The sequence below is a fragment of the Chiloscyllium punctatum genome, chromosome 32 (assembly GCF_047496795.1).
Source record: "Chiloscyllium punctatum isolate Juve2018m chromosome 32, sChiPun1.3, whole genome shotgun sequence".
NCBI lineage: Eukaryota > Metazoa > Chordata > Chondrichthyes > Orectolobiformes > Hemiscylliidae > Chiloscyllium > Chiloscyllium punctatum.
The window spans coordinates 51,834,575-52,113,213 of NC_092770.1; the positions used below are offsets into that span (position 1 = coordinate 51,834,575).

At 41.4% G+C, this 278,639-nt stretch overlaps 1 protein-coding gene and 1 pseudogene across 5 annotated transcripts; both read left to right on the top strand.

The window, feature by feature from the left end:
- The first annotated feature begins 52,530 nt into the window (after positions 1 to 52,530).
- LOC140458294 (ubiquitin-like FUBI-ribosomal protein eS30 fusion protein) lies at positions 52,531 to 54,570 on the top strand (annotated as a pseudogene).
- A 26,918-nt stretch (positions 54,571 to 81,488) lies between these two features.
- Positions 81,489 to 242,078, top strand: LOC140458170 (protein shisa-like-1). 5 transcript variants are annotated; one of them, XM_072552369.1, is made up of 5 exons: positions 81,489 to 82,096; positions 93,687 to 93,766; positions 220,985 to 221,167; positions 222,482 to 222,695; positions 229,987 to 230,332. In XM_072552369.1, the coding sequence occupies exons 3-5, from the start codon at positions 221,101 to 221,103 to the stop codon at positions 230,330 to 230,332; spliced, it is 627 nt and encodes a 208-aa protein (XP_072408470.1). In that variant the 5' UTR covers positions 81,489 to 82,096; positions 93,687 to 93,766; positions 220,985 to 221,100. The 5 variants fall into 5 exon arrangements, with proteins under 5 accessions (XP_072408470.1, XP_072408468.1, XP_072408469.1 ...); XM_072552367.1 differs by lacking the exon at positions 93,687 to 93,766 and adding an exon at positions 111,158 to 111,253; XM_072552368.1 differs by lacking the exon at positions 93,687 to 93,766 and adding an exon at positions 209,351 to 209,461.
- The last annotated feature ends 36,561 nt before the right edge of the window (positions 242,079 to 278,639 follow it).

The following is a 278,639-nucleotide window of genomic DNA, read 5'->3' on the forward strand; positions in this document are numbered from 1 at the left end:
CAGTACATTCCAATTAGTTGCACTTTCAGTCCTGCTCAATGATGAGAGTTTCTGGTTGATAGGGAGATTGTCCTGAAGCACAGCATTCACTTTGCTCACACAGTCACTGGCTCTGGCTGTAGCTGTGGCTCAGGGCTCATGCAGCATCATTAAATTTAAACACAGCTAGTGTTGGGATTTTAGCTCCAGGTTTCACTAAATGTAAAAATGTAGTGATCCTGATTTAAATCTTCCACTATCTCCTATAAAGATTTAATGGCAGTTTTTTAGAATAACTTTCACACTGAAACTATCTCTGAGCCCTTCACAGAGACTTAATAGAACAAACGAATGCACACATGTTTGGACAAAGAGGTGGTTTTAAAGAAAAGTTTAAAGCTGGAAAGTCAGTAGGTGTTAGATTAGAAATTACAGGGACTGTGGTTTTAGTGGCTGGTGTCACAGCCAATGGAGGTGTATCTGAAGGCAACAAGTTTATATAAGGTTGAAGCCAAAGGAACTTAGAATTGGAGGGGTGACAGGAATAGAGAGAGGGAGCATCAGGATGGTTAAAAAAACTTAAATCTGAGGCTTTGGTGAACTGAGATCAAATCAAGGTCAGCTAGTAAGTCTTACAAGATAAACTAAAGGAAAGAGCACATTTTATGGTTTGAAGTTTATGAAGAGGTTAGATGACAGGCCAACTAGAAGGTCACTTGAATAATAACAAATTTATTACATAGGAGATAGGAATAGGAATTGGCTCTTTGTCTCTCTGAACATACTCCACAATTCAATTGATTGTGACTGTTCATCCCACTTTCTCCACGTACCTTTGATCCCTATGAACCTGATGTGACCCAACCAGAAAGCTAAGTCAGTTGGACGCCAGTTGAAATTGCAGCAATCAAGACTGGGGTCATATCATGTGGAGAAAGTGAGGACTGCAGATGCTGGTGATCAGAATCAGAAAGTGTGATGCTGGAAAAGCACAGCAGGTCAGGCAGCATCCGAGGGGTAGGAGAGTTGGCATTTTGAGCATAAGCCCTTCAGCTGTGGAAACAGCCAGCAAGAGAGAGATCAATTGACTTTCTGGGGACTAGGGGAGGTGGAAATGACACTGGACTAGTCATTCAAAGGCTGAGAACACATGTTCAAATTGCACTACAGAAGACAGTGAAATCTGAACTCAACGAATAAATTTGGAATGAAAATCTAGTTGTATGCTGATTATGAAACCATTATTGATTGTTATAAAAACCTGTAAGACTAACTAGCTTCCTTTCAGGCTGCTGTCCTTACCTGGTTTGGCCCACATGTAACCCCAGGCTCTCAGCAGTGCGTTTGACTCTTAACTGCCCCCTGAAACGGCTTTGCAAATCACTCAATTTTATCAGTTCGAAACAAGGTGTGACGAGGAATGAAACTAGATGGACCATTCAGCATTAACCAAGGATGTAGATATTGAAATTATTGAGTCTAGATTAGAGTGGTGCTGGAAAAGCACAGCAGGTCAGGCAGCGTCTGATGAGCAGGAAAATTTATGTTACGGGCAAAAGCCCTTCATCAGGAATTATTGAGTATACTTTACCAAAAAAATTGGGATTGTAGCTTGGGATTAAAAAATAGTTAATGGAAATTATAAAGGAGACAATAATGCAGAACTGAAGAAGTGCATGAAAGTGGAGAAGGCAGCAAAGGAGTAAGAAAAAAAAACAAAGTGGAATTTTGTGATAAAGATCATTCTGCCACTACAATAGATTGCAGGACAATGGTGGAAAATATAGTCAGTCCAGGAACTTTCAAAAAGGTGGGTGGTGTCACCAGGTATGACCCAAGGTTTCTTCATAGTTAATGATAGAATGTCAATGTTCACAATAACAAGTTTGTAAACAGCAAGCCTTGTTGGAGGAACATGCCAAAAAACCATAGTGATTGTTTATTCACTGGCAGAGCCCTAGGGAGCAGTGCTGAATGCAGTGTGCAGAATGGGGAGGAGGTCAGTGATTACCACTCAGAATTTTAGGTTAAATGTTTTTTCTCTAATTTAAAAGGATTCTAACTAAAGTAACTTAGAATGCAGTAAAATGAAAATGAGTATAGTTCAAAGGGCAGTTTTACTCAGGCCAAATGGATAGTTTTAATTGCAATGAATCATTGAATCATAGAACCCTACAGGGGTTAGCACAGTGGCTCTACTGGTTAGCACTGATGCCTCACAGCATCAGGAGCGTGAATTCAATTCCACCCTCAGGCGAATGTCTGTGTGGAGTTTGTATGTTCTCCCAATGTCTGCATGAGTTTCCTCCCACAGTCCAAAGATGTGCAGGTTAGGTGGATTTGCCACACTAAATTGCTCGGTGAGTTAGACATGTGTAGGCTCGGTGAGTTAGACATGGGAAACACAGAGGTGGGTCTGATTGGGATGCTGTTCCGAGGAGCAGTGTGGACTCGATGGACTGAATGGTCTGTTTCCACACTTACGGATTCTATGTTTCTGAAGAACCACACATTAACAGAGAATGGCTGCTCTTAGTGAATTTGATAAGTATTAAATGTACATACTTTGAAATTATATTTTTCACTGTACATTTCCATTTTCATCACTGTGCATCCTCCTTAACTGCCTTTCCAGAGCACACACTCATTTGAAGAGATGAGTAGTTTTGATTTGTTGCTGTGACGTTTTATTGTTCTTCAGAACCATTGGAAAGGGATCACCCGCATCACAATGACATTGTTTAACCCTGAGGTGAGGAACAGCTGTCATCTCTGAAATTTTGTAATGCCTGCACAAATAATAATTTTGGAGCAAGAACCTAATGATTTTGAAACTGAAAAGTTTGGATCCTGAACGTCACACAGCGAAGTGAATTAGGTATTTTGGGGACCACTTACTACTGTATTGTCCTTTGGATAAGCTGCATTAATTTTTGTTAGTAGGAGCATTCAAAGTTCCATTCCATGGAGTGTATTTGGCTTCTTGGCTGTATTGAATTGCAGTTAAATCAGATTCTATTCCTGTCAGATTTTAGCATTTAGTCTTTTACTGGGACTGTGAGGTACAATCTGCAAGATATGGAAGTGCAGTCTCTTTCATATCTCTCTGGCGTACAAAGTGGTAAACCTATTTATGAAGAGTGCATTTACAATTTCGATGCTTATAGAATGAAAGAAATCTCTCCAAGTCTTGCAAAATTCCAGCATCTGCTTTATATTTATTTTTAGTAAATGAAGAGATGCTAGACTACAAACACTGCTAGATTTTGGAGAAAAAAGGGCATTTTCAAAATAACCTCGGAAAACACACTGAGACAAGTATCTAACTATGTAACTACTGCTGAACTTCAGTTGTAAATGGACACCCTGTGGTGTCAAATCCTACTGAGACATTCATTTCATTCTTCTATACACTATTGTGTTCACCAGCTGAGCTACTTCAGCTACACAAAGACTGGATAAACTGCTGTTTTGTGATTCCCTTCCCTCTGCCCCCATAACTGCAAGCCAGCCACTTGAACTAAAGATTACTATAGCAACCAAGTCAAGGCATGGTATAGGCCACTTGTTATGAACTCTATTTTGAGCGAGGCAATTAGTGGCCACCGTGACATACTTGTGAAAGAAAACCCTTTTATTTACTTGCGAAGCTTATCAAAGGTGAGACTGTGCAGTCCATTGAACTCCTTCTCATCTGAATACTCATGAATAAGCAGCAAGACAATAAAAACAAAATTGACATTAAATTAATTACTGCACCTTTTACACGTAGAGCTGTGAAGACTTCATATTTTCATAATTTTCAGTCTGCTGCATGATACCGAGTTATTGGAGCCAAATATTGCCTGGAAATATGGTGAGATGTGGTAGGAGGGTGATCATGTAAAAAGCATCAGGAAAATGTCATCAGCTAGCTTACTCTTTGAGGTCACCCATTCTAATTGTCAGGAGGACCACAATTTAGGCAGTCAACATTCCAGCCAGTCAACATTCCAGCAGGCAGCGACCATATGTTCAAATGAGGATAAACTTGCATTATCAGCATCTACACGTATACAGGTCGTTCTTCTATAACACGCGTTTCATCAATGTGAATTTGCTGTAACACGATTGACGAATAGGAGGCGCTGTTTCTAAAGCACGAGCTTTTAAAATGTGTGTCGTCTGTAATCCAATTATAACGCCAACACTTTAAATGCTACTTGATAGTGTGGGGTCGCACAGGAACAGAACTATTGCGCTGTAGAAGAAATGACTGCGTACTAATCAACTGCAGTGTGTTTCTGCTCTCCCCTCAACCTGCCCCTAAATAATAGGCAACGCCAGTCAGGAAACAGACACTATGACACAACTTATAAAGGCACTGATAGGAGTAGCAGCTGACAATTCATATGAATTCGATCATCAATAACAACATAGCTGGGCTTGTAACCTAACTCCATTCATTCACCTTGACCCCATATCCTAAATATCCTTGATTACCAAAAATCTAGTGATCCAAGATTTAGGCTGACTAATTGAGCTAGCACCTACTATTTTTCCCAAGAGCGAGTTTCACACTTCTATAACTGTGTTTGCATGAAGAGGTGTTTACTGAAATACTGCCACGGATGCTCGTGTTGCATCACTAAGTCACTATTTATTTACACATGGTTAGTCTTTGATACTGGTCTTTCTTCTTCAGAACATCTGACACTCCTGTTTATCTTTTTTCTTTTTTTTCCCCTTTTTTTAATGTTTGTGCAGGTGTGAGACACAGTGAGAGACACAAGGTGTATGAATCGTTATTCAATTTCCACCACCAGGAAGAAAGAAAAACACCCAAGTGGCGACACTCCTGTTTATATCTGTCAGCCAGGGTTCTCTGATTGGACTAAATTAACAGCTCCAATCAGGGAACTCATATTCTATGAAGTCCACCTGGCTGACCTTGTTATAATCACTACATTTGCTAACTTCTGTCCTGAAATTCTTGGTTCTGATATTACCAAAATCTCAAAATACTTAATCAAATCACCCATAACCTTCTGCATCCAAGGAATCCATTCCTAATTTAGGAAATTTCACCACCTAAGTTGGAGCCCTGGTAATATTCCAATGAATCAGTGTTGTATTCCTTCCAATGTCCTTACTGAGGTGTGTTACCTAGATCCTTATATAGTACGGTGGATGTGGTCTAACCAGCGTTTTGAATAGTCGTAGCAAAGTCTACCATTTGTATTCCAGCCCGTTATTTATACAGGCTAAAATTCTATTTTCCTTTTCAATTTTCTTTTGTGTCCACCTACATTTCAGTGATTGGTGTACCTATACCTCAAGCTTTGGATCTGTATCCAACTTACTAGATTTTCCCCACTTCAAAATTATTCCAAAATAGATACCCTTCTACTCTCCAGCTTTCAGTAGTTGTTGACCAGTTCAGAGAGCTGACTGGCAAATAATGTGTCATAAATGGAATTAGACAAATCGGGAGGACTGATATAGAGCTATTACAAGCATTGAACATGTTAAAATTAAATATGGCTTGCATCATGCAAATGAGTTATCGCAGAATCCCTACAGTGTGGAAACAGGCCCTTTAGCCTGACAAGTCCACACTGACCTTTCAAAGAGTAATCCACCTCCCCACCCAACATTCGTCCCTGACTAGTGCACCTATCTTACACTGAACACTATGGGCAATTTAGCATGGACAATTCACCTAATCCACACCTCTTTAGATTGGGGGAGGAAACCCATGCAAACACGGGGAGAATGTGCAAACTCCACACGGCAGTCACCCAAGGTTGTGAATTGAACCCAGGTCCGTGGTGATGTGAGGCAGCAGTGCTTACCACTGAGCCACCATGCCACCTCTGGAAACTGGAAACAACTTGTTTGTATTTAGTTGACCAGAGGAAGATGGCACGTGAGAAGAGCCAGTCATAAGTCATTTTATTTGAATTAACTCTTGTGTTATAAAATCATGTTCTGATAGCTTTTTCTATTTTTATCCCTCTTTTGTTTCCAGGCCAGAGTTCCATTTTTTAAATCCAGTATCGTGAGATCAAGTCCACTACCTGCTATTTCTTCTCTAAAGATATACAAGTCTTAGTCCATGTGATGGGACACCCGCACCAATCAATCCCACCGTCCTGTGGTCCGACATTTCGACTCCCCCTCCCACTCAACCGAGGACATGGAGGTCCTGGGCCTCCTTCACCGCCACTCCCTCACCACCAGACTCCTGGAGGAAGAACGCTTCATCTTCCGCCTCGGAACACTTCAACCCCAGGGCATCAATGTGGACTTCACCAGTTTCCTCATTTCCCCTTCCCCCACCTCACCCCAGCTCCAAACTTCCAGCTCAGCACTGTCCCCATGACTTGTCTTACCTGTCTATCTTCCTTTCCTCCTATCCACTCCACCCTCCTCCCTGACCTATCACCTTCATCCCCTCCCCCACTCATCTATTGTACTCTATGCTACTTTCTCCCCACCCCCACCCTCCTCTCATTTATCTTTTCACCCTTCAGGCACTCTGCCTGTATTCCTGATGAAGGGCTTTTGCCTGAAACGTCGATTTTACTGCTCCTCGGATGCTGCCTGAACTGCTGTGCTTTTCCAGCACCACTCTAATCTAAACCCTTAGTCCATGTGATGTTCCTGCCCCGACCTCACAGTTCTTCAGTCAGAAATGCTTTGCATTTCTATCGCACGAAGGTTTATCATAGAAAATGCTGGCTGCAGTAACGTTGAAGATATTGTTGTAATAATCCCAATCTGTATATTCTGGATGAGGGTTGTGAATTTCTGTTAGAATTACTAAATGAAACATAAAGTATGATCAACATTTGATCTGGAAAGGCAAAAATGACTGTTTCCTGCATTCAGCACAAATAAAATTGCCCTCAAATCTGCTAAACTAAGGTCATTGTTACTTAAAGTTAACAAGACAGAGAGAAAGCCGGAAAAAGAAGAAGCAATCTTTGTTGGTGACACTAAATTTGACAGTATGTTAAATCAGAGCTTTCACATGGTCAGGACTTTCATTTTAAAAGGGATTTTTTGTGCAGTTTGAACTGTGAGCGTAACCAGGCAGCATTTATACATCAAAGACAGAAAGTGCTGGAGAAACTCAGCAAAGCTTCACCTTCACTAGACTTGAAACATTAATTCTGTTTCTCTCACCACAGATGTTGCCAGACCAGCTGAGTTTCTCCAGCAATTTCTTTGTTTAGATTCCCAGCGCCAACAGTTCATTGTTTTATTTTATTATTTACACATCATTTGCACCATAATTGTGATGTTTCATTTTTAAGCTGTGACTTAAAACTACATAGATATAGTTAATAAGTTTGCAGATGACATCAAAATTGGAGGTGTAGGGGACAGCGAAGAAGGTTACCTCAGATTACAACAGGATCTTGATCAGATGGGCCAATGGGCTGAGGAGTGGCAGATAGAGTTTATTTAGCTAATTGTGAGGTGCTGCATTGTGGAAAAATATTTCAGGGCAGGACTTATACACTGAATAGTATGGGCTTGGAGAGTGTTGCTGAACAAAGAGACTTTGGAGTGCAGGTTCATAGTTCCTTGAAAATGAAGTTGTAGGTGGATAGGACAGTGAAGAAGGCATTTGGTATGCTTTCCTTTATTAGTAATGGTATTGAGTATAGGAGTTGGGAGGTCATGTTGTGACTGTACAGCACATTGGTTAGGCCACTTTTGGAATATTGCGTGCAATTCTGATCTCCCTGCTATAGGAAGGATGTTGTGAAACTCGAAAGGGTTCAGAAATGATTTACAAGGAGGTTGCTAGGGTTGGAGGACTTGAGCTATAGGGAGAAGCTGAACAGGCTGGGGCTGTTTTCCTTGGAGCGTAGGAGGCTGAGGGGTGACCTTAAGTAGTGGTTTATAAAATCATGAGGGTCATGGATACTGTATAGACAAGGTATTTTTCCGGGGGTGAGGGAGTCCAGCACTAGAGGGTGTAGGTTTAGGGTGAGTAGGGAAAAATTTGAAAGGGACCTAAGGAGCAATTTTTCATGCAGAGGGTGGTGTGTGTATGGAATAAACTGCCAGAGGAAGTGTTGGAGACTGGTACAATTACAGCATTTAAAAAAACATCTGGATGGGTATGTGAATAGGGAGAGTTTGGAGCGATATGGGCCAAATGTTGGCAAATGGGACTAGATTAATTTAGGATATCTAGTCGGCATGGACGAATTGGTCTGAAGGGTCTGTTTCTGTGCTGTATGTCTCTATGACTCTATGACTCGACACAGTTATGTTGAGACAAAAGTGCTTCCAGTTTTTAAAGAAAAATATTTTTTTAAAAACATATATAAGATGTCCTGCCACTCAGCAAACAAGGCAACTGGAGCATAATATTAAGTTGCGCACTCATCCTCAATGCCCCTTCCCTTGGCAGATTCTAAACACTGGAAATTCCTGCCAAGAATTAAAATCAACAATTTTTTTCTAACCTGGTACAATGTGATACAAGCGCTGTAAAGCTGGCATGGATTATTTGATATATTGCTGAACGGCAATTATTGATAGCCACCTACGTGACTTGGAATTGAATAGTGCAGCCATCTGTGTGAAGTTCCCTTATTGTGGGAGAGCAACAGTTAGAAGCACGACATGACACCCTTTCCAAATGACACCTCAGCTCTGTTAGTTTTACCTGAGCAGAAAGGTGGTTGCTAAAACACTTCTTTTGTACCCATGTTGCTGGCTGAACAAAATTTGCATCTGTAAAATTGTAGGGGAGCTCACTTTTTAAAAAAAAGACACATTGAGGAGCTGCCTGTTAACTCGGCTTCAGTCCCTTTGCATACACATCATCCCTTCCTTTCCTCATTGGTTGAATGAGCTGATTATTACAGGGGCAACACATCATGTGAGTGCTGTTTACTCACACAAATTACTATTGGATGGAATGAGCTGCCAGAGGAGGTGGTGGAGGCTGGTACAATTACAACATCTAAAAGACATCTGGAGGGGTACGTGAATAGGAAATATGGAGAGGGATATGGGCCAAATGCTGGCAAATGAAACTAGGTCAGTTTAGGGTACCTGGTTGGTGCCAATGAGTTAGACTGAAGTGTTTTTCCATGCTGTACAAGTCCATGACTCTATTATCACAAACATTGGCTCTCAGACTAACATCACTCATCTTTCCCATCAGTTGACCCTCATTCTTTATGATCATCAGTTTGTTTTTATTACCCATTCTCTAAGCATATGGCAGTATGAAATGGGGGTTCGCAGTAAAGAACTATTCTTGGAGGCACGTCCCACAAGGGATGAGAACCCAGACCAAAGTAGGATTTTAATGGACGGAATAGCAAGACGCAAAATGTAACTCTCTTCTCAGGATCAGGGAGAGCAGGTAGTGAGTCAGTGGGAGGAACGGGGGTTGGGGGTGTAGAACTGGGAGTGAAGATGAGGAGTGGAGTGCCCAATGCCTTCCTGGCTCAATTCAGCTGTGGTCAAATGTGAAGGACACCACCACTGCCGCCCCCCCCCCCCCCCCCCACACCCCTCCCTCCCCCCCACACCCACCCACCCATCCACGAGAGACTTACTGAGGCTGTTCAGGAGTGAAATAAAGCCTATTAATTGGCCTCCTTCACCTTTTGCTAGTGGTGTAGTGGGAAGATGTCCAGCATATGGGAGACCACCCTGTAAAAGCTCTTCAGCTCCTTGTAGGTTATGTGATAGGGCCTCCAAATGGCGACCCCATTGCCCACAGATGAAGTCCCCCACTTAGCTCCCTTCCCTGGCAACAATGACTGTTCCCTGTGGAAACATCCACCCACTTTCTCCTCTCCTCACCTTCCCTAGTATCCTCGTCATAGAGTCATAGAGCCAGTCAGCCCAGAAACAGGCCCTTCAGTCCAACTCGTCCATGCCAACCAAGTTTCCCAAACTAAACTAATCCCGATGTGGAGGTGCTGGTGTTGGACTGGGGTAGACAAAGATAAAAATCACACAACACAAGTTATAGTCCAACAGGTTTATTTGGAAACACTAGCTTTCGGAGCGCTACTCCTTCATTAGAAGTGGGAACAATACCAACAACCTTATGTAACACCTCAACAGAGTAAAGCACCTTTTTGTGGTTTGTAATTTTAGCATTCCTTAATCTAGGAGGAATGAAACCTCTGTAGCAACCCAGCTTGTTTAATTAACACAGATTCACTTTACATCATGTTTTTGTGTCTCTTTTAATTACATATATTTTTACCATCAAGATCTTTCTCATAGATTTGCATCACTTCCTATGCCTTGAATAAAATTTATATTTCCCTCATTGAGGCTGCTTTGAAAGGATGCCCAGGATACAATAAAATGCAAAAACTGTTAGCGATTGACTGTCGCCCACACAATTTTCGTTTTATCTTCAAGAAGAGCAAAGCGCCTAAAGCACAGTTTAATATTCCAACTGCCAAATTGCACTGTACACGAACAAGCAAAGAGACAACATTTTATGTATTATGCATGTTTGTGTCAGTCCCAGGGCATCCAACCAGCAGAGTAGACAGAATCTCAGGTTGACACCCTGCATATGAGAGGTAAGCTGGTTTTCTCTCGTTTATGCTGGGACTCATCATCATCATAGACAGTCCCTCATAGACGGGAATGACTCCCTTCCACTCTTAGGGTGAGTCTGTAGGTTACTTTATGGATCTTTGTAGGTACTGCAGACTCTGTTACACATGGAGAAGCAGATGGTGGTGGGAAAGGTTGGGTGGGTCATTGGCGTGGCAGTGTGCTCCTTAAGTTGCTTTTGCCTGGCTTCTGCTTTTTTCCTGGCAACAAGTCTCGAGGTGCTTAATGCTTTTCCAGATACTGCTTCTCCGCTTTGGGCCAGTGATTCCCAGGTTTCTGTGGGAATGCTGCACTTCGCCAGTGAAGCCTTGAAGGTATCACTGAAGCACCTTCTCTGTCCACCTGGGACTCATCTGCTGTTTCAAAGCTGGGAATAGAGCACCTGCATGAGGAATCTCGTGTCAGTCATGCCGACAATGTGCCCAGCCCATTGTATCTAATCAAGGATGGTCAGTGCCTCAGTGCTAGGGATGTTGGCCTGGTTGAGAACGCTGATGTTGGTGCATCTTTCTTCCCAGTGGATTTGCAGGATCTTGCACAGGCAGCCTTAGTGCTACTGTTCCAGCAGCTTAAAATATCTGCTGTAGGCCGTCCATGTCTCAGAGCCATATAGGAGGATGGGAACTACCACAGCTCTGTCAGCCATGAGCTTGGTGTTGGATCTGATGCTGTTGTCCTTGAACACCCTTTTCCTTAGGCTGTGCTAGCAAATTGGAGGCGGTGCTGGATCTCTTCATCGACAGTTGCTTTGGCCGACAGGACATTCCCAAAGTGATGGAAGTGGTCAACATTCTCTAAGGCATCCCGGTGACCAGGGGTTCACTCTGCAATGCCAGGCCAGTTTGGAGGAGGACCTTCATCTTGCAGATGTTCAGAGTGAGACCCATGCTCTTACATGTCTCTGTAAAGGTGCTAACAATGGTCTCGAGTACATCCTCTGAGATTGCCCACACACAAACACAATCTGTGGTATTGCAGCTCAATGACACTGGTTGGGGTAACTTTGGTTTTGGTTTGAAGGTGGCAGAGGGTGAATAATTTCCTGCCGGTTCTGTAGGTTAGCCCCACTCTAGCGGGGAGCTTGTCGGTGGTGAGGTGAAGCATCGCAGCGAGGTAGATCGGGAACAGTGTTGAGGTGATAACACAGCCCTGCTTGACACCAGACTGAATGGGGAATGGATCGGTGGTGGAGCTATTTGTCATTACCATGTCTTCCATGTCATCATGGAGCAGGCGAATGATAGCGGCAAACTTTGTCGTGTAGCCAAAGCTTCCTAATGCTTCCTGGTTGACAGTATTAAAGACCTTTTGAACAAAACCACTTAAAGGGGAGGCTCTTGTGTCTGCATTTCTCCTGCAGCTATCCCCCGGTGAAGTTCATGTCTATTGTCCCCCTCCGTGACTGAAAGTCACGCTGCGATTCCAGGAGGAGTTCCTCAGCCACAGGGAGGAGAGCATTGATGACTTTTCCAATGGTCTACAGCAGGGAGATTCCACTGGAGTTACCACTGCCAAGCTTGTTCCTTTTTTTAAAAATGCTCACAACTGTGGCATCTTGGAACTCTCCCAGGATGCTCTCCTCTTTCCAGAGGAGGGCATGTAGCTGCAACAGGAAGCTCCATGCTTCCGCATTTCAGTGGGGATACCATCTGCTTCAGCAGCCTTGTTACTCTTGAGCTGGCAGATAGTCTTCTCTACTTTGTGCCCGACTAGGGTGTTGCTATGCTCATGGCGTTTAGTATGCTGCAGGTTATGGTCAGGGACCCACCGATAGGACCATAGCATCCTACAGTGTGGAAGCAGGGTAGTTAGCTCATCAGGTTCAAACTGACCCTCCGAAGAGCACCTCATGCAGAACCCCATCCCTGTAACCATGCATTTCCCATGGCTAACCTACATAGCCTGCACATCCACGGATACGTTCGGCAATTTAACATGGCCAATCCACCTAATCTGCACATTTTTGGACTGTGGGAGGAAACCAGAGCAACTGGAGGAAACCCACACAGACAAGGGGAGAATGTGCAAACTCCACACAGGCAGTCACCCGAGGCTGGAATTGAACCAGGGTCCCTGGTGCTGTGAGACAGCAGTGCTAACCACTGAGTCACTGTGTCGTCCCATCAACGACAGAGCCCTGGTTGAGGAGATCTCTGTTGTGCTCCCTGTACGTAGGTTTGTTGTTGAACCTTGGCCTTAATCACCTGCAGGTCTGCCTTTTCTCTTCCAAGCGGAGTGGTTGCTGTTATACACTCAGAAATGCCATGTGCTTCCGGCTTATCAGGCCTTGGATCTCCTGATCATTCTCGTCAAACCAGTCTTGGCTTTTCCTGTTTAAGTGACTGACCGATTGCTGGGACTGACTGTTGTTTCAGTTGATCATTGTGGGGCCATCTAGAACAGCAAATAGACTAGCTTTCTGATAATGTGGGTACTGTTCTGTTCCCTGGTATTGTATTTACCCAGGATTCAAGCGGGAACTTAGCAATGTCACACATTGAGATTTGGATGTGAGGGAATGGTTAGAGAAAGCACCTATTCTCCCTCCTTCAGAATTCCCATGTTCCCTCTTCTGTGAGCCTGACAGTTATAGGCTTCTCCCAAATTTCCAGTCCCTCACGACCATCACAAAGCCTCTTTTAAGAGAGGGTGAAACTTTGGGCTATCTTTGTTACATTCCATCATTCATACTGGATTCATAATTACAATGTGTGTTACTAACTAATGGTTCATATTAGAACTTTGACAATGTGCCACCTTAAAATTTATTGTACAAAGTCAGAGTTCATGCTACAGAGGGTAACATTAGTATGGATAGGGGATTGGCTTCCTGGCAGTAAACAGAGAGTGTGCACATGTGGGCTATTTTCTGTTTGACAGGATGTTGACTCCCACAGGGGTCTATACTACGGTCTCAACTTTTTACAATTTACTTGTCAATGAACTAGATCAGAGGAGTAAAGATATGGTAGATAAATTTGTAGATGACACAAGGTAAGTAGGAATTTAAGCTGTAAAGAGGGCATAAGGGGACTGAAGACACATTTGGATAGTTAGAGTGAGGGGGCAAAAGTCTGGCAGATGAGTATAATGTGGGAAAATGTGAAATTGTTCCTTTGGCAGGATGAATAATGAAGCAATGTGTTACTTAAATGCAGAATGTTTGCAGAGGGATCTAGGTGTTCTTGTTCATGAGTCACAAAACATCACTGTGCAGGTACAGCAAGTAATCAAGAAGGCTAGTGGAATGCTCTCCTTTATTATGAGAGGAATTGGGCAAAATAGTAAGGATGCAATACTTCAGTTATGCAGGGTGTTTGTAAGACTACATCTTGAATATTGTGGGCAATTCCTGAAGGAAGGATGTCAATAAATTGAGAGGGTTAGAAAATATTTACTAGATTAATATCTGGAATGAATACGGAAAAGTTTGAGAGGCTGGGCTTGTTTCAAATGGAGTTTAGAAAAGAAGAGAGTAACTTGATTGAAATATGTATGTTTTTGAATGTGAATAAAAAACAGAAAGTGATGGAGAAACTCAACAGATCTAGCAGCAGGTCTGTGGAGAGAGGAGCACAAAAAATGTTTTGTTATGACTCTTCTACAAAACTGAGGTACTGATTTTAATGCTGTTTACCAAGGGGGAGGAGGAGTGAGTGGAATAGATCTGAGGAAGATCACAACAAAAGACAGAGGGGGTAAAGGACAGAGAGATATATAAAATGGGCGTGAATGAAGGTGTGAAAAGGAGAAAATGGGGCAAACAAAAACCAAAATTGCTGGAAAAGCTCAGCATGTCTGGTGGCATCTGTGAAGAGAAATCAGTGTTAACATTTCGGGTCCAGTGACTCTCCTTCAGAACTCAAACTCTGATTTCTTTCCACAGATGCTGCCAGACCTGCTGAGTTTTTCCAGCAATTTTGGTTTTTGTTTCTGATTTACAGCATCCATGGATCTTTCGGTTTTCAGAAAGTGAGTGGACTTTGCTGAGAAAAGTCAACAAGATTCAAATAAGATATGGCCAGCGGGATGTTAGAAAATTGGTGGTCAGAGATCATGGGGGAGTGAAGAGTTGTTCGCACTGATAGAGGAGGGGACTGGGACTCATAGACAGGATGGTACCTGCAGAATGTTGACAGTGAAGGGGATGTGTTTGGTGTTGGCACTCTGCTGACTGTAGTAGAAATGATAGAGGATGATCATTTTAATGTGGAAATTGGTGGGGTATAAAATGATAATAGAGGGATCTCTATGTTGTTCTAGAAAGGAGGGAAGGGGTGTAAGGATAGAAGTGCGGAAATGGGTCAGATATGAAGGCCCTGTCAACAGGGTGGGGTAGGGGAGAGGAAGAATCCTTAGTTGAGGAAAAATGGAGGGAGGATGTGTCAGAGGGACCCCAGTGGAACCTGACATCATGGGAACAGATGCAACAGTATTGGAGAAACCCAGCGAATAGAATGGTATTCTGACAGAAAGTAGGGTGTGAAAAACGTAATCAAGGTAAAAGTAGGAGTTGGTGCATTTTTAGTGGATTATACTGGACAGCCTATCATCAGAAATGGAAATGGTAAAGTCAAGGAAGGTGAGGTAAAAGTAAGAAGTGGACCAAGTGACAGTGAATAAGTCGAAGAGTGTGGTGCTGGAAAAGCACAGCCGGACAGGCTTCATCTGAGGAACAGGAGAGTTGACGTTTCAGGCATAGGCCTTTCATCAGGAATGAAGAGCTTACGCTTGAAACATCAACTCTCCTGCTCCTCGGATGCTGCCTGACTGGCTGTGCTTTTCCAGCACCACACTCTTTGACTCCGATCTCCAGCATCTGCAGTGCTCACTTTCTCCGAGGTGACAGCGAAAGTAGGATGAAAATTGGAAGCAAAATCAATTAATTTTTCTAATTCCAGACAAGGGCTGCACTGATGACATTTTTGGTGCACTGGAGAAAAAGTTATGAGTGAGGGCCCAAGCAGGACTGGAGCAATGAATGTTCCACATATCCCACAGACTGGGGTGTGGGGTTTGGAGGGGGAAGGGCTGTTGGAAGAGAGAGGCATAGCTAGGGCCAATGCAGGTATCCATAGCCACACCTTTGCCTTGGAGAAAGTGAGATAATTTAAAGGAAATTGGTTCAAAGCGAGAATGCACTCAGCCAGATACAAGAGGGTGGTGGCAGATGGGAATGTGGAATTCAAAACACAGCCATATTGACCATGATCTCATTGAATGGTGGGGTGGGGGGGAGTTTGTGGGGGGGGGGGGAGGTGAGTGGTTCATTTCTGCTCCTAATTCAGATATATCCGAAGATCTAAAAATGGTACACGTTTTTCAACGCAATGAGCCATTAAAAATTAAGCAGCGATAAATGGGAGAATTGGCTTTGTGAGTTTTGTTTTAGACTAAGCACTGTGACATTTTCTATTGATCAGAAATGGACGGAAACTATGGCAACTATACTAGACATAACCAGAGCCTTGTGACCTTAATATCATCAGAGGAAACGTTTCAGGGTATAAGGCATTCAGAATTTTATCAAACAGCATGATAATCAGACGACAACAACTTCGAAGAAACAACGATGGATACAAAAATCATTTGACTACAACAAGCTTTTAAACATAATGCAGTTGTTGAATTAGCAGCTAAAACATGTCAGATCACTTCAAAGGAATGGAAAAGCACAAACTTATCTAAAACTTATCTAAAACTCCACAGGAAATTCCCTGAATACTAAACCAAAATACAATCCAAAGATGTGCATGTCAGGTGAATTGGCCGTGCTAAATTGCCCATAGTGTTTGGTGCATTATATAGGGGTAAATATAGGGGAATAGGTCTGGGTGGGATACTCTTCGGAGGGTCAGTGTGAACTTGGTGGGCCAAATGGCATGTTTCCATATTGTAGGGAATCTAATCTAATCTATTCTAATCTAATCCCAACTCTTACTTAGTACTGAACCTTATAGACCAAGGAAGTGTCAGGTTGGATCCACAGTGAGTGCAAAGTCATCTGAGTCCTTTTGAAAGTCATAGAGCCACTATGACAAAATAATTGTGACCTGAGTGCTCTGCATCCTTTTAGTGAGTGTGCATACTACCTCTATAGTCAATTTGGTGTGCAGTGTGCTTTCCATTCAAAGTGACCTGTGCATCCAATTTCACCCTGATTTAGTTGTTTCTCTTGAGATGGTTTAATATTTACTTTGCAAAAATAATTCAAGGAAAATAAATTTGATCCAGGCACATTGTTGTCTTTAGTGAAAGGTTCAAATACCGAGATCCACAAATTAGAAATTAGAGGAAGGAGTTAGCATTTATTCATACAGTAATAGACCTGTCAAATGTGTCTGCATGGAAAACAACTGAAATGAAAAGTACTAATTTATTCAAAGTACAGTCGCGCATTCTTCTGGAGAAAAGTTTCAAACATATAGGGACAGAAGTTTCTGATGGATATAATTAGAAGTTAGGTAAAAGAAAAGGATCAAGATTGTGGGATTAATGAATTTCACACCTTCCTCTTGGTATTTTAAAATACATGAGGGGAAAGTAAAGATAATTCATTTGTGAATTAGACACTTAAATTAGTATTACATCAAGAACTGGCCTACTTTTAAGTAGAATGGAGTCTGACACCAATTTTGGTAGTTTCTTGAGTGCAACAATTAATCATGTCCAGCACTTTACTAAATGAAAATTGGCCAGTTCCACATGGTAATAAATTTTTACATCTCTGTCACTCAGCAAGAGCTCTATTGGAGGTCATTTTAACCTAACTTGCTTGGCAATAAACTGACAAGATTCAGGAAGGATATAGAAAAGATAGCAGATTAATCCCCACCACACCACCGCCGCTTCCCCCCCACCCCATTCAACTTTTCCCACAGGCTGGGTTAGATTTAAAAAGTCCCCAGTTGTTTACAGATGGGGAGCAAAATTCCAGTATTCATTCGAGGCTACATAAGGAATGTTCACAGTTAGGATGACAAAGGAAAATTTATGAAAGTCGTTCATCCTAAAGTTCTGGGAACAACTGAAATGAACTGTAGAAAGAAATAATTTGTTTTACTCCTTAGGGTACATAAATTCCAGCATCTTCAGGATATTGTTGTTTGTTATCATTCTTTGTCTTGGTGACATGTCACAACAAGATTAGTCAATCTCTGCCAGGTCCATTCTCTGCCTCATGGGAACGTTGGCACAGATATCCTTAATTCATTTCATCCTCAGGAGTCTTGTTTTCCTCCAACCCACTCCTAATTTATAACTTAGGAACAGAAAGAAGAGAATGACAGCATGCCATTCCATTGTCTCATCCTCTAGTGCAGAGCACTATAAAAGCAGTGGCAAATTTCATCCAAATAAGTAAGAATCCAGATTGTTTATAGCTTTATAGTACTTCCACTTTTTAAAACGTAAGTGATTTCTGTTTCTTTTTGCAAAATTTAAAATGCTGCTAATTCAACGAGTTTACCCACTATATATTATCTCTGAGTCTTTCATCATCTTTTCCTTAAACATTGCATTCAACCCCATTACAAAGGCAGACACTGAACACTCAAGGCAGACTAAGGTTTTGTGAAGACTAAGTACAGTAATTAAGGCAGTGGGTGGCATGTTAAATTTAAGGCACATTCTTGTGACACATCCAGTATTTAAACTCACTGAAAATCTTGGGTGAGGTTTTATGACGAACTATCCTGGCAACAGGTTATGAGTTGAGCACAGCCACAGTGAAGCCAAAAAGATCTTTTATTGCAAAAGTACTCAATCAAAAATGTTTTAGAACCTATTTTGGGAAAGTCTGGATTAATGAATTAGAAGTGAGGCTTCAATTGTACAAAGCTTTGGTTATCTAAAGCGCCATGTTTATATCTAGACAATGGACTGAGGAAGATTGCACAAACTTGGTTTAATCTTCCAAATGAAAGACAGTTCAAGGGTTAATCTAAGTGAGATGTTTAAATTCAATAGATTATATACAAATAAAATATTTTCTCTGGTGCGAGATTCAGGAACCGAGAGCACAATTTTAAACAGAGCACAAGGCCATTCAAGAGTGAAATAAAGAAATACCTTTTCACACCATTAGCAATGGAAATTTTAAAATCACACAACACCAGGTTATAGTCCAACATGTATATTTAGAAGCACTAGCTTTCAGAGCACTGCTCCTTCATCAGGTGGCTGCAATGGAAACTTGAGACATCCACCTCAGGTGGATATATGGGACAACTGAAACTGTCAAGAATTGGATTCACAATTGGCAGTATAAATCAAAGGTGATTAAATGGAGTTAAGACACATATCTGTCATGATCAGTTAAGTTTTTGGTTAACCTGAACAACTTATTATTCAGAATAACTTAATACTTCACACTGAAGTATTTTTGTTTTCATGGATGATTTTTAGCATTTCTGGAATCCTATTTTACAGCTCAATATTTCCTTGGGAAAAGTAAATTATTCTGGATACCTTGGAGTTGAAATTGGTTCATGTAGTATCATTAGGATTACTTTGAATTGCCCAAGTATATCCTGAACACACAAAGCTGGATAAATCCAACCCGACCAATTACCATCTCAATAGTCTACTGTCAATCATCAGTGAAGTGATGGAAGGGGTCATCAACAACACTGTCAAGCAGCACCTCCTTACCTGCTCACTTGTTGGTCAGTTTGAGTTCTGCTGGGGCCACTCAGCTCCTAAGCTCATTATAGTTTTAGTTCAAACATGAATGAAGCACCTAAATTCCAGAGACGAGGTGAGGCGAGGGTAAATTTCCTTGACGTAAAGGCTGCTTTTGTTCATGTATGGCATCAAGCTGTAAAAAACTGGAGTCAAGGAGATTTAGTGGAAAACTCTGGTTGGAGTCAGACCTGGCACATGGGAAGACATTTATGGTTATTGGAGGTTAGTCACATCAGTTGCAGAACATCTCTACAGGGATTCCTCAGGATAGAGCCCTAGGCCCAACCATCTTCAGTTACTTCATCAGTGACCTTCCCTTCATTGTATGGTCAGAAGTGGGGACACTCGTTGATGATTGCACAATGTTTAGCACCATTTGTGACCCCTCAGATATGGCGCAGTCCATGCCCAAATGCAACAAGATCTGGGCAATAATCAGACTTGGGCTGACAATCAGCAAGTAACATCTGCATCACACAAATGCCCAGTAATGACCAACTCCAGAAAGAAACAAACTAACAATTGGCCCTTGAAATTCAATGGAGTTACCACCACTGAATCCCCAACATCCTCAGGGCAACTATTAACCAGAAACTGGACTAGAGTGGTCATACAAATAGTGGGGCTACAGGAGCAGGTCAAAGGCTAGGGTGTCATGCAGCAAGTAACCCAAGACCCAAAACCCTGTCCAGCATCTAAAAGGCACAGGTCAGGAATGTGATGTAGTACTCCCCACCTGACTGGATGAATGTTCAGGAAGTTTGACATCATCCAGGTCAAAACAACCTGCTTGATTGGCACCACATCCACAAACATTCAGTCCTATCACTGCCAACGTCCAGTAGTACCAATGTGTACTGTCTACAAGACGCACGTGTAGAAATTCACCAAGGAGCCTTAGGCAGCTCCTACCAAACCCATGACCTCTACCATCTAGAAGGACAAAGGCAGCAGGTATATGGGAACCCCATCAACTGTCAGTTCCCCTACAAGCCACACACCATCCTGAGCTGGAGCTATATTGCTGTTCCTTCACTGTCACTGGGTCAAAATCCTGGCATTCCCTCTCTAAAAGCACAGTGAGTGCTCCTACGTCAAAGAAAAGTGGCAGTTCAGAAATGCAGTACCTTGTTCAAGGCAAGGATGAGCAATAAATGGTGGCCTAGCCAGTGTTGGCCAAGTCCACAATATCAATGTTTAAAAAAAAAGGACATGTGTTAGAACTGGTAAAAAGACACTCCAAAGACCAGCTTTGCAGTACCAGATCGATAATTCCTGCCAGTTCAACAAGCATCTGTGCTCAGATGTTCACTTAGTGGTAAGTCAAACTTGGTTTCTCTGGATGCTACATCAGAAAATTCCATCACCTTAAATGCTGTTTCCATTATGATCCACAAATCCCTTTAGAAAGTTCTGAAATCATTTAATAAAACCCATATTCTTATTAACTATCGTGTTAGAGAGAGGAGAAAAATATGTTTTTCTTTACAATACATAAAACCACTGAGTGAGTCAGAAATCTGAAATAATGGTAACAACCCTCAAGATTTATCTATAATGACAATGGGGTCTGAAACAAAATCAATCTCTTAATGCTTTTTGTCCATATGCTGTATGAAGACAGTAGTGGGAGCAATCATTCACAAGTAGCAAATAGATTGAAATCCTTTCCCCTTCTTCCCCATTTCAGTATTCCTGAAGCTTGTGGCTAGACTCTTGCACAGGGTGTTCCTAGCAGCAACGTTTGTGCAAATAATTGTGTCTGTGCACATAAGGTGAAATACATGCATCCTGAGGCAGTGGTCATGATGGTTGGTCTTGATTATGACAATGACTCAGGATCCTTTCCAGTTGCATGGAATTGTTTTGAGGTGTTACCTTACCAAAAGGATTTGCAAGTAATTTTAACTTTGGTAAATTGATTCGTAAAACAAAATAGTTTGCCTCCAATTATATTTAGACACTGTTTCTGTAGACAGTATTTTACTTTTCAGTAACAATATATAGATTTGCCTTGAGAGAAAAAGTATATCTCTGAAATGTACAGAGCAAAATGCAAATTAAATAGTCACTGCACAGAAATATTTTAAGTTATATTGGGAACTTCAATTGCAAACAGCTGTTCTGGGAAAGGGCATCTATTTTTATTAAAACGAATGTAGCAGAAGTGAAAAGAGTCAACATACAGTATGCTACCATTAAACTTGCAGTCTTATTTCCATTAAGCATGCAATCTTATGTCCATTCTACATGCAATATTTTATGCATTCATATTATTTTCTATCAACATGCAGTATTATATCTATTCAATGTGAAGTATTACACTATTTCAACATGCAATGTTTATCATTCAACATGCTATGCTTAAATTTACCTGGACTATCTCTGACACCTCGCTCCCCTTCCTGGACCTCTCCATCTCCATTAGTGACGACCGACTTGACACTGACATTTTTTACAAACCCACCGACTCCCATAGCTACCTGGATTACACCTCTTCCCACCCTATCTCTTGCAAAAATGCCATCCCATATTCCCAATTTCTCCGCCTCCGCCGTATCTGCTCCCAGGAGGACCAGTTCCACCATAGGACACACCAGATGGCCTCCTTCTTTAGAGACCGCAATTTCCCTTCCCACGTGGTTAAAGATGCCCTCCAACGCATCTCGTCCACATCCCGCACCTCCGCCCTCAGACCCCACCCCTCCAACCGTAACAAGGACAGAACGCCCCTGATGCTCACCTTCCACCCTACAAACCTTCGCATCAACCAAATCATCCACCGACATTTCCGCCACCTCCAAAAAGACCCCACCACCAGGGATATATTTCCCTCCCCACCCCTTTCCGCCTTCCGCAAAGACCGTTCCCTCCGTGACGACCTGGTCAGGTCCACACCCCCCTACAACCCACCCTCCCATTCTGGCACTTTCCCCTGCCACCGCAGGAACTGTAAAACCTGTGCCCACACCTCCTCCCTCACCTCTATCCAAGGCCCTAAAGGAGTCTTCCACATCCAAAGTTTCACCTGCACATCCACCAATATCATTTATTGTATCCGTTGCTCCCGATGTGGTCTCCTCTACATTGGGGAGACTGGGCGCCTCCTAGCAGAGCACTTTAGGAAACATCTCCGAGACACCTGCACCAATCAACCAAACCGCCCCGTGGCCCAACATTTCAATTCCCCCTCCCACTCTGCCGAGGACATGGAGGTCCTGGGCCTCCTTCACCGCCACTCCCTCACCACCAGACGCCTGGAGGAAGAACGCCTCAACTTCCGCCTCGGAACACTTCAACCCCAGGGCATCAATGTGGACTTCAACAGCTTCCTCATTTCCCCTTCCCCCACCTCATCCTAGTTTCAAACTTCCAGCTCAGTTACTGTCTCCTTGACTTGTCCGACCTGCCTATCTTCTTTTCCACCTATCCACTCCACCCTCTCCTCCTTGACCTATCACCTTCATCTCCTCCCCCACTCACCCATTGTACTCTATGCTACTCTCTCCCCACCCCCACCCTCCTCTAGCTTATCTCTCCATGCTTCAGGCTCACTGCCTTTATTCCTGATGAAGGGCTTTTGCCCGAAACGTCGATTTCGCTGCTTGTTGGATGCTGCCTGAACTGCTGTGCTCTTCCAGCACCACTAATACAGTATTTGGTTTTCAGCATCTGCAGTCATTGTTTTTACCATGCTATATTATATCTATTAGCATGTAGCTCCACGTCAGTTCAATATATAGTATTATAATTTTTCAACATAGGTATCATACCCACTCAACACACATCATATCCATTCAATGTTCAGTAGTTTATCTGTTCAATACACAGTATTATGTCCATTCAACACAGTATTATATCCACTCAATATGCAGTATTAAACCTAGACAGCATTATATCCATTCCCTGTGCAGAATTAAATCCATTGTACATAGAGTATTATATCTATTCAATTTCAACCATAAGACCATAAGACATTGGAGCAGAAATTAGGCCATTCAGTCCATCGAGTCTGCTCTGCCATTCAATCATAGCTGATAAGTTTCTCAACCACATTCTCCTGCTTTCTCCCCATAACCCTTGATCCCCTTTACAATCAAGAACCTGTCTATATCCATCTTAAATATACTCAATGATCTGGCCTCCTCAGCCTTCTGTAGCAATGGATTCCATAGATTCACCACTCTCTGGCTGAAGAAGGTTCTCCTTATCTCCATTCGAAAAGGTCTTCCCTTACTCTAAGTCTGTGCCCTCGGGTCCTAGTGTGTCCTATTGATGGAAACATCTTCCCAACATCCACTCTGTCCAGGACATTCAATATTCTGTAAGTTTCAATTGAATCCTCCCTCATCCTTCTAAACTCCATTGAATATAAAACCTGGAGTCCTCAAATGTTCCTCGTTTGGTAAGCTGTTCATTCCTGGGACCATTCTCGTGAATCTCCTTGCAATATTTTATGCAATTAACTTGCAGTACTATATTTATTCAAAATACCGTATTAAACCGTTCAACATGCAATGTTATGTCCATTCAATATCCAAGTTGTTCTGACACACGTTTTGTCAATGCAAGTTGGCTCTAACATGATTGATGAATTACAGGCACTGTTCAGATAACACAAACTTTCTATTGAACAGGTATAGCGATTTTCTATGCCCATCTTCTACATCATGACTTTTTATGGCGTGCGGTTGCAGAGAAACATGGCTATTGCACTCTACTAGAATGCCCTGTATAGTATCATACCCGGTCAGCATGGAGTATTATATCCATTCAAAGTGCTGTGTAATATTCATTCAACGTGGAATATTATATCCATTTAACATGCTGTGTAATACTCATTCAACATGGAGTATTATAGTCATTGAACATACAATATTATAACCAGTCAGCATGGAATATTATAATGATTCAGCATGCAGTAATACTTGTAGAGGCATTTTGAAAATTCTTATATATTGATATTTCTACAATTTGTTTTTGAAATCTTTTGCTCCTCTATTGTCAACATGGTTTATAGAGGTTTTTCTGTTATATATTTGAATAAAGATTATTATTTTTCTGGCTGCTGACATTAGGTTGTCTAAGTCTACAGTTCTCTGATCTTGTTTCTATGTTCCTTTTAAATATAGTGATCTCAGAATCATATTGTCTGTCTGACTGTGCCACTATTTTGTTTGCTCGACAACTTTTGTACATCTGTGATAGTGCCCTCTTCTAAAACCTTTTTTAACATGTACATATGTAACCCAACCAGATCAGTGTTTTTGTCTCTCTCAGATTAATTTATTTTTTTGCCTTACCTTGACACATTAAATGTTATTACCTTTTTAATCTTTTCTAATGTCATGTTGAGGAATAAAAACAGCACATGGCAACAAATTCAGGGATTGAGAGATAATCTATGAAGTGAAAGTCACTAGAATTTGCAGTCGATTTGTTTCTTTCTGCTGTTTTATTTGTTCAAGCAACATTTTGCCCTTAGCATCCCCATTATTTTATAAATGTTTCTGGATTTTTACATGGATCTCCCAATAAATTCACCATAGAAAGGTACGTTTAGTAATTAATAGCTCAAAATTGTTAATGAATAGCAATTACATATTCTGACTCAACAAGTGAAGTTTTAAAATGCAAAAATCCATTATGTCAGGAAGTGAAGTTTTAAAAAAATTATTCTTACTGTTCCTTTCTGTCCCTTTTTTTCATTTCTTAAAATTTGTTTGTGGGATGTGGGGGTTACTGGCTATACTGGTATTTATTGTGCATTGCCCTGGAGAAGACTGTCTTCTTGATCCACTGGGTGTCAGGACTCCCACCGTGCTGTTAGAGATAGAGATCTAGGATTTTGGATTTCGATCCAGTGACAATGAAGAAATGTTGAGATAGTTCTAATGAGGATCAAGTGTTGCTTGGAGGTGAACTTGCAGATGGTGATGTTCCCATGCAGTTGTTTCCCCTGTTCTTCCAGTTGGATGGAGGTCAAGGGTTTGAAAGATGCCATCAGACTTTGTGAGTTACTGCAATGCATCTCTCTGTCACTGTGCCTCAGTGGCAGAGAGAGTAGATTTTGAAATGTGAATGTAATGCCAATCAAGCAGTTGCTTTGTCTTTGTATGTGTTGAGATTCTTGAGCATTGTTGGAGTTGCACTCATCCAGGCAAATGAAGAACACTTCATAATTGTATTGTATGTTGTAGATGCTGAACAGGTGAGTTACTCACCACAGCATTGCTAATCTATGATTTGCTCTTTTAGCCACAACATTTACATTGAATCGTAGAATCCCTACAGTGCAGAAAGAGGCCATTCAGTCCATTGACTCGGCACTGACCCTCTGAAGAGCATCTGTCAGAGAAATTTGCCCAATATGTTAGAAATCACAAAACACAGTTTGCAGTGAAATTGACAAACAATTTATTACAAGCGATATTGCTGGAAGAGAAAACAGACCAGCTGACAGAGAACTGACAGTCTGTACAGGTAGATCAGATTTCTCTTCCTAGAGCTGAGGATGAGACCAGTTTTATAGTAACACTGCACAATTACACTGATTAAGAAATGGGAAACTACAATGTATCTGGAAATGGAGTAATCTAGTTACAAGGATGCTACTTGGAAAAAAGTTATCAGATGAATGTCCTGTTCCTTCACACAATGCAACATCCTGACAGTATCGATGGTTCCATTCCTCTTCACAGGTAGATGTCAATGTCACCTCTGAAGTGATAAGGTGCTTCCATTGTCTTGTTCCTGGGGCATGTCCTTGCTGGTGCCTCTCTGTCTGATCTGCTCTTTGTGTAGCTTTGGTATTGCAGGGTTGTGAAACTGCCCTTGGGGCTTTGAGATATCTGTCATGTTCATGGGAGCTTAAAGTGTATTCCCTTATCTGCGTGCTGTTAATTCAGCTTGTGAGCTGCTCGGGAATTCTGGGTGTTTAGGTACAGTTCGGCCATTTTTGCTTTTGTGGGCCTATTTTTTTTCCCACAGCATCCCACCTAGACTCCGACCCCAACCTTATCCCTGTAACCTCACATTTCCAGTAGATAATTTACCTAGACTACACATCCCTGGACACCATGGGCAATTTAGCACAGCCAATCGACCTAACCTGCATATCTTTGGAGGAAAGCGGAGTACCTCCAAGGAAACCCACACAGATGGGAGGACAATGTGTAAAGTCCATACAGGTAGTCAACCAAGGCTGAAATTGAACCTGAGTCCCTGGCACTGCTAACCACGGCAGTGCTAACCACTAAGCCAACCTTTGGTTAGTCTAGTTCAGTTTCTGGCTAATGGTTTTCCCCAAGATGTTGATAATGAGGAATTCAATGATGGTGATGCCACTGAATGTTGAAGTTCTCTCTTGTTGGAGTTGATCACTAGCTGGCATTTATGTAGTGTGAATATTATTGCCACTTATCAGCCCAAGCCTGATATTATCCAGGACTTGCTTTAGAAAAACATGGACTGTCAGTATCTAACGAGTCAAAAATGGTGGTGACAATTGTGCAATTATCAGTTAACATCCTCACTTCTAACCTTATGATGGACAGGAGAGCATTGACAAGGCAGTAGAAGATGGTTAAGCCAAGGATACTTTGGAACTCCTGCAGCATCCTGAAGGTGTATTGATTGACCTCCAACATCTGTAATCATCTCCCTTTGTGTCAGGTATGACTCCAATCAATGTAGAGCTTTCACACTGATTCCCTTTGACTCCATTTTTGCTAGAGCTCCTTAAGGCTGATCTTGGTCAAATGCGATATTGATGTCTAGGTTGTTACTCTCACCTCTAGTCTTCAGTTCTTTTGTCCAAGGCTGTAATGCGATTAGGAGCTGATTGGGTCTGACAGAACCTAAACAGAACGTCAGTGAACAGGTTATTCTTTTGCAAGTGCCCCTTGATAGCACTGTCAGTGATCTCTTCCGTCACTTTGCTGATGATCAAGCATAGATTGATAGGGCAAGGTCATTGAGTACTGTTAAAGTTGCAAGTGAAAGGAATCCCATCAAACTCCTGATTTATGCATTGTAGATGACAATTTGTCTTTTTTTTGGGCAATTTTCCACATTATTGGAGAGATGCCTGTTTTGGAACAGCTTGGCCAGGCTAGTTTTGGGTTGAGATTGTGGTGCTGGAAAAGCACAGCCGGTTAGGCAGCATCCAAGAGCAGGAGAATCTATGTTTCGGGCATAATAGCTCCCATCCCTGCTGTGTCTTCACCATTCCCCCAGAAATAACTCTGCAGTCCTCACTTTCTCCCAGGCTAGTTTTGGAACAGACATTTCAGTACTATTGTCAGAATGTCCAATGCTATTTCTTGATATCACGTGGAGTGAATCAAGTTGGCTGAAGACTGACTTCTGTGGTGATAGTGAACTCAGGAGGAGACACTCAATACTTCTGGTTGAGAATGATTGCAAAATCTTCAGCTTTGTCATTTCGCATTGATGTGTTGGGGTACCCCATTGTGGAGAATGTGGATTTTTAGCGAGCCTCCACCTCCTGTTAGTTAATTGTCCACCATGATTCATTACCAGATTTTGCAGAACTTAGATCTGATCCATTGGTTATAGGATTTGCTTTGCCCTGTCTATTTATTGCTGCTTCTGTTGTTTTACAAATAACCCTTGTTGTAGCTTCCCAGGCTGATATCTTAATTTTGGATTTGCCTGGTGTTGTCTCTGGCTTGTAGTGCTGCACTCTTCTTTAAATCAGGTTTGATACTTTGACTTAGTGGTAGAACGGAGGATATGCCAGGCCATGAGGTTACAGATGGGGTTCAATACAATTCTACTGTTGCTGATGGCCCATAGCACCTCATTGATGCTCAGTAGGCCTGTTCAAAGTCTGTCTCATTTGGTACAGTGGTAGCTCCTCACAGCATGAGGAAGGGTGTCCTCAACGCGAAATCAGATTTTTGTCCACATGATTAGATTTCTTACAGAGTGGAAACAGGCCCTTCAGCCCAACAAGTCCACACCAACCGTCCGAAAAGTAACCCACCCCCCTCTGACTATTGCACCTAACACTATGGACAATTTACCTGGCCTGCGGGAGGAAACTGGAACATCCGGATGAAACCCAGGCTGACACAGGGAGAATGCGCAAACTCCACACAGACAGTCGCCCTTGGCTGGGATCGAACCTGGGACCCTGGCACTGTAAGACAGCAGTGCTAACCACTGAGCCACCATGCCACACCATGATAACTGATGCTATTATGGACAGAGGCATCTGTGATGTATAGATTATTAAGTATGCTTTCCCTTGCCTGATCCCTCACCATCTTCTCCAGACCCAGTCCAAGCAGCTACACCTTTTAGGACTCAGCCAGTTCAGACAGTATTTGTTCTAGTATTCTTGGTAATGGATATTGAAGTTCCCCACCCAGAGGACATTCTGTACTGTCCAAATCACACATGTGCTGTGCAGAGACTGTTTCCAACAAATGAAATCCTAACTGCCATCCCCTGAAATCAAATAGAATTACCACTGCTGTATGCCTCAATATTAATGACATGCAAGTCATCACCGATCAGAAACTTAACAGGACTAGCCACATAAATACTGTGGCAGCAGGAGCAGGTCAGAAGCTGGGGATTCAAAAACAGGTAACTCATCGCCTGATTCCCAAAGTCATTCCACCAGCTACAATCATAAGCAAGGCGTTTGATGGAATATTTCCCATCTGCCTGGATGAGTGCAGCTCCAACCACACTCATGAAACTTGATACCACCCAGGACAAAGAGGTTGAGTCTGCGCCTTAAACATTCACTCCCTCCCATGACAATAGTGTGTATTACCAAAAGCTGCACTGCAGTACTTCCTTGCATAGTATCTTCCGAACCCTCTGTGCTAGAAAAGCATAGCAACCATTGAGAACACTCCGTTTCAAGTTACACACTGTCCTTCACTGTCACTGATCAAAAACCCTGGAATTCCCACCTAGCAATACAGGTAAATCTAAACCACAGAGACTACAACAGGTCAAAAAAGATGCCTCATCGTCACCTTCTGACCACTAATTAGGAATGGGAAATAAATTCTGACCAGGTTGGTGATGCCCACATCCTGTGAAATATATTACAAAATAAACTTTTTTTTTGAAATGTAAAGTGCCAATAATTCTCCCTAAACTGCATTCACCATGAAATGCTCCATTTTAGAAATTTCCAACCCTACATATGTTGGTCAGCCTGTAATAACTGACCTGGCTTATAAGTCATCCCTCCAAACGTCAGCCTGATATGTTCTCTCAAGGACACACTTCCATCCAATGTCACTGGATAGTAATTCCAAAGGGAAAATCTCATTGATGTCCCTTCTATGATGCAAGCCATTTGTAATGGCTTGACTATCAGTTCAGGAAGGAGCCACTAAGCATTAACAACTTGACATTTTCTGGTGTGCCATTTCCATAAAGGATGCTTCAATTTTGAATTAACAGAAGTTTGTAAAGTGAAACAATCATCCAAAGTGGGGAATGCTGACTTTTAATTTATATGTAACACCCAAAAAGATGCTAAAGATACTGATAACATGGCAAAGTTCTCCAGTTTTTGTTTCACAGACTGACAAGGTTTCTGCAAACACTGGGAGTAATTAAAATAAACACGCTTCAAATCACTAAGAGAATCTCATGAATGTTATGAAGAGGGTGTGGCTTTGTTTGCTTAATATCAAAGGAAGTCATTTAATGTAATGTACAAAATACAGAAATCTTACAACTACAACAATCTACATGTCAACACCATATATTACAATGTCAGTTAGTCTGCCAGGGTTATCCCCTTTATAACTCCAGTTTAGGTTTCCACAGACAAAAGCTAACAGATAGAAAAAAGCCAATGCAAATACATCAAGAATAGGCTACTGGCATTTTGAATCTTGTGTTAGGTGCTGGATTAAATGTGGTAGGATCCAGCAATACAACCAAGTACAATGAAGAAGAGAAGCTTAATACTGCCAGAGGTTAATGGGATAAAGGTATGATGAAAGAAAAATATATCCCATAACATGGAGATAGTGCACAAGAAGAACAAATTGAATCTACACTGAAATTAACTCCAGCCTAAACTTAAGCTTACCTTAATGAACCATATTTACCAGAAAGTCCCTTCAGCCTATCTAAGGCTGTTACTAAAAACAATGTATATCTTGTGTCAAGTAACTTACATATTCAATTTCCAAGTCCATACTAGCCTCCAGCTAGGAAGAGGTTGAGCAGTAGATGTCTAGGAATGTTCCCTGAAAGCTGTAGAGTTCTGTGGTGTTAGAGTGACCAGCTTCCAGCAGGCGGTCTGTTGCTACATCTCAGAGAACAAGCATCATGTGATGCTCTCTCACATGTAAGCATTGAAAAGACCCTTAAGGAATTCGGCTCTCTGTTGCTCTGGAGTGTCAGGGAGACCTGCTGCAAGGCACAAGCTGAGGGGGTTACAGATCACTGCCATCTGCAGACCCAATTTTCCCAAGTCTTGCAAGCTCTGTGGAAGTGTTGTGCTTTGAAGGGGTAATAGCTCCAGATTAATGTCAGCATCACAATGTCACAGGAAAGCCTTAGATAGTTGCCGCAAGAGGTGCTGCGCAGACTGAAACACTTGCTGTAATGTTTCGCAGATTTGTGTAGTGGACTCATTTTTCCATCATCTCAGCCTCATGCATGGAAACCCTGAAGTCTGGGTCGCTATGTTCTTCAGCTGAAGGTTGTAATTTTTCTGTTGTCTCTGTCTTACCCTCCCAGCTCCTCATTTCCACTAGTGCTCAATGTATCTCACAGAGAAATCCCTTATACTCATGAAGCATTTCCTCCTGATTAGACAGCTTCTAAATTAGAGTGGTGCTGGAAAAGCACAGCAGTTCAGGCAGCATCTGAGGAGCAGGAAAATCAACGTTTCGGGCAAAAGCCCTTCATCAGGAATAGAGGCAGAGTGCCTGCAGGGTGGAGAGATAAATGAGAGGAGGGTGGGGGTGGGGGGAAAGTAGCATAGAGTACAATAGGTGAGTGAGGATGGGGATGGAGGTGATAGGTCAGGGAGGAGGGTGGAGCGGATAGGTAGAAAGGAAGGTAGGCAGGTAGGACAAGTCATGGGGACAGTGCTGAGCTGGAAGTTTGGAACTGGAGTGAGGTGGGGGAAGGGGAAATGAGGAAACTGATAAAGTTGCTCCCGATGCGGTCTCCTCTACTTTGGGGAGACTGGACGCCTCCTAGCAGAGTGCTTTAGGGAACATCTCCGGGACACCCACACCAATCAACCACACCGCCCAGTGGCCCAACATTTCAACTCCCCCTCCCACTCAGCCGATTTTCCTGGTCCTCGGATGCTGTGTTTTTCCAGCACCACTCCAATCCAGAATCTGATTTCCAGCATCTGCAGTCATTGTTTTTACCTCCTGATTAGACATGCTCACCATCATTTATGCAAGGAAGGTGCAATGATGGAATTGATGGTGATGGGCAGTTACTAAATGGGTAGCCTTGAAAGTCATGTTAAGTCACTTCTTTGGTAAGTGTGTTCCAGGAAGTGCATTACTATTGGTTTGTGCACTTTTACCAGAGTGGGCAAAAAATTCTAATCAGCCAAAGCACCATTTGAACCTATATGAATCTCTGAACCAATTCAGCTGTCTGCCAGTTTCACTCTGACCTCTTACACCATTGGGCTTCTACAACATTCCATTGAAACTCAATGCAAACTTGGGGATAAACAGCTCAGTTTTCTACTGGACAACATCCAACCCACTGACCTTGACAAGCAAACCTTAAGGAGACCAATTACCATATTCTCTCGAGTAGGAGATGCCGGCAAATTGGGAAGAATGTGTTTCCGAGAATATGAGAGCTCAGTGTGTTTATGGTGGGTGTGGAAATGTCTGGCAACTTGAGGCAAACAGTTGTTGAACACAAGGCTCATGCAGTGTCCACATATTTACTGCTACAGCCTGCTTATATAAACATTGGAGAGCAAGGCTTAATTATTGCCTTCTTCTATCGAGCCTTCATGATATGTCATCTAACATCATCATGATATATCTCCCTTTGGACATACTCAGTAGCTATTATTAAAATTTTAATTTGGTTAACCTTTTACTCTAGATTGTGATCGGCAGGTTAGTGCCATACCCAATTTTGCTGTAATGTTTTGCAGGCAAAGTTGCCTTGCCCTTAATGTCAACAGTTTTCCGAGATTCCAGGAATGCTCCACTTTGTCACTTTTTCTTCCTGCCTATTGCTTTCCTCTCCAGTCCTTCTCAAACTCTCAGGATCACATTTGCATTTTTATTTTTCCTTGATTTTTTTCATTATGCAGATCCTTGATTTCCTCAGCATACCATTTCTGCCCTTTAACAATGTCCATATCATTTTCCATGCAATTCTGTGTATTTTCCTGTTTGTTTAATGCATATATATGTTAATCATGTAGCGTATAACAAGTTAGAAAGAAGATAGATTATACGTATTCCTTCCTTCCCTCCTTCATAAACACTGTTCATCTGAATCTCTTTCATTTCTGAAAAACAGGTTTTAAACTTTAAATGTCAAACGCTTTGTTTTTCTTGACAAATGCTGCTTGACCTGCTGAGCACCCCCATCACTTCCTGCTTCTGGTTTCCTTAGGGGACAGTTCAGTTTCTCAATTCAGTATACGACCAAGCACTGCCAATTCTATTCCTGTAATAGATTCTCATCATGATTTTAGCTCTCTTGTGTTCAAGATAAATTCTTCCATCCATTGCTAACTTTCTGGATGAAGGGAGAATATTCCAATGTGCAAAGATATTCTGACATGTGATGAATATCTCTCTTTCATTAACCTGCAGCGGAAATCCAGCCAAATTATTTGAGAAATAGTTTCTCACTGATCAATTTATGTCCTTGAACAGGGAATTTAGCAGCTTCCAGATTATCCATATAAACAATCACGGGGTGGGGGGCGTAAATAAGATGAATAGCAAAGGTCTTTTCCCTAGGTTGGGGAGTTCAAAATCAGGGAGCATATTTTTAAAGAGAGCGGGGAAAGACTTAAAAGGATGTGAGGGGCATCTTTTTCACACAGAGGATGGTTTGCATATGGAATGAACTACCAGAGCAACTCGTAGATGCAGGTACAGTTACAACATTTTAAAAAAAACATTTGGACAGGTACATGAATAGGAAAGATTTATAAGGATATGGGCCAAATGCAGGCAAGTGGGATTGCTGACCTCATTACAACTACTACAAACATGTCATTTAGATAGTATGAACTTCTATCTTTGTGTGGTAAAGATTAATTAAATGGTAAACCTATTAAACAACTACAATACAAATATCTTGGAGCTCTTGTGGGTAGTGGGTAATGCTACTTCATCTGAACTAGCAAGTCTAACTTGATGGACATAGAAGGTGCTTTCATGATGTGGTCAAACAATGGGGTTATCAACCCGATCACAGGCCTCTAGTAAACCTCACCCAAATAAATGGTGACAATTCACAGCGGATAGAATATCTTGCTGTAAAATCATTCTCCAAGGCCGAAAAATTATTCTAACATAAAAATGACAAATCAGCATTGTGGACACCTCAAGCACACTGGAAAATCAAAAATAACAATTCTGAGATAACAAATGAGCAAATGTATTTTAAAATACATTTTATATATAGGGAGTATATTTTTAAGGTGAGAGGAGAAAGACTTAAAAGGGACCTGAGGGGTAACCTTTTCAGACAGAGGGTGGTTTGTATATGGAATGAACTGCCAGAGGAATTGATAAATGTAGTTCTGGTTACAACATTTAAAAAGACATTTGGACAGGTACATGAATAGGAAAGCTTTATAAGGATACGGGCCAAACGCAGGCAAGTGGGACTGGTTTAGTTGGAAGATTTGGTCAGCATGGACAAGTTGGACGAAGAGTCTGTCTCCATGCTGTGTGAATCTATGACTTTATTCTATGAAATCGCATTTATGTTGGTCCAACACTGAAATAACTCCACTGAGGCCAGTCTCACATCACCAAGTCACTCTTTATATAGGTGGCATGGTGGCTCAGTGGTTAGCACTGCTGCCTTACAGTGCCAGGGACTCAGGTTCAGTTTCAGCCTCTGGCAACTGACCATGTGGAGTTTGCACATTCTTCCCATCTCTGCATGGGTTTCCTCTGGGTGCTCCGGTTTCCTCCCACAGTCCAAAGATGTGTAGGTTAGGTGAACTGGCCATAGAGTTCAGGGATGTATAGGTTAGGAGCATTAGTGAAGGGAAATTTAGAGTAATAGGGTAGGGAAACGGGTCTGGGTGGGATACTCTTCAGAGGGTCAGTTTGGACTTGTTGGGCCAAATGGCCTGTCTCCACACTGTAGGGATTTTATAGACATATCTATATGGGTATACATGTACACACACAAACACAAAAATCATGTACAGGGAGTCAAGCAAGTGCAGGCTTCAGGTGAAACAAAGATGGGGGATATTTGCACCAGAGTGCATAGATATAATTCCGTTTTAAAACCTTACTTTTATAACATTTATGTTGTGAAAACATTAGGAACCAAAGGATTTTTGGAGCAGAGGGGCATCTGCAGCACAGGCTAAGGAAATGAAAGATGCTACTTTGTAAACACTTAACAAATGATGCAACTAGAATAAAGTAAATCCTTTTTATTCAAATGACCATGTAAATGAACTTAAATATTTCCCATTAATTCCTTAACCGCTGATGGGTACTGAGGACTAGGAGGCTCTTGTAGCACAGTCTGTGGGTCAGGAACCTCAGGATCAAGTCCCACTTGATCCAGAAGTGTGTCATAAGCAAATGAACAGGTTGATTAAAAATATCTACTCTGAACCTCAGGCAGAAGTAGGGGAGTATTCTTTGGGTGCAGTGGTAGTATCCCTATCTCTGAGCTAGCAGGTCCTAGTTCAAGTCTGCTCTGGAGTCATGAAATTACATCTCTGAAAAGGATAGTTAGAATCTATCTGGCTGCACTGACAGCTGTCATGGTAATGGTGGGACAAGGACAGCATTTGCTCAGGGACACTCATCCAGTTCATGGACTGGACCAAGTTGTGTAACTGCTCACAGTCGTAGCACTCAGATACTCTGAATCGACCTGGATGCTCACAGCATACCTGCCTTATATTGACCTGCCTTGTCTATTTGCACCTTGCCCTCTTGGCCAGAGTTACTTGGTGAGTTTGGTAAGATAAGGTGAGAGAACATGAGAAAAAAAAGTCAACAAAACTTAGACTTAGACCCAAACAGAGGGATTTCCCTGTAAATAAAAGGCCTAAAGGTTTTGTTAGTTGAGAAATGAAAATGTAGCATAGTGATATGGACTTTTATTCGTTCCTCCTTTTTTAAATGGACAACAACAAAGTTTTTTATGGTTCCCTCTTCTGTACACTTCTTCTGAAGGAACAGGCGCTATTGTGTTGTTACAGGAGACAATCTGCAATGTCTCATTCAACTGAACATTCTGCATCAAAGACTGGACAGAGAATCATTGACTTATTCAAATAGGCCACATACCATATTAGCATTCCCTGCTGAAATTGAGATGATGGTATCTATCCCTTCAACCACATTGGGATGTGACAAACAACATGCAGTTTGGATTTTGTAATTATCCTGTACTCACTGTGTTTTGCTGGAGAAATAACTCAGCTTTTCTTTGGAGATGTTACTGTAGTTTTGGTCACATGTTTGTTTTGCTGTAGTTTGTAGAAATCCTCTGAATGTTAAACTATTTGTTGTGAAATTAAATGCTGCTAATCCTACCATTTATCCTGCATCCAACTCATTAGATGGTGCATTTGTGTCAGTATTCACTTTGATCTGAACGTTATGCACATTCCCGCCATTCTATCCTCAACTGACATTTATATAATTTACATTGGTAACAGAGCTCACTGTATAGTTATAAGGAACAGCCAACTTTAACCTGTGAAGCAAAATTACTTTGAAACCAATTATAAAAGCAACTGTACAGACATTTGATGGTTAGCAGCAGCACCAGTACAACTGATGGACGATAAAGCTCTCCTACTCTGATCCAATGCAGCATACTTCAAAAAGTACCTCAAATCTACTGCATAAATTTTGAATTCTAACACAAGCTATCTTAAATTTCCTTAGAATGGGCTATGAATTGATTTGATTTGATTTATTGTACTTACCGAAGTACAGTGAAAAGTTTTGTTTAGCGAGCAGTACAGGCAGATAAATCAGGTGAACTGCGAACAAGGAAACACTGATCATAGGGTGTTCGGACAGAGCAAGGCAGGTTACAGCTGCACAGGAGGTGCACAAAGCAAGATCAACATTATTTGAAGTTGGGAAGTTGCTTGCAGTTGTACAGGATGTTGGTGAGGCCACACTTGGAGTATTGTGTTCAGTTTGATCACCTTGCTATCGGAAGGATGTTATTAACTAGAAAAGGTGCAGAAGAAATTTACAAGGATGTTGCCAGGATTCAATGGTCTGACTTATAGGGAGAAGCTGGATAAGTTAGGACTTTTTTCCTCAGAGCATGGGAGACTGAGGGGGATCTCACAGAAGTGCGTAATATCATGACAGGCATAGATGGGGGAATGTACTCCGTCTTTTTCCCAGGGTTGGGGAATCGAGGATGAGAAGGCATCAGTTTAAGATTAGAGGGGAAAGAATAAAAGGGAACCTGAGGGGTAACATTTTTACACAGAGCATGGTACGCTTATGGAATGTGCTGACAGTGGAAGTGGTTGAGGTGGGTAATGACATTTAAAAAGCATTTGGACAAACACATGGACAGGAAAGATTTAGAAGAATGTGGATCAAGTGCAGGGAAATAGGGTTAGCGTGGATGGACATTTTGGTCGGCATAGACCAGATTGGGCCAAAGTGCCTGTCTCCATGCTGTATGACTTTCTGACTCTATGTTAGAGAGTCCATTCAGCAGTCTAATAACAGCAGGGAAGAAGCTGTTCTTGAACCTGTTGGTCCGTGTTCAAGCTTCTATATTTTCTGCCTGATGGAAGAGGTTGGAAGAGGATATTATTGTGGTGGGAAGGATCTTTGATGATGTTAGCAGCTTTTCTGCAGCAACAAGAAGTGTAAATGGAGTCTACGGATGGGAGGTTGGCTTCCATGATGGTCTAGCTGTGCACACAACTTTCTGTAGTTTCTTATAGTCCTGAGCAGAGCAGTTGCTGTACCAGGCCATTATGCACCCAGGTACAATGCTTTCTATGGTGCATCTGTAGAGGTTGATGAGGGTCATTATGGACGTACAGAATGTTTTAAGCCTCCTCAGGAAGAAGAGGCTTTGCCGTGTCTTCTTGACCCATTGCATCTCCGTGGGAGTTCCAGGACAGGTTTTTGGTTATCGTCACTCCTAGGAACTCGATGCTCTCAACCCTCTCCACATCAGTTCCATTGATGTAGATAGGGGTGTGTCCACCTCCTTTCTTCCTGAAATCAATAATCAATTCTTTTGTTTTTCCAACATTGAGGGACAGATTGTCATCATTGCAAGATGGATGCAAAAGATCAAGTTATAGACACATTCTTGAAAAATTGGGCATGATCTAGCCTGTATTTTGCCAGAGAAGCAAGTGAATTGTAATCATACCCTACCATTGGGCAAGAGACAGAACTCTAAAATGACATATTTACTGTTAACTAGGCACCTGCTTGCATTGTACAACTATTTTGAATAAAAATCAAAATGAATTAATAAGACCATTCAATTATTAAGAGATGTTCACCTCAAAGGTAATCACAATGCCAGAAGCCAACATCTATTTTTGTTTTCTTCTACTGGTCAATTCTTGAGATCTTTTACAGGAAAACATCTTTTAGTGACCACAATCCATACATAAGAAATAGAAATAATTTTGAATTCAGCTGTGGCTTCATTTCAGCTTCAAAAGACAATTGCAACATCAGTTGGGCCTGTACCATGAAATCTTTCAGGCATGTAGCCTGAACGAAACACAGTCATCAAATACAACAGAATATATAGCATAACTCCTTTGGGTCGTACAGGAGGAAAAGTCTTCATTAATTGCGGCTAGATAATAAGGAATAATGTGACTTTTATAAATATTTTATGTAATGATTGATGTAAAGCTGGCTGACAATTCTCGTAACACTACTGTAAAAATTCAATATTACCACAGATCCATTCAATTGAAGTTGAATGTTGGATGTGTTGTTGTCATGATTGTTTTCATAAAAGTTATCGGATCATAACTACACAATGTTATAAAGACTCCCATTATTTGGAAACCTCATTATACTGACTGTAACAGAACACAAGAAGCTAAAAATATGGCAGCTACGAATTACATGACCATACAACTGCCAATTCCAAGTGGATGTCAGAAAGACATGCCCAGATATGTAAAGACTTATCATGAAGACACTTCATTACAATTTTTTTCTTTGAATTTCTTTTGGAGGATTGTGGAAAATGGTTCATTGGAAAAGACTGAAGAGATACCTGCACTTTTATTTGCTTTTAAACAAGTCACAGAAAGGACATTGGGAATGTGTTTTTAAAGTATAATCTTGGAAATCTCATGGATTAAGCTAATTGTTTAGACTTATTTACTGAATATCATAACCTGCATCGATAGATGTCTGAAGTTAAGTTTTGCTTGGATATTGTTTGGAGCTCTGTTAGGTACATAAGAATTAGGAGCGGAGTAGACCATGCAGTTCCTCAAGCCTGCCACCATTCAATAAAATAATGGCTCATCTCCCTGAGCCAAATTACCTTCATAATCAATTTTCTCATTTTCTCCTCACGGTCATCACTACTAGCTTCTTAAATGTTCCCAATCCTCTGCATAACACCAGATGTTCCATTTTGTATGTTTTCATTTTTGATTAAATACTCTCCTTGACCACATTTGCTCATCCTCCTCAAGTGTTTCTTTTTGACTGGAATACATTTTTAGTGAGCATTTTGAAATATCTAGCCCTGCTCACCCACTGACCATCCCCCCTTCAGTTCATTTTCCTGGCCCACTTCAGACAGCTTTCTTCATAACTCAATAATTGCTGTTAATTAAATCAAAAACACTTGGTTAGATTTGATTTGCTCTCCCTCAAATTGGAATTTGAAATTCCACCATATGATTGTTATCTCCCAGAAGATCCTTAACTCGGAAATCTGTTATTATTTCTACCTCATTTATCATGACAGATCTAAAATAATCAATTCCTGGTTGGTTCTGCAACAAAGTAACAATTCCTAATGCAGTTTACAAATTTGTCATCCATATTACTCCTGACAATTTGTTTGGTCCATTCAATAGACAAATTAAAGTCACTCATGACACCCTTCTTACATGTCTCCATTACTTTCTAATGTATACTTTGCCCTATCGGGAGGCAAAAAGAAAAAAAATTCACAACAATGACACTTTAAAAAGAAGGAAGACAGATGAAGGTAGTTACCACATGGGAAGTGATTCAAACGAAGAAAGAGACCTACACTGCTGTCTGACCCAGCAGTAACCTGCACAGCTGCTGCCTTCGCTGTTTGGCTTCAAGTATCTCTGGACATCGGAGTGCATCTAAGAAAAATTAACAAACAGTGAATTCACAGCTAACCTTGGAGAAACTTTGCTGGGGCAACAGTTCAGAAACTAGTTTTAAAGTGGAACCTTACTGTTTATTTTTATAAATCTACGATAGTGAGTAGAGTAGGTTCTTTTTTGATTATATGTTTTCCATAGAATCCCTATAGTATGGAAACAGCCCTTCAGTCCAACAAGTCCACACCAATCCATTCCCCTATCCTGTTATCCTATATTTTACCCCTGACTAATGCACTTAACCTACACATCCCTGAACACTATGGGCAATTTAGCATGGCCAATTCACTTAACCTGCAAATCTTTGGATTGTGGGAGGAAACCGGAGCACCCGGAGGAAACCCATGCAGACATGGGGAAATGTGCCAACTCCATGCAAACAATCACCTGAGGATGGCACCGAACCTGGTTCCCTGGTGCTGTGAGGCAGCAGTTTCAAACATTGAGCCAATGTGCCGACCTTGATTATAGTTCAAAAATGTAAAACAATAGCCTGTGCAGCGTTTTTAGAACAGTAAGACTGTGCTATTTTCTGGATCTGTAGATTGTTAAGGCGCAAAGATGGCCTTTAGTTGAGCGATGTGCTCTTCCTGTTGGATGTGGGAGATTAGAGAGAATATTCATGTTACTGATGATTATGCCTGCAGGATATGAATTTGTGCAGGTTGTGCAGGAACCTCCTGTGGCTACCCCCATCTCAAACAGGCAACTTTATGTTCCAGGATATAAATGCTATAGGAAGGATAGAAAGGGGGGCAAGGAAATAGGGCGAGTAGCATTTTTGATAAGTGATAGAGTTACTGCTGTACTTAGGGAGGATATTCCTAGGAATACATCCAGGGATGTTATTCAGGTGGAACTGAGAAATAAGAAAGGGATGATCACCTTACTGGGATTGTATTGTAGACCCCCCAGTAGTCAGTGGGAAATTGAGAAACAAATTTGTAGGAAGATCTCAGTTATCTGTAAAAATAATAGGGTGGTTATGGTAGGAGATCTTAACTTTCCAAACATAGACTGAGATTGCCATAGTGTTAAGGGTTTAGACGGAGAGGAATTTGTTAAGTGTGTACAAAAAAATTTTCTGATTCAGTATGTGGATGTACCTACTAGAGAAGGTGCAAAACGTGACCTACACTTGGGAAATAAGGCAGAGCAGGTGACTGAGGGGAGCACTTTATAGCCAGCAACCATATTTCTAATCATTTTAAAATAGTGATAGAAAAGGATAACCCAGATCTTAAAGGTAAAGTTTTAAACTGGAGAAAGGCCAATTTTGATGATATTTGGCAAGAACTTTCAAAGTTGATTGGGTGCAGATGTTCACGGGTAAAGGAACAGCTGGAAAACGGGAAGCCTTCAGAAATGAGATAACGAGAGTCCAGAGATAGTTTATTCCTGTTAGGGTAAAAAGTAGGGCTGCTAAGTTAAGGGAGTACTGGATGACAAGAGAAATTGAGGTTTTGGTTAAGAATAAGAAGGAAGCATATGTCAGGTACAGACTGCAGAGATCATGTAATCCCTAGAAGAGTATAAAGACAGTAGGATTATACTTAAAAAGGAAATCAGGAGTGCAAAAAGGGAACATGAGATAACTTTGGCAAATAGAATTAAGGACAATCTAAAAGGATTTTATAAATTTATTAAGGATAAAAGGGTAACTAGGGAGCGAAAGGGGCTCCTTAAAGATCAACAAGGCAGCCAATGTTGGAACCGCAGGAGATGGGGGAGATACTAAATGAGTATTTCACATCATTGCTTACTGTGGAGAAGGACATGGAAGATATAGAATGTGGGAAAATAACAGTGAAAAATGTCTAAATTTGAGAGGACGAGGTGATGGATGTCTTATAATGTATAAAGGTGGATAAATCCCAGGAGTTGATCAGGTGTATCCTAGAACTCTGTGGGAAGCTAGGGAAGTGATTGCTGGATCCCTGGCCCAGGTATTTGTATCATTGATAGCCATAGGTGAGGTGCCAGAAGACTGGAGGTTGGCAAAAGTGGTGCCACTGTATAAAAAAGATGGTAAGAAAAAGCCAGGAAACTATGGACTGGCAAGCCTGACATTGGTAGTGGGCAAATTATTGAAGGAGAAAGTGAGGACTGCAGATGCTGGAGATCAGAGCTGAAAATGTGTTGCTGGAAAAGCACAGCAGGTCAGGCAGCAGCTAAGGAGCAGGAGAATCGACGTTTCGGGCATGAGCCCTTCTTCAGGAATGAGGAAAGTGTGTCCAGCAGGCTAAGATAAAAGGCATGTCCTTGGTGGAGTGGGAGGGGGGAGTTGAAGTACTTGCGGAACGTTTCAGAGAACACCTCTGGGACACCCGGACCAACCAACCCAACCACCCCGTGGCTCAACACTTCAAGTCCCCCCTCCCACTCCACCAAGGACATGCAGGTCCTTGGACTCCTCCATCGCCAGACCATAGCAACACGACGGTTGGAGGAAGAGCGCCTCATCTTCCGCCTAGGAACCCTCCAACCACAAGGGATGAATACAGATTTCTCCAGTTTCCTCATTTCCCCTCCTCCCACCTTGTCTCAGTCAAACCCCTTGAACTCAGCACCGCCTTCTTAACCTGCAATCTTCTTCCTGACCTCTCCGCCCCCACCCCCACTCTGGCCTATCACCCTCACCTTGACCTCCTTCCACCTATCGCATTTCCAATGCCTCTCCCCCAAGTCCCTCCTCCCTACCTTTTATCTTAGCCTGCTGGACACACTTTCCTCATTCCTGAAGAAGGGGCCATGCCCGAAACGTCGATTCTCCTGCTCCTTAGATGCTGCCTGACCTGCTGCGCTTTTCCAGCAACACCTTTTCAGGCAAATTATTGAGGCAATGTGTGACAGATAGGATTTCCATGTATTTGGTAAGGCAAGGACTGATTAGGGATAGTCAACATGGCTTTTTGCGTGGGAAATCATACCTCAGTAACTTAGTTTTTTGAAGAAGTTACGAAAAGGATTGGTGAGGGCAAAGCGGTGGATATGATCTACATGGACTTTAGTAAGACATTCCTGATGAAGGGCTTTTGCCCGAAATGTTGATTTCGCTGCTCGTTGGATGCTGCCTGAACTGCTGTGCTCTTCCAGCACCACTAATCCAGTATTTGGTTTTCAGCATCTGCAGTCATTGTTTTTACCATTTGACAAGGCTCCTCATTGTAGACTGGTAAGCAATGTTATATCACTTAAAATAGAGGGAGAACTAGTTACTTGGATACAGAACTGGCTCAAAAGCAGAAGGCAGAGGATGGTGGTGGAGAGTTGCTTTTCAGACTGTGAACAGTGGTGTGCCACAAGGATCGGTGCTGGGTCCAATTTTTTTCATCATTTATATAAATTATTTGCATGTGAAATAGGAGGTATCGTTAGTATGTTTGCAGATGACACCAAAATTGGAGGTGTGGTGGACAGCGAAGGTTACTTTAGAGTACTACGGGATCTTGATCAGTTGGGAATTTAGTTTAGATGGAATTTAATTTAGATAAATGTGTCAGATGGAACTTAATTTAGATAAATGTGAGGTACTGCATTTTGGAAAAGCAAATCAAAGCAGGACTTATACACTTAATGGAAAGGTCCTGAGAAGTGTCACTGAACAGAGAGACCTTGGAGTGCAGGTTCATAGTTCCTTGAAAGTTGAGTTGCAGGTAGATAGCATAGAGAAAAAAGTTTGCTTGCCTTTATTGGCCAGTGTGTGGGTATAGGAGTTGGGAGGTTATGTTGTGACTGTACAGGATATTGGTTCAGCCACCTTTGGAATATTGCATGTAATTCTGATCTCCCTGCCATCGGAAGGATTTTGTGAAACTTGAAAGTGTTCAGAAAAGATTTACAAAGATGTTGCCAGGATTGAAGGATTTGAGCTATAGGGAGAGGCTGAATAGGCTAGGGCTGTTTTCTCTGGAGTGTCGGAGTCTGAGGGGCGACCTTATAGAGGTTTATAAAATCATGAGGGGCATAGATAGGGTAAATAGACAAGGTTTTATCCCCAGGGTGGCAGAGTCCAGAATTAGAAGCATAGGTTTAGGGTGACAGGGGAAAACTTAAAAGGGACCTAACGAACAACGTTTTCATTAGAGGGTGGTGCATGTATGGAAGGGTGGAGGCTGGTCCAATTACTACATTTAAAAGCCATCTGCTTAGTAAATGAATAGGAAGCATTTGGGGGAATAGGGTCCAAATGCTGGCAATTGGAACTAGATTTATTTAGAATATCTGGTCGGTATAGATGAGTTGGACCAAAGTGTCTGTTTCTGAACTGTCCATCTCTATGGCTCTATGGCCAAGTGCTCAGGTCCTACTGATGACTTCCACCAATGACCTCTTTCCCCTGCTGTTCCTTATGTTCACCCAAATTGATCAGGATCTATTGCACCTATATCATTACTCACCACTGCACAGATGCTCTCCTTCATTAACAAAGCTACTCCACTTTTTGTTTCCCCATTTGTCATTTTCAATACATTGAATACCCTTGAATATTGAGTTTTCAGTCTTGGTCACTCTTCAACCTTATCATGAAATAACTATTAAAAGTCATTTTCACGTATTTCAATTTGTGCCATCAACTTGTCTATCTTATTACAAATGCGGCATGAACTCAGATAAAGAGCCTTACGTTGTGAAATGTTACCATTATTACTTACTGAGAGACAGTGAGGCATCCAGCTTATCATGTGCCTTTCTATGAAAACACTTTTGGAAGGCCTGTTGTGATAGCGCATACAATGTTTCAGCTGTTCTCCTGAGATACCTCTGAATTCTTGATGGTTACTGAATGAACAGCATCAGCAACTGTCCCAGTGACAACTGTCCCTGGTTAGTTACACTGGGTCACATGAACCAAGATGCTGTCTGAAAGCTATTTTGTGCATTTAATACTATATCCCTGTTACCTTAAAGAACTAATCATTAAACGTCTTTTTTTTCAAAATTAACCTCTGCAGAGAAGATTTGTTTTTCTTTCTTTAATTAAGGTGTGGATGCAAATGTGTGAGGTTTACTTTGAAGGGTAAATATTTCTTCATTCATATGTCAAACTGTATGTTAATCAGCTTTGTAACTGCGCTGAATGAGTCCCTTTATACAATAAACTAAAAAATGGTGTTGTTTATTAAGTATACCTGTTTTTTTCCCTAAATGTAGATTATATACTGGTCATATCTGTTACAGGGCAAAGCATTTTAGTCTCCAATAGCAGTTGTTCATTCCCCCAGACTGACCTTTAACCACTCCTTTATCTGTCCAACTGTTTTTCTCCATATGGGCTATAGATCCACCTATTGTCTATTCCATTTCCCTCTTGCCCTCCCACCCCATCTTCTGTATGAAAACCATCCTTTTCCTAGCTATTATCAGTTCTGAAGAAAGCTCATTGGACTCGAAACATTATCTCTGATTTCTCTCCACAGATAGTGCCAGACCTGCCGAGATTTTCCAGCAATTTCTGTTCTTGTTTCATTTATATTTATGTTGTGACCTGTGGACTGATGGGACTACAACCAAAAGTGCACTCCTTCAACCTTGGCCACAACATAAAATACGAGGGGAACTGGGGTCTGCTTATAACAGGAAATGTGTAATTATTTATTTATGCATTCATGGGGTGAAGTTGTCGCGGGCTAGGCCAGCATTTATTACCCATCCCTAATTGCCCAGAGGGCAGTTAAGAGCCATTTACATTGTATGGGTCTGGAGCCACATGTAGGCCAGACCAGATAAGGATGGCAGTTTCCTTCCCTAAAGGACATTAGTAAACCAGATGGGTTTTTTTCTGACAATCAGCAATGGAGTCATAGTCATCATTAGGCTCTTTAAATTCCAGATATTTTTTGAATTCAAATTCCACCATCTGCCATGGTAAGGATCCAGTCCTGGGTCCACCAAATATGACCTGGGTCTCTGGATTAACAGTCCAGCAATAATATCACCTCCCCATTGCAATTGGAAGTAAATTAATAATAATTGAAAATGCTGTAAGGTTCCAAATTTGGTGTGCACTAAATAAGCTTATAAAACTGGAAGGCTTTTGTTAATTGTGACCTTTCTGAATGTTTTGAAAAAATCAAACCAAGTTTAAGCTAATAAAATTGGCAGAAAAGTTAGAGTTGAAAATAGGGGTTAAGAAAGCAAACATAAAAAACTACTAATGGTCTGCTTTAGAGAATAATTGGACAATCAAGAGCCAGGAGTCTTATCTCTCTTTCTCCCAAAGTCAGCTGAGTTGCTGTATTCATCTGTGAACACAGGTAAACATCAACTATTCAATGACAAAAGCCAACAAACTGCAGGGTCTGACCTCAAGTGTTAATCTCTTCACTTCCACAACAAGAAATTCAGGCAAGAAAAATATACCACAGAGACTTTATTCTCATAACTATACTTATCTTGATAGTTTTATTATTGGTATCTGTAATTTTTAGTTAATGATATCATCTTTGTTTTCTCAAGGAACTTCAGTAATAGCTTATAATAAACAAACCTTTAATCTAAATCTTGACTGCTGCGCTACTTTAACTTGAACAGAGTTTATGAAACCAGGCCAAATAAAACATAATAATTCAGCACATAGCGGACATGATTGCTGACTCTTTTCCAACATAGCTTGGTGGTTCTTTTCCAGAGTATCTAGGTGACAGCATTGGCTCAGTGGTCAGACCCACTTGAGTCCAAAGATTTTTTTGTATTTCAAAATATACTTTATTCATAAAATACTTTAATGATCTGTACAGTTGGACAAGCCATACATATGTAAACATTCCATTTGTTTCCATACCGAAAACAGAGTAATTATTCCTATTTACAGGTCTGTACGATTACATTTTTAGCTGAGGTGTCAGCAGAGCCCAAATGACTGCGTGGACCCCCTGTTCTTCTTTAGGCAGGCAGATGTTACACGGTGGTCTTTCCCCACTGTGCCTTGGCGGCAGCTGCCCCAAGCTTCAGCGCGTCCCTCAACACGTAGTCCTGGACCTTGGAATGTGCCAGTCTGCAACACTCAGTTGGGGTCAACTCCTTCAGCTGGAAGATCAACAGGTTTCGGACCGCCCAGAGAGCATCCTTCACCGAGTTGATGATCCTCCAGGCACAGTTGATGTTCGTCTCGGTGTGCATCCCGGGGAACAGGCCGTAGAGCATGGAGTCCTGCGTCACGGCGCTGCTCGGGACGAACCTCGACAAAAACCACTGCATTCCTCTCCAGACTTCTTCTGCGTAGGCACATTCCAGAAGGAGGTGTGTGACAGTCTAGTTCCCCCCCCGCAGCCGCTTCGAGGGCAGCGTGTGGTGTGGCTGAGAGTCCGGGCGTGCATAAAGGATCTCACAGGCAGAGCCCTTCTCACCACCAGCCAAGCCATGTCTTGGTGCTTGTTGGAAAGTTCTGGCGATGAGGCATTCTGCCAAATGGCTTTGACAGTCTGCTCAGGGAACCGCTCGATAGGATCCGCCCTCTCCTTTTCCCGAAGGGTCTCAAGGACACTACGTGTTGACCACTTCCTGATGGACTTGAGGTCAAAGGTGTTTCTTTTCATAAACTTCTCCACGAAGGACAGGTGATATGGAACGGTCCAACTACTCGGACCGTTCCGCGGCAGCAAGGCCAGGCCCATCCTTCACAACACCGGGGACAGGTAGAACCTCAGTATGTAGTGACACTTGGTGTTTGCATACTGGGGATCCATGCACAGCTTGATGCAGCCACACACAAAAGTGGCCATCAGGGTGAGGGTGGCATTGGGTGTATTTTTCCCCTGTTGCCCAGACCTTTGTACAGCGAGTCCCTTTGGACCCGGTCCATCTTTGACCTCCATATAAACTGGAAGATGGCCCGGATGACTGCAGCGGCATAGGTTCTGGGAATAGGCCAGACCTGTGCCATGTATAATAGCAATGACAGTGCTTCACACCTGATGACCAGGTTTTTTCCCGCGATGGAGAGTCACCGTAGCTTCCATCTGCCCAGTTTCTGCCTCACTTTGCTGATACGCTCCTCCCAAGACTTGGTGCACGCCCCAGCTGCCCCGAACCAAATACTCAGCACCTTCAGGTGGTCGGTCCTGACTGTGAAGGGGATCGAGGATTGGTCGGCCCAGTTCCCGAAGAGCATGGCCTCGCTCTTGCCTCGGTTTACCTTGGCCCCCGAGGCCTGTTCGAACTGGTCACATATGCACATGAGTCTGTGCATGGACAGTGGATCCGAGCAGAAAACGGCGACGTCATCCATGTACAGGGAAGCCTTAACCTGCAGGCCCCCGCTGCCAGGAATAGTCACCCCTCTCAGGCTCGCATCCTTCCTGATGGACTCGGCAAATGGCTCTATGCAGCACACAAACAAGGCAGGAGAGAGAGGGCAGCCCTGCCTGACTTCAGATCTGACTGGGAAGCTATCTGATTCCCATCCATTGATTGAGACTGCACTGACAATGCTGGTGTAGAGCAGTCTGATCCAATTGCAGATTCCCTCCCCAAAGCCCATTTTGGAGAGAACATCTCTCATATACCTGTGTGATATCCTGTCAATGGCTTTCTCCTGGTCCAGGCTGATCAGGAAGGTGTCCAACCCTCTGTCCTGCACGCAGGCGATCATATCCCTGAGGAGTGCGAGACTCTCAGCGATCTTCGTGCCTGGTACAGCACAGGTTTGGTCAGGGTGGATCACCGACCCCAGAGCAGACCGGACCCGGTTGGCGATTACCTTTGACAGAATTTTGTAATCCGCATTCAACAGTGAGATTGGTCTCCAATTTTTGAGTTCCTCCCTCTCCCCCTTCCGCTTGTAGATGAGGGTGATGATGCCTTTCCTCATGGATTCACTCATGGTACCTGCCCGAAGCACACTGACATACACCTCCAGCAGGTCCTGGCCGATCAAGTCCCACAGAGCGGAATAGAGCTCGACCAGTAAGCCATCGCTTCCGGGAGTTTTATTCTTTTCGAAGGACTCGAGGACCTTGGTCAGCTCGTCCAGAGAGAGCGGCTGGTCCAGCCTCTCGCAAAGATTGTAGGTTTAAGCCCTGCACAAAAGACCCAAGCACATAACCTATTTTGGCAGCAGTGAAGTGCTGAGAGAGAAACATCCATTTATGAGAAATTTACCAAAAGAATTTTATTTCCGTAGGAAGAGAACATCACATCATAACCAATCTCATTAAATGCACCCCTGCTGCACCACTAAAAGAATACTTTTCAATGCCAGCCATCCTTGTGTCATCTCTGAATGAGATTTCATAATTAGTGCCAATCACATTTTAAATTACAAACAGGTTTGTGCCAATGAAATCTGCAGTGAGTGACTACTCATCTAATTTAGATTCTTAAACTGCCATGAGAGAGACAAACCTTTCATCCCATCAGTCTGACCTGCATTCAAAAGAAAGAAAACTCTTAGGCATTTAACATGAGTAAATTAATCTTGATTGCTCTGTGCAAGAAATTTGCACAAGTCACTGTCAGCAAATATAGAATGTGAGAAATTCACTAAAATGATGCTTCTGTAAATTCTTGCATCTACTGGGGCAGAACATCAGGGTCACCTTTAAAAGCAACCTATTAGTCATGGGGGACTCTATGCTCAGGGAAGCTGTATTATAATCCATGACATAAAGCCAATGCCTATAAATAGGTGAGAAACCCAGCAGGAACCTCAGCAGATCATGGAGAAAATGAAGAATACGGGAAGAAATCCAGTGGTGACAGACTGTGAAAAATTAAATGTTGAGAAGGAGCTTAAATAAGCATCCTAAAATAACCATGTACAGGATTGTCCCTGAACTCAAAACTAGAGAGTTAAATTGGAATGGATGATAAAGGAGAGATGTTCAAAAACTGAAAACAACCATGAGTGGCTGGCAACATTTTGCAAAAACATGAATGCTACTTTCATAAATAATTGGAAACACATTCAAAGTAAGGAAAGAAAGGTACAGGAATGATGGGCTACAACATTGATGAAGACATTGAACAAATTCAATTTACAGGAAGGGAGAATTAAGGGAGCACACAAGATCCATGATTAATTTTCTGTGGGGACAATATAGTTAATGATTGATTAGAGACAGAAATATAAATGGATATACAAGAGTTGAAGGTTAAGAAAGAAGGAGATGCTGAGAAATTGAGTAGGTTTCTATTCAGATGCATAAACATAATTGGTAGAAATATTAAGATTAAGTTGCTAGATATGAAGACTGTTTTAGCAGTAAGGAATAGACAATCAAAGAATCCCTACAGTATGGAAACAGACCATTTGGCCCAACAGGTCCACATGACCCTCCAAAGAGTAAAACTACCCAGACTCATTCCCCTACCCTATTATGCTACATTTAGCCCAACTAATGCACCTAAACCTACACACCGCTGAACACTATGGGCAATTTAGCATGGGCAATTCACCTAAACCTGCACATCTTTGAATTGAATATAGAGGGAATATCATAAAGAAAGTTAAATAGAAAGGAATACAAAATTTAGGAGTATGGTAAGCAGCCATTGTCCACAAAGTACCACTGACATTTCTCTACATTAGAAGGAAACAATTGGTTATGCATAGCTTGAGGATGACTACTACATAAACATGTAGTAAGAGAAGGAGGTAGAGCTCCTTGTCAGTCCAGGCATTGAGCCTGCATTTTCGGCTTCTTTCTGCACCACACTCTAACCATCCAGCTAGCTAACACCTGCTCAATAGTATATAGAAATCAGAAAAGAGAAATCAGACAAGAAAAAATGGGAAAAGCGTACTTCTATAGGTCAAGGACATTTCAAAGATAAACAAAGTAGGTTCAGCTTTCCTCCACAGAAAATTGTTAGGATGTCAGTAATTTTTTAAAAATTCCTGTTGTATCAAGGATTAATGGCCAATAAATTTGCTTGGACTGGCTAAACAATCCCCCTTGCTAGTAACTTTGGGGTCTTTGCAGGTGTTTGAGCTCATCACATTCATTGAACATGATATAAAAGCAGCGATATGCTACTGAGACTTTATAAAGCTCTGGTTAGGCCCCATTTGGAGTACTGTGTCCAGTTTTGGGCCCCACACCTCAGGAGGGACATACTGGCACTGGAGCATGTCCAGCGGAGATTCACACGGATGATCCCTGGAATGGCAGGTCTAAACATACGAGGAACGGCTGAGGATCCTGGGATTGTATTCATTGGACTTTAGAAGGTTAAGGGGAGATCTAATAGAAACTTACAAGATAATACATGGCTTGGAAAGGGTGGACGCTAAGAAATTGTTTCCGTTAGGCAAGGAGACTAGGACCCATGGGCACAGCCTTAGAATTAGAGGGGGTAAATTCAGAACAGAAATATGGAGACATTTCTTCAGCCAGAGAGTGGTGGGCCTGTGGAATTCATTGCCGCGGAGTGCAGTGGAGGCTGGAACGCTAAATGGCTTCAAGGCCAAGATTGATAAATTCTTGATGTCACAAGGAATTAAGGGCTACGGGGAGAATGCTGGTAAGTGGAGTTGAAATGCCCATCAGCCATGATTAAATGGCGCAGTGGACTCGATGGGCCGAATGGCCTTACTTCCACTCCTATGTCTTATGGTCTTGTGGTCTTATGATTTGTGCTTAACCACATAAAGTTCCAACCTAAAGAAAGTGTTAAGGGACATGACCCTCAGTCTACTGTCGGCTTGCTTTGCTGCCTAATCATTTATTCATACTTTAATGTTCCATTTCTTGAGATGCAGTAATGTTCATTTTGTATGCTTTATGTATTTATAAGTTTTGTGTAATAAGCCTATAAATTATTGCTAAAGTGGACTTTATAGAGTCTGTATAGAGAGAAAGAAACTTAAGCTTATCTTGTTACGATGATGTGTTACCTCTCCAATATTAATTTGTAATATAATTGGTTGGATATATTATATCATAAACTTATTGAGAAGAACACATTGCAAAGCAAAGGGCATTGCTGCTGCTGTAGCCAATACTGCATTTGCAAAGAGCAGATTGTTTGGTTGGAGACACAAAGTCTACAATACGTTCAGAGAGAGGTCACATGACCCAGTTAATGGTCATAAAATACTGGTTTCTTAACAGTCAAAAAGAAATTCCCACAAGGACAACAGCCTTTGGCTTCTCTCTCGTTCTCTGAAAATCTTCTCCATTAAAGTCTGTGAATAAGCCTTTCTTCACCTTGATGTTACTTTTCAAGAAGGGTAGTGGATGTATTTGAAACGTATTACCATTTCATAGTAATCTTTGCATCTTTGTTGGAGTTTTTAAAAAATAAATAAACCAGTTATTTATTTGTTAATTTTAAGAACCAGTTTCTTGGTTCTGATATAAAGCTGCATACAATCTAATATAACATTGGTTATAAAAACTCGCTTTTTAAAATGTGGCCAGTGCAGAAGTGGGACAAAGGAAATAATCAGTTCAGACCTCAAAACTAGATTATAACAATCTGCATACTGGAAGTCAAGTCAAAAATCTCTTCAAGGTGAAGGCCATAGCCGATTGTGCTTTTTGCATCAGACTACTTCAAATTCTATTGTACTGTATTATCTCAACCTCAAATCATGAAAGAGACAGTTAGAATTCAGCTGTTCCTGAGCAACGCAATGGTCCTTCTAAGGTGCGAGTTGCTCTATCTACCTCAACAGACATCAAAGTGTGACTGGTCAAAATGATGGCTCAGGCATTTGGAAATATGATTGCCTCAGCTAAAAGACAATGGAGGAGACTAGCTCCAGAACCTATGCTAACAGCTCTCAAAGTTAGAAAAATGACTCAAGAGTCTGGGACATTGTGTGTTGCAAGCTAAAAACTGACTCTACAGCTGCCCTATATACGGAACCCCAGGAAAACAACTTTGAGAAACATTATCAGAGCAGGATTTTGACTAGAGGGCCAAAAGAGCTTTTTTTTTATGCAGGGGTGGTGTGTGTATGGAATAAGCTGCTAGAGGAAGTGGTAGAGGCTGGTACAGTTACAACATTTAAAAGACATCTGGATGAGTATATGAATAGGAAGGGTTTAGAGGGATATGGGCTGAGTGCTAGCAAATGGGACTAGATTTATTTCAGATATCCTAGATTAGATTAGATTACATTACAGTGTGGAAACAGGCCCTTCGGCCCAACAAGTCCACACCGACCCACCAAAGCGCAACCCACCCATACCCCTACATTTACCCCTCACCTAACACTACGGACAATTCAGCATGGCCAATTCACCTGACCTGCACATCTTTGGACTGTGGGAGGAAACCGGAGCACCCAGAGGAAACCCACGCAGACACGGGGAGAACGTGCAAACTCCACACAGTCAGTCGCCTGAGGCAAGAACTGAACCCAGGAACCCGGGTCTCTGGTGCTGTGAGGCAACAGTGCTAACCACTGTGCCACTGTGGATATCTGGTGGGTATACCCGAGTTAGACCGAAGGGTCTGTTTCCGTGATGCATGTCAATGACTCTAAGAGAAAGATATGCAAAAATAAATTACTGTTCTGTGAATGAAAGCGGAGCAATGTGGAAGTGTCAAATCCACAGAATTGATAAAGAACAAGGACCCATACCTTCCTCACAAACTCTGCTAACCTACTGAATCTACCTGTACAAGAAAACACCAACTACCCAACTACAGGCACCAGTGCAGCTGCAGAATTGGACTCACGTATTAACTTCTTCACTTCAGTGAGAAGGAAACCAAGCGACTGGCTCCAACTGTAAACCCCACAAGTTTATTGGGAATTTCTTCATATAATTATTCTTTTGTTTTATCTGTATTCATTTTAATTTTTGTATCTAGTAATTATTTAGTTGATTACTGTGTATCTTTATTCTTAAGGAAACTTCAGCATTAGTTTACAATAAATTAACTTTTAATCTGTTTAAACCAAAGATTTGGTTCCAAAGCTGCTCCACTTTAACTTCAATCATAATTCTTAAAAAATGAATAAATGAATGACAGATGAACATAGGAACATGTGTAGTCCGTTCAGCCCTCCAGACTATCCTACCACTCAATGAGATCATGAATGATCAGTGGCCTAACTCTACATACTTGTCTCTGGCCCATATCCCAAAACAGCTTTGCTTTACAAAAATGATCTATCGCAGATTTAAAATCAACTGTATTTAATGTTGTTTGTGGAAGGGAATTCCAAACATATGATCACTGACTATACTGGGAACATAGCTGATAGTTGTGGCAATACAAATATAAACAAATATACCTAGTCTTTTAAACATGACCGACTTGACTCGAAGCAATCAGGCAGCTGTTTCTACAAGTTCAAAAGACCCACACTCTTGATGTGACTGGGAAAGAGACTATTGGGAAAATTAAGGCCTATGTCAAATCCCTGGAAGGAGTCTCTGCTGTTGACCAAGTGGTCTTCTTGGCTGGCATTCCCTTAGTTGATGATGCCACCTTAGGCCAATGTGGCATCAGTGAGCACTGCACTCTCGAAGTAGTTGCTTGGTTGTTAGGTGGCAAGGTCCATGGATTCCTTGCTCAAGCTCGAAAAGTTAAAAGATCAAACTCCCAAGGTTGCAAAACTGGAGAAGAGGAAAATAAAGAGGGGCATGCAGTATAATTGCTGTTCTGTAAAAGTTGTGCCATGCTTTGGAAAGAGAAAGGGACCAAATTCAAATGCAAATTCGTGTTTGTCATCAGAAACTCAGTTAATTTCATTCAATGAATTGAAATCCATGCCTCAGTCTCATATGAACTGGCTCACTTGTCTGGAATTATTTCAAATGAAGTAATTGGCTTGTATGGTATTCAAATCCAGTAGTGTGATTTTTAAAAAAAACTTTCCGGCAAAAAAAAGTGCAGATTAAAACTGATATATAAAAAGTAACCTTTACATATCCTGTTGAGGGATTGGGAAAGACAGCCTTTGTGATGAGCAAGATAAATGGATGAGGAAAGGGGATTAATTCACTCAGTTGGCTGTACGATTGGTTTGCAATGCAGAACAAAGCTTAAAGTGTGTGTTCAATTCCTGCACCGGCTGAAGTGACCATGAATGTCTCAACCTCTCCCCTCAGCTTAAACTGCTGCCAGTTTACTTCTCAGTAATGAAAGAGCAGCCCTATGGTCTGATAAAACAATGTCAATTTTACCCTAAATCAGAGGCAAAACAACGTAGGGAAAACAACGTAGGGAAAACATAGCAGCAGAATTTAACTTTTATTAAAAATATTATTTCAGTATTAGGGCAGTAAGAAGATAGCTAATGTGATGGTAAAAACAATAAAATATATATAAGAAATAGTGAAAGAAAGGAATGGGTAATTAATACTATAAAGGGCCACAGTATTCAAAAAACAGAACATCAACATTAACTCATTGCCAAATCAATGTATTCAAAGTAAAATGAATGATTTTAATAAAGATGGAATCCTGGATCGGTTAGGCTTAAACAAACAAATCACCAGGGACTGACAATCCTAAAGTATATCCTAAAGTTCTGAAAAACAGACCATTATGAAAAGGTTTAGGACATTACCAATAGTTTGGAAAAAGCCCAATAAAGGAGATAAAATGGATTTTGCAACTAAATATATATCCTCCAATCTTCATTCTGCTTAAATCTTTGGATTTAGTTAACTAATAGTGATCAACAGTATGTCCCTGCAGTGGCTGGTGATCGGTGAATAGGAAGGCCAATTCACACTGTGGAACTTGGAACAGTGAGCAGGAGACAGCAAGATAAAGCTGTCACCCCCTGGCATGAGCAAAGATGGCAGTGCTTGATATTGGGCAAGAAACTTAATTTTCACCTGCCTCAAAGAGATTTCAGAGATCTTCAGATGACCAGTCATCAAATAAGACATCTTTTTAACCTTGTTTGGTCATGTTTGTATCAGCGATTCTCTTGTTCAGTTTTCTCTGTTCATCTTCTGATCCCATCATTTTATTTCTCTTGCTCTTTACTTCCCATTTCTTTATCTGCACTCAAATTCTATTGATCTTCTTCAAATGTTTCTCATTTTTCAAGTTTTCTTGCTTCTTTCTTTCTATATCTGTCTATCTTTTCCTCTGTGCTGCTATTTCAAGTGTAAGGAAGCATGTAGTCAGGATTGTCAGCTTATAGAAAGTGTTAAGTCATCTGTAAAGAGATAGTCAAGGAAGAGGGAGAGTTGAGTAGGTGGAGCCATCTTTTAGAGGGCTGAATGGTTGACATTGGAATATTGTACACAATTCTGGTCTCTCTGCTATAGGAAGGATGTTGTTAAACTTAAAAGGTTCAGAAAAGATTACAAGGATGTTCCCAGGGCTGGAGGGCTTGAGCTATAGGAAGAGGCTGGGGCTATATTCTCTGGAGCGTCAGAGGCTGAGGGGGGACCTGATAGAGGTTTACAATATCATGAGGGACATGGATAGGGTGAATAGCAAAGGTCTTTTCCCCAGGGTAGGGGTGTCCAAAACTGGAAGGCTTAGGTTTAAGGTGAGAGAGTGGAAAGATTTCAAAGGGATCTAAGGGGCAATTTTACACACAGAGGGTGATGCATGTGTGGAATAAGCTGCCAGAGGAAGTGGTAGAGGCTGGTACAATAACAACATTTAAAAGACATCTGGATGGGTATATGAATAGGAAGGGTTTACAGGGATATGGGCCAAATTCTGACCAATAGATCTAAATCGGTTTAGGATATCTGGTTGACATGGACAAGCTGGACTGAAAGGTCTGATTCCATGCTGTACATTTCTATGACTCAATAAGTATATCACTTTAGCATACTAACCAAAGAACTTAAAACAAAGGTCTTGGGTATAATGGAAACATCCTGGCAAACAACTGTTACATAGGTAGTAAGTGCTATAAATAGGAATATTGAAAATCTTGTGCACATCACGAGCAGATCTTGCATGGTGTTACCAAACTCAAAAGGTTACATTGTTGACAATACATTATGAAGACAAAACAAAATACAATTTAAAAATTGTGACAGGCTGTGTCACAAGAACTAATATATTTAAAAGAAGTGTTGTCATGAACCATACTTTAATTCTAGACAGACTAGTAACAGCATTGCAATGGAATGCAACTTGCAGCTGTTGAAAAAGACAAATGTGTCTGTAAATTCACTCTGGTAGCCACAGAGTGCACAAGCAATTGCAAGGGACTTTCCATGACTTAATGTACATGGGCCAACGATCCTAGTGTTGTTCTGGTATTAGCACAACTATAGGAAGGTACAGAACAAAATTCTGTCGAAACTCTGACAGTTTTCCTCAACATTCTTGTTAAAAAAAGGACAAATTTCTAATATTTGTCAAGATAAATTCATGTGTGAGGAAAACTTGGAGCTGAGCCTAGTTTGTAATTAGACCACTGCTACTGGCCTCCAGATTTCCCATGACCTGGGCCTGGTTCTTGGAATCAGCTTAGATCCAACTGCACTGAAATCCAAACTAAGATGGGATGTTCATTCCCAATTAAACTGTTAACTGAAGACAGTTCTTTATTATGTTTGCTCTGATACATTAAATCCAGAGGAAAAGATACAAATATGTTTGTTCCAGCCTCTCTTTTTCATTTTTTAAAAGAATGCTTCTTGGAAGACAATTGACAATATTAATTATCAGTATTCTCATATAGAAGCTGAAGGAATAAAGCAGACATTTGTCATCTTGCATTCCCTTCCTTTAGGTTTCCCAGGCAACACAGGTCAAAGGATAAGAAGTCTTGTGACTAGGTCCCAGCTGTAGCAATTGCCAGTTGTAAATGCCACTTGGAGTTATACAAGAGCAATCTGCCTTGACAGAATTCTGAGAAATCTCAACTTACAAATGAGATGTGATGCTGAAACTTGACTGGTCAGAATTGAATTGATTAGTGTGTGGACAGGAGTCTGATGAGGCATCTTCGGGTATGTGGCTCACAATCTGTGGTTCCCAACCTTAATGACAATTTATTATCTTATGACACCAGTAGCAGGAAACGTCCTCAGTTTTAAGACTTCTTCCAATATTTTCCTTTGGATTTCACAGACTCACGCACGATTTGATTGCCATCCAATCAAAATTCCCACATCTTCTTTTTAACCCCTTGCCTTCTTCATGGAGGAGTCTGCCTAAGGTTCACCTGCACGTGAACACATTGCTTTCATAGTCTATATTATTTATTCCATACTCTAGACTACAATGACTGAAAACAACACATGCTGGAGATCACCTTGGGTCAGGCAACATCCATGGAGAGACAGCAAGCTAACATTTTGAGTCAGATGACACCATTAGCTTGCTCTCTCTCCATGGGTGCTGCCTGATCCACTGTGGTCTCCAGCATTGGTGTTTTCAGATTCCAGCATCTGCGGTAATTTGTTCCAACTTCTTAACTAAAATAGCTAACTATGATCTAGACCTTGCCGTGCCACTGCAAAACACATCCACGGATGAAAAACTATTGACATAAATGCTTACCATTTTAATTCATCAAAATATGGACAAGTAGAAACGACATCAGTTGTGTGTAAGCATCAACTCCATCCAACTAGCCACACTTATGAAACCAGTTGAAAGTACAACTGTTAATACTCAATGCCAATGTTAATGATTACATCAATAAATTAACATTACTAGCACCAGATAATTTCTTTCAATCATACTGGAACTTTCAAAGACGACATTATTTTCCCCAGTTGTTTAATTTGTTACAAGTAATGATTTTCTTGAATGTACTTTTTTGTCTGAAGTGAGAGAAAGGAATTCTAATGAGTAGTCAGCTAGAGTGAAGCAAAATTGAAACAAATTTTGTGAGTATTTCAAGAAAAATGCAACTATGTATTCTGTCGTACTAGGGCATAGTTCTCAAAGAGCCCCACTCACCTTGGGAAACCAGTCAGCTGGTTTATATTCATAGTTAATTGCCTCCTTGCAATATTTTAGTTACTTACACAACAGATCCCTGGGGTTCCTTCAACAAACCGAACTGGGTTAAACCCAGCATTGAGCAGATTTGTTGTGGGTCCCGACAAAACACAGTTTCTCAGGGGTTTGGGTTTGTGCCCAAACTCATCTCCATCTACTTTGACTTTTACTCCACGTTTTTAATTTCAAGGGAGACTGGTAGAGAGCAGTGGGAAAGAACACAGCAGGACACACAATTCTTTTTTCCCTTTTCTCCCACTTGCAAAACAAATGGTCTTATCTTTGTCATCTTTGATTTGATTTATTATTGTGACAAATACCTAACTACAGTGAAAAATTTTGTTTTGCTGGCAGCTCATAACATACAAAGATATAAGACTATAGGGTGATTGAACAGATCGAGACATACAAAGTTACAGCTGCAAGGAAGGTGTACAAAAAGCAAGGCCAACATTAGATTTGAAATTTGAGAGGTCCATTCAGAAGACTAATAACAGCAGGGAAGAAGCTGCACTTCAACACATGTACTGTGTCCATTTTTTCCTTTTCTTCACAGAAATTCAGTACTTTTTTTTAGGATCGTCTCCAGTTTGAAAGCTGACAGTTCACAGAACCCTGTCACTACGGGCGATATAACCAAAAGTGCTGCAGACTGATCCCCTGCCTTCTAAAACACCAGGACCTTGAAAACATCCAGCAAGGAATCAGACAAATTCATAAACGACTCTAGACTCATATGGATTTCACCACTTAATCTTGCTCCCTTTCTTCTTCGAGTTGTATGCCTGATGGCAGGTCCAACCTATAGTGCCACAACTTCCACCCTGGTGAGGATGGGAGTTGAACACTATCTGATCCATGCCAGCTTCTAGCCAATAGAGTTAACCAGCACCCCCAAACACCAGGTTACTATGGCAACAAGCCATACTGATGAGAGAGGCTCCAAATGTTCTCATTAGATGGCTGACCAGGAATTTCATCTGGCGCATGTTAGAAGGATTTACAAGCTGATGCCATTTGGTTACATTATGAGCACAGCTCCTTGGCCATTATGTCTTAAAGTGGGACTTGAAACTGGAACGATTGGCTCAGAGGCAGTGGTGTCACCCAAAGTGTCACAGGAGTTCCTCAGCCACCATCCAACATGGAGTTGAAATGAATTTTCTTTACCAATCTTCAGTTAGGATACCTACAAATTTCCAATTATATTAATTGATGCTTTTTTGCTAAGTTATCAAAGAAGCCACAGACAATAAATTGGCATTGACAAAGATCACAATTAATAGGTAAATTGATCTATGATCATTTATATCTATCAGTGTGAATGATTAATAGATTTGCTTAATTAAAATAACCAATTGAAAAGGAAACTTGAGTAATGTCACTATAATTTTAATTAAAAGTAATGACAGAGACAGATATAAATGTATTAGGATGAATTAAAATGAACTTTTTAGACAGCAAACAAGTTAACAGTGCTGCATAGTGAGCCCATTGAATATATTAAAAGTATAGGAGCAGATTTTTCCCAGCCTCTGAATAATGCAGGTATTAGCGAGTCAGTTGGGAAAATATGAGAATGGAGAGATAAGATTCTCAAAGTCAAGAAAACCAGTTTGATTTTTCCTTAACAGTTAAAAGAGATTCTTGCTAGTTAGTAGCCTATTTGGGTGCATCGCATTATTACTGAATCTCGCTTCATTTCCACGCTTGTTGCTAGTTGAGAGAAATTAGATAGTGTCAATTCCCGATCAGAATGCTAGTGCAGATTCCTGGTAGTTGCAGCACACCAGTGTCTTGTCCAGCTACCCATCTTGGTCAGGGAACGCTCCATTCAGAGTGACTGGCAGAGTGCACTGCCTCTCTCCTCCCCTATCCATTGGCCAGGTTGGCCAGAACAAAGCACAGCCTCATCCTGTCATCATGGAGCATCTCAAGCTCAATTACAATACAGTTCACCACTTCAAAACTGGGGGCTCAGCAGCATCATACATCACAGTGCAGCCATAGGACTAATTTGTACACACATCTCATCTCACGCGTCAAGAGCAGAACAAATCTTAAGGCTCTTAGCTTGCTTTCTTAATGCTTCCTTGGCCATTCCCAACATCTCTGCTTTGACTTGTTTTTTACTCCCCACCACTTTGTTCAGAACTGACGGGCTTACAGTTCTTTGGTCTAACCTTGCTTTTTAATACAGACAGAAGGTTGGGTAGCTTATCACATTTACCAGCAATGAGCAGTTAAGGGGGTGGACATGTTGCTGTATGGCACTGTGCCCTATCAATGTTTAACCCACAGCATTTGGGAGCAGCCCAAATGGATTGCTGACATTTCAACAAAACGGCCAAGTCTGAAAATCTAAGGGGAATCATCCCTAGACAATCAAGTGGGACTATGGGCTGGCCACGAGGTGTAATCAGGATCTAGAGAACCTTTCTTAGCAAACTGAGCTATGGGCCATGGTTAGTCCTAAAGTCCAGTGTGACCAGCCTGGGGATTAGCAGTAAGTCTGTGGGGCTTATCAGAGGCTGTATATGGGACGTTGGGGGAACCAAGTGTAGGGACTGGAGACAATATGCTATGATGCAGAATGGACAATCAATGTGAAAGGTTGGGGGACGATCGAACATTGGAGGGCATAGGGTGGTGTAGAGGGTGGAATAATTGACAGTCACCACCATTCTGGCCTAGCTGGGAGGGAGAGTGGGATAACTGCATTTGGCTTTACGAAACGGAAGCTCAGGGGGCAATGTCGAAAGATGAAGAGGTAAATAAAATGGATGGGTGGGAATGTGGCAGGCACAAACCTGATGGAGTTGACGAAGTGTAATGCAGAAAGGAACATAAGGCTGAGAGGGAGCCCTCCTCTCTGGAACACTGACTGTACTGTATTCCATCTTCATCTGAATCACAAACGTGCAATGCAAATGAAACATAGCTGCCAGCACATCCAGAGTGAGTGGAATAAGCCTTTATTTTTGCCTGCGTGAGTGGGCTTCAAGGGGCAATGAAACCGGCTATTCACAGTGACCAGTTCAAGACAGCTGCAATCACAAAGGTCTGCACATACAGCTCACCCAGTCACCAGCTACATAGATTACAAATCCTGAGCACAGCAACCTTGACCCTGATACTGACCACTGCAGATTAATATCTTCGAGGAGAAAGTGAGGACTGCAGATACTGGAGATCAGAGCTGAAAAGGTGTTGCTGGAAAAGCGCAGCAGGTCAGGCAGTATCCAAGGAGCAGGAGAATCGATGTTTCGGGCATGAGCCCTTCTTCAGGAATGAGGAAAGTGTGCCAAGCAGGCTAAGATAAAAGGTAGGGAGGAGGGACCAGCTTTCAGCCATGTGGCGCTACCTATAGTCCCTGCAATTAGCTCAACACTTCAACTCCCCCTCCCACTCCACCAAGGACATGCAGGTCCTTGGACTCCTCCATCGCCAGACCATAGCAACACGACGGCTGGAGGAAGAGTGCCTCATCTTCCGCCTAGGAACCCTCCAACCGCAAGGGGTGAACTCAGATTTCTCCAGCTTCCTCATTTCCCCTCCCCCCACCTTGTCTTAGTCCCAACCCTCGAACTCAGCACCACCTTCCTAACCTGCAATCTTCTTCCTGACCTCTCCGTCCCCACCCCCACTCTGGCCTATCGCCCTCACCTTAACCTCCTTCCACCTATCGCATATCCAACACACCTTCCCCAGGTCCCTCCTCCCTACCTTTTATCTTAACCTGCTTGGCACACTTTCCTCATTCCTGAAGAAGGGCTCATGCCCGAAACGTCGATTCTCCTGCTCCTTGGATGCTGCCTGACCTGCTGCGCTTTTCCAGCAACACATTTTCAGCACTGCAGATTAATGCTAGTAATCTCTGTGAGGCAGAAGTAATCACAGGTGACCTATAAAGTGTCACCTGCAGTCCACAATTCTAAAAAACAATCACGGTCCAATAATCTGCACAAGAGCCCAGAGCTGCTTTCCTCACACACTGAGCTGTAAGCAGTTCACAACATGAATGAAATGCAATTCTGTCCAGACTCATACAAACATTGGAATCAGGAGCTAGAGTAGACCATTAAACCCTTTGAGCCTGCTCTGCTATTCAATAAGACCATGGCTGACCTGGAACCTGGAACCTGGAACCTCAAATCCATATTCCCAACTAACCCTGAAACTTTCAACCCCTTGCCTAACAAGAATCCATCTGCCTCTTTCTTAAGGTTTTGCTTCCATCAGGAATTCCAAAAACTTGTAACCCTCTGTGAGAAATGTTTTATTTAATCTTGGTTTTAAATGGGTGACCTCAAATGTCTCTTTGTGTAGATCTCCCACTTCAGAGGAAAATCTTTTCCATATCTACCCTGTCAAAACTTCTCCTCTGCTGCATCTGGGACAGGCCATATCCAGGGATGGTAATGGTGGTGACTGGGGCATTGCCTATAAGGTATTATTCCGGTGAGTGTGACAGTCAGGTTGTTGGTTGTCTCTGAGACCGCTCTCTCAGATATTAGGTAGGATGACCTTTTAGTGTTGACAGTGCTGTTTCTGTCATTGTTGTTTCCAATGTCTAGATCAAAGCCAGATGGCCCGTTCAGTCTCACTTCAGTGTTGAGACTCCTTAACGAATGAAGCATTAGAATGGCTTGCTGGGCCATTTCAGAGGGCAGTTGAAAGTTGACCACATTGCTATGGGTCTGGTGTCAAATGCAGATTTGAAGGACAATGGTAAACCAGATGTGATTTTCCCCTACAATCAGCTGTCTATGTGTTGTCTGCATGCACTGTTACAACTCTGCCTCGCTGTTACTTTGTAATTGTGATCATGGGTATCAATAGATTCTTAATTCTAAATACTTATAGAATTCAAATTCCAACAGCTGCCATGGCATGGTTAGAACTCAGGTCCCTGGAACATTCCTTGAGTTTTCTGGATTAAAGGGTTTGGAATGATACCAGCCCCAGCTTCTCCAATCTATCCACATAGCTGGACTGAAACATGCCTACAGCCAGATGCTACAAGATATTTCCCTTGCTGAGAGAGTCTCAAATAGCCATTGAAGACTGAGATGAGGAGGAGTTCCTTCATTCAAAGTTGGCTAACCTTTGTAATTCTCTACCTCAGATGGATATTCAGTCATTGAGTACACTCAAGTCAGACAGCCAGAGAGTTTTGAATACGATGGTCGCAGTGAGATATTGGAATAGGATGGATAAGCTGCAGCTCAGAAAGGAAATCAAGCATCATCTTATTGAATGGTTCTGCAGGTTCAAACAGCTGAATGGTCTATTCTTTTGACTTTAAAGAAAATTCTGTTCCAATTAAACAAAGGAATAATGAAATCCATAGGTTTAATGATCCTCGTATGTGCCTTAAACTCAACAGAAAAGAAACAATTGTCTGATCTGGTCAATTCACCATAATGTTCTTTATTTGTCCTTCCTTATTGTCTGCCTTTAATAAAGCACTATTTACACATCATGACACATATCATATTTCAGTATTCATTTAATAAGTGATTCCATTTTGATAAACTCATTTTGAGTATATAGTTCAAACAACATACGGAGCATTTTCCTTCAGAGCTTTACCTGTTGACCAAGTTAAAAATCACCCAACACCAGCTTATAGTCCAACAGGTTTATTTGGAAGCACTAGCTTTCGGAGTGCTGCTCCCTCATCAGGCCGCTGTGACTAAAGAGACCTGAAGAGAGCAAGCCAAAATAGGAAAAAACAGAAAGCAAAGTCAATTAATTAAATTTCATTTTTTTCATTTATCTTCTCTCATTACCTTCTTATCTTCCAAGAAGTTGCTATTTTTAAAAAGGAAAAACAGGAATGCCCAACACTTCTCAATAATTGACAGCCCATGTAAATAGGTCAGCTAAATATAATGAACAGAGGCTTTGGCTGCAGTCCAGAAAACAATCTGCATCACTCCCCCGAATATTGTCTTAAGCAGTTTCCTCAAATGAAGCCCTGTGTCATTGAGCTGTAAAATATACAAAGAATTATATTTAGAAATTGATTGCAGACTTCTCCCCCAAGAGCAAAGAGTGCTGTCAATATTGAGATATTTTTCCACTGTTGTTCCGGCTTGTTCTTAATTTCTTTCCTGAAATATTTCCCTTTATATTCCCACAAGTGAAATGATACTTTAGTAACATGATAACAATATTGCAAAGATGATGAAGACCAATGTTAGTTGTACCATACAACATACTGTACACTACATACTGTTTTTCCTGAGTTTGAGTGTATGAAACTTAGACTCGCCCAGCAGGGGAAACATCTTATAGCATCTGGCCATAGGCGTGTTTCAGTCCAGTTATATGGATAGATTGGAGAAGCTGGGGCTTATATTCCTTGGAGAACTGATGGCCTTGTTGTACTATTGCAAGACTATTAATCCAGAAAATTCAATGAATGTCTGGGGACCCGGGTTCTCACCACACTTGGCAGCTGGTGGAATTTGAATTCTGTGAATATCTGGAATTAAAAATCATGAACATTAATTGAAATGTAACAACAAGGCAGAGTCGGAATAGGGCATGCAGATACACACAGACAGCTGACTGTAGATGTCGCCTCCACATAATGTTCTGCTTCCACCCTCAAATCGGACTTTCAGTGGTTTTAAACAGCCAATTCACTCATTTTCTACCTTCCCTATTAAACCACAGTTCCTTGCTAACTTGTAGTAATTCTACGTGTTGTGGTGCCCTGAAGGATTGTTTTAATGTGGTCATGACTGTGTAGAAACAAAACGCTTTGTTAATCAATGCCCACAAAACAATGACATAACATCTCTGGACAGGTTGACGAGAAAATATCACAACACCTCTGGACCAGATGGAACTTGAACTGAGGCCATCGCAAAATAATTATGGGATAAAAGTAGATTAAGAGTGTTGTACTCAGTCCTGCCCTGGAGTTGGATTTTCTCACTCTTGGATTATGTCTGAAAATGGGAGAGTTTCCATGAGGGAAACAATGGCTCAAAAAAAAATCCTCCTAGGAAATCAATCAACTGATCAGCTTCCTTTGGAATAACGAGCTTGGAGCAGGAAGCCATGCCTGCCTTTAGCAGCTGCACTCAGAGGCTGGAAGTCATAGAGTCATAGAGATGTACAGCATGGAAACAGACCCTTTGATCCAACCCGTCTGCGCCGTCCATATATCCCAACCCAATCCAGCACCCGGCCCATATCCCTCCAAACCCTTCCTATTCATATACCCATCCAAATGCCTCTTAAATGTTGCAATTGTACCAGCCTCCACCACTTCCTCTGGCAGTACATTCCATACATGTACCACCCTCTGCGTGAAAAAGTTGCCACTTTGGTCTCTTTTGTATCTTTCCCCTCTTACCCTAAAGAGGCTCATAAACTTTTTGACTCCAATGTGGTGCCACCTAGTGCTGGAAAAGCGCAGCCGGTCAGGCAGCATCCACGGAGCAGGAGAATTGATGTTTTGAGCATAAGCTCTTCATCAGCACCACACTCTTTAACTCTGATCTCCAGTATCTGCAGTGCTCAATTTCTCCCGGCACCACATTGGAAAATATGGATGCTGTTGGAATACTGCATGCCAGACACCCACATGAAGATCACCATTGGGAAAGGGTGGTGTTGTTTGGGTCAGGTTTTGGGGGTTAGTGAGAGAGGGATGCAGGGGAAATTTGAAGCGAGGATATTGGGTGTTTATTTTATCCCACCATTCTGACAGCTTACCTTTTATATGCGCTCTCTGTATACAATGTTGTGATTCTGCTCTGATATTTTGCTTTTGGTTTGCTGAAATGTCAGCTTCCTAACTTGCAAAGTGCTTTACCGTTTTAAATAAACCAACTGACAGGATTAAATCAATCCCTGAAGAAGATTAACATTAGGGGCAAATAGCATTACCACGACAGGGGTTGACTCTCAGTGACTACCCACTGCCTGAGCTCCAATCGCTCAGTCTTCCACAAACTTGTGTGTATCGAGGATCCACAGCCCAAGCGAACAGCCTGTCTGCTTTGATTTACCAGTGGGTCGGCCAACACTTCCTCATCCCAGCTGGAGTTTAACTCATTGATGGTCAGGCAGGATGAAACTCTTCCATTGTCATTAAATGGGCCTCAATTGCAGCTAGGCAGAAAAATCAAGTCTTGGCTTTCCTGCTCAGAGCTGAGGTCCTGTGATAGAGATAGACATCAAAAGTGGAGGTGTAGTGGACAGCAAAGAAGGTTACCTCAGAGTACAATGGGATCTTGACCAGATGGGCCAGTGGGCTGTGGAGTGGTAGATGAAGTTTAATTTAGATAAATGCAAGGTGCTGCATTTTGGAAAAGCAAATCAGAGCAGGACTTATACACTTAATGGTAACGTCCTGGGGAGTGTTGCTGAACAAAGAGACCTTGGAGTGCAGGTTCATAGCTCCTTGAAAGTGGAGTCGTAGGTGGATAGGATAGTGAAGAAGGCATTTGGTATGCTTTCCTTTATTGGTCAGAGTATTGAGTACAGGTCATGTTGCGCCTGTGCAGGACATTGGTTAGGCCACTTTTGGAATATTGCGTGCAATTCTGGTCTCCATCCTAACGGAAGGACGTTGTGAAACTTGAAAGGGTTCAGAAAAGATTTACCAGAATGTTGCCAGGGTTGGAGGATTTGAGCTACAGGCAGAGGTTAAACAGACTGGGGCTGTTTTCCCTGGAGTGTCGGCGGCTAAGGGGTGACCACATAGAAGTTGATAAAATCATGAAGCGCATGGATAGGATAAATAGACAAGGTCTTTTCCCTGGGGTGGGGGAGTCCAGAACTAGAGGGCATAGGATTAGGGTGAGAGGGGAAAAGTATAAAAGGGACCTAAGAGGAAACGTTTTCATGCAGAGGGTGATGCGTGTATGGAATGACCGAGGAGGTGGTGGAGGCCAGTACAAGGCATCTGGATGGGTTTATGAATAGGAAGGGTTTAGATAAATATGGGCCAAGTGCTAGCAAATGGGACTACATTAGTTTGGGATATCTGGTTGGCAAGGACAAGTTGGACCGAAGGGTCTGTTTCCATGCTGTTATATCTCTCTGACTCTAATTCACCCCTGATGTCAATCCATCCAATTAACTCCCCCCCCCCCCCCCCCCACCAACTATTTCCACCATCATTTTTCAAGAAAGGAAGTCTCCACCCCCAGTTTTCTATTGCACCAAGTTTTCTACACCAGCGCAAACTATAGAATAATGACAATGGCAGAACTGGACTGCATTTTCTACCATCGCTCATCTGAAACAGCCAGCAATGTCTGGAGTGTGCATGGCTCCAGCTAAAAGTGGAAATCTAGGAATTATTGTCTTTAGTAAATTCTTTACTCTGTTGAAGCACACTGCCAGACTGAATTCAAGTCGAACTGACTGAAGTGAGAAGTTGCGCTTTTATGCTATTGTTCTGATCCCAGCTGACAAGTCATATCTTAGATTGAAATTTGGTTTGATAGGTTATATTTTGTTCTCTTTTTAAATGAAGATGTCTTTCACCGAAATACAAGCACACAATGCGATCTCGTTTAAACGGTACAACAGAAATTTATTACTTAAGTGAAAAGAAGAAAAGATACAATAAACTGAACTATTTACATACAGTTTGAAAAATTTCAATACACTCAGCAAATATATTTCATCGATCCTAATAGCATCCCTTTACAGTAATCAAACACCTGAGCAAATTCCCATCTCAATCGCATTTATAGGTTTGACTTAACTGTTGCATTCAATTCCCAGTCTTGAGAGTCTGATAGCCCCAACCTTGAGTATTCATACAATCAAGGTTAGACTTTCTCAGTTTTAAATAATCCCTTCAGGATTCTAACCAGATTTTTTTTTACTGAATAACTTATTTCTAATGTTTCCTAACCAAGTTCTTTCTCTAGGTGAACTCTGTTCTTATTTTTAATTTCGGCTAACAATTCTGTCAACTGAAACCAGAAGGTTTCCAACTTTAAGCAAAGCCAAAGCTTCAGCCATCTGACTGAAAGTAAGCCAATCATCTTCAACGTTTCTGCTTTCTGCTTATAAAACTCTCCCAAATACAAACAAATTCCTTCTAGCGCTTCTTTTTTTTCTAATGTGGAAGCAGACCATTCAGCCCATCAGGTCCACACCAACCCTCCAAAGTACATCCCAGTCAGACCACCCTCCCCCGCCCACTATCCTTGTAACCTTGTATTTCCCTTGGCTAACTCACCTAGCCTGCACATCCCTAGACACTATGGTAATTTAGCGTGGCCAATTCACCTAACCCGCACATCTTTGGACTGTGGAAGGAAACCGGACCAAGCAGAGGAAACCCAAGCAAACACAGGGAGAATGTGCAAAACTCCACACAGACAGTCACCTGAGGCTGGGATCAAATCCGGGTCCCTGGCACTGTGCGGCAACAGTGCTAATAACTGAGCCAATGTGCCACGCCTGGAACTCTCTCTATCATTACCTTCCAAGCTCCAGAAAGGCTATTAATTTGTCATCTTTACAGGAGTAAAATATTGATAGTAAATTTGCAGCCATCACATTTTACTTATGTCCATGGACACCACATGACTCAGTGTCATAGAACATAGAACATTACAGCGCAGTACAGGCCCTTTGGCCCTCGATGTTGCGCTGACCTGTCATACCAATCTGAAGCCCATCTAAACTACACTATTCCATGTACGTCCATATGCTTGTCCAATGATGACTTAAATGTACTTAAAGTTGGCGAATCTACTACCGTTGCAGGCAAAGCATTCCATACCCTTACTACTCTCTGAGTAAAGAAAGCACCTCTGACATCTGTCCTATATCTATCACTCCTCAATTTAAAGCTATGCCCCTTCGTGCTTGCCATCACCATACTTGGAAAAAGGCTCTCTCTGTCCACCCTATCTAACTCTCTGATTATCTTATATGTCTCTATTAAGTCACCTCTCAACCTTCTCCTCTCCGACGAAAACAGCCTCAAGTCCTTCAGCCTTTCCTCATAAGACCTTCCCTCCATACCAGGCAACATCCTCGTAAATCTTCTCTGCATCCTTTCCAAAGCTTTAACATCCTTCTTATAAATGTGGTGACCAGAACTGTACATAATACTCTAAGTGCGGCCGCACCAGAATTTTGTACAGCTGCAGCATTACCTCATGGCTCTGGAACTCGATCCCTCTATTAATAAAAGCTAAAACACTGTATGCCTTCTTAACAACCCTGTCAACCTGGGTGGCAACTTTCAAGGATCTGTGTACCTGGACACCGAGATCTCCCTGCTCATCTACACTACCAAGAATCTTACCATTAGCCCAGTACTTTGCATTCCGGTTACTCTGACCAAAGTGAATCACCTCACACTTGTGTGCATTAAACTCCATTTGCCACCTCTCCTTCATAGTGAGAAAATCACCTTCCATAAAAAGGTGCAGCAAAATGCTCCTGATGACAAGGTAGGCCTCTCTGGATGGCTTGGCTAATTCTACCACAAATCTCATCATAGCCCATGTTGCTCAGACCCCAGTAAGCTTCTACTCTATGACTCAGTTCAATAATATAAATGTTCATCATGAACGTAATCTCTACCCTCACTTGTGCTCATCTCTCTGAATCACCTGCATAAAATTCACCCACGTTTTAATAATTTTTACCAATTTTACAGTTACAGCAAAAAGCCCTTCTAACCCTGGAAAACCAATGCTATGTTTATATAATGTCAATTTTCTCCAATATTATCCCAATCATTTATTTCATTTTTTAAAAAAAACTTAAAGCCAAGGGTAATCAGTGCACTTTATTTGCTGGTGTGCTCCCTGTGAGGCTGACTTTTTGCATGTCCTTTTGATGATATCAACTGATGTGCAGCTGGAAATCCTGTAAATTAGTGCCGATTCAAACTAATGTTGGGAAAGGAGATCACTAGCTCTTTGTGGACATCTTTCCTCAAGGTTTGTATTGAGTGCCTTGGCTTTATTATTAACCACAAAACCTTGGCTATCATTTTTGCTACTGCAATTTCTTGGTCAATTTTATGTCAATTAACATCAAATTATGACTAATTTGTGTGGTGCTTCTATGTCCACCATCCTTCCCATTATGATTATGTATTTAGGGAGGATTCTAAGTCAGATAATGGATAGTATTAATTAATGACTACAAATATCTGGAAGAAAGGTATTACAGCTAATAATCAGCAGATCCATTGACTAATTAAACTTGCCATCTTACTTTAAAAGTGAGACTAGTTATACAGCTAAACAGTTGATGATGCAGTCTGCAATACTGAGAGAATTTTAAAAATATTCCAAAATGCATTTGTGACTGTTTAGTCTGATTCCTCCAGGCAATATGAGTATAGTTCTCTTCGTGACATTTACTGCAAATGAGGTGCAATTATTGTTGACAGTAGAAAATAATATTAATCAGGGTAAATGTAATGATCCTAACTTAAATAGGAGAGAGATCTTATATGTTAAATGTAGAAATATACTGATTATTAGGAACAAGATATTAGAAGTAGAAATATAACAGTGCAGAATATTTTAGACAGTCTCATCAAGCTAGATGAAGCAACTTTTATAACTATTATTTCAGAAATCTTTAGCAAGAAAGGGTGGAAAAATCATAATAGAAGCAAGATAGTTAGAAATGAAGATTAGATTAGATTACAGTGTGGAAACGGGTCCTTCGCCCCAACAAGTCCACACCAACCCCACAACCCACCCATACCCCTTACCTAACACTATGGGCAATTTAGCATGGCCAATTCACCTGACCTGCACATCTTTGGACTGTGGGAGGAAACCAGACTTGCACCCAGAGGAAACCCACACAGACACGGGGAGAACGTGCAAACTCCACACAGTCAGTCACCTGTGGCAGGAATTGAACCTGGGTCTCCAGTGCTGTGAGGTAGCAGTGCTAACCACTGTACCACCGTGCCGCCCACTAACTGCCAGCTCCTCTCAAATAGCAACTCAAGTCAAGTGGTACTATTGAGAGGCTTTCAGGATCCGTAGAACTGAGAATTTTGAATGAATTGCTGTACTCGTGATGTATTTATGTCAATTACTGATGGAAAATCTGAGTAGCCATTACAAAGAAGGTTACGATTCAGTAACTGAGTATAAATGGAATGGAAATCTGACTATTGCTTTTCAAGTGTATATTCCTGATTAAATAATAATTCATGCATTGTACTGATTACAACACCCAGCGTAAATTGTTTTTGGAAACCTCGGATCCAAGTAAAAGAACATATTAATTAGCAAGCTGTCCATTAACCAATATGTACAAGAACAGGAAACGTGGATGGATCCACAGGAGCTCTCATATGTTAATCACATAGGAATCAATGTCTTTCTTAATTGAGCCTGACAAATGTCTCCATGAATGGCTGAGTTGCCAAGTATGAAGCTTCTGGATTGCAGCCAGGGACAGCCAACAGGAAAGAATGTAACACTTTCTTTCAAGCACTCAGCACTCACCAGCACATTTATGTGAAAGTTCACTTCAGCAAAATGTATTTGATTGAGAATAATCACAACATTGTGTCCTTTTCTCTCTTTCAAAGCATCTAATAGTCATGAAAAGACACATCAGGGCTTCATGTTTTTTTTTCCACTTGTTTTCATTTTCATCATGAACACACATTGGAAGAAAACCTACATATGGTTCTTGGAAATATATTTCCAAATTATTTGGTGAAAATAATACTCCCTCTGCCAATTAATTAAATTGCTGTTGAATTGTTTAATTTTAGTATCCTGCCTTTAAGCAGCATTGTGCTGAGAAATATTTATGTGCATTGTTCCACTGCCTGGCTTATCATTGTTGAGAACTGTTGACATTTTAATTTTTTTTTTGCATTTCCATTTTATTTCAGGTATGCCACTGACTGTGTTACCTCTCAAACAAAAAAAACAAAAACCTGTAAAGGCTGGAAATCTGAAACAAAAGCATATCTATCTCCACCACAGATACTGCCAGACCTGATGATTTTCTCTAGCATTCTCTGTTTGTTTCAGTTTTCCAGCATCTGCAAGATTTTACTTTTATTAACATGGAGACCATCATTTAATAGAAAGCTACATTGACTTTGAGAATTAATTAAATAGGCTTTAAAACAACAGACAAAGTGCAAGTCAGTGTCGATGCAAAAGATATTTTTCCCATTTTTGATCCAAAGAAATATCAGGACCATCGATCAGAGAATTAAAGCATTCATGGAAACTTAAGAATCTCCAAGATGCGTATTGTACATGGCACCAATATATCCAAGGCAGAACACAGGTAATGGGGAAATGGCCTAAAAAAAGAAAGCTTTACATTTATATTCTAACTTTCATAATCAAACGTCTCAAAGCATGCAGCCAATGAAATACTTTTTGAAGTACAGTCACTGATGCAGTAGAGGAAACATAGCTGCCAATTTGTGCACAGTAAGCTCCCACAAAAAGTAATATGATATTACATAATGCATGATCTGTTTTTGCAGTTTGATTTAAAGCAGAACATTGACCAAGCTGCCAGGGATAATTTCCTTGCTGTTCGATGCATAATGCCATAGGTGCTTTTACGTCTACCCAAGGTCTCGGTTTAACATCCACCTGAAAGATAACACTTGATAATGCAGCACCCTATCTATATGCACTGCAATATAAGCCTTGATTTTTTTTCCTTTGTGTTTAATTTCTAGGGTAGAACTTGAATCCAGAACTTTATTGAAAGAGTGACAGCAACTGAGCCACAACTAATACAATAGTTGCAAAAATTCTAAAGAATATATTTTATGCAGTTTCAACACTTAATTTAAGGTACCAATTAGGAACAGTTCCATCCCCTGAACAATTATAGCTAGGTCATATAATTGTTTTATATAAACAAAGAACGGTGAACGCTGGAAATCAGAAACAAAATAGAAATTGCTGGAGAAATTCAGTATGTTAGACTAGGTTAGATTCCCTACAGTGTGGAAATAGACCCTTCGGCCCAACAAGTCCACACTGACCCTCTGAAGAGTGACCCACCCAGACTCATTTCCCTCTGATTAATGCACCTAACACTATGGACAATTTAGCATGGCCAATTCACCTGACCTGCACATCTTTGGACTGTGGGAGGAAACCGGAGCACCCGGAAGAAACCCATGCGGACACAGGTTGTCTGTCAGGATCTGTGGCAATCCTGCTGTAATTTCTGTTTTTGTTTCACTTTACTTGATACCTGTATTTCCTCATTCTTTACGTTTTGCTACCCTATATTAAGAAAATTCAAAACATTGTTTGATCTTGAATGAAATGACCACATCCCCCTCTCCCATTGTTGACTGAGTCCATGATGGGAGGCCAAGCTGGGGGATGTTGGGCATTGCTTATACTTTTCATGAAGAATGTCAGGTTCCTGAAGTGGAAATGTGGAAGGTCACAAACAAATGTTTATGTTAAGTGGTGATAGGGTCACCTTTTCACTGCCTGTTCCAGATATAACTTTCTCTGGACATGGATTGGTATTTTATGAGGCAGGTGACTTTCTGAAGCTGTTTATTTTGACTGATTGATGAGTTCTTGAAATGAGAGAGTGCTTTGAGTTTCAGTAGTTGTGTGCATGTGTAATTGAGCTTTATGAACTTCTAAGAGAGATTTTCTTTTCTACTGAGTTTTGAATGCCTTATTGTTTTGATTTCATGAGTATTTCAGACTCCCTTTGTGTTGTATGGCAAATGAGTTCTATACTATAGTGATTAATAAATTGGCAGAGGGAGTACCACTTTCACCGAATAATTTGGAAATATATTTCCAAGAACCATCTTTAGGTTTATTCAAACACGTGTTCATGATGAAAATGAAAACAAGCAGGAAAAAAATTTGAAACCCTGATGTGTCTTTTCAAGATTATTACAGGGAGGTTCAGTATGGAGGATACAAGGAGAGCTTGGAGGGTCCACTGGGACTATGGAAGGGGTATAAGGACCAGGCAGATACATGGGGGAGATAGATGGGGAAATGAAGACTAGATAGTCAAATAAACTTGCACAGAATGGGACCAATGTTCCAGTGAGCAAAGGCTGGCCTTCTACTATGCCTGACTCAAACAGCTCTTGCCCGAAATGTTGATTCTCCTGCTCCTCGGACGTGCCTGACCTGTTGTGCATTTCCAGCACCCCACTCTCGACTCTGATCTCCAGCATCTGCAGTCCTCATTTTCTTCTCAAAACCTTCTCAGGCGACTGACTGTGTGGATTAGATTAGATTAGATTAGATTACTTACGGTGTGGAAACAGGCCCTTCGGCCCAACAAGTCCACACCGCCCCGCCGAAGCGCAACCCACCCATACCCCTACATCTACCCCTTACCTAACACTACGGGCAATTTAGCATGGCCAATTCACCTAACCTGCACATCTTTGGACTGTGGGAGGAAACCGGAGCACCCGGAGGAAACCCACGCCGACACGGGGAGAATGTGCAAACTCCACACAGTCAGTTGCCCGAGGCAGGAATTGAACCCGGGTCTCTGGCGCTGTGAGGCAGCAGTGCTAACCACTGTGCCACCGTGCCGCCCCTAATTTTCCCCTTTGAGCCATTTCCTGATATCATATTCCCAATTTCTGAATCATAGAATCCCTATAGTGTGGAAACAGGCCTTTTGGCCATCGAGTTCATACCAACCCTCTGAAGAGCATCCCCATTGACATGCAACACAGAAACAGACCCTTCGGTCTAACTCGGCCATACCCACCAGATATCCACGGTGGCACAGTGGTTAGCACTGTTGCCTCACAGCACCAGAGACCCGGGTTCAGTTCTTGCCTCAGGCGACTGACTGTGTGGAGTTTGCACGTTCTCCCCGTGTCTGCGTGGGTTTCCTCCGGGTGCTCCGGTTTCCTCCCACAGTCCAAAGATGTGCAGGTCAGGTGAATTGGCCATGCTAAATTGCCCGTAGTGTTAGGTGAGGAGTAAATGTAGGGGTATGGGCGGGTTGCACTTTGGTGGGTCGGTGTGGACTTGTTGGGCCGAAGGGCCTGTTTCCACACTGTAATGTAATCTAATCTAATCTAACCTTCCCAGATATGCTCCTGCCTTGCAGCTGTCTTGGTGCCTGAGCCCCAACTCCAGATGAAAATTCTGTGTGAATTAGTGGCTCACTGCTGCCTCACAGCGCCAGGGACAAAGGCTCAATTCTGTTCTTGTGCAACGGTGCAAACTCCACTGACAGACATTCTCCCAGTGTTTGTGAGGGTTTCTTCCGAGTGCTCTGGTTTGCCCCCCTTCAGTCTAAAGATGTGCAGGTTAGGTGGATTGGCCATGCTAAATTGCCCAAAGTGTCTAGTGATGTGGATTACCTTGGGAATTACAGGGATGGGGGTCAGTCTGCATAGGATGCTCTTCAGAGGGTTGGTGTGAACTCAATGGGCCAAAAGGCCTGTTTCCACACTATAGGGATTCTATGATTCAGAAATTGGGAATATGATATCAGGAAATGGCTCAAAGGGGAATATTCTGTCTGTATGTTTAGACAAACATCTTTTCAGCTTCAATTCTGATGGCCTGAGATACTGGATCATAAATTTAGAGTATCAGTGAGATGTTAGATTTCTGTTTCCATTTCTATATAGAAACTACCTTATTTCACAACTAAATATGCTGCTAATGCCACTGAATAAATTCCAAAACTGGAGATATTGCAAAGAGAAATAGGCAATACTCTTGAATGGTATCCTACTGCATCTATGGTCAGTCAAGCAACATACTTTACAATTTTATGTAAAATTATGCTTTTTTTGTGTCTAATCCATGGCGTTTTTGAAGTTCTTAATTGGAAAACCTCTACATCCCTTAGCACTTAGATTCTTCATGTTACCGGCCACAGAGAAATCAGTTTTGACCTTCAGTTTGATGCAGGCTTCAACCTGCCTCCCTGCTTACATTTAGCTTTATTAAATAGTGAAACGTTTCCTTCAAGGAATGCTCAGTGCTGACTTGGATTTAGAATTGTAAATATTAATAGTGCACTCATACACAAAATCCATTATCACATATTCTGAGCCATCTGCTGATGGTGGGTGGGGATATCATGCTTTTAACAAATTCTAATTTTCACGGTTGGTGCTCCTTTTATGAAGCATTATGCGAAGGATGACAACGCTGCCATCACATTACATTCTTTTCTGCGAACCAACTTCGCATCTCATTGAAAATATTCTCTTTTTGCGGAGACAAAATTCAGAAGAAATGATGCAGAGAGCACATTTAGAAAGAAAAGGCTATTTGTCGACATCAGCATTTGAGAAATTGGGAACATGAACCATCTGATGGATTAGTTTGCAAACCAGGAACATCTATTTGAAACATTTTACACTTGTTTGAGTATATGATTGAAAACCTTCTTCTTTATCTTAATGAGATTACTTTTTCTATTTAAGAAGGAACAGCATTGAACATTCCATTCTGAAAGAAGCAACATTCTGAGGTTCAGCCTTTCATATATTGAAAGGATGTAATCTAAACAAATACAACCAGCTCACATTGTTAACATTGTAGGATTGGCTACATGGCACTTTTCCAACCTCAAATTTAAAAAGCTGTGAAGTTTTATTCCTTTGTATTACTGGTGACCCATACTTCTCTGAAGGAAGGTTATTAAAAACTGCAAGGAGCTTTTTGTGTTCAAAATCATTTCTACATTATTTCTGTTTAGTTGGATTTTCAAAATTCAATCTCACATCTAATGTATGTTTGATATTTTGGTGCATTTAAATTCCTTGTCTTCCACAATGTTACTGAAATTGTACAGGAATGCAACATTTAAAGCATGACAAGAAGAGAAGGATCACCACACAAAAAAGAAAGAGCTTGCTTCAATTTTTTGAGTGACTGCAGTTCTAGATCTATGATTTTCAAGGATGATTTTGGCCTAAATATGTCTTTATAAATAAGAGTGTGCTCGAGGTGTGCTCTACACAGTTCAGTAAAGACACAATCCAGGAACAGAGAATGGTCAGTTAAAGGGTGAACCCAAACATTCCAGGTATTTGCCATTCCAGATATCTGACCGAAGACTGTGTGAAAGCCAAAGTGAGGCTAAATGACCCCTACCCTCGTTCCCTGAAAGGCAGCCAATTGCAAAGATTTTATGGCTGCAGTTGGTTGATAAACCTCATAGATGATCCATAATAACGTGCATTGACCCCAATGCAATTGAGGTTATTTCACTGCTCCCACAATCTCCAAAGAGGTCCAATCTGGAATATACAAGTTGATGCATTTCATGGACTACTGTTTGGACCATGGTCTGTATACTGCAGTGTCCATGCGAACAACAGTTCTGTTAAGTTGCTCTGTAGATCATTGTGTTTGCAATCAATACATGTAATATCAGCATCTCCTTGCCACCTTCTGTTAAACAATGAGGAAGTTAGAGACGACAGCGCTAAATATCAGCTAAGCATGGTTGGACAAAATGTGAACATAGCATCAGGAGCTATATGAGGAGAAGGTTTGTTGAAAGTCACTGGTGGAGACAGGGTATCCCTCACATACTCCCACATAATGGACCAGATATTAAACAAAGGCAGTGGCTACTGGCTGAAAAGGCAGGGTAAGGCCACTTCCACAGGAGAATATAGCTAAATTTTCAAGTGAGTTTCCTTGGTCATGGCTACTTCCTGCATGAGGGAGCACCCCAGGCCTCCAAGGACTGGTGGTCAAACTGGTGGTGATGATTGGCATCTAACCAGTCCTTGTATCACCATGGAACGTGGTGGCCATTGTTGGTTTTTGATGAAGAGCTGAGGAGCCATGCAGGAGGTCAGACTGCGAGGTAAGTGGGATGGACTTGCCAGATCCAATCCCTTCCTGCTGGAGCCAGGAGAAGTTCAAGAGGGAGGGAGTGGGGTTGGTTGTTTGGGGGTGGGCGGGGGTGCTGTTGGTGGTGGTGGGGAGAGACACACAACTGAGAAGTGATAGCTCCATGGAGTACATGATGTCCAAATAAGCAGCCAACATCCCTCTCACCCAGAACCTATAGGTAGGCTGGAAGAGGCCCTCAACTTGTCTAAAGTGAGCTGTGCATATCCTGCAATGGGGTGTAGGTTTGCTCACTGAGCTGTAGGCTTGATATCCAGACATTTCATTACCTGGCTAGGTAACATCATTAGTGGCGACCTCCAAGTGAAGCTTCACTTGGAGGTCACCACTGATGATGTTACCTAGCCAGGTAATGAAACATCTGGATATCAAATCTACAGCTCAGTGAACAAACCTACACCCTAAACCTCAACCTGAACTACAAACCTTCACAAACTTTGCATATCCTGCAATGACTAGCAGAGGTGGGTTTGTGGCATGAATGTCACCCACTGCCAACCCTCCCAGTTTTACACAGTCCAACCCCCAGCTCACTTCAGTGAGTCGGGGGTTGAATTTAAAATGTTGCCCTCTCTACCATTGTTCTTTCACATTTTGTTAATATTTCATTGGAATGATGCAACTTTAATTTTCAAAATCAATGGTAGAGTCATACAGCATAGAAGCAGACCCTTAGGTCCAACTGATCCATGCCAACCAGGTTTCCTAAACTGATCTAGTCCCATTTACCTGCATTTGCCCATATTCTTCTAAACCTTTTCCATTTATGTATCTTTCCAAATGCCCTTTAAATGCTGTAATTGTACTGATCTCTATCATTTCCTCTGGCAGTTTGTTCCATATATGCAGCACACTGTGGGCAAAAAAATTGCCCATCAGGACCCTTTTAAATCTTTCCCATCTCACCTTAAACCTAAACCTTCTAGCTTTGGACTCTGAGGAAAAGACCTTGCCTATTCACCTTACTTATACCTGTCATAATTTTATAAACCTTGATAAGGTCACCCCTCAGCCTCCTAAATCTGCCATTTGCCTTACTTTTATTGGTGAGGAAACTTGGGATATTGACGTTTGCGACACTGCATAAAAATGCATTGTTAGCGAATTTAATAAATGATTACATTGACAATAAGAACGAACTTGCATTCATGTAACTGCTTTCACAAGCTCAAGGTGTGACAAAGCACTTTACAATCAAATGAACTACTTCTTGAAGTAGTCACTGTTGCAATGCTGGGAACATGGCTGCCACATTACATACACATGTCCCCCTTGTAGCAGTGAAACAAAGACCAGACCAGGGCTTCCCAAAGTGGGATCATGAACTGAAATATTGGGATCATAAGGTCTGAGGCAGCCATGGCCACAGTGGAACATTAACTAAGTTGAAGTAGCTGTGCTCCTGCTGTAAATAGGCCTGACACACTCACTCCCTCCTCTCTCAATTTCCACTGAAGGGCTGCGCCAATTTTCAATGCTCAGAATATGACTGTGGTGGGAAGCACTAGACTGGACAAACTGTTTTATGTGAAGTTGTTTGAGGGACAATATCGTCCAGGGCACCAGGGAGAACACAGCAGATTCACAGAAGTGGTGTATGTGACATGGGCACCCTTAACCTAATGGCACCCATCTCCACTGCTAGGACATGTTGTTCTGCAAAAGTGCCACCCATTGGATCTCTAACTGTACAACAGCTTGCCAGGAATTTCTAGCCCATAAATCTTTAACATGCCATTGTATTGTGTATCCATTTTTGATAGAATCTTATATGATGACAGATTTGATACATGGGGAATACCAACTGGCAGTTACAAAGCAGCCACGCTCAGCGGTAGAGGTAGGTTTATCAGCTGCACTGTTAGCTTGAATTCAGAGTCATACAGCACAGAAACAGACCATTTGATCCAACTCACTGATACCGATCAGATATCCTAAATAAATCCAGTCCACTTGCAAGTATTTGGCACATATCCCTCTAAACCCATCCTATTCCTGGTGAAGGGCTTTTGCCCAAAACATCGACTTTCCCGCTCCTCGGCTGCTGCCTGACTGGCTGTGCTTTCCCAGCACCACACTCTTGACTCTAATCTCCAGCATCTGCAGTATTCACTTTCACCATCCTAGCCATATACCAGATGCCTTTTAAATGCCTCCACTACTTCCTCTGGCAGCTCCTTCCATACATGCACCACCCCTTAGAACCCCATTTAAATCTTCACCTTAAACCTATGTCTGCTAAAGACTCCCCCTCCCTGGGGAACAGACATCATTTATTTACACTATCTACACCTTTCATAATCTCTGTAAGGTCACCCCTCAGTCTCTGAAACTCCAGGGAAAACAGCCCAGTCTATTCGCTCTGTCTGCAATTCCCTGATAGTTGCCTAGCATTATCCCTTATTTAAATAGATAATAGATTCTCATAAGAAAACAACTAGTGTCAATATAAACAAGTTGATGTGACCTTTGCTGTTCCAGATGTGGTTTTCAATGCTGTAGCTCTTTACTGGATGCAGGTGAAAGAAAACAACAGAATACTGTCCTTTACAAGCAGCAAAGCGTCTGAATCATTTTCCCTGGAGAATAACACACAAAATGTGTCTCTAAGTCATGTTGGCAGCTTAATTAGTGTCTTTCCTTAACTAACAAATACAAGTCAAATCAGTAGGCAATTGAATATCAAATATTAGATCCAAAAAAGCCTTCCTTTCAAAATGAATCCTATCTAATGTAGGGTGAAATGAAAAGGAAAACTGCCTTGAATCTTACAAAGGCAAACACAGGACTTTCAGTGATTCTAGTGTTGGAATGGTTTCTCTCCTGTTTGAAATGTTCAGAGTTGCTTCCGCCTCTGCCTTCTCAATCCCTCCCCATGAGAGAGAGAGAGAGACCGTAAGCATGATTGCTCGATGCACACAGGCAGAATATTTTCAATCTTGTCCTTATCAGCTTTATCAGGAAACAGCATGATTTGATCTCGCGCTCTCAGCCAGCTCTGTAAATCCTTGATTTGTCTGCCGATTTTGCCATTTTTCCTTTATCTACTCTTAGTGATCAATGAAATAAGCAAACAAGGAGAGAGAGAGAAACAGCCAAGAGGGATATACTCAGGTGAGGTTGTGGAATAACAGCTGTGTGGAGACAGACTGCCCAAACAGAACAGACTTACACATCTGCACTTGAAAGGAGGGAGAGAGAGAGAGAGAGTGCACTGGCTCTGAGGGATTGGGAAGAACGAAATGTTGGAACTGGTTGCTCTCGCCTGACCCCCGACCCTAGCATTGGTGCCAGCCTCGTCTGTGTCAGGTTGGAACTGCTAATGACAGCATTAAACGTCTGAGCTCAGATGTAAAGGCTGTCCGTTTGCTTTTGCATCGCCTTTGATCTGAATATGGACTAGAATGGATTAACAAGACCACTGGGGAGAACAGTCAGTTACAAAAAAAGAAACATTAAAACATATTTCAAAGATTTTATTGAGATTATATGCCGGACTGCAATAAAGCACCAACCCTGGTTATAATCAACCAACTGCTAACAGGTACAGAAATGTTCTTTGTCTTTATTGAAGCTTTTTGCTTGTTTCATTGTGCTGTAAAAGCTGCTCCTTTGCTAAATGCTAGAGATTGTTGCCATAGTGATTTGAGTGTAGTTATCGGGTACCAAAGTTTATCCAAGTAAGACACAGCATCTATCAATAACGTTTACACGATACGCGCAATATTTATAGGACTTTGCCAATAGTTCAGGAAGAAAAGACGGAGAACCATTAGCTGTCATAATGTACAGTGCGTGCCTGCTCCAATTTATAATGCAACCCGAACCAAGCCACTAGAACTCTTGTTTGGAGATTTAGCTCAGTCAGTGCTGTTTAACCGGTCTGATTTCTGCAAACGCTGCCCCTGCTATGATGCAAAAATTGGACGAATTGTTGCTCCCTACCTTAAAGTGCGTTTAAAATTTAGTCTGTGGTTTCCAACAAAAGAAAATCTACTTGTGATGCTAACGTGGTTCCAATGGAACGACCTTTACTTGCATTGTTTTTGTGTACTGTACAGACGCTTTTATTAACTGCGTTCTGTTCAAAGGGTTACGATGCCATTTGAAATGCAGTTAGAATAAAAGAACAGCAAAAAATGCATAGTTTTTGGGGATGAGCAGGGGAGTTTGTGGCTTGCTTATATGTTGGTATACAGTACACAAGACTAGAGGCAGCAGATAATTTATGTAAAGTGTGACGACCAAGTAAACAAAAGGTGTCAAACTGCTTTACCAGAAAAGGTTGTGGAGGAGATTGGATTGGGAAGTTGATGTTGACTCACTTCAATTATTTTTGTGCCCATTTTGGGGCACCAATGTGGTGCCACATTTGCAGGTTGCTAGCAGTGGTTTTGCATTTCACATCTTGAGTGTTTGGCAAAGCGAATACATGGAACACAAAAGTGACACATTTGGACAATAGTCTTTCTTTTGGTAAATGGTGTCTATATAATCCCTTTAATAGAAAGCTTCATTCTCTCAAAAAAAAATTAACAGAGAATAATTTGGAATCTCTTGTCAGTCGTATCTGGTGACCTGCAAGCTACATTCTATGTTGTCTCAGGACGGTCCTTATTATGGGCTGCTCCTCATTGCATTTCGTAGGGAGGATGATGTGAGCATTTGCTGTTGTGAATACTGCATAATTATTCTTTTAAATAACAGAAAATTCAGGCTAATTCTAAGTCTGGAGTTCTGGTAATCCAAGTAAACAACAGAAGACTTCAGAGGATAACCATACTTTCACATGTGTCCAAATGTTGTCACTGAAAATATCACTTAAAGGAATAAGTGAGCAAGGAAACAGTTCAAAGGAGACTGGTTGAGTAGTAAGAAGAGATGTTACAATTCTAAGACTGCACCCCATTGTTATCCAAGACACCATTAAAACTTGAAAGTCACTTCATTTTTAAGGAATGCAGTTTATATGTTACCCCTCACTTGGGAAAGTTCCTGATTCAACCACTAATTCTATAAAATATATGCCAACTTGTAGTGGTAAAAAGCAAATTTTATTGAGTAATGACAAACAATCCAAATGTTTTAAAAGCTAAACATTTGTTGCAGCATTATTGCATGAGCAATTATGTTTTTCCAATCCTTACAGTATTTTAATTAGATTCAAAAGTCAAAGGGAATAGAAATATTACATTCACAATGTTGAGTTGTATTTAAGTTTTATCCAATACAGCTAACCTGTAGCCATTATAATACACTGTAATTCTGAACTCAGGATTTCACAAAATGTCTTCCTTAAATCCGTAAGCAGCAACCAAACAATGAGGTAATCAGTTTACACTGAATGAACACAGATTAGACACTGATAGTTACAACAGATTAAATGCTTTCAGTAATGTGCATATTGCAGACTAAAGTTCAGAAACATTTCTGCTTTTAGAAATTCCCAGTACATGTTGGATGAAAAGAAACAACTCATTACTGTCTAGTACCGAAAGGCTAAAATGTGTTTGAATCATAATTACTCTTATAACAAAGTTCACCTTTTGCTTATTGCATTCCATAATTTGTATTTTATTCATGACTGTTATACATATCTGCTGTATATGAGTAGTTTATGCAATTGCGACAGTAGACCAATATCAGAAACTCGAACAAAGCTGATTGGTAAAGGAAAGCAGTGGCTAACTTTTCTGTGACAGAAATGTTGCCTTATAGAAGTGGCACTTAAACATTCACATCCACAGGTCACTTAGATGGAACAAATGACCCTATGGATCACTTCACCCGCTTTCTCTTGTCACCACAAAATAATTCATCAGGATTAATGGAAAAATGCTGAAGCTTTTGTTGAGACATCAGTGAGCTCATGTCTGGTTCTGAGCTGAACAGCTTCGGTTTCATGTTGGAGTCTGCCTTCAGCCAATTCCACTTTATTGTTTTCTGCCTCCAAAATATTGATGATTCAATGGTTGAGTTATATGTTCATGGCATGCCAGGTCCTTCAGAGCTGAGGCTCAAATATTTGGACCACACTTGGTGCAAAGAGCAAACTTTTATCACAAAATGCCAACTTTGGTCACTTCAATTTTGGACCAGACAGTGGGCACCAGTTGACCCTTTGTAGAACACAGGCAGTCTGTAGGCTTCACTTTGAGAGCCGCTGCTTTACAAAAATGTACCACTCCTGTGCAAATGGAGGTGGGAAATCTCTATCATAATTACATTGCCGTGATGTCTGAATCTTTCAATGTTAGCATTTAAGTTATTGGAAGCAATATTTTTCTACAACTGAAAGGTCCAAGTAATGGGCAAAGAGCTAGGCCAGCAATTTCCTTGGGATTGCCTGTGCTCTGTCCTGCTGTAAATTTGAAAGAAACATGGTGGAAGTTCCATTTATGGGCATTAGTAGAGATTTTCCATACTTGCAGTGAAGTCATGCCAGCAGAGTGGAAATATTTCTGTCTGGTACTGCTACACTGGCATTGATCTGCCAATGTGGAAAATTGCCCAGATATGTCCAGTCCACAAAAAGCAGGACAAATTCAACCTAGCCAAATCCTATCCGAGCAGTCTATTCTCAGTTATAAGCAAATAGATGGAAAGTGACATCAATAGTTCTAAGTGGAGGCACTTGTTTATTGACAACCTGCTCACTGAGGCTCACTCTGGGTTCTGTCAAGAGCACTCAACTCCTGACATCATTGCACCCATGAACAAAAATTTGAATTCCAGAGATAAAGTGAAAATGATTTCACGTGACAACGAAGCAGCATTTGACCAATCCTTAGAGTATAAAGGCAGGAGTATAATTAAGAGAGAAATTATGAGGGCAAAAACGGAATATGGGATAGCCTTGGCAAATAAAGTTAAGGAGAATCCAAGGGTTTTTACAAATACATTAAGGGCAAAAGGGTAACTAAGGAGAGAATAGGGCCCTTCAAATATCAGCAAGGCAGCCTTTGTGTGGACCCTCAGGAGATGGGTGAGATACTAAACAAGTATTTTGCATCAGTGTTTACTATGGAGAAGGACATGGAAGATATAGAATGCAGGGAAATAGATAGTGATATCTTGAAAAATGTCCATATTACAGAGGAGGAGGTGCTGGGTGTCTTGGAATGCATCCCCACGACCAGGTCAGGTGTACCCTAGTACTCTGTAAGAAGCTAGGGAAGTGATTGCTGAGCCCCTTGCTGAGATATTTGCATCATCGATAGTCACAGGTGAGGTGCCAGTAGACTGGAGATTGGCTAACATTGTGCCACTATTTAAGAAAAGTGGTAGGGACAAGCCAGGGAACTATAGACTGGCGAGCCTGACATTGGCGGTGGGCAAGTTGTTGGAGGGAGTCCTGAGGGACATGATTTACATGTATTTGGAAAAACAAGGACTGATTGGTGATAGTCAACATGGCTTTGTGCATGGGAAATCATGTCTCACAAACTTGACTGAGTTTTTTGAAGAAGTAACAAAGAGGACTGGTGAGGGCAGAGCAGTAAATGTGATCTATATGGACTTCTATAAGGTGTTTGACAAGGTTCCCCATGGGAGACTGGTGAGCAAGGTTAGATCTCTTGGAATACAGGGAGAAGTAGCCATTTGGATACAGAACTGGCTTGAAGGTAGAAGCCAGTGGTGGAGGTGGTGGAGGGTTGTTTTTCAGACTGGAGGCCTGTGACCAGTGGAGTGCCACAAGGATCAGTGCTGGGTCCACTACTTTTCATCATTAATGTAAATAATTTAGATATGAGTATAAGAGGTATTATTAGTAAATTTGCAGATGACACGAAATTTGGAGGTGTAGCGGACAGTGAAGGAAGTTACCTCAGATTACAACAAGATCATGATCAGATGTGCCAATGGGCTGAGGAATGGCAGATAGAGTTTAATTTAGGTAAATGCGAGGTGTTACATTTTGGGAAAGCAAAACTTAGCCGGACTTATACACTTAATGGTAAGGTCCTAGAAGTGTTGCTGAATAAAGAGACCTTAGAGTGCAGGTTCATAGCTCCTTGAAAGTGGAATCACAGGTAAATAGGATAGTGAAGAAGGTTTTTGTTTATTGGTCAGAGCATTGAGTACAGGAGTTTGGAGGTCATGTCGCAGCTATTTAGGACATTGGTTAGGCCAATTGTGGAATATCGCGTGCAATTCTGGTTTCCTTCCTATCGGAACGATGTTGTGCAACTTGAAAGAGTTCAGAAAAGATATACAATGATGTTGCCAGGATTGGAGGATTTGAGCCACAGGGAGAGGTGGAATAGGCTGGGACTCTTTTCCCTGGAGTGTTGGAGACTGAGGGGTAACCTTGTAGAAGTTTATAAAATCATGAGGGGCATGGATAGGATAAATAGACAAGGTCTTTTCCCTGGGGATGGGGGAGTGCAGAACTAGAGGGCATAGGTTTAGGGTGAGAGGGGAAAGATATAAAATAGACCTAAGGAGCAACGTTTTCACACAGAGGGTGGTATGTGTATGGAATGAGCTGCCAGAGGAAGTGGTGGAGGCTGGAACAACTACAACATTTAAAAGGCATCTGGGTGGGTATATGAATAGGAAGGTTTGGAGGGATATGGACCAGGTGCTGGCAGTGGGACTAGATTAGGTTGGGATATCTGGTTGACATGTACCAGTCTGTTTCCTGCTGTACATCTCAATTACTCCAAGTGTGACATTAAGGATCTCTAACAAAACTGAAGTGAATGAGAATCTGGTGGAAGACTCTCTACTCGATTTAGTCATAACAGCACAAAAGAAGATGGCTGTTGGAGGGCAATCATCTCAGCTCCAGGACATTATTGCAGAAGTTCTTCAATATTGTTCCCTAAGCACAACTATCTTCAGCTGCTTCATCAACAATCTTCCCTCCACCATATGGTCAGATTGAAAATGTTCACTGGTGATTCCACCATGTTCAGCACCAATCCTGTCTCTTCATGTACTGAATCAGGCCATGTTAAAATGCAGCAAGACGAGGACAATATCTTGGCTTGGAGTCATAAGTGGCAAGCAACATTTGTGCTACACAAGTGCCAGGCAATGACGAAGAGAATATCTAACTATCATCCCCTTCTGTTCAAAGCAATACAACTGCTATATTCCCCCTTATCAATATCCTGGATTGACTTGGAACTGAACTGAACCAGCCCACATAAATACTGTCGCTACAAGAACAATGAAAGGCTAAACATTTTTCAGTGAGTAACCTTGACCTTCAGTGCCAGTCTGCCAGTTTTAAGGCATCAGTTGGGGAGTATGATGAAATACTCTCCATTAACAGGACAGCTTAAAAATGTTCAACGCCATCCATGTCAGAACAGTCTATCTATCACCTTCGACATTTATTCCCTCACCACCAATGCAGTGTATACCATTGACAAAATAAACTGCAATTACTCACAAAGGCTTCTTGGGCAAAACCTTCCAAACCCATGACCAGCAACTTAGAAGAACAAAGATCTGCTGGTGCATGGGTACACCACCATTTGCAAGCTCCCCTCCAAACTGCACAACATTTTGATTTGGAAATATACTGTGTTTCCTTCATTGTTGCTAGATCACAACTCTGGAACTCCCTCCCTCAAAGCAATGTGGGTGTACCTATACTCCAAGGACAGCTTCATTTCAAGAAAGTAGCTTAAAACCTCTCAAGGGCAATTAAGGATGGAGGCAATAAATACTGGATTCATCAGTGATACTGACATCCCATGAATGAATTTTAAAATGTTCTGAGGAATTTCTGGACTGCACTTGAGAAAGATGAGCGAAATGTATTTCGATTCTAAAATGAAGTGATAGAGGAAAGGAAATAAGATTGATTGCTCTCAGAGCTTGGCGCAAATTAAACAGCAATAGTGGCACTAATGACTATAACAAGTGCAATAAGTGCATACACCCGCTGACAGTGGAAATACATAGCATGAAATGGTGACTCCTTCATATAACATGCTATCTATTTAGACAGTTAGACATTATTTAAATAATTTCTAAAGGTGGCACGATGGCTAGCACTGCTGCCTCACAGCGCCAGGGACCCAGGTTCAATTCTAGCCTTGGGTGACTGTCTTGGGTGTGGAGTTTGCACATTCTCCCCGTGTCTGCGTGGGTTTCCTCCGGGTGCTCCGGTTTCCTCCCACAGTCCAAAGATGTGCAGGCCAGGTGAATTGGCCATGCTAAATTGCACATAGTGTTAGGTGCATTAGTCAGAGGGAAATGGGTCTGGGTGGGTTACTCTTTGGAGGGTCGGTGTGGACTGGTTGGGCTGAAGGGCTTATTTCCACACTGTAGGAAATCTAATCTAAAGTAAATCAGCTGATATTTTTATATTTTCTGTTCCATAGTTTACAAACTTTGGTTACGATTTGAAACTTTGAATAAAGTAGTCAGATTTTTTTTAAAAAGTAAACTGTGTTAGAAGGTGCTGTCTTTTTGAGAAAAACAGTTTTTCCAGTTTATTCGCAGAGAAGTGACTGATTGATTGTACCTTTGTGCCTCTTGCCTATGGTCACACCAAGTCAGCAATTCTGCCTGGTTCATTTTTCTATTTTACTTCAGCAATCAAGAAAGAATGGAAATAAATGAAACAACTTACCATGAAGATATAATGGAGATAGTAAGGACTGCAGATGCTGGAAGTAAAAACAAAATGGCTCTCAGGTATTGTACCTTTATGGACGATAGATGTGAAGCTGGAGAAGCAGAGCAGGAAATGTTGTTATTTCTGCTCCTACGATGCTGTCTGATCTGCTGTGCTTCTCTAGCTCCACATCTATCGTCCATGAAGATATAATACCTGAAAGCCATTTTTTTTTATCATAAAAGAAGAGGCTTTGAAACAACAATGCACTGCTTGAACAGAGTTCCCTAAGTAATAATGCACTGGAATTGGTACTGTTGTATCTGCTTGTCTCTCTCTTGCCTTCATTGCAGCTGTCCACCTTCCCATGCAATTACATGCCCCTCAGCCACCAAAGCCACCACACGGGAGTCTGCCCTTACAACCATAACTGGATTGCTCTTCCATTTCTTCCTGTAGCTAGTTTCAGTGTGGCAATGACAGAAGTCTGAAGTTATATTAAATTGCATTTCCTCTCCTCAATGTCTTGTCCAAAGGAAGAAGTAGTTCAAATTGGAAAAACCTATTTTTATTTTCCACCATTGCACCAACTAGCATTCATGGCTGAGAAAGTGAAAGCGTGCTGCCAGTTTGAAAGAGCTGTTGTTTCAAAGTGTTTGGTGAGCCTTTCTAATTTGCAGTAAACTAATTTAAATCCTATTAAAGTACACCAAAGTGTCATTAACAAAGAGTAATCAGAGTGTGAACGATGTATAACTTTTCCTGCTTGCTTTCTTTCCCAGACAAAAATAAGAGCTTGCTGAACATTTTCCAAAAGTAAAGAAAAATATAAATGTATAAAAATGACAGGTATAAAAAATAAAGCTTGCATTTAAAGGCTTTCATAACCAATAGACATCTCAAAGTGATGTAAAGCCAATGATGTACTTTTGAAATGTAGTGACTGAAGTAATATAAGAAACATCGTAACCACATTGTGCTCAAAAAGCTGCCAAAAACACAAATACCCAGGGTAACTCTTACTGCCCTTGAAGGCAGTGCCATGGGATCGTTTACATTTCCCTCATCAGGCAGATGAAAGACAGCACCTCAGAGTGTAGCATCTCCTCAGTACCACACTGGATTGACAGTCTTGATTTTTGTGCACTTGAACCCAGATCTTTCTGACTCAGAGGCAAGGGTGCTATCAATTGATGTATAATTGACATTTAGTGGGGAAGAAAATCTCCAGACAATTGTCTCTGACACCCTCCAAATCTCCCTCTCAAAAGCAGTCCAGAATATCATATGCACCAAGTGTTACCTGTGAATCCATTTACCTGCTATGTCATCTGATCTCTGCTCTGGTCAAGAATTCTGTTCAGCTTCCTAGTAAAAGCAGATTGAGGAACAGCCCACACCAACACTACATTTCACACACCAATAGCAAAATATGATAAGTTCCCATGGAATAGAATGGTGCACACAATGTTTTTGAGGCATCACTTATTGTACAACCAAATCACCACATCAAGAGTTCGAAACTCAGCTTTTTAAAAAAAAGGATGTTAATAGACGTCACAGTTATTAAATGCGCAATTGGTTTGAATCAGACAGATACTGGAGTCTCCAGCTCCAATTGGTTTTTATTGCTTTTAGCCAAGAGCACTGTATTTGCGATGCCAGTGTTGTCTCTGGATCCCTGAATTAGGAAAGAAGACTTAAAGAAAAATCATACAGATTTCCTTTCCTGATTACTCGTGATCCTAACTTGGAAGTATATGTTCATGAACATTTACAAAGGCAGATTTAAACTTAACTGCGCCGCCCTTCAAAGTTGGCAGAATCAAAAAAAGTGAGGGGAGAAAAGGGACATCAGACAGTTATGATTGTTTGTGCACTGGCCCATTGAGTCAGACTGTAATAATAGGGAACTATTCCAGTTATGATCCTATAATAATCATTTTCTTCAGACTGTTGCCAGGTGCTAGATATATCTTTTTCTTTTATCTTACACCAGAGATGTCAGTCATTATGTTGATATATCTCTGATGCCAGAAGAAAGACAAATGGTATTATCACTGTAGTTTTGCAACATGAGCAGGAACTGTAACAACTAGCATTGCATCCCCCGTGTGCAACGAGTAGGTCTGTGGCATTTAGCCAGACCTATTTCTGGGTCACATATACAAGCACACACAAGTGAGGAAGATTTGAGTTTCTGTTACAAAAGAGAACCTGATTCCCTATTAGATGTATTCGTTAAAATTGTTCAAGGACTTAGATAAAAATATTAAATGCTTGTATAAAAAAAGGAAGCCACAAGGAGGAAGAATGAAAAAAAAGTCTGAAGAGTTGTCTCAACTAAAATGTGTGGGTTATTTAAAATGTAAGTTAAAATCACAATTGTCAGAACTCACCATAAGCCTCACATATCCATGTTATTACTGAAGCTAGGAGTTGAGAAAGAGCATGTGGCAACAGGCTAAATCTCGCAGCACCCAAAGAACATAAACATCAGATGTGGAGAGTAGGAGATGCAGATGTTGATATAGTTTTAGAGGTTAATGATGAACAATGATGACATCCTTTGTATATATGTATGGACAACAATCTGAAAGTTTGTCATAAGAGGGAAATGGAAGTTTAACCAAAAATGGAGATAAAAGAGGGAACAAAATCTTAGTCTCAGAGATGTGTCTTAAGTGAACTATTAAAGGAGAAATGGAGATGGAGAAGTGGAGCAATTTATGGAAAGAATTCTAAAGTGCGAGGCCTACAAGGATGGAGATATGACGAACAAATATTAAGGCAAAAGGAGCGAGAATGCAAAAAAGGCCAGAATTTGAGGAAAAATTAGATTCAATATTATGTAGTATTATCATTCAGTATTATGAAGTCAGAGGAGGTTATGGAGAAAGATAAGTTGCAAAAGCAATTCAAATACAAGAATGAGAAGTCAAAGCTGTGACATTAGGAACTCAAAACCAATATTGTTCAGTCAGCTATAAGGGGATGATGGGCAATTAATGATTGGCACTTGTTGCAAAATAGGTTGGGGCAGCAGAGATTTGGATAAATTGAAATTTGAAGAGATTAGTGAATGAGAGCTTGGTCATGAGATTATTGGAATGGTCAAGGTTGAAGTGACAAAAATTTATTATGTTTTGTCAACAGAATTGCTGAATGAAAATACTGGGGTCAATGTTTCATGGGTGGAAGAGGGTGGTGGTTATAGTTCGAAGATAGTTCAGAGCTTAGTACAATGCTGAAGTTAATAACAGCTTGGTTCATCTTAAAACAATGTCCAGGGAAGGAAATGGAATCTGTCACAAGGAGACAAGATTTGTGGCAGACAGCTAAAACAAGATTTTGGTTTGCCTAATCTTCACAAATCTTTGCATAAAAGTCCACTAGACTACAGAGAGACAGAGACAGAGACAATCTATAGTTGTTGTCACTGAGAGATAAGGGAGTTGAGGTTAAATTTTGGAGGTGCTCCAGAGAAAACTGAGTGAAGGCAGGATGGGGTTAAACCATGAAGTAGAGCCAAGGTAGAGGCATTCTGATGGAGCTGGACAATAGAAGCAATGTGCTGGCAGGAATAAGTTGCACAGTCAGATATACCAAGGACTGGAGAGAGGTTAAGAATTAATACACGCCACACAGAGTCAAAGAGGTCTTTCCAGGTTATGGTTATGTCCATTGCTGTGACCGGGAATGTCGAAAATATGATGGTGAGATTGAAAGATAGGGAGAGGAAATTCTGCCCTAGGGACGTGGCAAGAGACATGGAGAGAAGTGAAAATAGTTTGGTGAGTTGACCCTGGAGAGCTATTCATCCCTTTCTCATTGTCTGCCAGATTGTCGGAGATGGGACATCCAATTCCCCAAATCTATGGGAAGTCAAGAGCACAGATGAGGGACAGAGGATGGCCTCTGAAAGCCACCAATTACTGCCCCTTGCCTCCAACCTCCCTGACTGCTTTGGCAGCTCTCCAATTCCCTGGCACTTTACGAATCTTGAAACTGGCTTTTTAACGCCTGTCCTTGTACATTCTACAAAGGGAAAGGCCACAAAATGTATCAGCATTTGGGGACATAATCCACAGGAGTGACTTACTGTTGAACAGGCCTTGGTCAGCACTTCATTATCTTTGTCATCACAAGAGATCATAGTCCATTTTTGTTTAAAACTTTTTGACACCTTTAGTTTTACACCTGGAGTTATTTTGTCTCTCTAACAATCATCTTACTTTGGAATCCAGGGTTAAAAGCATCCATAGTATTTTGAAGCTTTGGCCTTTTGTAATGAATGAAAAGTTGGAAAAGTGAGATGTTTTCTGTCACATCAGGGAGGAAACAAAGACATTTGGACAAGCTTGTTATTTATTTTAACTTCTGCTTCCCTCGAGAACTGTAGAGAGCATTAATCACGATTCCAATATAGCCCATTATTCAGAATTTCCCACCTCAAGAGGCCAAGATATGGAAATGTACACCTTTTACATACCAAATTAGAAATCTCCTTAGATGATCTCCGAGTGTTCCTTTTATGTCTTCTGTCACAATGCAGGAATAAAGATGTCACTTTTGTCACTGGGAATAAGAAGTCTTGCTCGTAACTTACTTAGAAGTCCCAGACCATGAACCAAGGTACTGGATGTAATTAATTTAATTTAGTTTAATTATGCAGTTCTTGCTGTTTATGTTGCTTGATATTTGTTTTCACAGTAAGGGACCAAACGAATAAGAGTTATTTTTTAAGTAAACAGCAACCAATTTGGTCATACTTAATTTAAGTGCTGGCTTGATGTTTATAAATGTATGGGAACAGTTTATCACATGCAGATGGTGAACACATTTGTTAACTGGTCAACAAATTCATAACGTTTCCTTGACATGATTCTCAATAACAATAATGGTCTACAATTATTATTTTCAATGAACTTGCTCTTTTGGACATGTTTACAAGGTTCTCGCAATAGCTCAGTTGTGCCTTAGCCAGACCTCAGGAGGTAATACACCAGGAAATCCCAATGTTCAAACCCTATCTGTCCTGAGCTGATTGACTTAACATAGTGATGCTGACAATATAATTAGCTTTAATAACCCTGCCAAATCTGTTTGAGAATGCTCTGTGAAGCACATTGGGACATTTTCACTTACCTTAAAGAATATGCTACATATGTGGAAGTTGTTGTGGATGATATTGTCAGGAACCAAGCACCCAGCCAACATACCTGATAGGAATCTTGTGATTCTAGTTGGAAAGGCCATTTGTGACTTTTTTAAAGAAAAATTAATTTGTTGGTGGTGGTTGTAGGGGCTCTGGCGAGGTCAGTATTTATTGCCCTTGAGAAAATAGTGGTGAACTGCTGCAGTCCATCTAGTGTAGGCACACCCTCAATGCTGCTGGGGAGTGAGTTTTAGATTTTGACCCAGCAGTACTGGAGGAATGGTGATATATTTCCAAGTCAGGATGGTGGGGAACTTGCACTGAAGATTTAAATAGCTTTAGGCTGTATCTTGCTAAAGTGTGCATCTTAGGGGAACATAAAGCTACCTTGTTTTGAAAAAGTAAGTATAAGGTTAGGGTGTAAGATAAAAAGGAATCCCTTTCACAAAAGCCAAATGTCTCAAATCACCATACAGCTAAGAATGTACTTTTCAAGTATAGTCACTGGCGTGATGTAGGAAGAAGTAGCCAATTTGAACATGCCAGGTTTCCACAAACACAGGGGTCCATGACCGATAATCTGATTGAGGGTTAACTATTGTTCAGGACACTCAGAAATAACTCATCTTCTCTTTGAAATGGTATCACTCAGAAACTTTCATGTTTTGAGAGGGCAGATGGCTCAGTTTAACATCTCATCGAAAGAGGGCCCCTCTGGAGTGTCAGCTGTGACTTTTGTCATGAAGCTTACTAATGCTTAGGCAAGAGTGAACAATGATACCTTCTTGCAAATTATGAAAATTATTTTAGTTTCTGGAAAAGAACCTGAATTAAATCTGTCCTCCTTGTGCTACATTAAAATTTGAAATACATCACCACATTGAATCTTTCAAGAGATACCTGAAAATGTTGACCAACTACATGTATATGGCTAGACACTTCTACATCGTGGTTTCAAATCCACCTCAGGCCAATAAGATTTGAAATTTCTCTACTCTAAGGTCCTGTGCAAAAGGCCAACCTCAGTGGTCTTAAAGCCTACATCTTAAAACTGAATTAAGTACAACAGTGATAACCTCACTCAGACTGGCACAGAATGGCTGATGTAGGAAATGGGAAGGTGTCACGTTGGTGCAATGGGAAGTGTTCTCCGTGCTTGCTTTTAAAGGCATATTTTGGGAGCAAAAGATGAGGGAGCAGAATTGGGATTGCTGATGCTAATATTGGGGAATTGAAATTGTCTAATTCTCCAGCATTCCCATGATCACCTCAATATGTGCAAAATGCACAACTTATTAAATGCATGAAAATTAAGAGTAAATAGAAGACGTGTTACTTAAGTTACATTTTTGGTCTTGCATCCAAAGGATAATTTCGCTTTCATCAGTGTGGATCAGTGCCTTACTCTCATCTTTTATGGGAAGGAAACAGCTTTACATCTCCATGGATTAAATAATCCAATGCATCTTGGTTGAGTAGAACATCTTCAGACTATTTATAGGGCAGTGGGTTGAAAGTGAATACTTACATGGCTTAACTGCTTTGCTTTTTTTTGAGCTGTCACAGTAAATCTAAATAATCTGAGTAAGTTCAGTAACTGAAATGAAAATGTATGCTATGTTTTCTGTCAAAGGCCCACTAACATTAAATGCATGTGCAATGGTCACCTACTTGCCCATAATTTTCCTTTTGTAGTGACACTCCCTTGGAAACCTTGGGGGAGAAACTGGCCAATGCCAGCATTGTTGATAGAAAATCATTTTTCACCACCACTGGCTTGGAAAGTACTGATGAGATTTCTAATGTTAAACAAACCAAAAGTGAAAATAAAGGCTAAAAAAAATACTCAGAGTGAGCTTCAACTATTGTTCTCTGAATTTCAGTGGGAAGTACACTGGGTATGGGGAAAGACTGGCTGCTGTAGAAACTAGAAATCTGTCTTGTATTGTTGGCGCATACCAGTCCCAGCCTTTTTGACTTGAAGGCCCAAGGAGTTACATAGTTTCAAATCAGTCCAGGAAGGACATTAAGTCAAGGGCGAGAGTGATTGGACTAGAAATCAGAACACAAAATCAATACTATAGAAATCATGAGGATAAACAGAAATCAATGCTACAGATTATTCTTGGCCTTAGATTAAGTCCAAAAAAGAAATCACTGCGGAGAGAAATTTACTGTGTACTAAGATGGCTTGATAAGCTGTGATATATTGGAGATATGATATCTACTCAAAGCAAGAAAATAAATGATTCCTTTTACATTGTTTTCATTGTTACCTCCACTGAACACATTTTATCATTTGGTTTGCACTCTTGCATGTAAGTGATAGATTGTTATAGACAACAAGTCTGTTAAAGTTAAAGTAATAGTTGTCAGAAGTTTAAATCATGAGCATGTTATAGCAGATATAAAATATATGGGAAATTATATCCTGTTAGTTTTTTCTCATGACCTGAACATCAGTAATATGTTATCAGCACCATGTTCTTTAATTAATCTGAGAAATGGTCCATTCCACTAACACGCAGCTGGCTATTTCATCCGATTTAAATATAGAAAATGTATAGATATCTAATATAGAATGAGAACTGTATGACTGATATAAATCATTCCTCTAAAACATGTTTTGTGATTCAAGTGTATATTTATTCCATCACCAATTTGGAAAGTTATTTCCCTCACTTTTAATTATTTCACTAATTGTAACGTGCACCAATTTCTCGGCCTAGAGGTCAGAAAGATAACTCTCTTCTCAGCCTCTGTTAACAAAGCTGTACAATTATCCCTTTTATAAAGATACCCCACGGGAAAAGAATGATGTCTATGACAAAGATTGAGCACTTGCCATGCCTGAATAACATACACAGCCTCCTTCCCTCATACACAAACAGAACACTGTGGATGCTGAAACAAAAAAATCACAGATGCTGGAAATACCTTGTAAATCAGGCAGAATCTGTGAAGAGAGATAGAGTGTTCTGATGAACAAACATCTCCATCTGAAATTTCTGCTTTTTGTCTCAGGGTGAAGACAGCTATAACGATAAGCTGAAAGGGAAAGTCCACTCGGTCTTGAGTCAAACAGGTGTTTAAGTAATCACGCATGAGACTTTTAACAGGGATTATTTCCCAGGGCAGTAACTACTTTTCCTGCCCTACCTCAAACCGCTGGTCGTTCTGAAGTGAGCAGCCTTTGTGAACTGCAGCACTGCTACAGAGCCTGTGGCTGGTGACCATACAACAATCCCAGAGCACAGGAAAAACAGGCACAGGGTGTACCTTTTCAGGGGTGGTAATTGTGGAGGTGAGAGTCACAAAGGAGAGGGCTCTTGGACATTAGAAACTAGGGCAGGGTGTGATTTTCAGCAGCTAGCCTGCAATGGTACAATGCCACCAGCCCCCCAATCCGTTCCCATAATAATCCCCAGAGATTGGGACAAATCAAAGATTGTTTCCCCAAAACTGGTAAGAAAGGCAGCCAGTGCTCTCACCCACCAGTAACAGATTCCTTCAGGGTAGTGATATGGGAGATCTTTAACCAGTTGTTAAGTGACAGCTGTCAGTGGGGCACAGTTGTAAGTGGACAGGTAGGCTTCCCTCCCAAAATTTTGTTCCTTTGATGGTAGGAAGGTGGCATAAGCCTCTGATGTCAAATGCCCAGAATCAGCCCCTCACACCACCCTGACCACTCCTGTTTAGGAGCGGAGGATGCCTTTATACTGACAGAGTCATAGAGATGTACAGCACTGAATCAAACCCTTTGGTCCAATTCATCCATGCCAACTAGTTATCCTAAATTAATCTAGTCCTATTTGCCAGTTTTTGGCCCATATCCTTCTAAACCCTTCCTATTCATATACCCATCCAAATGCCTTTTAAATGTTGTAATTATATCAGCCTCCACCACTTCCTCTGATAGCACACACCACCCTCCGTGATTAAATTCAGAATTCTTCAAGTGTCAGTTACATTTATTTTGGTCAATAAGTAATCATTGGTGACAAAACCAGAAAATGCTGGAAAAGCTCAGCAGCTCTGGCAGTTTCTGTGTTGCGAAAGCAAAATAAATTCTGCTGCCTGACCTTTCAGCGTTTGCAGAATTTTTCTATTTTCGCTTCCTTTCCAATATTCACATCCCAGTGCAGAATTCCCTCTCAAACTCTCCACATCTCAGTCTCACATCTCTATGTTTAAAATGTTGGCTATCCATCCAAATGTTTGGCTTCGTCATACCACTGTGAAGTACTTTTGGATATTATTACACACAAATGTGAACATTTATTATTGTTTCGAGGTGACAGTCTGTTGTATTACTCTCAATACAACATAATGATTTAGAAATTTAGTACGTCATTTAATTGCCACAGCTTTAGTTCGCGTTTACTTTCCATTACTGGCAATTTTGCTTCAGTTTTTGTTCTTAAATAGGGTTCAATCAAAATGTAACGTAAACTCACAAATCAGTATACTTAATCAAATGATAAGCACTAAAAGCAAATTAGAAGTAAACTAACAAGATTAAATGCTTTGAACATCTTGAACATAAAGGTTTATTGGACCAGAATGTGCAATTACTCGGAATCTAATGGCATCCATCAAGAGTTAGACTTACCCCTGTTCCTTTCACTAATTTTGTTCGCCAAATGGTTGCAAGTGTGGTTTATTAACATCACAGTGGAGGAAGCATTGTGCTCAGGTCCTAACTAAAGGAGAAGCAATAGGTATCTTTAGAAGTTTTGAGACTTAAGGATTGGAAAATAAATCAAGGAAGATCAGAAAAAAAGGGGGAATTCAATTTAAGTCCAATTACAGAAAGGATTATATAAGAGAATCTTCCATTCTTTCTGGTGGTAAGCTTAGGCAAGAATGACACTTAATTCAGTAAGGTAGTCACAGTCCTGACTCAGGATTAGTGGTGCTGGAAGAGCACAGCAGTTCAGGCAGCATCCAACGAGCAGCGAAATCGACGTTTCGGGCAAAAGCCCTTCAGTCCTGACTCACACCACCCTCCCTCCTCCATCAGAATTACATTCTGGATGGAAAGGTTCACATTCCCACCCACTGCCAATTGAGGTCCTGACTTGGCCAATCAATCACCACCATCGCTAGGACTAATCCAATTGCAGGTGGGACTGTCACAACAGCTACTTTCCTATGGGCATCTTGTCACTGCAGAGAGATGGTGGGGAGTTCCTCAACCAAAGGCAATTAGTCCCAAAGGGAAGGACTCAACATTGGGTGGGAGTGGGTTGTCCACTAGGAGTTATGCCTCTCCCATTGCTTCCAATACCTCTGCCTTTCTCTCCTGATGACCCTGTGACCTGGAAACGTCATTCTGGCAGCATCACTAACCTTGTCCTGGGACTTAGGAGGTGCACCTCTGCCAGCAGGTATGGCTCTCTCCTGCTGAGCAGAAGAGGCTGGCAGCTGTTGGTGGGCAGGATTTCCACCGTTGGGATCTTAAGTCCAACGTGGTCTTCGTGCCAGCGGATTGGCATTCTGTTCAGTGGGCCTTCCCTGGAAAACGCACCACATGGCTTTTGCCAGCTCCACAGCCAACAGGCGAGACTCTTGACACCTCAACAAGGTTAATTGAGACGAATAGAAAGGTTGGATTAAGCAAAGGGAAAATTGAAAATTGAAACAGAGATAACAGTGGAACATAATTAAATGCATTTTTTAAAAACTGGATATAAAATCCATGAACTGTAAGAGTGAGATTTCACTCATATTAATTAATTTTCAGGGTCAGGAAAAGGCTACCTGCGCATTAATTGCTAGTCTTACTTTAAGGTGGGTTTAAATTGTATCTGCAGCACAAATATTGCAACTTCATGTCCATAGCAAGGTACAGAGTGAAATCATGGTTTTACAAAGCTTTGTGCTGGCAAAACAACACACCACCATAATTTGCATATGCATGTTTAACCTCAAATCTGACCCTTGCCTGATGATTCTGTACTATTTATGTTTAAATAAAGTACCACATTAGCCTTATTGTTATATTGAAATCAAAAACTGTGCCATTGTTTTTCAACCCAGGATTAGATCTTATGTTAGAAAATCATTATTTCTTGAACCTCTCCCAATCTGGCAACTTTATCAGAGCAGAATCAGGTGAACAGGAGCAGCAGTGAAGCTAATTTAAAATTCTAGCATGATCACATGTGCCTGGGTTATCCCCAAATATTTTCAATCAAGATTTTCCTGGTTTGCCTCACTCCAATAAAGGAACCCAATTACATTTGAAGATTCCTCAGAAAATTTCAAGCTTCTCGTTTTATTACTTCTGCACTCAATTATCCTTACTTCCTCTTCCACTAGGGCCCTGCATTCCCATGTTACCAGTTTCTTCCCCAACTTTCATGCCCAGATACAGATAATGCTGAGCCATTGAACATGATGTTCCTCTGCCACTTTCTCCAACATTGATTATGTTCCATTCACACTACCAAACAACTCCTTAAGCTGCACACTGCATTGATCTAACCACACACTTGGCACCACATCCACAAGCATCCACTCCCTCCACTATTGATGCTCAGTAGCAGTAGTGTGAACTATCTACAAGATGCAATGCAGAAATTCACCAATGATCCTTAGACAGCAACTCCCAAACCCATGACCACTTCCATCTGGAAGGACAAAGGCAGCAGCTATGTGGGAACACCACCACTTTGCAAGTCCCCTTCCAAACCATTCACCATCCTGACTTGGAAATATCTTGCCTTCTTTAACTGTTGCAGGGTCAAAATCCTGGAATTCCTTCCCCAGGGACATTATGGATCAACCTATATAAAAAAAAGCCACCACCCCATTCACTAAAATCTCATTAAATCTCCAATCCACATCTGCTCCATCCCATTCAATGGCTCCCAACTTCTGCTGAAGTAACAACTACATCTCCCACCCTCCAATCCATGCCCACTTGCTCCACTCATTCCTCAGCAGGCTTTTTGTGCTCCTAATGTTTTACCTCTTACTCCTTGCTCCAATTGCCATGTGTATTCCACAGCTCCAACATCTTCTGACCAACTCCCCGCCCCCCTCAGCCTCTCTCTCTTTCTCATCCCCAACAAGCACATCCATCTCACAGCTGTGAATGCCCATCACACCCCATCAGTTGTATTCAGATGCTCACTTTGCTCTCCTACATACTCCATCACCAAGATATACCGCAGGACCACCTAGAAAATTGCAAAACTAAAAAAACAGGAAAAACAAAGTCAGCCTGGTTTCCAGTTTGCAAGTGAGAACTTTGCAGCCAACTAAATCCACCTATCAAATGAACTAGGAATTAACAAACGGTTATAATTATTTACATTTGTAAATTTAGATAACTCTCCCTTAGGGAGCTTTTAAGCTGTGGCCATGCTCCATTTTCCATACCCCAGCACCACAGTGTTAAAGTGATTAGCTGCCTCATGTATCCCAATACATGAGGCAGCCAATAGCCTACTTGTGCTTATGATCTTGACATCACTAGTAAGGACAGTGTATATTAAAATATTTTCCACAGAACCTTCAAAACAGCGACCTTAGAAGCTCCCTTGTGAGCTATTCTGACAGTTTGATTTAAAAAGTTGACCATGCTTTGACTTTGGTGGCTTCTGCCTTGCAGGATCAGATTGCTAATGCTGCAAAATCCACAGAGAACTGCTTTCTGTCCATTTCTCAAACCATTCCCGTTATGATTTTTCTTCTCTAATATGACAATTCTGTTTTTCCTTTGTTCACTCCCAGAATGTGAGCATCACTGGCTGAGCCAGCATTTATTGCCCATCTCTAGCTGTCCTTGAGAAGGTGGGGATAAGCCTCAACTGTTTCACGTGGGCTCCTGTTGCTGCAAGGGTGACTCTCTCTCTAAAAAGCAACCCCGGATCCCTTGATGGACAGAGGACTCATTGCAACTTTGAGTGAAGCATGCGTAGAATGGCTGAACTGGTTGTTCTCAAAGGAATTGTTAAAGACTGCTTTGAAAAAGATGATCACTAAATTCTTAGAACTTCTCATAGTGTCTGGCCCGACAAACATTTTACACCCAGCTGCCCAGTGCCCCCTTGCTAAATCATTGTGTTTCCCCCTTCTATCCGCTCTTAGTGGAAATGAAGCCTGGCTGTCAAAATAGCTCTTGCCTCTCCCAAACCCGCTGTGTTGGAGCCTCAGGAGAGCACCTCCCACCAAAGTCTGCTCATTATTAAAAATCACAACTGTATGTCACAGATGTTGTTAGAAGATATCTAACAGCTCTCCTGTTTGTTAACCATGGCTATGAAGCCTTATACTCATTTCGAGAAATGAATCCAACGATGCTTAATTCAGTATTTCTCTTCATTTCTTTCTCCTGCACTGTCACAGCTTCTGATATTTTCAAGCACATCGGTTCAGCTTCCCAATTAGCATCTATCCTCGTTCCTTTCAGGGCCATTCTCTAACACTGAATGTCTGTCAGCAGTTTTCCCTTTTGTGATACTATATCTGTATTCATGTGATTTTTTTTTTCCCAATTGGTGTTTCCCCATAGATGGATGATAAAGGTCAATGAAGTACAAATTCTCTGCTTGTAAGGTCTAACTTCCCTCATCTCCTAGTTACATATCAGAAAAGGAAATGTACAGGTTTTGCATGAACAATAGGGAATTAAAGATCTGGAATGTAAAGTTAGCCTCAAGTGACAGATGGGTCAGTATCAAAGAGAGCAGCTAATCTATACGCTTCAAATCTCTTTTGCTCTGCACAGACCACATTCAGAGTCTACTTTGGCAATAATTTATAGGCTTATTAATATCGCATCGCTTATAAATACAGAGGCATACAAAATGAGCAGCTGGTGCATTACAGCATCTTCAGAAATGGAACAAGAAAAGTATGAATAAATGATTAGGCAGAGAAATGAATTGACAACAGGCAGAGGATAAGGTCCACTAACATGGTGCTTTTAGGTCCCGTCTACTGGGTGGTTAAGCAAAATCAAGTGCAATGAATGCGATAAGCTGCAACATCTGCAAAGACCATAAAGTCACCAGTAAAGTGATGGTTGAGCTGGTCTAAGCAAATGTATCAGCAATTACTCCTTGATACAATGGGAATAAAAACAAAGACATCCAACAGTTCTAACAAATCTATTCTTCCATAATTTGCAGGATGGCATCAGAACATAAAGTGGTAACATTGAGCTGATGGTCAGCCTACAGCATTGCGTAATGTGTTGCTCAATTTTTCTTGTATATCACTTATAGTATTGCCCATGTTGAGTCCGAAGTTACACCATTTTAAAAAATAAAATGGGTGTTTATGGCATGTCGCTATAATATCGAAGCAACTGATTTACAGCTACTGAAGAACTCAAATTGCATTGCTGTTATATAGTATACAGAACTTTTATAAACGTTTTAGGGGATTAAATTCCATACCAGTCCTTTATTTAATTAGGGCCATAAATGAACAGCCTCTATTTTATATATTAGTCAATCTCTAAAGGTGTTTACATGAGATGTCAAGGCCAATTTGAGTCATTAGGAGAGATGGAGTAATTGTGTAGGGAATCAGAGAATAGTTGGACTGTGCAAATGGCTATTGTTAACCAGACTTTGAAGTCATACATCTCTCTTTGTTCACTGAAATGCTTTGATTTTTTTGTTAAAAAGCAAAACCATTTAGGAAGTGTATGTGTCTGTCAGCATTAGGAAGAGAACGTACACCTTATTGCTGGGCATCCTGGGTCTGACAAAATTGTTTGGTAACTTCCTAATTTAAAGATGACACATTTGTGTTTTATGACTTGTTCTTGGATAAGTACTTCTGTATTTGCTTTTCTTTCTGCATCTCTTTTTGTGTGTCTTTCCTGTGCATACCCTCCACTTTCTTATCTTTTTGTGCCTTCACCACTGATATTAATTACAATGATTACATTTTCCAATTATTACCAAACATCCATATAACAAAATAATAATTAGAGGCTTTGATTTAAATATTCAGTCAATTGAAGTCAAATTAGGATGAGGAAAGGCAATGTCTGTTTCTGCATTGTACTATCAATTCCCCCACTATGAATATAATCTCACTCACTGGGTGCAACAGGTAGCACTGATTAGTAAGTTTACATTTTCCAACTAGCCAACAAAATAAAAATGGTAGTATTAGACTTCTGGTTTGCTTTCAGAAACCAGTTCATTTCTTGCATAAAAAGAAACTGAATTAGGATGGAAAAAGAAACTGCATTCTGTCTGTCACATACTCTCAGCTTAATATCTATAATGTATTTATTATTCAAACACTGACTGAAACTACATATGCAGAAACAGCACAATCCAACATGTTTCTTTACTCCCTTGGTTGTATGCATATCCTGTTTTTAAAATGTCGGAGAAATTTGCCCACTATGCCAATCTGTCGGAGAAATTTGCCCAATAGGTTAGAGATCACAAAACACCGCTTGAAGTGAAATTGACAAACAGTTTATTGCAAGCGATATCGCTGGAAGAGAAATTGAATAGACTGACACAGAGCTGACAGTCTGTACAGGTAGATCAGAATTTCTCTTCCTAGATGAGGATGAGACCAGTTTTATAGTAACGCTGCACAATGACACTGACTAAGAAATGGGAAACTACAATGTAGCTGGAAATGGAGTAATCTAGTTACAAGGATGCTAATTGGAAAACAAATGTTGGAAGAATGTCCTGTTCCTTCACACAATGCAACATCCTGACAGTATTGATGGTTCCATTCCTCTTCACAGGTAGGTGTCAATGTCTCTTCTGAAGTGGTAAGGTGCTTCCATTGTCTTGTTCCAGAAGCAATGTCCTTGCTGGTGCCTCTCTGTCTGACCCGCTCTTTGTGTAGCTTTGGTATTGCAGGGTTGTGAACCTGCCCTTAGGGCTTTGAGATATCTGTGGTGCTCTGCCATGTCCATGGGAGCTTAAAGCATATTCCTTTGTCTGTGTACTGTCTGATTCGGCTTGTGAGCTGCTCAGGAATTCTGGGTGTTCTGGTACAGTTTGGCTAATTTTGCTTTTATGGGCCTATCGTGGGTTAACAAATCTTTTCTCACATAAAACAAACCTCAAAAAACAAAAAATATACATTGAATCTTCAAAAACATTTGAGGTTTACTCTCAGTTTCTTTCATAGTTATATTCAAGCCAGCCGGATAGATTTTGCTTGAAGCTGAGCATCATTTCGATACCAAATGTCCAATGTGGGAAACTATGTCCATTGCACATGTTGAGACTGTTGCACATATTCAGACTATTGGTGGCTCAGTGCTACCTCATAGAACCAGCGACCTAGGTTTGATTCCAAGCTTGGTTGATTGACTGTATGGAGTTTGCACATTCTCCCCATGTCTACATGGGTTTCCTCCCACAGTCCAAAGATGTGCAGGTTAAATGAATTGGCCATGCTAAATTGCCTAGAATGTTCAGGGATATGTTGGTTAGATACAGGATAATATGGGTCTGGGTGGGTTACTCTTAGGAGGGTCAGTGTGGACTTGTTGGGCCGAAGGGCCTGTTACTACACTGTAGGGACTCTGGGTCTTTGTTCAGCTAAAAGTGGAACAACTCTGAGAAAAAATATTAATTCAATTTGAGTCTGAGACCTTCAGTTGAAAGTTTTAATGATATTATCTTTGTACACAAAAACAATGGTGCAGATTTTAAGTTGATGATAACGATGAGGCAAGACATTACTTACTGCTATGTTGTTGAGATGTGAAATTTTAAGTTATAATCAGCTGGGCATATGTGTATTTCTTGAACTATTTGAATAGAACACTTTCCACAGTGCCCTGCTGAATAAACCAATGAATGTTTTATTGAGTTGAAACATGCAGAGTGTGTGCACATATTCTTTCTATCTGTAAAGACCGGAGCTCTCTAATGTTAATGTATTTAGCTTTTTTATTTACTCATGGCATGTGGGCATCACTGACTGGGCCAGCATTTATTGCCCATCTTTAGCTGTCCTTAAGAAGGTGGTGGTGGCTGCCTCTTTGAACCACTGCCATCCATTTGATTTAAGTAGAGCTAAAATGCAGTTGGGAGTGGTTCCAGGATATTTAGCTCCCAGAACATGCACGTGCACCATTCTGTGAACTCCAAACATCAATCTTAATTTTTTTTTGACAAACAAGCTCTCTTCATCAGTTTTCCTAGAGTCAGGTTGACTCAAGAGCACTATAAAAATGGGAGGTGGCTCCCAATTCTGGGATTTTCAACACCATTCCATCATTTTCCAATGTTTGAGAGCACCTTCACAAGTCCCTACCAACACTTCCAACCTAACATTCCACTGCAGAGATAGACATCAAGTTGTGTGCCAGGTTTTTAAATAGTTGTTCATTGCATCTGAGAACCACAGACTGCATGAAAGGACACATTAAATTTCTAAAGGCTCTCCATGTGTCCTCCTTTCAAGGTATACCCCTTAAATATCCCACAAGGCTCATCATATACCCTATGCCAAGTCATGCCCCTTGTCATCAAGACCCTGAAACTGCAAGGCACTTGACACAACTAAAGCTTGTGTAATCACACGGTGTGAAACTGCTAACCATCATTTATTACCCACTTAAGAGCCACAATTGGCTGTGGGGCAGGGAGGTTATTTAACAATCCTTTCATCCATGGATTTGGTTGGGATAGTGGCACAAAGGCAGCAGGATCCCCATCACCATCCTCCCGCTAGATTAAATGATACTCTGCCCAACAGCAAACTCACGCAGTGGATTATTAGATTATTTGACGTAGATTATTCAAGGTGTTCTGCCATCCTGGATGAGATACTCCTTACCTTCAAATGTTTTGTAGACAGCTGTCTGTGCAATGCAGGGTGACAGCTGTTCCTTCACTGCAAACCATAAAATCTCGGCCAATATATTCAACAGTGCCTGCTGAATGGAATTGCCCTTCAATTAATGCATGTGTACAAGAACACACATTGCAGTATCATTAATCGAATGTACCTAGGATACATGATGGTTATTAGCATAGCACCTGACTTAGCCAGGTACATACTTAGAAATCAAGAAAGAAAGAGAGGAACCAAGAAAGCAAAGAGGCTGTGAATCAGTTGATTGCATCTTGAGTCAGAGATTGAGAGTTCGACTCTTACTCCAGGTCAAAGGTGGAGGACCTTGACTGAAATGTCAATTCAGTACAGAGAGTGTGCTGCTCTGTTAGATTTGCTGACTTTTGGCTATGACATTAAGCAGAGCTCCCACTTTCCCTCTCAGGTAAATATAAAAGAATCCAGGAAGATGTGTAGAGGAGTCATTCCTGGAGACCTGGGAATTGTAACAGAATAAGTATTCCTCAATCAACCTATCAGAAACAGATCATCTGGTCATCATCAAATTCCTGTGTGTGCAAGTTTAACATATTGGCTGCCAATTGTCCTACATTACAACATTGACAACACTCCGAGAAGTATTTTACATTCAGTGCTCTATCAATCCAAGTTCTTCCTGCTGACAAAAAAAATACATGTTTTTGTCCATGGAGCTTTCAGGGCAAGAGGCATTTACTCAGAACATTACACTTTACACACTCAGCCCAGAGTCGGCAACCAGACTGGACAAGGACTGCGTAATGGGAAGAAATGGGTTCAGTCTGTCCTGTTATATCAATCTGAATATATGTAATACTGCTTCTAATCAGGACTAGTTTAATATTATTACTTGTCAGTTACTATTGCAAGCTTGCTTTTGAAGCTGCAATTCATCAAAAAGGACATTGAAAGAACAATGCTTCCTTCAGAACACATCCTGAATTTAAAATATGGCCAAGATTAATTAAAATACATCAAAGAAATCACATCAAAATATATTTTTGAAAGAAAAGTTTTTATATTACATTTGTTTTCCAGCAAATCATCAATGATTATACTATGTCCAAAGAGGATTAAATCCCTCTCCATTATAGTCTTTATTATTTCTTCTTACTTTCTTTTACATATTTATATTTTTGATTTTTCAGATTATATTTCTTCATCAATTTATTTCAAATCCCTTGTCTTGATTTTTGTCAATTTTATGACAGTTTGTTTTAATTTTTAAAAAGTTAGTTAGTTGTGTTGTTTGATGTAAAGTATTTTGACACTTGCATCTTCTTTCAAGTTGTTTTGTTTTATTTTATGTTTTCATCTTTTAGCACTGCTTTAGAGTCTTTGATCTTGTCTTTCTTATTTTGTTACAGTTACCAAATTCGGGCTCTCGGCTATTTTTTGTTCTACTCTGTAAAGGGGACACCAGCTTCTGGTATTGTGCAAAATGGACAACGAACAAATTGGCAATTTGTTTCCACTTTTCCGCATATCTTTTTCTGAACACAAAACATCTGCTGGTCTGTTTTTGCCCATTTTGCGTTACAACCCAAGGCTAATTTCATCCCCTAAATTTCACTTATTTCACACCATTATGTGTGGTATTTCTGACTATATTATCACAACCTCCAGTCACATTCTGTTCCTTTCTTTTTGCATGTTCATTCCATAGTATTGTTTTCTTTTTTGCCCATGCTTAGTGCATCATACTATTGTTCTTTAACAGCTTTTTTTTCTGGTCAGCACAATGCCAAAAACCAGTACAGCACCACGCATTCTTGTGAAGTTATTCTAACTTGTACTGTTTGGGTGCACACAATGAAGTTAAACCTGATAAATTATCTGCTTCCAGTTTTACAGACTATGGTAACATTCAGTATAGGAAAAGCATTCCATTCTTTGATAAACCACAATAAACTAATAATCATAAAATATGAAATTGAATATTAACATATTATTAACCAAAATAATGTCTTATCACATTTTTTTTAGTCCTAACTGTACATGTCAATCAATATCCTTTAGGGAACTCAGTGGTAAGGATAACAACTATTGTGATTTCAAATCACCATGAGACTGTCTACACTTTCGTATCTAGAATAACTACTACAGTCTGGTTTAAATCTTTCGAGTTTTTCAGGTATTTGCACAAGGATACCTAGTATCAGAATTCAATGGAAACACCAAACATCCATGAAACATTTATTGACTAAGACATCTAATTATTGGCAGAAATGTTCTACCATTTGGATGATTAGCATGCTTCCCCATATTGTGTGAAGTTGCAGACACATATTTGAGGAGACTTGTACAGTTAAATAGAAATTCAAGTGGGGATCACAGATGGCAAGGAGCAATGCAGGTCACTGAGTTCCCCATACTTTCAGCCTTCAAAAAATTCACAAGATACTTATCCACCAATGTGAACTGCACTAGTATTAGTCCTTAACTAAGACCTTTTATTCATTCTATTTAATGTTTTTGAAACGCAATCTCTTTGTCATGTATTTGCTCAAATACTTATGAAAATGTCAAGAAACATATTAAGCTGATGAAGACCACTTCATCTCTGCCTTGTTAAACAATAATGGGTGCACATAGACTGTAAGTTGCCAATATGAGCATAGGATAGGTCGTTAAAAAGTTGGTCTTTCTTAATTATTTAATACTTCAGACCATTAATCTTTTAGTTAATTTAGTAAGAATACCAATGTTGTCTTCAAGGTTTCAAAATACAATCTGAAAGTTGACTTCAATCAACTACCACAGAGTTATGGATGGAGATATGAATTTTGATACTGAATAATGACTGTCAGATGGTATCTCTACTTATCCTAATTTGCCTGAGGCAGAGTATAAATAAATGTAGGTTAGCGTGGCTCCTGCAGATTAAAGATAAGGAATGCCAGAACTTCTTTCCTGGTCTCTGAAATAGCATCCCAATTTAATGCAAAACAGCACTGAATAATGTATAGATTCGTGCCATCAGTTGCAAATATTGGAATCCAATTTGAAACTGTCCAAAACACATTTTGTATGGACTCATTGAGCGAAGTGAGATTGCAAATTATCTATTCTATCAGTCTGTGCAGAATTCAAACCCAGTTTCAAGAGATTAAAGCAAAGTATGGAACTGACCCACAGAGTAAGAAGGAATAACTTCAATAACATATGGTGTAAAACATGAACATCTGACGAAAGATTACAGAGCTAAAATGTTAGCTCTATCTCACAGTCTGCAGCTGTTGCCTGACCTGCTGATTATTTCCACTATTTCCTGTTTTTACTTGTGTTTTTATTTATTTTAAACATTGTTAATTCTTTTCTTTTTGCTGGTTGAAAATATACTGTTATGGTTCGATCAAATATAGACTAATTCCATTGATAATTAATACTGAAATGCTGCTGCTGATGCCTTGGAAACTGCTGTGTAATTATGTTCTGAGCTTTTCTGGAGCAGATGAAGATTTAGTCCATTCTTTAAGAATGTAACATGGCAAAAGATTTCCCTCTATCAATGCCTGTAAATGAAACACAGAATAGTCAATATCTAATTTCAGTAAATGACATTCTTGAGGCGGACAGATGCTGTTGTACTGATGTTGCTGCTGCATACCACGATTACAATATTGATTGCCTTCATACTTGTCAAGTCCCTTTGGAAGAAATGGAGTTTTGAAAAGAGGCAGTGACATAGATTACAGTCGCTGTGAGATTAGTAAACCAGTTAGTCAGAAGGAAGCAGTTTGAATTATCCTCCAATCTTATCGACTGGCATCAAAGTGAATGAGTCTTGACAAAACAAATACTTTAACGTTGCAGTACGTAATGGGGAGGTGGCAGAAGAGTGGTCATATAGCCGCAATAAGTGGCAATCTGATAATCCAGAGTTCAAGGGCAGGAGTTTAAATCTCATCATGGCAGCTGATGGAATTCAAAGCAAATTAATAAATCTGGAGGAATAAGTTAGTCTCAGTAATGGTGACCATGAATAATATCTTTAATTATTATTAAAACCCATCTGTTTCATTAATGTCCTTTAGGGAAGGAAATCTGCCATCCTCACCTGGTCGAGCTTTCATGTGAATCCAGACCCACAGCAATGGGTTTGACCCTCAACTGCCCCACACAAAGGCCGGGTAAGACATTCAGTTCCGGAGCAATTAGGGATGAGCAACAAAGGGTGGCCTTGTCTGTAATGACCACATCCCATGAAAGAATAAAAAAAATGCAAGGTGGAATTTCTCCCACGGAGTTATAGCCTGTTTCAGTTTCTGAGAAGGTAGTAATGTTTTGCTTATAGCATTGTCATTTTAGATAGTGTCATATCTTTGCATGCTCTTTATGCAGTGGGCAACAAGACCGTTTTAACTATACCCATACTGTGCTACATGACGCTGATGAATTGATCTCAACCAGAATAGTAGAACATCTGCACTTGACCTCAGGGCTCATCAGCTATTGTGAAGAAAATCCTCAAGTCCTAGCTTCTGTAACCACTCAGGAAAATGTGTAAGTGCACACGTGAACTAAAAAGGCTTAGCTGGTTCTTCTTCTGTGCCACTCTATACTGATAAAAACAGCTGGTTTGTCCAATAGGCAAAGATTACATTTAGGTTGGCTCTTTAACATGAGTAATCTCACTCAGAAAAGGAGCCTAAAATAGGAAAAGATAAAATACACACTTCCACACTTCATTCATACAACATCAAAACATTTGATTCAAGTCAGAAGATCCTACGCTGCCCTGACATTTGTACGATGATATTTGGAGAACTACACGAGCAGAGGTAATTTCCTTATTGTGGTCAGGCACTGAACTTCAGGGTGTATCAGTGTGTGGGATATAGGTAAAGTAGTGTTACTTCTGCAATGATAATTACTTATGCAAGGTAAATGAACTCACACCGGTGTATACTTGTTTCAACCAAGAGCTGAGTCAACAAGAATGAAAACTGTGAAGGAAATATATAATTGTTTTTGTATTAACTAAAATGTGCATACAAGAATGAAACGTGCCTGCAAACAATGGTAGATGTTACAGACAAATAAATAAGGTGCTGTAAGGGTGTAGGTTAAGCCAGAAATGCTTGTACAAACAGTAGTTATAAGCATCTGTTTCCCACTTATGCAAAAACATAAAAACAAACCCCAATTAAAAGGTCATAAAGCTCAATATGGATGAGGAATGGGAGGAAATGTTACAAGTAAGGAAAACAGATGGTAGTAAAGGAAGATATACCTAACAATGGACCACAGCAGGATGTGGTGAAATGGCCAAGTAAAAGTTGTACTTTGTCATGCACAAGGCCAGATAAGGCAAGAGATAAACAATAGTAATGGGCACCAGGTTTGGAGTAGTGGGAAGAGGGAAGGAGAAACGAATCCTATATAAGATATGTACTTGCTAAACTCTGTGTGTCTATTTTAGGCACCACGCTTGCAAAGCACGCCACAATAAACGATATTGTTGCTTCAGATCTTGTCTTGGACTGAAATTATTGAAGTGAGTGAGCTTTGTTTCTCACAAGTGCTACCCAATGGTATCATGTCTTTTCGTGCTCTGTCACTTGATGAATGAAGAACACTACTTTTCTTCATTTTCCCATTCCATAATTGCCACTGAACCCTAAGGCTATCCTGCTTTTGTTCTGAGGATAGAGCTGCAGTTATGGAAAGATTAGATTACCTACAGTGCGGAAACAGGTCCTTCAGCCCAACAAGTCCACACCAATCCTCTGAAGAGTAATCCACCCAGTCCCATTCCCCTCTGACTAATGCATCTAACACTATGGGCAATTTAGCATGGCCACTTCACCTAACCTGCACATCTTTGGATTGTGGGAGGAAACCGGAGCACCCAGAGGAAACCCACGCAGACGATGTGCAAACTCCACACAGACAGTTGCCTGAGGCTGAAATCAAACCTGGGACCCTGATGCTGTGAGGTAGCAGTGCTAACCACTGAGCCACCGTCCCGCCTAACATTGAGAAGGATGCTGTCCAAAGGATGAGAAAGTTCAGAAAGAATTAGTTGGGATCATCAACTCTACTTATGGGTCAACTTGGTAGCTCCACTGTTTGATGACTAAACGTAACTCTAGAGACCTCGTTCTTAAATTCTGACAAGTTTCACTCAATGTTTCATTTGTGGGAAAATATAGGACAAAACACAAAGGAAACAGTGACTGCTCTGCAATTGGTTAACCTCCACTGGACCTTCTGTCTGTTGGTATACCCATTGCCAAGTAAACATCTCCCAAAGCCATTTCATGTTAGATCAAACTCAAACTCTCTCTGTGTCCCACAAAAAAGATTTAAAATTCCGAAAGCAGCTCATTTTCTTCTAAATCTTCATAACCTCTTTGGGAAGAATTTTGTCAATGCTCCTTCGTAATAGGTGTTCATGCAGAGTACAAGAGGAAACAGGAGTGATCATTTTCTTTTCTGTTCTTCCAACATTCTTCCTTCTAGCTGTTTGTTCCCCCTTGAAAATCTCAAGGTGATCAGAAATTTGCCACAACACCAATCCAACATTATATGTTGTCATCAATTTTCTGCACCCAGCATTATCATGACAAACACGTACCATGCCTCTTAAAGAATGGCACACAAGTTGACATAACTGAAGAAAATATGGTGATGGTTTTCAGAAATTTGGTAAAAGAGAAAAAAAAATCAGCCTTGGAGGATTAAATTTCAATAAGATGAACATTGTTGGCTATACTTTGCATCTCCAGTTCATTCAAAAAGTGCGAAAACAATTTCTAAACAGCCTAAAAGTAACCAAGTGAATTTAAAGTAGAGTAAATGCCTGTTAACAGCCACCCTGCTGATGGACTATTCATTTAAGTTGAACATTCGTTCAGCTGATTATTCATTCAGTGAGCTCAAATGGAAAACCTGCTGCTTTTAAGAACATTTTAGACTTCTGGGTGGGGATTTTGCAAATTAGAAACAGGACTTAAACAGTATGAATTTTTTATTGCATACCATCCTCAGCACAGTCAATCTACTCCTCACCCTGCACCTGGTTACCTGAACACAGTTCAAAGCAGCTAAGAGTTCTAAAATATGCCTAATATCATAAATTAAACAAACACTGTGAGCAGAATGAGAGAAAATATTTCTAGTATGTGGAACAGTGGATAAAACTGACTTGAAACACAGCTATAACTGTAATATAATGTGGAATTGAATACAGAGACCATTCAGTTTTAACTGAGACAAACCTGCAGTAATTGTAAACTATAATGTGCCATGTTGATACAATGTTGTCGAGATGGTGCCCATAATTCTTTGGAGCACATTCCACAGTTAAAAGCCACGTTCCAAATGTCAATGAACCCTAAGTAACTTGGGTGACTGCACTTAATCTAGATTATATGAGCAAAATATCACACCATTAACTCAGTTAACATAAAGAAGTAGTGACTCATTGAGATTGCTTTAGCCTCTTAACCACAGCAGTCACTTCAAAGATTATTTTGAATCAGTTTCACAGATGTCTGGGACAGATAGTACTGCACTAATCTGTAGCTAAAGGCTGCTGCTTTTAAGTGTGCATTGTGATTTTCAGAGTATGTTTTTCTGTTATAAATGTTTTCTTTCTTCTCTCTTCAGCCAAAGGTATTGTCCCATCAAAGCAAACCACTCTATGGTCTTCTGCTGCTTTCCACTTAATGCAATACAATTGGTTATTTATAATGTTTGATTGACAGTCCAAATCCCTGGGCTCTCTAATTAGTCGGCACGGTGGCACAGTGGTTAGCACTGCTGCCTCACAGCGCCAGAGACCTGGGTTCAATTCCTGACTCAGACGACTGACTGTGTGGAGTTTGCACGTTCTCCCCGTGTCTGCATGGGTTTCCTCCGGGTGCTCCGGTTTCCTCCCACAGTCCAAAGATGTGCAGGTCAGGTGAATTGGCCATGCTAAATTGCCCGTAGTGTTAGGTAAGGGGTAAATGTAGGGGTATGGGTGGGTTGCGCTTCGGCAGGTCGGTGTGGACTTGTTGGGCCGAAGGGCCTGTTTCAACACTGTAATGTAATGTAATCTAACCTAGTCATTTGTCATAGTTCTTGAAGCAATGTGCCCGGGATTTCAGTATCCTGAGGGAACCATGGCCTGAACCATCAACACCACTGTCATATATACATTTCCTGCAAGACGTTTTCCGTTTCCTAACCTCAGGGAACTGAGAGTAAGTTAAGAACCTTTAGTTACAGGAGTGACCAAACAATTTGTATTAATATACGGCAGCCACAGTGGTTATACTGAAAGCCATACTATTCATTTTTCAAATCGCATGTTTCAATGGCAGGTCAACTAACTTAACTGAAAATCCAAAATCAATTTTTTTTTGTACTCAGCCTTACACAGCCACAGGGAAAGTCAGTAAATACATTACTGCACTGAGATTTAAACAGATGTCAGGTCAATTCTCAAAAGCAGAGGTTCTTTTTGCCTCCAAACATGTACTTACCACCCCCTGAGAGACAATACACATAAAATAGCATTTTATCACAGCATCTGTTGTTTCCAATTGGAAGTTAAACTGATTTACAAAAAACACGCAGAATCAATAAGGAAATGGTAGTTAATGGAAGCAGAAAGATGCTAATATATGTTAATAATTCTTGACATTATGTTAAAGTCATTGTGGTTGATTTGCAATGCATACCAATACTCACAATGTTACCAAGGGTGCCCTCGAATTCTTGCATTGAAAGAAATTTAGGCTGAATAAGTAACATTCAACAAAACTGATAAACAATTGAAACACTGAATGATGATGAAGGCAATGCTGCCAAAAATATCATCCACAGTTAGACAATTATCCTGTGTTCCTGTGGATTATTTGACAGACAGACACAAAACTAGCACGAGGGGGCCAACAAACACCTGCACAGACTGGTTCACAATGCCTCACCTGACGATTTGGTGTGGATTTTCATTCTCAGGACAGAGCCAAGAACATAGGGTGAGGATATCACCTGCCTCAGTCAATTCTGCTTGGGGAGAAAAAACACAAATAGGGAGCTCTTTGTTCTGTTAGTGGTTGGTGCTACAATCCCTTATACAGGTAGTTCTTCTGTAACGAGACGGTTGCGTTCTTTTGCAACCCCGCGTTATAGAAAAATCGCGCCTTAGAAACAAAGGTTAAAGTGTTGGCAATATAATCGCATTACAGCCAACAGACGTTTTAAAAGATTGCACTTTAGAAACAGTGTCCCTGATTCGTCAATCACATTACAGCAAATTTGCCTAAATGAATGTGCATGATAGCAGAACGACCTGTAGCTAGTGTGCCAATTGAATCAAGCACATGACACCCCATTCACCCCAATGCCAATTTACTGCTAACTTATGCTCCCTCCACCCCACCCACCATCATTCTTTGCTCTTAAATCCTTCACATAGCCAATATCCGCAATAGACAGGCTTCAGTAGACATGCTGAGATGAAGCAAAATATAGTTCTAAATATCTATTACGTATATATATAACTCACTGTTAAATTTCCATTTGATATATTTAAATTTCAAATATTTAGTCCCTGACAAAAAGTAAACATTTGCTTTCACAAGCAGCTAATCTTGTAATAATCTCTTTGAGTTTTCAATGAAGCAGTGAATTTACAGCACCACACCTCCACCCCACTGCAGTGATAATGACAGGTCGTGGAAGCAGATAAGTAGTTAAAAAAGAACAATGATCGCACTTAGGTTTCTGTCAACAAACAGTTATTAAAGTTACTAGAACAGATTTATTTTAACTCTCAGACTCAGGCTGGCAATTTTTTTTGTTTTAGTTTATAAGTGTGGATATTTACATAAAGTAGCAGCTCCACAGTTCCACAGACTTTCTCCCCTCTTTGTGGTGTGGATGGTCACTGGCGACATTGGTCTAATAATCCTAATGCTAATGCTATGGGAGCGTGGGTTTCAGTCCCACCATAACAGCTGGTACAAATTTAAATTTAATTACTTAATAAAATCTCTCACTGAAGCTAGTATCAGTAAATTACTTGCAAATTGTAAATCTCCTCAGGTACATATAGGATTACTATTCCAAGCATTAAACTTTTAATTAGCTACAGTGAGAGGATTTTGCTTAATATCTGTTATCTCAATGGCAGATATTCTCAATTCCTGTTGCAATTGGCCTCTCAGCTTCTCTGCATTTGAGTATCTTTCCTTCATGTAGACCCAGCTTCACCTCCAATGACTTCATTTTTGGGTCACAATCTTGATCTATTTCGCACAAGTCTATGAAGCACATATCTGACGCTTCACACTCGCTCATTGCTTTTCTTGTGCAGTCATCATTCTAACTGTTGCACCCCTTTATCATCTTGAAGTTGGTTGATGTCGATCTCTGGTCTGTGGTCTCTCTTTAGCAGACATCTTCATAATCATGCTTTGCTTCTTTCCAGAAAGCATGCTGAGTGAGTCCATTTCTTGGAGTCTAAGCATTTATATTATACATGCTTTTTTTTTGTGCAGTGTCCTATGCAATTCTGTAGATGGGCATTGATATTTTGATTGGCCCTTCTGCAAATACTTCCTCCTTAACTCTGTTATTAAGCACGTATACCGTGCATAAAAGGTCTAATAGCACAACTGTAGTATCCCAAATTCAAATCCAACCTCTAGCCCAGAGATGTGCAATAAGGTGCTTGAATAGGATGATCAAAATAACTATATTACTCAGATATAACATTAATACAGGATTCGAAATGGGTCTTTACAGTTTGTAGTCTGGCTTTTCTGCTCCTCAGCCACTTCTCAGGTTTGTTACAGTCAGTACCTCTGTTTCCCCTTGCAGTGTTAACAGAGCTGCCCTCGTCTTTGTTTCAGTTTTCTGATTCAATCTGTGGCTATCTCACAATTTTGCCACTGAATCTGGAAGAAGTTTCTGTTCGGTCTCAAATTGCTTTTTATCTCCAGAGAAGCAGGGAATGGAAAATTTGCAGGATTGTTACCTGACTGAGTAGCACAAAGACAGAGACTGATTTTTAAAAATCGTCCCCTGCAGTGTCCTACAGAAACTGACTCTTCCAAATAGAGCAATAACACAATTTCAACTGCACATTTCTGACACCATGGGCAGAATTTTCGCATCCCTTGTGTCGTGTAAATAATGGTGAAAAGGGTGAGAAAATATGGAAAAAATGAAAATAAATCAGAATCTTGATGTCAAAAACAACTTTTGCAATTTTTCCCTAAAGCCTTAAGTGGTAAATTCAGAAACTCACTTTTGAGTGGTGGTTCTGTGGTTTGCATTGCTTTGTAGTGAAGAGAGAGATGCAGGCATTTTGTTACAGTGTGGAACACTGAACAGTCAAAGCGATGGGCATGTCACTGTATGGCATCATGTTAAATCAATGTTATACCTACGGCATTTACCAGCAGCTTACACAGCAAACACAATGCATGCTCTGTCAGCAAATAGCCATGTGTGAAAGGCAATGGGGAGTATTTCGTAGTGGAGTATAAGGGAAGTATAGTCAGTCAGGAAAGGATCCATTTTATTCTAGTTCAGGCATTTGGTTACAGTCAGTCAGGTGCCCAGCCTCTCAAAGCCTTGGGATCCATATCACTGCGTTATGGGGATTAGAGTTATAGTAAGTTTGGGAATGAGACAGCAAGGAAAAGATGGTGTCCTTTACTCTTGCGGATCATAGAAGATCATTGACCCTCTTCCTACACTGATTGCAGGTCACATTTCACACAGTATTGACCCAGGCTGCAGTTTGTGTCCAAGCTGGCTTTGTTGGGTGGTGTGGCCTCCTGTGGTTGTCTGCAGGTAAAAGGATTACCCTTCTCTCCACCAGCCATCCACCAACACCTTCAGGTTAAGCCATGTCCTTGGTAGCACAGTATGAAGGATCATTCCTAGTTTGCAGCAGCTGCAGCAGTGTATGGGTAGGCTTTAAACATGACACTACCCTCAGGAATGCCTGAAGCTCCTGGCAGTGATGAACATTTCCACCTTTCCGGCTGTGAGATGCTCTGAGAGAGTGCTCCACTGTGTAATTAATGAAATGAAGAGCGGACGATTGTGAGAAAATCCACCATAGGCCTTGGCAGACTGGCTGTCATGAATCTCACTCAACAAAACATTTTAACTGAAAATGTAAACATGTTCCATGTGCTGGCTTTGAATGGCTGCTGTATCTAAACTGAAAGCAATTATCGCAGGTAACATGACAATGGAAAGTAACACTATGCAGATGCATTCCTCCAAACATATCCTTCTCTAATGGTGTTGTTGTACATTTAAAGTCTTTTACAATGATAAAATGTTATACCAGGATCACAACAGCTGCAGCATAAAAACGCCTGTGAGGGGGAGTGGACAGCGATGTGAGAAATGTGGGATTGGGTTGGAGAAGCTGGGAAGCTTCAGGTCTTCACTGGATCAGAGTGGGATGTTAACTTGTAAAGAATAGGAGATTTTAGCCTAGAGACTGTCCAGTCATTGTGATTGGCCAGGTGCTCTGCTATCCCAGCAGGTGAGAAGTTATCACATTGGCAACCTGTTTCATTCTGCTTCTGTCTTTAAATACACTGTAAATGTTGCTGCCATGTGTACAATCTGCAGAATTGTCACTCGTCAACAGCAACACCTGAAAACTACTCTCTGAAAGCGGTTTACCTGCAGATTGGCTCAATAATGATCTTTGCTTAATGAAGCAAGCATTGGGTTTTGGGAAATTAGTTATTCCTTCCTTTCCGAGTACAGATTCCTTATTAAAAGAACACACAGCTCTGCAGTGAATCGGTCCATGTTGGTGCTTTCTCTAATCAAAGACTGTCATTATTAATAATAAAGTTCAAAAGCATTTATTTATACTGCAATCTCATCATGAAGTGTGTGAAAAGGAGTGAGATATTTTAACCCTGGGACAGTCAGCTGAACCAACGCAGCATTTCTATCTCTGTATTTGCAACCATTAAATGGAAGACTCTCAGTAGTCACTCCAATGGTTCCTAAACAGACATTTGAGTAACCAGCCCCAGACGTTGCAGTTAATTATTCTTCAGACAGTGGTTTTGTATCTTGAACAAAATACTGAACAATTTATTAATTACACAATTTCTCTAGCTGAGAGAAAATGAAACAACACAGTAAGTTGATTAACATCTGTGCTTTAAACTAGAAACATTTGTTTTCAGCCCTACTCACACAAAAGCCAGGCATATAAGCAAACACAGATAAATAAAAGATAAAAGCAAAATTCTCCAGATTACTTTAAATGGCTTTCATGATGTGCCATTTCATAAGTATAAATCTAACTCCTTCGCTACTTTTCTGAACCATTGATTAGGGTTCTGAATTCACCCACGCAAAGGCAGAAATATTTCTAACTCAACTTTCTCCTCTTTGGGCTTCCAGAAGCAGATTAGGCAGGGAGCTTTCAAATTGTCTTGCTCTCTCAACAAAGTTCCAGGACCATCTCTCAAAAAACAGCTTGACAAAACAACTTTAATTATGGTTGTGCCCTGTTAGACTGATCAACTCTCCCACAGGCATCAATCACCATCAACAGCTGCCATCTGCTAGGTTGTAGGCTGTCTTCCAGACTTGCCAGAACCAACTCCGAGGTACTGACCTCGGTAATAGCCAACTTTTGCTATCTGTTTAAAAACACTGTTCTTCTCTGGGGAATCACTGTTTTGATTAGTGGCTCAGTGATTAACTGCTTTACAGTACCAGGAACCCAGGTTAAATTCCAGTCTTGGATGATTTGCTGTGTAGAGTTTGTACATTCCCCCAATATCTGCATAGGTTTCCATCGGGTGCTCGCACTATCCAATGACCTGGAGGTTAGGTGGATTAACCATGCTGAAAATTGTCTTTAGTGTTCAGGTCTGTGCATGCTAGGTGGATTAGCCATGGGAGATGCAGGGTTAGAACATAGAACAATACAGCGCAGAACAGGCCTTTCGGCCCTCGATATTACACCGACCTGTGAACTATTCTCAGCTCGTCCCCCTACACTATCCCATCATCATCCATGTGCTTATCCAAGGATTGTTTAAATCTCCCTAATGTGGCTGAATTAACTACATTGGCAGGTAGGGCACTCCACGCCCTTACCACTCTCTGAGTAAAGAACCTGCCTCTGATATCTGTCTTATATCTATCACACCCCAATTTGTAGTTATGCTCCCTCGTACAAGCTGATGTCATCATCCTAGGAAAAAGACTCCCACTGTCTACCCTATCTAATCCTCTGATCATCTTGTATGTCTCCAGCAAATCCCCTCTTAGCCTTCTTCTTTCCAATGAGAACAGACCTAAGTCTCTCAGCCTTTCCTCATAAGACCTTCCCTCCAGACCAGGCAACATCCTGATAAATCTCCACTGAACCTTTTTCAATGCTTCCACATCCTTCCTGAAATATGGGGACCAGAACTGTACACAATATTCCAAGTGTGGCCACACTAGCGTTTTGTATAGTTGCAGCATGATATTGCAGCTCCAGAACTCAATCCTTCTACCAATAAAACCTAACACACCGTATGTCTTCTTAACAGCACTATCAACCTGTGTGGCAACTTTCAGGGATCTGTGTATATGGACTCCAAGATACCTCTGCACATCCACACTACTAAGAATCATTCCATTGACCCAGTATGCCGCCTTCCTATCATTCTTCCCAAAGTACATCACCTCATATTTAGCTGCATTGAACTCCATTTACCACCTCTCAGCCCAATTCTGCAGTTTATCCAAGTCCTCCTACAGCCTGTAACATTCTACCAAACTGTCCACTACTCCACCATCTTTAGTGTCATGGTTATAGGGAAATGGTAGAGGGGTGGGTCTGGGTCGGATGCTCCTTGGAGGGTCAGTGCAGACTCAGTGTCAAGTGGCCTGCTCCCACACTGTAGGGAAGTATATAGTATGTATTGACCAGCATCACAACTTCAAAATTTCCAGACTAAAAGACAGTGCTTTCACTAGGGAATCTGCCAATTATCTATGCTCTTTGTTTCTCCCAGTTGGCGTTACTCACTACCATCTTTAAAAGGCCAGTGCCTAGTTAGTCAAAAGCTGTCAGCCCAGAGCTGCCTTGCCCTGTTGTGAGATTTGCCCCAGAGATGGCAGGGAAGATAAGATTGGGGCCCTTCTTCATGAACAAGGATCAGGAGGTCTTGGTAGTACAGAGGGGGCCATCCATCCCCCCTCCCCATCCCCAAACCATCATAACATCAGACCTTGCCAGCCTCCTCCAAGGTTCTGAGGAACGGTCACTGGACCTGAAACGTTAATTCTGATTTCTCTCCACAGATGCTGCCTGACTTGCTGAACTTTTCCAGTAATTTCTGTTTGTGTTCCTGATTTCCAACATCCACAGTCCTTTCGGTTTTTATTGTGTGAATATATTTCTGGCATGCCACTAGCACTAGCCTGTGATTAGCAGTGGACCAAATTGGATGTATTTGGTCCAGTAAATCTCTGACAAGTGGTTGTCAACAGTGCTCAGAAGCTGAGAGAGACAGCTGTCTGTAATCTGCAGCTCCACAGGTATAAGGGAACAATGTGACCGTTCTTGCCAGAAGTTAAGCCTGTGTTTAGGGCCTCAGTGGTGAAGTGTTGCCTGTGGTGTCATAAAGACATTCAACGTAGTGCTGCAGCTGGTGATGAGATATTCCACTAAGGCTTGCCATCTGTGATTCATTCTGGCAGACAACCTCCATTCCCTGCATGTATGCATCATTCCTTTAAGAGTGTTATCCTGTAGTGATTCAGTCAAGAGCTGATATTCTGGTTGAAAATGCCAGACCTCTCAATTTCTAATCTACTTACCTATGTGCCCAGCATTCCTGGGCATTCCTCCCTGCTGCACGCTGATGGATGGCTTGGTTGACGTTTGACCACACGTTGGTGAAGGATGGCATGTGCCAGATCCATTCCAGTCCAGTATCATCTTGGCTTCAGGACTTGAAGCTGATAAAATTTCCACAAGTTGTTGCCCTGTTATTTTCGGTGGTAAAGGTCAAATGGCTGGAAGGTGCCAAGGTTAGTTTGATGCCTTGTCATGGGACACCCTGTTGATATATACTGTAGCCATTATGTACTGGAGGTGATGGGGCGCAAATGCTCTAACTTTAACTGCTTTAACTTGGAAACTTCTGAGGTCCTCAAGTGTGGTTGCACAGTCACACATCAAGTGGAATGATTATAGTTGGTTGTGGGAAGGAATGAGGGGCAAGGAGCTTTGCTACTTGCTTCAATGTATCCAGCCTGTGCCTTGCCCTTACCCCTATAGGACTCATAATAGCTTGCCCAGTTAGGTTTATGGACAATGCTCACCTTCAGGATGCGATGCTGTTGAACGTCAGGTTTGTTCTTCTCTTTCTGAAGATATTTCTTGTTCGACTCGCAATGTGGCATTAACATTATCTGCTGCTTAGGTAAAAACAATGACTGCAGATGCTGAAAATCAAATACTGGATTAGTGGTGCTGGAAGAGCACAGCAGTTCAGGCAGCATCCAACAAGCAGCGAAATCAACGTTTCGGGCAAAAGCTTTTATTCCTGATGAAGGGCTTTTGCCCAAAACGTTGATTTCGCTGCTCGTTGGATGCTGCCTGAACTGCTGTGCTCTTCCTGCACCACTAATCCAGTATTATCTGCTGCTTGTCAGCCAATATCTGGACATTCTGGACAGTGGCAGGAATGGAATTGAATGCTTTTGGATTATCAGTAAACAGGAGCATGGGGAAACTGTAAATAGTTAGGCCAAGGGCAATGTTCCATCCAATTCTAATACCAATATCCTGAAGCTGTAACGATTGACCTCTGATAACCTAAGACCATTTTTCTTGTCAGATATCAGCCCATCGACCGGAACTGTTTCTCTTGACCCTCAACTGATCTCAGTTTTCCAAAGGGTCCTCGATCTTGTATTCAGTTGAATGCTGCTTTGTATCAAAGCCTGCTTGCACCCAAATCATTTCTCTTCCAATTAGTATACATGCACTGCCAAATTAAATGCACCTAAGCTGCCATATGTTTACTTATGTCTTTAATTGTATTCATTCTATGAATTAACGGCCAGCTTGTTTGTTTATACATGGTAGAAAATTTTTCTAAATCTTTGCTGTAGAACTTCCATTTTTACCATTTTAAAAACATAAAAACATATTAGTAATGTTTTCCTTTGCTGCTCGGTATAATGTATTCGTGAGTTTTTAATTTGCATTTGAACCTTCCCTCTCTACTGAGCTAAAGCTTGAGTTCCTTCTCTGAGGGCACTCCATACTAAGGTTAGAATTCATTAATTGGTGGTTTCTGCTTGGCACAACCATCACCTCATTGCTAGCTGTGGGTATACATTGCTGGTATTTGTGTGTGGCACATATTGGCATGTCTGCATGATGTGTAGATGCCTGTCACTTGATCCAAATCAGAGCTTCTAATGCAAATATCCCAGCTTTACCTGCAGGGCTGTACTGCAGATAACCAAAGAAAAGCTGGTGAGGAACTTAAACACAAGAAGGAGGATTTCGAGATAATATTGGTGAAAGTGAATAGGGTGAAGGATGAATAAAACTGAATGCAAGGTAGAGGTATAGTTAAAGTTTCTGGAGAGTCGAGGATGCATGACCAATCAGGAAAGCAGTGGTAGGGAGGTGGCATTATCAGTGGCAACTGTTGCTATTACATAGAAATAAGCAATCTTTGTGATGATGGGGCTTGAGGTTAAACAAGATATTGAGGTGGTAAACAAATTGATTCAGTCTGAAGTGCTAATTGGCGTGGTGAAGTCTATTGCTAGACTAAAGGACGTGACTTAACAATTTTTGATGTGAAGCTATGAAAATATTGAACATGCAATCTGCCAGCACAGAGGCAGTGAAGGAGTGAAATACATTGGTGAAGAGAAGAGATGGTTGTTGCTATTCTACGTTAAAAAGATTCACATGTGCACTGATGCTTTGCAGAGTAACACTGACTTTGGTGGAATCTAATACCTAGCCATCTATATCTGTAAATACAGTTTCCGGGTGGCCCCAATTCAAATGCTTGGCTGTACTCCAATATCCTCTAATGGGTTGGCAAAGAGTTTGCTTTTTGAAATGTAAGGTTGTAAGTTAATCCTTATTTGAACTCTTTCTTTTAGTGTCTGTATATTTCTTTGAACAAAAATAAAGAAGTGCGAAGTGAGATAAATCTTCTGTTAATACTAAAGTGATTCTGTCTGACTGATATTTTGCTGCACTTGGAAAATTTCTAAATGGATATTGTTTTTAAGTCCATTTCAAGATTTTTCATTGTTATTTTATGTTTTTTTTCTGCATTCTCCGTGAGCCTGAAGGAAACAGAGAGGTCAAGGGAGAGGAATGGAGGCAAAGAGGTGAGACTGGGTAATGGTATTAGGCCCATCCCTGGCTTTCCTTGAGCAAAAATGGGGCAAGCAGAGACCCTATCAAAGGAGCTGCGTTTGTCAAGTCAGAGAACTTCCCAGCTGAAAATACAGCTCCATATTTGTCAATGACATTAACCATGGAGAGGATATTATCAAGACATGGATGATGAAGAGTGAATGGTCAAGATGGATCTCAAGAGGTCCATAATGGTAATAATATAATGATGAGAAGAGAAGCCATGGCTAAAGGTGCTCTGACAGTGATTGGATAGGAAACTACAAAATCAAGAGTACATAAGCACCACTGAACTGGACAACTCAGGAGAGACAGTGAGGGAGGACTCTATGATCAGCCATGCTGCAAGTTCAGGAGGGGCTTAGGAAAATGAGAATGGCCTTTTGTCTCCTTTTACTGGATGTGGGCATTGCTAGTTATGTGAACCTTTATTGCTCATTCCTAATTGCCATTGAGAAAGTGATAGTGTGCTGCTTTCTTGAATCGCTATAGTTCATGTACCCACAGTGATATTAGAAAAGGCGTTCCAGGATTTTGACCCAGCCACTGTGAAGGAATGGAGGTGTAGTTCCAAGTCAGGATGAATGGCTTGAATGGGAACTTACAAGTTGTGATGTCTCCATTCATCTGCTGCCTTTCTCCATTTTAGTGGTAAGGTCACATGTTTGGGAGGTGCTGTCAAAGGAGTTTTAGTGAGTTGCTGCAGTACTTCGTGTAGATGCTACATATTGCCGTCATCAGTGCTACCAGGAGTTAGTCTAGAAGGTGCAAATGAAGCAGGCTGCTTTGCCCTGGATCGTATTTAACTGTTTGATGTTGTTGGAACTGCACTTATCCGGACAAGTGGACAGTATTCTATCTTTATTACTGACTTGTACTTTGCATATGGTGGACAATCCTTGGGGAGTCAGGAGGTAGTCACTTGCTGAGCGTTCCTCGCCCTTGATCCACTCTTGTAGCCACTGTATTGGGTATGGCTAGTCTATTCAATTTCTGGTTCACGGTGATCTGTAGGATGTTGATAGTGGAGGATTCAGTGATGGAAACACCATTGAATGTCAGGTGGAGATGTTTAGGTATTCTTTTGTTGAAGATGGTCATTGCCTGATTTATGTGTGGTTGCAAATGTTACTTGTCCTATTAGCGCAGGTCTGAATGTTGTCCAGATCTTGCTGCAGATGGACATAAGTTGCTTCAGTATCTGTGGAAGTGTGAATTGTGCTAAACATTGTGTGATTGTCAGCAAATATCTCTGCTTTTCTGACATAATAAAATACCACAAGCAGTCACAATCACACACTATGATAATTGGGAAATCTGACATGGTACTGAACACCTTTGGCATCTTACATATCCTCAACACCTCATGTAATACTTTGCAGCTAATTAATTACTTTTGAAGTAGAGTACATGCTGTTATGCAGGCAATCACAGCAATAATTTACACAGAGCAAAGTGCCACCAATGTAATGGGCAATGAGCTGAATAATGAGGTAATTTGCTTTGATGATATTGGTTGAGAAATAAACATTGGTCTGGAAAGTAGAACATACTTTCCTCCCTTCAAACTGTGCCATGGGACCTTTTTATATTCATGCAAGAGGATAGACAGAATCATGGTTTAGCATCTCAGTTGAAGAGTGACAATTTCTAACTATGTATCACTGCTATATTGCTCTGAAATCACAGCCTAGAGTGTGCATCCAAATCCTGTATAGGATGAGTCCATACCTACAGGTGGCTCAAGGCTGATATTTGGCAAGTGCCCAAAATGGTACTGAGACCTATGTTACAGAGCTGTGTAGTTGGGGGTTAATTTGCTACTTCTCTTGTTTATTCCTTGGATGTGATCATTGTTAGCCACACCAGTGGCTTTTGTCCATTTCTAACTGACTTTGAGAAAGTGGTGGTAGATGCACTACAGTGTATATGATATAGATTCATCCACAGCACTGTAAAGAAGGAAATTTCAAAGGTTTGACCCAGCAACAGCATTGTTTTGGACTTTATCTTACTATCTGTGGACAGGACCTAACTGGCAAATTTCCACACTGGTGGGTAGATGCCAGTTGCTGTAGTGGAACATCTAAATTGGGGACATGGGTAATTCTGGAGCACAGGTCTTTAGTACTTTGCTGAATGTGGTTAGGGTGCATAGCCTTTGCAGTCTCCAGAGCTTTCTTATTTCTGGATGTCACACTGGCTGATGATCGTCATCTGTGATGTTGGGGGACAATGATGAATGATCGGACTCACTCTCCTACATGATGGTTTTGATGTGTCCTACTTCTGCATCAAGCTTACATGGTGGCTCAGCCCTACTTACCTTGCCAGTAAGCCTGTCTTACAATGAATGGAGCTATCAGAAATCCAATGTGGATATTGATGAAGTGGCTTCTGGTAGACAGCAGGAGGGAATCTAGTAGTGGATTTTTAACCAGCATTTACAGGAAAGGGAGCTTATTAGACTGCTCTGTTTCAAAGGTGAATGTGAACCTCAGATGAAGCACAGTGGAAATTCTTACATGCAACTGCAAATTCAAATATAGCAATCATATCATCAATTTACCAGAAAAACGCAAGAATTAAGACATTGATGGTCATTCTAGCCAATAAAAGTAGCACTGAAAGGTGCATCTAGAGGTGTTTTGGTAGGAAGAATTAGAGAGGATACTTGTTGCGTGGAAGGTGTGTCCAAAAGGAGTAGAGGCACTAAGTAATCCCAGTGTACAAACATACTAAATGTTACACTACGCATTAAGATGGCCATAAAAACAGTAAGAAAAGCATTAGGCATTATTTCTAGATAGAAGTAGCATTGAAACGTATGAAAGTTATATCATGCATGTATTGATCCTGATAGATCATACCTAGAGTATAGGGTATAGTTCTAGTCACCATGTTTCAAGACGCAAATAGAGGCAGTGGAGAGGGGTAAGAGAAGATTTACAAGGATGGTGTCAGATATGTGTGATGTACATTCCAAAAGTAAAAATGAACAGGTTGTGTCCTCTTTTTCATGGTGGGGTCAGCAGGAGCAAGGTTGAAAGATCACCTAATCGAATCTTTTAAAACCAGGGAAGGTTTTTATTGCGTGAGTACAGTGAGAATGCTTCTTCTTTCCTGGAAGAACATAACAAAATGCCATCAACATGTGGTGATCACCAAAATTTGCAATTAGGAATTCAGAAGGAACCTCTTTACCCAAAGTGCAGTAAAAATGTGGAACTGGCTTGGAACAGGAAATGTTTGAAGTGTATACCATCAGTATGTTAAAGTTGAATCTTGGTCAGCAAGTAATGGAAAGGGAATTGAGGGTACTCTCATCGTTTTCAATGAGAAACAATGGGAGAGAGGTGAAGTACTAACTTTGGAATGTACTGGTGTGTGGTTGAGCTGTGCAGCCTGTTCCTGTGCTGTGGATCTGTAATTTACTTTCTTCTATTCTCCATAAACTTGAGATTACACAAAACATGTGTTGCTCACATTCTAACTTGCACTAAGTCTCTTTTACAAGTCAACCCTTTACCCAGTTCCTGCTTTGATCTCAAACCTAACAAAAGTTGATTTAAAACTTTCAAACTTGGTTTTTGTGCACTGTAAGCCTGCAACTCTCCTCTAACTCTATAACTAAGAACTCAGCATATTTCAAATTTTAGCTTCTTATAGATCCTCAACTTTCTATGTCCCACCATGATAGCCCACCCATTCAAGGGTCTTATCACAAGCTCTGGAATTCCATCACCAAATCTCTCCGCCTGTAAAACACAGGTTAAAATTCATGTCCCACCACTTTTGGATCACCAAATGGGATTGTTGTTAGGTCATACAGTTTATAAACCAGTTTAATGGGAGTTCCACACATATGAGCCCGGCAACAGAATAAAATCCCCAATCTGCTCCCAATTCCTCTGCTACAACTTCAGGGAGGAAATCCAGTTTACACACACTAACAATCTGCATTTAGCTTTAGCACTGATTCTGTGGTTTGGGCCACCCAGCAGAGCAGTGTCTGTATACCCAAAAGCCGAAATAAAAAGTATCCGCTGATTGAGTGGCAAAGCCATGTTCTGCTTTGTAAATTAATGGAAAGTTGATATAGGTTCCAAAAATGGTCATTTGAAATTGAGTTAGATCCTAGTCATCTTCCGATATTCAATCTTTCTAACTGACATGTGTCTTTGACAGCAAAAAATCCAATTTTACCAACTGTCCGCTGTTGCTGATTTAAAAATTGAAAAATAGAATTAGAGCCGTCAGGATATTTTTTCATACATATGAGTTGACTGACAACTGGCAGTAAGTTGAAGGCTGTTGGTCATTTTCACAAGAGATGCATCATCTGCATAAATCTTCATTCATTTGGTTAATGTTACTACTGGAAAAGGTAGATCGTATGTCTGTCAGTGTGTCAGAATATTCAGGAATACATTATGATAAGACAGTTGTGGTGATGATTGATAAATAACATCAGGTGGGGATAGATAGTTATGGATAACATCTACTATACTCTGTGCCAGATCTCGTGGTTTGCAAAGGACTTGATCTCTGGCTGCCCACTGGCAGCTACCTGTAATAGCAGACATTGGCAGCAGACTGGAAAGCCATGATCCTACTATTGTGATACATGGCTAGGTATCTAAGGGACAACGTTGCATGAGAATAAATTATGACACGATTATGAAGTTTTATACAATTATGTAAAGATATTCACTAGTTACAGCCAATGTGTGTCAGCAGTCATTGAGAGTTCATACAATCCCTATAGTATGGAAGCAGGCCATTTGGCCCATGCCAACCCTCCAAGCAGCAGCTCACCCAGACCCAAACCCCTACCCTCCATTTCCCAGGGCTCATCCACCTAACCTGCACATACCTGGGCACTATGGGCAATCCACCTAACTTGCACTTCTTTGGACTGTGGGAGGAAACCCACACATACATAGGGAGAATGTGCAAACTTCTCACAGTCAGCCAAAGATGGAATAGAACCTGGGTCCCCAACCACTGAACCACTGTGCTGCCCATAAGTTGTTCTGAAGTGTTACAATCAGTTTTGGACGAGTGAACTAATGCTTTTTTTTCCAGTGCTTGGTTAGGTTTGATTGGGTTCTGAATAGTGAAAGCCTGCAAATTGCCAAATTATTATATACTTAAAAATTGTAGTTTGATGTAAAGAAAATATTCCAGCCACATTCCTTCAATTCATATAAGGTGTTAATTTTATTAATAACCCTTACTCAGATAAACATATAGAAGATTATTAAGGACAAGAAATAAAGTATTGTTCTTCACACACACACAGGCAAAAAAAAGTAGGGGAGAATAGATTAATAAAAATTAATGTTCATAAGGGAAATAACGATATCATCAGATGTTCATTTGATGATATAGTTTAAAGATGAAGCTATTTACTTTGGGTTGTTTCAAGAGAATGGAGTAGAGTTCTCATCTTTGCTTGTGAATCTCTATCTGTAGCAGGTATGCTTTCAGTTGGTTCTAACAAGTAGGAAACAGCTTTTGGGAGGAGATTTCAGAGAGGAGGAGAGATAATATTGGTGCTCCTTTTATCAATCTCTGATGGTGCTTCAAGACGATTAGGAGCTGTGATGGTCCTGAAAGGACAGCAGCTCAAGCCTGGTCTGAACTTGGCATTATGGTTGCATTTATGTGACTAGCTTGCAAACTGCAAAGTAATGGGCCCAAAGATGGTTTCATGGTAACCCCATCAAACATGTGGATTCCACAGCTTCCCCCACCCTAAACCAAGACCTTTTATTCCATCACAAGGCAAATTTTCTGTTACAAAGACAGCATCTGTGCAAGGAGTCTTGTTTACCCCTTAGGACAAACATTGAATCAATATCAGATAAAGACGCATTCTTTGATGTTAACAAGTGTGAAAATCCCCAGAGTCAATGAGGTATATTCCTTTGCAACCTGCTTTGGAAATTTCCACAGACTGATAAGTTCAAGTTGCAGAAAGGTCTGGCAGCCATCTTTCGTGTCCACTTGAAAAAGTTTAATAAGTGAAACTGCTGCTGATGGTCTTGAAAAAGCACATCTTCACGACAGCATTACCTGAACCAGCAGTTTTCAAGCATTTAACAACTATACTCAAACAGTGACATAAAATGCTGGAATAAGGCAGATCAGGCAACATCTATGGGAAAAAGCAAAGTTAAAGTTTCAAGAAAATGATTCTTTAGAATTGGAAAATGCGAGAGTTATGACAGGTTTTAAGTGAGTGCAGGGAAATTGGTGGCAGGGTTGGAGGAGGGGGGAGAAATAGGCAATGTGCATTTTGCCTCCAGCAGGATAATGCAGTAGTGTTCATGCAAATCCTTCTAACGTAAGAAACCAGGACCTGGGCAACATAGTAGTAAGAGATTGAGCACATGGTTATTACAGTTCACTGACATATGCAATTATTACACTCACAGGCACATCTGTGAGCTAACACAGATCTGTGTCTGAGCTAACATTATGTATACCCAACAGCGCATGATGCTTTGAGTGCCCAATGTTAAGATGGACTCCAAGACCTTTTTACCTTCAGGTCATGTGCTTTCATAGTGATGAAATCATGAGCATGTTTCTCATTCTGAGCATGTTCCAGGAGACATAACACAACAGGGAGAGAATAAAGAACAAAATGGAAGGTCTGCAGCAGGATAGAAGAAAAGCGAATTTAAATGGCCCAAACTTGATTATACCAAAGGAGAAACAAGTAAAGAAGTAAAGATGGATGAGGTGCAGATATAAATGAAAATCGCAAAATGCTTTTCCATTTCTGAAGAAAGGTCATTGACTTGAAGCATTAACTTTGTTTCAGTTTCTGCTGATGTTGAGTATTTCTACAATTTTGCACATTTATTTCATAGTTTCAGCATTCATAGTATCCACATTTTACTCAAAATGATAACGAAGGGCCTGGTCTATTGTGTTGCAGGGTAAGTCAAGCGAAATTAAATGTAACTTTCAGATAGACCTACTTGAGCTGGGGGTCATCCATTTGTATTCCGAACAGAGCTATTTTGTTCCTAAAGAATCACTCAAAACTTAGCCGAGGAATTAGTTTGTTATGTTAACAAGAACAAAGAGACCTTGGAGTGCAGGTTCATAGTTCCTTGCAAGTGGAGTCACAGGTAGATAGGATAGTGAAAGTGGTATTTGATATGCTTTCCATTATTGGTCAGAGTATTGAATATAGGAATTGGGAGGTCATTTTGCAGCTGTACAGGACATTGGTTAGGCCATTTTTGAAATACTGTGTGCAATTCTGGTCTCCCTGCTATTGGAAGGATGTTGTGAAACTTGAAAGGGTTCAGAAAAAATTTATAAGGATGTTACCAAGGTTGGAGGGTTTGAGCTACAGGGAGAGGCTGAATAGCTGGGGCTATATTCCCTAAAGCATCGGGGCTGAGGGGTGACCTTACAGAGGTTTATAAAATCATGAGGGGCATGGATAGGATAAATAGACAAGGTATTTTCCCCTGGGGTGGGGGAGTTCAGAACTAGAAGACATAGGTTTAGGGTGAGAGGGGAAAGATTTAAAAGGAACTTAATGGGCAGCTTTTTTCACACAGAGGGTGGTTTGTATATGGAATGAGCTGCCAGAGGAAGTGGTGGAGGTGAGTACAACTACAACATTTAAAAGCCATCTGGAAGGATATATGAGTAGGAAGGGTTTAGAGGGATATGGGCCAAGTGTTGGCAAATGGGTCTAGATTAGGTTGGGCATGGACAAGTTGGATCGAAGGGTCTGTTGCTGTGCTGTACATGTCTCTGACCCATGACTCTATAACTGAACCTCCAGTCTCAGCCACATCTCCATTGTACACCCATCCACACTCTCTATTGATTAGGACTCATACCAGACATTCACAGATTCACCTCACCATTATACATTTAGCAATGCTGTAAGCCTCAAATCAAGATCTCAAAGCTTGCACATGTTGCCAGCTATTCAGTCACAATGTCCATAATCACCCAGACGGACTGAACCACAGTCACTGAAACACTTCCTTCGCTCTTGTTAAACAAAATGGAAAATAACTGGAGGCAGCAGGAGCAGGCTGTCAGGGAACCTGATTGATTGTGTACACGCCATAGTAATTGAGAGAGTACCACTGGGATTATCAGAATGGCCATGACAGAGACTGTGAGTTACGTACCTGCCCTGCCATCACTACATTTCAAAACATACCTTATTACATGTAAAGCATCATCAGATTGTGAAAGCATTCTATCAATGTAAGTTGTTTCTTCTCAGCCATGTCCTTCAGTCTGCCTCATTCAGTTTAATCTCAAACCCAATCTGATTTATTCACAGTTGGCTTGTCCTTGTTTTGATATGGTCTGATTGGGTCTAACACCCTTTCTTCCACATGATTGTATTCAGATTTTGTGCCATCAAGTAAACCAATTCCGATGGCTGAGTTGCACAGCTTCCATCGCAGGGTTTGCTGCTGTAATAGACTGGGGCTTTGAACATAGAACATAGAACATAGAACAATACAGCACAGAACAGGCCCTTCGGCCCACGATGTTGTGCCGAACTTCTATCCTAGATTAAGCACCCATCCATGTACCTATCCAAATGCCGCTTAAAGGTCGCCAATGAATCTGACTCTACCACTCCCACGGGCAGCGCATTCCATGCCCCCACCACTCTCTGGGTGAAGAACCCACCCCTGACATCTCCCCTATACCTTCCACCCTTCACCTTAAATTTATGTCCCCTTGTAACACTCTGTTGTACCCGGGGAAAAAGTTTCTGACTGTCTACTCTATCTATTCCTCTGATCATCTTATAAACCTCTATCAAGTCACCCCTCATCCTTCGCCGTTCCAACGAGAAAAGGCCGAGAACTCTCAACCTATCCTCGTATGACCTACTCTCCATTCCAGGCAACATCCTGGTAAATCTTCTCTGCACCCTCTCCAAAGCTTCCACATCTTTCCTAAAGTGAGGCGACCAGAACTGCACACAGTACTCCAAATGTGGCCTAACCAAAGTCCTGTACAGCTGCAACATCACCTCACGACTCTTGAATTCAATCCCTCTGCTAATGAACGATAATACTCCATAGGCCTTCTTACAAACTCTATCCACCTGAGTGGCAACCTTCAAAGATCTATGTACATAGACCCCAAGATCCCTCTGTTCCTCCACCTGACCAAGAACCCTACCATTAACCCTGTATTCCGCATTCTTATTTGTTCTTCCAAAATGGACAACTTCACACTTGGCAGGGTTGAACTCCATCTGCCACTCCTCAGCCCAGCTCTGCATCATATCTAAGTCCCTCTGCAGCCGACAACAGCCCTCCTCACTGTCCACAACTCCACCTATCTTTGTATCATCTGCAAATTTACTGACCCACCCTTCGACTCCCTCATCTAAGTCATTAATAAAAATTACAAACAGCAGAGGACCCAGAACTGATCCCTGCGGAACTCCACTTGTAACTGGACTCCATGCTGAATATTTACCATCTACCACCACTTTGTGACCTTCATTTCCTGGCATACAAGCAGAGATCACTGTCATGTTCAGAAGGTTCTTTCAGGATGCGTCAGCAATCTGGCCACCACACATTACCAGCTTGCTGAGGCATGACCCTGTGGGAAGAGCAGTGGCAACACAAAACGTGATCTTGCAGATGACAACTTCCAACCTCCCACCGCTGCTGCTCTTCCAATGCCCTTGCTGTTGCCTATTAGTCAAGGACATTTTGAGTTAGCAACTCTAATTAAGAACGGAAATGGTTGAAATTGTGAGCAGGCAAATCTTCTTGAAATTAATGCTTTTAAAGGAAATCGCAATGATAGAAACCTTGTACACAGCCTCACAGCTTGCAGAATAACGTGTGAACAAGCAAATGTTACACTGCGGTAGAAAATATTTTCTCTATTAGGTCTGTTTCCTGGCATCCTTCATGAAACCAAGTTAGGTCCAGCTCCTTTAATTGCTCAGTCAGGATGATAAGTCTGGTTGTCAAATTTGTTCCAGCTTTCTGAAGCTTGATACAAGCAGATGCTGCCAGTTAGACTTCACGCCTGTTGTAATAAGCTGTCACGCACTAAGATACCAGATGGGTAGAGGATAACTACTACTGCCATGGCAATCTCTGACAGAAAAATCTTTAGATGTGTTCAGCCACTGACTTAATGGCAGACTTAAATATAGTGTTTGAAACAACCGCCAAGCTCATTAACTAACCTCTCACAGCTTCCAATTTTTTTTCAACAGCTTGAAGGAGAAGGGTTTGCTTTGAGTTAAAGAAAAAATGGAACACTGCTCATTATTTTCAAAGATGTGACAGGTGAAAAAGGTGATGAAAGGAGTCAGAATGCTGCTTAGTCACTTTGGGAACTGGATTTCAAATCCATGCCAGACTGAAATAAAGAGTCTCTTCCCTGTATGAAACTTCCTACCACAGGAGGCCACAGCAATGTCATTTCACTTGTTGGAATTAGATTCAAATTCTGCCCAGAAAACAAGGCCAATATCTTCCTCATGGATCATATTTTGACACTTCTGACTGATTTTCCTTTCTTAAAACAAAACTTACCCTTCAAAGTGAAAGGATGAAATTGAAAAACTCAAAGATTTTTTAGTTGCCGAAGTTTGTGGTGTCTTATGATCAAAAGTCAAATGAACACGCGACAAAAGAAAAGGAAAAAATTTGAAGTGTTGATTGAGGACACAGATCTTTAATATCTCTCCTCATCTTGGGTATACTATGTTCAGCAGAAAGACCTCAAACATTTTAATGAAATATTCTAATAGTGGGATGAGAAGGGAATAAAAATGAATGCAGAATAACAAATCTGCAGTCATACATGCCAACTCGTAAAAGTAGTGAAAGAGAAAAGATTGCTTTTATATAACATCTTTAATCATCTCAGAAGGTCCCAAACTGCTTCAAAGCCAATTAAGTACTTTTGAAGTGTGTTAGCTGTTATGCAAGGAAATAGAGCAGCAAAGCTTGCACAAACAGCAATGAGATGATGAACAGAATCTGCTATTAATGGGTTGGTCGAAAGTTAAATGTCAGTCATGCTACCAGCAGAATGACCCTTCTCCATAAGGACTGTGGAACTTTTCATTTGCGCCTGCAAGTAGGCTCGGCTTTCATATACTGCTTCCTCTTTCCTGGTTCAATCAGAACATCAGTGTAGACACAAAATCTTCCAAAATGTATCTTGAATGTTTCCTTTGAAATTAATGCCCTCACATTGCAGGCTGAAGAGAGTATGCTGGAGGTGTAGGATATTGTGAGGTGAGGGAAAGTATAAGAAGGAACAGGGCAAAGCAAATTTAATGTAGTCTTATAGGACTGCTCTCCCGTCAGAGACAGAGATGTGAATGGTAGTGAGTTTAGCCTGAGAGTTATCACACCTCAGCCAAGGGATGAGGTTCAGAGATGTGATCTCATGGTAACCACAGATGGTATGGGAACTGAACCAGTGCTATTGATGTCCACTTGACATTACAATCCAGCCAGCTGAGCTAACTGACCCCAATATGCAGGTGTATCACTGTAGGTGCATGTGTACCTACCTACCTACCACAACTAGACTGCCTTCCTATTGACCCTTCCTTTCTGCCCAGTCAATGCTAGAGGATATGAGTGAGAATTATTGTGTTGTAACTGCTTATATTGCAGCCTGAGAATTTTAGAATCCTTGTTCTCTCAGGATGGTTCAGGATAAATGCTTATTTTTTATAGCCCTTTTTTTTCTGCCACTTCAGGTCAGCTGATTGTAATTCTGAATTTAATGCTAACTTTAAGTCACAGCATAATTAATTTTCAACAAAACAAAACCCATCAGCCAGTCCCAATTTCAACTTCAGTTGCTGCTGACTCTGCAAGGGTAGTTACAAGAATGATCAAACACAAGTTGGTTACTCCTCACTGCAAAACAAAATCAGCTGGCACAAACTAAACTCAGACAACAGCTGGCTATGGCCCATAAAGGCTTTAAAAGGCTTCATTTTAGCAGCATATTTGTTACATGACTTGCTTGGAGACAGATGCTAAATAAACACACCCACTTTAGGGAAAACAACAGCAGGTTTTCTATCTCAAGCTAACAATGGGTGTGTGTAATTTAAGATAGATTGAAGCTGTGTATAAATTAGTGACCATGTTATAAGCACATTTCAAAGGGTACCTTATTGATTGAAAGTGCCTTGGGACATCATTAGGTCATGAAAGACACAGTATATTGGTCACTGTAACATGGGTGCTGGGAAAAAATAAGCACTACCACAGTTAGGCAGTAGTGCAGGGGGAAGGAAAATATATGTCACTGTTGGTTGCTTCTTAATCATGCCATACATCCGCCTGATTAATTCCAACAGTCTTCAGCCTGACCTTCCAACCCAATCAGATTACAGTTTACTGGCATTAATCCATGCTTCCAAATGAGCTGATTTGCCCTAATACTCTCCAATCCTATGTTTCAAATGATCAAATTGGTAAATTCACATTTGTCACCAATGAATGACTCATTGGTAATTGCTACCCTGTTGCACTCTGTGTCTGAACAAATTCCATTGTCTCTCCTTGGATTTCTATGTAGCTGGAGCACCAGCAAAGTGAAATTTCCACAGCTGTTCCACCAGATATAGCTGCATATGACCAAAAATAAACTTTATTTCTGGATATCTGATTCACTTCATCAGATTTTGTTTTTATTTTTGAAAGTATATTGCAGTACAGATTTTATGAATGTGCACCATCAGACATCACTTGTTTTTAAACCCCTGGTGAAGAATCTAGGTAAAGGTAAAGGTCCATAGTCCCATTCTCTCGGCTGGTGGTAGTCACTAGCCTCAGACAAGAGGAGTGGTTGGGACAGAGTCCTTCATGTAACCTCAACCAAAGCAGGGAACCCACGCTTTTGGTGTCACTCGACATTTCAAACCAGCCATTCAGCTAACTGAACCAGCCAACTTAATACACAGTCACTATCCACCAGAATAGCTGCCTTCCAGTTTGCTGTATCTGATATTGGAAGACAGGTTGAGAGGTACGGCTGAGCAATCAGGTCCTTTGAACACTCAGGCTCAGCTATAATGAAAGTCCCTCCATAAACTTCACATCCAAACTGTCTTACTGGCTGGCCTTTTCTTACGGACTGCTTTAAGGTAAAGAATTCCTGAGCTGGCCAGTGACTGAATAGTAAGATGTAAAATACAACGATGCTTTACAAAAGGCCTCTTCTTCACCCAAAGATGTTTGTCCAAATGTGTGACATGGAAATGTCAGGATGTGTCTCGACTTTTCAAATCTCTTACATTGATAAACAACTTGTCCAATCCCTTTTGATGGTATCCACTTGAGCTACCAGATTAAGATTTGATTGAAGTATTGTACATCACAGTTCATTTATTTCAAATAGAATTACAATTATGAAATAAAGTGACTGAGGCAGAATAATAATGTTCAATCCCTTAAGATGTCATCGTTGATACCCATCAACTCAGACAAAAATGTCAACTTTCCCTCCTCCACTTCCACATGCATCTAGTCGAGTGAATGTGCTAATAATCAGCAACGGCAACAATGATGCTTGATTTTTAAGACATAAATAAATTCATACAAATAGTCCATTAATGTCAGTCGTTCTTTATACATGAATTGTGTTGTCATGATTATAGTTCCTCATTTTGTAACAATAGTCTGGCAGACACCACCGGGTGTTTTAATTTCTGCATTTTTTATCAGTCTGCTGCTTTTTTAAAAGAGATAGATCCAGAAAGTTCCTCTAATCATGACAGGCCCATTGTATAGATGAGGTAATCTCACTATTTGAGATATTGCTTTAGCCATACTGTACTAAGTAAAATAGAAGTTAACTTACCAAATTCTCTAATGGGATGTCCTAAATCCAGCTATGTTCATCAATTTAAAAAAAAATAAAGCTATACATTCCAAAATGTGGCCCTGTAGTTTTGTTGCTGTGTTTGCAAACTTAATCCTAATGTTTTCACTGTTTCTGCTCATACCTGACATGGCCTGCACAGAATGTTATTCTGGTAATGGCAGAGCAAGGTGTGAACCAAGAATTGATGAAGGCAGAGTGGTAGACATGATCTATATGGACATCTGTAAGGCGTTGACAAGGTTCCCTGTGGGAGACTGGTTAGCAAGGTTAGATCTCATGGAATACAGGGAGAACTAGTGATTTGGATACAGAACTGGCTTGACGGTAGAAGACAGAGGGTGGTGATGGAGGGTTGTTTTTCAAACTGGAGGCCTGTGACCAATGGAGTGCCACAAGGATCGGTGTTGGGTCCACTACTTTTTGTCATTTATATAAATGATTTGGATGTGAGCATAAGAGGTATAGCTAGTAAATTTGCAGATGACACTAAAATTGGAGGTGTAGTGGACAATGAAGAAGGTTACCTCGGCTTACAACGGGATCTAGATCAGATGGGACAATGGGCTGAGGAGTGGCAAATGGAGTTTAATTTAAATAAATGCGAGATGCTGCATTTTCGGAAAGCAAATCTTAGCCGACTTATGCACGTAATGGTAAGGTCCGAGGGAGTGTTGCTGAACGAAGAGACCTCGGAGTGCAGGTTGATAGTTCCTTGAAAGTAGAGTCGCAGGTAGATAGGATAGTGAAAAAGGCATTTGGTATGCTTTCCTTTATTGGTCAGAGCATTGAGTACAGGAAGGTCATGTTGGAGCTGTACAGGACATTGGTTAGGCCACTTTTGGAATATTGCATGCAATTCTGGTCTCCTTCCTATTGGAAGGATGTTGTGAAACTTGAAAGGGTTCAGAAATGATTTACAAGGATGTTGCCAGGGTTGGAGGGTTTGAGCTATAGGGAGAGGCTGAACAGGCTGGGGCTGTTTTCCCTGGAGCATCGGGGGATGAGGAGTGACCTTATAGAGGTTAATAAAATCATGAGGGGCATGGATAGGGTAAATAGACAAGGACTTTCCCTGGGGTGGAGGAGTCCAGAACTAGAGGGCATAGGTTTATGGTGAGAGGGGAAAGATATAAAAGAGACCTAAGGGGCACCTTTTCACGCAGAGGGTGGTGCATGTGTGGAATGGGCTGCCAGAGGAAGTAGTGGAGGCTGGTACAATTGCAAAATTTTAAAGGCATCTGGATGGGTATATGAATAGGAAAGGTTTGGAAGGATATGGGCTGGACACTGGCAGATAGGACTAGATCGAGTTGGGATATCTGGTTGGCATGAATGAGTTGGACCAAAGGGTCTGTTTCCATGCTGTATATCTCTATGACTCTATGACTCTAAATGGACATATGGTTAACTCAGTCACCATTTTGAGCTGATTTGACATGAACACTGAGCTCATTGCTGTTCCGTTAATGCAGTTAAGCTATGTTCAGCAACACAAAGAACGCAATGACTATCACTGTTCCCTCCTCTACCATCATCAGTGCCCATTCTCAAGATTATTCTCAATTTACTGATTAGTTAGTAACTTCCATCTGGTTATGTCTGATTTTGTGAAACTATTGGGAGTTTCAAGAAGTCAGTAACATTGGACAAATTCTGCACCTAGAGAAAGGCATAGGTGAGCACATCAAGGGATTTGGGAATAATTCTAATCCATGGCTAGCATTGGATCATCCAGAAACACTTCTATCCCACTTAAGACATGAACAGTGTGCTTGTTCACTGCAAATTCATGGAAGAAGTGATCAGATTTCTGCTAAATCTTGAAACCAGACTGGCAGCCTCCAGAACTTGTCAGAAGACTTTGATTGCCAATGTCTGTGGACCTCAACCTTTCTGCTTCTTGATTCTGCCAGGATAGAAAAGGCAGCCAATCGAACAACTCTCACTTCATTCTCCATTGCTACATGCAGGCAATCTTTTTGCTAAGAGAGTGGAATTCCTTGCATTTGCTCTGAACAAGGTGACAATCTTCAACGAAAGTGAACTTTTTCATACTTGGCTCCTTCTGGGTGTGAGCAGCATACACCTCCAACATCTCACAGCTTGTGGTCCAGCCTAGTATTGTGCAAGGAGTCATGATGCCTTCATTGTACATCAGTACAACGTACCATCAACATCACAGCCATCATATCACACCAGAGAGTATCTACTTGTTCTCAAAAGGTCATGTTCTGATTGTTGGTTTGCACTCTGAACTTGTAGGTTGTATGAGATGTTTAGTTACCCTGCTAGGTAACATCCTCAGTGCACTCTCCAATGAAGCGTTGTTGAACTACTCCACTCATTATTTATCTGACATGGCCTGTTCCAATGGGTTATGTCGTTTCCAGTCCTGCTCTGCAGTGGCTCATATGTAGGGTCCATTGCTATGTGTCTGATGATAGCATTCTGGGTTGAGAACAAGGCCTCTAGAAATTCCTGGGTGTGCCTTTGGTTAGCTTGTCCCAAGATGGTTACATTGATGACCCTCCTTGTGAGAGTGTATGGAGATGAGTGAGAATTGGCCGTGTTGATTTACTGCCAGCTGGCATCCGTGTATGGCTCAACCCTCTCGATCCATTCAGCCCTCGAATTCCCCATAAACCTCAAAATCGACAAAGACAACACTGCTGGAACAACCAAGATTGTTGTTCCCCCAACAATACCATCAGCAAGGATAACATACTCAAACTACTGGACTTATGCCTCATCACCCAGCTCGCCTTTAACAGTCAGGTATGAACAAATCAATGGCGCACCCATGGGATCACCCATCTCAGGTATTGAAGTAGTGGCAGTCATGCAGAGGCTGGAATACACTTCCCTCTCTTTGATCCAACCAAAGCTGTGGATTCGATATGGAGATGATACATTTGCCATCATCAAAAGCATCGGGTCAGAGGAAACACACCGACTTATCAGCGACATTTTCACCGGTATTTAATTCACCAGAGAGGAGGAAAACAACAACCAACACCCATTTCTGGACTTAATAGTGGAAAGAATGACCAATGGCAAATTCCAAACCAAGTTAGACAGGAAGGCAACACACACAGACCAAATTGTTAATTTCAACAGCAACCATTCCAATGTCCACAAAAAGAGCTGTGTCAGAACAATATTCAAATGAGCCATAACATCCCAGAACTATGCAAAAATGAAGAATACATCTGCAAAGCTAATACCTGATCAGCTTCATCCACCGATGCTTATGGAACTTGAAACGGCATGAAGACACAGTATAGCTGAATACACTGGTCAGCCTACCTTACTTTAAAAACATCTCAGATATGATATCAAGATTCCTACGACCACTCAGGATCATAGTAACACACAGAACCCCCCAGCCATACTACGCCAGCTGCTGTCAACAATAAAAGACCCCATATAGAGCCAATGTGACATTCAAAATTCCATGCAGTGACTGCCACAAACATTATATTGGACAGACTGGAACGAGACTAGATACCAGAATATACACATACCAACAGGCAGTAAAATGACATGGCCAATTCTCACTCATCTCCATACATTCAGACAAGGACAGGCATCAATTCAACTGGGACAACATTACCATCTTGAGACAGGCTAACCAAAGACACACATGGGAATTTCTAGGGGCCTGGTTGCCGAAGCGCAACCCACCCATACCCCTACATTTGCCCCTTACCTAACACTACGGGCAATTTAGCATGGCCAATTCACCTGACCTGCACATCTTTGGACTGTGGGAGGAAACCGGAGCACCCGGAGGAAACCCACGCAGACACGGGGAGAACGTGCAAACTCCACACAGTCAGTCGCCTGAGGTGGGTATTGAACCCGGGTCTCTGGTGCTGCGAGGCAGCAGTGCTAACCACTGTGCCACTGTGCCATCCATTCTTGGTTGTTCTTGGTTGCTCTAGCAGTGTTGTCTTTGTCGATTTTGATGTTTTTGAGGTTTATGGGGAATTCGAGGGCTGAATGGATCAAGAGGGTTGAGCCATACACGGATGCCAGCTGGCAGTAAAACAACATGGTCAATTCTCACTTATCTCCATACACTTCATCGGACGCCCACTGAGGATGTTACCTATCAGGGTGACAAAACTTCTGCGTCAGATCTACCAGCTTGGTGGGCAAACCAACAATCATATCCATAACCTGAGCTACAAATCTTCTCAAAAACCTTAACGGCATCTTCTGGTAACGTTGCCCATGAGTACCGTACACAATTCATACATATTGTGAGCACTGTTCCTATAAAGAGGGCCACATTGTCAGAAGTTCTGTCTTTGGGAGGGGAGAGCTGGGGAGGGGGTGAGCAGACAGATACTGTGGGAAATTGGGGGAGGCTGTGAGGGATGGAAGGATACGGTGGGGACTGGGGGGAGGCTGTGAGGGGTGGAGGGATACTGTGGAGAGTGGGGGGAGGTGGGATACTGTAGGCGCTTCCACAGAGCTTCCGTTGTCCAGTTTCCCAGGTTGCTCCGAAGGAGCCCTGCAGTACTCTCCAAAGCACACTTCATGATGCATCTAGCAGCATCTTGTCCTCATGATATCTCAGTTTTCCCACCAACTATGTGGTGCGCAGCTAAGGAGGGAAGAAAGGGTCAACCAACACATCCCCTTTCTCATCCAGATGAGAGGCGCACACAAGCTCAAATTCTCCATTTGCCACCAGAGCTACATCTCACCTTCTCTCTATTATTGACCATCACCACCTATTGACCACAGTGCTGAGTTCAGAGGCATCATGAAACAATGATTCCTCAACCAATGTCATCCAACCAACAATTCCATCTTCCATGCAACCAATTGTCTTGAATGGATTCCCTTAGAGCCTGTCCTGATGCTCTGAGGCTGTGTGATTCCAATGGGTACAGCATGGCTGGTTGAAGGCTGCTGAGTTTTGTTGTGGAAGAATCACTCAATGTTCAATAAAAAATTACCAGGAGATGCAGAAAATCCTTCACGAAATTAAACTTCAATCTTGCAAAATCAAAGCTGTGGGAGCCAGCAAAATGTCTTCCCTGACTCCCCACAAACTCTTTGTTCTCCTCCAGTTTATACAATTTGTTGGTTCCATGCTTATCAGGTAATATTAGCATAGCCAATCATGCTGGCTTGCTTTGTCTTTCTTAATTAATCATCGTCTGCCACACTGGTTCCCTCCATCACACTTCACCTATTACAACACCATCATATTCAGCATTAGCTCATGTACCAGTGATTTAATTAGCCTATCACAATGTACTACCATTATCTGTTACTGGAGCCCCATAACAGACCGGGTATAAATTGCAACACTAAGTTAACTACATAATAGCCAGAATAACTTCCATAGTTTCAATGGGAGAGACTGCAGCTGGTCTTGCAGGGTAACCTCAAGAAGCTCTAGGTAAAGGCAGCCTGGCATTGGACCACAGCAGGCTGGCACAGTCAGCAGCAGTTTGAGCTGTCTGATAATGATGCAATAACATTGGTGGAGTGGGAATGGTTAAGGAAGAATGCAAATTTCCACAGAGATGACCAAAACTTCTGTTATTCCCTTAGGGCAGTGCCTCAGTACTCCTGGTAAAGAGCACAAAATGCGGCAATGCTGTTATACCCTGCCCAGATTGGAATAAACAGCCATGCTAGCAGCAGTCCGAACACACATGATATCAGTCTGAGCTTCCTATGCAGCACTTAAAGGTTGCATGACTTCTACCTGTACTGTAATAGAACCAGAGGCATCAACTAGAAACTGCATCATGGTTCAGTATGTAAGTGCTCTCACAGAATCACTTATCTTTCCCATGCTGGGAACTATGGGTTCCAGACTCTGTGAAAACCACACTGCAAGGTTTCTTGTAGAGCTGACTCAAAGCTACTCTTTACAATACACACAGATTGAGTATCTGAGAGGGTGAATTTGAGTTTAAGTGTGTGTGAGACAATGTTTCGTCACCATCAGTTTTTTTTTGTTCCTGCACCACTGCTAGATTACTGCTCTCGCATCCGCAAAGGTTTCATCCAGGAGATGGGGTAAGTGAGAGGTTCAAACTTATACCTTCTGCAGCTTTGAAAGCAGAAGGGATTATAGGACGAAAAGAAAATGTAATGTGAGGAGGTGGTTTAGGCACAAAGGTACTGTCAGTTTCAGTTGTTTTAGCTCCAATATTGGCCTCAGTCATACTGCTACAGTGATGACCAGCACAGCCATTTAGGCCTCACAATCATGACTGCCTCCAGCTAGTGAGTCCCTGCTGCCTCTGTCCTGCAAGGAGGAGGGAAGTGTTTTAGTTGGGGGGAGGGGGGAGGGGCAGTTGTGGAATCTATGTGGGTGATCATGTTCTAGTGTTTGAATGGCTGGAATTGTGCTCAAGTCATGAGACATGATTATGAGGCTTGCAGCCATGCTAAAGTCCTGATGGGTAAAGATTGTGAGCAGGTAAGTGATGCAGCTGTGGTTTCCTTGTAAGATTCTGGCATTTGAGGGTGGAATTGTCAGCCACTCAGATGAGGTCATTCAGTTTCTTCTGGGAGGCTACACAGCTAGCAAAGACCACGGTACATATGATGGGTCCCCCTCACACCATCCATCAACATATGTCGCAGTGCCCTTCAGTATTGGGCCAGAAATTCCTGTCCAGTTGTGTTATGTTCATATTGGTCACCCTGCCTCAACCATGTCCAGCATTTACTGTAGGTGCAACATACCATGCCTTGAAAAGTTGGAATCTGTTTGTAAATTCTGCACCAAATCTGTGTGCCACCAACAGCCCCACCTCCCCCACCCCCTTCCCCCCGGCCCCGACAATGCACCACTTGCTGGGCGAAGTGTTCATGTAATTTAAATTACAAGGTTTCCGGTTTGCTTCCATTGGAAGTTAATCCCACATTGTGGGTTGCACCATTTTCGGGTGCTATTCAGCATTGCTCCGGAGATATATTATTCAATTTAATGTATTATGAAAAGACTGGCTTACTGCCCACGTGCAATGTGTCATAATTTCTCATCTGCTAATAATAGTCAATTGAAGGAAATTGCCATCCAGCAATACCTGTCCGTCTCAGGGAAGTTTTCATCCAAAAGACTAAAAAGTCAGGGATTGGAATTTAGTCACCTCATTTAGTGTCAGTTTTCATAAAATGCTACTAGAAAATATAATCTTAAACAGCATCACTGTAAAAATGCTACTTTTGCCAGTCAACATGTCAGGTGTAAAACCAGATCAACATCTGAACGTAGAGTCTGGGTCCGAAATGTAGAGTGACTCACTTCTATTTCTCCTCACAGGACATCTGACCTGCCAAGTATTTCCTTTTACCATTCCCGTTTTCCCACTTCCAGTTCCTGTCATAGTCTACTTCTTGTTTCCCATGGTGGGAATGACAGAAGAATAAAGCAAAGTTCTCCGATTAGAGCGCAGCATGGCTGAGAATTAGCCATAGGCTGTAATCCAGGGAGAAGCTGATGATGATTAATACAGCCACCACAACACAGCTGCAGAAACAATTCATTCTCACTTCGTACATCCATTCATGTGACCCCATCTCACCTTGTCTGGTATTTTTAGTACTGCATGTTATCGCATGACAAGAAACAACATCGTATTGTTGTCCCAAAAACTCAGGGATGACTAGGCAGGCTGAAACTTGACAGTTGATTGCTGTAAAATCTATGACCCCTTTTGGTCAAGAAACTTGTTTATAATATGTACAAAGCCTCTGCTTCGATTCAAGTTATTATTTTCCAAGTGTCTCTGGGATTTAGCCCCGATCTCTAAAAGGTTGCACCACTAGTTGAGATACAGTTCCAAGAATGCTGCCTAGCAGTGTTCAAGTAGCTCCTCAACTGGCCAATACATACAAGGGCATTAATTGTTTCTGCTTTATTCGTCTGCCAGATATCGCTGCTTATTCAAATGCATTATCAATCTACATCAGAACAGCTGCTTCCCCAGCAGGAATGAATGAGTAGCATTCAGATATGGCAAATCTAGCTAGTTTTAATCTTTTTGTAACATTTGAAATGCTGTAATAGCAGGATTCAGTTCAAGACAACCATATAACAAGAACCGAAGTATCCCTCTATTTTCCTCACACAGGTAGACAGTCACAAAAAGAAATCCTTCTGAGGACTGTATGTAACCTGAACCTAAATCAACAACATGTGGAATTGTAGTCACATATAATTCGGTTAAAGGTAACTGTGCATCTTCATTTGGACTCTGAACTGGGAACCGTTACTGAATGAAAATGACCCAAAGGGTATAACCAGCAATCTGTCGGTATAGATATACAATAGGTCCAGTCACCAGAAGTCTCTGATAATCAACTCTAACTTACTCCTCCAATTGCCTGCTGTGATCTGACAGTTCTCAATCTTGCAGCGTGGTTATTTCCTGCAAACAAAGTATGGAGTATCAACTACGACTACTGCAAGATTAACCAAATATGCACAAAATTTCCATATATTGGGAAAGCAATAAAGATGAGAGGGGAAAAAAGCATGTAGTTGAGAATCTACTTCGTTGCAGGTAATGGTATGATGGTATGGAAGAAGGAACAGAAGCCATTGAGTGTGATTTTCTTGCTAGAGTTAGATCACTAAGCATGGAGCCAGTGATTCTGATCCTATCTAACTGGATGATGTCAGAGGAGGATGGTGTGGTAATTCATCATAAAGGCTGTAGAACGATCAAGAAGGATGATTGATCAAGAGCGGAAGGTTGATCTTTCTCACATGCAATTTGTGGCTTCAATTAGAGTGGTTTAACACTTAGGTGCGACGTGCAATGCTGATTGAAGGGGCAAAAATGTGAGGTTCCCTGTAAAGGTGCGCTCAGATTTGGGAAGCGAAAATATGTTTGGAGAGGAGACTGCGATTCTGGACAGGGTGGTGTATGTTTTTGAAAAAAACAGTGGCAAAGGCTTACTTGTAGTAGAGATGGACACTGCCTGAGGAGAGAGAACCGTGAACAATGTCGTCTGGCATGATAGGCAGGAAGGAAAGTTGGGTGGAGAGCAGTTTCGTTGAAGTAGGTTTAGGGAGCAGGAGATGGATCGCATAGACAGGATGAGCTCAGAGAACACACATGAGAGACAAGAGAAAAGCTAGTCACCGTTGAAGGTTCAGGACTGGAGCAGGTGAGGGAAGCTCACAGGAATTTTGACCCTGTGGGCTAGGGGAAGAGAAAAAGTGGCAGAGATTGCTGATTGTATACCCTCAATTTTAGTGACAGGAAGTCCATGAGCTCCTTGCACTCTTTATTAGGGGGCAAGCATGAAGGAGATGGGACATGAGGAGTTCAGAAAGATGGTTTTAGGAGATAAAAAGAAGCTGGTGGTTATTTTTTTCATTCCAGAGTGATCCTGTTAGAGTGAACAGGTTTGGTGGAGGAGAGCAGGATCTGACAGTGCTTTGTGCTGCAGCCACAATTCATGGTGTACAGTTAAAAAATGTAGGAACCATAAGGAGGACATTTAGCCCCTTGATCCTGTTCCATGATTGAATGAGACCAGGGCTTATCTGTGCCTGAGATCCCTTCATATCTTTAATCAGACTAACAGAAATCATCAGTCTTAGTTTTAAAATGAACAAACTGATCAGCGTTCATTGTCGTTTGTGAAAGAGTTTAAAATTTAGACCATCCTTTATAAGAACTGTCTCCGAATTTTAGCCTTGCAAGGTTTAGTTCTAGTATCACTATTTAGATTCCCCAAATAGCATAATAGTTTCTCTCCATCCGCCCTATCTGATCCCTTTAATATATTCAAAACTTCCACCAAATCACCTTGTAACCTTTTAAACTGTCAGGAATACAAATCCAGTTTGTTTAATGTCACCTCATGGTTTAAGCCTTGGAGTCCATAAATCATTCAATTAAATCCAAGTTCCCCTCATTTCAAAGCCATTATATCCTTCCTGATGTTATCCCTATCCTCTTTATCTTACTGTTCAGCCAATTTTCTAACCCAGTTCAATAATTTTCCTTTAATCCCTTGAGCTTCAACTTTAGATTGAAGTGATGGGGCTTCATCAAAACATTGTGGAAGTCCATATAAATAACATGCATAGACATTCTCCTACCCAAGACCTTTCAAAGAATTTAATCAGATTCATCAAGCATGGCCAACCCTTTAAAGTTCATAGCTAGGTCTTTCTCATCAGCTGAAAGTTTTCAAAGTATTTAATCACCGCATCTTTAATTATAAACTCTATCAATTTCCCAACAACAGATGTTTATCTAACTGGTCTATAATTCCTCAATTTGTCCCTGTTAATTTTAAATAGGGAACGGCAAGTGCAATTTTCCAATCTAAAGGAATCGTTTACAGAGGAACCTCGATTATCCAAATAGCGATTATCCGAAAATCAGATTATCCGAAGGAGAGCCTGAGGTCCTGTCGGAAACATTACATCAAAGACGTGTTTCCAACAGTGATCACATCTTTTGTTTACAGTTATTAAATAGGCACCGTCTCCAAATGACTGACCTCCTGCCCTCCTTCTCTCCCCACACTTTCGCTGGAGTTCTACAGAGGGGTGTCCAGTCTGGCTGCCCCAGAGAGGGGGCAGGGGTGGACAGGGGGGTGGTGTTGGACGGGGTTGAAGGGCAGGGGGTGAGGTTGGACAGGGTTGGGGGGCGGGGGTAGTTGGACAGATTTGGGGGGCAGGCTGAATGGGGTTGGGGGTTGGGTTGGATGGGGTTGGGGTGGGCTGGTGGGTGGTGTTGGGGGTGGGGTCTTGCGTGCTGTGTGCTGGGGGGCTGGGGGGTGTTGGACTAGGTTGGGGGACAGGCAATGTAGGAAGGGGTTTGGGAGGCAGGCAGGGGACTGTATTGGAGGTGAGGGCTCACGTGCTGTGTGCTCCTGCAGTCTCCTGAATGGGGAACAGACTTTAAAAACTCTGAGCCCCAGAGGAAAGGCATTTAATCGATTAACTGAATAATCGATTATCCGAACGGAATAGTGCCCGCCCATCTCTTTCAGATAATCGAGGTTCCCCTGTATAAACTGAGAGAACTCTGAGTGATTATCGTTAGGCCATCTGTAATGTTCTTTTGTACTTCATTTAAGACCCTGAGCTGGAAACCCTCTACTCTTTTGTACGATTTGTTTATTCATTAATATTATCATGCTCATATAGATTTAGTCTAGTCTTTATCCGTGATACTGTTGTCATTTCCTTGTGATGTCTGGCATACTGACCTTCTGGCCTGTGATAAATACTGAGATAAGTTTAGCAAATTCATAATTTCCTGACTTCCATTGATAATATCACCATTTCAGTTTTCCAATTTCCCAAATTCATTCTTCATTATGTTCTTTTCTCCTCATATAATTGTAAAAGCATTTTGTCATTCTTGATATCACTTGCAATTTCTTTCTACAGTCTCTATTGGTAGGTCTTACGATCCACTTTGTCAAACTTTACTGCTCTTTCTGCCTTTCTTTTGCCAGTAGTGTCATCCTTTACATTTTTATTGGGTTTTGTTTTGCTGTCTCCTACCTCTGTTTCCACAGCATTATTTGTGGCGAGGAAACCTGTCTTTTATCTGTCACTGATGTTGTTTTACACAGTAATAGATGTGTCCAGTTTACTGTGGGCAGACCCTGCCTCATCACACTAAAGTCAGCCTTCCATAAGTCAAGCCATTCCATCTTTGTCACCTTCAAACACTCCATCAAATTTGATTATATTATGATCGCTATTAGGGAAATATTCATAAGCAGTGAAGTTCTGAACTAAATTTGGTTTGCTACTCACTACTAGATCTAATATGGTCTGCCTCCCTTTTCATTCTAGGGTATAATGATTTTTGAACAAAAGCAGTACTATTCTGCTTATCTCAATTTGCATTAAAGCTAAATTCTCAAATAAACCACTTTGTCTTTACTACATGCTTGTCTAATCTTAGTATTTATGTAATCTATCATTTCGCAGTTACTACCAGAGGCCTCTACATAACCAACTATAGATTTAAATCCAATTTTATTCCTGAATTCTACTAATGAAGTTATTATTGTCTGTTTACCTCTCACACTTCTTTCTTATTATTCATCCTTCATCACTAAACATCTACCTCTACCATGTTTAAACATTATTTGTTCATGGGAGTGAGAGTGTCATTGGCAGGACCAGTAATTGTTCTCATTCCTATTTCATCTTGTGAAGGTAGTAATGAATCAGTTGCTTGAATGACCTTTGTGCATTTGGTGTGGTGCCATTAGAGAGGTAATTCCAGATTATTGGTCTTGGGTTAGTGAAGGAACACTGGTATAGAATCACAGATACATAGAATGGATGGAGGCCAGTCAGCCCATCATGAGTGTGCTGTCTCTATGAAGAAGTAATTCACCTTCTCCCTTGAAGCCCTGCACATTCATCCTTTTCCGATAATCCAAGTTTCTCTTGAATGGTTTGATTGAACCAAACTCCACATGCTCACCAATGTATTCAGATTCTAAGCACTCATTGCATGAAAATGTCTTAATTGATTCTTTTGCAAAATACACAAATATGGGTCTTCTTGATCACAATCCTTCTGCCAGGGGGACCAGTTTACCCCCATCTACTCTGTTCAGTCTCTCATAATTTGAATATCTTAACCAGGCAAGAAGGGGTAAGATAAAGGAATCTTGGATGATGAGAGCGGAGGAGCTTCTCGCCAAAAGAAAGAAGGCAGCTTACGTAAGGTGGAGGAAGCAAGGGTATTGCTCAGCTCTAGAGGATTACAGGCAGGTGAGGAAGGAGCTCAAAAATGGTCTGAGGAGAGCCAGGAGGGGGCACGAGAAAGGCTTGGCAGGAAGGATTAGGGAGAATCCAAAGGCATTTTACACATATGTGAGGAATAAGAGAATGATCAAAGGAAAAGTAGGGCCGATCATGGATAGCATAGGGAACTTGTGTATAGAGTCTGAGGAGGTAGGGGAAGCCCTAAATGAATTTTTTGCTTCTGTGTTTACGAAAGAAAAGGACCTTGTAGTGAATGAAACCATTGAGGAGCAGGTAAGCATGCTGGAACGGATAGAGATTGAGGAAGCTGATGTGCTGAAAATTTTGACAAACATTAAGATTGACAAGTCACCAGGGCCAGACCAGATTTGTCCTCGGGTGCTTTGGGAAGTGAGAAATGTGATTGCTTCGCCGCTTGCGAAGATCTTTGCATCCTCGCTCTCCACTGGAGTCGTACCTGAAGACTGGAGAGAGGCAAATGTAATTCCTCTCTTCAAGAAAGAAAATAGGAAATCCCTGGCAATTACAGACCAGTCAATCTCATGTCTGTCGTCTGCAAGATGTTAGAAAGGATTCTGAGGGATAGGATTTATGACCATCTGGAAGAGCATGGCTTGATTAAATGCAGTCAGCTCGGCTTTGTGAGGGGCAGGTCATGCCTCACAAATCTTATTGAGTCCTTTGAGGATGTTACTAGAGACGTTGATGAGGGTCGAGCGGTGGATGTGGTGTATATGGACTTCAGCAAGGCATTTGATAAGGTTCCCCATGGTAGGCTCATTCAGAAGGTCAGGAGGAATGGGATACAGGGAAATTTAGCTTTCTGGATACAGAATTGGCTGGTCGACAGAAGACAGCAAGTGGTAGTGGAAGGAATGTATTCTGCCTGGAAGTCAGTGGTGAGTGGTGTTCCACAGGGCTCTGTTCTTGGGCCTCTACTCTTCGTAATTTTTATTAATGACTTGGATGAGGAGATTGAAGGATGGGTTAGCAAGTTTGCAGACGACACAAAGATTGGAGGTGTTGTTGACAGTATGGAGGACTGTTGTAAGGTGCAGCATGACATTGACAGGATGCAGAGATGGGCTGAGAGGTGGCAGATGGAGTTCAAACTGGATAACTGCGAAGTGATGCATTTTGGAAGGTCAAACTTGAAAGTTGAGTACAGGATTAAAGACCGGATTCTTGGCAGTGTGGAGGAATAGCGGGATCTTGGTGTGCAGGTACATAGATCCCTTATTCCTGATGAAGGGCTTTTGCCCAAAACGTCGATTTTGCTGCTCCTTGGATGCTGCCTGAACTGCTGTGCTCTTCCAGCACCACTAATCCAGAATCTGGTTTCCAGCATCTGCGTTCATTATTTTTACCCAAGTGGACAGCGTTGTTAAGAAAGCATATGGTGTTTTGGCTTTCATTAACAGGGGATTGAGTTTAAGAGCCGTGAGATCTTGTTGCAGCTCTATAAAACTTTGGTTAGACTGCACTTGGAATACTGTGTCCAGTTCTGGTCGCCCTATTATAGGAAAGATGTGGATGCTTTGGAGAGGGTTCAGAGGAGGTTTACCAGGATGCTGCCTGGAATGGAGGGCTTATCTTACGAAGAGAGGTTGACTGAGCTCGGACATTTTTCATTGGAAAAAATAAGGAAGAGAGGGGACCTAATTGAAGTGTACAAGATAATGAGAGGCATAGATAGAGTTGATAGCCAGAGACTTTTTCCCAGGGCAGAAATTGTTAACACGAGGGGTCGTAGTTTTAAGCTGTTTGGCGGAAAGTATAGAGGGGACGTCAGAGGCAGGTTCTTTATGCAGAGAGTTGTGAGAGCATGGAATGCGTTGCCTGCAGCAGTTGTGGAAGCGAGGTCATTGGGGATATTTAAGAGACTGCTGGACATGCATATGGTCACAGAAATTTGAGGGTTCGTGCATTAGGTTTACCTCACATGAGGATCAATGGTCAGCACAACATCGTGGGCTGAAGGGCCTGTTCTGTGCTGTACTGTTCTATGTTCTATGTTCTAAATCTTTTCTCAACCTTCTCTGTTACAAGGAAAATAGTCCCAGTTCTGCAATCTATATGTCACTGAAGTTCCTTATCCTGGGAATCATTCTTGTGAATCTTTTCTGCATTATTTCTGCCTACATGTCCTTCTGGGAGTGTCTCCTAGAACTGGAAACAGTGCTCCAGTAGTGGCCAAACCAGTATTTTATACAATTTTAACATACTTGCTTGCTTTATACTCCATGAGTAGGATACTGCATGCTTTATTAACAGCTCTCTCAACCTATCCGGCCACCTGCAAAATGCTTAATATAGGTATACACTTGGCTCCCTCTCCTGCTGTACCCTGTGCAGAGTTGTATTCATCAGTTTATATTTTCTCTCTACATTCTTTCCACCAAAACTGGGAATCTCTTTACCCACCTTTTTGAACAAGGAAGTAACATTTGCAATTCCCCAGCATTCTGGTATCACCTCGAGCCTAAGGAAGAGTGTTTCACCCTCACATCTCACAGTTTCCTTAAATGCAGCTTATTTAGAGCTAGTCAATTTTAAGTACAGACAGCCTTTCATTTATCTCATCAATTTTACATCCTTCAAATATCTGAACGGCATCCTTTTTCTCTATGACCTGTACAGCATCTTCTTGCTCCATAAAGACAGATGCAAAATATTAATTTTAATACCAAAGCTATTCCCTCTGCCTTCATGCATAAATATCCCTTTTCAGTCCCTAATTGGCTCCACTCATCCTATTACTACTTATGCATCTAAATAAGACTTTTGAGAGTGCTCTTTCTATTTGCTGCCAGTCTCTTTATGTACTCTCCCTTTGCTTCCCCTATTTTCCTTTTCAATTCCCCTCCAAACCCACTCTACACTTGGTTGTAATTTTCACCTAACATCTGCTTTTAACACACTTTTTCTTCATCATCTTAGTCTCTCTTTCCCCAGCTAGTGAGCTCTGGATTTGTTTGCCCTGACTTTTCGTAAGACTATACCTTAGACTGTGCCTGAACTATGTCCACTTTAAAGGCAACCTTTGTTCAATTACAGCTTTGCCTGCCAATATTGCCTTCCAATTTATCAGGGTCACGTCCATTCTTATCCCATTTAAGTTGGCTCTCCTCTACTTAATTAGTCTTGTACCATGTTGCTCCCTGTCCTTTTCAATAGCCAACCTAAACCTAACTGTACCTCTCTGTACGATGTTACTGAAGCCTGAGCAAATTGCAAATACTGCTCTTACTCCATGTTTTTTGTTAGAGTTTCCCAAACACAAGGTAATCCACTTCAGATGGGTTACATTGAGACAGTGGGTTAGCACTGTTGCCTCAGAGGTTTGATTCCAGCCTTGGGTGACTGTGTGTAGTTTGCGCATTTTCCCTGTGTCTGTGTGGGTTTCCTGTGGGTGCTCTGGTTTCCTCCCAAAGTCCAAAGCTGCGCAAGCTAGTTGGATTAGCCATGGGAATTATAGGGTAGGGGGACTGGTTGCTCTTTGGAGGGTCATTGTGTACTTGATGGGCTGAATGGCCCACTTCCACATGAGCGATTCTGTGAAAAACAGCTTTGCTATCCTCCAAGCCCCCATTGATCAGTTTAGGCACATAACTCGTTGTGCTGGATTTTTCTCTCAGTGAGTTGTACTATTTATATCTATTTATAATGTTTGGTCTAATTCTTTTCTTGGCACAAATTTGTGTTAAATTGTACACAAAACTTTTGCCTCAAGCTTCCACAAATCTCATGTTTTGGGGGTGAATATTAAAAGTAGCACTTCATTTACTTTCTGCATTGAATTTCTAATTAAAGTGTGTTAATACTGTACTGCAACTAATCAGTACTCCATTAATATTGTTTTCTTATCAAGATATTTCTGAGTCACACCCAAGTTATAACTGTAAATTCAACTTCCTGTTCATACTAATTAGTTCTTGCAGCTGAATTGCCTGTCACAGTCAAATACTTTCTGTCAAAAGGGGAGCTTAAACAGCTTGGAGTTTCTTTTAGAGTTTGTAAAGATACAAGCGACATTCAAATTGTTAAACTAAATTTCAATTTGAAAATATTTACCATAGAATTCCCACTTGCACCACATTCACACCTTCAATGCTGCACTCTTTACAACCCCATGTACACCTCACTCCCATCATATCCAATCACGCACATCCCTCAGACTTAGGGGAGCAGAATGGGGATATTATTAGGTTTCAACTGGGATGAGAGAGTAAAATAGTTTAAGTGGTAATCAGGTGAGAGTTGAACAAATCAGCGGTTGCTGGATGAAAGGTAGTCAGTCAGAGTCCTGAAATTATAATTGGAAATTTATCGAGAAGAAGATTGTTTTCATGAGTGGTCATAGAAGGAAATAAAGTTGGGAGGGGGAAGGTAAGGTATAGGTGGAATCACTCCAACATCTGAAGACACTCAGATTGTCTCTGAGATATCATTGGTCTGTGCTTTTCCTTCAAATTCATTCTTTAGTTAATAGATTTCAGTTATTAATAATATGAAGCTCAAGATCCAGACAATGTTAAAGTGAATAATCCTTGCAATTGAGTATTGAATAGACCTTAACAGCAAGAATTTTATGACGGGCATTTCATTTATTTATAATTACATCTAGCAAGGTGCATTGTATACCACTTGATCTGTCATTCTTTCCTCTTCCAAAATTCCTGCAATCCTGCAGTTACATTTTGTTTACATTCAAATTTCTAATAAGTAATAGCATCACTGAATACGTCCTCTGGCTTAGACAATAAATGCACTTCATGCAGTGCCACATTAGGGTCAGGTTGTCTGGAAATGTAACCAGGGGAGATGATGGCCTCTTGGTATTATTGCAGGACTGTTAGCCCAGAGACCTGGGAATATTGTGGGGTTCTGGGTTTGAATCTTTTTTTTAAAATCCGTAATTAAGAGTCTAATGATGATCATGAAATTGTTGCTAATTGTCGGAAAAACCCATCTGGTTCACTAATGTCGTTTAGGCACTGTCACTACCTGATCTGGTTTGTATGTGACTCCAGATCCAAAGCAATGTGGTTGACACTTAACTGCCCTCTAGACAATTAGGGATGGACAATAAATGCTGGCCTAGCCAGTGTTGCTCTCATCCTGTGACCTAATTCAAAAAAAACATGAATCATCTTTCAGGAGACAAGAAATCTTTGAGGATGGGATGAAGTGATAGCCAAATGCGTCAGTGATATTTTTCAAAAATATTTCAATAAACATGAGGTTTTATGATTAGAATTTGTTGTTTAGTATGGTCCATCAATGCTAGTTTAAGCACAGACATCTTTCACAGCGCTGACGCTTCAGAATGCCAGAGTTAGTAATGCCCTGAATGTTATTAATGACTTCAATAATTTCCTTTTAAAATGAGCCTATAATCAGCTTAAGCAGTGGTTGGGAATTTAATAAAACAAATTGCTGGTCACAATTGCTCTGTCATCTCATTTTTTTCTAACTTGACTGCTTGGGATTCAAACTGTGAAGTAGTTTGTCTGCCTTTTTGTGAAGTAAATTCTTTCATATTAACTTTTCTTGCTTTTGAAGCAGGATTATATTTAACATCATAAAGAAAGATCCTGCTTTTTGAATCTAACACAAAGGGAAGCCAGGGCTGTCAGCGCACTTTACGATATTCTGTTTTTTTGAAGGGCTTGGATGTGGGAATTTCTTTACTTTGTAACAAAGCATATTAATACCTTACATTAATACTGTACTTTTAATAGAGTAAAGCATGCAAGGACTCATCATAAAAGCCTAAACAAGCTATGGCATTGAAGCAATTGTAAGGTGGTTAAAAACTTATCCAAAAGAAAATGCTGCAGTAAATAGATTGGAAATAAAAAACAGAAAATGTTGGCAATACTCATCAGGTCCGGGAGCTTCTGTGAAAAGACAGAAATATTCGGCAGAATCTGTGTTATTAACAATGTCTTGAGATGCTACCTGCAAAAGTGACATGATCCTGTCCAGACTCTTAGAAGGGAGGTCTTTTGGACCTTGGGCCCATCGGCACTTAGGTGCATACCAGCAGGCTTTCCTGCTGATTGTGGACCCCAGGACAAGACATCCTTGTTGCATGGAGCTGCTGGTAAGTTAGAGGCCAGCAGCTCCAGAACTTGGCAAGGGAATGGAGGGAGTCAGACTCCCCGGATGGAGCAACACCCGGCTCTGGGCACAAAGGTAGGTATTGTTGGACATTGGGTCTCATGGGAGAGGGAGGCATTAGAGTCAGAAACAAGGCAGGAGATACTGTCGGGGCCACCCCCCTGCCTCATGTCCATGCCTTCAATAATATACAAATTAGTGGAAATGCAGTGACCCTCTCCAACTGATTGGCAGCCTTAACCATCAAGAGAGCTGCTCCCAACTGGAGCTGAGAAAATTAAAGCCCAATCCAGAAAAGTCCCTTAAAGTAGCCAATAAATGCCACCTGGAACCTACTTGGACCTGGGCAGAAAGGGGGTCAGGTTTCTGTCCTGATATCAACTCAGCTGATTTTCCACACTATCTGCCTCCATCCCACCCTTATACAGACCCAAACAATTCCATCCAACAACTCTGTCTCTGTCTCTCTCTTTCCTCAGATACTGCCAGACCTGCTGGGCATTGCCAGCATTTTGTGTTTCATTTATGTGACTAGAGGCTTAGTTCACAGGTAAATGTTAAACCTAGTTTAAAAGAGGAGAGCGAGATGCAAAAGTAGAGCCATCCTGAGGCAGGGCTTCCTAAAGTTGAGGCCACAAGTCTTATTTTGAGCAAATCTTTGGGATTTGCAAGCTCTGAGGCAGAGCTTCACCCTCTCTCCCCACTGATCTCACCAGTCTCCTCTCATTTGGCCTGCATTCTACTAAATCTTCTTCCTACCCCCCCACCAGTACCCTCACAGTTCCCACCAAGAAGTCATGAACATTAAAACAGATTTACAAGCTCAAAATAATGTTTCTTTTTTCAAAGGATCAACTTGGAATTTTCTCAAGAATTACTTTTTGATTGTCGGGGTTTACCTTTTGATTTTTGAGGATTGATTTTCTTCATTTTCAAAAACTCATTTATGAGGTGATACTACCATGTAGTGAAATATTTTCTGCATTTGCATTGGCATGTGGTATGTTTGGATTCGCACTGGCAAAATTAGAAAAATATATCAATATGCTCAATAGTTATCAACATTCTGGTCTCCCTACTACAAAAAGGATGTTGTGAAACTTTTGAGAGGTTTCAGAAAACATTTACAAAGATGTTGCCAGGGTTGGGGGATTTGAGCTACAGGCAGAGGCTGAATAGGCTGGGGCTGTTTTCCCTGGAGCATTGGAGGCTGAGGGGTGACCTTATAGAGGTTTACAAAATCATGAGGGGCATGGATAGAGTAAATAGACAAGATCTTTTCCCTGTGGTGGGGGAGTCCAGAGCTAGAGGGCATACATTGAAGGTGAGAGAGGAAAGATTTAAAAAGGACTTAAGGGGCAGCTTTTTCTTGCAGAAGGTGGTGTGTGTATGGAATTAATTGCCAGAGGAAGTGATGGAGGCTGGTACAATTACAACATTTAAAAGGCATCTGGATGGGCATATAAATAGAATGGATTTAGAGGGATATGGGCCAAGTGCACCTCTGTGACTCTCCATTAAATCTTAAACACAAAACACAGAAGAAAAACATTCATTTCCTAGGCACTGCAGAATTTAAATTCAAAAATTGTTTTTAAATAACTGCCATACACTTCTACACACAATGCATCATCACCAAACATAACTTCCACAAACTGATGAGATCACAGCTAAAGTGTTTCTATCACACATGTACAAAGCAGGAATATGTTAACTAGGCAATTAAAACCCAATTTACTGCATCCTGAATCACAATCACAGATTTAAAGTTAAAAGTGGAGAGTTTCATCACAGTAGGATTGCTGCAATTTTTTTCCAATTCTCATAGCTCCTAAATGTATACAGTCATAATGTAAGGGCTCTACTTTAATTCTCAAGGAACTCATTGCCTCAGCGATTGAAGGTTTCTTAGATCCTAATTAGCGAGTACTCCTTTATTTTGTCAAAATTTGCAGCCTCTTTCTCCTTCCCGTATGTCTCTTGCACCCCTCTCAATATTTTTAAAAGTGTCCCCAGAGATACCGTCAATTGACTTTTCTAGCTGTTTGCAGCTTCTCCAATCACAGGTTAATTTTATGGCTAGAGCCGTTCAGTTTCTGGTGAATGGAAATCTCCATGAGGCCAGAATAGGTCGAAGGTGTGTAATGACTTGAATTTAGTTCAAGTTAAGATATGGGCAATACAACTTTGGGAGAGCTAAAGTTAATGGAAGGTGAAGGAGGTGTGGTAGCTGTGAAACTATTGAAATTCACATTTGGAGCTGACAAGAACATGAATGGGGGTTTTATAGAACATAGAATATTACAGCCCTTCGGCCCTCGATGTTGTACTGACCTGCGAAACCAATCTGAAGCCCATCTAATCTACACTATTCCATTATCATCCATATGTTTATCCAATGACCATTCAAATATCCTTAGAGTTGGCAAAGCTGCTACTGTTGCAGGCAGGACTTTCCACGCCCTTACTAGTCTGAGTAACAAACTTGCCTCTGAAATCTGTCCTATATCTCTTACTCCTCAATTTAAAGCTATTAAAACAATTTCAAGTATGGTGTTCAAAAAAAGAATGTCTTTTTTCCAAATACCATTTTTCTTACTAGATTATGTTTAGAATAAGCTTTCCCCATACACTCTTACCAACAAACCAGTCAGTGGTATCAAATATGCATTCATTAAACTAGCTCCATGCAAATGATGAATTATGATGTGGAGATGCCAGTGTTGGACTTGGGTGGACGAAGTCATGAGTCACTTGAAGAGGGAGCAGCACTCCTAAAGCTTGTGACTTCAATCTGCTGCTATGTGACTAATGATAAATTAGGCAACTAAACTGAAATTCCTCAAGCAGTACTAAATGAAACTCAGTTTGTTAATGAGATGTGGGTATTGCTGGCCAAGCCAGCATTAGTTACCCACCCTCAGTTGGTGAGTTGCCCTTCTTGAACTGCTGCAGTATGTGAGCTAAAGGGACACCCACAATGCTGTTGAGAAGGGAGATCCAGGATTCCATCCAGCGACAGTGAATAAATGATATTACAGTTTCAAGCCAGAATGTGACGTGACTTGGAGAGGAAGCTGCAGGTGGTCACACAACGCATTTCATTGCACTAGTCTTTCGTGGTGGTAGAGATTGCTGGTTTCGAAGGTGCTGTGAAGGAACCTTGGTAAGTAACTACACTGCATTTTGTACATGATACACACTGCAGCTACCATGCATTGGTGAAGGCAACAAATGTTGAATGTGATAAATGGGATGCCAAACAAGTGGGCTGCTTAAACTTTGATGACATCATGCTTTTGATGTGTTTATGAAACAGCATTCATCCAGGCCAGTGCAATGTATTCCATCGTATTTCTGACTTGTGCCTTGTAGTTGGCGGATAGGAAATGGAGAGATAGGAGCATTATTGGCTGCAAAATTCTTGACCTCTGATCTGGTAGACTATTGATCCAGAGACTCTGATAACAGTCTGGGACCCACCTTCAAAGCTCGCTCCAACAGATGGTGGAATTTGAATTTAAAGAAAACTGGAATAGCAGCAGAAGAGTTAAGGAAGGAAGAATGTTCTAAAAGCAGAGTTGGGCAATCTTTGCCATGGGGTGATCAGGATCAAGTACAATGTTAGGATTTGTTTTGGCAGCTTCAATCAAAGACAATGGTCCAGGAGCTGGATGGAATTGGAGTTTGTGGTGTTATCCAAATAAAGGAATATGGCTTCAGTGTGCCTGATACTTAACTGGCGAAAACTGTATAGCATTCAAACCTGCAAGTCAGATAAGCAAGCTGACAACACACAAACAGATGATGTTGGTTCTTCCAACAATAGATGACAAGTAAATCTCAACCCTTTATTTCAAATCTACATCCACCAACTGTGCGAACAGATTTGAGTAAATTGATCAAATTTGCAAATTGTTCCAACTTCATCTTGGAGAAAATCAATCAAATCTGAGCAGGCTTACAAAATGCAATTAAAACAGAAGATGAGGAGAGCTGTTGTGTCATAGTGGTAGTGTCCCTATCTCTGTGCTAGGAGAACCAGGTTCACGTCTGACTTGCTCCAGAGGTGTGTAAAAATACATCTGAACAGGTTGATGAGACAAATAAAGACAGAACAGGTCGCAAGTACACAGGTCTGACAGCACCTGTGGGAAGAGAGAAAGAGTTAATGTTTCAGGACAATATAGGCACAAGATGGAGATCGGGTTGAAGATCAATAAATGTGATATTTTGCATGTAAGATGTGTCATGAATGGAATAAATTTACATATTTAATACATACACATAGATATTTAGGTGACTTTTTTAGAAGCACGTTAAATAGTTTAACAAAGATGGCTGTCATAATCATCTGACAAGATTGAGCAATAATCTGGAGAGCTCACTAAAGTCAATGTCCCCAAGATAATCAATACCCCATATACTTCCTGATTGTCTGAAATGCAAACTATTAAATAACCTGCTTCAGAGAAGACTGTCTCCAAAACAAAAACTCAGGGCAGCATGGTGGCTCAGTGGTTAGCACTGCTGCCTCATAACACCAGGGTCCCAGGTTCGATTCCAGCCTCAGGCAACTGTCTGTGTGTCTCCCCCCCCCCCCCCGTTCTGTCTGGGTTTTCTCTGGGTGCTCCAGTTTCCTCTCACAATCCAAAGATGTGCAGGTTAGGTGAACTAGCCATGCTAAATTGTCCATAGTGTTAGGTGCATTAGTCAGAGAGAAATGAGTCTGAGTGGGTTACTCTTTGGAGGGTTGGTGTGGATTGTTTGGGCCGAAGGGCCTGTTTCTACACTGTAAGGAATCTAATCTAATCTAATTTGCTAGTTACACGTATTTAACAAAAAGATGTGTTAGTAGCTTTCCACCTAACCTCTGGAATGGGCCATTAACAATTTGCTATTGGCAATGCAACCCTTGTATCAATTATAACTACCTTTTTCTTTCCAGGAAACTCCGTCACATGACTTTTTACTAAATTGTCTTTTTAACAGAACTGTTTTGAAACGACACGTAATTTAGGGGTCAGTGCTATGTCTGCAGTATCTATTCACAATACTAACACCCCTAACTGCTACAGATGAAATGCCTCCAACTTGTAAAATTCAGCCAATAACTTGTACTTGTGCTCTCAACAAGCAAAAGTTCTGTTTTGTGAAAACAACGGAGTGGAAGGTACATTTCAGTAAAACTTCCTCAGAAGACATTTTGAAGAGTTTATTTTTTGCAGAAGGAGAAGAACCACCTCCAATTCCTCAACTACTGGCTAATCAATCAACCATTTCTACAAAAGAATTCCAGGCTACTAACTACAGTTTGGACTTTTGCACTCCATCTTCAAAGCAAGTATATTGTGAGAGTCATAGGCATCTATAGCACAGAAAAAGGCCCTTTGGCTATCGTGTCTATGCCAGTGAAAAGCAACCATTTAACTGTTCTAATTCCAGTTAAACTGGTATCCTTTAGCTGTTTTGTAGTTAGGTTTTTACTAATTGAATAATCTTGTTACCCTTTCTGATTTCATCTCGCTGTATGTGTTTCTAAGTAAGCCTGTGGAATTAAATATTCCCTTGTTCTAAGTGTATGTGAAAGAGAATGTACTTCTGCTTTAACTTTACAATAATCCTTGAAAGTCAGAATCAACCAGGATTTGTTTTGGCAGCTTCAATCAAAGACAATGGTCCAGGAGCTGGATGGAATAGTGTGGAAAATTCTCCTCGACTATTCAAAAATAGGGGAAAAATTCAATCAAAAGCCACTTATGGACAGGTGTAAGGAAAAGGAGAGAGACTTATGGGCAGCATAGTGGCTCAGAGGTTAGCACTGCTGCCTCACAGTGGCAGGGATCTGGGTTTGATTCCTGTCTTGGGCAATTGTCTGTGTAGAGTTTGCAAGTTCTCCCTGTGTCTGTGTGGGTTTCCTTTGGGTGCTCTGGTTTTCTCCCACAATCCAAAGATGTGCAGGTCAGGTGAATTGGCCATGCTAAATTGCCCATACTGTTAGTTGTATTAGTCAGGAGTAAATACAGGGTGGGGGAGGGGGGAGGGGTGAGGGTTAATCTTTAGAGGGCCAGTATAGGCTTGTTGGGCCGAAGGGCCTGTTTCCATACTGTAGAGAATCTCATCTAATCAAATTTTATTTTACGCACGTGCAATCTGACTGTAACAGAAATTGGCCTTTTACCTCTGCGGTAGATTAAAAGAAGAGGAGCTAAAAATTGACCAAAGAGGACAACAGTTGACAAGACTTTATGTTTAAGAAACAAGCCAAAGTAAACTTGGACTTCATGCTCAGGAATGATCTGGCAGATAATCAAGGTGTAGTAACCCCAAATGGTTCAGGCCAGACTGGAAACACAAGGGAGACTGAACAGCCACAGAGGCCTGGCTAGAGCCTGCCAAAGTTAATAGGGTCAAAAAAGGACCCGGGAAAATAAAAGAAGCCAAAATTAATCACAAGCAAAAGGGCTTCCAGCTGTCTCCCTGGGAAAGGAAGGGGTGTTTCAGAATGAAGCTGTTCGGTATATGAAACAGTAATTAGTATGAGAAGGACAAATCTGCAATGATACTTCAACAAATGAATTAGAATCGTGAAATCACAGAATCCCTGCAGCGTGGAAACAGGCCATTAGGCCCAAGAATCCACAATGTTCCTCCAAAGAGTAAACCTCCCAGACCTATTCCCCTACCCTATTACTTTACATTTACCCCTAGCTAATGCACCTAGCCTGCACATCCCTGAACACTATGGGCAATCTAACATGGCCAATTAATCTAACCTACACATTTTTGGATTATGGGAGGAAACCAGAGCACCCGGGGGGAAACCCACACAGACACGGGGAGAATGTGCAAACTCCACACAGATGGATTTAGGAAAGGAGCACAGGTTCAGACTAGAAAAATGGAAATTAAGGACTGTGATTAGGACATTTTTGTTTACACAATGTGTTAAACCTCCATACCAACTAGACATCAATAGGCACCATATAAGCTTGCATAAGAGTAGCTATATCAGGACTGCACATTTCCTTTGATAATATTTTAGTCAAAGCAATTAACATAGCTCAGTGTAGAGAGTAACAAACCCAGTCAATACTAATTTCAAGGCACACTCTTAGGGTTTGCGCACCGTGTAGCAATATAGCTATGATTCCTCATGCAGCAAGGCCTGATTTTAGTTGGGCCATTTTGGGTTTGTGACATAGAGATGCAGGAAGGAAAAACAACTGTAGAAGTTAGTTACAATGCTTTTCAATTGGGTAATTTCACTGATTGTTTTCAAGGTGATATAGCTCTGTCTCCAACAGCATTCCCTGGTCTTGTTTTGCTGTCGAGAGACAAGGTTTTGTAACTGTAGTGTACCTCAGCTCCTTTGACATCCCAAGGCCATGAATGGAAGCTGAGAAATATCTTTAACAGCAAGTGCATTAAAACAAGGTCTTATAGACAGACAGAGAGAAAGACACAGAAAGATAGCAAGCAATTGTCAATTTTATTCATTCAGAAATTACAGTTCAAGAATAAAAGCCAATTTTAAATTTTACATGAGCACTTCTTCCTAAAACAAATAGTTAGGTTATTAAAATTTAGTGCTTTCACTTAGATTGTATTTTCAGCCTAAGGCAGGTGATTTTTGAACAGAATGCTTAGTTTGGAATTTGGTGCAACTGGAAATTCGGTACTGATTGGAAAAAGATGCTTCCTTTTATTTTGAAACAAGAACAGAGATTTCCGGTAAAACTCAGCAGATCTGGTAGCATCTGTGGAGAAAAAGCAGAATTAGTTAAATCATAGAGTTATACAGCACAGAAACAGACCCTTTGGTCCAACTTGTCCATGCCAAGACCAGACTTCCTCAACTAAACTAGTCCCGCTTGCCTGCATTTGGCCCATACTCATCTAAACCTTTCCTATTCATGTACCTATCCAAATGTCTTTTGAATGCAATAACTGTACCTGAAACTACAACGCTGTCATGGAGTTCATTCCACAACAAACCAGCCTTTGTGTGAAAAAGTTTATAAGTTTCTCCTCTCACCTTAAAATTATGCCCCCAGTCTTAAAATTCCCCACTGTAGGGAAAAGACCTTGGTTATTCACCTTATCTGAGCCCTTCATGATTTTATAAATCTCTGTAAGGTTACCCCTCAATGTCCTGTGCTACAGGGAGAGAAGTCCCAAATGACCCTTCTTCCGAACTTTTTTTTTGTTTCTCTTCAAGGGACTGGTGAATGTTCTTCTTTTGTCTGTGTGCTAACAGCTATTACAGTAACTAACTAACCAGTTAAGTAAAGATGTTTAGCAAATATGGCAGTGTAGATGATGTGTTTTCTCTAGAACATGTGGAAATCTGTGGAGTACATTGTAGTCCTTAACAACCATATCTGTAGTATATTTTTCTGCAGTGAGCTAGAGTCCTCTAGATATTTCAGGGTATCAGGGAAGACTGGAGTTTGTTTTGTTCCAGAAGGCACTCACGCCCTTATGGTAAGAATAATTGTACTGTTGTTCAAGTCTCAGGCATGGGAGGATATGGCTGTGGGTCAGGCAGTTATGAGGATCCAGTACATAGTGATGGAGGAGCATCAGCCACTGCATGCTAGATGTGGGAACTGACCATAGCACCATGGTACTGGATCCCAATAAAATGGGAGGAATGAACAAGAATGTGGTAGCGTTAGAGGACATTCATATCATGGGAAAATACTGTTGTCTGCAACTATGACTGGGAGTTCCAAAAATTGTGTTGCTTACTTGGCGCCAGCATTAAGGGCATCTCCTCACAGCTTAATATGAATGTGGAATGGAGGGAGAGGATCACATAGTTATAGTCCATGTAGGAGCCAAGGGCATAGGTAGAATTAAGCGCAATGTTCTACAGAAAGAATTTGAGAAGTAAGGATACAAATTAAAATGCAGGATCTCCAAGCTAATCACCTCTAGGTTAATGCCTGGGCTATGTACCAACTGACATATGATCAAGCAGATTAGAGAATTAATTTGGAAGAAGGCACTTTGATCCATGAAGCACTGGCACCAGTACTCAGGAAAGGGGGAGCTGTTCCATTGGGATCGATTCTATCTGAACAAGACTAGGATTGCTAGTGAGTTGTATAACTAGAGTTTTAAGATAATTGAGTGGAGAAAGAACATTCAGATGAAGGAAAGTTTATTAAATTAAGACAAAGGTTCAGAAGGTCAAGAAGGGACAGAGGGTTTAATGGTTATAACACACAAGTGAATAAAATTAAAGGCTCTTTATCTGAATATGAGAAGTATATGCACTAAGATAGGTGAACTAGTGGCACAAATAAAGATAAATGGTTCAGATGTAATCATCATTACAAAGGAATGCAGGATGACATAGGGCATTATGAGAAAGGATCCTGGCTCAGAAGGTGTGGAAGTCCAATCAGTATGGATAGAGATTAACAGTGGTAAGTTTAAAGCAGTAATTGCCAGTATGATAGTAGCTATATCATTGGACAGACATTAAATAAAAATAACTTAGAACTTACAACAGAAGCAATACAAAATTTTGGATGACTCTAATCATACATATTGGACATTGGTAATGCTCTGAAGGATGGGTTGGTATGCTTTTGTGACAGTTTTTAGGAACGTTATGTCATTGAGCCAACTAGGGATAAAGTTATTTTTGATCTAATAGATTGCAATGGGGCAGGATTAATTAATATTTGCATTCAGAAAATATCTGCTGGGAATTCGTGATCATAAATCAGTTGAACTCTATGTTAAGTTTGAAAGCAGCATATTCCAATAAAAAAGAATCGTAAACTTAAACAAACCAAGTGTGTGATGATGAGGAGAGAATTGGTTATATTGGATTGAATAATTTGAGTAAGACATAATTCCTGAAAAGTGGAGTCGCAAGTAGAGAGGATAGTGACGAAGGTGTTCGGTAGGCTTGCCTTCACTGGTCATGGGACTGTCGTGGTACAGGGGTAGTTGCCCTACCTCTGGGATAAGAGGCCTGGGTTCCAAGTCATGAAAAACATTTAAAGAAACAATCCAAAATGATCAACAATAAGTAACTGCACATGCATTGAACAAAATTGTAATTATTTCACAGGAGAGGAGCGACATGAGCCGCATACCAGGAAGAAGGTGAGCAATGGGGTATTAAGTGTCAAGAAGTCAAGATAATTAGTTTCACCAGAACTGAAGTACTGGAGAAACTTAAATTCTGAAAAAATCCACAGGACCTAAAGGTTTGCATCCCAGGGTGCTCAAGGGATAACTGGACAAAATGCACTGACTGTGATTTGCCAAAATTCTCAAGATTCTAGAACAATCCCAGAATTGGATGTTAGCATGTCTAACACCACAATTCAGGAAAAGTGGAAGAGAGAGTACAGGGAACTACTGGCTAGTTAGCCTGACATCAGTTACTAAGAAGTGCTGGAATCTATACCAGGAAAGCCTTAACTATCTGCACAATGGGATTCTTGTGGTACAGGGGTATGATCACTTGAAAATATCTCTGGAACAAGAGACCTGGGATCGAAGTCCCACTGACTCCAGAGATATTTACTAGTCTCTCTGAAAAGGTTGATTAGAAAATAATTTTTGAAATGCACTTAAAAGAATTATTGAATGATCAGGGAAAAGACAGCATAGTTTTCTGAAAGAGAAATCACATTTCATTGATGTTTTAAGTGTTTTTGGGGCTTGAACTAATATAAAACACATTCAATAATATTCCACAAGAAAAGGCGCATAGGGCAAGATAAGGGCTAATGAGAGTTTGGAGTAAGATGGTGGCAGACAGAGAAGATTGATTAATGGGCAGGAGGCAAAGAGACATTTTCAAGTTATCATACTGTGGAAAGTGGAGTACGTAATAGATGAGAACTAGAGACCTCAGAAATTTACAATCTATATTAATGATTTAGATTAAGAGCTGAATAATAAGATCTATGTTTGCTGATGATACAAAGCTAAATGGAAAGATGAGCTGTAAGGAAAACAGAAGGTGGAGAAAGATACAGACAGGAATGGGTTACCAGGTGACAGGTAGAGTTTGATATGGGTAAATGTGAGATTATTCACTTTGATTGGAAGAACAGATAAACACACTTGTTTTGAAAAGGTATTAAACATGTAAGTATTGATATTCAGATGGACTTGGGTGGATCTGTATAAGGAATACAGAAAGTCAGCATGCAGGTACAGAAAACAAATAGGAATATAAATGACATGCTATTGCAAGAAAAGAAAGAGATCTTGATGCAATTAAACAGGTCTTTGATGGGGGTTGGGCTTTGTAAAGTTTTGTTCTCCATATTTAAGGAAAGATAGGTCTGCATTGGAGGTGGCTGACATGGCCATTAGGTTGGTCCTTGGGCTAAAGGGTTTCCCTTTGATGAGAGACTGATTAAGTTGGGCCTATATTCTGCGGAGTTTAGAAGAATCAGAGGTAGTCACACCAAAACAAACAAGATCTTGAAGGGACTTGACAGGGTAAACATGGGGAGGATGTTTTCTCTAGCTGGGAAATCTTGAAATCAGGGGCAACCTCTCAGGATAAGGTGCTGATCATTTAGGATTGAGGAAAAAATTCTTCCCTCAAACTGTTCTGCATTTTTGAAATTCTCAACCCAAGAGGGTTTTGGACATACATTGTTGAATTTATTTAAGGCTGAAAAAGACAGTTTTTAAAAATTGTCTTAGGAAATTGAAGGATATTGGAAGCCTGTAGGAAAATTAACGGACGCTGAAGTCAAGGATAGTATAAAAGCAAAAGAGAGAGTAATGTTGCGAAGGGCAGTGGGTAACCAGAGGATTGGGAAACTTACAAAAACCAACAAAGGGCAACAAAAGAAGCAATAAGGAGGGGGAAGATTAAATATGAGGGTAAGCTAGCCAGTAATATAAAGGAAGACTGTAAGAGTTTCTTTAGATACATAAAGGGCAAAAGTGGACACTGGGTTGCCGGAAAATGACACTGGAGAGACAGTAGTGGGGAACAAAGAAATGGCTGAGAAACTGAGTAACTCCTTCACGTCAGTCTTCATGAAGGAAGACATGAGTAATATCCCAAACATTCAAGACAGTGAGGGAGTAGAGCTGAGGAGAAGGTGAGAACTGCAGATGCTGGAGATCTGGGTCAAAAAGTGTGGTGCTCGAAAAATACAGCAGCTCAGGCAGTATCTGAGGAGCAGGAGAGTCAATATTTCAGACATAAGCCTTTTATCAGGGTAGAGCTGAGTATGGTGGCCATCACCAAGAAGAAGGTGCTAGGAAAACTGAATGACCTGAAGGTAGATAAATCACCTGGACCAAATGGACTACTGCCCAGAGTTCAAAGGGAGATAGCTGAAGAGATAGTGGAGATGTTAGTGGGGATATTTCAGGAGTCAGTAGAATCAGGGAGGACAGAAAAATCACTAATGTGACACCACTGTTTAAAAAGGTAGTAAGGCAAAAAGATGGAAGATTACAGACTATTTAGCCAAACCTTGGTCATGGGAAAGATCTTGGAATCCATTGTGAAGGATAAGATTTCTGAATACTTGGATGTGTATGGTAAAATAAGGCAAAGTCAGCATGGTTTTGTCAAAGGGAGGTCATGCCTGAGAAATCTGCTAGAATTGTTTGAAGAAGTAACAAGCAGGTTAGACCAAGGAGAGCCAATAGGTGTTATATATTTGGATGTCAAGAAGGCCTTTGATAAGATGTCACACAGGAGGCTACTGAGTAAGATAAGGGCCCATGGCGTTAGAGGCAAGTTGCTAGCATGGATAGAACATTGGCTATCTGGCAGAAAGCAGACAGTGAGGATAAAAGGGTCCTTCTCATGATGGCAGCCAATGACAAGTGGTGTTCCACAAGGCTCAATGTTAGGATCACAACTTTTCACTTTATACATTAACAATCTAGAGGAAGCAACTGAGAGCATTCTGGCTAAATTTGCAGATGATACAAAGATAGGTAGAGGGACAGGTAGCATTGAGGAAGTGGGGAGGCTGCAGAAGGATTTGGACAGGTTAGGAGAGTGGGCAAAGAAATGGCAGCCGGAGTACAACATGGGAAAGTGTGAGGTCATGCACCTTGGTAGGAAGAATAGAGCCATGGACTATTTTCTAAATCAGGAGAAAACTCAGAAGTCTGAAGTGCGAAGAGACTTGTGAGTTCTAGTCCAGGTAAACTCTCAAGGTAAGCTTGCAGGTTGTGTCAGAAGTTAGGAAGGCAAAAACAATGATGGCATTTATTTTGAGTGGACTTATAAATAAAAGCAGGGATGTACTTCTAAGGCTTTAAAGGCTCTGGTCAGACCATATTTGGAGTATTGTATCCACATTTTGGCCCCATATCTCAGGAAGGATGTACTGGCCCTGGAGTGGGTTCAAAGGAGTTTCACAAGAATGGTCCCAAGAATGAAAAGCTTAACGTATGAGGAACGCTTGAGGACTCTGGGTCTATAGTCAGTGGAGTTTAGAAGGATGAGGGGGATTCTAACTGAAACAGACTGGATGTTGGGAAGATATTTCCATTGGTAGGAGCAACTAGGACCCAAGGGCACAGCCTTAGGGTAAAGGGAAGACCTTTTAGAATGGAGATAAGGAGAAACTTCTTCATCCAGAGAGTGGGGAATCTATGGAATTCACTGCCACAGAAGGCTGTGGAGGCCTGTTCATTGAGTATATTTAAGACTACCATAGATAGGTTCTTGAGTAACAAGGGGATCAAAGATTATGGGGAGAAAGTGGGGAAATGGAGTTGAGAAACTTAACACCCATGAATGAATGGCAGAGCCGACCCGATGGACACCTGCTCCTATTTCTTCTGGTCTTATGGCCTAAATATTAATCAACAGGGTTGCAGAAGAAGAGATTGATATCAAGAGAAACAAGGTAATGGAAAGTTAGGAAACTGGTTAGGGGGGCTTAATTAGAAATAAATGAGTTTGCAGGGCATATAAAATACAATGTGAAAACTTGTTACAAATGTAGTTGTATCAAATAAGTTATCAAGAATACTGATTACACAATAAGAACTGATCAAGGTTTGGTGAATATTCCAAATAACTATTTTGTTCAAGGAAATCTAGAGGACCCTACTCCAAAAGAAATATTTTCAGAACTAAAACTTCTATTCACCTTTAAGATTGAATTAAAATGACCCAGCTACAGGCAACGAAACATTACTTGATTCTAAGTAACATATTGAGTGACACCCACAGAAGAAAGTAATGCAGCAACTCACAAATAAATTATGGAAAGAAAATGTCAGTATAGTTATATGGGATGGAGATCATGTCAAACATATTTGAGAGACTCTGTGAAAAGTTAATATATGCCATGCCATATGGCTATTATACATTTTAAATTTAACAATGCTTATGATATTGTGACACAGAAGGTTGATTGAAACTTGAAATAAATATCGTGGGAGATGCTTCTGAAGTAGATCAGTAACTGAATAAATCAGAAAAAATGAAGGTAGTTGTACCATAGAGATGTCTTGCCATACGTGATTAGATTGATTCTCTGGGACTTGACATTGGGACTTTTTCTCCTTCCAGTGTAGATAATCAATTCAGAACTTGAGACAGGAAAAGTGACAACAAGATCATTGGAAAGGTTTCAAGTAATACATTTTAAGCAAAATATACTGAATTTGGATGGAATGGAATTGGATGAAATTCCAGTTAAATAAGGGGAAAATACAAGTTAATGTAAATGAGATTGGAGAGAGGAATGTTGTGCTGCTTGCTTTTTCTCATGCTGTACATTTGAATCGATGGTACAAAATCATGTGTCCAATCTAACCTGTGCTAGTTATAAAGTCAACCTGCAACTCTTAAACAAGCATACGTTTCACTAGAATAAGTTCTGGAAGTTTTGGTAGCAGTGAATCCTCATTGCAAAGACACAAGGCATAAAACTGACAGCAGAAATATAGATGCTAAGCAACCAACTTCTGTGCACATGGCTTTGGAGCCATAACAGTGAACAATAATTAATTTGATACAATGGATAATGTCTAAAACCTACTGTTGCAGTCAACTGTAATTGGAAATGGTGACATCGAAGGAGATGAGCTTGGGGAGACCTAACTAAAGTATTCAAAATCATTAGTAGTATAATCAAACAATGTATGAAACTCTCAATTTCTCAAATGAGATAAGAGAATGGCTGAACAGGCAAATAGATGTGATTGACATGTGCATAGAATGATGACTGTGCCTAGGAAAACAATGAGAATTGGATTGTATTATTGGACTTAGAGATTCCAGGCCAGATATTGTCAAAGGAAGTGACTCAGCAAACTTTATATATTTGTCCTACTCTTCTGTTCTTTACAATTTTGATGGTCTTCTCCAAGTTGAATCTTGATCCAAGGTTTAAAATTAATAAATCAAGATTGTTCCCAACACCATACTTCTTCTGTGGTCCATCCAGTGTGCCAACATTGCTCTGTTCCATTATACCCCATTACTAAGTTAGAATGATGCAAACTCTGCCAAGATGTCTTTAGTAATGACCAAATGCAGCACAGCAATTGGTTATTGCCATGAAGACTTTTGATTTTAATATATGTGATTTATAAAGGAAGTTCTAAATATGAGCTTCTTGATTGCAAATTTGTAATGCAATGATAGTTTAGGTGACTTCATGTTCCTCAGTAACAGCACTTTCAGGTGATTGGATGTGCAGAGTTAGATTGTGCATTATTTAAAAATGTTTTGTATGAAGAGTAGCAGAAATGGGCCAGAGGGGCAGAAAATCTAATTTCTGACTTATTTCTTCTACATGAAAAACTCAGAGTCTCTTTTTTAAGTAAAATGCTACTTGGAAATAGTTGAAAAGTTTATCTTTATTGAAGGACAAGAACAGATGCGCTGTTGCTTGTCAAAAGCCATTGGATGCAAATTGGTTGTTTTGCTCTTGGAAAGGTAATCTTGATTTATCTCAGCGCATTGACATGAAGGATGGATTCACATCTATTCTCTGTTCTATAATTAAGCCTAGTTGATGAGTGAACTCCTCACATGGAAACAGCACGACAGCAAAGTACCCTTAGCTTGTTAGTAGCTTAAAAGGTACATCTTATGATGAAGAGAAGCTAAAGTGCATTTACTTTCTTCAGTAACTTGCAGGCAGCTGTCTTCAGAAATGAAAATGACATCAAATTATAGATACAGCATGCACAGAGGTTCCTAGCTGTAAATTTGCAACTTGTTGTAGCTTAAAAAAATGTAACATTTCTCAGTTCATCACATCAAGTTTAGCACATGGATGGAAGTGTTAGCAAAGCCATTTTTCTTGATGAAAAAAATTAAATTTGATGGCTATAGCAGCCTTTCTTCAGGGCTCAAATTGAAAACAAAAATACTTCTCAGTTATAATTAGGTCTCTACAGTAATGCAAAGGAAAGAGGCCAGTATTCTTTTACAAGGAGGGATGGAAGTGACAGCTAAATCACCCTCACTACACCAGTCAAACCTCAAAGTGCCAGTAAACAGTAGTACAGACAGTAGTCAAGAGTTTGCCTCCAACAGGGTGTTTTATCTGGTATAATGTTGGTGGTCTCTCCATAACATAAATACAGGGCATGGATTTCATGGAATTGAAGAATCCAGCAGACATTTATTACAAACAGATAATACATTAAAAATATTATATTCAAGTGATCTGAGGTAAGAGAGATTGCTATGACATTGGGTCACAAGCAACCATACATGCCAGTGATAATGTTATGCATATGTCTCTTAAAGATATACTGACAATGAAACATAAGACATCAAACAAGTTGCCAGTTTGCACACTTCACTGTGAACTGGTTCCTGGTACCAGTGGAACCTAAACAATGCAAAATGCACCTGATCAGAAGTCAATAAATCGAGACTAAACATATCTAAAAGGTAGATCCAGTCAAATGCCATATAACACCAAAAGACATAGGAGCAGAAATTCGGCTCATTGAGTCTGCTCCTCTATTCAATCACGTCTGATATGTTTCTCAACTCCATTGTCCTGCTTTCTCCCTGAAACCCTTGATCCCTTTGATAATCAAGAACCTATCTACCTCAGTCTTAAATATACTCAATGACCTGGCCTCCACAGCCATTTGTGGCAATAAATTCCATAAATTCACCAGTCTCTGACTGAAGAGGTTTCTCCTCATCTGTGTTCTAAAAGATCTTCCCTTTACCCTCAGGTCCTAGTTTCTCCTGCCAATGGAAACATCTTCCAACATCCACTAGTCCATGCCGTTCAGTATTCTGTATGTTTCAATTAGATCCCTCCTCATTCTTCTAAACGCCATTGAGTATAGACTCAGAGTCTTCAAACATACCTCATAAGTTAAACTTTTCATTCCTGGGACCATTCTCATGAACCTCCTCTGAACCGGCACCAGAGCCAGTACATCCTTCCTGAGATATGGGGTCCAAAACCGTGCACAATATTCCAAATATGGTCTGACCAGAGTTGTATAGAACCTTAGAAGTACATCCCTGCTTTTATAATCAAGCCCTTTCAAAATAAATGCTATCATTGTTTTTGCCTTCCTAAATACTGACGTAACTTGCAAGCTTACCTTGAAAGTTTACCTGGACTAGAACTCCCAAGTCTCTTTGCACTGCAGACTTCTGAATTTTCTCCTGGTTTAGAAAATAGTCCATGACTCTATTCTCCCTACCTAGATGCATGACCTCACACTTTCCCACGTTGTACTCCAGCTGCCACTTCTTTGCCAACCATCCAAACCTGTCCAAATCCTCCTGCAGCCGCCCCACTTCCTCAGTGCTACCTGTCCCTCTACCTATCTTTGTACCATCTGCAAACTTAGCCAGAATGTCCTCAGTTGCTTCATCTAGATTGTTAATGTATAAAGTGAAAAGTTGTGATCCTAACATTGAGCCTTGTGGAACACCACTTGTCACTGGCTACCATCCTGAGAAGTACCCTTTTATCCCCACTCTCTGCTTTCTAACAGACAGTCAAGATTCTATCCATGCTAGCACCTTACCTCTAACACCATGGCCCCTTATCTTACTCAGTAGTCACCTGTGCAACACCTTGTCAAAGGCCTTCTTGACATCCAGGTACATAACTTTCATTGGCTCTCCTTGGTCTAATCTATTCGTTACCTCCTCAAAGAGTACTAGAAGATTTGTCAGGCATGACCTCCCTTTGATGAAACCATGCTGACATTGCCCTATTTTACCAAACACTTCCGAGTACAGGAGAACCTCGATTATGCAGCATTCGATTATCCAAATATCGGATTATCCAGCAAGATCACAAGGTCCCGATGCTCAGCTAAACTACGTTATCTGGCATTTGATTATCTGGAATTCGATTAAGCAAACAAAATGCTCCCTGCCCGTGCCCTTTGGATAATTGAGGTTCCTCCATATTCAGAAATCTCATCCTCACAATGGATTCCAGAAACTTACCCATGACCGAGGTTAGGCTAATTGATCTGTAATTTTTTGTCTTTTGCTGTACTCCCTTTTTAAACAGGGGTGTCACATTAGTGATTTTCCAGTCCTCAGAGACCTTCCCTGATTCTAGCGATTCCTGAAAGATCACCATTAACACCTCCACTATCTCTTCAGCTGTCTCCCTTAGAACTCTGAGGTGTAGTCCATCTGGTCCAGTTTATTTATCCACCTTCAAGCCATTCAGTTTTTCTAGCATCATCTCCTTGGTGATGGCCACCATATTTAGCTCTGCCCCCTCACTCTCTTGAATTTTTAGAATATTATTTGTGTCTTCCACCATGAAGACTGATGCAAGGTAATTATTCAGTTCCTCAGCCATTTCCTTGTTCCCCACTACTATCTCTCCAGCATCGTTTTCCAGAGGCTGAAAGTCTACTTTGTCTCTCTTTTGCCCTTTATATATCTAAAGAAACTCTTACAGTCTTCCTGTATATTACTGGTTAGCTTACCCTCATATTTAATCCTCTCCCCCCTTATTTCTTCTTTGGTTGCCCTCTGTTGGTCTTTGTAAATTTCCCATCCTCTGGTTTCCCACTGCCCTTCGTCACATGATATGCTTTCTCTTTTGCTTTTATACTATCCCTGACTTCCCTAGTCAGCCATGGTTGCCTCATCCTCCCTGTGCCATGCTTCTTTTTCCTCAGGATGAATCTCTGCTTTGTCTCCTGAGTTACTCCCAGGAACTCCTGTTTCACTGTCTTTCTTGCTAGGCTCCTCTCCCAGTCAGTTCTACCCAGCTCTTCCCTCATGCCTCTGTAGTTGCCTTTATTCAGCTGCAATACTGTTACCTCTGATTCTATCTTCTCCCTCTCAAATTGCAGAGTAAATTCAATCATATTATGATCACTGCCTCCTAAGGGTTCCTTGACCTTAAACTCCCTTATCAAGTCTGCCTCATTGCAAAACACTAAACCCAGAATTGCCTATTCCCTAGTGGGCCCACCACAAGCTGCTCCAAAAAGTCATCTCCTAGACATTCCACAAATTCCTTTACTTGCAATCGACCACCAACCTAATTTTCTCAGTCCACCTGCATATTGAATTCTCCATGATCACTGTAACTTTGCCTTTCCTGCACATCTTTTCAATCTTCTCGTGCACCTTGCGCCCCAGCTCCTGACTACTGTTTGGAAGCCTGTACATAACTCCAACAATGGTTTTTGTGGCAAATTCATCAGTGCATCATTTAATCTGTGGTATGGCACTGGCACAGCTTATAAATGTTGAAGATAAATTCAACATTTTTGCCAACATGAATATCAAACAGGAATAATACAAGCAATGCCCTGGTGTTGCTAATAGATAGTACTTTTGTAATAAGTGTGAGGTTAATGTGGTTAAGGTTGAAATGGCAAAATCATATCATTGTAGAAATGTGACAACTTTCCAAATTAACAAATAAAAGTTATTTTTAATTACTAGAAGTAGTAACAATGGTAGCAATACTATTTAATTCTGCCATCTTTTAATTAGTTAAATTAATCAGCATCTCAGTGAGGTGAATTTTTGTTACATAGTACACAATTGTTTTTAACGGGTTTTGTGATAAGCACAAATTTTTTGGTCATACTCAAATTGAAAGAAAACAGCACAGTTAAGAGTGCAAATTATAGATAAATAAATTAAACAAACTGTTGATACAAAAAAAATCACATTATACATAAAATGCAATGGAATATTTGGAGATCTTACTGGTGCTACAAAGCAGATTGAACATCAATGCAATTGGTAAATAAAGCCATCAAGTGTTGTTAACAAGAAGTGAAAATGTATTATGACTATCTAATTTTTTAAAAATAAATTATCTCCTGCACTTACAGTCAATGAATCTGTTTAGCCTGTCCTAGCTCTTAGTTTAGAAAAACAATACTTAAATCACTAAGGGATGAGGATAGGCTATCAGCCTATTGGAGAAAATATCACTTTGTTATATCATGGCTGTTACAGTTTTTAGATTAGAACATGCCATCTTCTAGCCTTCCCACGATTTAGTCTGGGCAGGAAAGATTGCCTTCCTACTCACTAGTCAACTAAGGCCCTTAAAGACTATATTTATATAGTTTTCTTAATATTTATATACAGCTTCATTATTTCTCCTAGTAATAGTGAATAGCAACCTGCAGCTAAGTTATGCATAAGGTTAAACATCTAACGGAGTCTTTGCATCGTTAAACTGACTGCAGTAGAATACAAACCTACTGAAATAGCTTAAACATTGCCCAGAATATATGTCTACTGGATTTGCCTCAGTTAATTACCACATCGAAGTATCTTGGTGGTAACTGTTGCACTTTCATCTCTTTTCACAACTTTCTTAACCTGTTTCATGTGACTATTTCTTGACATGTGTGGGTTCATAAAGGTTATTGATATTATATGATCAATCCTGGCTATTTTATAACACAAGTTGTTAGTACATTTGGAACCAACCCATTCTTACAGCAGAGGACATTTTTCAATATGCCACAATGGCACCTTACTGTATTTAATTATTATTTTCTCCACCTTACTTGTTAATCTAAGAATGTGAAGACTTGACACTCATACCCTTTCTAGTCAAAATATATCTTTGTATGGAATAGTGGCCAAAGCTGAACAAAGTGCTCTAACTGTGGCCCCAATTTGGCTGGTGCTCATTGTAGCTAGATATCCCCATGTGGGCCTGTGGTTAAAATTGCAGACCAGATACTGATGATATTATTACAGCCTCATTTGTACATTTAAACAAGGGTCATAGCAGCATAAAATGAGTGACCCTGGTTTTATTATGTAAAATTATTTTGGGAAGCAGCCAACAAAATGAGAAACAGCCCTGAAGTGGCATCTTTAGACTGGATTACATCTCCAGCTAGATATCCCTTTTCATCGGACTATGCTTTACATCCAGATTCTGACAAGCTAGGCCATACAACATCTTGAGACCACAGTTGATGGTAAGCAAGCCAGCTGCATCTTGCTAGTAAAACATTTTTCAAGATTTCCTTTGAGCATAAAAAAAATGAACAGTACTTGTGTGAAAATACAGATAATTTCTACTGCCTTGGGTTAGTTTAGAACTCATTACTTTCCAAGTTCACCTGTAAGTAACACCTTCCTCCTAGCTCCCTTCTATTTCACAAATATACCAGCATGAGGTACAGCTAAGAGCTCAAGATCATGGTAAATATTCCAGGCTGTCTGCACTGTCAGTGGATGTAAAATGATACATAGTTTATTAGTGCTGCATGAGTTTGCCCTCTGGCTCAAACTCTTGGAGTGCAGCCAGTTGATAAGTAAGAAGTAGAGACAGCAAGCCCATTATGTTGAGAGCTTCCTTCATTTGCTTCACCAGCAGAGAAGAGCACATATACTTAAAGTGAGTCAAATTTGGTAGAATTCAAATACAAAGTTTACTATGTGTGTTTGGTGCCTAAAGATGCTCCATTTCACAAGAAATGTTATAGCATGCTTCCTGAATTTGTTGCAGGAGACCCTAATAATTATGAAGAGCCATGATGTGGAGGAGTCAGTGTTGGGCTGGGGTGGACAAAGTTAAAAATCACACAACACCAGGTAATAGTACCTGATGAAGAAGCAGCACTCCAAAAGCTAGTGCTTCCAAATAAACCTGTTGGACTATAACCTGGTGTTGTTTGAATTGTGAAGAGGAACAAGTTGGAAATTTTGGTCAGATGCTTGAAACAGTGAATAAAATTGGACACTGTCAAAGATTCACAAGGTTCAAATACAAAAAAATATTGATGGAAATTAAAGATGCCTCATCAAGAAACTTAGCATTGCCATTTTCTCTTTTGTAATTGTAAGATTTTTAAAACTGAAATAGTTCATTACTAAATGGTGAGAACAAATCAGAGAACAGCAATGGATGAAAATGTGTAGGAAAACATGAAAAGTCCTTTATTAATAAAATAAATGACTAGTAAAATGTCTGTATACAGATTCATCTTTTGTTTTAAAAGAGTTTTTTGAATAAGAACAAATTTTCCTCACTTACATGTCAGAGAATTTCATGATCTAACTAAAATCCTATTCATTTGACTTAAGCATGACCAAACTGGAAAAGGTAGTGGAACTCCTTTGATAACTACAGAGTTTTGATGCTGCCACCAGAATCTCTGGCCAGTTTATAGAGTGTTTCTCCTCACATTACCAACATACTGAGGAATTTTGTTAGGAGGCAGTTCAATGCTTTTGAATGATGAGTCCCTTAAATTTCCATCCTTGATCACTTCAATGGACCTGTAAACTAAGCTTGCTCTTAGCTCTTGCTTGGATCAATCTTCAACTTGCTGCTCGCTTGCTCTCTGTGACCACACAGTGCGGTTTCAGTCATGTACTATTCATAATGGTCAATGTGGCAAAGTCTTTATTTGTGCTCAAAAGGATATAAATATCAATACCTTTGGAAAGATCATAAAAGAGGCAAGTAAAGGTTAGTATGTAGTAGAAGGGCTATTTACTGAGCAATGTATAACAACACTAGATTGAAATACAAAACATGTCAGTTCTGGAGAAGAGTCAGGCCAGGCCTGAAATGTCAATTCTATTTCACTACATAGATGCTACCTTACCTTTTGAGTTTCTCCAGCATTCTCTCTGTTTGTTACCAGTTAAGATGTGAGCATTTAACTTCATGCTGAACTCTTCTGGAGAGATTTTCATGCAAGTGTGGAACCGGGTTAGTTGCACAGGTTTTGAAGAGATGTGTGAGCCAGTTTAGCACAGTATGTTTGATCAGCGTGTTATGATCCCTGTAGAGATTATAAACATTATAAGGAAATTTGATAAATTTCCCAATGAATGATAGAAAGCATTACTGGGTAAGAGTTCACATTTTAAGTCTTTTACTGTAACAAACAAACTGAAATCATGCAGACTAGATGTTATATAATAGACAACCCAATACCCAAGCATACAAAGGAAATACTTCCACATTAAGTTACAAACACAACTGAGGTAAGTGCATGTTTTTAGGTTCTGTCATGCTCCCAGTAGACTTGTCACCTTGAAGATTAGGTTCTAACTTTGAGCCAACTCTTTAGCAGACTCCTTTCACCCGGTCCTGCCCAGATGAGTATTCCAGTGTCCTCTGCATGTTTTTGACTGAGTATCCGTTGTCGCCAATGCCTTCCTTGGTGGCTCACATAAAAATAGTATTTCCTCTGTTTTTCTCAGTAGCAGCTATTTCTGCCTCATCTGTGCTACCATAACCAGAAAAATAGCTGTCCTTCACTGGTGTCGATATTAGAAAAATGGATCTTGTCTTTTTATAGGTTTCAGTTGCAAGTCATAAGGGTGGGTGTCCAAGCAGGATTAGTTTGATTCCGCTCGCGCCCACCTATCCAGGACTTACTATTTACTTTTAAGGTGGAAGTGACATTTTAAAACAAAGCTCTTGAACAGTTTCATATTCAGAACAAGAGAGAGAGCAGATACTGGTAAAAGAAAATTGTAATTTTGAGGTCAAATGCAAGTTTTTTTTTGCACAGAGAGTGGTAGGAGTCCGGAGCACACTGCCAGGAATGGTGGTTGAGGCAGGTACAATAAGGGCATTTAAGGGGCTATTAGATAAGCACATCAATGTGCAAGGAATGGAGGGATATGGACCAAGGGCAAGCAGAAGGGATTAGTTTCATTTGGTGAAGGGCTCATTCCTGTGCTGGACTATTCCATGTTCTGTGGAGGAGAAAGTGAGGACTGCAGATGCTGGAGATCAGAGCTGAAAATGTGTTGCTGGAAAAGCGTAGCAGGTCAGGCAGCATCCAAGGAGCAGGAGAATCGACGTTTCGGGCATAAGGGCTTATGCCCGAAACATCGATTCTCCTGTTCCTTGGATGCTGCCTGACCTGCTGCGCTTTTCCAGCAACACATTTTCAGCTATTCCATGTTCTGTGTTCTAAGTCAGAGTGTGAAACTGGAAAGAATTAGTAGAGAGAAGGGAAGGAATGTATCCGTGAAGGGACAGTTTCATAGGACTGCTTTATCTGTTACATGAATATCAACTGCACTGTAACTGGCAGTACAGGCTCAGACTAGTAACTCTCATTGAAACACTGGCACTCAGGACATCAACCAGCACCACAAGTTTATTCTGCCCTTCAATAAAGTCAATCTAAAAATCTTGAAAAATAATCAAGGACTCGGCTATTGCAGCTTTTGCAAAAACTTAAAATTAAACAAATGAGGGAATATTCTCAATAAATTGTCAAACAGTTTTAATAAAAATTGGTTGGCTGACAGGAAACAAAGTGTAGTGATAAACGGCTCCCTTTTGGAATGGCAGGCGGTGACCGGTGGGGTACCGCAGGGATCAGTGCTGGGACAACAGCTTTTTACAATATATATTAATGATATAGAAGATGGTATTAATAGTAACATTAGCAAATTTGCTGATGATACAAAGCTGGGTGGCGGGGTGAAATGTGAGGAGGATGTTAGGAGATTACAGGGTGACCTGGACAGATTGGGTGAGTGGACAGATGCATGGCAGAGGCAGTTTAATGTGGATAAATGTATGGTTATCCACTTTGGTGGCAAGAACAGGAAGGCAGATTACTACCTAAATGGAGTCAAGTTAGGTAAAGGGGCAGTACAAAGAGATCTGGGTGTCCTTGTACACCAGTCAATGAAGGCAAGCATGCAGGTACAGCAGGTAGTGAAGAAAGCTAATAGTATGCTGGCCTTTATAACAATAGGGATTGAGTAAAGAAGCAAAGAGGTTCTTCTGCAGCTGTACAGGGCCCTGGTAAGACCGCACCTCCAAATTTGAGGAAAGACATTCTGGCTATTGAGGGAGTGCAGCGTAGGTTCACAAGGTCAATTCCTGGAATGGCTGGACTATCTTACGTTGAAAGATTGGAGCGACTGGGCTTGTATACCCTTGAGTCTAGAAGACTGAGAGGGGATCTGATTGAGACATATAAGATTATTAAAGGATTGGACACTCTGGAGGCAGGACGCATGTTTCCGCTGATGGGTGAGTCCCGAACCAGAGGACACAGCTTAAAAATAAGGGGAAGGCCATTTAGGACAGAGATGAGGAGAAACTTCTTCACCCAGAGAGTGGTGGGTGTGTGGAATGCTCTGCCCCAGAAGGCAGTGGAGGCCCTGTCTCTGGATTCATTTAAGAAAGAGTTGGATAGAGCTCTCAAGGATAGTGGAATCAAGGGTAATGGAGATAAGGCAGGAACAGGATACTGATTAAGGATGATCAGCCATGATCACAATGAATGGTGGTACAGGCTCAAAGGGCAGAATGGCCTACTCCTGCACCTATTGTCTATTGTCTATTGTCTATTGCCAAGTGAAGAATTCTGTGAGTAAATGAATGCAAATAGAAGGAAAAACCTCTATGTTTATTTGATAAAATTCTGATCCCTCTCTGTTTCTGGTACACGTGCTTACAGCTGTATCGGAGACAAGCTGACGGTTAGGAGTCAGGCTGCTCTTGAAATGTTCAGAACTTTATTTTCACTGAGACTTCACAAGAGTCACCATGGTAAAAAGAAATGACCAAAGAATGGAATAAAACCAATTTATATTCATCACTTTGTAAAAAAAATCAAATTAAACTCACATTCCCATATAGAGTAAAGTTCACAGGCAGACACAAATATTATCTTCAGCTATTAAACCTGATATGAATGGAGGATTCATCACTTATCTTTTGTTAAGTGACATTTAAACTTGATAATCAATCAAAATGAAGCTGATCTTCCATAAAAATATAATTATTATAAATGATTTATTTTCCTACTGTGGAGAAATTGTGATTTAGTGTACACTAAAGTCATTTAAATCAAATGCAGCTTTCGTGTTCATTTTAAACTCCCTCGTTAATAGAAAGTTTAATGAATAATTTCCCACTCTCTCTCTCTCTCTCTCTCTCTCATTCCACAATATTTTAATGGTTAAATGAACTTACTCAGCATGGGACACTGAGCCATAGAGACCAGGAAGGTCCCAGTGTCAATACTTGCTTTGCATACATTGTGCTAATTTTAATGGAAATGGCAGGAACAGGACCAAAGCCAAATACAGGATATCCTTGGCTGGACTGTGGAAAATATTCCTTATTCCCTACTGGAAAGTGCCTTTAGATCTCTTTTGAGAACAAGATCAGGCAGAGCGGTCTTTACCTTCCAGTCGAGGAGGCTCCCAGCAGTCCCACCTTAATGAGAAAAGGGAGAGGTGCATGAGGGGAAAGTGGGTGGCATAGCTGTTAGTGTTGGTGCAGTTGGGAGAGCAGTGGTGAAGCATTCTGAGGAAATGATGAGGCAGCACATTGATGGTGATGGACCGTGGGTGTGAGGGAACATGTTGCAAGCAATAGTGAAAGTTTCTTTCAGAATCACTTCTGGGATGAGGGTGTTGCTGGCTAGGCTAGCATTTGCCACCCTTCCCTAATTGCCTAGACGGCATTTAAGAATCAACCACATTGCTGTGGGTCTAGAATCACATGTAGACCAGACCAGATAAAGATGGCAGTTTCCTTCCCTAAAGGACATTTGTGAACCAGTAAGGCTTTTCCTGACAATCAACAATGGTTTCATGGTCATCATGACACTTAATTCCAGATCTTTATTGAATGTAAATTCTACCATCAACTCTGGGGGATTCAAACCTGGGCCCCCATAAAATTACCTGGGTCTCTGGATCAGCAATGACACCACTAGTGGCAGAGCATAAGCCTTGGTGGGAGGTGGGTGCAGTAGCAGAGGTAGAGTGGGTGTGAGGTGGCTGAGAGAAGGGCATGATATCTACTCTGGTTGAACAGAGAAGGTAATTGACCTTCTTGCAGCATTGTTGGCCATTCCTTCAGACCATTGAGACAGCACGAAGCTCGGTGACCATCTTAACCAAACTGCCACTCCTCCAGTCCTTTCCTTTGTACCACCTCTTTGAACAGAACCTCCATACCCCTATCAGAAAATCACAGTGTAATCTTCTTTGATATCTTCAGAAAATACCTTTGGCCGAAACGGGCAGCTTCAGAATGTCAGTGTTTGTTGGGTTGTGCAGTGGCCTTTTAAAGATTGAATAGGCAGAGGGCATGTAAATATCTGTTGGATAGCAAGTTATTCTGGGAATGGTACAGTGGAGCTAGACTCAAATTTGAGAGATGCCATGGGGCAGTGTAGGTAGCTAGCAAACTGCCTTTGGTAAAATAAGGCAAGAAATCTTACTGGAGGTTGAAGCAAAAAATCTTGATATAACTCAGACTTAGCTAAAAGAAACATAGGAATCAGCTCAAGGTTTTGCACGTACCAGGAATCTATTATGTTAGGACTTACAAAATGTCAGAAATCTATTGAGTGAAAAAAATGTTTTCATCTGTCTACTCAAACACTGTTAAAAGTTCAGGTTACTATGTGATATATTATGGGGTGCTACCCCATCCCATAAAAGCCTGTGTTCCTATATTTAGCAATTTTCTGCTTTCTACAATAACCTAACTTCAAAGTGCAACAGTGGTATTTTGTGATGTTATCAATGTATGTTGCATATGTACCTTTCTTACTTTTTTCAAAGATTGACCAGGAGCATCAACTTGTACTTATGCAGCAGCTTTCCCTCCGTAAAAATTTCAAAAGGGGGGTTGGTGACGATTCGCCACGGCACATTCGCCGACGCCAATTAGCCACTGCCGGTTCTCCACCAACGTTTCTCCACTGGGGTCGTTTGATCTCTGGAGACTATTCACCACCAGAAACATATATATGTACTGATTGTTTTCCCTCCTGCCTGTTCTTTCATACTTCTCAGTCCCCTTTATTTATACAACAACATACTACATATTGATAAAAAATAGAGGTGAAATAAATACCATTTTATTGGTTTATATATAAAAATGAGTTACAAACATTTGCAGTGTCAAATCATCCTCAGCGGCCAATGAGTGGTGGCGAGGTGTCCTCGGCCGTGAAAGGGCAGTGGCTAATCGGCGGCGGCGAATGGTCCCATCCCGCTCAAAAGGTACTCCAAAGTAGTGAGAACAAACTTCAACACAGAGTCACATAAAGACATACAGGTGAACAAAAACTTTATCAAAGAGATAGGTTTAAAAGCATATCTTAAAGCAGAACAACTTTGGCAAGTGAAGGTATAACTATATGTTGGAACCAATGATGGAAGGAAGAAATTCAAGGATGCGCAAGATGCCAGAAATGGATGGGCACAAGGAATTCAAGGAGTTGTAGGACTGGCAGAGATTAAAGAGATATAGAGAATTGAGGGTAGGGAAACACTTTAAAACAAGCTGGAGCATCTTAAAATAATGAGAGCAGAAGCAAAGATAGGTCAGCAAACAGAGAGGTGACATGGTGAACAGGGCTTGGTGCAAATTGGGAAACATCTTTTGGCAATTTCAAGTCTACGGAGAACGAAAGATGAAAGGCTGACCAGGATTGGTATAATCAAGTGCATGGACAAAAAAGGCATGAGTAAGGGTTTCAACAGCAGATAAGCTGAGGCAGGAAAACGATGGGCAATGTGACAGAGGTTACAACAGGACGTTCTCATATTAGAGACAATGTGTACTTGGAAGCGCAGCTCAAATTAAACAGGACACCATTATCTTCTGGTTCAACCTCAGGCATTAAGTCAGGGTGAGAAATGGACTCAAAAGGAACAGAATTTGAGAATGAGAAATTAAAATGTACACATTAAAAACAAAAGTTTAGTGAGATTAGGTCACCAGATATGAATTGCTAAATTCCTTAACTTCTCTGAGTGAATGTATGAGAATAATTGTGACTATCAGATTAATTTTCAGATGCTGCTTCTCTCCCTCTATTTGCAACCAGAAAACAATGAGAGACATACCAAGACAATAGATGTGAGGTTCTGGATTAGTGGTGCTGGAAGAGCACAGCAGTTCAGGCAGCATCCAACGAGCAGCGAAATCGACGTTTCGGGCAAAAGCCCTTCATCAGGAATAAAGGCAGTGAGCCTGAAGCGTGGAGAGATAAGCTAGAGGAGGGTGGGGGTGGGGAGAAAGTAGCATAGAGTACAATGGGTGAGTGGGGGAGGGGATGAAGGTGATAGGTCAGGGAGGAGAGGGTGGAGTGGAAAGGTGGAAAAGGAGATAGGCAGGTAGGACAAGTCCGGACAAGTCAAGGGGACAGTGCTGAACTGGAAGTTTGAAACTAGGATGAGGTGGGGGAGGGGGAAATGAGGAAGCTGTTGAAGTCCACATTGATGCCCTGGGGTTGAAGTGTTCCGAGGCGGAAGATGAGGCGTTCTTCCACCAGGCGTCTCGTGGTGAGGAAGCGGCGGTGAAGGAGGCCCAGGACCTCCATGTCCTCGGCAGAGTGGGAGGAGGAGTTGAAATGTTGGGCCATGAGGCAGTTTGGTTGATTAGATTAGATTACTTACAGTGTGGAAACAGGCCCTTCGGCCCAATAAGTCCACACCGCCCCGCCGAAGCGCAACCCACCCATACCCCTACATCTACCCCTTACCTAACACTACGGGCAATTTAGCACAGCCAATTCACCTGACCAGCACATCTTTGGAGTGTGGGAGGAAACCGGAACACCCGGAGGAAACCCACGCAGACACGGGGAGAATGTGCAAACTCCACACAGAGTCGCCTGAGGCGGGAATTGAACCCGGGTCTCTGGCGCTGTGAGGCAGCAGTGCTAACCACTGTGCCACCGTGCCGCCCATGATTGGTGCGGGTGTCTCGGAGATGTTCCCTAAAGCGCTCTAGTAGGAGGCGCCCAGTCTCCCCAATGTAGAGGAGACCACATCGGGAGCAACTGATACAATAAATGATATTAGTGGATGTGCAGGTAAAACTTTGATGGATGTGGAAGGCTCCTTTAGGGCCTTGGATAGAGGTGAGGGAGGAGGTGTGGGCACAGGTTTTACACTTCCTACGGTGGCAGGGGAAAGTGCAAGAATGGGAGGGTGGGTCACAGGGGGATGTGGACCTGACCAGGTAGTCACGGAGGGAAAGGTCTTTGCGGAAGGCGGAAAGGGGTGGGGAGGGAAATATATCCCTGGTGGTGGGGTCTTTTTGGAGGTGGCGGAAATGTCGGCGGATGATTTGGTTTATGCGAAGGTTTGTAGGGTGGAAGGTGAGCACCAGGCTGTTCTGTCCTTGTTACGGTTGGAGGGGTGGGGTCTGAGGGCGGAGGTGTGGGATGTGGATGAGATGCGTTGGAGGGCATCTTTAACCACGTGGGAAGGGAATTTGCGGTCTCTAAAGAAGGAGGCCATCTGGTGTGTTCTATGGTGGAACTGGTCCTCCTGGGAGCAGACACGGCGGAGGTGGAGAAATTGGGAATACGGGATGGCATTTTTGCAAGAGATAGGGTGGGAAGAGGTGTAATCCAGGTAGCTGTGGGAGTCGGGTTTGTAAAAAATGTCAGTGTCAAGTCGGTTGTCACTAATGGAGATGGAGAGGTCCAGGAAGGGGAGGGAGGTGTCAGAGATGGTCCAGGTAAATTTAGGTCAGGGTGGAATGTGTTGGTGAAGTTGATAAATTGCTCAACCTCCTTGCGGGGGCATGAGGTGGCGCCAATGCAGTCATCAATGTAGCGGAGGAAGAGGTGGGGAGTGGTGCCGGTGTAATTACGGAAGATCAACTGTTCTACATAGCCAACAAAGAGATAGGCATAGCTGGGGCCCATACGTGTTTCCATGGCTACCCCTTTGGTCTGGAGGAAGTGGGAGGAGTCAAAGGAGAAATTGTTAAGGGTGAGGACCAGTTCGGCCAAACGAATGAGAGTGTCAGTGGAAGGGTACTGTTGGGGACGTCTGGAGAGGAAAAAACGGAGGGCTTGGAGGCCCTGGTCATGGCGGATGGAGGTGTAGAGGGATTGGATATCCATGGTGAAGATGAGGCGTTGGGGGGCCGGGGAAACGGAAGTCTTGGAGGAGCTGGAGGGCGTGGGTGGTGTCTCGAACGTATGTGGGGAGTTTCTGGATTAGGGGGGATAGGACAGTGTTGAGGTAGGAAGATATGAGTTCAGTGGGGCAGGAGCATGCTAAGACAATGGGTCGGCCAGGGTGGTCAGGCTTGTGGATCTTGGGAAGGAGGTAGAACTGGGCAGTGCGGGGTTCCCGGACTATGAGGCTGGAAACTGTGGGTGGGAGATCTCCTGAGGTGATGAGGTTCTGTATGCTCTGGGAGATGATGGTTTGGTGATGGGGGCTGGGGTCATGGTCGAGGGGGCAGTAGGAAGAGGTGTCCTCGAGTTGGCGTTTGGCTTCAGCGGTGTAGAGGTCAGTGCGCCAGACTACCACTGCGCCCCCTTTATCCACTGGCTTAATGGTGAGGTTGTGATTAGAGCAGAGGGATTGGAGGGCTGCGCATTGTGAGGGTGAGAGGTTGGAGTGGGGGAGGGGGGTCGACAGGTTGAGGCGGTTAATGTCCCGGTGGCAGTTGGAAATGAAGAGGTCGAGGGCAGGTAATAGGCCAGCGCGGAGTGTCCAGGTGGATGCAGTATGTTGGAGGTGGGCGACCCACCCTCCCATTCTGGCACTTTCCCCTGCCACCGCAGGAACTGTAAAACCTGTGCCCACACTTCCTCCCTCAACTCTATCCAAGGCCCGAAAGGAGCCTTTCACATCCATCAACATTTTACCTGCACATCCACTAATATCATTTATTGTATCCGTTGCACCTGATGTGGTCTCCTTTACATTGGGGAGACTGGACGCCTCCCAGCAGAGCGCTTTAGGGAACATCTCCGAGACACCCGCTCCAATCAACCAAACCGCCCCGTGGCCCAACATTTCAACTCCCCCTCCCACTCTGCCGAGGACATGGAGGTCCTGGGCCTCCTTCACCGCCGCTCCCTCACCACCAGACGCCTGGAGGAAGAACGCCTCTTCCACCTTGGAACACTTCAACCCCAGGGCATCAATGTGGACTTCAACAGCTTCCTTACTTCCCCTTCCCCCACCTCATCCTAGTTTCAAACTTCCAGTTCAGCACTGTCCCCTTGACTTGTGCGGACTTGTGCGACCTGCCTAGCTCCTTTTCCACCTATCCACTCCACCCTCCCCTCCCTGACTCACCTTCATCCCCTCCCCCACTCACCCATTGTACTCTATGCTACTCTCTCCCTACCCCCACCCTCCTCTAGCTTATCTCTCCACGCTTCAGGCTCACTGCCTTTATTCCTGATGAACAGCTTTTGCCCTAAATGTCAATTTCGCTGCTCGTTGGATGCTGCCTGAACTGCTGTGCTCTTCCAGCACCACTAATCCAGAATTTGGTTTCCAGCATCTGCAGTTATTGTTTTTACCTCATGGATGCGAGGTTTTTTTTTACAATTGCTGAAAATTATTTGTTGCCTACAGTCTTGGAATAATGTTGCCTACAACTTATTTTAGCATATTAACATCTTCTCAATGAGGTTTTATTTACTTTCCTAAACCTGCTTGAGTACACTTTGTCTTAAAACTTCAACATTTAAGTGCATTTATCACTTTTATAAAATTGTTCATGAAAACAATTGTCAAAACTAATACTCAAATCAGAAGTTTGCTCTTCTGAATGAGAATAAACCAAAAGATAATAAAAAGGAATGAGCAGCCAGCAGAACATTGCTCAATCAACCCCCTCAATATTATGTCAGATTTACATTCACACACGAGAAAGTATCACAAAGTTGCCCAATTATATTGTTTAATTGCGTTCGCAAATAATCACTGTTTCATCTAGTGCATTCATTTTTCTTAGCTAAGTGCATGTAGCGGGAATAACACTTATATCATGACACAATCTGGAAAATTGTTTGATATTATAGGAATCAGCAGGTTTGTATTTTTCACTGTGAATAAGATATTAATATTTTTCTAGAGTGTGTCATGTGTGAAGGCAATGGCCTAGTGGAGTTACTGCTGGACTGTTAATCTAGAAATGCAGGAAATGTTCTGGGGCCCTGGGGTCAAGTCCCCTCAAAGCAGATGGTGGAATTTGAATTCAATAATAATTTGGAATCAAGAGTCTAATGATGACTGTGAAGCCATTGTCAATTATCAAAAAAGTCCATCTGTTTCATGAATGTCCCTGAAGGAAGGAAACTGCCATCCTTTTCTGGTCTGACCTAAATAAGACTCCAGGTCTACAACATTGTGGTTGGCTTTTAACTGCACTCTGGGCAATTAGAGACAGGTAATAAATGCTAGCCGAATCAGCAATGCTCTCAATCGGTAAAGGAATAGAAAAAAAGTACAATGCTCACTTAATAGTTATGCTGCAGTGCTACAGCAACATGCACCTTTGTCATTTTCTGGTTGCAGCACAGCATTGCCAGGTACAATCTCAGAAAATGTCGTACCTTGAACCACACCACAGTGCCAGTACCTTATTAAGTCTTCCTCTGTTTAAAAAAAACCCATCAAATTGCCTCTCTGCCATTTTGTGATTGCTACCTCACATTCTCATGGCTTCTTCTGCACGAGAGAAGCATCATATGAAAGCCTATTTCTGACTTGCCCTTCTGTGCTACATTAGTTGCACAGATATCATAGAAGAACTCTCAGATTTGGCTGCATTTTAGCACTTGAGGTTCAACAGAGCTTTCAGCAGCTTTGAAACATATATAATATGTAGAGCTTGATGTCTCCATACATAGATTAACAACCACACCATACCACATAATGGAAATGTTTATTTGAAAGACTACATTATGCATTGCCAATCTATCCATGAAGGATTTTTAAAATAACTAAATTTTCCTAGAATTAACTCACCATCAGAAATAATATTTTTTTCACAGCCATTAGTCATTAGAAGAGTCCAAGATTTGCTTCAAAGAATCCCTGTCCAAAATGACTGGTAGTAAGAGGGGTTAGAGTAGATGCCAAGGGCAGAAATCCTTTGTGTCCTAAGGGATTTCCAATGCACTAGCAACACTATAAAATGTGTGTTGAGCAAGATAAGGCTTTGAAGCTTTTACTTCTAAAAGTATTTCTCCCTGTGCTCAGCAAAGAAGCAAAAGAAACCTCAGTCTGCCAATGGGACGACAGACTCGAAGGAAGCTTCCTGAGAACAGCTATTTATAACTTGATAAAGGGCAATTAGAGAGGTGCACACTATGTGAAATAATAAGACAGCATAGTAACAGCCTAGTATACTCTCCGCAGGAAGAAAGAACTGACAGTGTAACACTATAATGTGCTATCCTACATTGTGTGGTCACTGGTTACACAGCATCACTTTACCCTTAAAGGCAATATTCCTTCAAATAGAATATTTTAGGCACAGATTAACTCTGAGATGTTTTATTAGTTTGGAGGGACTGATTAGACTGTGGGTGGTTATGATTTGCTGCTACTCTAATAATGTAACTGTATTCATATTATGTGCATTCTAACAGTATTTAAATGAAATTACTCTGACCTTCAACAGTTCATTCAGCACAGCTAGAGCTCAGCCCTGCTGCAGTACAAACATATTTTTCTTGTCAGAAGACAGACACAGAAATGAGATTTCAAATAATACAGTTTGTTTACCACACAGAATTAACATTTGCTTTTCTTGTTTATCCCCTAACCTTGGCTGCTATGGAAACCTCATTAATTATAATTGGGTTTCTGTGACAGATGATTATTCTTCACCCTGTTAATCCAGATGTACATAATAGATATTAACTAAATCAGGCCACAGCTGAATACTAAACCCATGCAGACCCAGTTCCAGAAAACTGCTCTGTTGTTCCCATTAAGTTATGAGCAATTGAACCTGACCTCTATACATCCTTTCTGATTTATTTCCATTCACTTACACCCTCTTTCCCAATTAAAACTCCTCCCCGCTGATTATACACTGATTCATCTTATATGAATATTTATCTTTGTGTGCTAACTTCCGTACAAATTATCCCATTCATATCCACCCAGTCCTAAAGTTGTTGATCTGTGTATATGAGCTCTTGTAGTGCATTTTCTAAGCAGCTGGTGGTTCTGTGTACATTTGCAGGTTCAAATGGAGATGCAGCTCAAAGATACTACTGTGCTATAATGAGATTCAGATAAATCATGATCTTGAACCACATGACCTATGATGTCAGTAGAGAGAAGACACTGGTCTGGAATGAGTATGTGAAGAGAGAGATCTCAGATACTCCTCTAGAGCGCTATATTTGATCACTTACTATGGAGAAACGTAAATAAAGGAGTGGTACAGTATACGAGGAGCTGAAGAGCCTTACTTAGTGATAAACAGCAAGCAGCTTCATGGATAGCATATTTGCAGACACCAAACCTTAAAAGGTTGGTGTCCACTGGGCACAATTTGCAGCAGTAGATCTGTAAGTTTACCTTTACACATACACAGAGGGGACTATATTCCAAGTTGAAAATATTTCTTCCAGACAATCCTATACTTTAAAAACATTGCTTATTCCAGTGAATTTGAGAATTAAAGATGTTAGTATGGTACAGCACTTTATGAAATACTTTATTGCATTCTGATGTTTTCACATGCCAATTCTGAGCATACATTGTTGAGTAAACCCACTGGGGCATTAGTTTACATGTCCACTAGGAAACATGGGAAGAAGATTACCAGATAAAATGACCAAGTGGGTAAGGTGGATTGAGATTTTAAATGAAATCAGCATTTCCAGGGGGCATGTAGCAAACTGTTTATGTTCATTTCTAACCAAAAATTGATCCCACAAAATTCCCTTCAGCATTTTTGCCCTTCTTGTAGATCAATTCCAAATGAACTCAAAATATAAAGGTTCTGTCTTGCAAAGTAATTGGGCCGACATTTAATGTAGATGCCATGGCCCCATTTCCTACTGGTGAAAGTCAATGGTAAGCAAATCTCTCCAAGACTGTGCAGAAGTGGCCAATTTGACTGCCATCACACTGTTAATTCATTCAGGTCCAGGGATTACTGTCCCCAACTGGGAAGGAGATCCCCCCTCCAAAAGGGAACAGTGTCACTGGAGGCTAGATATCAGGGGAAATGAGATGGTATCACCATTGTCAGTCACGCAAGTGTCCTGATCATGAGCAAGTGGCAGTGGGGAATGGAGGGAAACAAATGTGGGGATGGGGTGAGAAACATCACTGGGGAGGGGCTTCCATTGTGCAGAGAACAACTCACTAATATGAGGCAACCCACAGTCAAACCTGGCAGCCTTGCAGCGGTGACAGGAGAAACAACATTCATTTGCACGGAGAAGGAGCAGTATTGGACAGAGCAAAGCAACATCTAGAGAGAACAGATCACCAACCTTCTGTACACTCTGAACTGTATATTGGAAAACAAGTTTTATGTGACATTTGTGAGAACATATCTAAAGTAGGGAAGCAGTCCCATTTACTGCAGTCGCACTTACTGCAGTCTATATTTGTATCAAAAGTCGTCATCATTAGATCATAAAACCACAATATATAGGAGCAGAATTGGTCCATTAGGACCATCCAATCTGTCCCACCATAGGACCAAGGCTGATACATTTTCAACCCCATTCTCCTGCTTTCTCCTTGTAACCCTTGATCCCCTTACTATTCAAGAATATATGTGTGTCTGTCCTAAGTACACTCAGTGATTTGGCCTCTGCAGTAATGAGGCATCACCCTCTGGTTGAAGAAATTCCTCTTCATCTCAATTCTAAAGGGTTGTCCCTTCACCAGTAGTCTGTGCCCCCAGGTCCTACTCTCTCCTACTAGTGGAAACATCTTCTCCCTGCACTCTGTCCACACCTCTCAAAGTTCTCCCTCAGCCTTCTAAACTTCATCCAGTGCAGGCCCAGAGCCCTCAACCGCTCCTCATAAAACAAGCCTTCCATCCCCGGGATCATTCTTGTAAACCTCCTCTGAACCGCTTCCACCATCAGCATATCCTTCCTTAAGTACGGACCCCTAAACCACTCACAATATTCCAAATGTGGTCTCATCACAACCTTATACAGCCTCAGCAGTATATCTCTGTTCTTGCATTCTAGCCCTCTTGAAATGAATGCCATATATCCAGAGTGCACTCCCTTATGGCTCTGGAAGTAATAACAAGCAGATTTAATATGTAGCTTGATTTCAAGCAACCATGGCGATCTCTATAATATCAGGCAGGTTGAAGGCTAGATATGCCTACAGCAGATGACTGACACAAATATACAGGAGAGTAGAAGGGATGCCCTTCCACGTGGGACAAAAACCACAACCAGAGTCAATTAATAATGTGATGGCCTTAAAATAAAGCTAGAAAGTCAGTCGGGGAGTGAAGGAACTCCTCGCCTTTTTGTGTCAGAGCAAAGTCAAAGAGTCTTACCAAAATTTTACTCTTGTTGCTCCACTTGTGTAGAAACTCCCATTGGCCCCACTGTTCACGGTGAAACTGCTGGAAAGGTGGGGATAAGTGAAGAATGGCGGAGCATTGCTTCCATAAAATCAAGTAGACAGAGGATGCAGTGGAAGGTCAGGATTGTAAAGCTTGTCACAGAGATGTCTGCATTGGTATTCAGTCCCTAATCTAGAACTATTGGGTTCAGTGATGTCAGTGAGATGGGTCCAGCAGCGAAGAGATGGCAACTAAAATATGGTGACCCCAACATTGGTGGTGTTCAATGCAGACAGGGTGGATGTCTCTCTTTTGGTTACTGGAGGCTAGGTGTTGGCATGGACTAGGTTGGAAAGACTTTATTCTGAACTTCTTATTTCTTGATTTTTCTAATTCCTACAATCTGTGATGCTGGACTGATCTTTTTCTTTACTTTTCTAATTTTCTTTTCCCCCAAAGTATCTGTTCTTAAGATTCTATACTTCAGTACTTCATACCTAAGATGGTGCTGAAATGTGGTGAATTGTAAACTTTTCACTGTATTCACATACACGTGACAATAAAGCTAATTCAAAGCTAAGCAAAGACATGCCAGAGAATTCCTAGAGGCCTGGCACTCCAAACACAACACCATAAACAAACACATAGATCTAGATACCATCTATCAACCCCTCAGAAAACGAACAGGAAATGACATCACCACAAACCCCAGGAACCCCATCCAGGACAAACATATAAATAGAAGGCAGGAGACAACACCTTCGCTTCACTTGGAGGTCACCACTGATGTTGTTACCTAGCCAGATAATGAAACGTCTGGATATCAAACCTACAGCTCAGCGAGCAAACCTACACCCTAAAGCTAATTCAATTCAGACCAGGCAGCTGCTGCTGACCTCACCATATCCAATGAGAACTGTGGACATGGCCACTCCAGAAGGTCCATATCTCCCAGCTCTGTGGTTTTTAAACTTTTCTGGCTGCAAATTATTCCATTGTTGGCCATCTCTCTCAGAGATGGTGCATCATTTTCTTCTGCAATAAGGTGAAGCCCACATTTACATGGAAAATACAACACAGAGATAGGACGTTTGACCCCACAGCACATGTTAGTGTTTAACCTCAGTATGATTTGAAAATGGACATCTTCAAGAAGAATCTCAGGACATTGACCTGAGATTGTTACAGCCAGTGGCACAAGATTACAGCCTTTAGTGAGTTTGGTGCAAGATACTGGATGCAGAGAAGAGTTGAAGGAAGAGAACAAAGCTGGGGGAAAGGTTTGTGCAGGAACTATTCAGTGTGGGAGTGGCTATGTTCTGTACAGCTCCCAAGAATCCTGGTTAATTATACCTACTAATTATAGCTATCAAAAAAAACTAGCTTGTTATGTAAGACAAGTATTCCTTCTGTTTAAATTCATCAATGGTCTATCCTCTACCACTGATAATTAGACAGACCTTAGACTGAACATTGAGAAAGGAGGGTTTGTGGCAGAAAATTGCCCAAATCAGAATTAGATAGTACAAGCAACTGATCACAATTCTATCCATATCTCAGACAAGAGGCAGAGGCCAGCTGGCAGACCAACGTCCCTACTATCCACCCATTTGATTCATCCAAAACTGAGTGCAACCAAAGAAAACCCTTGCCTTTGTATATCCATGGTCTTCTTTGCTGTGTTCCTCTGCTTCAATTCATTACATCATTTTCTCCTTCACTTCCATGCACCTTCAGCCAAGAGAAAAGGAATACGCCTGTTTTCATGAGAAAGAGGGGTCCAGTGGCTCTCAGTGGAATGGGAAATGGATGAGATTATGACATCTTCCTCTTGGAGCCTGAGGAGTGGGCGACTTGTAGTTATGTACCTCAAGTTATTTAAAACTGCCCATTCAAATGGTCAGGCAGGTTGATAATCAGGTAATGCCAATAGACCTGGTAACCAACACCGAGATAATGAATGTTACCTAATCAGCCATCCCACAGAATGCCAAAATACTATGGTACCTTTGCTGATAAACATGGAATAATCCAGTAAGTAAAGAACACTTTCATTTTTGTTTTGGACAAATCTGATAAATGGGTAAACACAGTGCATTAACCCCAAGGAAACTATAGAAGAAGATATCACAGTTTTAAAAATGAGTTACTGGAATTCATTGTATCTAGAATGTTGCCTTATTAAAATAGTAGGGCAGGTTGTCAGACACGTTGTTAGTATTGTGCGTGTTTGATTGAGGTCTTTTGATTAGTTTTTATTCAAACAGGGCAGTTGTGTGTTCAGGAGTGCTGAGTATACTAACAGCCTTGCACCACACATGAGTTTAGTAGGAATGCAGGGGAGACAAGGTACAGCCAGTTCTGATACAATGCAGTAATTCTGTTCTCATGCAATCTCATGTTAGAGGAAAATTGCATAATAGTAACACCATCTAAATGAATGGGACCAGAATTGCTTGATAACTGATTCATGCTTTAATCATTTGCACTATAGAAAGTGCCCCCAATTCGTCGATCACATTATAGTGAATTTGCACTAATGAAATGCACATTACATCAGAACGACCTGTACTCCAAATAGCGATATATCACCCTGATAGCCTCAGACAGTATAGAGATGAGACAGGGAAAGTAAAGCAAGTAGCCAGTATAAAGAAAGGATGTCTGGGAATGCCCCAAGTTCGCCTCCTCAGATCAGAGAACAAGGTGCTGAGGATGGAAATGAAAATTGAAGAACTTAGTGTTTCCTTTGGTAATAAACTAAGATACTTTCAGAATGCTCAAAATTGTGAAAGAAGCAGTTTGTACTTATTGAGGTACATAAGAGTGAGTCTGAAAAGGGAACTTAAAAGGAAAATATCATTGATCAAATTATACAACTAGGAAACCAGAGATAAAAAACTGTGATGAAGAAGTGAGGTAAATAGAGGTAAATAAGAGACATAAAGGGTTTTTGTCAAAAGGAAAAATAATTCTGTTTGCTTCAAATGATGAAACTAAAATCAGAGCGATACTACAGGACACAGGGGGCTACTTTTCCTGAAGAAGGATCTTGCTTTCCCTCCAGAGAGTGAAATAAAGGCAAACATGTTCGTAAATTCATAAGTGAAGAGTATATCTGTGATGATGCTGTTGCTTTAGGAGGTTATTTTGTCCAGGTTCCTTTTAAGAGAGAGTTTGAATGAGAGATATAGAAGTGGCTAGTTAAGACTACTTGAGTAAACAACTTAGGAAGCCTTGGGGTTTTTTTGGGGCATCCTGAATGGGTGTAGCCAGCTCTCACAGTTCAGGATTTCTGGTTTTTTCTATTGCATCAGAAGCTGTTGGGGTCTCAACAGAGCTGTGAGCTTCAGTATCTGTCTCCTGGCTACTGCTCTTTCTGAATATTCTCTTGATGTTTCTTCCTCCTGGATAGGAGAACTGCATATGAGAATCTGTGTCTGAATTTGCCTTTTTGCCAAGGGCTGTGTTTATGCAATGTTGCTATATTAGAAGAGTTAATTAGTTATAATTACTGTGTGTATTATTCTGTCAAGTTTTCTAATAGAGTTAAGCTATCCTAAATGCCTCTTTCATTTTTTTGCATAGTGTTTAAATAAACTGTGTTTTGCTTAACATCGAGTGGTTTGACCAGTCGCATTGCATCTGGAACACGGCACTTCATACATGCCTTTAAAATAAGAAAAACTTAAGGTCTAGGCTACCTTCCTAAAGTATTTTGAGAGGGTCTGATCTGGTCCATAACATACTCCAGTTCTATTGTATAAAGTGCAATTGGAGTTTGGCTTGTTGACTGGAGCAGTGGTTGTAGTAGTAGTTATGAAATTACCCATTGGTGGAGTTGACTTACTCCTGGGTAATGATATTGGCTGGAGTAAATGTTATAGCTTCATCCATAATCATGGGAAGTGAATGAGGTTATAGAGAGAGCAATTCCAGCAAATGTCCCAGGTATTTCCCTTTGTGTGCAGTGACCAGAGCAATGACGAATCAAAGTCCAGCACCAGAGATCAAAGTAATACCACAAGTAGATGTTAGAATCGCTGGAACTCCCTTTGAATTATACCCTTCTTTAAATAAAGTATTTGGCATGTCTTCATTAAATGAAGCTCAGAGAGCAGATGAGGAGTTAAACAGGTTAGCACAGACAGCTCACACTGAACCTGAAGGAGGTCTGGAGTGTTATTAAACTAAGAACAGAGTTCTCGTGAGGTAGTGGAGACACCTACACAACCTACTGACAAGGAATTGACAGTTGCTCACCAGAAAGGGGTGGCACCCAAATATTGTAAGGAGATACTGTACTTCATTTTGCCAGACATTTAGGAAAACAGAAAGCATGAGAATCAATAAAGAGGCATTTTTGATAGCCAGGGTGTAATGCAGTACTGTACTACATACATTGTCATATGTATCAGATGGTAGGAAAACCTCAGCATGGGATTAAACTGATTTAGGAGACAGTGAGGTCTGCAGATGCTGGAGATCAGAGTTGAGAGTGTGTTGTTGGGAAAGCACAGCAGGTCAAGCAGCATCCTAGGAGCAAGAGAATCAACGTTTCAGGCCGGAGCCCCTCATCATTGCTCTGATTTTAGCTCCATCCTGATGAAGGGCTCTGGCCCGAAACGTTGATTCTCCTGCTCCTAGGATGTTGCTTGACCTGCTGTGCTTTTGCAGCCATACACTCTCAACATTAAACTGACATACTCAATCCCTGTGTCAGGTTTTGAAGAACCATTTACTTAAGTGTTAGCAGATTGTAGGCAACCATTATCAAAAACTAAAGTAGAACATCAGCATATCTTTCCAATTGCAGATATGATAACCTAATTTCCAGAGGCTATTCCTTTGAGGACAATTGCAGCTGAGGTAGTAGTAGAAAAATTAATGCTGTGTCTTAGTTGTTATGGACTACCAACTGAAATAGAACCTTGGACATATTGTATTTTTATGCCTAAAATGTTGTCCAGGACACAATCAGCAACCTGTCTATAAACCAATCAATGTCTACTCCCTATTATCCAGAAATACAAGGAGCTTTGGAGAGAAACCATCAGACTCTTAAAATAATAATGAAAGTCTGTTGTTACAAATGTCATCAGAATTGGGACAAGGAATTAGATTTCTTACTATTCACTACGAGAGATTTCACAAATGAATGATTTTCATTGGGTTTAGACTATTCAAATTGATTTTTGGTCATTAAATTATGTCCACTAAAACTGATTTAGGAAAATTTCTTAAGGACAAAAACACGAACGGATAATGTTGATATGTTTGAAGAGTGAAATGAGGGCAATTACCAACTATGTATTGCAGCAGCACTCTTAAATTTGCTTTTTGTTAGTTAGGAAAACATCTTCTGTGTTGCATCAAAGTTAGTGTTAATGCAAACTTCTTTGTACAGACAGTGTTATTTCATTTGAAATTCAGCAGACTAAGCAGATGATTTGACTGGCTTGACAAAGTGGAATAAAATGTAGAGGAGAAGCAGGAGTGAGTTGCATTAGGTTTCACAGTTCGATTCGATATTAAAGATAAGCTTTAAAACTACCGTAGCCTTGTTAGCTCATACCCATTTTTTTCTGACATGATTGATGAACTGTGACTGATTGGCCCCTTGGCAGCTCGGTAACACAGGAACTGCAACAACTGGATGTTTTCTTTTCTGTGTCAGAGTCTGCCCAAACACAGTTACTTGATGCTCTGATCAAGGCAAAGTCCCTTGTTTACAGATGCAAACCGGCTGTTCTCTTTAAACAGATCTCTTTTCATAAAAATGTCACTTTTAGTTCAGCCAACTGAAATGGAACATTTCCAAATTTAGAATTTCTGTATTTCATGGCTTAAAGTGAGTTGTTAAAAAGATTAAATGAAGGCCTTTTACTTTGGAACATTTTCATGCTCAAACTAGTGAAGTCAATGGAAATGAAAAGTGATGGGGTTGTATGACAAACAACTGACTCCCAGTGCCTTGTTTTTTTCTTGTTCATTCGTGGGAAGTGAGGTTCACAAACTGAGCTGCATTTACTGCCAGTCCCTCAGTACCCTTGAGCAGGTGGTGGCAAGCTCCCTTCTTGAATCATTGCAGTCCATTTGGTGTAGGTAGACCCACAATGCTGCGAGGGAGGGACTGACAGGATTTTGACCCAGAGACCCTGAACAAATGGAGATATGTATCTCTAAGTCCAGATGGTGGGTGGCTTGGAGGGGAACATGCAGGCTTCTCTGTATTGGCTTGAACATGGTTGTGATGTGTAATAACTTGGAATGGAAACCATACAAAATGGCTGGAGATGGGGGTGAATAAATGTGTTATTATCTGTAGGAATAGTCAGTCGGAAGTTTATTATCTGTAAAGATGTTACAAAACCTTTGTTCTTGTAACAAATATTCAAGCTGTATGCCATCTCTTTGAAGGTGTGCACCTCCCATGTATGCACAAATAAATGTTTTAATAAAGGAACCTGAGTCTCAGCTGGTCTAAGAGAAACTGAAGGGTTAAACACACAAATAATACAGAATAAAACATGTTTGATATCGCTATCATGTATTGTCAGCTTGACATGTGCAAAGGAGATGACATTAATAGAAATGTACCTCCATATAAATCATTATGTTTTGACAAGGAAGATGTATTTCTTCTTCAAATACATATAGCAAGCACTTCTTGGTGTAAGCACTTCCCGATGTAATCATTGTAATTAGAGCAACAATACTCAATCTATGAGGGCATTGCCCATTGCACCAGATGAGCACAATGTTAAGTTTATGTAAAATCTACACAGGCTTTGTAGATGAATCTGAACTTTAATGGCAATGGTTTTACAGAACACTGGATCCAGGGAGATTAATTAAAGTGTGAAAGTTTGTAGCAAAGAGAAAAAAATTAAAGCCCCCATTTCTTTTTATCTGTATATCTTGAGACAGTAACATTATTTTATGCCATTGGGTCTATTGGCACTAGACGATAAAGAATTTGGGCAATAATCTGGAAACAGTGGATACCAATGCCATGGATGTGAAATTATTAAATTTTCCTTTCTTCAACAATACTATTGCATTAATACACAAAGAACTCAACGCCCCCATTCAACTACAAGGTGTGATGATGCTGCTCCTTTAATAGGGTTAGGGTCCTTGGCTTTCTTTTTCAGAGAGGTTGTGAAAGCAGTGTTCCAAAAGGTCTGGGTATGAAGGGTTTTAGGGGCAATTGTAGCTAACAGATAATGTCTCAGGCACAAGGCTATCAAATTTTAAAAATTGTACAATGATAGAGGTTCTCCCAGTTCTCCCAGCTCAGCTTTTCTCTGATTTAGTCTGGCAGTTCACTGAAAGCAGACAGTCAGTTGAGAAGCTGCTGGATGCAAAGAAGCAGGTCCAGACTGATCCTCCTTCTCTCCAACATCTCTCCTGTAAGACCCTGGGTTTTATTTTTCCTTTTTTGCCTAGGGGTGTTTATGGGGATTATTGCAAATATTTGGAACAGCATCATTAAGTTGGGATAATCTGTTGGGTTTGGATAGGTTTAAGTTATTCTATGTTCTGTTCCCTTTTGTTTGCGTTTAATTCGGTAATCTTGCAAATAGATTCTGTTTTGTTACCAGCTGTAACACTCCTGGAATATCCACTTTATACCTGCTTAAAACAACTGGCAAAGTTAGGATCTGGGCTTCTTGATGGGGTCTGACCTGGTCCATAACAAAGGAAAGGACGAGACAGGCTAAACCTAATGCTAGTATTTTCACCACTGGAACCCACTATGAGATCCAGCAGAAGGGTTGACTCCTCTCCATCTTAGATATGTAGAAGCCCATTAGATCAAGTACCAGACTCAATCCCCAATTCTGGGTCACACTACATCGACAATATCCTACTAATGGTTTAGGAGTACTCTTCCATAGGTAATGATGCAGTTATTATATCCGACTCCAAACACAGGCTAACAAATTGAGAATGTGTCCCAATTCTCAATAGTTATTCTCCTCATATTTTCATGTGTACCTGAATTATAACGATCAAACATATGGTGAGTAAAGATGGTCGTGAGGTCGGATGCAATTGCTTGGGAGGGTGATGGGCCAGGACCCAGCCATCTCCCTCTCTCTGCACTAATTAAGTCCATGGTCAACTGAGGCATGTCTGTGGGAAATTATGCCAACTTAAGTGCCTCCTCATTCCCACTGCAGCAGGTGGGGATTTGAACACAAAGGAATACCCAAAGATAGAACCTGCCTCGGATGCCAGCAGACATATGGGGGGATTGAGCCCCTCACTGACAAAGTGCCAGGCCCTGATTGGGGGACCTGACAATGGGCAAGGGGAGTCTGCTAATGGCCATCCCCTTACTCTTGTGGCTGACACCCCTCCCAGCTCATCTCTTCTCCGACACCCACATAAGGCAGCTCCTTCCTTCATTACTCACCTGTGATCTGGATTCCTCGGCAAGGCTGGGCCCTGGATGGGGCAATGCTAGCTGTGGCCACCACCCCGAAGGTAGTACTGCCAAGCAATGAAGTGCTGTCAACCTCTATTTGGCTGGCGGTTTTCGAAAAGCTGATTCTGAGGAAGACCTGCCACTGCCCAGTTATTGATTGGCAACTAAGTACTGAGTCTCCCCGAAAAGCAGCAAGTATTCAGCGAAATCACTTGTCATTTTATTTTAGTTTAAAATGCATAATTTGAAAACAGTATATATGTATTTACTCTGACCTGTCTAGCTGTTCCCTTCATTGTAAACCTTTATGGTGAGACTATGGCATTTCTGTCTCCTTAAAGAAAGAGCTTGTGTGTATATGGTTTTACATCCTGCTGGGAACTTTTTACAATCTAGTCACCATTGTAAAATACAAAAAGTGTAATTTACTCTCTGGCCAGGAGTCAAGATCCTCTAATTTCATTAAATTCCCTTCTGACTGCATGTCAATTTTACAATAAACTAAAATTCAGAACCCACTGAGATCATTTAAAGCAGAAGATTTTATATGGTTACTTATATTAATAATAACATTTTTACATTCTACAGAGGAAAAACACAACCACATTGTTGAATCCCTTCACCCAGTTCAAAGCTTTTCCCAAACTCCACCAGGAAATGCCTTTCGTCAAGGCTCAATAGCCTCTGGAACCAAATGCTTATCTTTTTCATTGTACAATGTCCACTAAAGATGTTGTCTCATCAACAGTCCCAAACCAAGGACAGTAGTTGGATTAAATTTGCCTGTGAACCCCACTTGAATTTGCCCCCTCTGACTTTTACAAGGTTTAGAATTGAAAGTATAAGAAGCCAGGATGAAATACAATGAGAAACATAGTTAAAAATCACACAACACTAGCTTATAGTCCAACAAATTTATTTGGAAGCCCTAGCTTTTGGAGGGCTGCCCCTTCATCAGGTGGTTCGGAGCAGTGCTCTGAAAGCTAGTGTTTCCAAATAAACCTGTTGGACTATAACCTGGTGTTGTGTGACTTTTAGCTTTGTTCATCCCATCCAACACCATCACCTCAAAATAATGAGAAACAAGTCCACCTTGTTTGATGCGCAATTCAATGTTTACTAACCTCTGGCTGCACTAGACAAATCAGCATGTAATCATAGAAAATGCTTGCTGATTGATGAATTTACTTCTCATTCTAGATTAGTCTAGAAAAGCATGCCAGGATCGACATAGGATACCTAAATGAGGAGCTAACATGGTGAAATAACAACACGGGTATCTTAAACAGCAAACATCACATGAATAAACACAGCAAATCAATAAGGTTGAAAACTCAGCAGAGCTGACATGTCCAGTTGAGAACAGCAGCAGATAATGACAAACAGGAGGAGGAGGCTCTGTCCCTGACCTCGGTGATAGGGGTGTCTAGCGTAGCAACACAAAGGCAAGCCAGGACGGGGGCAGAGAACATGGCCTTAGTGCTCAGGATGGGCCTGAAGCTGCTCCACATAGGTTAGGTGTGGGGTCGCTGCATTTGTGTCAGGGTCAGGGACTGGGGCATACAGGAACAGCACCAGAGTCTGTCACTTCAGTCCCAGTGCCCTGTTGTGGGTCCTGCAACACTCCAGCTATTGTCCAGCTATTGTTTCAGAAGTCGCCAGATCCCAAACTAAACTGTTTCAGTGCAGCTACCAGACAAGTCTAACTGCCAATGTGGAAAATTGTCCAAATAATTGTATTTTCCTGTTCACAAGAGGTGGGACACTACCACTCTGATGGCCTACTCTCAGTCATCAGCAAACTGAAGGGAGGTGTCATCAACATTTCTACCATGCGATACTTAATGATAATCTGTTTACAGTGCTCACTATGGTTACTGATAGTGACGCTCGTTGGATGCTGCCTGAACTGCTGTGCTCTTCCAGCACCACTAATCCAGTATTTGATTTTCAGCATCTGCAGTCATTGTTTTTACCTTACTGATAGTGACACACAGCTATGGTCTAAACAAGGAGGCCTTGTAAAAATGGAAATCATTGAGAATCAGGGGTGTTACAGTTGGGAACAAAAACAGAAGTTGCTGGAAAAGCTCAGCAGGTCTGGCAGTATCTGTGCAGAGAAATCAGAGTTAATGTTTAGGATCCAGTGACCCTTGCTCAGAGTTCTGAGGGAAGATCACCGGACTGGAAATGTTAACTTTGATTTCTCTTCACAGATGCTGCCAGACCTGCAGAACTTTTCCCAGCAACTTTTATTTCTGATTTACAGCATCCACAGTCCTTTCTGTTATGATAATGTGTTGTAATTGCATTAGGTTTCCATTTGGCTGATCTATCTGAGAGCCATGCAGAGATGACTCTGACTCCAAAGTTTCTTTGCAGAAGTTTCACATTCATGTGTCTGTTACAATGGATTCCACGTCTTCTCTAGAACGTTCTATCCATCTATGGAACCAAGCCATGATTCTCTAGCTCCCTCCACAGGCTTAGATATTCAAAAAATGTGCATGGATCTGTGATCAGACAAGCATAAGCAAACACAGATGAAAACAAACTATTGATGAGCTCAAAGGACGAAGCTCTCAACTCTTTCGAGTCATACTGAGCGCAAAGGAAAATAATTATTGTTGTTAGAGGCCAATTGTGTCTGATGCAGGGTATCCATGTCATGTCCTATACCTACCCATCTTCAGTTGCTAAATCAAAGCTCTTACTCACATCATAAAGTCAGAAGAGGGGATATTATCTGGTGATGGTACTGAAGTAGATCATGTCAATATGCAGCAAGACAATATCCAGGCTTTGGCTGATAAATGGCAAGTAGTATTGACCATCTCCAATAAAGGTGATTCTAGCAAGCTCCCTTTGACATTCAATGACATTACCATTACTGATTTCCCTTCCATCAACATCTAGAGATTTCAATTGATCAGAAACTTAACTGAACCAGTCATATAAATGCTATAGCTAAAAGACATGCTCAGAGGCTGGGACTTTTGAGGTAAGTAACTCACTTCCTGATTCCTCAAAGGATGTTTACAATATACAAGTCTTAAGTCAGGAGTGTGATGGAATGCTGCCCTCTTGCCTGGATGAGTGAAGCTCCAACAATACTTTAAGAAGCTCGTGAGCATTTAGGACAAAGCAGCTGCTTGATTGACAGCCAATCCATCACCTTCAACATTTACTCCCTTCACCACCACCATTCAGTGGCAATTGTTTGAACCATCTACAACAACGCACTGTGACAATACACAAGGCTCCTCTGACAACACCTTTCAAATCTACGACTTGTACCCTCTAGAAGGACAATGGCAGAACATACATGGAACACTACCACCTAAAGGTCCCCATCCAGCCAAATCACCATCCTGACTGAGGAATATATCTCCATTCCTTCAGTGTCACTGCTTCCAAATTTGGAACTCCCTTCCCAACAGCATCAGGCTGTATTTACAATAGATGGGCTACAGAAGGCAGCTCACCACCATCATCAGATCAGTTAGAGAGAGAGAATATATGTTGGCCTTGCCACTGACACTCACGTCCCATGAGGGAATTAAAAATGTTAAATTTTAAACATTTTTAAACATTTCACTATAGCTACTACTCCTCTCACTGCATCTCTGAACTTTATTCTTTCATTCCCAGTTAAAGTCAACGCACTGTCGCATGTTCTTCCTCCTCCCTTCAGACCTACCATTCCTAGAATTGAAGATTTATTAGGTAGCTTTTTGTCCTCTATAACTTATCTACGTTTCGGACTTCAAACCAATGACATAAAAACAGAACATGCTGGAGTCCAATGTACTGTATCTTCGGAACTGAAGAGAGGTGGATAAGTCGTCCATTTAATGTTGTAGAGAAAGTTAGGAAGGAGCAAGTGGAACAGATAAAAAGATCAGCAAGAGGTTAGAATCAAGGGAGAATTGAGATCAAAGGCTTCAAAAAACTAAAGGCAAAGGAATTGATAGATGATGTAGACAAGAGCAAATATACAGATTCAATGTAGGTGTTATTAGGAGGTGTTAATAGCATAGTAGTGAAATATAGTTCAACTTTGCTGAAAGGATAACTATGAAAACAAGACACTGAGGAGGAAAGATATCAAAATGTGGGGTAGAGTTCATGGTCTGAAGTTGTGGAACTCAATATTGAGTTCTGAAGGCAGTGAAGTGTTGAAACACTAAAATGAGATACTGTCCATTGGTTTGCATTAGGATTAACTGAAACACTGAAACTATCCTAGGCCTAGGATAGAAATGTTAGCATGAGAACAGGATGGTGTATTGAAATGACAGTGACCGGAAACTTAATATCATGCCTGTTCCTCAAAGTGATTCCCCTGTCTGTGTTTGGTCTCCCCCGTGTGGAGACCTTATTGTTGGCAGTAAATGCAATCGATTAGATTGAAAGCAGTACAACTAAATTCACCTGCAAATAGTGTTTGGTGCCTTGGACAGTGAGGTGGTGAAAGCCTAAGTGTGGGACATCTTGTAATAGTATTGGAAGACGCCTTGGAAGGAGTATAAGGTAGTGGGATGATAGAGGAATGGAATAGGATGTCATTGTGGGAATCCCTTTGGAAAGCTAATAGAAGAGGGAAAAATGTGTTTGTCACACTGGAGTTAGCTAAAATGGCAGAGGATGGTTCTTTTCATATGGTGGGCCTGTGGAAAAGTGTGGAAACTAAGGAGAAGAGGAACCCTACCATGGTTCTAGGAGGAAAGGGGCAGAATCAAGGATAGAAGTGCAGGAAGTGAGTCAGGCATAGCTAAGGTCCTAGTGCTCCACAGTCGTGGGTAGTGGTGGAGCATAAAGGAAAATATTCCTTCATTTCCAAACCTGCTGAGATTCTCTATCGTTTACTGGTTTTAATTTCAGATCTCCAGCATCTTACTTTTCTCATGGATTGCAGTGTTTCCAAGCCTCCTTGTTTGGACCAAAGCTATGCTGAGGTCTGGAGCTGAGTGGCTCTAGCAGAAGTGAGCACTGGTAAGCAGATTATTCCTTAATATCACATGGTAGCACTTTTGATAACATCTCCCTACACTTTGCTGATGGTTATGCATTTGGTTTAGTCTTCAAACAGTTTTATTAATTCGTGAGATGCCCAAAGGCCAGCATTTAGGACCGTAAGACTATAAGATATACAAACAGAATTAGGCCATTCAGCCTATCGGGTCTGCTCGGCCATTCGATCATGGCTAATCCATTTCTTAACTCCATTCTGCTACGTTGCCCCCATTATCAGAAGAAAATAATATATGGATGAAATGTGAGTGATAATTTTCCCTATGATTCCGATCTTCTCATCTTCTCTCAGTCTCCTCTTAATCATCGGTAAAGTGATGGAAGATGTCATCAACAGTACTGTCAACATTTCCTGCTCAGCAATAACCTGCCCAGTGTTGTCCAGTTTAGGTTCCACCAGGTGTTGTCAGCTTCCAACCTCATTATAACTTTGGTTCAAACATGGATGAAAGAGCTGTATTCCAGAGCGAAGGTAAGCATGACAGCGCTTGACATCAAAGCTGCATTTCACCAAGCGTGGCATCAAGGAGCCCTCAAAAAAGTAATCAATGGATATCACGGGGCAAACTTTCCACTAGTCGGAGTCATACCTGACATATAACCCACCAACCTCCGCATACAACGCATCATCCTCCACCACTTCTGCCACCTACGAACGGACCCCACCACCAGAGAGATATTTCCCTTCCCACCCCTATCAGCATTCCAGAGAGACCGTTCCCTCCGTGACTCCCTCATCAGGTCGATACCCCCCCCTCCCCCCGCCACCACCAGCGAACGCCACACTCTTTCCCCTACCACTGCAGGAAGTGCAAAACATCTTCCCCTCACCTCCATCAAAGACCCCAAAGGGTTGTTTCACATCCAACAGAAATTTATCTGTACCTCCACCAATGTCATCTACTGTATCCGTTGCACATGATGTAGTCTCCTCTACATCAGGAAGACAGGGCGCCTACTTACAGATCATTTCAGAGAACATCTCTGGGACACCACAAAAACCAACCTCACCGCCCCATGGCTGAATACTTCAACTCCCCTTCCCACTCTGTCAAGGTCCTGGGCATCCTCCATCGCCAAACCCTTACCACCGGACACCTGGAGGAAGAACAACTTATATTCTGCCTTGGGACCCTCCTATCACACAAGATCAATGTGGATTTCAACAGTTTCCTCATTTCCCCTCCCCCCACATTATCCCAGTCCCAAGCCTCCAACGCGGCACCCCCTCCTGACCTGTCCATCACCTTTCCCATCTATCCGCTCCACCCTCCTCTCTGACCTATTACCTTCTCCCTCACCTTCATCTACCTATCGCCTTCCCAACTACCTTCCCCCACAACCCCAAACCCCTCCCGCCCCAACCTAACTCTCAGCACTCCCCTACACCCAACCCCCCCCCCCCCCCCACCCCATCCCACAAGCCTCATTCCTGATGAAGGTCTTATAGCTGAAAAATCAATTTTTCTGTTCTGCGGATGCTACCTGACCTGCTGTGCGTTTCCAGCAACACACTCGACTCTGATCTCCAGCATCTGCAGTCCTCACTTTCTACATACCTGTGGTTGTTGGAGATCAGTCATCTTAGCTCCAGGAGTGCCTCAGGCTACTGTCCTAAGCAGCGAAATCGACGTTTCGGGCAAAAGCCCTTCATCAGGAATAAAGGCAGTGAGCCTGAAGTGTGGAGAGATAAGCTAGAGGAGGGTGGGGGTGGGGAGAAAGTAGCATGGAATACAATAGGTGAGTGGGGGAGGAGATGAAGGTGATAGGTCAAGGAGGAGAGGGTGGAGTGGATAGGTGGAAAAGAAGATAGGCAGATCGGACAAGTCAAGGAGACAGTTACTGAGCTGGAAGTTTGAAACTAGGATGAGGTGGGGGAAGGGGAAATGAGGAAGCTTTTGAAGTCCACATTGATGCCCTGGGGTTGAAGTGTTCCGAGGCGGAAGATGAGGCGTTCTTCCTCCAGGCATCTGGTGGTGAGGGAGCGGCGGTGAAGGAGGCCCAGGACCTCCATGTCCTCGGCAGAGTGGGAGGGGGAGTTGAAATGTTGGGTCACGGGGCAGTTTGGTTGATTGGTGCGGGTGTCTCGGAGATGTTCCCGAAAGCGCTCTGCTAGGAGGCGCCCAATCTCCCCAATGTAGAGGAGACCACGTCGGGAGCAACGGATACAGTAAATGATATTAGTGGATGTGCAGGTGAAACTTTGATGGATGTGGAAGGCTCCTTTAGGGCCTTGGATAGAGGTGAGGGAGGAGGTGTGGGCGCAGGTTTTACAGTTCCTGCGGTGGCAGGGGAAAGTGCCAGAATGGGAGGGTGGGTCATAGGGGGATGTGGACCTGATCAGGTAGTCACGGAGGGAATGTTCTTTGCGGAAGGCGGAAAGGGGTGGGGAGGGAAATATATCCCTGGTGGTGGGGTATTTTTGGAGGTGGCCGAAATGTTGGCGGATGATTTGGTTGATGCGAAGGTTTGTAGGGTGGAAGGTGAGCACCAGGGGCGTTCTGTCCTTGTTACGGTTGGTGGGGTGGGGTCTGAGGGCGGAGGTGCGGGATGTGGACGAGATGCGTTGGAGGGCATCTTTAACCACGTGGGAAGGGAAATTGCGGTCTCTAAAGAAGGAGGCCATCTGGTGTGTTCTATGGTGGAACTGGTCCTCCGGGGAGCAGATACAGCGGAGGTGGAGAAATTGGGAATACGGGATGGCATTTTTGCAAGAGATAGGGTGGGAAGAGGTGTAATCCAGGTAGCTATGGGAGTCGGTGGGTATGTAAAAAATGTCAGTGTCAAGTCGGTCGTCACTAATGGAGATGGAGAGGTCCAGGAAGGGGAGCGAGGTGTCAGAGATAGTCCAGGTAAATTTAAGGTCAGGGTGGAATGTGTTGGTGAAGTTGATGAATTGCTCAACCTCCTCGCGGGAGCACGAGGTGGCGCCAATGCAGTCATCAATGTAGCGGAGGAAGAGGTGGGGAGTGGTGCCGGTGTAATTACGGAAGATCAACTGTTCTACATAGCCAACAAAGAGACAGGCATAGCTGGGGCCCATACGTGTGCCCATGGCTACGCCTTTGGTCTGGAGGAAGTGGGAGGATTCAAAGGAGAAATTGTTAAGGGTGAGGACCAGTTCGGCCAAACGAATGAGAATGTCAGTGGAAGGGTACTATTGGGGACGTCTGGAGAGGAAAAAACGGAGGCCCTGGTCATGGCGAATGGAGGTGTAGAGGGATTGGATATCCATGGTGAAGATGAGGCGTTGGGGGCCAGGGAAACGGAAGTCTTGGAGGAGGTGGAGGGCGTGGGTGGTGTCTCGAACATATGTGGGGAGTTCCTGGACTAGGGGGGATAGGACAGTGTCGAGGTAGGTAGAGATGAGTTCAGTGGGGCAGGAGCATGCTGAGACAATGGGTCGGCCAGGGTGGTCAGGCTTGTGGATCTTGGGAAGGAGATAGAACCGGGCAGTGCGGTGTTCCCGGACTATGAGGTTGGAAGCTGTGGGTGGGAGATCTCCTGAGGTGATGAGGTTCTGTATGGTCTGGGAGATGATGGTTTGGTGATGGGGGATGGGGTCATGGTCGAGGGAGCAGTAGGAAGAGATGTCCTCGAGTTGGCGTTTGGCTTCAGCGGTGTAGAGGTCAGTGCGCCAGACTACCACTGCGCCCCCTTTATCCGCTGGCTTAATGGTAAGGTTGGGATTGGAGCAGAGGGATTGGAGGGCTGCACGTTGTGAGGGTGAGAGGTTGGAGTGGGGGAGGGGGGACTACAGGTTGAGGCGGTTAATGTCCCGGCGGCAGTTGGAAATGAAGAGCTCGAGGGCAGGTAATAGGCCAGCACGGGGTGTCCAGGTGGATGCAGTGTGTTGGAGGTGGGCAAAGGGGTCTCGGAAGGTGGGCGGGATTTCTGATTGTGAAAGTAAGCTCGGAGGCAGAGGCGTCGGAAGAATTGTTCGATGTCACGGCATGTATTAAATTCATTGATGCGTGGGCGGAGGGGGATTAAGGTGAGTCCTTTGCTGAGGACTGATCATTCGTCCTCAGTGAGTGGGAGGTCTGGAGGGATGGTGAAAACTCGGCAGGGCCGGGAGCTGGGATCTGTTGTGGGTGTGGAGCTGGGAGTGGGGTCGGAGCCAGTACCTGGAGTGGGTGTGATGGTGGGGGGAATGGGGGTGGAGGCATGAGCTGGGGTAATGTTGCCCTCGGGGTTCTGGGGTGTGGGGATAGTGACAGTGGGGTCTGTGGGGCGCATGTCAGCAGAATGCAGGTGAGTGGCGCTGGTGGAGGCGGAAGTGGTGGTGATCATGGCGTTTTTACCCTACTGTCCTAAGCCCAGCCTTCTTCAGCTACTTCATCATTGACCTTCCCACCATCATAAGACCAGAAATGGGTGATGGGTTAGCAAGGTATTCGCTGTCATGCCAAATTTCCTTAACTGCCTGAGGAAGAAGAGACGTTGTTGGGCCTTTGTAACCAATGTGTCCACATGAAGAGTCCAGCAAAGCTTGTTGTGGATGACCATTCCCAGGAGCTTGACATTCTCCCTCGTTCCACCAATGTGCTGTTAATGTGAAGGGGTCATGAGAAACATCCCACTGAAAGTCAATAATGAGTTCCTTGGTTTTGCCGGCATTGAGCGTTAGGTTGTTCTCAGTGCACCATTTTTCCAGGTCTTCCACCTCCCGTCTGTAGTCTGTTTCGTTGCCATCTGAGATTCGACAGACTATGGTGTTGTCATCAGCAAACTTGTAAATGGCGTTAGTCTGGTATTTGGTGACGCAGTCATAGGTATACAGTGAGTACAGTAGGGGGCTGAGTATGCACCCCTAGGAGTTCCAGTGTTGAGTGTTAGTGAAGATTCACTGATTGTGGCCTGTGTGTTAGGAGTAGGGTTTATCCCAAGATCACTAAGTTTATAATCAGTCTCAAGGGGATAATTATGTTGAAGGCTGAACTGTAGTCAATGAGTAGGATTCTTATGTAGCTGTTCTTGGTGTCAAGATGTTCTAGGGAGGAGTGAAGGGCAAGTGATTTGGCATCTGACGTGGATCTGTTGGTCCGAAATGCAAATTGGAGAGGGTCAAGAGTAGTGGGGAGGCTGGAGTTAATTAATGACATGTCCAACCTTTCAAACCACTTCATGACCATCGATGTTAGAGCCACTGGGCGGTCGTCATGGAGACAAGTTGCATGAGCCTCCTTAGGCACAGGGATGGCTATCTTGAAACAGGCAGGGACAGTGGCCTGCTGCTGGGAGAGGTTGACAATGTCCAAGAAGGTCTCTGCCAGTTGATCTGTGCATGCTCTGAGTGCACAGCCTGGTACTCCATCTGGTCACATTGCTTTCCTTGAATTAACAGAAGAAAAACTGATCTGACCTCTGATGCAGTGACTGTTGGGATACGTTCGTCAGGACTTGTCGGAATAGGTGCTACCTCTCTGCCGATATTCTGCTCAAAGCATAGAAGGCATTGAGATGATCTGGGAGGGATGTGACATCATCTGCTATATTGCACTGTCTCTTTTTAGAACCTGTGATGTCATTCAATCCTTGCCATAGTTGCTGGGTGTCTGTCTGGGTGTCTAGTTTGGGGCAGTGGTTAGCACTGCTGCCTCACAGCGCCAGAGACCTGGGTTCAATTCCCGACTCAGGCGACTGACTGTGTGGAGTTTGCACATTCTCCCCGTGTCTGCATGGGATTCCTCCAGGTGCTCCGGTGAATTGGTCATGCTAAATTGCCCGTAGTGTTAGATAAAAGGGTAAATGTAGGGGAATGGGTGGATTGCGCTTCAGCGGGTCGGTGTGGACTTGTTGGGCCGAAGGGCCTGTTTCCACACTGTAAGTAATCTAACCTAATCTAATACTTATATTTGAGTGGGTCTCCTGATCTGAAGGGCTCATGCCTGGTTTTTAGCAGGCCCACAAATGATGAAAATGTCCTGCAAATGATGAAAATAATTAAGAAATATTATGCCTGTCCTCACAGTCTGCCTACCCCTTATTTTTAAACTGTGTCCTCTAGTTCGGGACTCACCCATCAACAGAAACATGCTTCCTGCCTCCAGAGTGTCCAATCCTTTAATAATGGTATGACTGTGATTGATATTTTGATGTTTGGTTGAAAATTTGAATAACTATCATGCTCGCATATTGTCTTGGTTGGAAAGAAACTTATAAAATGCACTCAAATTTAAAATATTAATTATGAAACAAATTGACCATTTTCCCAATCAGTGACTGCACATTAATGTCACTGTCTCACTTACACAACTTCCCACATACGAGTGACTTGTCATCAAGCCTGATTACCAGTGGTGCGACATATTCCAATAGATGGCTAACAGCCATTTTTACAGCTGTAATTCAGATCGTTCCATTGACACCAAAACCACAAGAGAAAAAGTCTGAACAGTTTCTGAATGCTTCCAGTAACCCAGAGATTGAACAAAAGGTGTAAATCTAACTGCCATCTATTTGCCATTGTAGAGACTATACACTAATTATATTCAGCATTCTTAAAAAAATATAATTTTCTTTTTCCTTGCTGAGATGCAGTTTCAGTGACAGCACTGTCTATAATACTGACAACACCAACTGGTAGAAAGGCATTATATATGTAGGTTACCCTGTCTCCTCTAAATAAAGATTAGTGCCAGACTCTACTCTCATTATCAAGAAGGTAAATAGATATAATAGTTTTACTATGAAGGTTTAGTAAGAGCCCATCAGTGCACTGCAATGACTGTACACTCAGTTATCAGCTGATTCACCTTGTTCTTCAATCGTGTACCGATCTGAAAACCTTAAAATAGCCGACATTGATTCCTTTCATTTGCCTGATTGGCTGACTGCACCACTGGTGTTGTCAAGGGTCTATGTGGAGAAGAACATAGCAACACCGTGGGAATAATTAGAGTTGCTAACAATGCTTGCTCTCTGATTTAAGTAACTGTAAGGACTGGCAGAACCCATTTATCCACGAACTGCTACTCATTAAAAAAATCTCAGGCCCAGTTAGTTCATGTAAAACTTTTCTCACTCTACTGGTGTGCCAACTAAGCCAGTGGGTGGAATTTAATCTGACTGATGAGGGTTTAGCCTGCCAGCTGGAGAGTCGGTGAGAATTCAATGCCATCTTCTGTGGGGAAGGCCCTCCACATTAAGTGTCGTGCAAACATGTAAGTGGCCAATAGTGTGTCGTACCCAGGACCAAGGAGAGCCGCAGGGCAATCAGCAGATCTGGCAGATCCTCCTTGCTATTCGCACTACAAAGGAACAGCGTGACCGTGTATGATACAGGCTATGGTGTAACTTAGTAACTAATTGTTGAATTTCTTCTCACATAAATGGCTATTCAACCATGGGATTGTATATCACTTTAGCATTATCGATATATTTGGAAATGAAAACCGATACAGTCTTTGATTCTGTGCACTCTTGTTCTGTTGTAAACTTATGCAAACATTCAGTGTTGTCGAACAAGAAGATATGTCTATTGGGGTATTACAGGTCTCAGTCCTTCGGCCCCAACTATTTACAATCTATATTAATGGTTTGGATACAGAAATTGATGGTTCTGTAAACAATTTGCAAATGATACTGAAATAGGTTGGGAAAATAAGTTCAATGAAGAAATAAGAATGTACAAATGGATATGGATAGGTTATGTGAGTTGGCCAAAATTTGGTAAATGGAGTTTAACATGGAAAAGAATGAGATAATCCAATTTTGGCTGAAAGAATAGAAAGAAAACTGACCTAAATGGAGAGAAACTTTAGGGTGCTTTGCAACAGCGGGATCTTTGTGTCCTCATGTATAAATTGCAGAAATTTAGAATGCAGTTACAGCAGGGATTAAGGAGGGCAAATGAAATGTTGATATTTATTGCTAAAAGCATAGAATATAAAAGTAATGAAGAGTTGCCGCACTTGTACAAGGCAGAAGTGAGATTATATGTGGAATCTTGTGTACAATTTTGGCCCTCTTACTTGAGGAGGTAATGTAGTTACATTGGAGGCAGTCCTAACGGAGGTATATAAGATGCTGATGAGGATTGACAAAGTAAACATACAATGGATGCTTTCCCTTGTGAGCAAGCTCGAATGAGAGGTCATTATTTTAGACAAAGGAGTAGCAGTTTTAAGAGAGAGATGAGGAGGAGTTACTTCTTGAAAGGGTCATGAAATTGTGGAATTCACTTCCCAAGAATGTGGTGGTTGCTGGAACATTGAGTACATTTAAGGAGGAGATAGACAGATTTTAATTAATAATGGGTTGAAGGGTTACAGACAGCCGGCAGGAAAGTGGAGTTGAGGATGACATAAGATCATCCATGATGGTAATCCATAATGGTGTACGCTCGAGAAACTGAATTGCCTCCTCCTGCTCCTAATTCTTATCTTCTTATGTGCTTATGTATTTAAAGTCCTTCGCCTCCTGCAATAGACAATAGACAAGAGATACAGGAGTAGGCCATTCTGCCCTTCGAGCCAGCACCACTATTCATTATGATCATGGCTGATCATCCTCAATCAGTATCCTGTTCCTGCCTTATCCCCATAACTCTTGATTCCACTATCCCTAAGAGCTCTATCCAACTCTTTCTTGAAAGCATCCAGAGACTTGGCCTCCACAGCCTTCTGGGGCAGAGCATTCCATACACCCCCCACTCTCTGGGTGAAGAAGTTTCTCCTCAACTCTGGTTTAAGTGGCCTACCCCTTATTTTTAAACTGTGTCCTCTGGTTCAGGACTCACCCATCAGCAGAAACATGCTTCCTGCCTCCAGAGTGTCCAATCCTTTAATAATCTTACACGTCTCAATCAGATCCCCTCTCAGCCTTCTAAACTCAAGTGTATACAAGCCCAGTCACTCCAATCTTTCAGCTTAAGATAGTCCCGCCATTCCAGGAATTGACCTTGTGAACCTACGCTTGCACTCCCTCAATAGCCAGAATGTTTTTCCTCAAATTTGGAGACCAAAACTGTGCATAATATTCCAGGTGCGGTCTCACCAGGGCCCTGTACACTGCAGAAGGACCCCTTTGCTTCTATACTCATTGCCTCTTTTTATGAAGGCCAGCATGCTATTAGCTTTCTACTGCTAGGCAGCTTTTCAGTTTTCCTCCCATTCCTAGTAGTTGGTCCAGTAGTTGGATTGCTGGACCAGTTTTGACCTACCTTAGCCTGCAACTATAGCACTGAGCTTCACTTCCATTGCTTCTGTTTCCTTGAGTGTGCTCACCATCGCCACCATGTAGTAAGATTCAAATAAGTGAATATTAAGTTGCCATATTGAATGTCATTATTTACAAGTGATAGTAAAAGAGGGCATCTTTGGAACATCAACAACCCAATCTGTAGCCTGGTCTGGCATATTGCTCACTCTACCATTACCATCAGGCAAGGAGCTCAATTTGTTTCAATGAAATCCATTTCATAACTGGCACAAAGGAAGTGAAGGTCAATCATCTCAGCTCCAAGCAATCTCTGTAAGAGTTCCTCATGGTAGCATTCTAAACCCAACCATCATAAGGTCAGAAGTGAGGATGTTTGCTGATGACTGCACATTATTCAGCACCATTCACAACTTCTCAGATTACTAAAGCGATTGGTATCCAAATATATCAAAAAAAAACTGGACAGTATCCAGGCTTGGGCTGTCAAGTAGACAATAGCATTTGCACCACACAATTGCCAGGAAATAACCATCAAAATGAAGACAGAATCTAAGCATTACCTATTGACATTCAATGACATTACCTTTGCTAAATGTCCCCATTATCAATATCCTGGGGGTTACCATTGACCAGAAACTGAATTGGACGAACAATGTAAATATTGTGGCTACAACAGCAGGTCAAGGGCTAGGAGTCCTGTGGCGAGTAATTCACCCCTGTCTCCCAGTGCCTGTCCACCATTTACAAGGCACAAGTCAGGAGGGTTATTGAATTCTTTCCATTTGCCTGGATGATTGTGGCTCCAACTTCCTTCAAGAAGTTTGACACTCTCCGGGGCAAAGTAGCCTGACCACCACCTTCAATATTCACTCTATCCACCACTGATGTACATTAGCAGCAGTATGTACAATCTACAAGATGTACTGTAGTAACACACCAAGGCTCTCTCAACAATACCATCTGAACCCACCTAGAGGTACAAGGGAAGCAGATGCATGGGAACCCAAATTCAAATTCCCTACAAGTCACAGACAATCCTGACTTTGGAAGTACATTGCCAATTCTTCATTGTTGCTGGCTTAATATCTGGAACTCACTAATTAATGGTACTATGGGTCTCCCACATGCCAAGGACTGCACAGACTCAGGAAGGTAACTCACCATCATCTTCTCATGGGCAAGTTGGGATGGGCAATAAAGGCTAATCCAGCCAGCAATTCCCACATCTCATGAATAAGTGAAAAAAAAACATTTTTTGCTATGCAAGTGTTTACATTGTGTACTTTAAAGAAGTCAAAGCAAATAGACTTGCATTTATATTACAGCTTCTCTGAATTTATGACATCTAGTGCAATTACTGACGGTTAAATTATTTTGAACTATGTCATTGTTGTACTGAAGGAAATCCGGTGGCAAATTTGCATGCAGCCAAGTCCCCTGAACAACAATGAGATAATGACCCAATAATTTGTTTTCACAATGTAGTTAAAGGATTAGTATTGATCAGGATTCCCTGTTCTTCTTCAAAGTATTGTAATGGAATCTTTTATGTCCATTTGAGATGCCGCACTATGGCTTTCCAATAGTTAGCATGTAGTAAAGATCACATCTGTGTTGTTGCTAGAGGCAAATCCACTCCCATGTCAATGAACAACAAAAGGTCCCAGTTGTACGTGATCTTACGTCAGCCTGACACAGTTCCTTACGCACATGCTCGGTAGCTATTATTAGAGTAAAGGTATCGTTAACTCTTTACTCCACACAGCACTCCCTCTGTATTGCAGTGATGTGCCAGCTATGTTTTATGCTCAAATCTCTGAACACACATGCACCCGCACACTTTCTGATTAAGGGGAAATGTGCTATGACTGAGTGATGCCTAACATCAAGATCAGAATTTCAACAGGCTGCAACACTTCGTGAATTCAGTTCCTAATCTGATCCATTCTCAAAATTGGAGGAGTTCTCATTTAAGAATCTTGGTCCAATTGCAAGTCAGTGTCCACTGAAAACATTTGTTTCTGCATGAATGTAATTGATTCGCTCATTATTTTGAAAAGTTTGAAATAGCTAAAACAGATTGACTTTTTCCAGTTCATGTTGTAATAAGCAGCTGGTATATGTAGTGCTGCCACAAATGGGTTAAAGCGATCAAAGGCTTAAACAAGCAATTCCTCTCTCTCCAGCTGCTGCCTGATCCACTGAGAGTTTTCAATATCGTGCTATGTTTTATTTCTTGAGATAAACTCCAATTTTCAGTTTCAATGTGTAATTATGATATCATCAATAGATAATAAAATGGAACTTTTCTCTTGGTAGTCGTGTCCCTGGACAATGCTTGACGAACAGCAAAACGAATGATGGCTGGCCATGTTTGGCAGACTCTGTTAAGGGGATAAGTCTGTAGCAACAGTCACATGAAAGCAAATTGAAAAATGATCAGCTTGTGCCTGCAGTCCATCACCGTGGCAACAGTCATCTTTCTGTTGCTTACAACAGCAGGTAGGAAGCTTAATATGATTCATGAACATGTGATGATTTTTATAAAGGTTGAAGTGAGTCATCGAATGGAAAGACAGGTGGAAGAGAGACAGAGAGGAGAGTAATAAATTATAACATCCACAAAAATCTTTGAATTTTCATAACCATCCAAGAAAGGGTTAACCTAATTTTTAATCGTTGAGAATACAGGGTGGGTTGGAGAGGAGGGAATTGGCTATGATATTTAGGTATTAACTCCATTTGAGGTCAATGGAATTTTAAGGATATATTTATTTATTAAAATAATAGAAATTAATAGGTTATTGTTAAAAAAAAGTAATAAAGTGCCCCAGCTTAGAAAATCCGATACCCCAGGAGCATTGTACCCTGGGCTGGAGTACAAGCTAATGCCTGCATTTCTGGAGAGTTGGAGGACTGTCCATTGCTCCACATTGAGGAAGGAAAGGTTACTAAGGATCACTGGAGGTCCAAGTGAAGGAGATTCAGAGGATGGAAACACTGTAACTGCAACTGGAAAGGTGCTATCACATTCCCTCAGCCACAATGCCAAAAAGTCTTTAATATGTGCGAGTAAGCATTTTAAGTAGAAATCAGGCACAGAATGAGCTGATGGAAGACCATTCCCAACATAGGTTTCACTTCCATTATCAAGGAGCTGTCTTGCACTAAATACAGGTTAAATTGACCATTTAAGTTCAAGACCCCATGTTGGTCATTGTTAGTGCCTTGCAACGCTGTTGAAAATTGTCCCCCAAACTTTTGTTTTAACAACATATGATAGCACCAAATGCCGATAAATAGTAATGCTCAAATCATTTAGTGTTCGTGGAGTCATCAGTATGAAACAGTGAGAATGTCTGATCTGAGGAAGTGCACTTAAATCATTGTTTCACCTTGAGGAAGAGCTTTGGACCTGAGATAATTGTGCAAGAATGAATAGATGTTGCACCTATTAATATCCATAGTATGACAGGGAAGAACAGCTAGTGTTGAGGTGATTGATGGAAGAAAGAATAAGTGTATCATTAAGCGAACAATTTCTGGATCGTGGAGGTGGTAAGATTATGTTATACTGCTGGAGATGACAGAGAGAGGAGGAATAAATATGTAGGTCAGTGGGTAAGTAGGTGACAACAAGCAAGTCCTCACAGGCCTGAACACGATAAACAAGTCACTATCGTCTCAGTATTTGATAAGCAAATAGTTTCATAGGAAATTGTTATGGAAGGTCATGTTGAATAATAGCCACAGAATATTTGGCATCACTTTAACAGGCACCTAACTATGTTCAGTTTTTTTGCTTCCTTTAAACAGTAACCTCAGCACATTTCCGTGTTTGTGAGCCTTACGCAGATGTCAAAGGGCGCTACCACTTCGGCTTCCATTGTCCTCGTCTTTCGGACAGCAAAAGCTACATGCTGTGTTGTCATCACAACAGTACAACCTTTAAGTATTGCTGCAATGAGACAGAATTTCAGGCAGTCATGCAGCTCAACATGACGGGACAGGCAGAGGGCTACATGCACAAGTAAGTACTGCAGTTCCTGCATTCAGTGAGCTTGATTAGATCCTGATTAAAATGCATGAAATATTAGAGATAGGAACCATGGTTTTTTTTTACATGCAGGAGATTAAGTACAAAACATGGAATAGTTGTGGAAAATCAATGCAGCCACAAAATGAGTCAAAATGAGTTAGTGGGGACCTAGGTTGACCTGGGCTTGGAAAGGAACAAAGGCCATTATTAAAAAGTGCAATCTTGTGAACACCTCTCCTGCAACAGCAAATCAAATTTGGATTCCATTGTTATATCATCCTTCAAAAAAATTGATTCAACAGATTTGATCCCTGATCTGTATTGACATCACTTTGGTAACAGGAAGGGTACTTCTGCATTTTACCGGTAATATAACTAAAACATTAGCCAGCTTTTCCGTTCATGATTTGATATCTCTTGTTTGAAAGTGATGTTATACTGTGTATATCAGCTCCATTGTGATAATTGCCTCAGTATTGAATTAGTTAACATCCACATGTGAAGAATGGATGGTTGGATGACGGCTGCTGGTGTCTGAGGAATCATATTTCAGCATGAGCTGCAATCTTTAGCAAAAAATATTGATCCAAAATTTGGCAAATTGGGAAATATTTCCAGTTAAGTGCACATAAAAATAATTGAATTAACCTTTTTTACACATCCAAGTGGAATGAATAAGAGAAACTTTTAACAGGATACCAATTTTTTCTTCAATTTACTCCTGATTTAAAACAAAATTGGCTGATCTGTTTTGTTTCAGAAATTTAAAATTCTCAATATATTCATCTTAAGGTTCACTGTGAAGTTTGCTTTGTCTTCCCTGCTCTCTAAAGATCTTTCCAGTGATGATAATTTGGTTCAAATCTGAATTATTCTTTTCTATTTTCATTATTTAACCCAAAAATGAGAAAATAAATGATATTTTACCAAATAAAATATACTTTTCAGGATGATAATAAAGACGCCCATTACTTATCTAGATTATAAAAGTGTACCTTAGAGTTTTATATCAAACTGTAATTTCTTTTTAAGGTTTTGCTTTTTAAATGCAACGCTATGTGGTCTGACAATGGACTTACTCACTAGCTCACTTGCTGAATAATATGAATTTGAAAAGCATCGGGTGTATTCACTGAGATGAAGCTGAAGTAATTTTGGACTTTAAGTGGTGTTTAAGGGCCTCTCTTGGTAATAATAATATATGATTTTTCAAATGAGATTTTTTTTCCTAAAGACAGTTCTTAACTTTAAAGCAGTTTTTAAGTTTAACATCCTTTTGCCAAATCTCACCTCATGCTTCTCTGAGGCCTGTGTAGCTACAAGGAAATCATAACATAGCCAGGGATCAGACATCTAAGGTATGAAATAACCTCTCCGTGACTGAAGCGCATGTTCATAATTGGACTGACAGGCATTGAGTTTTCCTTGTCTCATACGTTTCCGGCAGCAGAATGTTGTCAATTACACTCTTAACATGTCCTCAGCATTCTAAAAGCCAAAAATGCCATTTCTGTGAAACATCTTTCAAATGGTTTGGTTGAACAGCAATATCAAGTGTTTTCTTAATGTATTTACTGAGTGCACTGGTTAAGGAGATGGCACACAACTGATTTGCAAGATGTTTGAATCTAAGAGGTAAGGCAAGTACTCAGGTTACGTGAAAGTTCATATTAATGTTCTCATATCTTTCTCGACCCATTGCCAGTGAGTAATCAGCAAACGTAGTCAGGGTCATGAGTGAATAACTCAGTTAGATTAAAACTCAGATGCTCAGCAAAAGGAGGAACTGTGAACATGTTCTATCAGAAGCACTGAGAACTTGAAGTCACCCTAAGGGAAAAAGCAAGTCTTTTTGGAGTGGTTCTGATTAGTAGAGAACAAAAACAAAGGCAGATGAGAAGGCTTCTTTTTTACACAGTGATTTATGATCTGGAACATAGTTCCTGAAAGAGTGCTGGAAGCAGGTTTAGAAATAGTTTTCAAAAAGGAATCGGACAAACATATAGAAAGAAGGAATTTGTAGGTAAATTCATAGATACGCATATGGGTACTCAATAGGGTGGAGACAAACTATTATACATAGTTCCTTGAACAACCTTGATGAAGGGCATTTGCCTGAAACGTTGATTTTTCTGCTCCTCAGAAGCTGCCTGATGCTGTGCTTTTTCAGCACCACCATAAACTTGACTACAATTGGGATATACTGGCCATGACCTCATAGGTAGTTGGAGAGTGAATATTATTTGACAACCCATTGTTTTTGTTTATTGTAATCGTCTACTTTCTCTTCAGATCAGGACAAGCAGCAAGGATGCTGAAGGACCAAATTCCAGTGTGGGTCCCTTCCTTTCACTCTCTCAAACTAACTTGTAAATTGTTTTAACTGCATAAAGACCACCTTTCTTTTTTTTTTGCATTGTGGATTGAAAGTAGGAAAGGATACTGCTTTAAGACCAAGGAGGCTGTATAAGAAGATATTTGCAAATTAAATGCAAGTTACTGGAGAACATTGTGAGTTGTCTATACAATGCTGCATTGTTGGAGCACTGAGGGAGAAACTCAGACAAATCAACATGATCTGTGTGTTCAGGGGAGTTCTAAAAAAATTAGTCTTATGCTTAGCTTTTCAATTGACACCATTTGTTGTGTACTCAGGAGAACTCAGTGCAGTAACAAATTCTGCCCGGAACAACTGCAGTTTAACACAGACCCCACGGGTAGGAATGAAATCAGAAGAAGACAGAAGCCCCACAAAGTTGCAGCATCAATATCTCCCACTCTCTGTTCCCTTGCTCTGGAAAAACTGCGCTATCTGGCTCTTGTCAAAAAAATTAGGGAAAAACTACTGAAAGAAAAGCATTTGAATGGGTTTATGAATAGGAAGGGTTTAGAGGGATATGGGCCAAGTGCTAGCAAATGGGATGAGGTTAGCATATCTGATCTGCATGGACGAGTTGGACCGAAATGTCTGTTTCCGTGCAGTTTATGATTCTATGACTAGTGTGCACAGGTAATTAAAGACATCTGGGTCCAATAAAGTAACCAGTGAAATTAAAATATGATCCTTGATGTGGGAAGGAAAGAAGGAAGAAAAAGAATTGTGGAATTGATCCATCTAATTTTGGTTTTTAAACTGGTGATATAAAACTGTGTTCCTCTGACTTTCAATTCCACCTCCATGGGTGTGTTCATCTGTTTTTCTTTTTGCCTATGTGTATGTGCAGTTAAAAAGGGTAAAATTTAAATTGTATAAATTAGAAATCCTGGCATTTTACTGTTCTTGCTTAAATTATAAAGTTCTAAACTACAAATTCATGACTTGCCTTTATACCATTGATTAAAACACAGTTTGATTATAATGAATTCTTACAGTGTGAAAGCAGGCCATTGGCCCATAAGCTACACCATCCCAAAAAAGCATTCCACTCAGGCCCATCCCATCCATGTAATCCTACAATTGCCATGGCTAATCCACCTAAACCTCGACACGATAGGCAATTTAGCATGGCTGATCCATCTAACCTGTACATCTTTCAACTGTGGGAGGAAACAGAGCACCTGGAGGAAATCCACGCAGACACGGGGAGAATGTGTAAACTCCACACAGACAGTTGCCCAAAGATGGAATTGAACTCAGGTCCCTATCTCTGTGAGGCAGTAGTGCTAACCACTGAGCCACCGTGCATAGTTAATAACAATATTCAATGACAAAAAAACTGGTGCTTATAATCTTATAACCTGAATTAGACAGTGAGGAAGAATTGGGCAATTTGATGGTTTAATCAAATTTTCACATTTGTGACATCTCTGGGAGTAGACAGCCTTGATTTACAACATGCTATTCCAGTGAGCTGTGACACTGTGTCTGCTGACTGAGACTCCAGATGCCGCAGACAGAGTTTTTTTTAAAGGAAATCAGCTCCAGAAAAACAGATAAGTCATCCTCTGCATCTTTAAACCACCAAATGATAGCAGGGAGACTGTCAAATTCATTCTGAAGGCAGTTCAGTCACCAACGTCCATAAACTGTGTACCCCTTTAATTCTATTGGACTCTAAATTGCTTAATCCATCGTCTCCACTCTGTAATTTATTCATGTGTTTGGGGAGTTTCAGTGTTTTTTTATTACTTTACATATGAGGTGGATGTGCCAGTGTTGGGTAGGAGTGGACAAAATCAGAAGTCACATGACACCAGATTATAGTCCAACAGGTTTATTTGAAATCACAAGCTTCCGGAGTGCTGCTCCTTCATCAGATGAATTTTACATAGATCAGGTTAAATAAAATAATATCTATCCTCTTTGTTATTATAAGTCCAGAAAATCTATTCAATTCATTTTTAATGATCACAGTGATCATATTTTAATGATCATAATCATTTGAACACTTCCAGCTTTGGCATGAATATCCATTTTAAGAAAACTTTATTGTGGTTAAATGAGGAAAGGTGAAAGCAGGAAGCTACTTGACTCTTCCTTAGCCAATTCTAACAGTACAAATGTCTATGGAAAACCTACAGAAATTAAGGGTAAGATTGGTAAACTATGAAATAATTGCTGGAAGTGTTCAATGTCAAAGACATTACAACTTTACCAGTTTCTGCAAAAATGACAGAATTCCCTCTAAGCCACCATCTATCTAATCAATTATGAAAACATACACAGGTGATACTTTAGGGCATCCAAGTGCACCAGATGTTTTCTTTGGCATACGGATTGTTTTTAAACAATGTCATAGATAACTTGTTTTTCTACAGACTGTTCCCCACTCCCAATATATGCAGCAAAACATTTAAATTGACTGTAATAATGGTTGAAAAGGATTAGGTGGGTATTCTCTAAGGAGCGAGGGAAAGTACACAGAGTCCAAATGGCGAATTGAAACAACAAAGAAAGCACAGAAAGGGAGGTGGTAAAGCGAAGGGAAATGGGTAGAAAATTCCAGAAGAATAAAGTGTCGAGATTGTGCAAGTCCTTGCAAGCAGCAAAGTTGAGGAACAGATGAATCAATTGTAAAAAGCATCCATTTTTCTATCAGAAGGAGATCATTGTATAAGTGAGCAATGCACTCACAAAGAAATATATTGGTTCTGCGATGTTGATTTTATAATTAATGTCTCAGCCGTTTAGTGACGATAGTGGATGAATGTTCTACTGAGCACTTTGAATTGTTCCTTTGTGGTGATCCATGGAAATGAGATAAAGATGACTAAGGAAATCACCGGTCACTGTTAGTGAACACTTGTTTCATATGTGGCATTTAGATTGTGACCTTTATGCTTACACAACTGTTGAAATCAGCAGTGCTAGGGTTTCACATGATGGCTAAGGAAGATTGAGTTCTGTAACAGCTCAATCAGATTCATATCTTATCAGACAATCAAATTATTTTCCAATTTCCCACAAGAAAATCTGCTGTTGTTTTATCACCAGCAAAAGGAAGCCACTTTGAAGAGAAAAATCAACCTTCAGTTAGGTCCTTATTCTTTCTTAGTACAGTTGATTTAAATGGAAGACACTTGTCAGGAAATGGTGATGTAGTGGGTTACAATAATTTCCCTTTCCCCAGTTTTACTCAGCAGTTTTAACCCTATCCTTCCAACTGAAATCTGACAGGTAAATAATTAAAATTAAAACATTGCTTATCTGCCTTACGAACGTTGAGAGCTGGTAGGTTGCATTTTACCCTGTAAATTGGTGTCAAGGTCACCTGCCCAAAGCCAATGGATTATTTTCAGCAAAGGTCCAGTGCCAATGAAGTCATTACAACCTGACACCATTTTTTTTCACCAAATGGAAAATTGCAACTGAGGCTAAGGACTAGAGGCACCGGTTCTGATTCCAACTCTGTCTGCTGACATAGATCTAGCCAAACCCAACAAAAACAGCTCCACATGCATCTGTGCAGAGGCAGCCTTTCATCAGTTAATGAGGCAACTGAGGTTAGTGGTGAAGTGAAGGGAGGTGTGGGGGTGGTCCACAAGAGAGGCGTTTTGGATGGAATTCCCACCCCCATGTTCCCTTTTGTGATCACTGCTCTCCTGAGTCAGCACTTTGACACATCTATCATTCCGCTGCAGACCAGCTTGGTGGAGATCAGTGGTGCATTGTAAGGTCACAGATAAAGTACCTGTCAACTAGTTTAAGGTAGCAAACATGTTGGCATTCCAATTCTGTATGGCTTTGCTCATCACCTGTATGGGAACATTTATGAGCCTCCCCTGAAGCTCCATAATGGTTGTCATCACTGTACCACAGTTATTCTCTCAATTCCCTCCTTCATTATTCCTATAGCAATCATGTTGGATTACTGCATTCTATCTGTTATTATGAAGCAAGTGTGTGGCACTTCCGGCAGTCCTTGGCTAAGCTGCAGATGTGTCCGCAGGCGTTCTCCCTCTCAACAAGAGCTTCCCTGGATTCAGCATTTATACCCAGCTGATCAGAGCTCAGAAAGGATTGAGCCTCCTGTTGCTAACTTCCCATAGCATCCTCTCTCAATGCATTCTCGTGCTCATTCTTAAATTGGACTAACTGTCCAAGTGGACCCAGCAATATGTGACTGTCTGTGTTTGTGCATTGTTAAATGTCCAGTAACTGTATCCTCAGAATGAATGAGTTTCTTTGAGGGATCATCATCATACATTATCATCATGGATGTCCTGCAGCACTTGCTGTGTGTATGAAAACCATGGAAGACAAATGAAAAGAATATGATTTGATCAACCTAAGGTCTTGTGTGTATTGGAACGATATATAACCCTGTACCCAGCTATTTCTCCCCCATTTCTGACAGAGATGGGTATAGATATCGCACATATCTCCAGGGTAGCCTTATCCAGGTCTATGAGATTGTCTATTATTAGTGGTGCACCTCCAGCCTCCTACAAGAGATGATATGGAGTAGTCTTGAGTGAGTAAAGGTGAGGACATTGCTGATGGATAAAGTGCATTTAGTAACAATGACCACAAAGCAAATGTGCCAAACTGTAGACTAGTCGAGGTGCTTGTTAACAATGAATTGATGAATGAGGAAATAATGAAGTGAATGGGAAGTGTAGCCTGAGAGCTGCTGCAAGGTGAGTGGGTGTGAGGGTGGTCATGGTGAGGAACCTTGGCAAGACAAAGTGAAGTGTAAGAAACTTAAATTATCATATTTCAGTAAATCAACAAATATCCGCATTTCCTGATCTGCTCAGGCCATGAATATTCTTGATGTTATTCATTGTTTGTAAAATTGCATTGTTACTATCATCTCACTTGATTATATTTTTGTTTCAGTAACTACAGTGCACTGATTGGAGTATGGATTTATGGTTTTTTTGTCCTAATCCTGCTTGTACTGGACCTTCTCTACTACTCTGCCATGAATTATGAGATCTGTCAATTTTACTTGTCGAAGTGGGGAATCCGAGGCAGCTGGCTGAAGCAGGATGAGGGCCAGTGGAACAGTTCTACTCAGGCCCAGGCCCAGACTCAGGCCCAGGCACAGGCCCAGGGCCAGACTCCAGCCCAGCCCCAGTCCCAGGCTCCAGCTCCAGCTCCATCACCATGGCCTATGCAGATGTTGAAGGCAGATGCTCCGAGTCCAGTCTTGATGTCTTTTCAAAGTTCAACTGCATGGTGAGTAAACATAGTTTCCGTGTTTTGCTTTTGGAAAACAGCCCCCTTCCTAATGTCCTGCTATATTATAAATTCTTAAAGATCTGTGAAAAGTGTATATTTCATTCCCCAGATGGATAGGACAGTTGCTCTTCCCCTTTTGTGGCTAACTTCTCTCAAGTACCTACTTTTACAAAATGAACAGCAATAAATCAGATCTCCCAATCTAAATCTGGATGGAAATCAACTGCAAATAATCCATTAATCTAGCACGAAATTAAATAGATGAAGCATCAATTTGTTTTTAAATGGTGCAACTTTAAAGCAAACACAATTAGGTAGGTACTGAATATTTCTGAACCAGATAAAAGCAGGCCTTAGGAAAAAAAGAGAAGCTGTTGTTTGAACAGCACTAAAATATCATTTTGCAAATATCCATACCAAAGGTGACAGGCACTATGATGAGATTTCATTTTAAGGCTGAGTGATTCTTCTCAAACAATTCAGGATCATTGAGTAAAGAGTTTAATTCTCATTGAGCTGTCTCAATTTGGAGTTTCCATGTTGCCTGGATATACATTCACCTCTTAATCACAAGGTACCCAGAGACTTGTGAGCACGTGCCTTCTGTTAACACTTTGGTGCGACACTAATGAAGTGATCTCTGTCTAAGGTGACCTCTTTCCCATGCAGCTTTCAGACTTTGGCTTCGAAAGGTTTTCCTTTTTTGATCAAGATCCAAACACACGACCTAATGCCACACTGTGTCACCCCAACACTGAGTATGTTTAGACTGGCTAAATAATGACCGGAGGACACACACATCATCCTTGGTAGACTCTTTGAGCTTGGCAAGACCAATAGCAGGTTCAACCAGCTGCTATTGCAGGCGAGGGAGAGAAAGAATGCCTCTAAAGTGCTTTTACAAGTTTTGAAAAAAAAATGGCCACAGCCATTCTGTGGTGGGGTCTACAGAAAGGCAGTCTCAAAATCAGCCTGGGATACAGAGTTTACAGGGAAAGGACAGGCAAGTGGACATGAAGAGTGTAGGATCAGCTACAATTCTATTGGTTGCCCGAGCAGGCTCAAGCGGCCAAACGGCCTACTCCTGTTCCTATTTCCTGTGCTCCAACACAAGCCCCCAACTCTGCCACAGCAAGGTTACCTCCAGGCAGATGGCCAAGCAGCTATTTTGTCCCTAATCCGAACTTGGGGAAATGGTCTGCAAGGGGAGCAGTGGCAGCAAACTTGCATTCCAGTGCGTTCATGGTCCAGTGAAAAGAAAGAGGAAGTGAGAGAGAATTAGGTCCCAGTCAGACCAAATACCATAGACAGTTGCCATCCATGACAGTAGATCTGATAACAATGTTAGATTTGGACCCTGAGCGAATGGACAGCAGCAAGTTCGAGCAAGTGAGGGGAGCAGAGAAATAGAGGTCATAGTTGCCAGACTGGTTGTTCCCAATGAAAAAGTCCTGAGAAGCTCAGAGGTCAGAAGGAGCTGAACTATCCAGGTGCAGGCAAAATAGTGGAAATGGGTGGAAAGACTTGTATGTGGGGAAAGGACTCCTGGCCGTGGAATTGGATGAAGGCATTGGAAGAAAAGCTCAGGGTCATGTCCTAGGTTGGAAGGAAATGAAACTCAGGCCTTTGCTAAGGGGTAATCCTTTGGGGTCAGAGAGGGGAAGGTCAGTGGCCATATAGCTTGGAATGAGATTTGGAGCACATGTGGGATGAGCGAAAGATGAAGAGCAAGAAAAATCCAGAAAAATGTTTATACCGCATGAGTTAATGAAAGTTCACACCTGAAAGGATGTTGTTAAAATGTTGGATGTAGTGGAGGGTGAAGTGATACATTGGATTGGGACAGCTTTGGGATCGAATGAGTTGGAATTGCTGAAGAGAGACAGAGATCAAGGACATACCCATGGTTACGCATTATGTTGAGTGTGGATCCTAGGAGACTGCAAAAATAGCAGCTCAAGGAGCTCTGAAATTAGAAAATATGTGAGGAACCAAACTGGAGTTTTCTCACAAGACTTGTGAAATAAAGCAGAGCCACAAACATATGCTAAAGAAGGGGATGTGGCTGTGAAAGTGAGGTTGGTAGATTTCTGACAAAACATGGAAAGGAGAATAGAAATTAGTGAAGTCAAAACAAACAGAAATTCCATAAAAGAGAAAAACTGCTTCAAGGTGGGCATTCCTACAGAGAAATGGCAGTGAATTAAGCAGTGACACAAAGTTTACACTGGAAATATGAAATACAAATAGAAAATAATGGAAATATTTAAGAAGTATGACAGCAGATGTAGAGAGAGAAACCGAATCAACCTTTCAGGTCAATGACATTCCATCAGAACGGAAGAAGTTATGAATCTGTGTTGAGCGAATAAAGGGAGAGACAGTCTGTAGAAGAATAAAAAGGATGATTGTGGGATTAAATGATGAATATTTCATGGTGCAATACCAAAGAAAATGACAAGGAAAAAAAATCAAAAAATGTGTCTAGAAGAGATATGAATGGTAGGATAACTGTTGTTTGTTCACAATGTAAATGGTGTACACGGTGGCTCAGTGATTAGCACAGCTGCCTCATAGTGCCAGGGACCCGGGTTCAATTCCAGCCTCGGCTAACTGTCTGTGTGGAGTTTGCACATTCTCCCCGTGTCTGCGTGGGTTTCCTCTGGGTGCTCCCACAATCTGAAGATAAGCAGGTTGGGAGGATTGGCCATGGGAAATGCAGGCTTCCAGGGAAAGGGTGGGGGGTGGTGAGCCTGGGTGGGATGCTGTTTGGAGGATGGGTGTGGACTTGTTGAGCTGAATGACCTGTTTCCACACTATAGAGATTCTATGATCTGAAGGAAGTAACAAAGAAACAAGAGGAGGGGGATAAAAACACAAACCAGCAAAGAAACCTGGGGACAGAGGTTTTGATGTAACCTTGTGGGACATAAAATTGAGAAAGCTTTAAAATGCTCAGTTAGAAGACTAGCTGCTGATTAAGGACGGAAACGTCTGAGTGTACACACGATGGAGAGTTAAAATGGTAGGTTACTGGAAATTCACAGTCACTTAGTGGACAGTGCGCTCCCATAGTCTGTGTTTGGTCTCTTCTTTGTACAGGAGATCACCTCATAAGCAGCAGATACAATGTACTAAATTTAATGAAACATATTTTAATTGGGAATAAGTGTTTCAGACTTGGTTGCTGAAAAGGAAAGGTCTTGCACTTCTTATGCTTGGATGGGGTGAGACCATAGGAAATGGAGGGGATGTTGGGGACAATTGCAGACACAAGGTGTTGCAGAAGGAATAATCTCTTCAAAATGCTTTTAGTACCAAGTATTTACTTATTCATAACAAGTTTTTAAAAATGTATTCATTTACAATGAATCACGGATGCAGATTTCCATTAAATCATATCTGCTTACTGTGCTCTGTAAACTCTGTCTTGGTTCAGATGGAATGAAGTCAGTAATGATTAAAGCTTTAATTTTCCATTTCTGTTCTCTTGCTTTCTGCATCCATCTTTTTCTCTGGAAGTGCAGATTTCTCACAGAGACTCCACTCAACACAACCCAACAGGAACACAGTTAAGGAGCGATTTTACAGCCAATGAACCCTGCTGCCTTGAGGAATAAATCAAGCAGCGTTTGCATATTTTAATGAAAGCAGACAAATTAAATAAACCTGCTTTCAATTATACACATATGCTCCCAGTAAACAAAACAAAAATATATATTCCAAAAAAGAATTTGCAATTCACACTCGTGTGGTTAGCACATGTCATCTTCACTAAAAAGATAGATAAAATGAACGAGAGAGCTTATGGGGAAAGTCTCAGTGTCTGGCTGGCACCATTTCTTTCCCTTGACACAGAAGAGTACACTTTTACTGAGAAAACTATAAATTATACACAATTTTTAAAAAATATTTTATTGCATTCATAAAACACTGAGCAAATCTCCAATGCAGTAATTGCCACTTTACTACCATTTTAAAAAGTTGAGCTTTACAGAACAGAGTAAAATTTAATTTAAAATTAAATATACATCTCAGCTTAAAATAGAAAGATGATCCTTTAATCAAAGCACAAGTCAGTGGAATGTTTTGTGCTATAAACTAATAGATCAAGGTCCACTGCTCTGAACAATGGTAACATACCAGCAGGGCACCTGTGTATAGAGGGTTAAAACACAGGCCTGGCATGATATTCAATCTGCCTTTGATCTGTACCATTTGTCTGTAATCAATTGGAGTAATGGCGCCAGACTTTGATCTCCCCGTGGAAGGATGAATCAGATGGCGAAATACAGAGCATCGTTTTTTTTTGCTGGAGAAATGATAAAAGGCCTTCCTGACCCTGAATCATTTTCATGTGGTCTTTTTGTGAGTCAGGAAGACCTTGTATACATAATACACTCGTGCTCAGTTCAAGGTGGAGCTCTCCATTACAAGCATTGAACAACATTGGAATTCCTCCCACACACATTTTTTTTGTCTGCTAATGTGGGTTTTGGAAACGTGGTTTGAAAGACTTCATAAAGTGCAATTCCTTGGCGAGCTCATGATCAGTGGAGTAAGGCTGCTGAGAAGTTGGGAACATTCTGACAGATAACGTTAAAATGTGTTGAAAGCTGTAAAGATAAATTAACTCTCACATTGACCATCATTGTGCAAGTTATGTTCTACTTTTCAATGCATTACAGCATTGAAGAAAGTGCTATTATGCATTAAAAGGTAAAGGTGCCCTGTCAATGTCTGCTTTCATGGCGCGTGCTAAGATATAAATCAATTGAAAGACCTAGCTGTTTGAACAAAACATTTTAAAAAGTTGGAAAATGTCTCTGCCCCAAACCTCTCCATTGACTGACAGGCATTTCATTTTGAAATAAAAGTGAGACACCACTTCGTTCTGATATTTTCAAGCAGTGTAGCTAAGAACTTATATTACAACAACCGTAGCAATTATGAATGCTTGGCTGGATTTCAAGCACTTCTAGTGACTTTACCTCAACACATTGTTGAAACAAGAATAATTGAAACTCAAGAGGTTATAATGACAGAATGTACCTTTGGGAAGGTTTTTTCCCCTGACGTACCCAATAGGTATTTAAAGGAATGCTGTTTTTTTGTATTGGAATAGTTATCTTCAGTATCAATGAAAATGTGTTTAAATTTGAGGTTTATTAGATTTTTAGAGGCTAGCTTTACTTCCAATAATTTTAAAAATCATTCTCATTGCCTTGGCACAGCTCATGACCACTGTATATAGTACATGCCAGATAAGAGGCTATGAGGATACATGGGCAGTATGGAGGTGGCATTAGGAATCTGAAGGAGCATGGGATAGCTTGAAGGGAGCATGGAGGAGGTGGGAGGTGATGTTTAAGGGGCTGTTAAAAGTTGCTAGGAGCTGAGCTGCTGTATTGAAAAACTGAGATGAACGTTCAAACTGGCCCACCTCGCCAGTCACACTCCTCAACCTCCCCTGCAACCTGACATTTGTGGGAAAGACAAAAGTCCTGAGCAAATTCACATGAGCTGGGTGTACATTTTGAAAGATGCAAAATGCACAGGCTGGATTTTCCCAAACTCACAAAAATACCTGGATCCTCATTTAAAAATAGAAATGTAATGTTTATTTCGTAAGTGGGATTGGCAAAATTGGGACGGCATGGTGGCTCAGTAGTTAGCACTACTGTCTCACAGCGCCAGGGACACAGGTTTGATTCCACTCTCAGGCAATTGTCTGTGTGGAATTTACACCTTCTCCCCGTGTCTGCATAGGTTTGCTCTAGATGTTCCGATTTTTTTCCACAGTCCAAAGATGGGCAGGTTAGGTCGATTAGCCATGGGAAATGCAGGGTTACAGGGTAGGGGAGTGGCTCAGGGCAAAATGTTCCTAGGAGGGTTGGTGTGGACTTGATTGGCTGAATGGCCTGCTTCCTCACTGTAGGGATTCTGTAAAGTGAAAAGTTATAGTACATCAGTGGGAGTGAGAAAGAAAATTACAAGCATGCATCCCAGAAAGTGATGTTCCTGTCCTTCCTTTCCTCCAATCTGTATTGTAAATTATAAGGAAAGCCATAAGCAAGACTAATCACAGTTTAAATGGAAAGTTAATTTGATGCTTAATGTCCTTACCCTGAACTGCATGTCCTCTCATTATATGGTGCTGTGATTTTTGAACTTAGCTCCTTATTTCTGTTGCTCATAGCTACACCCAACACAACCTTTATGTATCTGCCAGACATTGTCATGGCCTAAAATAAGATCATGGGAATACAAAATGTCTTCCACAATAACATCTGTACAAACAGGTTGGCTGTTAGTAGCTGTCGTTCCTGCATTTTATTTAAAGAATTGCCAACTTAAAGTGAGGCTCATGATGACAACTCCGAAGGCTTCTGGTGTGTAGGGTTTATGTTTAAGTGTGAAGATAAATTATCAGGGGAAAGAGAGGAGATTTATACAAGAGTGATTAGGCAGAGAGAAGGGTTGTGCATCCATGCATTAGATAGAAACACATTATCTGAGAAAGAATGAATTTGCCCTTGAGTGAGAGACTGGATAAGAGATAGCATGCACGTCAAAGAGCAAAAGTGTGAGAAAGGAGTGTGTGTGTGTGTGTGTGTGAGTGACAGTCAGAGTGACTGCATATGTCAAAGACAAATATGAGAGATAAAGTGCAAGGGAGAAAGATAATGAAGGAGGGGGAAAATGTTTGTATGGGAGTGACTGACTTGAGGTATTGTGGAAAGATGTTGGAACCTAGTGTGGTTGATTCACCTGACTCTGTTCAATAGATTTCTGAGTGCTAACACAGAACTGCTGCGTGCAAGGATGTCTTTAAGAGTTTCCTGGGTGAACTATCTGTCAGTGATAGTGGGAGAAGATTAATTCGATTGACAATCAAAAGCAGAATGGTACTTGTAACTTACAAAATATAGCAGTCTGGGGAATACACATTAGTATCATCAACAAGTATTTGTATTTATTGCTGAAGTGCATTAAAAATCAGCTCTTGAAATGATAGTTCATGCAGCTGAAAGCACTAGTGCTGTTCCAATTACCTTTCATTATAACCTCATCGATCTTCAAGATATGACACTCAGATACTGATTGAAACTGTTCACTCTTCTGATATTTCACTCTCAGCATTTTCACGTTGAATGCTGAGAGTTCAGTGCTAAAGTCAATTTTATTTCCTGGAAGGGAATGAAATTTTGTGCAAATTATGTTCCAAACTCTATGCAATAAAAAAAAAGCAGATCCAGAAGAAAATAATTAAATTACAACAACAAGCAATGAAAAACTAATCACAAAACATTATCCAACATTTAATTATTTATGAACAAAATATGGTTTTGATGCTGTAATAGAGATGATAATTCAACATGTATGGACTCAACAATAGGAGAATCATTGCACAGTAACTTTTGCATGTTGTACATTATTTCAGAGCACTGACATGAGGACCAATGTGAGTTGCCGAAGGTTAGAATAATATCGTACATCTCAAGGGGTTGCAAACAAGACTCACTGGTAAACCATTCATCACACAAACCTTTTCAGGCAGTGTACACTTCACTACCACAGTTAACCCATGAAGAAGGATCATTTAAATGAAGCAGCACCAATTTAATCCTCCCATGTTATCAACTTGTTCATTTGCATGTACAAATTAGAAGCAACAGTTGGACACTAGATCCTTCAAGCCTGCTTCACCACTCAATGAGATGGTTGATCCTATTTTAATCTCAACCCTGCATTCCTGTTGATCCCCAATAACTTTTCAGCACTTTGCTTTATCAAGAATCTTCCTTCCCTCCCTTAAAGATATTTAAAGATTCTGCCTCCACCACCTTTTCTGTTTGTTCAGTCCTTTGTTTGCTTTTAAAAAGTGTCCAGGTAATATAAGTAATGTCAATAATTGATTGGTTATTATGCTATGGATAGAATTAAACTCTTGTAGTATTTTTGTGTACAAAACTTCACCATTTCTGTGCTGAGATCACAAAGCAATAGTTGCATAGAACCACACAAATATCCAAAGTGTGTCTCAGCATGGAGAACAATGAGAATTGAGAGGTATGTTTTCATATTTAACATTTCCCCAAAAAAGGTACAGATTTATGGTAGAGAAGGGTTTTTGTTTGCTTGATATGGATCAAGACTCCCTACAGAAAATTATATTGCTCACACAAGCCAAAAGAGATCAGCGACAGTTTCTTTTACCAACCTTGTGAGAAGTCAACTTGTCTTTTGCAGATGCAGAATAGTGCCTGGATATCGCGAGAAGACAAGAGGGAACCATTGAAATACAGCAAGAGGATCATCTCAGTGACACATCTGTAGAGTGAAGTAGCTGATAGAGGACATGGTGCTTGATCTTGATCCTGACTGTACAGATATTCCCAAAATGGACTGAACTAGTAGCTCATGTGATTGAGTGTCTGGTAACTGAGTGCAATATTGGGAAACGTGTTTACTCAACTGAATGTGACGTGTAAGCAATAGTCTTCATGTAGAACAAAAACACAGTAAACTGTGTGCACTCCAAAATATTCACCATTACCTTGTCATTAGTGTTCCTCAAGGCTGTGCAGAGTTATATTTCTATACCCAGGGCACACACACCATTTCTTTACCGAATTTTTCATTGCATGATAAGTGAACAGTAGCTGGGTAAAGTATTCTCTGAGGACCCACGTAACTTCTAGTCTGTATCAGTTTACCTTTCACTCTCTGAAAGTAAAAAATGACTTCAGCCTGCTGCCGCTGAGTGGAACCATGGCAATATTCGATGACAGGAAGAATTGTTCTTGCTGTCAGCTGACAGGAAAAGAGTTTTGACTGAAATGTTACACCCTGTTTCTGTTTTACAGAATTCCTAGAGTGAGGGCTGAATTATAGAATATTTTCTTATACAATCATGGTTATGACATACTTGAGTGACTTGCCATTCAAATATATTGATTCAAAATCAAGAAGCGGTCCAATAATTTTGGAAATCATTATTTATAAGTTAAAGTGTAGATACTCGTCCTGGGTGATGGTGATGGAAGTGGATGATATTAGATCAGGTGCCCATTAATCCTACAGCTGTTTGCTATCAGTGGAATTAAACGCTAAGTGCTGAATATAACAGGCGGCTGATCTAATAATTCCTCTTTTTGTTTTTGCACCACTGCTTAAGACAAATGATTAGTCCCTAAATTTTATATTTTTGGGTGGCACGGTGGCTCAGTGGTTAGCACTGTTGCCTCACAGCACCAGGACCCCAGGTTCGATTCCAGCCTGGGGCAACGTCTGTGTGGAGTTTGCAGATTCTTCCTGTGTCTGCGTGGGTTTCCTCTGGGTGCTCCAGTTTACTCCCACAATCCAAAGATGTGTGGGTCAGGTGAATTGGCCATGCTAAATTGCCCATCGTGTTAGGTGCATTAGTCAGAGAGAAATGGGTCTGGGTGGGTTACTCTTCGGAGGGTCGGTGTGGACTGGTTGGGCCGAAAGGCCTGTTTCCACACTGTATGGAATCTAATCTAATCTCCCCTGATCTAATTTGTCAACTGTTTTCAGATACCCATTGTCCCGATCTCTCAACACAGCCCTGAACTCATGTCTTACCTTAAACTCAACCAGCCCGCACTCAATTTTTACATTGTCCATGCTGCTCAGGTTTCCACAAATACATTTATCCAAATGCAATTCCACTTAAAAATCTAAGGCAGGAATTAACTCAAAATCTTAAAGATTCTATAATCTTATTATATTGCCACTGATCCCCCAGGCAAAGTTGGAGACAGCAAGATGTAATTTAGAACGTATAGAATTTATTGCTGGTGGTTCATGTAATAGGTATTTCATGCAGACTGGAAAGTCAAGGCCCCTCCTATTAACTCAGTAGCTTCTGTCTGAGCCAGCTGACTTGAATCAGTGATTGGCAGCTAAAAAGACAGAGCAAAGTACAAAAATAAGGTACACTGTCTTATAAGAAAAAAGGACTATCTGTTCAAATAACAGTGAATTGTGTCAATGAAATGTTTTGATAATATTGCCCTTCAAATCCAAAATAGCAAGAAAGTGAATGAAGCAAACCTGAATTTAATGAGTCCATTGTTCATTGGTGGAAAGCGTATGGTTCACACATAAGTGTGTATTACACACCTATAGAATGGAACACTAGGTGTGTTGACTGAAATACAAACCCTGATAAACCAGCAGCACCTACTCTCGTTCCTGTTAATGTGACTTACCTGGGGTGTACAGTAATGATAATAGAACATGATCAGTCGGTCACTGAAGATCTAAAACAAAATCAGCATTGTGTGAAAAAGTGTATAACCACTTTGTGGTTTCAGCTGTGGTTGCATTTCACTGGTTCAGCATCAGGGATTAGCCATTAGTTGGTCATAAGCAGAAGAAAATATTTCATTGTGGACCTGACAGAAAAGAAAATGTTTGCAAGGGCTTTAGTGATGGGGTCATAGGAATTGATCATCTCAGTGTTCTTATTGTAAAATATGTTATCTGCCTGGATGGACACAAATATATAAAATTGGAATGGAGAGAATATTTTTAAAAAATATCACCAAACAAAAAAAAGGTGGGAAGAAAGAAGAGTGAAGAATATAAGAGTGCAATATATAGCAATGTTGTCCAACAACAATGTTCTAACCCTCGTAATACCTGTATCAGATAATTCAGAATATCTGAATCAATGACATGCAATTCAGAACCAACATTTTCCCCACTTATCCTGGATCAGCAACTCAGGAAAAGAGAATGATGTTGATTTTTGGGCATAGAGTTCCAGACCTGACCAGTCTCATTTGGTAACGTCCTTTAAAAATGTGATGCGTTAATCCTCAACTGAAGTCCGTATTTTCTGTATTTAGTGCATAGAGCATACATTGACATTTCAAAGATGATCAACCATTGTAGTTGGTATTTAATGAAATCAAATATAACACAGCATCAACTTCACTGAGCTATCATCAATAATTGTTTATCATTGTCATTTATTAATGTATTTACTATCCCCTGCCTGTTATGAACATAAATCTCTGAAGTGCAATCGTCGTGTTGCAGTTCATGTGTGGGGTGGTGGAATGTCTTCAGATGTAAAATATTAACCATGGGAGTGCCATCCATGCATTCTCTATGGTTACCTCAAAGTTTTATATGGAAGGACTGAAATTAACTTTACACTCCCTTTAAGCAGGAACAGTTGAGAAATAATTCGACAGTGTCTCACATCTGTCATGTCATATTCAGTGTTTGTGAAGTAGTCTGAGCTTTAAGCAGTACACACCAGATATACAATACCATGCTGTGGAGAACACTGTGTAGCTTTCGCTAAGTATTGTGGTCAGTTGACCATGAATGTACAGATACTCAGTAATGGTACAGTGTTAGGCGTATGAACTGGGTTCTGTGTCCAAGTATATTATATTGTATCTGATGTATACAAATGTCACAAAGTGTAACAACATGGGACATAACAGTGCCAAGACACAAATGTCTTGAATTAGATTATTTATTTCAATGTGTATGTGTTTGCATTTGTCAAACTCACAGTTTTAATGGGAAACAGAAACATTGTACACTGACAATCTGTTTTTGCGATAGACTGCTTAAATAAACACAAGTTAAGTGAATATATCCATTAAAGTGACAAGATATTGTAAACCTGGAGCAATTTTGTCTCTAGTCCCAATGCATTCATACCTGTCAACTGAACCATTTTAACCATTAAAGGAATCAAAAGGCTTTTCATTTGTTTTCTTTCCTTGGATTATTTCATATCTTTGCAATCTGATTTGCGGACACATTCTGCATTATGTCTTGTACATCAGCTCCAACTTATTGTTTCCTCTGGACTTTGAGACTGGAAAGTATCTGTACTTTCTCCCCAGTTCTCCTCAGTGGCTCCTATACTATACAGACGAATAAACCCCAGAACAATCATCACTTGTTGAAATATCCTATCTTTCATATGTCTTTTTGAAATTTGTTACTCTCCCCTCACTACAGACATTTGTCCTCAATTGCAAGAAGAAACTAATTGTTTTCTTTCTATTGTCCGTACAGTCTCACTCACAAAATAATTGCATTAAAACCTCTCCACTTCTAATGGTTTTTATTGCAGTGTTGATTATAAGCAGTTTATATTAGAAAATGGGAGAGAAATAGTAAGAGGAAATTTACTTGATCCACTATTTCATATTGAAAACTTGGTTTAGCTAATTCAGTACAAGTAACCAGGTTATTTCATATCTAAATTCAAGTTCCTATTTTGGTTTATTATTTATGTTGCAATTGATGATGGATTAAAATATGTAGATACTCTGGATTTTGAGCCGATGTGCTGTAGCTAAGTCTCTTCCATATTATTTGTGTGAGTTTATTCATGAGTTATATGCAGAAAAAACATAATAGGTGAGACGTTCACAGTGATGCAGCTTTACAGAGGCCTACCTTCAGGAAGGACGTTAGTCCACTGGTTGCCTTCTGTCCACTTGATGTGGATTGCTGGATTGAAACAGACCACCCTCAGCAGGCACTGGATGAATTGAAAGGACATAAACTTGACATCGCACTGCTGACCAATAGATGCAACTGCTGGCAAGCTGGCAATGGTGACAAAGCTGGCAGTGATGGGAAAGTTGCAGTGGTGGGAAGGTGGCAGTAGAGGGAAGGCAAATGGTGTCATCCTGAGGAGGTGCGCCCTTCATGCCTCGTCCACAGGGCAGTCCCCTCGAGGATTGCCGATCTGCTGGGAGAAGCTGCATGTCCCTTTGTGTAGGGAGATCCATAGGCACTCAGGCAGTGGCTTGGGCCTGGGCAGGTGGACTGCAGCTATCTTTGCCTGACCTTCCGCGTCAGCCCTGAGGCCCGGTGATAATTCCAGCTGGGTCGTGGAACTCCATGACTTAGTCCCTAAACCAGTCCAGGCCCAGGTCCTGGCTATCTGAATGGCACAAACAGAAGAAGAGAGTTGGGTGATAGAAGGGTTGGTGAGGGGTGGGGGAATGGAGGGATGCTAAATTCTGTGATCACAACATCCCTTGAAGTGGCAGAAGTTGTTCAGAAGAGGTAGACACCTTTCACCATTTTTATACTCCCTTCACACACAACACCCCCCACCCCCACCGACTTCCTGCCCCACCAACTCCAGTTCCTGGGGTCTCCTAAGTGATGATTTCCTGCTGTGGAAGAAAGCAGAGAGCCAGTGAATATATGGCACTGCGGTGAGCTCATATGTGCATGGCAGCTAATGACTAAAGGATTGTAAAGACAGGGAGATGCCATTGTGATGTTGGTGGAATGGGAGGGTTTGTGTTGGTGAGGGGGCAGCTGTCTGACACAGAAATGATTTTCCAGCAGCCTTCAGTTCCATCATGTACCTCCCTTTAATGCAGGGTGGACCTTTCAAGTGGATACAGCTACATGTCTCACATGTACTACATTCATTAGCAGGCTGCAGTAGTGAGAACTGCATGCTCACAATAGCAGGGACCCTGGTTCAACTCCAGTCTTGGATCTATGTGGAGTTTGCACATTCTCCCCATGTTTACATGGATTTCTGCCCGTTCCCTTAAGAAGTTACATTGCTCTCACCTTGGGACACACTAATCTCCCAGGCTTGAAAATGGGAAAAAGTTTGGGAACTCCTACTCTGTCAGGTTCTTAAAAAGGGCATCAAGGACCCAATTGGGGTTGTGAGCTGAAATCCTCGGGTTTTGAAGCAGCAATGGTCAACTGCCCTTCCCCCACCTACCCACCAAAGATCCTCTCCTCTTCCTTCCACCACTCACTTAGGGGTTGCAATAATTTCCAAGCCTTGAAACCAGGTCACAGTGGGAGGGGGGTGGGAAAACCAAGAAGCACTGGCTTTCACCAACAGTATTACCGCACCTTATCAGTAACGAGAGTAGGGACCCCCTACTGCAATAATGAGACATTTCAATTAAATCTGGACTGTCATTGTTTGTCAATCGCAGGAACAAATTATTAGTTTTATTGCCAAACAAATTTCCCACAGTTCTGTTTCTATTTAAAGAAAAAGGAACGCAGAAGGAAGCATTGACAATGTTGTTAAAATAAAACAATTTCATCGGTGCTTTTGCCGCAAGATCTCACTTTGAGCATCATCTATTGTGCAATGAAACTCTGGAGGAGATAGTGTAAGTGCTACCACCCTTCCATTTTAAAACATAAGGATATGAGGGCAATTTCCACTTGGCTGTATGTTTAAATGGGATGAAGGATATTTCAACAGCACAGCAGATGTTTTGTTTGGGTTATTCAGGCAAGGTTAAGCAGCTAACCTAACCTTTACCATTAAAGACAATTTTTGCATAAGGACATCAGACCAGGTTCACCAGTTTTCCTATGAAATAATTTTGTAGGTAGACATATTATTGAAATTTGAATGAGAGATCTTCCTATCCAAATTGCTAATGGAATTAAATGGAAGACCCCAAATAGTTAACGAACAGATATATCACAGCTGACAGAATCGCATTTGAAACTCTCACAAATTACAGAAAATAGAATGGTTTATACTGACTGGTACTTCTGCTTGATCTCTCTCCCTCCCTCCCTGTCTTCACCTCAGCAGCCGACAGAAAGGCAGTAGCAAACTTAACTAGAAACAGGAGTGTTATTTTCCATTACAGACTTGTTTCTCTGACAGATTGCCTTTTCTCTATTAAATTGCAGTCACATTGGGAAAAGTGTCAAGCCAGAGAAATTTTAGACACTAAAAATGTCGAGGTTTCAGTAAAAATTATGTTTTTAGAAACCCAGTTTCTTCCAGATATTGATGTTTTACCTGTCATTCTCAAATGAGACTGATCATCTGTGCATGCTCCCATTACAAATTAGTCACTTTTGAATGAATCAAATCTAGGCACTTGTTAAGGGAGAAAGAACTTCAGAAGTGACTCTGAAGTCACAGCTGAGAACAACAGAGATTCAAAGCATATTCAAGTGTACCAACAATAACAGGAGACTCACTTGAGTGGAATTTGACCCATTTTTTGTAGTTTACTCTTCTTGGAGCTACAGTATAATTATTCAAAGCTGCATTGACCTACCTGCTGAATCCTGTAACTATTCAAAATTCAACTTATTGCAAGAACACTAAACTTTGAGGAGAAAATGTCAAAATACACACACATGCACAGAAAAGACAAAAGACTGATCTTTAATGAACAGGTTAATTATCCTCATTCTAAAGGTTAAATAGTGACAAGTGAAGGTTAGAGTTAAATTCAAATGCTTTAATTGCAGGGTAGCTGTCAGTTCTAGAGTGTTTTCGCATTTAAAGTTGAAAATTCTGATATAATGTTTACAGTTGCATTTGAATTAACAGCAAAATAGTGTGAGTGAACAATTAACAAGGCAAGTACAGTGCATCACATTAAACAGGAAATTAAAGGATTACTAATGTCTTTGTGTTTAGTAGAATATTGTAATAACCCATTTCGTACAAACCCAGTCGTAATTATGTGGTTGGATTCTTTCTTAAATCAATTTTCAGGAAGGAAAGGCAAACAGATCCATAGAAAGCCAACATAGCTATTTCAGTTTCTGATGGAATTGACCCTTTCAGCATTGAACACCCTTTCCACTTTCAAAATAACTTCAAATAATATTCCTAAAAATTATAAAATGGAGTTAAACAGTGGTGCATCATAATTTTTTGTACTTGCTTAATTCAGCATATCCTTTGAATAATAATGTTAATATTCATTTTTTTCCAAAGATTCTACAGTGGTCATTGGAGGAGTAGTTCAATTGCAAGCTGCATTGCTGTACTTCTGTCCCTTCACCATTAGTGTGCCTTGGAAATACTTCACCACAGAAAATAAAGACTAACGAACAAATTGCAATACAAGTCATTACACACAAATACAACGCAGTCTCAATAGAGTGGCACCTAGGCCCAATGGCAATGGCAAGACCATTACAGACCAGGCATTACTGTACCCACTACCATATTTTCAGAAATAATTTTTTTTATAGCCAGTCTGGGGATATAAGCATCACTAGCAAGGCCAGAATTTATTGTGCATTTCTAATGTCCCTTGAGAAGTGACTGCAAGATACCATCAAGCACCACTACACTTCATGCGCTGTAGATACACTGACAGTGCTATTTTTTTCCCAGAAACCTCATGGTACACTCAAACGGTTGCTTGCCATTTTAGAAAGCAGTTAAGAATGAATCATGTTTCTTTGAGTCTGGAATCACATTTAAACCTGAATGGATAAGGATGGCAGATTTTCTTCCCTAATGAAGAACAGTGAACCAGATAGGTTTTTTACAACAAACCATTAGTTATAAGAGTATCACTAGGGTCAGTTAGCTCAGCTAGCTGAACTGCTCACTTGCAGTGTAAAGTGATACCAACAGCATGGATTCATTTCTAATACAGGCTGAGATTACCATGATTCCCTCTTGCTTCACCTGATAAGCAGTGACCCTCAGCTAAAACCATCACCAGTTATCTTTCTCGAATGAAAGAGCACCCCTATGATCTGCCCAGACTATGGCAATTCTGCCTTTACTAGTGAGACTAGCATCTTATTCTAGGTGCATTCATGAATTTAATTTAAATACTTACAATCGCTATGGTGGGAGTTGAATTCTTGTCTGGATCATTAGTTCAAGCCTTTAGATGACTAATCCTGTAAAGGGAGGCAATGGCCTAATGGCATTATCGCTGGACTGTTAATCCAGAGATCCAGCTAATGTTCTGGGGGCCTGGGCTTGAATCCTACAATGGCAGATGGTGGTTTACTAATGCCCCTTAATTTACCAAGTCAGGCCTACTTTTGACTTCAGGTCCACAGCAAGGTGGTTGCCCTTCCTGCAATTAGAGATGGACAGGAACTGCTGGCCTAGCAAGTGATGCCCACAACTTGTGAATGCATTTTTAAAAATATATTACCACGATGTTACCATCTCCCTGACAGAGAATATCACACATCATGAACATCAAAGGGAGAAAGAAAGTCCAGATTGCATTTGAAGCCTCCAAGTAGATGCTGGACTTCTTATTTATTTTTAAAGATTTTTTTTCCTATGAATTTGCACTCAGGAATCTGTACCTAAGTACTTCTGTACCTATGACAGCACCCTTAAGCAGCAACTTGTAAACTTTTCACTGCACTCACTGTAGCTACTTCTATCTCAACCTCAGCAACAAGTCATCAGGGAGTTAATATCTAATTATCTTGTCTAAAGAAAAGAACAGTACTTCAGCTTCCTGGCCCCCATGACTGCCACCATCCACATCACTTCCTCTGGTGACATCACTTATGACATCACCAATGATCACATGACCAGCTCTACACCAGGCCCCAATACTAATTCCTGCTGGGTATTCACCATCCCACCCAGACCTCCCCCTCACTGAGGATGAACAATCAGTCCTCAGTAAATGTCTTACTTTCATCCCACTACACTCCCAGGTCAATGATTTCCACACACATTGCAACATTAAGCTTTTCTTCCACCACCTCCACGCTTACTTTTACAATCGTGACTCCCACCCACCCTCCAAGGACCCCTTCTCCCAAGTCCAACATACTCCATATTCCTTGTCACACCATGCTGGCCTCTTACCCTCCCTCAACCTTTTCATCTCCACCTGACATTGTGACATTGATCACCTCAACTTGTCCACCACTGTCACCTACTCCTACCTCATACCCTTGCAATTCACAGCCCGCCACTCCAACTCCAACCCCAACCTCACCATTAAACTAGCGGTCAAGTTGGTGGGGGTGAGGATTCAGTGGTAATTTGGCACACAAACGTCAACACCACTAAAGCCAGGCACCAACTCATGGACATCCCCTCCTACTGCAACTCACCTCCCATCACCAAACTATCATTTCCCGGACCACCCACAACCTCATCACCTCAGAGGAACTCCTACCAACAGCTTCCAACCTCATAGTCTGGGAACCCCACACCACCCAGTTCTATCTCCTATCCAAAATTCACAAACCTGACTGCCCTGGACCACCCATCGTCTCTACGTGCTCCTGTCCCACTGAAGTTATCCTCATATATCATACCATCCTGTTCCACTTGGTCCAAGAACTTCCCACATACATTCAAGACACCACCCATGCCCTCCACCTCCTCTGTGACTTTTGATTCTACAGCTCCCAGTGCCTCATCTTCACCATGGATATCCAGTCCCTACACACATCCATCCACACATGGCGAAGGTCTCCAAGCCCTCCATTTTTTCCTCTCCTGCTGACCTAACCAGTACCTCTCCACTGACAATTATTCAGATGGCAGAACTGGTCCACATCCTCAACAACTTCTCCTTCGAATCCTCCCACTTCCTTCAGACCAACTGGGTAGAACACGGACATCTACTTCAAACCCATTGACTCCCACAGCTACCTGGACTAAATATCCTCCCATCACCACCTCGCCCCTCCACCACCAAATCCAATCCACCTGATGACTGGAGGAAGAACGCCTCATCTTCCGCCTTAGGACCCTTCAACCACACGGCATCAACATTGACTTCACCAATTTCAAAATCTCCCCTACTCTCCCCATCCCATCCCAGATCCAACCCAGTACCGCCCTCTTGACCTGTCCTACCTGTCCATTTTCCTTCCCACTTATCTGCTCCACCCTCCCCATTGACCTATCACAATTATCCCCCACCTGCTTCCACCTATCGCCTTCCCACCTATTCTCCCCCTGGCTCCTATCCCACCCTATTATTTATCTCTCACACCCTTTCTGCTCCCCACAACCCCCCCCCCCCCCCACCAACACGCACACCTCCCCCCCCACTCCATTCCTGATGAAGAGCTTATGCCTGAAATGTTGAATCCCTGCTCCTCGGATGCTGCCTGACCTGCTGTGCTTTTTCTAGCACCACATGTTTTGACTCCCACAGGGAATCCCACACCCAGGCGCATTCTATGACTCCACTGGCACTGTAGCTCAGACATATTTGAATCCCACAACCATACAGTCTATGAAAGAATGCAAAATATTGTTGTAATTCCCTAACATTTTTTTTCATTTTGCATTTGGTTTCTTCCCACATGAGACTTGTTTAATCTAAGTTATGTTTTGACATGTTACACAATATTATGTGAGATGGGGAAGTGACGTGCCACATGCAGAGCCTTGGGATGATGAAAGGATGACAACAAAAAGGCAAAAAGGTTGCCAGAGAGCCACAGGCATTAATTAGAGAAGGGAAAAAGAAGAAGGCTTGATCAAGAGGCCAAAAAGCTGACTGAGAATGACAGAATGTAAGAAGAACCAATACTGTAACTAAGAGACGAAGACTCTGCAAGCTTTCATCTATAATCTTCAAAATAATCATGAATCACATCCAGAATATGATCTTGGCAGTGGATCAGAGTTCTGTGATATCCTGCTCAAGAAAGAATGAAATAAAGCTGGGCAGAAAGGTGGCAAATGGAGTTCAATGTAGCTAAGTGTGAAGTGATTCACTTTGGTAAGAGTAATAAAAAGATGGATTACTGTGCTAATGGTAGACTACTTGGTAGTGTGAAAGAGCAGAGGGATCTTGGTGTCCATGTACACAGATCTCTGAAAGTTGCCACCCAGGTAAATAGTGCAGTGAAGAAGGCATATGGCGTACTGGCTTTTATTGGTAGAGGAATTGAGTTCCGGAGTCCTGAGGTCATGCTGCAGTTGTATAAGACTCTGGTGCGGCCGCATCTGGAATATTGTGTGCAGTTTTGGTCGCCATACTATAGGAAGGATGTGGAGGCACTGGAACGGGTGCAGAGGAAGTTTACCAGGATGTTGCCTGGTATGGTAGGAAAATCCTATGAGGAAAGGCTGAGGCACTTGGGGTTGTTTTCATTGGAGAAAAGAAGGTTTAGGGGTGATTTGATAGAGGTGTACAAGATGATTAGGGGGTTAGATAGGGTTGACAGTGAGAACCTTTTTCCACGTATGGAGTCAGCTATTACAAGGGGGCATAGCTTTAAATTAAGGGGGGGTAGATATAGGACTGATGTTAGGGGTAGGTTCTTCACTCAGCGAGTCGTAAGTTCATGGAATGCCCTGCCAGTAGCAGTAGTGGACTCTCCCTCTTTATGGGTATTTAAGCAGGCATTGGATAGGTATATGGAGGATAGTGGGTTAGTGTAGGTTAGGTGGGCTTTGATCGGCGCAACATCGAGGGCTGAAGGGCCTGTACTGCGCTGTATTCTTCTATGTTCTATGTTCTATGTTCTAAAACAATTTCAATGTGTCGTACAATTTGTAAAGTCACACACTTTAGTGACCAACTGCCCCACTGAGTGTTCTTCTTATGGGAACAACAACAAAGTCAAACCACTGCTTGAAAAAGATTTGAAAATGTAATGGATGAATAGGAGCACCAAGGGGTCCCTTCATATTGGCTCAAGAAGTTCTAATGTGGTAGTCATGAAATATTTAAGGCTTCTGAAAAATGTTGCCAAAAATATTTCTCAAATTGCTGACAGCATCACTAAAAATGTAAGCTGTTCCATTATAGATGTTGTGCCTGACAGATGATGAAATATTTAACATTGAGGACATAGGACAAAATATAGATTTTGATTCGAAGATTTGACAATATTGCTGAAGGTGTGCAGATTGCTTAGTAGAAATTAAACAGCAAAAATTGTAAATCTAAGTAAACTAGAATCAAACAAAGTGAAGTGAAACAAATGAAAGTAAATTCAATGTGAAAAGAAAATTTCAATAACGGTTTTGAGGACATGAATTTTGGTACAGGTAGTTCTGCTATTACATGATAGTTGGGTTCTTGTGCGACCCTGCACTATATAAAAATTGCACAATAAATATAGCACTTAAAGTGTCGGTGATGCAATTATGTTATAGCCAAAAGGTTTTTTAACTTGTGTTTTAAAAGTTTGTGTTTTAGAAACAGCATCCCCATTTGTCAATCGCATTATAGCCATTACACGTTGACAAAATTTAGAATGACTTTTATTTGTGTTTCATATTTGTCAGAGTAAAATTTTGTATTAAAATAACTGTTCGAAAGAAGCTAATTAAATGAATTGTTTAAATCAAATGTTTGGATAGAATAAATTATTAAAGTAAAATAAAGAATACTCCCTGGCCTTGTTTGCCCCTCAAAAATGGACACCCTTCCTTACATTTTTCAGGGTTTAATTTGGGAATCCCTGACTTTGAAGAATGATTGAAACTCTTTTGTCCTGATTCCATTGGGCAGTGACTGACAGGCAGCACTCAGAAAGGAGAGACTGTTTTCCCCCTTTTCTGTCACCTGCAGTACAAGGGCATTTAAATAGCTGTTCTCAAAGCAGTGACCCTAACAGCACACGACATTAGGCTACTAACACACACAGACTGGTCTTGCAGTCAGATTTAATTCTGTTTTTATATATTCCTGGAAGGACAAAGCACAAAGATTCTGCAAGAGGAGGTTTTTTGCTGTAAGTGGGATATTGACAACCCCCCATTATCTTTTGTTTTACATTTCACTCTCTGTTTCAGGTATCTCTGACACTCGACAAGTGTAACATTCCAATGGTCCTGCACAGAACCTAACAAGTCAATGAGTGAATTTAAAAACTGAAAGAACTGTGGATGCTGGGAATTAGAAACAAAAACAGAAATTGCTGGAAAAGCTCAGCATTTGTGGAGTGAAATTTCATTTTGAGTCATTTTTCTTTAGCTGTAACAGACTTCTTTTTAAAAAAAATCTTGATATTAAAAGTCAGCAGACTTCATAGTGCTTCAGGGTTCTGATTTATTATCATGCTGCTCAGGAAAATCAGTCAGCAGAGAAATGGTGCAGAGTAGACTGTTGGAACAGTGGGCTAACAAGGTGACAGGTTCTTGAAGGACCTCATCCTGGGTTTTTAAAGAAAGTGTCCATTAAGATAGTTGATGCAGTGGTTTTAAGTTTCCAAATCTCATCTATTTCGGGCAGGGTCTCAATAGGTTGGAAAATAATTAACGTACGTACTTAATGCAATAAGAGAGGGAAAATGAAAGCAAGAAACTACTGGCCAGTTAGCTTAAGATCTGTCGGAAGGAAAATTATGGTAGCTGTTGTTAAAGAGGTTATAGCAGGGCATTTGGATAAGCTCAAGGTCATTTGGCAGAGTCAATATGGTTTTGTGAAAGAGAAATCATGATTGACCAATTTAGGGGTGTCTTCGGAGTAGGCAACATGTTGCAGCTAAAGGGAAGCTGTCAGATTTCCATTGGTATTGGATAAGGTGGCACATCAAAGGTTATTGATGTGCCTTTGCTGTAAGTGGGATATTGACAACCCCCCATTATCTTTTGTTTTACATTTCACTCTCTGTTTCAGGTATCTCTGACACTCGACAAGTGTAACATTCCAATGGTCCTGCACAGAACCTAACAAGTCAATGAGTGAATTTAAAAACTGAAAGAACTGTGGATGCTGGGAATTAGAAACAAAAACAGAAATTGCTGGAAAAGCTCAGCATTTGTGGAGTGAAATTTCAACAAACATGTAATAGGTGGCATGTTGGCATTGGCATGGATAGAAGATTGGCTGGCTAACAGGATGCAGAAGGTAGCAATAAATGAGTCATTTCAGGTTGGCCACTGGTGTGTCCAGAATTGACTACCCAGTTTGGTGGATAGGACCATAACATCAACACATAGAAAAGGGACAAGAATCTGCACCTGAAGTTCCCTGTAGCATCGTGGACCGAGTTGTGGTACATAGGATTAGAATGGATGTTGTTTTATTCAACTAGCACAGACATAATCGGCTGAATGACCTCCTCCGGTGCTGTACTGGTTCTATGTAATGAGTGGTGTGCTGAAAATGTGTTGCTGGAAAAGCGCAGCAGGTCAGGCAGCATCCAAGGAACAGGAGAATCGACGTTTCAGGCATAAGCCCTTCTTCAGGAGCCACAGGGATCAGTGCTGGAACCTCACCTGTTTACAATTTATATGTATTACTTAGTTGAACCAATTGGAGATGTGGTTGGCAAAGATAGACAGGAAAGTAAATCGTGAAGAGGACATGAAGAAGCTACATAAAGATATAGATAAAGTGAGAGGAATAATGTGGAAAAAATATGAAATTGTCCACATTGACAGGAAAAATAAAAAAGGGACATATTAACTAGATGGGGAGCGATTGCAAAGATTGAAGCTGCTGAGGGATCTGGGTCTCCTTATGCAAGAATCACAGAAGATTAGTATGCAGGTAATACTGAAATTTAAAAAGCTATAGAGTATTATCACTCATCTCGAATGGAATTGATATCAAAAATAGGGAGGATATCCTTCTCTTACATAGGGTACCAAGGAAATTGCATCTGAAGCATAATATCAGTTACTTTATTTCGGAAAGGCTGAAAATATAATGAATGTAGTTCAGATAAGTTTTGCCAGAATGCTTCCTGGAATGAGGAAGTTCTTTTATGTGGAACTGTTGTACAAGCAGTTCCTGCTTTAGCTGGAATTAAGAAAAGGGAGAAGTGATTTGTTTGAAATATAGAAGGTCCTGATATCTTGACAGGGTGGATTTGGAGAGGATGTTTCCTCCTTTTAGGAGAATTTAGAACTAAGGATCAGTGTTTAAAAATCAGGGCGCGCTCATTTAATACAGAGATTAAACACAAAGATTTCTCTCAGAATATCATGATTCTGTTTGCCTGAAAAGGTGGTGGAAGCAGAATTGTTGAATATTTTTTAAAGCAGACGTCGGTAGACTCTCGTTAAACAATGGGGTGATCAGGAAAAGTAGGGAAGCAGATTATGATCAGCCATGAATTTATTGAATGTTAGAGCAGACTTGAGGGGCTGAATAGCCTACTCCTCCTACTTCATATGTACATAGGCTTGTATGTAACCGCAAAACTTTAACCCGCTGCCAAGAAACTGAATTTTTGGTGATACCCAATTAAATTCCTGCACTTGCCCTTTTAAAATCTCAGGATATATCCAGGAAATGATATACCATATGCTCTTAGTACCAATACCTAAATTATTACTTCATTAAAAAAATTCCCTTTTTGTTTAAATTGTTGAACTTTAATTCCCAGATATAGGATGGGTAACCCAGTTTATGTTATGTACAGAGAGACAGCCTGTTGAATACGATGGTACAGAGGGACCTGACTGCCCTCTTGTTTGAATCAAAGAAAGTTAGCAAAGCGCAGCTAAGGAGATTAAATGAAATGTTGGCCTTTATTGAAATTGAACTGAGGAAGGGTCACTGGACCCGAAACGTTATCTCCGATTTCTCTTCACAGATGCTGCCAGACTGACTGAGCTTCTCCAGCAATTTCTGTTTTTGTTTCTGATCTATACAGCATCCACAGTTCTTTCAGTTTTTATAAAAATAGAGGAGTTTTTCTACAACACTTCAAGGCACCCCCTAGAGTACTGTGTACAGTTTTTGTCTCCTTACCTCAAGAATTACATTGGAAGTGGTGATGTAATTGAATGACCTATTCTGACTTCTAAGTCTTATGAGTTTTCCCACGGCCTGACCTAGGCTATTTTGTTTCTCTACTTGTATATTGAAACTTATCCACACATTAGTTGTAGATAGTTTTAAAATTGCAGAGCAAATGCTCTGTTTTTTTCTTGTTTAAAATTTGAAGCAATATTCTCCAGTTTCACATTCGCACCAAATGAGATTCCTTCCAATGCAATTCTATCCAGACAAAATAAAGCACTCTTGGGTCACAAATGGAGATTCTGTTCCCTTAAGAGTTACTACACTGATAGCATCACATTTTTGAGAAATAGACTGAAACATTTTCAATTGTTGCATTGACCCCTCCATGCTTACTAAAACTTTAAAAAGTCACAAGATTGTCCCTTTGCCGGAAGACACACTTTTATGTTTCCAAGCAGCAACAAGCTTTGAAGAAAGTGTAATAAATGTGAAAGCTATCAGGAAACACAGGACATATACTTCCTTTCAACCAGGATACTCTTTGAAATAGGCACTTTAAAGAATAGCATTGCTTAAGCATAGTTGAATGTCATGTGTTAAGTATGTTTTATAATGCACTTTGTCTCAATCTTTTGTTTGTTATATGGAGCTTGCTGACAATTCAAAGAAGATATTGAATTCAAACTGAGCTCTTACTTAGAAAAGTGTATTTGTACTCTATGACTCAAGTGTTCTCATCAAAGTGAAAACACCTGTAGGTGGCATACTCATTTAAACATGTTTCACCTTTCAAACACTGCCAATTAATATATTTGAAAACACCACAATAAATAATAACTTATTATGGAATCAATTAATATCCACTGAAAAGAATCCATATTATTCTGGTGTTAAATGATTCTTTTGAGTAGTAATATGTCATTCTCTCAACCTTTCAACTTCTCTCCCCTCCCCCCACCAATAAATTCTCCTTCCCACTTTCCTGATGGTTACCTGGTATGTGTTCAAAATGCTGGCAGCTCTCCACTACTTTGTCCAATGAGTCACTCTTTCCATTACTGTCACTGACATATTTTGTGTGTTTTCCTTATTTGCCTGAGATCAATTTATTTCTTACCCGAGCAGTCTATTTCAAAAACCCAGCAGCAAGCTTTTGTGCATTTAAGCAAATGGAGATTACTTTTCTTCCTTATGTACATGTTCCAGAGGATAATGAAAACATAAGGTCCTGCTCACTGGACTCACCCACACCATGTCACACACACTCTCACAATTTGACACATGTAAAGTTAGGAGAGTAACTATAAAATTGGAGTCAACAGATGTGAAACTGAAAGAGCACAGTAGGTCAGACAGCATCTGAGGTGTAGGAAAGTCAACGTTTCGAACCAAAACCCTCAGTCCTGATGAAGAGTTTCAGCCCAAAATGTTGACTTTCCTGCTCCTCAGATGCTGTCTGACCTGCTGTGCTCTTCCAACTTCACATCTATTGACTCTGACCTCTAGCATCTGCAGTCCTTACTGTCTCCTTGTCATTATAAAACTGGAATTTACCATTTTGATACAAGACTAATGTTGCTTATTTCATGGTTTGGTTGAAGGTTTTGGAAAAAAAAACAGACTTCCTCAGTGACTTTGAAGGTTCTTTTAGTTGATCTGCCTGAAAATAGATTTCCCAGAAAACTGTGAACGTAGAATAGGTTCGAGGTGAGAGGTCTTGTTTCTCCTTCCGGTTATTCTAATTGGATATTTTTGCTGCTTGGCAGATCGCAATGGTCTGATGGCTTCACTTGCAGAACTTTGACAGAATGCTCCTGAACGCCTGATTTAATTCAGCAAATACGTTTTTAGCAGGGATTAAAGATGGCCACATTATCACATGACCTCACATCACATGTCAAGGTTTTGTTTTATTTGTTCATGTGATGTATCACTGGCTACACCAGTATTTGTGGAAGAGTTGACTACATAGCTGTGAGTCTGGCATCACATGTAGGTCCGAATAGGTAAGGCCCTGCCCTAAAGGACATTAGTGAACCAGTTGGGTTTTTACGACAATCAACAATCTTACATACTTTCCATTAGGCTAGCTTTATAATCCAGACTTTTTTATTTAACTCAAATTTTACCATTTGCCAGGAGAGGATTCAAACTTTGTCCCCAGAACGGAGTTCTGAATTACTCATCCATTGTCATCACTACTATGTCACCTACAACCCTTTTGCTGATAGTCCTAAAAGCAGTTGTGGTAATTTAATGAGCAGTCCTTTTTGTATTCCTCCTCTCTGTGGTTTCAGTTAGCACAAGGCCTTTGTTTTAGTAAAGACAAATCAATGCATTGCAACGAAGGTGCTGAATGGGTTTCTTTGCTTTCTGGTCTGACCCACAGTGAACCACATTCCTCTTTAGAGAAAACATAGTTTCTTAATTCACATTAATATCTTGATTTTCAGTCTTTAATAACGCAGCTTTTAGAATTTAGCTTTAAAGATTGAAAATATCATCATGTGTGTGCTTGACGTGACAGTACCACCCCAGTGGTTTTCAATTACGTGGGTCACTTCAACGAGAAAAACACACTCAACAGCGCACTCACTATTTTTCAACTGAATTAATTGTTGATAAATATCATATATACTTGCATTTACTATGGTTATGGCCTAATTAGAGAGGTTTGCAACATTGTGCTTACAACATGCTAAGGACGGATCATATGCAGTAACGTTTCAAGTTGACTGGGGAAACAAACAGAGCCTTGTGCTCTGGGAAGAAAAAGCTCACAGCTCACTAGGAATACTGTATGGGTTCGAGGGTCACTGGTAAAACTATCATGGCATTTTAATTTCGCTGTTTGCCATCTACATTTAGAAAGTCTACATTTTAGAATTAAAGAAACGGATCCCCCCTCCCCCCGTCCGACCACCTCGCCGGGTTTTAATTTGATGATTCAGTTTTATGAGTTGTAATTTTATATAGATAGAACATGATTGAAGGCGAAGCAATGTTTATTTTTCATTGATTTTAATTACCTTCGTACAAAATCTCATGACACACTTGGACAGTTCTCACAATACATTGGTTGAAAACCCGCTGCTGTAAACAGTGGGTCAGAGTGCTACCATTATTCATAAAAATAACATGAGAAGGGCCAACGTGTAAAGACGGTTTAACCTCATTCATGATATAACCCCTCTCAGGGTTTGCATTTTGATGTTACTGTAAACGATTGGTCCAGTGAAACAACAACCTGCATTTCCTCCTGTGATTGGTTGCTGCTGAAACATTAAAATTAGATTTCACCCAATAAAGGAGCAGCTGTTTAACCAAAAGTGGCTGTGGCTTAGAGGATGGATCTTGCAGGGAAATCTAGTGCTTTTTTTCAAAAATGATGTTTCTAAAGTATTTTCAGTTGCAACAATACAGATCTTGTAACATGTTAGAGGTTAAATTAGGCACAAAAGGAGTTTGCAAACCAGCTGTCAATCTATGTTGATTAATGTTTAAAACAATAGCAACTCATAATGTTTATACCAAATCTTTTGATTTAAGGAGGTTAGTTCTTGATTTATCCAAGAGTGGATTAGCACCTTGGAGATCATTGACCTAATGTCATTCATGAGTCAGGAATAGAAGTCATGACTAATTTTAGCCTTTCCCTTTCATAGCATTTTCAACTCTGTGGCATAGGTCAGTTGAGCTGTTGCTCATATTGCACAGTGGCTATGACAACAAGACTTGATTAGCTGTCAGAAGCAAGGATACTGAGGATCAATAACATTACAACTGATAAATTGATCCTGAGGATCAATAATCTTACTGTGCTATGATTACTCAACCCTCAGTATCTCTCCCCTCACCCTCTGCCTCCCACTTTACACTTTAGCATCTTTTCCTACTCCCACATCTTCCCCTTCTCTTCCCACACACACTGTTCTGACATCACTCCCACTTGCCAACATCCCACATCCCTTAGAACCCAGAAACAGGGATACATATTGTGTGAATCACTGGACCCATGCTCAGTGACCACGTAGCAGCATTCAAAACGCAGGGGTGTGGAAGGTGAATCTGCCCCCAAACAAGCTGGGAAAATGCAACCACGGTGGCGGGGGGGGGCGTGGGCAAAAACTTGAATGGACAGAATCCCCAAGCAGCTGCTCTTCCTCTTACCACTAGGCCTATCAGCAGCAAATGTGGTACTATATCATCCAGTGATTGAATGAGCAGCAAAGACTGCTGTTTCCAATACTGAAAAATGGCAGGGATAAGGGTTAGTGGTTGGGAGGGTGGAAATAAGGAGCTTAGAAAGAGGAAAAGCACCAGGGACTACGATATCTTTCCCTGGCCCTGTACTTCCTCCGCTATGACTGCACTCTCTGGCATGGATTTTGTTTTCTGTACAGTTGGTCACCTTTTACCTGTGGAATGAGATATTAAACCAAGACTCAGCCAGCTGTTCAGGTGAATATGGAAGATCCCACAGCATTACTTGAAGAATACAAGAGTTCCTGATAAATACTTATTGCTCAGTCAACCTGATGGAAACAGATTATATGAACATTGATGTCATTGCACTTGGGGAAATCTCATTGAGGTCAAATGAATGGTAATGTCACTGGCTGAGTACTCCTGAACCCCAGGCTAATGTTTGAACTTTATTTCTGAAATAACTCCACAGAGGCCAGCATCCTGTCACCGAGTCAACCTATATTTATACGTGTGTAGTACTTGACTCTAGTCTGGCATCCTTACAGCCAGCTCTCAGAGTGAGCAGAACCTCTGACACTCCTGTTTATATCTGTTAAACAGGACTCCCTGACTGGACCAGGTTAAGAGCCCCAATCAAGGAACTCATACTCTATGATGTCCACCTAGCTGACCTCATTACAATCACTACAGTTGTATACCTTAGATTTTCTACCTAAGAAAGTAATGGAAATGGTGGCTTTGTACACTTTTCTTTGTACTTGAGTACACATGGCAATAAAACCTAATTCTAATGTTCTGAGCCTATGGGTTTGAATCCCACCATGGCAAATGGTGAAATTTGAAATCAGTAAAAATCTAGTATGAGAAAAAAGGATGATTTAATGAACACTGTTGAATGTTGTTAAAAATCAACACCCTCAGGGAAGTAAACCTTACCTGGTCTAGACAACATGAGACTCCAGACCCACAGCAATGGAGGTCTGCTTCCAGGTAATTTGGGTTGGGCAATAAGCCTAGCCAGGGACAGCCATGTTCCATGAACAAATTAATAAAAAATAAGTTGTCCACCCAGGAAAGTGTCTTTAGGACATGAGGAGTTATATAAATGAAAGTTATTTTGGCCTGTGATGATCAGCTCAATTGTTGTATCTTCACAATCACTCCTGTTGCTAAGGTCAAAATTAATTTTTGACTTGCATCTGAAACTATTCATAAAAAGGAAGAAATAAGTTGGCTTTGACCAGCTGCATTCAAAAGAAATCACTGCAAGGCCTGCTGACTCACACCTCATGTTGATACAAAAGAAGGGCTGATCACCATGGAAACTTGCATAACTGAGCTACAGCTAAGGCAGACGATAAAGCATTGGGATGTCAATCCATCGTGGAGTTGTATTTAAAGGAGTTAATCAGATAAGAAAACTCAATGCCAAATCATACATGGAATCAGAGCTAGAAATGCTAGAACTAAGAGGCATCAGGGAGGCAAACAACCGTTCTGCAAACACAGTCCGAACCAACGGCTGGATAAAAATGCAGATAGAAGCAACCCAACCTGCCTATCCCTCTTAGCCAACAGCTTCTTCCAGCCTATGATGCTAAAATGACAGCAGTTATAACTCCAAAGTCATAGCAAACATCTACAAGGCCTCAACAAATCAGCCAAAATATATAGGTAATATTTCTAGTTAACCTTTCTTTTTAGGGTTAATATGCTAGCATTCACTTTCTTTGATTGAGAAATTTCCTTTTTCTTTAAAACAATAATAATTGTCCTGAAACTATCTTCACTGAGCTGTAAATATTGTTTGATTGCAGATGGATATTTTCCTTGACATTATAAATGATCTTAAGACCCAATTATTATGCCTGGAACTTTTAATTAAAAAGCAGAGTTCATTCAATTAACTATAACATTTGAACTATCTGGAGATAAAAAAGGTATTTCTTCAAATTAAGTAGATAACAAATTACTGTCTGTCCTTTATCCCTAAGGATTTGGGCTCTGCATGAATCAGAATTAAAAATCACTGCATTGATTTGCATAAATGCCTCAATTTAGTCCAGTAGATTTAGGCAGGAATTGAGACTATTGTTCTGAAACTTGTATGGTTGCCAAATGTGTAAACATTTTAACATGTTTATCAACTTGTTAAGGCATCCCAATGAAAATGTGCTTTTCTTCATTGGAACAGAGCTCATTAGTGTCAATAATCAACCTTGACAGAAGCTTAGACATTCCTTCTTGCACATGAAGATTAGGTACAACAGAAAGGTTTTCACATAAGCAGATATAGTCATTATTTTTAATCAGAGTTACTGTAAAGCAAATACTGCAGCCAAGTTTTAAATTTCTATGCTTTTTCATTTAAGCCCTGGGTCAGAGTCCATTGTTGGCTTACAGGAAGGGTTATTTCCTTCAAGATTGATTACAGTCTTTTTTTCCCAAACACAAGGACGATATTCTCTGTTGTGAATGCAATACTGCCTATATTTAAATATTCCTGTTAACTTCACAGTATCGCCATTATGAAATTGCCAGGGTCTTATGATAAAATAGGACTTTTTAAAAAAAAGCTAGATTGAAGATGCATCTGCTTTACATTGGCACCATTGATGCAATGTGATTTTACTTCATACCAGCAGCAGAATAAGTGGAGACTAAATCTAGACTCAAGATACAACCTGATCTCACAGTGAAAGGTAAGAGTGCAGCACTAAAAGTCAAAGTGCAACAGACAAGCTGCGGCAAAGTTGAAATTGTTTCATACCAAACACTAAATTGTAACCTCACCCTGAGTATCTTACTTTTCATGTTCTTCAATCATTTACAACAATAAAGTTCACAAGCCTATTGACTGAGGATGAAGATCACTTTCTTACTATGCAATATCTTGGGGAAAGCTTGCAGTTCCCACATCAAAGCAGTCAACACCACAAGAAAATATCAGGAGTGACATTAATACTTATAGATTATAAACCACAGTCTGAACGCACTCAGTTGTGACCCTCCCTTTGTGACCATCTCCAAACCTCATCTCCTGTTGTCTGTTTCTGTAAGCCAGTTTCGTTTATAGCTTTATATTTTAAGCAATTTTCTTTTAATGGTAAAACAAGAATAAACCTTTCGACTGGATCAAAAAAGTAATCGGTTATGGGAAATGACTGTGGATGAGAATAGTGGATGAATGTTTAATGTATTTGTATATTTGACTTGCCTTTGCTACCTAATACAGACATATCCTACTCAACTCATATTCATCAGCAGCCAAGGAATGTCAGAGGGGCACGTTAAATATTTTCTAGCTAACTATAAAGCACAGCAAAGGGTAGGTTCACAATTAAAATTTTAAAAACACAACATTTAAAATAAACAAGAAAATAATAATATTTTAAATATGGACAAAAATATGGGTATATTTTGGTGATAATTGCTCTGGAAATTACTTAGAAAAATGTTTAATCAACACACCGTGAATTCAGGAATTCAATTCACTCCCTGTCAAGAGGCTGCCATGAGTCATGGAAGAAACTTATTTTTCTAATTCAGGACATGAGCTAGGCCACTATTTCTTGTCCATTCCTAATTGTTTATAGAACACTTAATTGTCAATCACTTGCTGTGGATCTGGAGTCACATGTAGGCCAGACTGAGTAAAGATTGCAGATTTCCCTCCTTAAACAACATTAGTGAACCAGATGGATGTTTACAATGATTAGTAATGATACATGGTTGCTATTATACCAACTCTTTATTCCAGCTTTTTATTGAATTCAAATTTCACCATCTGTCAGACTTAAGCCCTAGAACCTTAGCCTGAGGGTCTGGATTGCTCGCTCAGTGACATTACCATGTTGCCACTGCATCCCAAGAGTGAGAGCAATACAAACAGACAATGCTGGAAATGCAAAACAGGTCGAATGGAGGCTCAGAGTGTATCAGCTGTGAGTTTTCCAGTATTTCCTGTATTTATTGCTCAAATGTTCCTTTCCCTAGCCCATGGCAGTGTGTAAACTCTCTTCCGCCTGCCACACCTCACAGACACAACTCTACCCACTTACCTACTCACTCGCCCTTTCACTAAAATTCAAAGACTGAACCTTCAAACTTACCTTGCAGTAAATAGTGCTGTAAAAAAAAGAGGGATCATATTTTCCATGCTGATCCTCTTCACTGCTCTCTGTCCGGACTTGTGCACTGAAGTAACTCATCAGGATGCTGCATCAAGTGTCAGACCCTTTTAAACATAACCTGGCACAATTGTGCAATTTTGTGCAGCTTTCTGAGTGATCAGTGTCAAACACAGCAGTTCCAATCCTGCTTAAAGATTTGGACCCTAGTTTTTACAATTCCCATGCTTATTCTAAAATTAGTGCATGACATCACCCCTCCCTAAACATTTAATCTTCTCCAACTCCCACCCCTTCAAGATATCTATTTGTCTTTGATTCTGTCCTCTTGAATATTCCCAGTTTTAATTGCTCCAACAATTATGTCTGTGTCTTCAGATTCCTGGGTCTTCAGCTCTAGAATTCCTTTCTGAGAGATCATCACTCCTTTATCTGCTTTAAAAGGCTCCTTCAAACCTATCCTTTTTGACCAAGCTTTCAGGCACCTACACAAATATTTCATCATGTGACTCTGACATATTTTGCACTTGGGACATTGTGCTACATTAAAGGTGCTATATCAATGGTGTTGTTTTTGAGTCGATCAAGATGAGTAAATTTTACAAACTCAACAATACTGTCTGCACAGTCCTTCTGCATTGTATACTGTTGATTTGATGAGGCTTGGTTATAATCGCACAGAGAACACATATAGTCTGCTTATGTGTTTCTGTAATGTTCAAACTTTAAACAAGTTTGACCTAATCATTGAACATCTGTCCTCTTCATCTTTTGCTTAAGAAAATAATTTTTCTTGAACTTTCTTTTCATACTCTTTACATGTCAAAGTCCCTATGGATTTTACAGGGGAAGCCGTTAGTGTAATACAAAGAACTACTGTCACTTTTTGGCTAATAACCAGAAAACTCTGCAGCCTTATATTTGCGAACAAGTGCCTAACGTAGGACAATATGTACTCCAGTTGTTATAAATTATACAACCATTTTTCCTGACAGAATTTTCTCATCTAGTACAGTTATTCACTAAGTAAGGTATCTTGTAAACAACGTGTTCAGAGGTGTCACCCCACAACCCTGGAACAGGTGGAACTTCAGCTTGGACATCATGGCTCACACGTAGGGACATTACCACTGTGCCACAAAGCTCCCAAAATGTCTAATTGGTGAATTTTAAGTTGATTATTTTAATTCCCTAATTTAACATTTAGTTATTTTATTATTTTTAATTCCTTAGTCCCTTCATATAAAATCATCTTGGTTCAGATTTCATGCTCACTAACAAAGCATTGCCAATGACCTTGAAGAAAGCTACCTACAAAAATGTTAGGGTACTAGGCCCATGGATTTCCTTTGTTTCCGATTTAGTATAAATCGGAAATCAAGCCAAGGGATTTCCAGGGGCCCAGCAACAGTGATGCTATCAAGTAGGGTAAGCAGCCAATTATATTGAAGGATTTCCACAGATAGTAACTAATAAGAGAAATGCATTGATTACTTGAGTGAAATAAATGTTTGAAACAAACATACAGAATTCAGTTAGAAGCGGAAGAAAGTTAAGATTTTTCCATCTACTGTGGTGGAATTCAAACATGGTCCTCAGAATATTACCTGTGTATCTGGATTAACAATCCAGCAATAATATCATGAGGCCATTCTTTCCCCTCTATCACTACCGCACCACAGGGGCTCTCACATTTCTCGGTAATTTATTTTCTACTCAACCTGTTCGGAGGTATCACTACACAGACCTGGAGCAGGTGGGACTTGAACCTGGGTCTCCATACGCACTGATAATGTTCCTTTACCTCTACAAGAGCCCCAAAACTTCTCAGAAAATTTTTAAAATCAATTTATTCATACGTATTATTATACACCTCTGGCATAGGTGGGAGTTGAACCACAGCCTCCTGGTCGAAAGACAGGGACACTACCACCGTGTCTTTCACATTTTAAAGTAATCCTCCTTTTTGTGTTTTCTACCAAACCTGTTCAGGGATGTTATTTCACAGGTAGGGCTTTAACTTTGGATCTCCTGACTCCCAGAGAGATATTACCACTGTGCTCCAAGAGCCTGCCTAAATTTAAAATGAGAAGGCACTTTACAGTCAACCTATTCAGAGATGTCATTACACACCTCTGGTGCACATGGGACTTGAACCTATGTCTCCCAGTTCAGGGGACACTGCCACTCCACCACAAGAGCCCGCTCTAAATTCTGAGTAACCCTCAAGTTACTGATCTCACCTGGGTTAATAATTAGGGACTGAAATTAGCATCAGTAGTAGAGAAGGGGAATGGGTTTTGGTCTCTGACAACCAGGTAATGATTGTTTCTGGAAATTGGGTACAGATGTTGAGAGATCAGATTACTTCTATGGTCTCTCTGTAGGTGAACAGTCTGTCAACAGTCTGAGTCTGGGACATTTGGATGAGATAGCTGCCACCTCAACACCTGGAGGAGAAAAGGAAAGAACTCTTCAAAAATTATGATTTGCACTGTTTTATTTCCATTGTAAATGAAACAGTACTCATGCATTCATACAGCACAGGAGGAGACCATTATGTCAATGGGTTTTTGCCAGCTCTTTAAAAGAGGAATGTAATATTATCTCAGTAATCTTGCAAAATCCTTAGCAAAGTTTGACCATCTGTCAATGAAACGAACAGCGATGAATTGTACACTTAATGAAAGCCCTGAAGCTCTTTTCTGTTTCAGGCTGTTGGCAGGACTTTATCTTCCGGCTACTTCTCAAGTGAGGCTTTAGATTTGAGTGGATTTTTCTGGCACAGCCCATCAATGAGAAAGCTCTGAGAGCTTCACGTTTTCCCAGACGCAGATTTCAATAGCAATCTACCACTGGAAACAATTTACCAGCAATATCTAGTGGCGCATTCACAATTGGATCATTAAAATTAATTTTCCCATGCAACCATCATACATGACTCAAATATTTAATTTTCTCAAATGTTTCATCTCACTAGCCAAGTCACGCAAATGCATATTTTAAAGTTTGTCTCTCTGATTAAGTTGATTATTTTAATTCCCTAATTCAACATTTAGTTATTTTGTTATTTTTATTCTTTAGTCCCTCCATATAAAATCATCTTGGTTCAGATTTCATGCTCAGTAACAAATCATTGCCAATGACCTTGAAGAAAGCTACCTACAAAAATGTTATGGTACTAGGCGCATGGATTTCCCTTGTTACTGATTTAGTTTAAATCTGAAATCAAGCCAAGGGATTTCCAGCTGCCCAGCAACAGTGATGCTATCAAGTAGGGTAAGCAGCCAATTATATTGAAGGATTTCCACAGGTCATAACTCTTTAGAGAAATGCGTTGATTATCTGAGTGAAATAAATGTTTGAAACATACACACAGAATTCAGTAGAAGCTGACTAAATTTAAGATTTTTCAAATATGTGATTAAATTTTCAAGCTCATAGTTCGATTTTCAAGGCAAGACTTTTTTTGGCTGTAGTTATATGACTAGTGTTGAAAACCACATAACTCATTTAATAAGGTACAACATTTACAAGTGGCTTTACAACAAGACTAATAATGCAAGAGGGCAAGTTCTAGTCATCTCAGTGGTTTCTACTTGATTTCAGTCTGAGAGTCTCCTTCATTCCTGATGGAGAGAGGTTTCATCTCTGGCTGTATGTTTAACTGTGCAAGTGCAAGCATTGATGTCAATTTTAGACAAGTAATGATGGTGAACGTTGACAGATTTGGAATCTTTATAAGCACCAAGTCCAGGCATATGTAGTTAATAAAGAAAATGACAAAACTTTAACTTATGTTTGGCTTTGGTGTTGCAAATTTCACATGCAGTCATTTAAAATTCTCATGATAATGTTTAACCCCTTTGTGGTTTTAGCATGGTCTTTCGTTGTAACCTTCTCTGGCTGTATAAACAAGCCCCTGTTTCCACCGTACATTTTTGTGATTTTGGCTTCTTGTGCTTCTGTACCTTCCGTCCAGATATGTTTTCAGCCATATACTTCCTGAACTTTTGAACTTCCATACTGAAGATCGTTGTCATAGAATCATTGTCATACAGCTCAGAAATAGACTCTTCAGTCCAACCACTCCATACCAACCATGATCCCAAATTAAACTAGTCCCACCTGCCTGTACTTGGCCCATATCCCAAAACATTTCCTATTCATGTACTTATCCAAATGTCTTACAAACATTGTAACTGCAACTGTATCTACCACTTTTTCTGGAAGTTCATTCTGCATATGAACCACTATCAGTGTAAAACATTACCCCTCATGTCTTTTTTACTTTCACTTTATCTATAACCCTCATGATCTTATAAATTTCTTTCAGGTCACCCCTCAAACTCTTACACTCTAGCAGAAAAAGTCCCAGTCTATCTTTATAACTCAAACCCTCCATTCCAGCAACATCCAGGGAAATCTCTTCTGAACCCTCTCCAGCTTGATAATATCCTTTCTATTACTGGGTGATCAGAACTGGACTTCAGAAGAAGCCTCACCGTTTTGTACTTTCTCAACATAATGTCCCAACTTGGAGACAGTATGGACTGCAGATGCTGGAAGCCAGACATCTATTGACTCTGGCTTCCAGTACTGGGAAGCTTCCAGCCCAATGGTTTCAACATTGACTTCATCAGCTTCAAAATCCCTCATCCACCAGCCTTATCCCATGTCTAGCCCCACCCCTCCTCATCACCTTCCTGACCTGACCTGTCCATCTTCCTATTCACCAATCCACTCTACTCTTCCTACTGTCCAATCTCAATAACCCCCACCCCTCATCTATCACTATCCCATCTACCCTTCCCCCAGCTCCATCTCCTCCTTCTATATACTTCCGGGCTCCGTCCCCCTCCACAGTCCTGATGAAGGGTTTTAGCTCGAAACATTGACTTTCCTGCTCCTCGGATGCTGTCTGACCTGCTGTGCTTTTCCAGCTTCACATCTATTAATAATGTCCCAGCTCCTATACCCAAAGGTCTGAGCAATAAAATCCAGTATGCTAAACAGCTTATCTATATGTGATGCAAAACTTCAAAAAATGATGTGCCTGAACCCCTCGGTGTCCCTGTTCCACAACATTACCCAACGCCTTATTTTTAATTGTATAAGTGCTGCCCTTGTTTGTTTTACCAAAATACAATACCTCACATTTATCCAAATTAAACTCCATCTGCCATTCTTCAGCCCATTGATTCAATTGATCAAGATCTTTGTAATCTTAGATAACCACCTTCACTGTCCATTATACCATCAATTTTGGTGTCATCTGCAAATTACTAACCATTCCTAATATATTTTCATCTAAATCATTTATATAGAGAGGAATCTCGATTATCTGAAGGACACGGGTGAGGAATATTTTGTTCAGTTAATCGAATGCTGGATAACATAGTTTAGCCAAGCATTGGGACTTTGCCATCTTGTTCAGATAATCCGAAATTCAAATAATTGATAATTGAGGTTCCTCTATAAATGACAAACAAAAATGGACTCAGCATCAATCCCTGTGGAACACTGCTGGTCACAGGCCTCCAGTCTGACAAACAATCCCCACCATCACACTCTGTCTCCTGCTGTTAAGCCAAGTTTGAGTCCAATTAGCAACCTCACCTTAAATCCCATGTGATCTAACTTTACTTATTAGTCTGCCATGCAGAACCTTGTCAAAGGCTTTACGAAGGTCCATGTAAACAACGTCTACCACTCTGCCCTCATCAATTTTCTTGATTATTTTCTCAAAAAACTAAATCAAGTTTGTGAGAAATAATTTCCCTCACAGAAAACAATGCTGACTATCCCTAATCATTCCTTGCCTCTCCAAATACATATCAATCCTATCTTTCAGAATCACTTTCAACAACTTACCCACCGCCAAAGTCAGACTCACTGCTGTATAATTCACAGGCTTGTCTTCACATCCCTTCTTAAACAAAGGCACAACATTAGTCAGTCTCCAGTCATCTGGCACCTCACCTGCAGTTAAAGGTTGTACAAATATTTCTGCAAGAAACTTACTATCACTTGAGTCACTTGCCCTGGCTTATCACCCAAGAGGTCAAATTTTGTTCCTCTAATAGGAATGTTTACATATTGATAAAGAAATTTTTCTTGAACACATTTAAAAAATTCACCATCATCCAAACCTTTAACATTATGGAAGTTGCAGTCAATGTTTGGAAAATTAAAATCACCTACTATTACAAGCTTATTACTCTTACGTATGTCTGAGATCTCTTGACATATTTGTTCCTAAATTTCTCTCTGACTAGTGGGGATCGATAGTACAATCCCATCAAGGTCAATTTTCTTCTAATTTCACATATTTTTACTGGATGATTTTTCAGAAATATCTCTAGTTACAGCAGTAATGTCTTCCTTAATCAAAAACTCCACTCACCCTCCTGTTTTGCCTCTCCTTCTATCCTTCCTATCGCATCTGAAACCTGGAACATTGAGCTGCCAGACCAGTCCATCTGTCAGCCAAGTTTCTGTAAAAGCTATGATATCCCATTCCCATGTTCCTAAACATGCCCTGAGTTCATCAGCCTTACTTGTAAGATCCCCTACATTGAAATAAATGCAATTTAATTCTTCAGTGTTACTTCATTCCCTAACTCGCTCTTGTCTGATTTTGAATTAATTTGTTCTTTTCAGGTTCAAAACCATCCTCATCTGTCTTTCTATTTACTCTGCGACTTAGGATCCCTCCACCCCCCTCTCTAATAGTTTACAGTCTCCCTTAATAGAACTAATAAATACTCCTGATAGGATATTGGTCCCTTTCTAGTACAGGTGAAACCCATCCTTTTTGTTCAGGGCTTTTCTGCGCCAGAAGAGATCCTAATGATCAAATAACCTGAATCTCTGAATATTGCACCTCCCCTCTTCAGCCATTGATTTATCTCATTTATCCTGTTATCCTTCCCCTTATTCGAGTTTGGCACCAGGAGTAAACCAGAGATCACTACTTTTGAGGTTCTGTTTTTTAATCTTCTACCTAACCTCTTATATTCCCCTCTGTAAAGCCTTAATTGTTTCCCTGATTATGTCATTCCTACTAATATGTATAATAACTTGCAGTTTCTCACTCTCTCCTTTAACCATATGCTTCAAATGTTTTCAAACGTCCTTAATCCTGGAACCAGGAAAGCAACATACTATCCTAGATTAACGCTCACTGCTGCAGAATCTCCTATCTATGTCCTTGACAGGAGAGTCTCCTATAACAATTATTATTTTAGATTTTGTCAAACCCCGTGTAATACAAGATTCATTCTTAGTGCTCAAGATATACTATCTCTTTCATTTTCCTCTGAGACTATCCTCTTCAACAGTACCCAGAGAGAGGGATAGCCACAGGAAACTTCTGAACTACCTTTTTACCTTTCTTGACACTCACCCATTTATGTGACTGATCCTGCTGTGTAATCACTTCTCTAAATCTACTAACCATCTAACTCGTTGTCTCTTGTATGCCCTCAATGTCATTAAGCTTAAAAAGAAGCAGCTTGCAATAGTACCTTAAACTTATAATAAACTACCTTTCCTTACCCAAAGGATTAATATTAAGCATGCAAAATATAAGAAATTTTTAAAAAATACATATTAATCGTAATTAAAACTTAGCTGAACAATCGAAGTTTTTAAAAAAGACTCAAGTGGTCCAGCAGACAGCTTTAAATTTTCTGTAAAAAAGTTTCACTCCAAAGCTGTTTGAGAGGGGAAAGATATAAAAGAGACCTAACAGGCAACTTTTTCATACAGAGGGTGGTAGGTGTATGGAATGAGCTGCCAGAAGAACTGGTGGAGGCTGGTACAATTGCAACGTTTAAAAGGCATTTGGATGGGTATATGATTAGGAAGGGTTTAGAGGGATATGGGCCGGGGCTGGCAGGTGGGACTAGATTGGGTTGGGATATCTGGTGGGCATGGACAAGTTGGACCGAAGGGTCTGTTTCCATGCTGTACATCTCTATGACTCTATGTAGGCTTGACCAAAAAATATCTCTTTAACAATGTTATAAAAATACTCAACTCTACGGGATTAATTTTAGAAAAAAATTTTCCTCCACAATTTTTAAGAACGATCTATTCCACGACGTTAAAAAAGTTTCTCTACGTGCATAATTTCTGAGGGAAACAAAATGTTGGCCTCTTCAAAATGTCCATTAACAGAACTCCACTTGAAAAAATATCACAAATATATTTTTCTGGGGGCATTTTTTGCAAGTTTTGATTATAATAGAACCAAAACTAAATCAAAATAAAAATCTTATACCACTGAAATGTAATAACTGTCAGAAAATTACCAATTTAAATCCAAAAATAAGCCTGCAATCTCAAAAGCAGCCGCAAGATCCATGCTACACTCAGTTCACCAGTTTAGAATAAAATAAGATAAATAAATGGTGGGCAGCACAGTGGTTAGCACTGCTGCCTCACAGCTGCAGAAACCTGGGTTCAATTCCTGCCTCAGGCGACTCTCTGTGTTGAGTTTGCACATTCTCCCAGTGTCTGCGTGGGTTTCCTCCCACAATCCAAAAATGTGCAGGTTAGGTGAATTGCCCATAGTGTTAGGTAAAGGGGTAAATGTAGGGGAATGGGTCCGGGTGGGTCGGTGTGGACTTGTTGGGCTGAAGGGCCTGTTTCCACACCGTAAGTAATCTAATAAATAATTTTTTAAAAACCTACCTCTGAGACAAACTTTTAGCTAAGCCCTGCCACTACCAGCTTCAGTATGTTCTAGTTTGGCAAAGTGTGTACTTTTGTTCAAATGACTGGGATATGAATATATGAGATATGGTTAGCAAGTTGATGGCACCAAAATTGGAGATATAGTGGACGGCAAAGAAGCTTACCTCAGAGTACAACAGATGGGCCAATGGGTTGAGGAGTGGCAGATGGAGTTTAATTTAGATAAATGCAAGGTGCTGCATTTTGGAAAAACCAATCAGAGCAGGACTTATACACTTAATGGTAAGGTCCTGGGGAGTGTTGCTGAACAAAGAAGCCTTGGAGTGCAGGTTCATAGTTCCTTGAAAGTGGAGTCACAAGTAGATAGGATAGTGAAGAAGGCATTTGGTATGCTTTCCTTTAATGGTCAGAGTATTGAGTATAGGCGTTGGGAGGTCATGTTGGTGCTGTATAGGCCATTGGTTAGGCCACTTTTGGAATATTGCGTGCAATTCTGGTCTCCTTCCTATTGTGAAACTTGAAAGAGTTCAGAAAAGATTTACAAGGACGTTGCCAGGGTTGGAGGATTTGAGCTATAGAGAGAGGCTGAATAGGCTGGGGTTGTTTTCCCTGGAGCATGGGAGGCTGAAGTGTGAACTTATAGGATAAATAGACAAGGTTTTTTTCCCTGCGGTGGGGGAGTCCAGAACGAGATGGCATAGATTTAGGGTGAGAGGGGAAAGATATAAAAGGGACCTTAGGGGCAACATTTTCATGCAGAGGGTGATACATGTATGGAATGAGCTGCCAGAGGAAGTGATACAATTACAGCATTGAAAAGGCATCTGGATGGGTATATAAATAGAAAGGGTTTAGAGGGTTATGGGCCAAGTGCTGACAAATGGGACTGGATTAGCTTGGGATATCTGGTCGGCTTGGACAAGGTGGATCAAAGGGTCTGTTTCCATGCTGTACATCTCTATGACACAGTCTAGATGTGATGCAGCAAATAGGGAAAAAAAACCCGAGAGTATACCAACAAGATGAGATTTTACAAAGACAACAAAAGCGCAAAATTCAGAGCTCTGTGTATGGATGCAGTTAGTAATCATAGGAAATAAACAAAGTGATAGCACACATTGAAATATAGAGGAACCTTGATTATCTGAATATCAATTATCCGAAAATCGGATGATTTGAAGAAGATCTCAAAGTTCCCGATAGAAACATTACATCAAAGAAGTGTTTCCAACACTGATTGCATCTTTTGTTTACAGTGATTAAAAATGAACTTGGCTTACTGAAATGCTGCTGACAGCAGTCCTGGACATCGATGGGAGCCCAGGCACTGTCTCCAAATGGCTGACCTCCCACCCTCCCTCTCTCCCCACATTTACCCTGGAGAATTACACAGGGATGTAACCTAAACCCCCCTTCCCCAGATAATCTCTCCAACATTGTCCTGTACAGGGCCAAGAAAAAGTTGCAATAAAAAAGGTGTGTGTGTGTGTATGTGCATGTGTGCGTGAGTATGTGCAAGTGTACTTGAGTGTGTGCGTGCATGTGTGCGTGCGTGCATGTGTGCCTGCATGTGCATGTGTATATGCGCATGCGTGTGTATGTGTAAGTGTACTTGTGTGCATGCGTTTGTATGTGCAAGTGTAATTGTGTGCGTGCATGCGTGTGTGTGTGCATGTGTATATGCATGTGTGTGTGCGTGTGTGTCCATGTGTACTTGCGTGTGTGTGTGCATGTGTGTATGTGCATGTGTGCGTGCGTGTGTATGTGCATGTGTACTTGTGTGTGTGCATGCGTGTGTGTGCATGTGTGTATGTGCATGTGTGCGTGCGGGTGTAAGTGTGTGCGCGCCATTTGGAGACTCACCCCCACTCTCCCAAAGGCAGCAGCAGTCTTACTGTTGGTGACTAGTCTGCCCCCACCGCTCTGCTCCCCCCCCACCCCCACCGCCACCGGGGGTGGGGAGGGAAACAGCTGGGTCAGACTGGGGGCAGGAGTGTGGACAGAGTAGGGGGCGGTGTTGACTGGGTTGGGGAACGGACGTCGGGGGGGGTTTGCAGATGTGGGCACGGGGTAGGGGGCAGATGTGGGGCAGTGTTGGATGGAGTTGGGGGCCAGGGGCAGGCGGGGGGGCAGTGCTGGACAAGGTGGGTGGAGGGACGGGGTTCACGCACAGTGTGATTCTGCCTAGTCTCCTAAACATGGAACGGACTTAACAGAAAACTCTGAGTCCCAGAGGAGACGCATTGGATCAATTAACTGAACAATCGATTATCCGAATGAAATAGTGCCCACTCATCTCATTTGGATAATCAAGGTTCCTCTGTAAATAGACGTGATCTGATAGTCAATATGGAGACATGGCTTCAGGATGACAAAGATTGGGACTTGAACATTGAAAGGTGTATGACATTCATGAAAAAGTAAAAATGAAGAGGTGACATAATTAATCAGGATGGTATTGGTGTAAAACCATGTTTCAGGAAATCAAGACGTAGAATTGGTTTGGTTGAAGACGCGGAATAGTAGGGGAAAGAAATCACTACTGGGATTGGTTAACAGCCTCCTAACAATAACCAGAATATGGGACAAACCATTGAACAAGAAATATTGCTTGTTGTGACAAAGGGATGGCAAAATTGTGGGTGACATTAACTTACATATAAAGTAAAAAAGATGAGAGGAGAAATTCATAGAAACTCTGTATGTATAACAAACTTTGTTTTAATCAGCACCTTCAATAAGCCTACAAAAATCATATGCCACAAATACTGAGAGATTTACAGAATTATGATGTCCAATTTTTAAAAATTTATTTACCTCATTATAAATAAACTTGTTCAATCGAATGGCCATGTGAAATATTAACAGTTGATTCAATTTCTCCTCAAATACCGCGATCTCTACAATGTCCAAGTAGTCAGTTGAGGGTGCGAGTAAGAAGGCTCCCTGCTGCTATGTTTTATTTAAATCATTATTTAAGTGATTCATGCTGTAAATAAAGTAGTGATGTGTTTACTCCCTGCAGTACTTTTCTGTAAACAAGTGTTTTAAACCAGAAAAACTGTGTGGGCACAACAACTGAGCGAGGTGAAGTGAACTGGGATACTAGCATAGGGGATACATCAATAGAGCCACAGTGATAGATACTTAATCGAATATTACAGAATACTCACATTAAGTACATTTCTACTATAAATAAACATGCTAAAAAAAAGGAGAACCCACTGTCAACGGTTAACCAAAGCAGTTATGGAAAGCATCAACTTTACGTGCGCAAAAATGTGAGTTGACAAAAATCAGGCAGATGCAGTATGTTGTGGGAAAAGTTGTTCACGTTGGCAGGAAGAATAAAAGGGAAAAGTATTTTTGAAACAGAGAATTACTTCACGACTCCAAGGTGCAGAGAGAGATTTAGCTGTTCTGTTTCATGAGTCACAAAAAATTAGCACAACATACAGTGTGTCAAGATGGCTAATGGGACATTGTCCTTTATTACCAGAAGAATTGACCACAGAAGTAGGGGTACTATGCCACAGTTATACAGTGCATTCATGTGGGCACACCTAGATCACTGTGTGCAGTTTTGGTCGTCTTATTTAAGGAAGGATGTAAATCCATTGGAGGTAGTTCAGAGGTGGTTTACTTTATTGATTGACAGGATAGGTTGGACAGATTGGGCTCATTTCCACTGGACTTGAAGTCCTGACAAGGTGGTCTTGGAAAAGATATTTCCTGCTGTGAATCAATTTTTAACGAGATGAAAGTGTTAAAATTCATGGTCACCCTTTCTGGGCAGAGGCAGAGAATATTTTTCTCTTGGATGGTTGTGCAGGTTTGGAACACTTGACCTCAGAAGGTGATGGACATGGGGTCATAAAATAATGTTAAGACTGGGGTGGATCATTTCTTGTTAGGCAGGAGCAACAATTGTGATGAGGAGTAGATGGTAATTTGAAATTTGAAACACAACAGATCAGTCATGATCTTCCGGTTCCTTTTCTGTGCTCGAAACAGAATGAAGCAGAAATACTGTAAATGGGAATGTCTTTTTTAAAAATTCATTCATGGAACACAGACAACAATGCCTGTCCTTAGGTGCCCTCGGGAATGTGGTTGTGAGCTGCCTTCTTGAACCGTTGCAGTCCAATTGCTGTGGCTTGACCCACAATTCCCTTAGAGATGGATTGACAAGATTTTGATCCAGCCTTCCTTAATTTAAGTGGGTGGATGGGGTCGGGGGTGGGTGGATGGGGTCGGGGGTGGGTGGATGGGGTCGGGGGTGGGTGGGAGGGTGGGCGGGGTCAGGGGTGGGCGGGCGGGCGTGGGCGGGGTCAGGGGTGGATGGGTGGGCGGGCGTGGGCAGGGTCGGGGTGGGTTGGCGTCGGCGGGGTTGGGGGTGGGTTGGCGTAGGCGGGGTCGGGGGTGGGTGGGTGGGTGGGTTGGCGTCGGCGGGGTCGGGGTGGGTGGGTGGGTGGGTTGGCGTTGGCGTTGGCGTCGGCGGGGTCGGGGGTGGGTGGGTGGGTTGGCGTCGGCGGGGTCGGGGGTGGGTGGGTGGGTTGGCGTCGGCGGGGTCGGGGGTTGGCGTTGGCGTTGGCGTTGGCGTCGGCGGGGTCGGGGGTGGGTGGGTGGGTGGGTTGGCGTCGGCGGGGTCGGGGGTGGGTGGGTGGGTGGGTTGGCGTCGGCGGGGTCGGGGGTGGGTGGGTGGGTGGGTTGGCGTCGGCGGGGTCGGGGGTGGGTGGGTTGGCGTCGGCGGGGTCGGGGGTGGGTGGGTTGGCGTTGGCGTCGGCGGGGTCGGGGGTGGGTGGGTGGGTGGGTGGGTTGGCGTCGGCGGGGTCGGGGGTGGGTGGGTGGGTGGGTTGGCGTCGGCGGGGTCGGGGGTGGGTGGGTGGGTGGGTTGGCGTCGGCGGGGTCGGGGGTGGGTGGGTGGGTGGGTTGGCGTCGGCGGGGTCGGGGGTGGGTGGGTGGGTGGGTTGGCGTCGGCGGGGTCGGGGGTGGGTGGGTGGGTGGGTGGGTTGGCGTCGGCGGGGTCGGGGGTGGGTGGGTGGGTGGGTTGGCGTCGGCGGGGTCGGGGGTGGGTTGGCGTCAGCAGGGTCGGGGGTGGGTGGGTGGGTAGGTTGGCGTCGGCGGGGTCGAGGGTGGGTGGGTGGGTTGGCGTCGGCGGGGTCGGGGGGTGGGTTGGCGTCGGCGGGGTCGGGGGTGGGTGGGTGTGTTGGCGTCGGCGGGGTCGGGGGTGGGTTGGCGTCGGCGGGGTCGGGGGTGGTTGGGTGGCCGGGTTGGCGTCGGCGGGGTCGGGGGTGGGCGGATTGGCGTCGGCGTGGTCGGGGGTGGGTGGGCGGGTGGGTTGTTGTCGGCGGGGTCAGGGGTGGGTGGGCGTCAGCGGGGTCGGGGGTGGGTGGGTGGACGGGCGTCGGCGGGGTCGGGGGTGGGCGAGCCTGGGCATCGGCGGGGTCGGGGGTGGGCGGGCCTGGGCGGGGTCAGGGCTGGGCGGGGGACGGCAGGCGTTGGCGGGGTCGGGAGTGGGCGGGCATTGCCGAGGTCGGGGGTGGGTGGCCGGGGTCGGGGTGGGTGGGTGGGTGGGCGTTGGCGGGATCGGGGGTGGGCGAGCCTGGGCATCGGCGGGGTCGGGGGTGGGCGGGCCTGGGCGGGGTCAGGGCTGGGCGGGGGAGAGCGGGCGTTGGCGGGTTCGGGGGGCTGGCGTCGGCGGGGTCGGGAGTGGGCGGGCATTGGCGAGGTCGGGGGTGGGTGGCCGGGGTCGGGGGTGGGTGGGTGGGTGGGCGTTGGCGGGATCGGGGGTGGGCAGGCGAGCGTTGGCCGGGTCGGGCATCAGCGTGGTCGGTGGTGGGTGGGCGTCGGCGGGGTTGGGGTTGGGTGGGTGGGCGTCGGTGGGGTCGGAGGTGGGTGGGCATCGTCGGGGGTGGGCGGGCGTTGGCGGGGTCGGGGGTGGGTGAGTGGACGGGCGTGGGTCGGTGGGCGTTGGCGTGGTCGAGCATGGGCGGGCGTTGGGTGGCCGGGGTCGGGGGCGGGCGTTGGTGGGGTCGGGGGTGGACGGGCGTTGGCGGGGTGGGTGGGCAGGCGTTGGCGGGGTTGGTGGTGTGTGGGCGTTGGCGGGGTTGGGGGTGTCTGGGTGGGCGGGTGTTGGCGGGTTCAGGAGCGGGCGTTTGCCGGGTCGGGCGTGGGTGGGTGCGTGTGCGGGCGTTGGCGAGGTCGGGGGTGGGCGAGCATTGGCGGGGTCGGGGGTGGGTGGGTGGATGGGCGGGCGTTGGCGGTTTCGGGGGTGGGTGGGTATGTGGGTGGGTGTGCGTTGGCGGGGTCGGGGGTGGGTGCGGTCGGGTGTGGGTGGGGGGGTGATTGCGCGGGGGTGGGCGGGGTTGGGGCGGGGTCGGGTGGGGGTGGGGTCGTGTGGGACTGGGGGGGTGGGCGGGCGGGGGCAGTGTCGGGGGTGGGTGGGTGGGTGGGTGTGCGGGCGCGGGCGGGATCTGGGATTGGTGGGTGGGCGGGCGTGCGGCAGTGTTGGACGGGGTTGGGGGCAGTGGGGCAGGGGCAGTGTTGGACGGGGTTGGGGTTGGGGGCGGGCGGGCGGGGGCAGTGTTGGACGGGGTTGGGGTTGGGGTCGGGCGGGCGGGGGCAGTGTTGGACGGGGTTGGGGTTGGGGGCAGGCGGGCGGGGGCAGTGTTGGACGGGGTTGGGGTTGGGGGCGGACGGGCGGGGGCAGTGTTGGACGGGGTTGGGGTTGGGGGCGGGCGGGCGGGGGCAGTGTTGGACTGGGTTGGGGGCGGGGGAGCGGGGGCAGTGTTGGACGGGGTTGGGGTTGGGGTTGGGGGCGGGCGGG

Bases quoted from the DNA above. Each gene is read 5' to 3' on its own strand.
- LOC140458170 (XM_072552369.1), top strand. From the start codon at position 221,101: ATGATCAGCTTGTGCCTGCAGTCCATCACCGTGGCAACAGTCATCTTT. The intron at 221,168-222,481 runs GTAGGAAGCTTA...TCCTTTAAACAG, and splicing joins TCTGTTGCTTACAACAGCAG to TAACCTCAGCACATTTCCGT. The intron at 222,696-229,986 runs GTAAGTACTGCA...TTTTTGTTTCAG, and splicing joins GCAGAGGGCTACATGCACAA to TAACTACAGTGCACTGATTG.